We start from the raw sequence: 277122 nt of genomic DNA, 5'->3' as shown, positions 1-277122 counted from the left end.
TTTTGATATATTAATTACCATTCTTTTATACAGTTAACTACTTACAAAGCATGCTAAATATATGACTTTAAAATGCTCTTTGCTGATTAAAAAAAAATATAACTTTAAAAATGCTAATCTGATGTTAAAAAGTTACAATTTTACTGCGCGTAAGAATTCGTCATTAAATTTATTTCTAGATTTAGGTTGTCGTTAGTCGCAGGTAAGAGCATGCATGCCATTATTAAATTTGATTTCCAGATATAGATTGACGTTTGTCGCAAGTAAGAGGAAGAACATGAAACAATAAGTATGCATGCATGGCCATTGTGATCATGATCATAAAATGATGAGTTTTTCCCACGCTTTGTTTGCACCAAAAGTCTTCACTCTTCTCACTTTAATGCGCACATGCATCTTTATGCCTAGGATACTTGTGTGTGGAAAATTAAATTCCGAATATTCTCATTTATCACATAAATTAATAAATTATAATGTCAACAAGATTCAGTAATTGACCATCTTGAACAATAACATTTTCTTCAAATTATCAGCAACTACATGCACAGTTTTAGTGTATATATAAGATGAAAATATTCATTTCCTGACATTTTTTTTCTTCTCTAAATTGTAAAAGAAAGGAAATAACACCAAGTTTGAGAGGACCCAGTTCACCCCCACGAATCTGGGTTACAGCAACAGCATATCCCAAAAATCTCTCTCTCCGAGTTTCTGATAATATACTCCAAGATCTATATATACTATAAATGTTTCTTTAAAGGTTTAAACGAAATTCTAAGTTCACATTATGTGAAAATAAAAATGTTGAACAATGTATAAAAAAATATTTATAAATTTATTATTTTAAGATTTTATATTAACTTCTTATGTGAATTCTGACCATGCCTGTAAATTCTCTATATTTTCTCTAAACACCCGTGATTTTGTGTTTTGTTTTTTCTACTTCTTTTATTTGCCACTAATGTATATCCATCTACATAAAGAATATCATTTTACCAGGGATGTCAAAAAAAATTGTACTCGCAGATATCTGCGGATAACACCCGTAACAGGTAAGAAATGAATATTGTAAATGGATATCCGCAAGTAACTGGTACGAGTATTTGTAATATCCGCATGTTAACGGGACGGGTACGGATATCATAGTATCCGTACTCGTGGATATCCGTACCCGCTATACTATAATTTAAATTAAAAAAAATAAAAAAATATTATTAAAATATTAACATATTGATTTTGAATGAGTTATTTTTTTATCAATTAGTTTTAAAAGAATCATTTATTTGTAAACTGTCATTCAACACTATTTAAATGAGTTATTTAGACTTTGTTTAAAATTTATGAATGTTATGTATTGTATTTTATTTGAATTTACGATTAAAATATGTTGTTAAATATTTTTTTTATTTTTTTTGTAAATACCCGCGAGTACCCGTGGATATTAAAAAATTATACAAGTACCTGCATAACATATATCCGACAGATATGAGTACGGGTACGAGACAAATATTTATCCCGCGGATAGGGTACAAGGGAACTACTACCCGTACCCTACCCGCCCCTTTGACATCTGTAATCCTCACCAACCTTGACATTTTATACTATTTTGTCTCATAACAATTGTCATTTTTTCAGAATAGTTTTATGTATTTATGAGTGAAATTTTATAGTTGATGGATTAGTTAATATTTAATTATAATAAATATTGACATGATTCTTTAAAATTCATAAATATAGAACATTATATATATAGGTATAATTAGTCATATAGTACCCAGTTTGGGGCTAGAGTGTCAAATAGGTACCCGGTTTAAAAAAAGTGTCAATTGCATCCCAACTTTTGAAAAAGTGCTTCAATTAGGTCCTTTCAGACAGAGTTAACTAACGCCGTTAGTCAACGTGCCACGTGTCAGTCTGTGATTTTTTTAATTTTTTTTAATTTTTTTTAATTTTTTTTAATTTTTTTTAAAATTTTTTAAAAAATAAAAATAAAAATGTCATGTGTCAAGTCTCTGTGTGTGCCACGTGGCATTGTCAGTGCCACGTGTCAGTATCACTATCAGATGTCATTGTTGATTTCGATTTAGTCCCCATATATGTTTTTTTTGTTTCAAGTTAGTACCTAAGTATGTGTATCTGAGTCAATTTTGTCCCAATTTTTTTTAATAATTAAAATCCATTTTTTTTTATAAAATTAAAAGTAATTAAGTATAAAAGTTTAACAAAAATTAAGTATTTGATATTTATATTAAAATTTAGTGGTAAAAGTCATTTTATTAAGTCATTTTAATAATAATAAAAATAGTATAACATTCAAACTAATAGAAATTTTGGTTTAAAATTAGTAAGAGACAATATTGTTCTATTTAAAAAAAAATTAACAAAACGTGAGTACTTAATAAAAAAGTAATTAATAAAGTAATATGTTAAAAAGTCATTTTTAATAAAAAATATCAGTATAACATTTATATAAATAATAAATTTGGTCTGAAATTGAGGGGAACAATATTAATATTAGTACTTAATTTTGTAAAAATATTTATACTTAATTATTTTTAATCTTATAAAAAATGGATTACAAAAATATTTTAATTATTAAAAAAAATTGGGATAAAATTGAATCATATACACATACTTAGTTACTAAATTGAAACAAAAAGACATATATAGGGACTAAATCGAAATCAACACAATGACATCTGATAGTGACACTGCCACGTGGCATTGCAATGCCACGTGGCACTAACAATGCCACGTGTCACACACAGGGACTTGACACGTGACATTTTTTTATATTTTTTTCAAAAAATTTAAAAAGAAATTAAAAAAAAAAAACAGAGACTGACACGTGGCACGTTGACTAACGGCGTTAGTCAACTTTGTCTTGGGATGCAATTGACACTTTTTTTAAAACGGGTACCTATTTGACACTCTAGCCTCAAACTGGGTATTATATGACTAATTATACCTATATAGTTTTTTTTTTTTTGAAAATTCTATATATATATATGATTATTGAAATTGTTAGATAATTTAGTTAGTTAAATTTAAGTTTTATGAATAAAATATATTAAGCATTAAATGTTTAAAAAATATATCTATATATTTATTTTCTGATATTGTGATGCTTCCTCGGGAGGGAAAACTTCATTTACCGAATAGCTAGCAAAAATATTCGTGGTGCATTACTGGAAAAAGGCTAAGTTCGCAAAACACAAAATACAATTGCTTTTTGGCATTTCTGTAACTGGATGGATCATCTTCTTCAGTTAAACGTCTTTTCCATCTCTTTATTTCATTCCTGGATTCTCGGCATCCACCAACAGTGTATTTGAACAGCACACAATAATGCATTTCATCTTATAAATTCCCGGTAATATCATAAAATGGTAAAGGATGAAAACAACTCTTTTCTTTTCTGTTTTTTATTCAAACATGAAAATGAAGAGGTTTTTGTTCATTTAATCGTGTTAATATTTCAAATTAAAGCAAAACAATAATTGTATAAATATGTATGAATATGAAATAAATAATTTTTCATATGGCTGCATAAAACAAATTTTGGCAGGTATATGAAATTGCCAGTTCATAGTGTGCTAAGACCCAGAAAGAATGTATAGGGTCAGTTGTCATGATGTTACCTTTTTATTGGGACCATCTGCTTTACCCTTACAACAAGCAAACAATTTGGACGTAATTCACAGTTGGAAATAGTTGCATTGCACTTGCCTATGGGGAAAAAAAAATCTTCTTTAGGCCAATATACATAGTTCCATTCCACTGTTCATTGTTACAACACTTTGTTTTTAGATTGTCCTGAAATGCAACATGTCAAAGATCTTTTTGTAACACAATTCTCATCTGTCATATGCTGCCCATAATGTTGTTTGGCAACATGTCGAACAATTCGGTGGAGACGTTGGATGAATATCCCAAACTTTATATGGCTTGAATGCACATAGAAAATGATGTAGTGATGGTGAATGTGATCACAGAGGATATGAACAGTTTTTGAAACATTCCAAATTCACAACCTCGTTGATCCAACCCCTTCGATGATCCCTTATCTGCCTACGTTCTCTGCCTGGGATCAATGCTAAGGTCGCTCTCTATGCTTCGTAGGGCACATGATATGGTGTAGTAAGAAAAAGGGTGAGACGTTATAGTTAACAAACTCAGTGATAGATACCTAAATACAGAAGTAACTTATTGAATCATACGAAATAGTTTGTTAGAGGTACCGAACTCTCTCACACTACATCTTCTGCAATCAATTTACTTATAGAAAGAAATTAAGTCTATCAAACGATGGGCCAAAGAAACTGATAGAAAATAAGGTTTAATTTTAGGTTGTTTGGTTTGAAAAAAGAAAATAGAGAAAAACGTATTGCAACATTTATCTATGTAAGTGAGAGGGAAGAGAGAAACGATGATTAAGTAGAGAAAATAAAGAATTCTTAATTATTTTTTTATTAAAAAAAAAAATTAAGTTAGACATATTTGTTTTCTTATTATTTGTTTGAATTCACCTATAAGTTTGTGGGTTGGTTTTGCACGTGAGAATTTTAGGGGAAAAACAACATTGTAACCAGCATTAATAGAAGGAGAAATTAAGGAGAGGGAGAACATAGCAACGCGAAAAGTGAACGAGAAAGAAAATAGAGCAATGCCATTACAACAAGCAAATGGAGAGAACCGCCATACAATTGGCATATTTATCTATAGAGAAGCATTTCGCGGTGCGATTGCAGTGAAGAGAGAAGCAACGATTGAATCTTAGGGTTTTCGAAGGCCATTGTTGGTTTATCATTGCGTTTCTGAGTTCATTTTTTCCACTGAACCTTTTTTCAATTCGTTTTTTGCGTTTATGTGTTGAGCAATTGTTAGGGCATTCGTGTTTGCGAATTTTAATTGTTTTGCGACGGTATCGCATTTGGGGTTTTTGGTAGAAACTTGGTCTGCGATTGAGTTTTCATATTTGATGTCTTTATTGTGTAATTTTTTATGTTGATTTGTTTTTGTATTTTGTGCAGTGTAAACAAAAAATAAATTATGCAACCAGCACGAACACACAAGTGGGGATTCATGTGAACATAAGTGGAGAGCTGCATTAGGTTGTTCGAACAATAACGTGTCAGTTTTGTTTCCGCCATTCATCCAAATCCAAGTATCTTCGAGAATATGACTTATTAATTAGAACTTAGAAGTTACTCGTGTACATTTATTGTATTGTGGACCATATCGTTGTGTGTTCTTTGATTGTAATTTTGGAACGTTTGTAAAACTATTTTATGTTTAAAAATTATAAAATTATTATTTACCATTTTTTTTTTAAATTTATGCTTTAATTTAAATACATACTATTTTTAGTTATATTCATAAATCCAAAATTAATTATCAATCACATTTTAACCAAAACAAATGATGGCTTGAAGAAAAAAAAATAGGTCAAACCACATAGGCAAATAAGTGGGGCACAAAGAAAAAATAAGTGGGGACTACGTATTACTTTTTATACAATTTTTTAAAATTTACTGATCAATCGTTTTTTGTCATCCAATCGCTATACTTCTTATGTACCACGAATTTGCTTACAAGTCACAAAATCAAACCTTATTACTTGCACTAGGTGACTGGCTTGAAGAAAAAAAATATACTAAACTAGATAGACAAATAAGTGGAGCATAATAAACAAATAAGTGGGGAGTTGCATAATATGTTTCGTACAAATTTTAAAAATTTACTAATTAATCTTTTTTTTTATCATCCAATGGTATGTACCTCTTATGTACCACGAATTTGATTATAAGTTACAAAAATCAACCTTATTGCTTATAGTAGGTGGTTGACTTGAAGAGAAAAAATGTCAAATCAGATCTCAATTCAAGTGGAGAATAATGAATAAATGAGTGGGGAACTGCATATTAGTTCTTGTACAATTTTTTTATATATACTGATTAACCTTTTGTATGTTATCCAATGAGATATATTTCTTATGTACAATTTGCTTACAAGTCACAAAAACAAACCCTTATTGCTTGCATTGAATGAATGACACTAAAAGAAATAGGCCAAATAAGATAAGTAAATAAGATGGGCATAATAAAAAAATAAGTGGGGAGTTGTGCATTACTTTTCATAGAATTTTTTAAAACTTACTAATCAATCATTTTTCTTGTCTAATGGGATGTACTTTATGTACCACAAATTTGATTATAAATTACAAAAATCAACCCTTATTACTTGTATATTACTTGTAGTAAGTTGTTGGATTAAAGAAAAAATAGGTCAAACCAAATAAGCAAGTGGGGCACAAAAAACAAATAAGTGGGCAGCTGCATATTACTTTTCGTAAAAAAATTTATAATTTACTGGTCAATCTTTATTTGTCATCCAATATATTTAATTCTTACGTACCACGGATTTGCTTACAAGTCACAAAAAGGAATCTTATTGCTTGCACTAGGTGGCTATTACAAGTCACAATAATCAACCCTTATTTCTTGCACTAGCAGATAGATAGGCAAATAAGTGGGGGCATAATAAACAAAGAAGTTGACAGCTACGTATTATTTCTCATACAAATTTTTCAAATTTACTAATCAATTTTTTTTCATTATCCAATGGGATGTACCTCTTATGTACTACGAATTTGATTATAAGTTACAAAAATCAACACTTATTGCTCCACTATGTGGTTGGCTTGAAGAAAAAAACAGGTCAAATCACCTCTCAATCTAAGTGGGGAACAATGAATAAATGAGTGGGGAACTGCATTTTACTTTTTGTACAATTTTTTTAAATATACTAATCAATCTTTTGTTTGTTATACGTTGACATATATTTCTTATGTACCACGAATTTGCTTACAAGTCACAAAAACTATGGGGAATTGCATATTATTTTTCGTAAAAATTCTTAAAATTTACTATTTAATCATTTTTTTTATCATCCTATGGGATGTACTTTTATGTACCACGAATTTGATTATAAGTTACAAAAATATATCCTTATTGTTTGCACTAGGTGGCTCGCTTGAAGAAAAAAACAGGCCAAATCAGATCTCGTGGAGAACAATAAACAAATGAGTGGGGAACTATATTTTACTTTTTGTACAATTTTTTAAAATATACTAATCAATCTTTTGTTTTTTATTCAATGACATATATTTCTTATGTACCACGAATTTGCTTAAAGTCACAAATATCATGGGGAGCTCTGTATTATTTTTAGTACACTTTTTTAAAATTTATTATTTAATCTTATTTTTATCATTATATGGGATAAACGTGTTATGTACCACGAATTTGATGATAAGTTAAAAAATCTACCCTTATTGTTTGCACCAGGGGCTGACTGGCTTGAAGAAATAAAGAGGCCAAATCATCTCAATCTAAGTGGGGAACAGAACGAATGAGTGGGGAACTGCATTTTACTTTTATTACAATTTATTTAAATATACTGATAAATCTTTTGTTTGTTATCCAATGACATATATTGTGTATGTACCACGAATTTGCTTACAAGTCACAAAAATCATGAGGAGTTCTGTATTATTTTTGTACAAATTTTTAAAATTTGCTATTTAATCTTATTTTTATCATCCTATAGGATAAACTTGTTATGTACCACAAATTTGATTATAAGTTACAAAAATCAATTCTTATTGTTTGCACTAGATGACTTGTTTGAAGAAAAAAAATGTCAAATCAGATCTCAATCTAAATGAAAAACAATGAACAAATGACTGGGAAATTGCATATTACTTTTTGTACAATTTTTTTTTAAATATACTAATTAATGTTTTGTTTATTATCAAATGACATATATTTCTTATATATCACGAATTTATTTATCGGTCACAAAAATCTTTTGAGAGTTGCAATTTATTTTTTGTTTATTTTTTTTTTATCATTTTATGGGATATACTTATTATTATGTACACGAATTTGATTATAAATTAAAAAAATTTACGCTTATTTTTGCACCGAGAGAAGCTGAATTTAATTTACATAGAGAAGTGAAAAGACTCCTTATGTGTGTTCTATTTTGTCTTCTGATGGTATCAAAGAAATAGAGGTGTTGCTTCTACACCAAATCACATCTCTTCATCGATCCCATCAAAACTCTGCCCGGAATATATTTTCCGTAATAAAAGAGGGCCGGAAAACAAAATTGGAATTATTTATTCTAAATGATGATAGGGTGCAGAAAATTTGTTGTCATGGTGGAGGAAGCAATTGCCATGAAATATCAACTAAAAGAACGCACTACAACAATTTATAGTTTAGACCATACTAAAATAGATAACGATTAAATAAATGTAGTCTAAACATATAATAAACAACATTTTTATAAATGATGTATAAATATCATGAAAGTCCATGATTTGTTGCTTTAAATTATATGGGCAAAACTAGTAAAAATGTGGTCTAAAAACATAGGTAAGGTATAAAATCAACATGTAAAATTATTATTTATTGTGAGAATTTTAAGCAATGGTTTTAAAAATATTGTTATACTAAAAACAGTTGTCTATTACCTATAGCTACACTCACTTATACCACACTTGAAAATTTTATATTATTGTCTAAAGTGATTTTTATTGTAGTGACGTTTGACCCAACCATGTTTACCATTTCTTTTGTCTTTAATGTCAACAGCCTCAAAGATAATCAAAACTTTGCTTTGGGCCTCAAGGTATTTGGGCTGTTTTATCCTTTTATCTCTTCACCCAAAAAGGAAACATATCATTTAGTTGTAATGACAATATTATGGATGGGATAGCTTGACCAACTTCCCCGTTAAAATTTATAAAAGAAAAAATATATATAGAAAAATCTTATATGATTGTTTTAAAATGTTTATTTTTATCTTATACATAATTTCATTTTAATTTATGAATAAATCAATTTCTTTTTTATTTTCTCAAAACATTTCTAAATAAACACTTTTAAATAGTCCTACTTCTTAATGTCTTGTTTCATATTAAGAAAATGTTAGGTATTTTTTTAGTTTTATGAACTTTAATATTAAATTGAATTTAAAATTTTGATATATTTTTAGTTTTATAATTTTATAATTTAATTATTTTAAATTTTGTTGATTTGTGAAACGCGAGTATCAATGAAAACACCTACATGAGTTCTAGATTGAATCTGTGGATTGTGTTCGGTGCGGTGTGATGAAAGTGATCGGTGATGGTGGAAAGTTGCTTACTGAATACAGACAAATGAAGAGGTGGAAAACTAGATAGAGTTAGAAGTTTGAATCTGCGGAGGAATACAAGAGTATTGAGTCGATGAAAAGATATAACATTTAGTGAATCACATTTTTCTTTGGTGAAAACTGAATCGTATTTTGTATTTTTCTTGCAAAACTTGAAACTCATATGTAGTATCTTCAACCCACGTCATGTTTTCACCGATTTACAGCTTACATGTGAAAAGAAAAGAGCCAGATAATGATAACATTGTTCATTTTACATTTTTAAATATCGATGAGACAAAAATATATTACACGTATAAAGTTCTTCTGTTCACTCATTTTGTAGGATAAGTTCAAAACATAGTCCAAAAAATAAAACAAATTAACCATACCCGTCACCATATTTTTAGAACGTAACAGTTTTTCTTTTATTACTTGATGTTGAAATATAATTCATTTAAAAGTGTGTAGTTGTTGCATATATATGATAGAGTCGAATTGGAATTTTTTTCAATAAAATGCAAATTCTAACTCACTTAACATCGAGGAAGTTAAAAGTAACTTTTACTTGTTATATTTAAAACATTGGTTGAAGACTTCAAACACCACACCAACTATGCATTAAGCCTTTCCAAGAGAGTTGCTTTTAGCAAATCCATTTAGTTTTCACTGCGACAAGACAGTGATAAGAAAAAACTATAGTGAAACTTCTCCGGCATGAGACCATGTGGATTTGGATTTGAAGGACTTAAAAACCGTTATATCCGAGCAAAACATGCTAAATTCCGCATAGTTTGATGTGTCCAGATTAAATCTAGTCCTTGCCATCATGAGTAAAGAACTGTTAATGGTACGAAGAAACAATTAATAATGTCCCGCCTCAATTGTAATGGCTTAGTTAAACGAATCTTTGAAGCATGATCTGAAATAATATTCTTAAGAAGATGAAATCTAAGAAACATCCTATTCATGCTTTTCCACCTATGGCAGCCGCATATTCTTGAGACCACCACCACTGTACTTAAAACATGTTTTTAATCTATATTTCTGCTTTCTAAAAGATGCTCTGTATATTTTTATTTGAAGGTGCAAATTTAGCAATGTGACGGGACCACAATCTGGAACTGATTTGAAGGGGATTGTTTTGCCATCTGAAGATGTGGTCCCTCATCGTTCCTCACAAACTCACCTCTTCGTTTCTCTTTGCCTATTACACCTTAGGTTGTCAAAATATTTAACTGGAGAAATCAGTGGGAATTGTGGGCTAATGTTGGTGAAATCCCACCATCTATTTTCAGTTTAACTTAGACTTTTTGTACTCATTTTTACTTAAAAACGCTTTATAGGCATAGGTGTAACATCACAGCTGTTGACAAAAGAACTTGTTAAGTTGACTGGATACGAGACAGAATGATGATGAACCTGCATAGAAAACTAGAAAAGCATCACGAGTCTACACTGTGTGCAACATATCAAAGTCTTATAATTTTCTTGCTTACGTGATCCCCTTTATCGCATAAGGACGAGAAATTTTTGCATAAGAAAGGGCGTACAGAAAGTAAGAAAAGTTAGATAAAAAAAAAAAAAAACTGAAGGTAAAAAAGCCTTCATGAACAAGTGTTTGATTTAGTAAGTATTGTCGGGTTATCGACCAAAGAAAAAGAAAGTAGTGTCGGGGACATTTAGCTTCCAACAACAAAAGTGCTCAATTAAGAGAAACCTGTCACAATATAAAAAAAAAAAAAGTGCTTTGAGTATTATAGAACTGTGTTGAATTGTCCTATTGTCCTAGTGCAGTGTATGTGTGCTTTCCCTCTCTACCTCTTGATCTTTCTTATTGTGATGCTTTGCTATAGGGGGTTGTATTGTAACTGTGTTTTTGTATCAGTGATAAGCATTGTAACTGAGTTTTTAACTACGGTAACTGAGGGTCTGTATGGTATTACTTTATATACACACACACTCATCATATTTCTGTTTCTTTTTCTTTTTATACAATGGTCGTATATAGAGTTTGTCTTTCTTTGTTGTGACTAGGAATTCAAATACATAAAGCAAAAATCAGCAACTAATAAGAAACAAGTTAATGTATTAACAATTTCAGTCATAATAATTATGCTCGAAAGAAATCAAAAGGGAATTTTGTAGATAAAGTCGATGTGGCTATAGAAATTATATTTTGTTTAAAGTGATTCCAAACTTTAAAAATTTATATAATCATTTTAGTATGATGCTGACATTTTTTTTACTTGTTAAATGGTGATGTTTGAATTGAAATATATTAATTGATATAAATAATTTAAACACAAACTTCAAATACCGTTTAATACATCAACAGATTTTACACAATTACATTACAAGTTTTATTTTTATTCAATTTTAAAATTTGAAGATTAAACTGTATTAAAATTTGAAACATAAACAAATTTTCATTTTATGTCCAAATTTAGAAACTAAAAATATATTTAATTATTTTATTTAACTTAAGAAATTATCTCAATGCTCATTTTAACAACTTTAATATATATTATAGAAGAAAATCTATGTAAAGTACTTGAATATTTATAACATTGCATAAAACTTAAAAGAATAAATTAAACGGTAGAAGCAGGTGTTAAGTGATCCTATTTAATCAATCTCTGCATAAGTGTTATATCAAGACTTTTTTTCCCTCCCTACTAGCACTGAACTAGAAGGTGTATTAAAATATAATCTCCTAATTATTCATTTTATTTACTTAAGTAGTATACTTTTTTAGGTTAAAATTGAGTTCGGATTAAGTCAAAGTCGAGTTTTTATTTTTTGACTCCTGTATTGAAAATCCGTCAGAATTTAGTTTACGAGGACATGAACATGAAGACTTTTTTTTTTTTCAAAAAGAAGAAAAATATATAAAAATAAATTGACTCATTAATGTAAAATGAATTTTAATTTTAAATTCAAATGCTAATTTTCATAAGTTGTTTTCAATAATTAATTGATGGAAGATATAAATTTTTTGTGGATTTAATAGTAATTTTTAAATTTAATAAATACATTTAAATTAATACGTGTTGAGATATATATTGAGATAGTTGTAACTTTTTTTTAAAATATATATTTTTTAAATATGAATAGATTGTGAACTAAATTTATTGATAAAAAATTGTTATCCAAATATATCTTAACACTTATTTTATTAATTTAAATTTATGTATTAAATTTAGAAATATTAGTTAAACTTAATAAAAGTAAATATATTCCATCAATAAATTATTTATTGAAATCAAATTACCAAAATCCCTGTTTGAATTATTAAAATTACGATTTTTTAATTAATTAACTGACTCTTTTAAAAGAAAAAAAAATGAAAGATTAAATAATTACGTTGGAGTTCGTTTTCTATCAGCATCACGTTAGAATTCGTATTCCGAAGGCTGAATAGTGTGGCCCTGTAAATAAGATGAATAGTATCCTAGTTCGGAAATTATTTTTTGGAACAATACTAATACGTAGAAAAAAAAAATCGTGTTATCAAGAAGATGTGTTGTCTTGAACATAAAGAATGTGCAAAAAAAATTAACACAAAATTTAGGTCATTTCAAGCAAGATCTCTGCAGGTATACGCGTGCTTGCGTCGTAAATGATATCATGCTGAAAAATAGTACAAAAGACTGTGCCACAACTATGCAAAACTGGTGTTACGGTAAATTGATCCCTGAAAGCAAAAGACTGTATATTGCTCTATGAAGCATGAGAGTATTCCACATTTTAAAATTCACCACAAGAAGTTAATAACACTTACACTCATATATATAGAGATAGATTAACTAGCTGCATACATCAGAGAGTGTAAATTTTTCCCCTTAGTTAGAATTTTTGAATTTGAATTTTGGAGATGCATCTATCATAAATAGTTGAAAGGGATGGTTTTGTCACTAGCAAGAGCATTACCCTATTGTAAGGATAATGAAATTGCTTTATTGGATAATGAAGGCCAATAGGTGTGGATAGATAAATTATTACATCATTTTTTTTTCCATTAACCTATTTCAACCCTTTTGGCCAGGATTCTTCATATAACACACACAACAATCTAACTTTCTGCTCTCACAAATCAATCAACTGAGACAGCCATGAAGTCCCAAATGAAGAAAAAGAGAGTAACACCTATTCCCAATAATCCTTGCAACGAAAGGGATCAGCTTTGCATCAACCCTGGTTGCTTCTTCTGCAGCATGGGAGAAGAAGATGCGTCTCTCAGAAGGGCTGGAATAACGACCTGCTTTAAAGAACTATTTCAGGGAGAGAATCATGAACAGCACGTGCTGGTGCTGAGTGGACTATGGCACATTGCAATGACCCAACCCAGCGACCCAGAGTTCCCATCCCTCGGAATATTCAAGTGCATGGCAAGCCTAATCCACAAAGGGATCAACGACAGCCACTGGCTTCTCGCAAATCAAAACATATACATACCCTATTACGCTGCTCACATCATTGGCTCTTACACGATGAACAAGGAGGAGTTTGCGCAAGTGGCCGTGCAATCAGGTGTGATTCCCCCATTGCTAGAGCTGCTCAGGGGGAGGATCAGTTGGGTTGAGCAAAGAGTTGCTGTTAGAGCACTCGGTCACTTGGCCAGTTACAAAAGCACGTTTGAATCAGTAGCACTGCACGAGCAAGAGGTAGTGAAGTTGGCCTTGAACTTGGCTTCCACTTGTTTAGAAGTGGTCTATGTTGACTTCGTAGCTGTGGAGGAAAACAAAAGAGTGGAGTATCACAGAAACTTGCTCACTAGAGGGGTTGGGGATTTGGAGATGGAGAATCGCAAGGCGGAGGAATGGGCTAGCCAGCTTCAGTGTTGGTCTCTTTATCTTCTGAATTGCTTTGCTTGCAAAGATAGGGCTCTGGATCTCATATGCAAGAAGGGGTTTCTCAAGGACTTGTGTGATATGTGGGGAGGGATGATAAATCGCACATCACCAGCAGGGGTTGGACTGATACGAATCTTGTGTTATAGTAAAGAAGGAAGGAAAAACATTGCTGAGTTACCCAAAGTTGTGAACGCTCTAGGTAACCTTTCAAGATCTTCAGATGATTGGCAGTATATAGGTATCGATTGTCTTCTTCTCCTTTTAAAGGACACAGATACGAGGTACAAAGTTGTTGATGTTGCCGCTCCTTACCTTACTGATTTGGTTGAACTTAACAACCTTGGAGATAAATCAAACGTGGGTGAGACCATCACAAAGGTTCTTCTGCATTTGAAACCTAACGCACATAAGGTGGGAGCAGTGTTGCAAGAAGTGATGAATTTGAAGGTGGATAGGAGGGAGAAGGAGAAGGTACTCTCGGAGGAAAAATTAGAGGAAAGAAAGGCTTTGGTGAGTTTGATAAAACAACAAGCGAATCACAAGTTCAGGTTGGGAAAGGTTGAAGAAGCATTAGTGAAATACTCGGAAGCACTTGGTGTTTGTCCCTTGAAGTTTAGAAAAGAGAGAATGGTGATTTATAGTAACAAAGCTCAGTGTCATATTTTACTGAAGGACGCAGATTCAGCTATCAGTGACTCAACGCGTGCTCTTTGCCTATCCAACCCTGCAAACAGCCATGGGAAAAGCCTTTGGAGAAGATCACAGGCATATGACATGAAAGGAATGGCGAAAGAGAGTCTCATGGACTGCATAATGTTCATGAACAGGAGCGTCAAATCGGGTGGTGAAACCATGCGTGTCAAGATTCCATACCACCCTGCGCGCCTGATCTGTAAGCACATGGATGCCACGTGGCTCTTTGCCACTGCTCGCTCCAGGCTAGAAAAAACAATGCAAGAATTGAACCAAGTTGGCGGGCATGATCAGAACCAAAAGCAACCACGTGATCATAATAAGACCATGATGACGATGATGATAGAAAATACAAACAGTCACATGCACGGTAATTAATTCTTTGCCTTCCTCATTTACTTTCTTGCTTACATAGTTACAAATCTTTTCTTGAAAAATATTCACAGAATTAATACTTTTGCCATAACTATAGCACAGTATACAACACTCACAGTTATGCTTTTTTTCATGAACAATAATGTGCATCAAATACAAGTAAGGATGATCATAATGCTCAAACCTTTAGCTCACCCACAAATCTTAGTAAGTTAAGTCATAATCAAATTCACCTAATGTAAATAAAATTCTTCATAAATATACTTATTAGAAAAATGTCAATTAAAACAACTTTTCTGTAAAAATTAGTTTGTGGTAATCCTTTACTAAGTATTTGGATGTCCATCAAGGGTATTAAACATGGAATCCTACAGTTGGTAGTTTTTTTGTCATTTCTAGCTTTTGACTTACGTCATGAATTTATAGCAGAAAAGAGTTGCTGATGCTGAAATAAGCATGTTTCAGTGTAGTCAGGAACTACTTTAAAGGAACCTTTGGTGTGAAAAATAACATCTTAAGGGAAGATGATTATTGTTTCTTCGACACCGTGTTCTCTAATCATTTTCACACACTATGAATAGTAATATCAAAATCAAGTATTTTAACAATTTTAAGTAAATATTATCATGTTTAATAATGAACCTGCAAACTAACCTTAAAAAATGGAATGTATTGTAACGGACTTGGATTTAGAGTACAGAAACTCTGTTCATTTAAAACTTTACAGCGTTTGCGTGCTTGAAGGTCAAAATCACTTTTGCTGTGAGCTACTTTTACAGGTCTGTCAACCATTATCGAAGAACCTTTTCACGCAAAAGAAGGTGGTAGGAGAAAGATGGAAAGGGCGAGAAGAAGATTCAATAAAGGTGCCGTGGCCGGAGCAACGTAGGTCAATTTTAATGGCTTGTTAGATGCGAAGGAAGAGAATCTTGTGCCACCCAGCTAGCTCCCATATTTTGGCCACTAGGTTAGGTTAAACTTGATAAATACTTTATTTTGTGTACTTTAATTTGTGAGTGGCAGGTTATAAATAGTATGACAATGGAAGACGGAGTAGTAGTATAATGGAATGGGTAATTATAAAAGAATGGCGTGACTGATATAAACCAGCAGAACCCGGGAAAATGGAGAGGACCACATCTCCATTGTTAATATAAAAGTATATTTAGTGTAACTTACTGCTCAAAATAAAAATACCAACTACAAGAGTACAAACACACACACAATAAATTTGTGCTTGGTTTGGTATTCGAAATCTCGAATCACGTTGAGAAATGAAAAACGAAAGCAGTTTTTGCTTTAAACACACAATTGATTTGAAGCTTGAGCGAAGCGCAAAAGCATGGGAAAAACAGAATTTCAAACTTGATTTAAAGACGCCAACAACAAATGACTTAGATCGAACAAATTTAACCGTAAATGTTACAAACAAAGAGGGTTCATATATTCTCAAGGGTCGTTTTGTTTCGGTCAATATGAGTATCACTTGAATTAGAATATAAGGAGAAATTGAACAGTTAACTATTTATGAATTATTAATGTATATTTTTTTTTCATCACCCAATGACATTATTAATGTGACTTTTAAATTATTTAGTGTATAACTTAATAAAGTTAGTTTATATAACTAGATAAAAGGATAGTAAACAAATATTTACAGTATTAATGTGTTTGTATACATATACATACCATTTTATCAAAACTTGAATGTGATTTATTATATTTTTTATTTTTAATTAAAATTAGAATTTACCTAATTATATAAGCTAACCTTGTATTAACATTTAGTATGAACTTTGTTATATATATATATATATATATATATATATATATATATATATATATATATATATATATATATAACTATTTTACTAACAATATTATATTGTTTTTAAGATTATGTTGCAATTTGTTTTGTGTGACATTAGTAGAATAGAAAGTTTCTTTATATAGATAAATAATAGAGATAGAAAGAACGAAAGTGAAGATTTCAATATGTAATATAAGATTTTTATAATAAATATGATAAAGTTATATAAATTTTATTCATGAAGTCTTATTTTATTTCATCATGTTGTACCATTTTAACATCATTTGTTGTACAATCCAAAATGTCTATTACAAAATTTAGGATGAATTCCATCATAATGCAAACAACTCGAAAAAAAATTAAAACTTAACAAATTTTCACCTTTAAAATTAATAATCTTCCCTTCGACTAAAATAAAATGTTAACATCTAACTTTCAAGACATTCACCTCCTGTAGGAGCTCCCCACACCATCTTGAATAAAAATTAACAACAAATAGTACCTTGACACCATTATGGTATAACAGAAGAAAGGTAACTTAAGCTTAAGTGTTTTGAAAATTATGTGGTGCAATTGAAACTAACGGGTAACAAATATCAACTCAATATCTATGAGCGATCTAACCCACATTTTCATTCTCATGAGGCAATTGGGAGAAAGAAGGTCCAATTTTATTTGCATCAAAATAGGAGCGTATTTTTTCTGTTATACTAAAGATGAAGATCGTGATAAGGTAAAAAAAGTGACACTTTTACACTAAAAAATAAAAATTGATATGGATCTTGATTTTTTTTTTGTCATGCATCACAACAATGATAAGTTCACCTCAATAAGAAAATTTCAGAAAAGGAAAAAAAGTTAAATAAAACTTAAACATTATAATAAACAAATTTATACTATATTTGAATATCCTGACCGGTTGAGCCATAATAATTAACTATCAATTTTGAAAAGTTAGATTAACATTTAACAAACTAAGTCAAACTCAGAAGATAAATGTTTTACTATATATAATTTATTATAAACTAGGATAAATACAGGCGTTATCGCGTTTATGTGTATATATTTTTTAAATATGCGTGATATTATATAAGTAGGTGATAATATTGTAATATTATTAAGTTAATATATAAACTAAAATTATATTTATTAAAAATAAAGTGAAATATATCAGAACAGATGAAAGAATAACCATTGATAAATAAAGAAGAAGAAAAGAAACAAAGATAGCCGATTTTATCAAAAACTTGTAAAAATAATAATCAATTTTTAAAAATTTAATAAATTATTATATTTAAAGGGTAAAATTGATATTTTGAAATGTGGATACAATAAGGGTAATTCCCTTCATATATTGTTATAGATATATAATCTTACATATTTAAATTATATTATAGTGAAAAGTAAATTAATACATAAACTTTTTAATTATAAATAATTAAATTATTATTATAAATTCTTAATTTTTCTAAATTATGTACCTAAATAAAATATTTAATTATAAAACAAATTACATATGATATATCCAACTAATTACATAATGTGTCTTTTACATGATAATAGATAGTTGTACCTATTTAAAAACACGAAACTAAGTTTTTAAATAGGACTCGAACCCTCTTTTCACCCTTGCTCTGGTTGAAGAGCGAAACTTACCTCTAGAACATAGTAACGAATTTATTTTTCAATTCTCTTAAATTAGCTTAATTTTATTTTTTTTATACATGTATATTTATTTTGATAATAATGTCTTAATTTTATTTTATCAAAATGTAATATTAAAAATTTTGTGGAAAAAATACAAACAGTTAAAAATAAACATATCATAGTTATTGACTTATTATATATTTAAACATATTTTATATATGTGAATTTTAGTATATTAAAAATACTATTTTTATAAACACCACTTAAATTTAAACCCTATACAATCCTAAAAGATATAACAAATTATCCACTTTTATATTAAAAAATAGATTATACAACTTATTGACTGGTATTTCACTTTTCCGATCTCTTATTCAATATCTTTTTATTGTTTTTTAGAACATGAGTTTACCTCTTACGAAAATGCTTTTTGTTTTCTCATCTTCTAGAAACACTTACTTTTTTTTATCAGGTATAAGTATTTGATCCTTTTAGGAGTGTCCTCATAAATAATACAATAATTTTATAAAATCTTTTAATCCTTAAACTTTATTTTAGTAATTTTATATCATAAATAATTACTTACAAAAAATAGCACACATTTAACTATTTATTATAATCATACAACATAATTACTATATTTAAACACATTTTATTTAATATAAAGTTTAAATAATATAATAATATATTTATTATAAAATTAATTGTGTGCCGCTATATATTTATCATACTAAATATTTAATATTTAAATAAAGCAAGAAACATCAAATTTTCAATTTTGTGTTTTTTGTTGGCTTTATCCGATTAGAATTATCATGACAGGTCATCTATAGTTATTATTGTTGTTATTAATTCTAATAAATCAATCTGCAAGTCCAAGAACTTAAACGATAAAGCCTCTGCATCTGCTAAATCCAACCACTCAGACTCACTTCTTCGTTTATCCTAAACACTTCGCTCTATCAGATTCAAAACCAAACCAGAAAAACATGAGTTGGTGGTGGGCTGGAGCAATCGGCGCTGCGAAGGCAAGTTCATCAATTATTCATGATGTTTTTCCTCTGTTCAATTCAATTATTATTTCTTAATTTTTGTTCTTGTGCTGATGCAGAAGAAATTCGAGGAAGACGACACTCCGCGAAGCTTCGAGAGTGTGGGACTGGTGATCGGCGTGACGGGCATCGTCGGAAACAGCCTTGCCGAGATCCTGCCTCTCGCTGACACCCCCGGCGGTCCATGGAAAGTCTATGGCGTGGCACGGCGGCCGCGTCCGCCGTGGAACGCCGATCACCCCATCGAATACGTCCAGTGCGACGTTTCAGATCCCGGCGACGCCGAAAGCAAACTCTCCGTCTTGACCGACGTCACGCACATTTTCTTCGTGTCGTGGACTAACCGCCCCACCGAGGCTGAGAACTGCGAGGTTAACGGCGCCATGTTACGGAACGTGCTGCGTGCCGTTATCCCCAATGCTCCCAATCTGCGTCACGTGTCCCTCCAGACAGGGACTAAGCACTACCTCGGATCGTTCGAATCCGTAGGCAAGATCCAACCCCACGAGCCCCCCTTCACGGAGGATCTCCCGCGATTGGACACGCCTAATTTTTACTACACTCAAGAGGACATTCTCTTTGAAGAAATCGCTAAGAAAGAGGGTTTGACTTGGTCCGTACACAGGCCCGGAACAATATTTGGCTTTTCTCCCTACAGTTTGATGAACCTGGTTGGGAGTCTTTGCGTTTACGCCGCAATTTGCAAGCACGAGGGGGTTCCGTTGAGATTTCCCGGCACCAAAGGCGCCTGGGAGAGTTATTCCTTTTCTTCCGATGCGGATTTGATTGCGGAGCAGCATATTTGGGCCGCTGTTGACCCCTATGCGCGGAATGAAGCATTTAACTGTTCCAATGGTGATGTGTTCAAGTGGAAGCATCTCTGGAAGGTGTTGGCTGAACAGTTTGGGATTGAGGAGTACGGTTTTGAAGAAGGTTCGCGTTTGAGGCTCTCGGAAGCGATGAAGGATAAGGGTCCTGTTTGGGATGAGATTGTGAGTCAGAATCAGCTTCTACCTACCAAGCTTGACGAGGTTGGTGATTGGTGGTTTGTGGATATTATTTTCTCCGGGGAGGGAATTTTAGATAGCATGAACAAGTCCAAAGAACATGGGTTTTTGGGATTCAGGAACTCCAAGAATTCGTTCATAAGTTGGATAGATAAGAGCAAGGGTTATAAGATTGTGCCTTGAATAATTGAACTGTGGTTAATTTGTAATGGGTATCTGTTTCTGCTTTGATTTATTTATCTCCCTTGTAAGTTATCTGGAATAAATAAAACGCACATTCGTGTTCTGTTTCTGTTTTGTATGATAATGGCACAATTGTGTTTGAAAAGGATTGAATTTCTAATTTTGTATCGAGAGCTAGATCTCCAGAAAGGGGTAGAAGTATTGAATGAAACGCAAGTACCAGATTCCGGTGACGTGTTTAGTTGTTGTTCCATTTATAGCAGTGATTATTGTTACTAAAAGGGATTGCAATCTGTTAAATACATATCAGGAGATAATTGATTTGACTACTAATGTGAAACAAGTGAATTCAACTACTCGCCTAAATGAATAGAGTGAGTCCATTATTGCACTTGAAGTAGTTGCGTTTCTCTGATAATCTATATACATTTGACCAAAGTAATGGTTACCACGCACTACACAGAGGTCCAAAGAAAGACAAAATTTTGAGAATGTGATGATAATGTTTCTAATTAGTTCCTAGAATCATTGAGTAGACCTGAGATCACGTTTTCTTCTTGATGATACAACCTTCTAAACTATGGTAGTAATTAATGTAGCGGCAATATTATTGTAAGATTATAATTGATGGATTGATTTTTTTTTTTTTTACTAAGAATTTGACTCCCCGATTCAAACTAATGAGAATTAAGATAACAAGAAATGAAAAACACAAGAAGATATAGAGAAAAATAATTGTCTAGAATCTGAGAGAAGTACGACACATTTTCAGAAAGAAATTGTAGTGATTATAAGGATCTTACATGTATTCAAATTACTCGGCTAAATCGAACTTAATGTGAGACAAATTCAAATTTAAATTATAAGATATTGAATAGGTATGGATTGAATACACATGTTTCCCTCTAACCATTTAAGACGTTACTTAAAGATAAAAGTGATGAAGTTATCAATTTTGAAGAAAAAAAAATACCTCCAAAATAATAATTGATTTAATGGTATTATCTAAACGGATTTGAGGGTTTTACGCTGACTAAAACTTTATAAGTTTAAAAGTTTAATATTATCTTTTATAAAATCATGGTTTCGGTCATTGACCTTTTTTTTCACAATTTTCTTATTTTTAATTATCTATCATCTTATTTTCTGAATGTTTTTTTTGACCAATTTTTTTCCTTTACTTTATTTTACTATCTGTAAATTTGTTCAATTTTCAAATTAAAAAATATATTAAATCGCTATGAAATTAACTTTTATAATGTTGCTTTTATTCTTTTGAATGGTCAACATGTTTTTCAAACCTCTGAGTGAAATGTCTAAAGTAATAAAAACACGTGCAATTGTATATAGTTAAAAATGAAAATATCAAAGTTGTGTAAAAGAATTTAAAGAACAAAAAGTATTGATAATTACAAATTAAGGGACTTATATTTGAAGAAATAAATATAGAAATAAAAATTATAAATAAAAATACATATGTAAATATTTTAAATTGATACTTAAATATTGTTGTTGTGAGTGACAATTTTATTCTCCTAGATCAAATGAATCACAAAATGTATGCTAGGTAGTCATAGTGGACTTTTTTAAGGGTTTTAGTCCAGAAAAAGCCTCTGAGTCCAAATGGCCTTTCATTTTGTAAGGTCAACGTGGGCCCATGAAAAATTGTTTTGTTTCTTGCACTCCATCATTACTACTTCACCCCATACTTACTGAAAATAATTAAAATAGCCTTCCTTACTGTACCACATTATCACTCTGCTGTCACCGCCTTTCACTGCCTTTCACTGACCTTGTTGCAAAACAAAAGGTCGCTCTGAAAAAACTCTTATTCAAAGGCATTTCATGTATTTCAAAAAATTTGTTTTAGACTTTTTTTTTAAGGTATTGTATTGTTTTAGAAATTCTGTTTTCAAAAACTTTCAAAATGTATTTCATATATTCTAAAAATCTCATTTTGAAATTTTCTTTTTAAAAATCATGTTCCAAAAGTTTCAAAATCATCTAGAAATCACTTTTACAGGAAGTGGAATAGATATTTTGAAAATTATAGGGTACACCAAGAAATTAAGGGGGTTCAGGAAGAAAAAGCCTAAAAAAGAGTTTCTCCACTGAAGAATAGTAATTGACATTTTGCGCTGATTCTTTTGATTAGGCCCTCCACTATGCCTTTTCCCTTTACTCCGTATACTGACTCGTAAAGAAGGAAAGAAATCAGAAATGGTTATCACAACTTTCAACGGAACCGGCGTTGGATTTGGTACGCCGTTTGAGTTTCGCGATTTCTTCATATTTCGAATCTCAAATCCTAATTGCACGCGATTTTTTTTTTTCAGGTTTTGGCGTAGGTTGCGGTTTCGGTATAGGATGGGGTTTCGGAGGTCGGTGGCAGCATGCTGCATTTATTTTCTCTGCTTCACTTTCATTTCCAAATAGTTTGAATTGAATCCCTTAAGAGGTTTCTCTACCTTTTTGATATCGTTTTCCGGTGCCATGGGAATGCAATTTTTATAATTCCCGCTGTTTACAAGGTCTTTTTAAGGTCTCATAATCTTTTAGTGGTCCTTATCCGGGAGACTATACTGGCAATTTAGATGTAGTTTTAAAATCCTTTTAGTTTCATTTTCGTGTTAATATCGGCGTTCCAAACGAATTCGTTAGATATGCTCGGATAACTGTTGTGTATTGGTATATGGAATTTTTTGAGTCTGGATAATGGAGAGGAGTGTGGAAATGGAATTTTTAATCTTAACTCAGTTTTTTTGGCAGAGAATGGAATGTGGGTGTACAAAGAAATTTTAGTCTTATAATGTAGACCTAGTTTTGATTAGTTTTTTTCTAGCTTATGTGAAATACTATTTGATTTAAATGATAGAGCTTTTGAAAAAGATAAATAAGTTAAGTTGATATTTTCTTCCGTGAGAAGTTTTGATTCATTTTTATCACCTTGGTTCATATTTCATCTTGGAATTTATCCAAACTTGCTCTGAGCTCATTTTCATACCAGAGTTACTTATTATTGGCCAAATATGGTAGTGTGGAGTGGAGAATATTGGACTACATTTTCTATCATCCTTCCTCAGTTCTGTGTTAATTTTCATTCCAAAATTTCAGTGGATTTTCTTCAGCTAAACCAATCACACTCCTCCCAAATTCTGTCTATCTGTTGTTACTTTCCCCAGTCAACTCTTCTGCGAAGTATCTGTCCTTTTCTATTTTGCCCTCTAGCTGTCTTAATCGTTTCACTTATGAACAAACTACATTCTCCAAAATCTTGACTCTTAATCTCCTGGATACAAAGGTGATTTAGACAGTTCAGTTGAGGATACAGAGTCCTTCGTATCTGGAAACTGGGGACTGGAAGAAGCAAGGAACACACTGTCGTGACTAGGAGCACTACAGAGGCAAAATATAGAGCAATCACTGAAGGTGTGCCGGACTGATCTAAGATAGATTACTTGAAGATTTATCTCTTCCAATGCATGAACCTGTGAAACTCTTTAGTGACACTTACAGCAATGCAGCCAAAGTCATAATCCCTCTAATCTCGAATATATGTAAAGAAAATCGCATGTATGTTGATATAGAATATTAACAAATAACAACTACTTTCGTCTTATTTAATGACACTATCTTCAAAATATCGTTCATTTGATTGGATCTTTATGATCAATGACATTTTTTTATTCTTGATAACAAATTCTAATAAAGGGTAGATCCGGGGAAATTAATTGTTAAACTAGATTGATATAGTTAAATGATGTTAATTAATTTTCTTAATTACTGAGTTTTTATTTGTTTATTTTTTTGCAAGAAGGGTTAGTTCATAATCCAATTAAACCTAATAGGATGAAGCATGTAAGGATTCACAGAAACTTAATTGCGTCATATCCCAGGTACTGCATTCCAACCAAATTATAGGAAGTAGATATGCTCACAAAGGTCTTGTGGAAATACTGATCTAATGCTGGGTAGCTAGATCAATATATATTTTATTCTAAGAGAATGACAGCATCTCAATAATAGGAAAGATTTCACTCAAGTATTCTATTTTTATTTTTATTCCTGTAACTTTGTGATTCCTAGTTAATTCTGTAAATATTCTATGGTTTTTGTAATCTTCTTTATATAGTGTATCTCTTTTGAAATAATACTTAGATGAAATCATTTTCTTCTTACTCTGGTCATAATTTATGTATCTGATCTATTGCACAGGTATGCCATTGAACTTATTGGGTCTTGGTGCAGGTACAATAATCATGAATCTGCTTTCTTTACTGTTTCTAAGTTTTAATTTTCAGTATACAATGGTTATGACTATAACATGCTGCATGATGTGGGTGGCCTTTTTTTCTCCAAAACCTTAATCTTACAGGTTACACCTAAAGACTTTTTCTTCGAAGGTACTTTTTTGGAAATCGTTTTCTAATTTATCTACCCTTCTGTTTGTTGGTTAGTGCTAATACCTACTAACCTTATGGGATAGGGTTGCCATCATTGCTCTAACCCCCTCCCCCCAAATATATGTGTGTGTATTGCTTTTATATAACAGGGTTTAGGGTCATGTATAAAGACCATACATAATTATTTTCAAATTTGTTTCTGTATTGCATGCTTTTATCATGTCAATCTCACGTTTTACAATGGTCATAGCCAGTGAAATGACTGTATATAGAGTTTTTCTAATGCGGCTAAATTGAAATCATGTATTATCTTCAAGAACCGAGTTTTTTTAATCTTTTTTTATGAATCAAATATTATGAATTTGACCTATCAATATCGAATTGGGTATGTTGGATTTAATTTTTAAGGTGGAGGCTGTGGCGTTGGAGTAGGACTTGGTTGGGGGTTTGGTACTGCCTTTGGTAGCAAATATCGGTCCTCACGGGTCACATTTCAAGGAGTGGAATTTGATAGCAAGGAGACAGTTAACAGCAAGGAGTTCTCAAAGCCCAGTACAGAAGCTGGAGGTGCACGGTAGTAGTGTTTTCTACTTTGTAAATTCCTGGTCGACCTATGGAGCTAAATTGAATTTGTAATAACAAGAACCTGTGGAGATTGATATCTTCCTTTCAAATTGTAGCAGTTTTTGGATAATGGTTGCCCCGAATGGTAATGTGATCTGTACGCATATTTTATTTCAAGAAAACTAATGGTGTGCTTATAGTCGTGGAGTGGATATGGAGCTGTTGGTAGTAAATGAGTTTGTTTGGTAGCATGCAGATGGGAAGGAGAGAAGTAAAAAGTGAATCTGAATAGTATTTTTATACACTACTTTTTACTCTCTCATTTTCATTCCCTTTTCTATTTTTCTTCAATGAAAACTTATAGTGTTTACTTTATTTTTCTATATTTTTTTCATTTTCATCGAGTATATTCTGAAAGAAGAGACTGAAAATAGGAAATAAATTTACTTTTGTTTTTTTAGTTTTATGAATGTGTAATTTTGATCATCATAAAAAATGGATTTGAACATTTGATTCTTTAGTGTGTTTTTTCTTTCATAATTAAAAATTAATTTGGATTTTTAATTTTCAAGAAACTTCTAGTAGTTGTTAAACCGTTAGCAATTTCTTCAACAGAGAAAAATTAGTAGAAAATATTGTACAGATTTTATACCATTAAAAAGACTTTTTTTGCAGTGACATACTTTTACAGTAAAAGTTCTTTTGATCCATTTTTAGTCTATCATTCTCATCATTTTTATATTATTTATTTTAATTTTTTTAGTGATGTGATGTGATGATATGATAAAAATAATGAATTAAAAATAAATAAAAAAGTGGATTAAAATATTATTTATAAATTATATTGATAAAAAACTTGTTTTTTCATTATAATTGAGAGGATTTATTTTGATGGGGAGAAGAGAAGTAGGCAATAATCTTCATGTTTTTTTTTTTATTGTACGACAACAGAATGATTCGATTGTTTAGTTAATAAAGGTATGATTTTATTAATATCCTAAAAGTGATATATTATTTTTCTCCTTTCTAAAATAAGTTGAAGAGAATAATACCATAAAAATCAATGTTCTTAATTTTCTAAATTCTCCCTCTTCCTTCAAATTTATAAACTAAATAAAAAATATTTTGTTCTTGAAGTAAATACAATCAAATAGATTGTTCGAAAAACTTTTCCATTTGCACTTTTAGAAAATAATATATATAACTTCCTCATAAGCTAAAATTAATTTATGAATAAAGCAATTCATATTAGTTTTTAATCTAATTTTTAAAGTCATTTGAAGATGATTACAAACAGATTTGACTGGCAAGATCTACCATTGGAGCAAATAATTTCACGTTGATAAAATAAATGGTATTCCTTAAAAAATGCTCTGAGTTAATGAAATTAATAGGGAAAAAATATTTAAGCAATAACATTAAGCTAATTGTAAAACTCATAAAATTAAATTAGTATTACGAATATCTGGGTGTTTTTTTTTGTGTGTAGTGTTTAAATGTGTATGCCCGATCCATATCATTAAGATAAACCACTCATCTAAATAATCAACTTATGCTTATGTTTTTCCAATTTAAGCCTAAATTAAGTTTAACTTACGAGCACATTGATTTTTTTCTTCTTAATTTAGTTTAATGATTTAGCTTTTGTTTAATTCTAGGTGCAACTACTTTTGTTTTCTCCCTAACTTCAACTTGACAATTGAAGGCTTATTCTCATCAGGAAATGTTCATCGCAATTAATTATAAAACCATGTTTAATGACAAGAGTTAATGACAATCGTACTATGATTAGATATCAATATGTTTTATTTTCATCTACTGTAAATTATTACTATTATTAATATTTAATGTGATCAAATAACTAAAACGTAGGATTCTCTTATTATTTACCTGATAATTAAGTATAACATTCTTTTAACGTTAAGCAATTCATAATTTATCAAGCGATTTAAACAAAATTTACATTATATATATACGTTAATCTAAAATAAACTCTTTCTTTTATAAATAAACAATTTAAATGTATGGGAAGTAATAAATAAAATTGAATTCTCCTTATTCATTTTCGAAATCATCTTCTAGATGTTGGTACGAAATTAATCATAAAGAGTAGCACTTATCATATAAGCCATAAATAGATTTTGGCAGTTATTCCCATGCACATGATGAACGAACTGGTAGTTGATAACTATGAGGAAGAAAAGCACGTGGTGGTAGAAACGGAAAGTGCAACCTATCTACCACCGTTTCATTTATAAATTTGGTTACGTACGTGTCTTATACTTTCACACTCATTTCTTATACCAACTTCACCAAAATCTCATTCATTAAGCATGGCCGAACCAAGGGTTTTCACTCTCTCACAGGTTGCTCAACACAGATCCAACAGAGACTGTTGGGTGGTGATCAATGGCAGAGTAAGTACTGCCTTGTTACGTTAAACACTGTAACTCTCGATCATCATCAGCAACAATATACCAAAAAGATTCACTCAGATGTTTTGATTTTTGTAGGTTTTGGATGTGACAAAGTTCTTGCAGGAACACCCGGGAGGGGAAGAGGTGATTCTAGAAGTGGCTGGGAAGGAGGCGACGAAGCAGTTTGATGCCATTGGACACAGCAAAGCAGCACAAAACATGGTAGTGAAGTACCAGGTTGGTGTTCTGCAAGGTGCCAAGGTTGAAGAGGTAGACATGAACGATGATGTTGTTGACACGGAATCCAACACCAAAGAGATGAGTGCCTTCGTCATCAAAGATGGTGCAAACTATAAGTCAATCTCATTTTACGAGTTCTTTGTTCCTCTTCTTGTTGCTACTCTCTACTTTGGCTATCGATGCCTCACCGTCCCTCACTACTAGCTCTTCTTTTTCAAACTCGTTGATCATATGAATGCTATTTGTTGCGTGTGTTAGCTTTTAATTCAGATTGTTCTTTACTCATATCTATCTATTGGAAGGTGTAATAACATGGGTTCAACGAGGAGAATATGTATAAGCTCTATTTTTTTTATTCTTTCTGTTCATTTTCTATTTTTCAACCAAATATGTTTTTTTTCTTATACAATATTCGGTTTTCTTTATGATTAAATTTTGTTCATTTTCTATTTGTTCAAACATATAAAAATCATGACAAAACTAGTGTAGAATGCCATCGCTGGTAATGTTTTCCAGCTAGGTTTAAAGTTCTGTCTTAATAAACTATGCATTAAATAAGTTTATGAATGTATCAGGCATTAGACAAGTATGCATTAAATAAACTATGCATTAAATAAGTTTTCAATATGTGTGATATGTAAGTTTTCTCTTAAAACTTATATATTCCTTCCACGTTTCACTCTCATAATACGTACATAGGTTTCTTAACAAGTAATATAAAAGAGACTCCTGACACCTGGTTGAAAATTTAAAGAGAATTGCTTTGTAGCACCTAACTTAACTATTTCATGATGTTATGTGTTAATTTATTGTTTTACTTTATCTATTTGACACGGACTATGACATGAGATGTGTTTGGTAAAACAAACTCTCTAAGTGACAAAAAACAAATGATTTTTTAAACAAAAGTAAACAAAATACACAATTCTACATTTCGGCACAATGGATAATTTGTTTTATTTGGTTTTAACCTCTATAATTGATTTTTTTTAATAGAGTTCATATAAAGGCAAATTCAACACTAATAAATCTTGAAAAAGAATAATATAAAATGTTAAAACAATACTTCTAATTTAAAATATTAAAGTAAGATATTTAATGATTTTTTATATACTTTATTCTCTGATTATTTCTTATTTATATTAAAATTGGTCCATCCGGATAGTAATTATAGATCTTTAGCAAGTATATAATAAATTAATAATATTTGGATTTAGAATCCATTTTGAAAAAAAAAATCTTAATAATAATACCACTACTCTTAAGCAATGGACTGGAAAATAATAGTCTTTGTCTTTATAAACAAACCTCTATACTATACTATCATTAAAAAACATATACACATTAAATGTTTCTTACCTAAATCTCATTTTAGATTTAACATGAACAAAATTATTTAACTCACTTAAATTCTTAAGAAACATTTGAAAGTTTGTGCCAACCATTATCCAAGTCTCTACGAATTTGTAGAGGGAAGACCACCCATTCTTTGAAAGAATTCTTTTATCATAATAATTATACAAACTTAATTCTCAAACTACATAATTTGAAAATTGTGATATAAGTCAAATTTTTTTTCGTGTAATCGATCATTGAGAGCCAAAACGCATAATATGAGTACACTAATACATTATACAGGAAGAAACAAAAAGAAATTGTTCTATAAAACACATGAAATGGTATATGTATATTTTTTCAGTAGACAATGCCTTGTCTGGGTAGGACAATAAAAACTGTCTTTTTATTACAGTTGTAATCCGGTGAAAATTTAAGAGAAAAAACCATGAGAAACAAAAATGAAAGTTTAATCCAATAAAACTAATACAAAATCATTGAAATAACAGACTCGGTGTTCCATAGACTTGGTACAACAATTAATAAATCTTTGTTTGTTGAGCCCTTGAAAAATATATAATCGTTCCTTAGCTCTAGACTTAGCATAATAACAACGAGTAAATCTCATTAGTTCTTAGTAATTGACATGAATGAAGATGGATATTGGCCCCAAATTGTGATCGCAAACCTAAAATCTTTGGTAGATAACACAGTTATCGCATCCATGAGAAATTATATAGGTTACACTGTCCATTCAATTAGTTCTGTACATCTTGATCTCCTGATATAGTACAAAAGCGAAGAGGGAATACAACACTCTTCTCGATACCATTCTCAGATAGGTGAAAAATGGATACCATGAAGAGAAAAACAGCTAGGAAGTGCTACACTGTGCAATGGAAGACTCTAAACAGTGACATCAAAGCATTCAAATGTTACATCAAACCATGTATGCCAGCGAGAACCAGAAAAAAGCCTCTCGCTTGCCTATGCGACAACATATATGAACTCGAATCAAGGCATCGCTTGTCCCAACCTGATTCTGCCAGCCGCATTCCAGAAAGTGATAGATAATGTAACAAAATTTTCCTTTCTACATCGTGCAAAAAGCAATAAAAACTGCAGGCAAATAAAAAATAGTAAGCAACATATACTATGTAAGCAATAAGCAGGGTTAGAGGTTTAGAAAATAGTTAGGAGTGCAGTTGCTGATTACTAGCACTGTTTGGACAACCAATGTATGTGATCAATTTCAGAGTATACAGTGTAAACATTATAAATAGATTGAAGACTTGAGAAGAAGGGAAATGCTGGAATAATAAAGTTTTATAAGTTCAAAATAGCTTCATGTCTATGTGTGAAATCATGTGTACAGAAAGGAACGAAGAGCACCAAGAAGCAGCCTTCTGCCTTTCAGAAACAAAGGAACCAGGAGTAAAAAGAGACGAAAATAGTTTCATGATCAAGGGAGGTGAAATTCCACCAATAAAGTAGTGTATGATAAAAGCTACAGAAATCTGAGAGAATGCAAGTGCATACATTTCTTTAAAACACCCAAACAAAGATCTAAATCTTACCAATCAAGCAAAGGAGAATAACAGCCCAGATAGTTATTTGAACATGCCGATTGTATTGCATTTGGTATTGAGATCTTTGAAGCTGCCTTTGCAAAGCCCCATACCACCCGTGGAGTTGCTTATCATAAGATTCATCATAATTATCAAGGCAATTCTTACTTTCTTCATAGTATGCCTTGATGCCCTTTATTTGGAAAAATAAACATGAAAGATTAATAATTAAGCAAAAGCAATGACATACACAAGCAAATCTCCGTTAAAAAACAAAAGCAGCTAAAGCACAAACCCCATTCAATCCAGCCGATGGTAATAGTGCATTATCCGTTTCTTCACAATGATTCACTGGTTTCAGCTTTCTATAACCATTCTTAGGCCACTTCAACTTAGAGATAGTATCCACGGAACCAAAAAATCCAGAGAGACTTGCTACCTTGTGCACAGGATTTAGACTGGAAGAACCATTGGAGGAATTCGATTCTTGCACACCATCAGTAACAGTGATTTGCCAAGAACCAATATCAGGATCAGCAGTAGCTGCCCTGCGATGCCCAAGTGACTTTTCCTGTGCTACATCAGACGAACCCCACCCAGATGAAATATGTAAATTGCTTGAACAATTAGGGATAGAATCTTTGTCACTTAATTGCACATTTTCACCATCTCTGCTGTTACATTTCGCAGGATTTTTGCTAACAGCAGCCGATGTTCCCGAGAGAAATGATGCTAGTTCATCACGTTCTCCTTCATCCAGACGCGGCCAAGGCAGAGATGCCTTGGTACCTGAATGAACAGGTTCTAGTAACAAATGTTCAACATTGCTAATCTTGTCACGGATGGCATCAACAAAATCTCGGTGTCTATTTCTTGCATCCTCAGTTGAAACTTTGCTATAACTTAACCGTGTAGCCCGTTCAAATTCCTCTAACTGCATAAGCCATACAAGTGCAACCACATGCTTTGTTATGATGATACATAATTTGAAACTATATTTACTAAGAGAAATTACCTGCCATGTAGCAGTGCCAATGGCAGTTTGTAGATCTCGGCGGGCCTCATCACAGTTCCACAGGCTGGATGCATCCTTCATTGTGTGAATCCATGTTCTATAGATAGATTCCATCCTAGAAAACACAATCATAGCATGTCAATAACAAGAAAATTAGGCCCAATAGATATGTGGTTCAGTTGGCAACACACGCTGAGGAAGACTTAAGTTCAATTCCAGCAACACATCCATGAACAGGACTGACAAGTTTTAACTATGTTGTCGGTCCCTGACCCACAATTAATTTCAAAGCCAAACCAGAGGGTCGAAGCTTATGAGGAAACCTTACCTTGTACACGAGCCAAAGCTCCCAAATATATTGGTTAATGATAATAACAAGAAGATGGCATCAATTCAGGCTTCTTCTTTTAAGATTGTGCACAAAAAAATGAACTTAAAAACCTTGAAGCTTTTCAATATTGGGAGAAAAAAAAAAGGTAGGTATTGGGAGGTGCATTTATTTCCCCCAAAATGGAATTACATGGCAAGATTACATTCTATTATGCCTACCTACATTCTTCGGAAAAAAACAAATTAAGGATTCGATTAAACATGAAAACCAAATGCAAAACCTATTTGGAAGAACGACATCTACCTGTCAGAAGATTCCTGAACTTCTTCGGCAGCACTAAAGAAAGGATCTTTTTCCCATCGATCAAAACTCGACGCCATGAATATTGAATGATAATATAACCAATGTATGATAACTGGAATATGGAAAAGAAAATAGTGGGTAATCTGTGTTGGGGATAGAGGGAAAGGTGGTGAATTAATTGGAAGAGAAATTCTTGTTATTCTGTTCTCTCTCAGAATAATGGGAGGAATTGCAATTTGCAATGAAACCAAAAAGTAGAAAGAATAATTAGATTATATCCCTCTTCTTACCTCACCCATTTTATTCATCAAATTATAAGGTCCCTCGCGTCTCACTTATTAATATTAGTACCACCTGAATCACCTTTATAATTTACGAGTAAAAACACAGACTCTACTCTTTTTTCTTCTTTTTTTTTAAATATTAAAAAATAATAAATATTATTATAATTATAATTATAAAATTAAATATAAATAATCTTTAAAATTTATTGTCAATAATTTTTATTTATTTTATAGGTAATTATTATTAAAAAATAATTAAATAACTAAATGGTTCATTTTACATAAATAATCACTTAACATATAATATAAATAAAATAATTATTTAATTTAAAAGAATTATTTAATTTAAAAGACTTATTTAAAGATTAAAATTAGAAAATAAATATAAATAAGAATCTTTTTATATATAGTATAGATATTATATTTTTGTTATTATAAAGCATGAAAGGTATGTATATAAATGAAATTAATAATAATATTTTTATTGTAAATTTTAAAATAATGTTAGGAGTGGGCTTTAAGCTTAATGTAAGAATTGCACTCACTCATCTATTGTAAATTTGACCTTATTTATAGTCGATGTGGGACTTCCAACACATACGATAATGTGTGTAACAAAATGTCCAAGAAAGTAGTTCGCTAGGATAGGCTTTAACTTCGTTACGATGTCATGTTAAAAGTGAACTTTAAGCTTAACTCAATCTCACAAAACCGACTTATAAAGTGAGGATTGCACCCACTCATATATTGTGAATTGACCTCTTTTGTAGTCGAGGTGAAACTTCCGACAAATAAAAAAAATGTAAAATATAAAACTATTAAAAGTTTATTTTCAAGACGTGTTATCTCTAAACTTATTGTGTCATATTAATAGATATTCAATTTCAATCCATGTATAACTCACAATTGTGATAAACACCCTTTTTTCAATAATGCAGTGTATTTCTATTGAAATACATAATAGAAAAAAAATATGTTGCTTTTAAAAGATACAAAAAAATTAATAAAATAAATAAACTACTGAAAATATAATTTTTTCCAGAAAAAAAATTAGAATCTAGGTCCTTATAAAAGACATTCCATCGCATCAAGCAACAGATGGGAATGAATATCAAGGTGGCAAAAGATTCTAATAAAAAGATAAGAAGAAAAATCATATAATTTAATCTATCTTTTTCACTCTTCAACCGCTAAAACAATTGTTTTTTTCTTTCCTCTGTTTGACATTAGTTAATAGTTTATATATTTCATTAAATATGAAGAAGTAGTAAAACAAATATTAGTTATATTTTATGATAATGTTTTTAAACATTTTAATTATTAATTAGAGAATTGACTATTAATCAAATAAAATATCAGTACATGCTATTTCTAAATAATTTATAAGTTCTAAAACATATCATTTATTTCGAAATGAATGTACGGAACTAAAATTAATTATTTATATTTTATAAAGGTATTTGTTTCCAAGAATGTAGATCAAATTTTGTTTTATTTTATAAAGAGCAAAATGACTTCAAAATTAGAAAAAGAAACTATTGTACATAGACCAAAAATTAAAAGGAGAATTATTATAATAAAAAAGTAATGAGAAGAGGGGTTTAAGAGTGGAAGTTGAGGGTTTGAGGGTAGAAAGCAAAGAAGATGAAGGAAGCGGAGGAGCAACTGTGCGAGGCGGCCAAAAAGGGTGACGCGGAGAGAGTGAAGGCTCTCATAGACTCCGGCGCCGACGTCACCCACTTTGACGGCGAGGGCCTCAATCCTCTCATGCACGCCGCAAAGGAAGGCCATGCACCCGTTCTCACTCTCCTCCTCTCCGCCGGTGCTCCCTGGAACGCCCTCTCTTCCTCCGGCCTCTCCGCCGGCGACTACACCATGCAGGAAGGCCACAGCGAAGCCTTCGACCTTCTCCTAAACGCCGGTACACATTTCTCTTTTCCAATCCGAGTTTTACTATTTGCCTGTTGGGATCTGATTTCGTTTCAATTTGTCAGGGATTCAGGCCGAACTCATTCTGGGAACAATTGCGAGGAAGGAAAACAAGAGCGGCGATTCCGGTGTCGATTATTTGGAAGATAGGGTGAGTTTTAGCGAAGACAAGCTTATGGACTCTGAAAGCAAAGCTGTGATGATGGCGTGGGAGAAGCCATTGATGGAGGCACATGCCAAAGCTGTTTGTTCGGGAGGGGGCCACGTGCTCAATATTGGGTTCGGAATGGGGCTCGTGGATTCGGCCATTCAGCAGTATGCACCTGCATCACACACTATCGTTGAGGCTCATCCGGAGGTGTATCAACGCATGCTTCGCTCCGGTTGGGGTCAGAAGGAAAATGTGAAGATAGTTTTTGGCCGATGGCAGGATGTTCTGTCTCAGCTTGAAACATATGATGGTAATTTCTGATCCTTATCTCCATGGACTTTGATACTTAATTGTAGTTCTGCAATTTATTCCATTGTCCTCTGTTTAAAACAGACGATTTTTTTTTTTTCTTTTTCGGAGATCCTATATTGGCTAGGGAATCGGCCAAATTTCGTTTTTTGAGCTACTTTTTTGGATTTATTTAAGCTTAATATCTGATTTTAAGCTGAGAGCTCACTCTATCAGACCGTCCACCTGTTATCAAATTATCTGCGAACCGATAGAGAGTAGAGAAATAGTTTGGATGTAATTAAGTTGGTGTAGAGAAGAGATGAGGATACGGATAGAGAGATGAGTATAAATAGGAAGCAATTTTTATTGTTTATTTTAATTATCTTTTGTTCTTTCTCTCCTATCAGACACCCTATCTTAATTTGATCTTTATCCATTTTCACAACCAAAGTTTATGGTTTATGGCTATATAAGTGAGGGAAATCTTTAACTTTTTAGCTTTTGGAGATGAGTTAGACCTAGTTTCGAATCTGGGAGTTTTATTTATTTGTATCAAAGGCATCCAATTCTTTGGGAATTTGATATTTAACTGTTTTCAATATTGTCATGCAATCCATGCACTGACCTCTCACCTAGTGGAAAATTAGGCTTTATTATCATTGTTGTTGAATATGTGTATTATGCGTGATGAGTTTTATCTGGGTTGTGTCTGATTTGGATCGGCATGAATTGTGTTCAGGAATATTCTTTGACACCTATGGGGAGTACTACGATGATTTGAAGGAGTTCCACCAACATCTCCCAACATTATTGAAGCCTGGTGGTATCTACTCATTCTTCAATGGCCTCTGTGGCAGTAATGCGTTTTTCCATGTTGTTTACTGCCATTTGGTATCACTTGAGCTTGAGAATTTGGGGTATTCCACGCAATTAATTCCATTGCCTGTTAAGGATTGTTTAGGAGAACAAGTTTGGGAAGGTGTGAAACAAAGATATTGGCAGCTAGATACGTACTACCTTCCTGTCTGTCAGTCTGTAGAAGACCCTGAATGATGTAGGAAATTGATGTTCTGCAGTTTAGAAGAACTGCACCCTGTGCAGTTACTGATTTCACCATTGATGTTAGTTTTTCTCCCCTCTATTTATTTAAATCAAAGGGGAATGACTGAAATCTCATGCAGTGTTTTTTCAAAACTGTTGAGGATATTGAATCGAGTGGTGTATGGTTTGATTTTAATTACAGTCCAAAGGTGTTTTAACACTGTTGTTGCATTTGTAACTTAAAAATGATACTGTAAGAATACAGTTGGAGTCAACTTCATATGTTATTTCATTACATGGTGTCGTTTAAATTTAGAAGTCTTTGACTATAATCACCATGGTTCAAGAAAGATCACTATATTTAATAACGAAGGATTTGTTTTTAAATTATGGAATTAAAAAAAAAGCTATTATTTTCAAGTCTAAATGCTCATAACTGGATGAAGTTTAGGGTAAATTGAGCTGTATCCCCTTTTCTCTTTGTAGAGCTTTCTATATGAAGCTGAGTGTAGCAATCTAATCATGTCATTGTGGTCATAATCTAGTATCATCGTATTCTCAATTCTCAACTCAAATAAGGCAATGAATGGTTACCGGACATGTTTCCCATTATAATTGGACTCAAGATTTTGGGATGAGTTGTAGTTAACAGAAAGTTAATTTTATTAACTTGTGATTCGGACGCAAATGCGTCTTTTTATCCCTTGAAAAAGAAAGTATCATTTGTTTTAATGGATAACGCTAATAAAGATAGAAAAGTTTATTCCTGGATTGACTTCTAAAAAACAAAAAATTGGAAAAATTAATGAGAACTTTTATAAATTAATATTAACTGAAAAAATATTTTGTTTCAATTTTTCTTCTTATATTTCTCTGGAAGAATTTTTTTTAGAGAAACATAACCAAAGATGTTTTAAGAGGGATACAAGTAAATTCCCGGGCAAATGTTTTTGATTATGTGATCTAAATGGTGGTAACGAAAGAGCTTACTACCTTAGCAGTTCAGTTTTTTTGTCAATGCTTCATATTTTTATTCGTTATTTATTACATACCAGGACTAGGAAATTACCAAAAGAAATCTAAAAGTACTGGTAATGCAATTGGGATGCCTGCAGTGGATCAACCATCTGATAGATAAACCTGTCAGTACGCGCCAACGAGAGCAAAACTGAGTAAATACGAATTACCATTCAGTAGCATTATTCATTCATTCAGAAACGCCATTAGTCCATTACCCTGTTTCTTTACTGTACAATCATTCTTTTATAATTTTCAGAGAACAGCAAGAGACACATAATACCCCTTTGCTGGACCAAAAGCAGAATAAAACATAGATAAACTATTATTCTTGAACTCAGCCGCGTTTGCAACAGGTAATTCAGAGTCAGGGCCTTTAAAAATGAGAGTCAAGTCCAGCTGAAAGCAATGGGACTAGAAACCTTGTGTTTCCCATCAGACCATTCTAGATAAGCAAAACTGGTTGTCCCAGAAGGCTCTGAAGAAGACGTGAACGTAACTGTGTAGCTCTTCTTCTCATTGAGTTCACGGAAACTGAGTGTTTGTGGTTGAACCACAATCTTCACCGAGGGAGACTGTGTCACTGAAACTGTATACGTTGCTGGGGCACCCACGTTTGTTAAAGTCCTTGTGTACTGAACAGTGGTTGGTTTCTGAGAACCACCCTTTACTCCAAAAGCCGTGTTAAAAGGAACAGCAAAAGATGGGTAGTTGAGATCTTCCACTCTGTACTTCTTCCTTTTGCTGCAAGTAAAATCTCTCCTTGCAACAAGCTTTATCTGAGAGGAACTGTACTGCAGGGCACAGAAGAAGCTCAAGTAGTCATCCACGGTGGCATCATAGACAAGGCCAGGATCAAAAGCAGCCACTGGATCTACATGTCCAGCACCAAAATCAAACGGTGTAGCTGGGAGGCCATTGTCAACATCTTTTAAGGTTTGCCCATTTTTGTAGGTTCTGTAAGATGTGGTCATGAGGGCAGACCTTATAGCTGCAGGGCTCCATTCTGGGTGAGTGCCCTTAAGAAGGGCAGCTAACCCACTGACATGGGGGCAGGACATGGATGTGCCTGAGATTATGTTGAATTCCACATGCCTTGTGTCTTCAGTCATACCAGTTGGTCCAACTGCACCACTCCACCCAGCTAGGATGTTAACTCCTGGAGCTATCAGGTCTGGTTTGAGCACCTTTGGTGTCAGCAAATTTGGCCCTCTTGAGCTGAAAGCTGCCACCACTGGGGATGGTTGAACCCCTAACTGGGTGCCACCAAACGAAAGTTTAGCTGTGGGATTGGAAGATGAGAAAACATACTTCTTTAACTCAATGCTGGATTTCTGGCCCAAAGCTAATGCCGGAAGGAGATAAGAGTCAGCTACTAACTCTTCCCCGTAATCTTCATTGTTTGCTAGTATCATCCCAATGCCTCCAGCACTCTTCACCACCACACCCTTTTCCACCCTTGGATTCCCTCCTCTGTCACAAATCACGATTTTTCCTGCTACTTTTGCAGCAATCAAACTACCTTTGCTGCACTGACTTCCTTCTGAATCTCCACTCACATTACCGGCATACACAATTGGAATTGGAGTCTTAGGTGGGAGTTTGCCATTGTAAAGGGACACCCCAGTGTAAGCCTTACCATTCCCCAGGGTGACATAGGCAGGGAAGTCACGGTCTATAGTTCCAGCACCAACTGTGGTTAACCATGGTGCCACATTAGACAAAGATGCTTCACTAGGCCCACCATTTCCTGCTGAAGTGGAAACCAGTATTCCGTGGGCAGTGGCAGCAAAGGTTCCAATCGCAATAGTGTCTCTATAGTAGTCCGTCAAACCTCCCCCAATTGACATGGAAAGGATGTTGACACCATCTGCAATGGCCTTGTCAATGCCAGCAGCTATGTCTGATGAAAAGCACCCTCCAAGCCAACACACTTTGTATGTAGCAACTCTGGCTTGTGGGGCCATGCCTCTTGCCGTCCCATTAGCAAAGCCGAAGAGGCTAGCTCCTGCAACTACAGAACCTGCTGCTGTTGTTGAGGTGTGAGTTCCATGGCCATCATCATCCCTTGGTGACTTTGATTCTGTACTTTCATTGATGGGTCCAAACGCCGCCTCATAGCCCTTTGCGAAAAACCTTGCACCAATCAGCTTCTTGTTGCAGTTTGATGGGTTGAAGTTCTTACCTCTCTCACACTCACCTTTCCAGCTACTTGGAACTGGCCCAAGACCCTTGTCATCGAAGCTTCTTAGCTCAGCCCACACACCAGTGTCTAGCACTCCAACAACCACATCGGTTCGGATTCCAACGGGCAGTGAAAAAGTGATGGCGTTCCCCAACCCCAGAAACTCTGGTGTTCGAGTTGTGTGAAGATCGTATCTAACTTCAGGGATGACGGAGAGAATTCCCGGTTGCTTTGAGAGTAACTCTGCTTCTTGGCTAGTTAGCCTTGTGGAGAAGCCATGAGCTACATGTTGGTATGTGTAGAGCATCTCTGCTGAGTCTGACACTGATTTCAGCGACGAATCATACCACAGGAGATGGTCATTGAAGCTTGATGGCATGTTGAACTTGTCCATGTGAATTATGTATGTGCTTTTAGAGTGGTGATTGGTTTTCTTTTCTGCTACGGTGTGTCTGCTACAGAAAACCAGCAACAAAGAAATCAGAAGGGACTTGAATATCAGCATATTCATCTTGTCACCTTGCTCTCGCTCCACCATTTCAGTTTTAGCAGAATTTAGTCTCAGCCTTCTCTCCAATTTGCTTCAGAAACGCAGGGAAAGTTGCTATATATTGTTGCGGGCCTGGCTAAGATATCTTCCAATAATTGGAAGGTAATGATAACGAGGAATGAAAAAAAAAGAAACAGTGTAATGGAAATGCAATGTACACTTTCCTCTATATATAAAATTATGTTGATATCAAATTTTGAATGCGTATAGTAAAAGTTAACAAATTTATATATATTATAACTTTTTTTCTCGTAAAAATGTAAAATAAAATCACCATTCTATTGTTTAAAGGTATTTGTTACACCTGATGAGAATTTATTTTAATTCTATTAAATACCCAAAAGGAATTCAAGCACTGAAGTTTTTGATAAAATGAAAGATTATAAAATTTGCTTAGTAATTCTGGACTGATTTATATGAAGGTAAAAAACCATGTTTATCTTCAAATTCGATCTAATATTGTTATTCAAAAAATACCTTTGCCTTTAATTCTAAAATTTTTCCCTAATAAATATGACTAAAAGTAATTTAGGAAATGTGTTCTATCAAATCAGGAATATTATTAACTATCATTTATCACTTGTATAAAACTAGTTGTTTTTGTGTCCTTGGGTCCATGGAGTCTGTTTCATTTTATTCCATTTAATTAATTCAATAAACACAAGCACTGGTTGGCATTAAATTCCCTGTTTATCCCACTAAATTCAATCACTTCCCACCAATCTAAACTTAACTAAGCTAGTACGTTACTCCATTAATTACAATCCAATCAACTTATTTGATCATACAATGAAACAATAACACATTAAAATAAAAGTTAATAAACTGTAGTAGTTGGATGTATAACTGCACACGCTGAACTACATAGGATCCTGTTAAAATTATTTTTCACAAAAAAAAAAAAAAAAAACACCTTCTATTTCAGTGCTTCTTTTTGGAAAATTCGATAAGAGAAACATCAGATATATTTTCTAAGATGAAAAATCATGACGCGCTCAAACTAAAATTGTGTAATGAATACAAATATTAATCATTTTAATGAAAAAAAAAAAAAAACTCTTTTACTCTTTTTTTTTTCCTTTTTTTCACTAAATTGTTGAATTTATTAGACGAATAATTTATTTAATGTATCAGAAGAGGTAATATACAATCTCTTTCATTTAGTGTGGCTATTATTAACAGAGAAAGAAAAGGAATTGGACTTAGTGCCACTCTACTTAAACTTCTAATTATATATATAATTAGTGTTTGTGAGTTGGAGTCCACATGGTCTAAGATCATTAACTTTTATTTATCCTTTAATTAAAGATAAGATATTTAGGTATAGTGGATTTACCATATCTCTTTTGCTCTTCTATCTTTATATACATACACACACGTATATATATATATATATATATATATATATATATATATATATATATATGGTTTGTTTCACTGTTTACTTTACATGTCATATTTTCACCTTTGAAAAAGTTTGGAGTGTACTTATATACAAAGAAAAAAAAGAAAGTGGCATTGCTTGTGGAAATGTACTATCCCAACTAAGTGTAAGTGTGTGAGTTGCAAGAACACTATGGAAATAATAAAACAAACACACTCGATTACAACATCTACACTGTTAAACTATATTCAAATAAAGGACATACTTGGTGCCCATGGTTCTTTTTATTATTTTATCTCTCCACTAATTCTAAAAACTAGTTTACAATCATTACATCCATCGTATAAATAAGTTTTTTTTTTTGTCATAGCTTTTATTTTTAAGTACTTCTGATCACAGTGAAGGCATGGACCATTTTTTTTAATTATTTTAATATAAAAGGATTGACATTATACACCATAAAAGTATTAAATAGTAGTTAATTTTAGAGAAAAATATGCATATACAATGAGTATAATATCTACATATACCTCATTTTAAACCCTTAACTTTCAACTAAGAAATAATAATTTAAAAAATGAACGGACACTGAGATTTGTTCCTAAGTTCACATTAGTTGGAATTTGAGTTTTCTCTTTTAACATTTTTGTGTCTTTCAAAAAATATGTGCAAAATAAACTCCAAAATACTTTTAATATAATGATTGACCCGACAATGATATTTTGTGAACTTAAGGTTAAAAAAAATAGGGTTAAATATGTTTTTAGTCCTTTAATTTTAAGTAAAAATTAGAATTAGTTCATTTTTGAAACTTTGACTTAATTTAGTCGTCCAATTTTACAAATGTTTGAATTTAATCATTTTAACAAAATTTTGTTAAGTTTATTTAACGTTTCAAATGTGTTTTCAAGACAGTTTCTTAGTTAACATTGAAACGGAAATGTGTCAAGCGGGATAAACACTTAAATGTTCTTATGAAACACGTCTAAAATGTTAAATAAATTTTAAAAAAATTGGTTAAAAAGACTAAATCCAAACATTTATAAAATTAGAGATTAAATAAAGACAAAAACATGTATAAAAAAAATAACATTAACACCATTAAGGAGAGATTTTAAAAATCAATTAATAAATTGACATGGCTATTAGACACATTTTCACTGTACATGTGACATGTCATGCATCCTAAAAGAAAAAATCACCAAACACTAAAAGATTATTAAATATTAAAAGGTATGATTGAAAGGGTGAAAACAACATTTGTATTGTAACAGTAAACACAGGATTAGATAAATGATTACATTAGTTTGTTTTCACCCTTTTTCTAATGTATTTTTGTTTTGATAGCGATCCAGTGGACAAAACATGATGAGCAGTTAAGAAGTAAGTATACATTAACATCTTGACCATAGGATTCTCCCATGTATCAATGTCCAATTAAAAATAACCTAAATGCCAATAATTCCCTTGCTTTTCTCTCAATCATGGATGAGCATGTGGAAAATGAGGTCTCTCACTCTACTTTAGTACACTATAAAATGATAAACAAGTTAATTCATCTTAACAACACCCATTAGATGAAATTTAGTTAATGAATTACAGAGTTCTTTTGTTAGCATAACATTAGTTCATCTTTATATATGTGTATGGTGATTTTTTTATTCTTAAAAGTATTATAATATATATTATATAATTATACAAGTTTATTATTTTGGTTTAAAGCCACTTTTTATTCCAATAACTTTACCAATGTATAATTTTGATTCCCGAAAATTTCTAATTGCCATTTTTTATTTAATTTTTGAAATTAATATTTTTGTCCAACACTATATTTAATTATGAAAAGAAAAATATATTTTTCAAAATAAATTACATTAAAATTATTTGTCAAACGTAATATTAATATCTTACTTAAGTGAGTAACTAGAGTTATTATTGGTTATTCAAATAGTTAGAAGACATGTTAAAAAAAATAAAAAAAAAATACTTTATTTAAAAAACCGAATAATTAAAATCTGTAATTAAATTTTGCAACGAATAAGAGTGGATTTTATCATTATTATTTTATATATTTTTTATAAATTTTTACACTAAATTGACATGTTTTCTATTAGTTAAATTCTATACAAAAATACTTTATTTTAAATTGTCATCAAGCTTAACAAACAATATGTTCGTAATTAAATTATATTCACACACAAAAAAAAAAAACGTTTCCCACTTTTATAGTTTTAACTTTAAAGTATTTTTTTTATTAAATATGTATTGAGTATTTTTTTTATTAGTTAAATCATTTTTCTTTAAAGTATTTTTAAAAAAATCAGATTTTGTCTTTTATTTTTTTTATACACAAATATGTGAGATATTAGATGCTTGATTTGTACCAAGAAACCCACTGAGATATTGGTTGATATAGTGGAAGAAGCACTGAGTTTGGCATCGTTAGGCCTTAGGTGACTGCTACTTATACTATTCAATTTCAGATATTTATTTCAGAATTCTGCAGTATTATATATAAAATGTAAAGATACTCTTTTATGCATTATGCATTATTGTGGTAGTTGGTTCCACTGGACCTACACCACTCTTCATTGTTATCCATTTAGGTTAATATTGGACTTAGATGTTATGATTTCTTGCTGGATAAATCATTTCATTCAATAGATTTTTATAATATGAGTACTTATAATTTTAATATCAAATTTAATTTCAATATTTGAGGGTTGTGTAATGATAGATAAGGTTGTGATCTGTCGTGGGTGTCTTATCACAAAAGACTAAATGTTTGTAAGTGATAAGTAATATTTCGACCCTTCTTCAAAGTCTTAGTCATCAATATCAAATGTTGGATTCCTATTGAAACAAATAAACAAATATTACAATATATGAATATAAGTTTATAAATTTGAAGTAGTTGTTTTTGTCTTACACGAATTTCTAAAGATTTTGACCCCTCTTAAAAGTTTTAACCACAGAAAGATAAGATCAATCTGAAATACTTGATTTTTTATTGAAACTAACGAAAAACGATATTATATTATGAATACAAGTATATAAATCAGAAATAATTTCACTTTCTTTACACAGATCTTTAGAGTTTCAATCATTCTTGAAAATCTTTGCGTTAAGTATACAAAAACAGAACTAATTTGAAAAGTTTGATTCTAATTGGAACCAACAAGAAAATATTATATTATGAATATAAACCTATTGATAGGAAGTAATTACAATTTCCTTACCTAATTACATATTAAGATTGAATACATATTAAATGTTAGTTTATGAACGGACATAAGAATATTAATGTTGAAACTTTGATATTGACAATCAAAAGTTTATTAATTTGATTATGTCATCAAAATTTATTAAAAAACAAATAAATAAACATGAGAATTACACAAAAAAAAATCATAATAAAAATTATACTTCACGAAATATAAATAAATTATATATATTACTAATTTAATAATAACAAAATAATAAAATGAAAAATTACAATTCCTTAATTTTTAGGAGATTTTATTAGAACTTTTAAGAGAAATATTTATTATAAATAGAAATTATAAAGATTAAAATGACAAAACACAAACAAGGAATGTTCTAACTTAAAACGTCTATATGTTCATCTCTTTGCCAGACCAATTTAGAGTTCTTTGAAAGTCTTTTTTGACAAATATTACAAGGAATATATAAGGCTAGCTTGCGTATTAATTTTTTTAGAAAAATAATTATTTTTTAAAAGAAAATTTTCAAGTAAATGAAAATAGTAAATTATGAATTTAAGAAAACATCCTTTAAAATTAATATATAACAAGACCGATTAGTAAATTTCAAACAATTTTTTTTTACCGTTCTTTGTGTAGACAAAAAGGTGTAAACAATAAACAAAATGGTGTAAAAGATTTATGTTAATTCATCCTCAAATACCGTAAAGCTAAAATTTTGTATCAAGCTGTTATTGGAATGATAATTTATTGGTTTAAATATTATTTTGGTCCTCTTGTTTAATTTAGTTTTTTTGTTGTGCATTTGGTTACTAGTTTGTTAGATTATGTTCAATTTCGTCTTTTTGTTGTTTAAATAGATAACGACAATAAAATGTATAAGCTGACATTATTCATATTACGTTAGCTGTTTTAATTATGATTGTTTGTGTTTTGTTCAAATAAGTCCTTATTTTAATTAAATTTGTTCAATTTATTTTCACCCTCCACTTCATCTCACTACAATAAAAACCTTAAATAATTATCAAATTTAATGATCAAAATAATTAGTCACGATCAATTTAGATATTAATTTATAAACTAAAAATTATTGACAACTAAACTAGTTTAAAAAAATTATAATTGGTTTTTAAATTGGTAACTAAAATAATTTCTATTATGAATTGGTTACTAAAGAAATTGATTTTTGAATTGATCTCTAAATAATCTAGTGGACTTACTTGCTTGACATTGAATAAAAAATAAGAAATTTGAGCACCATATAAAGATGAAAACTTAAAAACTCATTACCTTAAAGTTTTAGGTTAGAGTTGGTCTCAATCCCTTATGTGTGGGTGAGTTAGGTTTATGTTTTATTGGTGTTGTATTTTTCTAGTCCAGTGATTTTCCTTCAAAAGACCCATCAGTGGTATCAGAGTTGAAATTTGCCTGAGTAGGATGAAGACTTAGTGTCCCAAGGTTTTTTATGTAAGATGGTGTCAATTTCCTATGTGGTTAGGCTCATGTCTCATTAATGTTGTATTTTCCTAGTGATTCTCACTCAAAAAACTCACCAGTGGTATCATAATTGAAAGTTTGTCTGAATACTATAAGGATAAAGACCCACTGTCCCAAGGTTTTTTTATTGAAGATGATGTAAATACTTTATATGAATTGATTCCATGTCTCATTGTTGTTTGTATTTTTCTGGTAAATTGTCTCTCGAAAGACCTATCAATTAGAAGATAAATAAATAAAGGACATAAATATTAGGTGGAATTTATCTGAAAATCACATAACTAATTTTCTTCTCCTTTTCTTAAATGTTATTCGTACCTCTTTTCATTTAGTATTTACTCTAATTTGTTTCTTTATTCCTTTTTTATATTCTTCGCTATAAACAAAACGAGGAAAGTTATTTAGGACTTGAATAAAATCCATGTATGTTTAGACACCCGAAATGAATGAAGAACAAATGTTCTTGAGTTTGCAAATGGTCCCTCTTTACTGCAAAAAGCTCCACAAAGCGATGATCATCCATAGAGACAAGCACAAATTAATAGACCTAACCAGTGCTAACAAAGTCAATAAGTTCTCACATGCTGGAGTTTCTGGAGGTACAACATCACGACAAAAAGCACTTATTCATGAAATGAAAAACTGAATATGTTGGACCATCTTCCTACTCAATCTGATGGTAGCTACATATTTCCTCAATTAATAGATCTATTTCAATCATAAATTTATGAAAAAATGAAAGATTATCAACACCATGTAGGAAAAAGAAGAAGAATCATTTTGAAAATATATTTTCATTCCTGCATGACTAGTCTGCAGCATAGGTATATCAGATTCCACCTAATACGCGATCTTTAAGATGTGAAATTATTGGTAGCTGTTATGTCGCATTCCCATGCCAAAAAAAAGGACAAATCATCGGGATCCACTTATAGAACTTGTTTCTTGTTCAATTCTTTTGTTCATAGGGACCTCCTCATTAGAACATGGCAACTAAACACATGCAGTTACAAATCATGACATCTTTACGTTGCTTCATGCTTCGTATTATGCGACACTGTCGAATGTCACAACCTCAACACAGCAAACGTTGTTGCGGACCCAAGAGTTACAATCACATTAATTGGATCGTGATGCTGGGAAAATCGGTAGTCAATCATTAAAAATGGTTTCATTTGTGAATGAAAAGTGCTAAAAGCAGACATGATTTCTCAACTAACAAATTATTGACTGCAATATGCGTTTGATGCACTAAGCAAAAAGGTATATAGATGCGTATTTCTGTAACTACTTCCAGTTTTTAGCTGCTTCATTGTTTTGTGTCTCTTTCTCTCTCTTGTTTGGTATGAAAGAAGGGTATCAAAATAGGTCTATCTGGTTTACACACTTTGGTTGTCAATTGAGTCGGTTCAACTTCACTGATGAGTAACAAATTTTGTATTTCAGCTTGACTCCTAAATGAGTTAACTTACTTACAGATATTTTATTCTTCTTATTTAGTTTTTAAATTTAGGAAAATTATTTTTTAACATGATTTTATTGATAAATTTTTGACAATGTATACGTGGTAGCAGCTCAATATATAAAGAAAAGTTTGAAATGATTTAGACATAAAAAAAAACAGTTTGATACGTATTGAAAATATCAAACTTTATAAACTTTGTCAAAAAAAAATTATCAAAAGTATCATAATTCTTAAATATAATGCAATACAATCAAAATTGATTAACTCTGAATATATTATTTTATAATATTAAGAAAAAAATATTTACCTATTTCATTAAATATTATTATAAAAATATTAGTTACATTACCATCTTAAATAATCTTGCAAACAAATAATTTAAACATTCGAAACTATTCTCACATTATTAAATAACATTGTATTATTTGAAAGAATCAAATTATCGATATATAAAATTAAAAGTAATAAAAATATTATGAAAAATAGTAAAAAAAATTAATAAAAAAGTTATTGTTTGTAAATTATAATTCAACTCACATTTTTTAAATCCATTTAATTTGTGGATTAAATTTAATTTTTGAATTAAATGAACCAAATTTAATTTAATAACATTTAAAAAATATTAAAAAAAAAATTTGTAACGAATCAAATTGACTCACAAATTTAATTTCATAATAAGTTTTGGATATAATTACCAAAGTTTTGATTTCATATTGGTCGATTCACTGATAAATTAAATAGAAAGTCAAACAACTAAATCGATGTGAAACATGTTTGTGTACAATTTTTTCACACTACCAATTTTTCATAATTAAAATTTGTTAGGGAGTGTCACCAATTGTTTATATCTTTTAGAAAAACAAACTATGCACTTAAAAGACATATTTTACTTTATACTTTTATTAAAAATGTGATCAGTTCTTTTACTAAAAATCGATTTAAGATGTAATTTGAAATTATTTGAATTGTATTTCAACACCTCTTATTATTTAACTATTTTTATATTTAAACTCAAACTCATTTCATTTTAATTCAATAAAATATATTTTTCCGCTTGCTGAACTTAGACAACTTTATTAGTTATCTGTCTCCAGTAAAGTTTTTCCCAGTGATTAAACTCTCTGGAATTCTCCGAAGTAAAAAATTAACAGTATAGAAAAAAAAAATACACAATCAGCGTAACTTAGAAAACCTTCTAAATGCGAGGAAGAAAAAAATGACAGAATCTACTTTAGCAAAAATAAAAAATAAAAACTTTATTATGAAAATAGTAATTTTGTTTCTTCGGATTTCTAAAAGAATCTCTCCTTTATAGGATGACTATAACTAAATTCTCACGAAAAATGCAACTCTATTTTTGTTAAAGAGGATTATAAGAGATATATAGATGTGACTTATACTATATATATAGAGAGAGAGAACCTGAATTAGTAAGTAACATCACTATTCAAATATGAAATTTAACTATGAAAAATCAATATCCTAAAAAACAATAGAAAATATTATGGAAATATAAACTTAGAATATATGGTATATAAGAGAGAATAAAAAGAGTTTTCTTACCAATTTTGGTATAATTTTTATTATTAAATTATAGGAATGGTGTAACTTTAAAATAAAAATCAAATTTAAATAAGTTTACTAAGTTGACATGACTTCAAAACAAATAAAAAGGGACAAAAAAAAATTGACAAACTTTGACAAATTACCTTTTTTAAGTAAAAAAAAAAGTATTACTATTATTACTTTATTTTGATTAAAAAATAAAAAATTAATCTATTTAATTCTATTTATAGAAAATTTGTAAAAAGTTTATTAAAAAAATTTGTCAAAAAATAATTTTTCAACAAGTAATTTGTGTTATGCTGAAATAATTTTGGTCTGGATATAATGAAGTCGTATCATGTTAATACAACTTCAACTTTTTTATAAAGATTGTGATGATTTTGTATGACTTCAATTCATCCTTCAACATGACACAATTTTCTAATTTTGAGGTATCGTGCCAAGTTGACACTATTTGTCCAAAATTAATTTTTTTTTAAAACTCACAATATTCTTGTAATTTCATTATGAGATGACAACATATAAAAAATCCAAATTAAAGAGAAGAAATTAAAATGTGCTTCTTGTATGTTTTTTATGAAAGAGAAGTCTGCAGGGTTACAAATGAAATGCAACTAAATTGCAAACAATTCAAACGTTTATTTAAAACAATTAATATAAAAGAACTAATCAACAATAAAAAATTATTCATAACAATTTTATTTAATTCACAGATAAGGCAGATCTTTCCGCTGTTAGATCCTAAATTTTGATAAATAAACGCTCTACTCATAGCAATACCTTTTGGATAAAGGTCCAGTTATGATTTCTACCGTTACACCCGTTTTGCTAAGCTCACCCGTTTTTCTAACTGTTACTTTTATTTGTAATATTAATTTATTTTAATTTTAATTATATAAAAATTAAAACTTCTAACAAATATTAAAAGAAGTGTAATAATTAATATTATTTATAAAATTAAGATAATAAAAGATAGGTAAAAAATAAAAATAAAAATGACAAAATATATCAAATATAGGGAATAATAACGAAAAAATATTAAATAAGTTCAAAACTATAAACAAACTAAAGTAATTCATAACTTATAAACTATAAACTTTATAAATAATTTAATATAAATAAATATTTTTGCATTAATCCAACTAACTTATAAATTAGTTAACTAACTAACTTGAGAGTGGCAGTAACATATCCAGAATATATTATTAAGTTACTAAGTAAATAAAAAAAATCCTATTAATATTTTTTTGATCTATAAGAATTTAACAATGATACTTTTCAACGATTGAGATATCTTCCTCATATAAACTCCCTTCTTGGCAAGAAATCAAAATAATTCCATTATAACGAAATCATTGTTTTAATACTTGTATCTGAAGCTTATAATCATCATAACCTCATCAACGGAATCACAATCAAATGGTTTGCATCAACTTTTTCAAAAAAGTTTTTACATAAAAGAATCAACTTCTCTACAAATCAAAATTGATTTACATACATACAAATTAAAAATATATAAGAAAGCTAAAAAAGACTTTTAATTTGTTAATATATAAACTAATTTTAATTTTTAGTCCTATTTTTGTTTTCTAAGTACCCTTTGTTGTACTAACTTCTCCATCGTTAACTTCTAAACAAATAAATAATTGAAAATAATTTTTATAATCTAAAATTAATTTAAAAAATTCTCATCGTTTGTTTAAGCTATTATTTACAGATAAATTATGTTAGACATCAAAGTGAAACTTGACGTCTCAAATATATCTCAAATATTTCTAAATTATGTTAGAAATAAATTATGTTTAAACTTGACGTCTCAAATTTATCATTATTATTAAAAAAATTAAATAAATAAAATATTAAATCATGTATATTTCTTTTCTTTTTGTCAAAACTAACTTGTCAATATAATAATTTTTTTATGGAAAAACGTGAAAAACTTTGAACCGACCAAAATACAAGCACCCATGTCATTTATGCCGATCGTATAATAAATTTTTATTTAAACTCATACTGAAATTAATTTTAACTTAAGAAGTTAATTTTTGTTTTCTTATTTTTGTTTCCAAGAAAACTTGTGGAGAAGCTGGTTGAAACTTGTTGATGAATTATCTTCTTGGTTAAGGTAGAATTATTGGTTCTCATTTCCAAACCCATTTCCATCTGAGGAATTTGATAGGTATGCTTTCTGAGTTGCTTTTCTTTTCTTCACCATTAATCCCAAACTCCCAACTCGCACAGTCTCAATCATCGAATTCAATGGGACCTAGCTAGTCATCATTCTTGACGGCCATTACAATGTGATGTGAAGCACCATGCTTGTGTTCGCAAACACTATCTGCTAAGAAACTCAAATTATTGTTTGAAGTGATTCTTAAGCGAAGATGCTTTTAGCAGTAATTTGGTAACAAATGTTTGGTTTTAACGAGTCATCAAGTTAATCATAAGTGGTCCTCCATCTTAACCAACAATCCCACTTCCGTTCTTTCCCTTCTCATCTTACCATCCTTTTCTTTTCATGCGCTCATCCTTTCACTAAGTCACTTCACCAATTCCGCAAGTGCTTGTGTGGGACAAAGGGTTGCTTCGTCTCTCCGAGTGGATTTGTTTTCGGGTAAACTATTTTTGCATTTTCCTAATTGGTTGCGTTTTTCAAGTTCAATATAAAGAAAAGATCTTCATAAATCCTTCTCATTCATATATACAAGTGTTTGATGAAATAGATAAATCAGAAAAGCATGGGTTTGTCAGTTGGGAGGTGAAAGTGGCTTTAATCATATTATCTTGTCCTTGTCCACCCTCGACACATGATTAATGAGATATGCAGAAGCCAATGTCCCATTGTACCAATTAACCAAATTAATTACTGTGTTTCAGGACCCACCATACTCTGCAGATTAATATGCATTTAGCTAACAAAATCATAGCCATAACCTTAGTTCCGCATTTTTATTACTTATAATGCGACAGTTACACTCCAAAACCCTGGTTTCCGCATTCCACCGTAACGGTCAAAACTTCCTTCCCATTTTCTTCATTTTCAATTCACTTCTTCCTTTTCTCTTGGCCCAATTCAGAAACTCGTCGTTCAACGCTTCATGACACTATCACGACCACAATGGTAGAAGCTGCAATCTCCACGCCCAAAAAACTCGCGCCTCGTTACACCTCATCGTCGTCGTCGTCTTCTCCTCGGTCTCCGTCGCCATTCACGCCCAAACGATCACAGTCGGTGGAGCGAAGACGAACCGGCACTAGTGGCGCCACCCGCACGACGACGTCGTCTGGCAAAATGCTTCCAACTTCCGCAATAACACGAAGCCTATCCGTGTCGTTTCAGGGGGAGTCATTCTGGATCACCGTCAACAAAGCCAAACCGACAACGAACATCGTTTCCTCTCCCAAACTCGTCGCGCCGAGAAAATCGCCGTTGGACGGCACATCGTCTCCGCGAGGAGTTATAAATAGCAGGGGGCAGGTTTCTTTTATTCGTCCTGCTTCACCGAACAAGGTTTCTAATGCAGTGGCAGCCTCTTCTTCTTCTTCTTCTTCTTCCAGAGGTGTGAGCCCCTTGAGGCTCAGAAACGGAGCGTCCTATAACGGTTTCACCAACGAGCCTTCTGTTTTGAGTTTTGCCGTTGATGTTAAGAGAGGGAGGGTGGGAGAGAACCGAATTGTGGAGGCGCATTCCCTGAGGCTTCTCCATAACCGCCTCTTGCAGTGGCGTTTTGTCAACGCCAGGGCAGATTCTGATCTCTCTTCACAGAAATCCAATGCTGAGGTATGGTTTTATTTCAACGGAATTATACTTGCAATTTATTATTATATATTTTGGATATGATTTCTATAAGTGAATATATAATTATAGCTTCTTTCCATCTCAGCGAGTTTGTCTTGGAATAAATTAGAGTGAGTAATCTCTGCAGAAGTTCACCGGAGTTTCTTAAGTTTATTTTACATTGAGATTTAGGACTCTCTGAGAGTGACAATTAGAGTGCAATCGTTAAATAGGCAAGATCAGTTCAGGTCGTGTAATGTCACGCATTGTAGAAGTTGACCAGGTTCTTTTGAATTCATGTTGAGCTTTAAAACATTCCGGTGAATGGCATTTGGAGGTCATACTCATTAAATTGAATTAACCAATTTAGCTCACGCATTGTAGAAGCTAGCTAGAGTTTCTTGATTTTCAGGACTCTACAACAGGTGACATTAGAGAACAGTAGCATTGAATATGCATGATTAGTCCAGGTCACACGTTGTGGAAGCTCACCAGAGTTACATTAGTTCATCTTGAACTTTTAGCATGAGCAATCTTAGTTAGTGATAAAATCATGCTTGTGATTTGTTATGGATGTACATGTAAAATTGACTGCTGATTTTTTTTTTCTTTTATTAGAATTGTCTGTATGATGCTTGGGCATCTACCACTAAACTACGACAATCTGTGAGTTCCAAAAGGAGAGAGCTACAATTGCTGAAGCATAAATTGAAGCTGGTTTTCATCCTCAAAAAGCAAGTAAGATCTACCGTTACCCTGTGAATTGTTCGTATAATTTTAGCTTGATAATAAGATTTGAATTTTATTCTCTTCCACATGAACTTTCGTATCCCAAATTCTAAAGTAAACTTTCACTGTAGATGGTTTATTTGGAAGATTGGGCTATTTTGGATGAAGTTTACATAAGTTCACTTGCCGGAGCTATTGAAGCCTTAAAGGCTAGCACTCTCCGCCTCCCTGTTGTTGATGGGGCCAAGGTATTTACTTTTTGCTTTTCGTTCACTCGTCTTTTCCTTTGATGATAGGTAGTGTCATAATGATTCAGTTGATATCACTGCTTAGCATGTTTTGGGAATAATATAAAAATCTTCTGTCAGGTAGATGTACATAAAGTGAAGGATGCTGTTTGTTCAGCTGTGGATATAATGAAGGCCATGGGATCCTCCATATGCTTTTTCTTACCCAAGGTGCATATTCTTTTTACCATAGATAAAGATTTTAGATATCAATTATTATTTGAATTTCTGGCTGAACATAATTTTTGTTTGATTTTCTGTTTGTTAATAAATTAGTTTTTTTTTTTGGGGATCACCTGGTCTCTGGATCCTGAATTTCCTATTATGTTATGGTAGTGAAGTATCTCTGCTTGTTTTACTTAAAACACCTCAAGTCTAAAAGGTTTCAAATTCAACCTTGGAAATGCAGTGACATTAAAAAAGTTAGAATAAGCTTTGTTGGTGGTAATAGTTTTACACTAAATTAGTCGGATGCTTAAAATATGGATTTCAGATATGGATGGTCTTAGAACAGAAGAAAAGGATAAGCCATAATAAGTCTAGCATTGCAAAGACAATTTCCCTTGCTTCTGATAGCAATCACAAGCGGTGAACCACTTTCTGGGAAAAGAGTTAAAATCGTTACCTAATGCCATTTGTTGTATGATAAACAAAGATGGGTTGAGTGCATAAGCCTTAACTGCGACAAATGAGGAGTGTCAATTCAAACCGTGCACTCCAATTATTTTCTGTAATTTATTAAAATGGATAAATTTAAAAATAATTATATATTTATAAATGAATAAGTCGTGACTGAAAATATTTGTATTTTTTCCATAATTTATTAAAATAAAATAATTTAACAAGTGTTGATATAACTAATCCTACTTGAAATTACTTCATAATAAAAACTATGTTTTAATATATGTTTATATTTTTTTTCCTTTTTAGTATCTCAATTTTTATTTGTATTTATTGAATTCCGATTTGCTAACACAACTTTAATTAAAAAAATACTTCCATATAGATTCTCATTAAAAAAATTTAAAATCATATTTACAAGCACAACTTAATTAACTAAAATCATATATTAAAATACTATTTTTTATTGTAATTTACTGGATAAATTATGAAAACTTTATCCATTTTGATAAATTTAAAAAAAAAAATCATCACTTTGGTAAATTTGCACTTTTTGTTGTTTTATTTACACATTTTTATTATTATATGTTGACTTGATGTTACAACCTTTATTTCCTTCCATCAAGTTTTGCTCTGATTATTCTTTTGTTTATGCAGTTTTATTATTATTTGTTGACTCGATGTTACCACTTTTATTTCCTTCTATCAAGTTTTCCTCTGATTGTTCTTCTGTTTATGCATTTCTATTATTATTTGTTGACTTCATGCCACCACCTTTATTTCCCTCCATTCTCTAACTTGAATTTATTACACCTTATGTCCACTTTACATACCCCGCCTTTCTACACAGCCACAGATTCTTGTTTGTTTGACTGTGCAACCCTGGTCTCTGTTCTGCATCATTTAAAATTAACTACATGTATGAGTGACTACTGAGTTACAGAGTTTATTTTTATGACTCGTGAAAATAGTTAGGATTAGTCTGGTTTCTAACTCCGAGGCCAAGTTTCATAAGTCGAGTTACATTTTTTAGTACTTAATGCATCAAAGATATTATTAGGAACTGTGATGCCTGATGCCTTTAAGTACGGTCCATTGACGTGCTAAAATGTCTGAAAAGCGTTTACAATTGATAGGTTGGATATGTAAATTCGTTGGTGGTCGAAGTTGCCAACTTGATTACACAGGAGCATGTTTTGCTTGATGAGTGCAGACACCTTTTATCAATGGTAACAACCATTCAGGTAATGAAAAAGAAGTAGTGAAGAAAAGTATTTTGCTGATTTTCATTAAACTCAAATGGATGGCTGCAAGCTTATTGACAAAATATTTACGCGTGCAGGTTAGAGAGTGTAGCCTTAGAACGCATATTTCACAACTGAAGTGCTTACCTGAAGCTCAACACTGAAAGTAACAAACACATGACTGTATGTATGACCAAACTCACATTCATTGCTAACGTATTGTAAGTTATGATTCTGCGTGCTACCAATTGGTGTGCTTATCTTCGCCTCGCGTCAATGCATATGCAAACCAAATTGTCAGGATTGAAAGTTCATGCTTTAAGATGCAGGTTTTTTTTTTCTTTTTCCTATTGTTATTTTAAAAAAGGTCAAAGTATGTACATAAACCGTGTAGGATGTTATATTTTAGTTGAATCTTTTTTATCTGTCGTGTAATTAGCTCCTAAATGGTATAATTATGATGCGGTTAGTAAGGAATCCGGTTATTTTCCCCTGTATTAGGGGGGGTGGTTTGGCATGTGTATTCCATTCTGTTTTGACTATAATTTTCTTTTTTCCTCCCGTCGATGAACATTTGAAAGAGTTCATTTATAATATATTAATATATTAATATATATAGGACAGTGGTATTTTAACACTAATTTTATTATTGTTTGATATTATTTTTCGTTGTTATTCGCTTTTTTCTTTAAATACAAAAATTAATTTTTATTAAGACCATTTTACTTTTACAAAAGTTCTCAAATGATAGTCAAACTTATTGAAACAACCTTTTTTTCATAAATATAATATAATATATCATTTGTTTCATTAACTTTTACCAGAAAAGTTAATTTTTTATCTATGAAGCTCAAAGACACCTCATAAAAGACATATACCATATTCGACACGCATACCACATTTATATAACATACGTATCTATAAAGTGTTTAATTTAAAAGATAATATTTTTTTTGACATAATTTTGACATATGTTCAAAATAAATATTAATAACTACAAATCCAATCATTTCTAAAAAAGCCTTTAACTTGTAAATTTATTACTTAATTTTTTATTATGATTATAAAAATAAGGAACAAATTTTATATGTTTATTATTTTTTGCTTTTTAAATATTAAATATATAAATTAGGTTATTTTTGTTAGTTGATATTTTGAAAATAATGTGTATATACATCCTGTTTTGAAAATCAACTAATTTCATCTTATTTTATGATTTCCTTTCTAGAATACTATTCATTCAATTGACATTTTATTTACAGAGATTCTTTTATTTGTATATCTATTTTAATTAAAGGTGATTTGGGGGAAGGATGGTTGAAATATAATTAAATGGAACTACATAGTTTTCCTTTTTTTTTCTTTTACTGATAAAAAAAAAAACATAGTTTTCTGTTTGTTTTGGGCCATTGGCCCCTTTCATAAAAAACACATCTTTCTGTTGGGTTTGTATTCCACGTTTCTAAATAACAATTATTTTGTGTTGCAAAAACTAGAATGCTGGTGTGTAACCAAGGGACGTGTGCCTATAACAAGAAAAAACAAATACAAAAAATAATCCCTATATAAATTAGCTCATATTGGTCTAGTCACTAAGATCCGTTTGTATCATGATGCCACTAAAAGTATGAACATTCATTTTTTTTTCTTTTATTGATGGCCACAATCTCGTCTCTAGTTTTTTACTTGTCTAATAAATTGTTACGCACATGTTCATTCAAATAACAAGTTTGATTTAAATTTTAGGATTTAAAATTTAGGATTGAGGATTTAAATTGTCAGATTTCATGAGATTTATTTTAAAAATTAGACATACTATACTTTCTAATTATATGAATTTTTTATTAATGTAAATTTTTTAAACTGATAATACATACAGATTAGATATTTTCATCTTTGACAAAACTTTTAAAGAATGCATGATTTTGTATCGATTATCCTTAATTATTCTAACCTTGATCTCATATTGTATCCATTTCCTCTGATTCTAACAAATTAAACCATGCTAAACAGCGGGGTTTGGGGAGGAATTACACATTAAGAAATTGACTATTTCATTGAATCGATTTTGAAGTTGCTGGTTCCATGATATGGTGCAGTTACGCTACACGTCGACATATAGGTTTGTGGATTTCCATAATGGTGTGTCAAATCTCAAGATTGTAAATTTATTGTTGGAGTTAAATGAATATACAAGAAAAAGTTATAGTATATAAATGGGACCACCCTCGTGAAGTTTTGTTGTAGAGTTAATACTTTTTAAAACTTGGATTGCTATTAATCGGTATTTTGGATTAAGTTCTAAAAGATATTAAAGGGGAGATTTGCATAAAACTTTCTAATGGTTAAATCATTTCAAGAGTGATATGGATTTATCGGACTCAAAAATAATAAATCTCGAAAAGTTTCATATAATCTATGATAAGTAAGTGGGTGGTATAACTTATAATAAATAAGTGAATGATCGGTAATGAATTTTAAGTCTGTGTTTTTTATTTCAAGTTAAAAACGATTTAAATTTGTATTTGATTCTTTTAATATTTTTGTAGTAGAGTATTGTGATGTTTAATTTAGATTAAATTATTGTTTTGGAGAGTGTCATTATATTTGTGGTCTATGTGTTTAAAAGTGGTATACATGTTGTACAAATTTTCATGTAGTATTATTCTCTGGTTGTTTTTAGACAATTACCGTGATTTTTCTCTAAATTTGAAGTTTTCACATTATATCTTTGTGTATCTTTGTGTTAATCTTATTTCCTAGTTAATATAACGATTCTCAAAAGTAAAGATGATAATATTTTTCATTAATGATGTGTTTTCACGAGAGGATCTAATGAATATAGAAGTGTTTAATATTCAATAATGTATATACTGTCATATAGTGTATATATAATTTGATAGTACCATGAGTTTTATTGATAATTAATATAAGTTAATGATAACAACATAAAAATCATAATTGAAAGATGTCAATAATGACAACTGATAATTAAAAATCTTATAATAAACTGTCATAATTAGAACTTTGTATTTGAGTCTCTTTTACAGTATATAACTTTGGAATTTTGACCGATTTAAACATACATAAACAAAGTTTATATTTTTACATTGTTAAACTAGGTTTAAATTTAACTTACGATGTTAATATAATATATTCTTGGTATAAGAAAGTACTATGTTAAAAATAACGCATTATTTAAAAATAAAATAAAATCATAGCATTTAAAACTTTATCTAGTCCATCATTTAAGTTCATCATTATACTGCCCTCAAATTTAAGTATTTTTATCTGTGTGTGTGACAATATATATGAAGTTCACAATTTATAACACAAAAATTGGTGGGTGTAAAGAAGTTGATTTAATCTAGCACTTGAATTTTAAAAAGAATATAGTAATTGTTACTTTACTTGAGGGGCGCCGCATTTGGGAAGTGGAAAATTGGTGTCGTGGGAAGAAGAAGATTCAGAGAAGCTGGACATGGCAACAAGGATTCTCCAAAGTTCATGGCGCTACTTAAAATGATACAACAAATTTTATCTAACTTTTTTTTTTTTTAAAAGCAATCCAACAGGTTGGTTGATTTCGTATCCTGTCAATAAAAAAAGAAAAGAAAAAAAAGATTCTGATTTATAAATACGAAGTGGTCAATTAGAGTAATGTATTTTTCTAAAATACGTTAACGCACATGTCGAATATCTTCAACTGAGTTGTCCATCATAATTAGTTAACTATAACATCGAACAATATAGATCAAGATTTTGAATTTGGTATCCTTCAATGATCTTTCATCAACAAGTCAGAGCCACACATAAATATCTATACACATTTTCGATAATTTGCAATCCATCTAACTCTGTTTCAAGCAAAACTTAATTACAATCATTGTGATAAAAAACAATTTCACCATCATCCAGTTATTTGTTATATATAATGTTTGAAATTTCAGACGAATTAAATTTTAAAAATATTATTTCAGTTCTTTAAATTAAAATCCATGTTTAAGAATGAAAATTAAAAATAAACGCCACACGTAATACTATATAACATTATCGGATATTTTCAAATGAGTTGTCAATTTTAATTAGTCATGTATAACACCCAACATCATAGACCACACTTTTAGATTTGATACTTGTCAACAATCATTCATTAACAAAATCGTATATATATATATATAAATATGTACACATTTTGAATGGTAGTCTTGAATGAATACCTAATTTGCTCTATATAAACTTATTCTCAAAATAAAAATTAACAGTGATCGTTTAAGTTTAATTTTAATATTATGATAGATATTTTGATGATTTATATGGGTTATAAAAATTAGTCTTGGATTATCAATTAATAATCTACTTCTCCTACATCCTGAAAAATAATGTTAAATCAATACAATTATAATAAATATTTTTATAATATTTTACAAAATATATTTATTATTTTTGTAATAAATACAATTATATTATAACACAAAGTATTATATCACAATAAATACAACTATGAGTATGCTACAATGCACATGTATAAAGTAATAAATTAAATGATATATATTATTTCAATTAACTTTATTAGTCGATCAATTACCATTTTACATTTTTTTTTACTTATGTTACTAAATGTAAGGCATTATCACATATAATATTTACTTAATCTCTCATATATTATTTTATTTTTTAATAACCTGAGTGTTAGATAATTTTTGTAAGTATATTTTCATCTAATTTCACTCGCTTGTCAACAATTTGTATCTCTATATTCCCACTTTGTTCGGAAGAAAGATATAAATATTTACATAACAATAATATAAATTTTATTAAAGAAAAGAATTTGTAATAACACAACAATCTCTTGAAAAAAAGAAGATTATATTTTTGGTTATTTAACTTTTAATAAAAATTAGAATTATTTTTCTTAAAACGTATTTATTAATTAATATTAAATAAAAATATGTGAAATAATATAAATAATTAAAATATTATCATAAAATATATATCAAATAAATTTAACAATTAAATTCAAATATTTTAAAAATTAAAAGTTATGAGATTAAATTATATCAAAATTTTGTTCGGAGAAAAGTATATTTAAAAAAGAAAAAAATAATAGAATGAGGAGTGAAAGGTGGGTAATGTGTGAAGGAGGCATGACTGGAAAAGCTGTCAATTATGCGTTATGTGCAGATGATTGGAAAAAGAAAAAAAAGAAGGGCATTTACACGTTGGCGGTGTGAACACTTTTAATGGTTCTCTGGGTAGACTTTTTCCCACTCATTAAGTTGAACGCGCAAACATACACAGAGTTGAAACTTGCAAACCAAGAATCAATACGCGAATATTCCACACCACCAGAGTTTGGCATCAAATTGGGCACCTCCTTGCCCAACTAAACCACCTTTTCTTTTACTAATTCTAAAATTTCTCAAACCCATCGTAACGTGTCGCAAGACCACACAATGCTACAATGCTTCTAATTCAAACCGCTACGTTATTTTCTTCCTTCAATCCTCTCTAAACCGATTATTACAATGTATGGATAAGTAACCCATGTGTCGTCCTCATCACACCGTTTAAAAGGCAAAACCAAACCCTTGTTCTTATCTGCACACCAAACATCCCCTCTGTTCATCCTTACATCACTCTTAACTCCCATTCTTAATCATCTACAACATTAAAAATTAAATCAAGTTTAATTTCTTAAAACAAAATAAAAAGGAATTTATATTTATAATATTCCTGGACTACATCAACAGTGAAAAACCGTTACATACCCAGGAACCGAAAGAAACACGCGCAGGTGAGCTCAACACATCTGCCCCACCGTTCACGCGGTTCCGCATCTATTACTGTTACTATTACAGAGGAATTGGTAAAAAATAATGAATTGAATTTAATTGAATCACCACTTTAGAAGTACAATCTAAATTCTAAAGCCAGAAAACAAGGTCCAAGTACTGTGTATATGTACAAGAACAAATGAATCCAAATAACTTAGAAAACACTCAATATTTTTGGATCAATGGATTAACACCGAGGGATTTCAATCTTCGGGATGGTCAAATTCAGACGGGGCTTCTTCGATGGGTGGGGGCTGGAAACCTCTTCTTCAGCCAAGAACCTCGTTGGAAAGTCCGGAAAAGCCGGCAGGTTCAGATCGAAGTCGCGGTGGCTTCCTGTGTGAGTGGACCCCACACCTTCGGAGGCGGTTACGGCGCTGTTACCACCGTTACCACCGCCGCTGCCTTCGTAGTGACATCGTTTGTGTCCTCCCAAGGCCTGTCCTGTCGGGAAAGTTTTGTGGCATATGGAGCACTCGTGGGTCCTACCTCCGCCGTTGGAGGCAGAAGTGGTGGTGACGCTGGAGGAGGTGGGCTGGTCTTCGGCGGCGCCAGCTAATTTGCGGTGGCTGGCCTTGTGCCCGCCGAGGGCTTGGTAAGAGGAGAAGGCCTTGTTGCAGACGGAGCATTTGTAGGTGAGTTTGGCGGGGTTGTTGTCCGAGAGAGCAGGCTTGGAGGCGGTGGGGATGGCAGCGGCGGCAGCAGGAGAACCGCCGCGAGCGAGCATGATGAGACAGAGAGCTAGATACTCCTCTTCCGTGCAGGAAGGATGTTGTTGGTCCATCCGGGGACGCTTAGAACGCTTTCCCTTTGCCCAAGGCGTGTGATTGGGTTCTTCGAAGGGACTAAACGATGGGTTAGCGGTGGTGGGTGATTGAAGAGCTTGGAGAGCCATTTGAAGAAGAGAGAGTGTTTTGAGTTTTGAGTTTGGAGATGAAGTGTGAGAGTGGAGAATGGGGTGTGGGGGATTTATAAGGAGGTGAGGATTTGAGGGAAGTTGCGTGAGGAGTGCTGGGAAAAGTAGGCGCAAGGAAAGAAAGGAAGTGGCCATCTCAAAGAGTTAGTACTATATTATACAATACAGGTGTAAAAAAAGAGAATAGCACGTGTTTAAGCAAATAGTTTTCTTGGTGGCTAGTGGACCTTTAAGTCGGTCAAATAAATTGTTAGTTCTAACTTAAAAAAAAGGAAAAAGAAAAATGCAAGTGAACTAATTAGAAGACCAGTTCAAGTTTCAAAAGTCAAAATCCAGAAAGAGTAAAGAAAGATGTCAAATTTGTTAAGTTAAGGGAATGTGGCTTAAATTAAGGTTTCGTCCACACAGCAGCCGGTAGGCAAGTGTCAGTAGCTACCTAGCCACCAACGACTTTTCCGAGTCAATATCATGGGTGCGACCTCAGATTGAATAATCGAGTAGATAGAAAGTGAGTGATTGATGCATCATTCAGATTTAATTGTGTATGTGCATGTATCTGTGTAATGCAGATTCCATTGCAATTTTTCTTGCTACATCACATGTTGTGATTGGGAAAACATGTGTGAGGAAGAGTTCAGTGTGTGTCTGTGTGAGAGAGATTTCACCACTATTTTCTGTTCTGGAATTTATGTAGAATTAGGACAAGTGGAGTAGGTTATGGTGTCGAAGAAGGTTCAAGAATATATGCAGAATTGTTTGGCAAATGCTATTTCCCTTTTTCAACAACAATGAAGTATAAGATTTGTGGCTATCGTTCTGTCCAAACGGAATCCTGATTCCTCCGTTTCCATCTACACAATTCAAACGTAGTTCAGCTAACTTCACTCAATGCTTCATTCACTCGTAACTTTAAAGGTTTTTCACATCCCATGAGTTTTTCAAAAAAAATTACCGAAAAAATGTTAAATAAATTACAAAATAGTGATAATTTCTGCTTTACCCATACTTTGTAATTTCTTTAAAATTTATATGTTTTTAAAACTCGCGGAACAACAACTTTTAGTATCAACAAAAATTAATTTTGCAAAGTCAAGCTTTGGAAAAACACCTAACAATTCCTAACTTTAAACTACAAAACCGGTTTTACAAAATGGTTTTTCCTGAAGAAAAAGAAAAACAACCATCATCGGAGTAATGTTACAAAACAGTGTTTGATATAGCTTATTAGTTCATTATTTTCTCAAAAAGTAGATATTCACGTGGAGTTAAATGTAACACATGATGTTTTCTTGTTTATTTTCTTTGATTTTTATTTTAATGTAACACATGATGCCTGAAGTTGAATCAAGAACATAGATCCTAATTTTTTTTAGACATGTTAATGAGATTTTCTTCCGTACAATAAATTTACTTTCAATCAAGATTCTTTTTTATACCAACAAAAACTTACAATATAATTATGGCGGGCTAAAATTATATCGTTTGTGTAGGAATAATATTCTAACTTAAATATTTTAATGTTTTATTATGATTATAGTTGTCAAAAGTGATCGTGTTTTTCTATTGATGAAAGGATTTAGGAGTTTTTGAGAAATAAGATTAGAGTAAAAAAGATATCTCATAAACATTGTGTTGCATGGTTTAATAAAATAACACTCACAACTCCAATGTTTTAAATAAACATTCACCTTTTTTGTGTTTTCAATAAATAACTCTCACCTCTGTGAATAAATTTACATTATCTCTCTTGTTTTATTTAAAAATGTCACTCGTATTAAAACTTGAATAAATAAATTGCAGATAATTCAAATTAGTTTTAAAATAGAAAATTAAATATTTTTATAAAAAAATAAATGACTTAATTGTAGAAAATTGTTCATATATATATATATATATATATATATATATATATATATATATATATATATTTCCAAATGTTCTAGTAAAGAGTAATCATACAAATATTCACATGCTAAGAGATGATATATAATACTTACACTAGGAAATCCATGTTAACATCCATGAAAGTTGGACTTTCAATATTAGAAAGTATTTATCACAAGACAAAAATATAAAACAACAATAACATTTTAATCCATTTTTTTAACTCATTTTTAATTCACTACCATGTCATTTTTCAATTATTACACTACATCACTACAAAAATAGTAAAATAAACAATTGAAGATATCTGATAAAAAAAGTTAAAATATTATTATCTAAATATAAAATTACAGTAATTTTAAAATATAAGTAATAATTGTATTCATTGTTTATTTATAATTATGTGTATTCAAATCACATAAATATAATAATATGTTTATAAAATTAGTCTATATTTTTATATTAAAATAATGATTTTTTTTATTTAAAAAACTTGTATACTTTTATAAGACAATTTATAATTTAGTTATACTATAGTTTTTACATATTCCTAAAACAACGTAATTATATAATTAATTATCAAATAGAAGCAAAGAAGTAGAAGAAGTTGGATTTTGTTAGTTTTGAAGTTCGTGGGGGTTAGTGGAATAGTGGTAACACAAGAAACAACAACTACTGCTTTTGAAGTCCATTGTTTAGAAAATACTGAGAATCTAGAAACTTGGAATGAGAAGTTAGAAAAAAGCTACGCGAAACATCCAAATTCACACGTGCACTTGTCAAACTATTTTCCCACGGTTTCTAGATTTGCCCTACCCATGCTCAAGGACAAACAAAATTGATCCACTCAAAAACAATTCATGTTCATGCATAAAAAAGAAAACATTGAACATTTGAGTAATTAATAATTTGTTGGTACTATTCACTTTCTTGTTTTTTTTCTTCAGTACTTTCAGAGAGTGTATTGTAATAAAATAATTCTGATGATACAACTTTTATTACTCGTATTTATTATAAGAAAGTTCACGTTAAATGGTCGGAAGATTTTTTGTTTTCAATTTTTTAAAGTGGTATACTACAAAATTTTAATTGTTTTTTGTTTTTGTTTTAATTTATAATGGTATTACGGTTGTCATATTTATCATTATTAAATTACCCATAACCGATTTATGGTTGGAATTTCCCCAACAATCACACATTTTAATATAATTAGTTTGACGGGGAAAATGAGTAAATAAATTAAAATACAGAAGATAATATAATATGAAATGATAAAATAAATAATTATATTAATATAATTATTAATAATATAAGATCAAAGAAACACTTAAAATTACAATCACGTGAAACTTTAAAATATGATACATTAAAAATAGTATAATGTTATAAGTTTTATTTAATACATGTTAATTACAAAACGCTTTTTCGTACTAAGGTTTTTTATATTTTCATCAATTATAATGGTTAATATTAATTATGCATAATTAAAATTTTAAATGTTAATCCAACATAGTAAAAAAAAGAGCAAAAAAATAATTAAAAAAATTAATGTGGACATTCTTAAACTCTTATTATGAAAATATCATTACACTGCTCTTGCCAGTAATTTTCCTACACAATTTCAAGTTTAAATATATTGTTTGAAATTAAATGAAAAAAAAAAATCAAGCTTGAACTATTAATTCTATTATTCTCATCTACACATACATAAGATATTCTGAACAACAATTTTAATATACTCATAAATTATTAAAGATTCATCTTTGCTTCCAAAAACTTCAAAAAGCAAAATCTTAATCTTAGCCATGCATCCCTTCCTACAAAATCAACTCAAACAAATAAAATGACAGAGAAAAACTTTCTGAAAAACAACTTATGATCACATAGAGGTGTTTTAATCTCCATTTATGATCTCTGAGATATATTTAGATATATAAAAAACCAAACTATTTATACAATTTTTTAATTTAAATAATAAAATATTCAAATTTTATTTACTTTTACAATTTTCACTCTCGAATTAACTCAATTTTTACAACTAATCCATTTTACCACCTATAAAAGAAAAGAGTATTATTTTTTTAACCATTATTTTCTATTTTTATGTTATTGGGAAAGTTATACAGTATCTATAATATATCAATCCCTATAAATACGAGTTTTCCTAAGGTTTTTCTAAATTGTGTGTGTGCTATTAAGTGAATTCTTTCACTCTCCAATGCATATTTTTCTAATATTTTATTATTATCAATTATAGCAAATCAAGATATATGTTTACTGTTGTTAGTTAGATAAACAAGTTTAAGAATCTAACATTTTTTAAAACTCTCCATGAGTTGCCTCCGGAGGATATTCTCATGTGCATGTGCGTTATAGCTATATGGATTTAATATTATCACAACTTAACAATCATGTCTGCTCTAATATTCTAAGTTATATCTTTGAGTGTGTTGGTACAAACATCAAATTTCTCTTCCTTCAGGTTTACATAGACTAACCTTTTGTCTTTTTAGTTTCTCTCTTTATCTTCATCTTCATCTACATATACTAATGTTTAAACTTTGTCATCAAAATATAATTTAGAATAAGTTATCTTTATATTTGGGTTTATTTAACCAGAATTGTTAATTATAATTAATGTTATGATTTTTTTATCTGTATGTTTTTATTTATTTATTTTTGTAATCCAATTGGTCGACTTACCACAAATTTTAACAAAGTCAAACCTGTAATCAAAAAAGAAAAATATTTTTTTATTATTAAATTTTAATTATTTTCTCTTAAAATATGATGTAACATCTTTTAATTGGTTTTGAAAGATTGAGAATAGTAAAATGAAAAGATAGAGAATCACTTAAAAAATATAACCTAAAATTATAATCTAAAATTATAAGAGAAAGTTATCAAAATATCATTGTTCAACAAATCCAACTAAACCTTTATTTTAGTTATGAGGTTGAAAATCTTAATTCACCGTCTACAAGAGTGGATTGACACTTTAATAAAGCAGTTCACCAAAGAAATTCAATGAAATTATTCTAAAAAGATAAAACATGTTGATAGTTCAGCCTAAATTTATTTAATGTAAATATTTCAGAAATTGACTTCATGAATAAAGTGACAATAGAGTGTGTGTACATATATTTTTTGTAAGATTTAAATGTTTAAAAATTTAAAATTTAAAAAATATTTATTCAGATTGAATGGAACCTCACCTCACCTACCGCATCAACTGGCAAATTGGGAGAAAGAAGGGCAAAGGAATTGATAAAGGCATGAAGCACCAAAAGTAAATAGGAGGCTCACTATTGGTAGACTTTGGTTGGACCAAAATGCCCTTTCACCGACCATTTTTATTTCTTTATCATTAATATTATTTATTTTGGGGGTTATTATTAGCCAATTGACCCGCGTTCCAATAAAGCAGAATTTAAGAGGTGTGAGTGTAGAGTGGAATGCGAAATCTGGGCACTTGCAAGAAATATATGTTTTTATTTTAATTATTTTTTGTGGTTTTTTTTAATTTTGTGGAAATGGAAAAGTGACAACTGAGGAAACAAGAAGAGAATGCGGGTTGTGTGTTGCTCCATTTCGTGGTCGTTTGGGTCAGCCGTCACTGCTGCTCTCCCCTCTTTCCCTTCTCCCAGATTCCCTCTCTCACTCCCCTCTTCCAACTCTCCGGCCACCGTCCTCCGCCGTTCCACTCCTCCACGTACGTAACTTTCAATCAATTACCTTCTCTCTCTCCAATTGTAACTGTTTTTGTCTTTCTCCCAACACACAATAAAACATTCCTTTGTCTTTGTTTGGTTGGGCAGCTAGACGAGTGACCAGAATGGCTCTGAAAAACGCTAAAGATGAACAAGACCCGCGCTTGGAGAGAATCTCCTCTGCAATCCGAGTCATCCCTGACTTTCCCAAGCCAGGTTTCCTCTCTCTTCTTCCCTTCTCACATAACCATCTCTTTTCTTTCCCTTCGTTTAATAATTTCTTTTACCCTGCATTTGTTGTCTGTCTCAGGAATTTTGTTTCAGGACATAACAACGCTGCTTCTTGATCCCAAGGCTTTCAAAGACACCATCGATCTTTTTGTTGAGAGGTACAGAGATCAAAATATCAATGTTGTCGCAGGTACTCGTCACTCCTGATTTCGTCTTTTCTTGGTTTCAAATCTTTTTCTTTACCCCCTTTTGTTTCTGTTTCTGCTTCTGCTTCTAATTTTGTCGCAATTCCTCGACCCGGGGCCAGGGGAGACTTAGATTTTGTCACTCGGAGAGTTATGTGAAAACCACTTTATTATATGTATCAACCCGTGATCTTTCATTCGCAGTGTCCTTTTCGCTCTTGCAGCCAACTTATTTATTGCGAATTTGGGTAGAGGGAGGGTGTGATGGTGGTTTAAATCCTTACATGTTAGTAAAGAACGTGATCTGTCATGTTACATAATGGACCCTGTGTAAAGTCTTTCTATTTGCCTCAAGCCCACTTACATTTTGAGGGTACAAATCGTTATAGGTATTCATGCATTATTGGTGTTGTTCACTTTGACGTTCGTGTGAGCTTCACAATTTTGTCTCTAAAAGATATTTAGTTCGTTAAACAACAAAGATGTTCATAAATTGTCACTTGCTTCATTTCTAAGCAACGTCGAACATTCTTTTTGTGCGTGTACTGGAACAGTGACTCCCAATTGAGGCTAAGGAGATATAAGGCCTTGTGTCCCACATGTGTGGCCCGTTCTGGGTCTACACCTTTCTTTCTCTTAACATGACGTTGTCATATTCTTTATTAACCTGAGATAATCCTAATCCGCGAGTTTTGTACTAGGTAAATTAGAGTTTGCTGTTGTGTTCTTCAGCCATTTGATGTTGCAAGAATTTATCTTTTTTCAATCCTAGTCTGCAATTTGTGATGGGTGGCAGCATTGCTCCTTGCCTGTTGGTACAAGTCAAAATTTTATATTTGTTTTGATGTGTTTCAAATACTTTGTTGATAATACTTGCTGAATGATCTCTTGAACGGCTAACTTTCATTAATTCATTGAGTTCCATACAAATTGCCAAATTGAGATTTTTGTTTTATTCCAACTTCAGAAGATAGTGGACGCAAACTCAGATACTAATTAGCATCTGTGTTGCTACATATCTTGATTGTGGATTTTCTCTTACTTCTGCTCAAATTAGTGACTAATTTTTTCTGATAGCTGTATTTATGTCACAATGCAGGTGTTGAAGCAAGAGGTTTTATATTTGGTCCACCCATTGCATTAGCTATTGGGGCAAAATTTGTCCCCATGAGGAAACCCAATAAATTGCCAGGCATATTTTTGTACCTTTTCTAATAATTGCATATAATCTTTTCAGAAATCCCTACTTAACAGATAATTGTGGTTTGAGGCCTTTGAATCTCTGTGTTGTGTATGGTCCTCAATTCTAACTCTTGAACTCCTTCATTGTGCTTATTTTTAGTTGTTGAATGGTCATGTTTTTGTTATACTTACAGGGGAGGTTATATCAGAAGAGTATTCATTGGAGTATGGAAAAGACAAAATTGAGATGCATGTAGGGGCTGTACTACCTGGAGAACGGGCCTTAGTCATAGATGATCTTATTGCCACCGGGGGAACGTTAGATGCTGCAATCAAGCTACTAGGTAAACTTGTCAATATTATTGCTTTTTGGGCTAACCAAGGCAAACCCATTTTCAGTAGAAGTTAGATTTTTGCCTTCCTAAAGCTATCCACGAGTGATTCCTGCGTCCTGAGCTAGTTACTCTTGTCTGGTTCATATGATTTGCTGTTAGAAAGAACTTTTTTTTTTTTTTTTTGTGAAATAAAAAGGTATTTAGAATTGTGCCAATTACCAAACGTGGACTTCGGTCCATTGAACCACAGAAGAGATCATACTGTTGGTGTTTCAGCATTCATTGTTTTCTTCTTTCTGTTTATTTATACATTCAGAGAAGTAATGCATGTATTATGTAATTTTGATGACAAGACAAAAGCTTGTTCTGGGTAATGAACCTAATAGCACCCTCTTAATCTACAACTAAAATGGTTTTTCCAAGTGAAATGACTGTTTAACTTGGAATTGTATTTTATAGTGTTTAATTTGTAGTGTTTAATACTTAACATAAGCATTTCAATACATTCTTAGTTGTTTTGTTTGTTACTCCCTTTATTGCAGAACGTGTTGGGGTTGATGTTGTGGAGTGTGCTTGTCTGATTGAATTACCAGAGCTGAAGGTACAACCCTAACATATATTTATCTTCTCCTTGTCTAATTGTTGGCTTGATTTATTTTTTAAATATATTGGACATGTCAACTTTAAAAATCAATTAAATAAACAAACACTGAAATCTTGATGGCTATCATCTTGCTAAGTTACAGTTTGAATTTTAAGATCTCAAGCGACATTAGCAGAAAGTTGAATTGTATCATTGAAAATTGTGTTGAGAGCCATTAATCTAAAAAATCATTGTGTAGGCACCGAGTGCAAAGTAATTTGTGCACTGACCCAATGGAGAATGACTTGATTTGACATTTTCAGATTTAAGTACTAGGTAATAGGACCTGTCAAACTAATTGGATTTACTAGGTCCAATGTGATCATGTTGTTTTTTTTTAAGAAAATAAATAAATCTAAAATATTAGTCATTTTTTTTATTTTACATATAAACTTATTGTATAAGTATTGATAAATGTTATTGAAATTTTAATTTAAGTGTGATAACATGATTTATTTTATTTTTTATACGTATTTAAATGCAATTAAATTATAAATTCATGTTGTATTTTAGTTTTTGACATTATAGAATTATGATATTACATTTTTTTAATATTTTATTTTATATTATTTAATTATTATAATGATTTATTAATACTAGTTCGACCATGGTGAACCATTGAGCCTTGAACTGGTGCCTTTACTAATTCAATTACTGGGTTTTAAAAATATAGGTATTTATACAAATGAGGCATGAACAAAGAAAATTCTTAATCCTAACTGATCCTAGAAACTTGGATCAAATCATTTGTCTCATTAGCAATAATTAGGAAAGCTAATAAGAAAAATAGAATCTGATGATGGTCAATACTCTTAAGATTGCAAGGCGACCCCAAAGAGACCGCAACTTGGGCTTCTAGTGGTGACTGCAAAATGACTTTCTAACACAATCCTTTATGCCTAGGACTTCCAACCTACAACATGGTAAATACAGGTGACCCAACATTGGGTATAGTATAGTATCTGATACTGTCTTAATATTTGAGTTTAAGTCTAACTCAACTATACAATTGTCTTTTAAAGCGAGGGCTGTCTTGCACTTACATATTTTAACTTGACAATATTACTAGTAAATGTGAGACTAAACCAACTCTTGAGATTGCAATTTTAAGCAACCTCCAAAGAAGTCACCGCTGGGGCGGGTTAGGAGTGACTGTAATTAAGGAGACTACCCAACACACTTCAGGTTGGGGCATACATGTTAGCTGCGTCCAACTTGTTACATATAGAAGCTTTTCTAGGATTGTAAGAACTTCTCCAACCTGTCAATAGGTTGTTCCTTAGAGCCCACAAAACTTGTATATGTTTAGTCTTGCTGGAGGAGGGTCATTGAAGTTATGTCAGCACTTTAATTCCTGTCTTCTGATTATGGTGCATGATGGTTAATCTATAGCTTCTGGTTCTGCATAGGTGTTTTCTATTTTTTATTTAGAAAGAAAGGCCATAACTTCCGGATTCTTTTGGTCTGGCTGTTGCGCCTTATATATTATATGACATTTGAAATATGTATTCTCCCTGGTGCATTACACTGACTATTTTGGATACCAAATCTATGGTGTTGCGACAGAAAATTGATTGGTATTAACTATTTTCCTTCTGCCTTGTTTCAGGGGCGGGATAGGCTGGGAAACAAGCCGCTATTTGTCTTAGTTAAAGTGACGGCATGATCTTTTTCCTGGTGATTGTGTTTAGTTATGACCATTTGATCAGGCTCTTGTTAGGAGCTTTATTGATGACTGCTTAGATTTTCTTAAGATATATTTTTATGGGGATATGCTGCAGAAGCCTTCGTTGTTTCTGCGATTAGTTCTGCTCTATTATTATTATTATTATTATTATTATTTTCTGTCTCCTGATTGGTTTAAAGTTCGTAATTTATATTTATAGTAAAGAACCAATAGAGAAAACTATTAGAGTGGGTCAAGTAGTTATAAATTTCGGTGATATGCACAGATGAAATTATGTTTTGTCCTTTTAAAAGATGTTTAGATTGTACTTCATCATCTTATTTTAAAATAAACAAGAGATGAATATCTACTACATTTGAGTTTTTTTATTGAAAAAACAATTGTTTCGATTCTCATCATGATTTTCCGTTAGTTTTAAACGTCATTCAATTTTGACTCTAGAAGATGAAACGGATTTTTTATATAAATATTTGGTTAAAATTCTTTTTTTTTCTTCTAATTCTTATAAAAAAATTAATTATATCTTCAATTTTTAATTGATTTAATATAATTTTATAGTTTTAAAAATGACTCAATTAGGTTATTTTTGTTAAATTTGTGTTGGGTTCTTGGTAGAATTTTTATATCAAATCATTTTGCTTAAAAGGTCTAATTATTGAAATTAATTTTATTTTTTTAGGTGGAGTTGATTTGTATAAATTTTAACCAAAAAATGATTTAATTGAGTTATTTTAAAAATTAACAGACTAAATTGAACCAAATAAAAAGTAGAAATTATTTAAAGTTTTTATAATAGGATTTTTATTTTAATATTTTAAGTTGAAATGCTGAAATCAATAATAAGATGTTTTTAATTAGTTTAGAGTGATACTAAAATTGTAAATAATTTAGAAAAAAAAATGTTATTTTCACGTATTGTTTACAAAGGCTATGTTATGTATCTAGTTCCTAATCACATGAAGGCTTTAAAATAATGTATATTTTTATAAATGTGTTTATTTGATACGGTTCAAATTTGCCCCATTTAAAACTGAGGTTCAACGAAAATATAATGAATGATAAATTTTCATGTAAAAGAAAATTATCAAAAAGTACAAGTTGAAGGTAAAATTTGTAATTAAGTTAACAGAAACTTTAACACCAGTAGTTCGTCTGCATTTTAACAGAAAAAAATTGAGTGTGGAGATTACGAATATTTTCAGGGACAACTTCATTTTACTTTATATACAGAGTACTTTTTATTTGAATATAAAATCTTAAAATTTATTTTAACGACTTAAATAAAGTGCATATATTATGAACTAAAATTGGAAAATTTTAAATAAAAATAATTGATTGGTACGTATAAAATTAATTATGACATTCGATTGAAAGATAGATTATTGTAATATATATATATATATATATATATATATATATATATATATATATATATATATATATATATATATAAAGAAGCTGGAATATGATTTTAATTGCCTTTTCTGTTGTTATTTTTTAAATTTTGGGAATAGACTGTGTTAATGACAATTATAAAGTTGAAAATTAGGAGTTTACTCAAGATTTGATATGTTAATTTGATTTAGTGAAATATTTTTTAGTCTTCTAAGTTATTACACTCTTTATTTTGTCATGTGATTAGTTTTTAGGATTAAAGAGGGTTATTACTATTGGTGATGCCACAAATGATGATATAATCAATACTTATTACATGAATTTAACAAAGTGATATCGTTTTTAAAAATTTATTGAATTTTTGCAAATTTTGGATTACAATATTTTGCTAATCTTATACATGTGATGTATCAAAAGCATATTTAACTATTTAAAAATAAAATATTTAAGAGTTACTATTTCATAAAAATACTAATGAGATACTCTAATTCATTCTTTTTCAGTGAATTTCTTTTTGTGATAATATAACTGATACAACTTTACCATCACTCAATTTATTTTACATAATATATATATATATATATATATATATATATATATATATATATATATATATATATATATATATATATATAATATAGTAAAGTAGTAGAAAATAGTATACAAATATATAACCCATATATCAATTTTAAATTTGGTCTTACTTATAGAAATAAAAGCACCACTTAAATACTTTCATATATAAAAATTCGGACTAGACAAGTTTCATAAGAAGTGTTAAGTAAATTTATATGAAAGTATAACCGAGAAGAATGTACTGGATATCCACATTAATGTATGTCAAAATTTTCACCACATTATATACTTTTATTTTTTTTAAATGGTTTGAATTATTCATGTACTTTTATTTTAAATGATTTGAATTGATAATGAATTTTGAATGTCTTGTCATAATAATACAAAATCAATTCCTATTATAAAAAATATTACATTTAAAAAAACCCGTCCATTGCACGGATAAAAAGACTAGTATCTATATAATACTCAACTCAAGTTAGACGAGATTTTCACATGTAAAATACTATTCACAATATCATACCACTTATCTTAATATCAATACATTAAAACCATCAACTATTTACATATTTAAAATTAATATAGATAAACTAAAATATATTCAAAATATAAAAAAAAAATATCAATTGAGTGATACTATATAATAAAACACAAATTACATTTAGTTATCTCATCGTTTGAATGAGTTATCACTTGAACAATAAAACCCGTTACTTAAAATATTACTTTATCATTTAAATAAAAAACTTTGTAGTTAAAAAATTTGCATTTAATATTTATTTTGTTTGAGCTATATCATATTATTCAAGCATAACATCAGAAAAAATAAAAAAATTAAGAACAATTAAAAAAAAGAAATCTTCCTAAAGTCTAGAAACTTTCCCAATCAAATTTCAACATCGAACACAAATTCATATCATGAGGTGTACCCTAACTAAAATCAAGAGAAATGGAAGGGACAAAAACACTTTTATTTCTACTTTATTAGCTTATACTACTACTTCATAGGTAAAATCAGGATGTATTCACAAATTAATAGATTAATATAATCAATACACACACAAACATATCTATAATTATAATAATAATAATAATAATAATAATAATAATAATAAAAAATAGAAAAGAGATAAGATGGATTATGCAAATGATGATTGTGGCAGTTGCAAGAAGAAAATAAAACACGAGCTGAGAAATACATGTATTACACATAAACAAAACCCACGCTCTGAATGAACTGAACCCAACCCAACACTGAGTTAACGTTTTGTATTTGTAGCGACGAGTTCAATTTTACTTCCAACACTTTAGCAACTCCGCACCGTCGCCACCCATCTCTTACGCCACTTCGCTCGATCCTTTCCGATTCAAATGTCGAATAGATCCGGTCAGGGAAGACAAGACAACAATAACAAGGGTTTCACCAAAACCCATAACCACAACAACTTTCTCCCCAAAAATCCCAATCCAACCCTCTCAACCTCTCTCAGACAATCCCAACCATCCATCCCCGCCACCACTAGCGGAGCCCCAAACAGAGGCCAGAATGGGAATTTCGTTAAATACTTACCACAAGACGAGGCTGTGGCGGCGGGTCTTGGCGCCGAAGATGGAGCATTGGATCCCCTCGAATCTCAGAGAGTCGTCGATCTTTTGAACACACACTTGTCACGCTTGCTCAAGTGCAAACCTAAGCAATTCTGGACGCAAGGTACTTCACTCAATTATTCTTCATTCGTTCTCTAAGAAAATAATATTTTTTATTTCTTCATTCATCCTCAATCTAATCTTATCTAACCGTGTATACTGAAAGTATTCAACTTGCCATTGAATTGTGTGCTGTAATGTTTTTACCTTTGGAATTGTTGTGTGAAGTTCGTGTCAATGTTTTTAATTGTATTTGCAGTGGCTGCTGACACCTCCCTACATGAGTTTTTGGACAGCTTCTTGCAATTTAGAAGCAGGTGGTATGATTTCCCTCATCGCGGGGTTAAAGGGATTGTCGCTGGTGTTATTGTTGGAGAGCGGGATTTGAGTCGCCGCGTTTTCATGGTATTGTATCGCATGTAAGTTTCTCATGAGTTGGAGTGATGCTCTGTTTTGGACTGTGTTTTCTTTATCTATGATTTTTCGTAAATGTGTGTGCATTGCAGTTCTTCGAATAAAGACCCTGGTGCTCGACCTGCCGATGCCCTCAGTTTGAGAGACCATGGAGGTGGGATCTCATTTGACCTTTTTTAGGCTGTGGACAATGACGGATTTTTTTGTTTGAGTCACCACAGCATTTTTTTTTTTTGTTACTAATTACTTTGTTAGCACAGCACGCATACATACTGTGTGGGCTTCATTAGTATGTCTTGGCCCAGGCAGAGGTTGATCTCGCATTGGAACAACGTTTTTGTACGTGTTCTATAAATTTTATGTGTATACAAGAAATAGGGAGTGTCTGGTACTGTGTCAGAACTCGTGTTTCTTTTCTCTATGGACATGGTTCCAAACACCCATATTTGACTTATAGTTGATAAAAATTCAGTCCCTGGAAAAGGTGGCATTTGATTCTCTAAAAATATGTATGGCATGTTGCTTAATTTATCAGTAGTGAATGCATTTAGGGTATAATAATAAAACATGATTTGCATTGATTGGAAAATAATTTCCACTGTGGATTCTTGTCGAGCAATTACCTTATATTTTATCTTTTCTGTATAGTGATTCACCGTTGTTCACTAATTTTGCCTGTAGTTCTTTTGCAGGAGAAAAAGTTGATTGAATTGCCAAAGTTATTGGATATATGTGCCATATACTATCATGAAAATGAAGAATTAACAAGATCACTGGTGAGAATTTCTGTTTGATAGTATATTAAGTGGTATAAGGAAATAGATTCTTTGAATATGCAACAGAAAGGCTGTGTACAATTACCCTTCCCCGTACCTTCGTGAAGTGAGGAGCCTTAGGCCCCTGTATATTTATATCTTTGATACTTCTTTTTTGGTTTATTAAATTATTTGCACAAAATAATAGATGAAGCTCATTAAGACGTTTTCCCTTATTGCTTGTGAAATAGAATGCATGACAATGTTTGTTTTCTCTGCCTTATTTTACTCCTCATATTTCTGAGTTTTTTTGGTTTACTTGAGTTGAGTTATACCTTCTCTGAAAGGTCCAATTACTTAATTAATCGTTATTAAAAATATTGAAGGATACTAATCCAACCTTTTTAATTTGTCTGCATTACACCCGTACACTATGTTCTTTAGCCATCTCAATCTAAGGGATAGTTCTATGTAAGATTTGTTGTGGAATTTAAGTACTTCCTTTTTGTGCATTTAACTTTACTTGCTTACTTTTCTCTTTTTTGTCTCTCAGGTCAGAAACGCCTTCAATGCTCAACCTTGGCTCCATAATAATCTGACTGCAGTAATATCCCATTTTCTAGGAATTGTCAGCACAATGCATGAACGTTGCAGTTCATCATTGGAGGTATTCTTGTAATTTGACCCAGTGAAACCGAATATCCATCATGTTGATTACTTTGTTTTCTGCTTTGAGTTTTATACTGTCTTTTGGTTAACTAGATAATTTTTTTTTTGTTGGTGAGAATATTAATCTAGTTTGTTCTTGTTATGGAAAGTATGTGTTACGTCCTGAATCATATTATTTGTTAAATTGATAAGTTTAATTTTGACGTCCAACAAACTGTTTTATTTCATAAGACTTAAAAAGGGTAATCTTATTTATTTTATGCCATAGTTTCTTGATTCTTTATTAGAACTTATACTTTCAACACAACAAAAGGATAATCTAGGTCAGGCACATGCCTCCAAACATTTCCAAAGAAAAGGTGGGGAGAGGAAATCACCTTTACCGGATACATAATTAACAATAATTTGTTGGATTTGTTGGTATGATGTGTTGAGAGAACTGGTTTGTACCAGGTGCATATATCTCTGTTTTTGTATTATTTGGATGTATAGAACATGCATATTTTGATCTTATATATTTAAGTTAAGTTATTAATTCATCATTTTTAGGTTAGAAGATATAGTATTTAAGAATGACTCCTATACTTTTCTTCTCGAGTTCCCTTTGAACATCCTGTTGACCAATAATGTGCCTGACGATGACCTTTTTTCTCTTCCTTCTATAAGTTATTTGACTTATGGAGAATGCATTAATGGATAGAAATGTTTTCAGAAAACTATTTATAAGTGAATGGATGTCTAAATCTTGATGGAAAATTTATGTTTATAATTATGGTATAAAGGAGAAAATTACAATGAAAATTAAAGCTTTCGTTTGGGGATTATGTGCAGGTTTTATTTTCTTCTGGAAATCTGGATGAACACAATGCTGCTTTTCTTCAAGCTGATCTGCTGGAGGTGAGTTACTTTATTCTTTTACCGAGTTGTAGCCCAAATACCCAATGTTCTTTTACGGGGTGATAAAGCAGATATGAGAAGATTCAAATTCTGTATCTATAAGTTTGTAATTTTCTACATGGGGATAACTGATTGGCTTAGTCCCACTAAGAAAGTTGAGTGGAGTGAGGGAATACCAGAGAGAATGGTCAGCTCATGCGCTCTTAAGCATTTGAGTTGAGCTTCTATCTAGATTGAATGACCAACTTTCTTTTCCAAGTTACTCTCCCCTTTATATGTGAAGTTACCTGTTAACTGCATCATCCAATACCAGAAACCTTCTTGGGCATAATCCAGCTAACCGTGGACATTTTTATACCATAGCTAAATAAAACTTTGAATTTATGGCATTGGCATTGACCACATCAAATCAATTGTAAATAATATTTCCCCTTTATCACAATGTCAGATATTTCATAGACAATAATTACTGCCATATTTTAAGGCTATTGAACTAGAATTTTGGTGTGGAAAATGACATGCCAGGGAGTTGTGTACTGTCCCTGCCATAATTTCTTAAGACTATATAGCATTTAGATTGAGGTCGAGTTTTGGTGTAATGATAAAGTTGCACCCTGGTGACCGACTAGTCAGGAGCTTCAACCCAAAAACAGTCTCTCAGCGCATGCAAATAGAAATTTGAGTACAATTACTTCCCTCCATACCTTTGCTAATGTAGGATTTAGTTTATTCACAATTTATGTACTTGTTCAAAATATGCTGCATTATAATTATGCCATCCGTTTTTTTTATAGGTGATGGACTTTATAAATGATGCAATTGTATCAATGGATTCTTTTGTTTGTGCATACGAACCAGCAGCTGTATTCTTTTCTTGTCCAGTTGAAATGAGGTATCCTTTACCTCTGAAACTTGAATTTTATGATAACTGAAGATTGAATGTGATAAATTTCAATGGAAATGACTTATCAAACATTGCATTTGGTGTATCATGCGTAAAATATTTGTGTTGGTTAGTTTATCTAAATAGAATAGATGATTAATATTTGCCAATTTAAAATTTTCCTTCAAGACTTTGATTTTTTTATTTTCTGTGTAATTTGTTTAGTTATGGGAATGAGGAACTGCTGAACCTCCTTGCCAGATTGCATGATTCACTAATTCCATCATTACAAAAGGGGTTCCGTATGATTTTTTCTGACAAACATGATGGCACAACATCTAATATCTTGGTTAGTCTGAAGATGTTAAAAATAAGATTGGTAAAGTTTGGTTGGCAACTATTGCACTTGTGCTATCTAAGTGATGAAGTGTTCAGAGATAGCACCCCTCTTCCAGCTGCCACTAAGATGTTTCCTGCCAATGTAGAGGACCCAGTCATCAGAGCAGATATTCTTGTTCAAACATTTCGAGATATCAATTCACTATCATCACATTCTCGAGAAAGCCATCAGAAGGAAACGTTTCTTCAAGATGTTGAAAGAAATTTCAATATACTGAGTGGGATTGAGACATTAAAGGATAGTGGTAATGATCGTATTTGTACAGTAGTATATCATGTCTTTCATATATTTGTAGCATAAATTGCTGATCTAGCAAATTTTTTAGAGAGCTAATCCATTTCTCCCTTATAAGATATAAGGTGGAACTAGATCTATCTGATCCTTCAAAATTATATTTTAAATCGTTGCATTTTTCCACATGTTTGCAATGTAGCATATGCTTGGGCCTTTTCCTTTTCTAATCCAGTTACTATGATGCAGGATGGATATTCATTGATAATGAACAGTTTCAATATCTATCCGGGATGATGAGTTCTGTGAAACAGATTTATAAGGACCCATATTCTGCAACGGTCCCTGTGCCAAACCAAAACCAATCATTACTGACGGATGAAGATGCTGCAATTGCAGAGTCGAACATCAGTCAAATTAGGGACCTCTTCCCTGATTACGGTAAAGGATTTTTAGCTGCGTGTCTTGAGGTTTATGACCAGAATCCAGAAGAGGTTATTCAAAGAATTTTAGAGGGGACCCTTCATCAAGATCTGCAGAGACTGGACACCTCGCTAGAGACATTACCACCCGCCAAGCCTACCACCGTGAGTGGGAATGATAAAGGAAAAGGTAAATTAATTGATTCTACGTCAGCATCCTCAAATCCAGATGTTGTCCGGGGGAAGCAACAGACAGAGGGGTCATTGATGTCATCCTCTGCTTCACTAGGAAAATTTGTAAGGAAATCTAGAACTGATTTGCCTGATCGCAGTATTCTGGATAATAAGGACGAGAAAGATACATCAAAAACTGCTGCTATGATTTTACAATATGAATATGAAGACGAGTATGACGACTCTTTTGATGACTTGGGTTTAAGTGTAGCAGACTCTGGATTAGAAGAAAATGAGACACTTGGTGACCAAATAAATGCAAAATCAGGGAAATCGTGGGCAACAGATAGTGGAAACTCGGTAAAAGATGTCCATGATTCAAAATGGGGCTCCAGGAGAAAGCCACAGTACTATGTCAAGGATGGCAAGAATTACAGCTACAAAGTGGCTGGTGCGGTAGCAGTTGCAAATTCTGGTGAAGCTTCACTAGTAACGCAAGCTCAGAAAGAGTTAATACATGGCCTTGGACGAGGCGGAAACCTTCCTCTTGGAGCAGTAAAGAAGTTGACGGATTCGTACAAGGAGGATGATAACCAACCCCAGGTTTCTGAAATGGAAGGCAATGGGATTCCGGCCAAATCTTTTGGTAGGGGTAGTAGGAAGGAAGGTGGAAGACAGATTGCATCTCATCAGCAGCCTGTGCAACAATCTGGTGATTCTGAGGTGGATGGGAATAATCAAAGGGGTAGAGGAAGAGGGAGAGGGAGGGGCAGAGGAGGAGGAAGAAACAATCACCACCAGAAGGACCGATCCATGAAGAAGCATTTCTCTGGAGTGAGCGGTTTTTAAGCGCATAAGTTAGTCATTCCATATTTCTTGCTTGCCAAGATACCATATTTATGCATCTGCTCGGTAACCTTTTGGCTTTTGTCTACATGTCAAACCTTATATGTTGCAGGGTTAAAGTTCCACTGGGTACATAGATATGTTCTACATGGTTCATACATAGTGGCATTATCGAATGTGCAATCGGCAATCTTGATGCCAACATCCTCTACAATATACACAATAGTATAATGTCTGTAAAGGTTAATTTAACTCAACCCCGGAATTGAATTTTGTTTAGAAGGATTCGGGTTTCTTTTAGCCAATATTTCCTTTCAGGTAGGGCATATGAATAAAACTTAGACACTTGCACAATAATTGTGTAATGGTGTTCATCTGGCAGTACGCGAGCTAGTGTCACTTCAAAATTTAACGTTGGAAACAACACGCCCTACCGGTGAACTGTGCCTTAGAAAGGACTTTACCCTTTCACAACGCCATGACACTAATTATCAGTTGTTAATTTTCATTCCAACGATGAGCAATTAATTCTTTTGCGTATTCCTCCTTTTAGTGAACTTGTAACGATTTGTCCAAGGATTTGCATCATATAAGGTTTGTCCAAGGAACTTCTAACTGTTAATTTACACTAATTATTACTTTAATTTACTAGTTTGGAAATTTGTCCAAGGATTTGCATTTTATCATTTATTTCCTTTTCATTAAGGTAACAATGGTATAGTTTCCTTTAGCCACCATACCAGCTATGATTTTTGTATAGCTAAATTAGATGTAAGTTTTCCCTGATTGATGTCATTATAGTATATTAAACATGTGTAGAAAATTTTGAAAGTAAAATTGTGTGTCAATCTCATTCTGAATATAATTTTAGTTTATTTTAACATGCAAATTACTCCTATAACTTCAGATAGTGATAATTTTCTGATTAGGGATCGCATAATTGCATGCTTAAAGGCGGAAAAACTCGTGTCCAACATATGCTACTACAAGTTTTTGCATTAAGGGAGACGAGAAAAACATGTGTCCATACACTTAATTGCTTGTCTTTTTTTTTGTTATGTTTGATTTTTCTTTCTTTGCAACAATAATAATTGTAATCTTTGACTCTTCCATCAAATATTCAACTATTCTTACAAATTTCAATCATTGAAATCAATTATAAAAACTCATTTTAGTCAAAAGAATAATTATAGTTAAAACTTCTTGTTTCTCTCCAAAAAAAGAAGTATTTTATGAAAGCAAGCCTTGATTTTCCCAAAAAACTTAATATACGTTGCAATCTAAGCCATTCTTGTAGACTTCTTACATATATTACTGCATATCAACAGTGATCCCCGGTAATTATTTCCTCCTTTAAATAACTTAAAATGTCTTCAGCTGTGTCATAAGCAAGTTACATTTGTCAACAATACATTTCTATTTCAATCAAAAATATGATTTTTTAAAATAAATTGTTTGACTGTAACTAAAATTTAATATGCCGTCGAATGGGGGCTAATAATCCAATTAAAAGTATAAAAAAAAAAAAACAAATATGGTCGTACCTCAAACTTTTATTTTTATTTTAGTCAACTCACATGGCTGCCGCATCCACACGATGGAGGCACCCTTCTTCTCTTTATTATTACAGGAGACAGACACAAGCTTCATTCGGAAACTCCGATGAAATGAAGAACATAACAACCTTCACTTCGACGACGACAACAAGAACAACAATGGACCCCAGAATCTGGAGCAAACTACCTCCTGATGTTGTGGAACACATACTTCTGTTACTCCCTCTCAAGACTCTCTTGAATCTCAGACCCACTTGCAAGGCCTTCTCCTCTCTTCTCTTCTCTCCTTCCTTTGTCTCCAAACACTCATCATCATCATCTTCTTCTTCTTCTTCTTCCTCACCCTTCTCTTCCTTTCTCTTACTCTCACACCCTCAGTGCCCTCTCTACTTCCGTCTCTACGATTCCAACCTTTCCTCTTGGCTCACCATCTCTCCCTCTCTCCCTTTCTCTTCTTCCTTCTCTCTCGCATCCTCCTCCGGTGGCCTTTTCTGTCTCCTCAACCCCTCTTCCTCTTCCTTTCTCGTATGTAACCTCTTTGCCAAGTCCTCCAGAACCATCCCATCCCCAACTCATTCTCTTCACTTCACCCACCTCTCTTTTCTCACCACCCCTCTCACCTACAACTTAGTGCTCCTTTCTTCAAACTCCGCCTTTGTCTATAACTCCGGCCACCACTGCTGGAGGCGCTTCCAGGGATTTCATGCTTTCCTCAACGACAGTTGCCTCCAGCAGGGTACTTTCTTCCACGGCGGCCTCTACTTCACCACCCCGGAACCGTTTTCCGTGGTGCGTTTCGATTTGGAAAGTGGCAAGTGGGAGAGCCACGTGGCTGAGTTGCCCCCACAACTCACTTTCCTGAGGCTGGTCAGTGATGACGACGGAGAGGGGAAACTATATCTGGTTGGTGGTGTTGGAACCGATGGGATCTCCAGAAGTATCAGGCTTTGGGAATTAACGAGTGAAGGGGTTTGGGTGGAAGTGGTGGCGTTGCCTGAGATTATGTGCAGAAAATTTGTGTCGGTTTGTTACCATAACTATGAACATGTTTATTGCTTCTGGCATGAGGGTATGATCTGTGTCTGCTGTTACATGTGGCCGGAGATATTGTACTACAGTGTTTCCAGAAGGAGTTGGGATTGGCTTCCCAAGTGTCCCTATTTGCCTCTGAAGTGTAGCTGTGGTTTCAAGTGGTTTTCTTTTGTTCCGAAGCTCTATGCTTCCGTCTGAGTTATCTTGTTGGGTTATATGCGGTAGCCATAGTTGTTGGATTCGATGCTTTGTTTATTTGTGTTGTCATGAACTCACTGTTGTTGTGAATGTATGATAATAATGATGAAGATGATGATGATGATGCATTTAAGTGTTTTGTGATAACTTTGGGAATTGAAAGGTTCTGATTTTGCTGATTTCATCTTCTTCACTGCAAACGAGATTGCAGAAAAATGAAGTAAGCATTTTCCTTTCTGTTCATGATTATCCAAATGCATGGTTTTGAATTACGTTAGTGTGAGATATCTTTTTCTTGATGCTGTGAATCACTAATTTTCCTTTGATAGTTACCTTCGTTGAAAATTTTCCTTTTAATCAATTAATTAAACTCGTTTTACTCAAACAAACCGAATTGTTTTTGTTTTTAATTAATAGAAGAGATTTTTTTAAAAGCTTTCTTGGCGTATTTATTTTTTATGTAATGTCTTTCTTCTTCATATAAGTTATCTGATTATTATATATCACTGGAATAATTTTTTTAATTCTTCCACAATTTTTTAAATTTCTATTTGCTGAATAGACTCCACAATTAACCTTTTATCTTATATGTTATCTAAAATATATAGAAAATGTCAAGGGCTATGTTAACGACTCCGACATTTATTATTATTATGGTATAAATACACATTTGGTACCCAAACTTTTTCGGAAAGTTCAATGTGGTACCCAAACTTTAGGAATGTTCAATTTGGTACCCCAATTTTCTAAAGAGGTCCAATTTGGTCCTCTCCGTTAAGTTGGAGTTAACACCGTGTCCGTACAGGACACGTGTCAAGCCATGAAATTTTTATTTTTTTTTATTTTTTTTCAAAAAATTAATTTTTTTTTTCAAAAAATTAATTTTTTTTTTCAAAAAATTTAAAAAAACTGCCACGTGTCAGTTTATCATCGTGCCACGTGGCAGCTTACAAGCATGACACGTGGCAGTGTAATAGTTGTTTTCAATTTAGTACCCCAATTTAAATTTTTGGTTCAATTTAGTACCCCAATTTTTTAAAATCATTCAATTTTGTCATCTTTCATTTGAGACCAAATTAGTAAATAAGCTTAATTACAACCTATATATATATATATATATATATGTTACAATAACTTTTTATAATATATATACATCAAATCATTTCACCTAAATACTTAAATTATTTTATTTTTTTCATTTTAACCTTTGTAATTTTTTATACATGAAATTTTTTACACTTGTAAAAAATAAAATAATTTGAATATTTAGGTGTAGTGATTTGATGTATAAATTCAAAACAATTATTTTAACATGTTTAAATAAATTATAATTAAGCTTATTTACTAATTTGGTCTCAAATAGGAAAGGACGAAATTGGATCATTTTAAAAAATTTGGGTACTAAATTGAACCAAAAATTTAAATTGGGGTACTAAATTGAAAACAACTATTACACTGCCACGTGTCATGCTTGTAAGCTGCCACGTGGCACGATGATAAACTGACACGTGGCAGTTTTTTAAATTTTTTGAAAAAAAAAATAATTTTTTGAAAAAAAAATTAATTTTTTGAAAAAAAATTAAAAAAAAATAAAAATTTCATGGCTTGACACGTGTCTTGTACGGACACGGTGTTAACTCCAACTTAACGGAGAGGACCAAATTGAACCTCTTTAAAAAATTGGGGTACCAAATTGAACATTCCTAAAATTTGGGTATCACATTGAACTTTTCGAAAAAGTTTGGGTACCAAATGTGTATTTATACCTATTATTATTGTTGTTTTATACAAATGCAAACATCAGTTTAAAACTTTTAAAGAACCACGCCATGCTTGACTGAAATTCATTAAACACTTTTTCAATACACGTTCTTATGAAACATCAAGACTTTAAAGCACCGATGTGCTGTCATAAAACTAAAAAAGTTTTATTTTTCAAAAAAATTAAATCAAACATCTATTACTTATATTTTTCGTCAAGAAAAAACCTAAAGAATACAGTGGGTGAAAACAGTGAAAAGAAAAGTATAATGAATCAAAATAAAGTAAAAATAAAAGTGTCAAGTCTAAGAGAGATAAAAAAATAATGTAAAATTTAATTATAAGATAAATAATCCATTAAAAGAATTAAACATTCACTCGTAATTATTTAGGCTTAAATACCTTTTTAGTCCTCATTTTCGTAGTGTTTGTTGCGGATGGTCCTCATTTTGACAGAATGTTTTAAATGGTCCTCACTTTTACAGAATGTTTAAAATGGTTCTCATTTTCGCAATTCGTGTTTTATTTAGTCATTCTCTATAACGCTGTTTAAATCATTAACAGAACATTGTACACGTGTCACAATTTGTATTAGGGTGTATTATGTGTACTGTATATGTGTGATAATTAGGTATTTGGGGATAAATAAGTGAGTTAGGGTTTTGGTAAGGAATGTTTGGGCAGTTGGTGAGTTTTGGAAATCTTGTTCCTCCGTTCCCAATTGTTGCTGCAATCTTCTTCTTCCTGCAATCCCATTATATAGGTATGTTACGGTCCCAATCTTTTTCCTTTACCTCTGGTTGTAATCGTTGAAGGCAACCGTGTTGTATCACTTCGTGCACTGTTGGTGGTTCAACAAGAAATAGATTAACCCCGATTTGTAGCTGCAGAGAGATGGTAGCTTTGAGGATGACAAGAACTCCAAAGAATATTGGTAAAAAAATTTGGGTACAATCTATTTTTATTTTTGTGTTAATAATAAATTGGTTTTAATTTTTGGTTTATTGATTTACAGAGTAATGGTTCCAATAATGTGGGCTACAACTTTTTCAAATGGTGGTGTTGATGAAAAGGATGTCATCATCATAACACAAATGAGGCATATTAATGATTTGGATGATTTGGAGAAGTCATTGAAGGTTGCTTAGAAGAGACTGCAATTAGTAACAGGGTTCACTTGTGTTGTTATTGTATTATTCGTACTGTTATTGTGTGTAATCTTTTAAAGTCCAATTTGTTTTGTACTATTATTAAATGAAGAAATGAATTAGTTTGATTATGTTGATATTAGTCCCAACATGTTAAAAATGACATCTTAATCTGAGCATTGAAGTAAGTGATATTGATCTAAGCTTGAAAAAAATTAAATTGATCTAAGTCTGAAAGAAGTTAAATTCATAACATTAATTCATCCTCATCAAAATGCACTACATCAATGTTTTGACAAAAGTGAAATTGAAAGAAGTTTAAGGAAAGTCAAAATGCAGTACATCAATAATGAAATCTACATCAGAAATTTCAAAAAATAACTAAGACGTTTGTAGTTGCTATCATGGTCTCCTCCTAATCTGTAATTTCATCATAAACTGTTGAGATGGTTCTTCTTGTGTTGGTAGTGGTGCTGCTTGACTCTCCACTTCATTCCTTGGTGGTTGAGTTGTTTGAATTTCAGCAGTTGGTACATTCTAAGCAGTTTCAGCAATTGGTGCATTCTTAACAGTTGGTGCATTCTCAGCAGTACAGTACAAGAAAGACGAAGATGAAGAAATTTCCCTAATTGCAAAATTTCCCCTAAATTGAAAAATTAACGTTAATTAGCCATATGTACAGTACACGTAAAACACCCTAATACAAACTGTGTCACATGTACAATGTTCTGTTAATGATTAAAACGACATTATAAAAAATGACCAAATAAAACACAAATTGCGAAAATGAGGACCATTTTAAACATTCGGTAAAAATGATAATCATTTTAAACATTCTGTCAAAATGAGGACCATCCGCAACAAACACTACGAAAATGAGGACAAAAAGGTATTTAAGCCAATTATTTAATAATTAATTGGTTATGAGTTGTAAAATGACGAAATTATACATAAAAATCACTAATAAATGAATTAGTCTTTTTAATCGATGTCTAGGATACCTATAGTAAAGAAATTAAAACTATAAATTTTTTTCCATGTTATTGTAATTTTTGTTATCATATCTAATTTCTTTCTATATTAAAATTATAATAACAAAATAATTACTTTCAAATTTTAAAAAAAAACAAAGGAAGAGAGACAATTATTTATTACAAAAATTACAAATAGAAAGCAACAACGAGTGCATTTTTGTAGAGAATTAAAGTGCGGCAAATTCACTATGCAGGCTAAACTTAGTTTAATCTGACTATTTCTTTTTTTCTCTTTGTAAAAAATTTTATAATCCTACTCAACCAACAAGTTTATAGATTATGAATTGTTTTACTTAAAGATGTTTTATTTTTTTATATATATTAATAAAAAAATTGATTAACTTAACTTATTTATTTTCCATCACAATTAAAACACTGGTTCATCGAATGATTATAAAGATATAATAAAAAATTAAAGTATCAACTTTCATAATTTAATAAACAAAATAAATAAAATTTAAATTATTAAAATATTGTTCATAATATTTTAATATTTAAAACAGCGAAATACAAAAATAATAAATAATTACAAAAACAAATTTAACAAAATAATAAAAAATTAATGAAAAATTATTGTTTGTGAACTACAAATCAACTTATATTCGATCTAATTTAAATTCATACGCGTCTTACGGTCTTCTTTCGAAATTGGGTCCTTCACTCTGAGTTGTTGAGATTTTAAAAATAAAAAGGAAATTTTTAATTGTCCTTAGGTTGATTTTTAGTTTCCAAAAACCAATAGCGGTTGTTAGTTTGAATTTGTTTGGTTTTCAATCTTCTAAAATTGTTATCATTTATTGGTTTTCGCGATGGCTACATCTAATGTGATTAAATATGTTTTTTTCGCTTATTTATAAATGAATTTTGAAATTAGTCCATTTTAAAATATTGGACCAATTTAGTTTTTTATTTTTTGAAATACGTAAATTTAATCATTTTAATCAAATTTTGTTAGAGTTATTTGATGTTTCGTAAATATTTTATATTGTATTTGAGTTATTTTTACTAGTTGACACATTTTTACTTTAATGTTATTTTTGTTTATATTATTATAAAATATATTTGAAATTTCAAATAAATTTAATAAAATTTGATTAAAAATACTAAATCTATATATTTTAAAAAATGAAAGACTAAATTAGTCTAAAATTTTAAAAACTAATTCCAAAATTAACCAAAAGTTAAAAGACAAAAATATATTTAATATTTAATGCTATATAATGTAATGGTTTAATTTGTAAGATAAAGGGTAGACAATAAGTGTTTAGGTGTTTCAATTGGATTTTTTTTAATTTACCGATATAAGTTTTATTGTCTGAATATATATATATATATATATATATATATATATATATATATATATATATATATATATATATATTATTTTCATTTGACCACCCAAACAACTTTTGAAAGGTTGTGTTTACTTTTACGGGTGCAAAAGAAAAAATTGACGGGTCAATACTGTAACGGATAAGACTAATCCTTGATCTAGTAGGCCGTAAAATATCTATAATAAGACAAAAAACAATAGAAAATCTTCTAACATGTACCATGTTATATTTTAATACTAACTTGCATTATTAAAATACCACTTTACTTAAAAAAAAAATGGACCGACCAGGTAGGAAGGACTATACCTTCTTTTTGTTATATAAAAGAATACACCCTTTTAGAAAGGCAAATTACGTTATAATTAATGTTCATGATAAATCATGATATAAGTTTATTTTTAATAACAAATCATTTTTCTTAAAAAAAATAACAACCATCACTTTAAAATAAATGTTGTAAAAATTTAAATACACCAGTTAAAGGAGATAAGAAGAGAGGATGAAAATAATAATAATAATAAATATAAATGTCTACTCATAAACCAAAGTTTTAAAAATAAATCGATAAAAAATACAACATCAATAAAATATGAATTTAGTTCTAAAAAAAATTGATATTATCTTCAATTCTAAATTTTAAACACAACAAATTTATAGAATTTTATGATAGTTATTTTATTTATTTTCACTTAATGTGAAATTTAAATTCATATTTTAATTTTCATTTAAGGTGTATGAAAAGTGGATAGCACATGAGCTTGTACTGAATCTCAATCATAACGAGAGTTATCCACCGACCATATAAACAACGGAAGCATGTTCACTTGTTCTCATAGTATTGAGTTTGTGAAAGCTTGAAGGCATGAAATGGAATGATTTCTAAGAAATGCGTGTCATACAACATTATAAGTAACCAAAACTTCCCTCCAATCGATTTTGCATATCAGTCTTCAATTTTAACGTTTACATCTTCGACGAATATCAAATTTTTTGACTTTTTGTGTTTGGAGATTAATTAATTATTATTTTCAAAACATGTAAATATTTAAATAGTAAATACACCTAAATTAACTTTTATTTTAATTTTTAAATTTAATTTATTTGAACTTGATAGATATATAAAGAGAGAATAATACACTAGAAACACATAATAATAATCAAACTTTAAGTCTAATCACATAAAAGATTGATATCATTTTTAACTCAAAATCTAAAAATAATAAATTTATGGATATATAGTGCTTAATTTTCTTGTTTCTACCCTATATTATATTAAGACTTGAACTCACAAAATTTGTCTCTAGCATATATAAGACTTCTACCATATATAAGACTTGAACTTGCAAAATTTCAACAATCTATGTCTTGACTGTTATTTTTAAAATTTTAAATCTAATTGATCTGAATTACATCACACTTAACAATAACAAAAAAGTTAAGACTAAGTTAGCATTGTTGTTTAATTTAAATAGATGTAACCTAAATGGGTGTTGGGAATGGTGGATTTTGTGTTCACATGTTGATGTTGAGCCCATCCAATTACCATCGGTTGCCATCATGGCATCATACTTCATAAGGCTTCAATCTCAATGGTCAGCTCAGTTGCTTTTCGTGAAAATAAACCTTCCCTTATCAAGACTTCTTTTCTTTATCTTCCACTCAAAAAAATTAAAGGAAAAGGAAAAAGAAAAAGCGACCAATCTCAGTCTGTTATAGTTAATCTCGTTATTTCTAGTTACCAGGTATTTCGTAAAATTAATAAACACGCTAAATGAAAATTTTATTATTTTTTTAACTTTCTCAATATTAAGCTTATTGGTGGTAACAAAAAGTTGCCCTTTGTAGTTCTTGGTTAGTATGTAGAATAATATGCTATAACTTATTTTATATAAAATATAAAATTATTTGGTGAATTTTAATACTGTACTATTTTATATCCCAACCTCAGCAAAATAAAAGTTTGTCCCTCCACTGAACATGTCAGTAGTCCACACGAGGGTGTTCAATAGGGCAGGTGGACCTAAAATTACGTGCGAGATCTTTCGAAAGGCGTGAAAGGAACCTCGCTAATGTGCACACTCAGATAAATTTTGAGACATGAAGGCTTAAAAATGATTATCGTAATAGATTTGGCATCATTTGGGAAAAGAAGAAGAAAGTAAATTAAAGAACAATAAAAGTTGGTTAGGAAGTATATATCATAGTGAATGAATAAACAATAAAGGAAGTTTACATAAAAAGAAAATGGGGATATTGGATTAAGAAGCATAGCGTGGTATTAATTAAAATTTGTTGAAGATGAAGGTTCTGGAAATGAGGGGCCTGGGGTGTGGGTGACCTGTAGTGTTGGGAATGATTGGTGTGAAAGCATGTGCAGAGGGGAAACAAAATGGTAACAGTGGAAACAAAAATGAAAAATAGAAAAATACGTGCACGTGTCCCTCAACACCAGACCGCCACCCAGGAAACCCCTCCCATATATTTGGCACCGCATTCCTTCTTTTTCCTTTTTTTTTTCTTCATTCACATTCTCAGTGTACAGGGAGGGCCATGTTAACCACCGTCAACAACGACAACTCCTTTTCCGCTTTCAGCGACTGCAACAGCGACAGATCCGCCGAATTCTCCACGCCGTCTTCCGAGAGCCGCCGCCTCCTCATCGCCTGCGCCGCCGACAATTCCGACGAATTCATTCGCCACCTCGTTCTCAACCTCAGTTCCTGTTCCATTGAGGACCAGAAGCAAGCCACCATGGAAATCAGGCTACTCTCCAAGAACAAGGAAGAGAACCGCGTCAAGATCGCAAAAGCCGGCGCGATCGAACCCTTGGTTTCACTCCTATCGTCCTCCTCAGACCTTCAGCTTCAGGAGTACGTGGTGACCGCGATTCTCAATCTCTCGCTCTGCGACGAGAACAAAGAGCTCATCAATTCCTCCGGAGCGGTGAAGCCTCTTGTGAGAGCGCTGGAGACGGGGACGCCGACGGCGAAGGAGAACGCGGCGTGCGCGCTGCTCCGGCTCTCGCAGAGAGAGGAGGACAGGGTTGCGATAGGGAGGGCGGGGGCGATTCCGCCTCTGGTGAAGCTTCTAGAAGGCGGGGGTTTGCGCGGGAAGAAGGACGCGGCGACAGCGCTGTACGCGGTGTGTTCGACGAAGGAGAACAAGGTGAGGGCGGTGAGGGCGGGGGTTATGAGGGCGCTGGTGGAGCTGATGGCGGACCTGGGATCGAGCATGGTGGACAAGGCGGTGTACGTGGTGAGCGTGGTTGTTGGGGTGGTGGAGGGGAGGGCGGCGCTGGTGGAAGAAGGGGGGATTCCGGTGCTGGTGGAGATAGTGGAGGTGGGGACGCAGAGGCAGAAGGAGATCGCCGTTGGGGTTCTGTTGCAGATTTGCGAGGAGAGTTGGGTGTACCGTACTATGGTGGCACGCGAAGGAGCCATTCCACCCCTCGTTGCTTTCTCACAGTCACACTCCAATCGCCCCAGACACAAGGTGAACCTCACCACCACCATGCATCACTTTTATATTTTTTTATTAATCAAAAACTACTTTTACAGTTCTAATTTCCAACCATTATTATATTTTGTTGCAAAGTCATAGGATATGATATCACGTTGTTTCTTTGTATGGGTCTAAACTGAAGTTGTTGTTTATTTGTTATTGTTGGTGTACGTGGGAACAGGCTGAGAAACTCATAGAGCTTCTACGACAACCAAGATCCGGCAATGGCGCTGGTCGTTCCTAGGAAATGTCAGCATAAACCCTACCACCAGACAAACAAAAATATAGATTGGGGGCACAACTTGTAAATAAATACCTCTGTAATCAAAAAGCTTTCTCCTTCTGTGATCTAAATCATGCCACCCTCCTACTCTTTTTTTTTTCTTTATACTTTCGCTCCACATATTTTCCTTTTAAAATTTTATATACAGCCATAATTGAAGGGGCATAATAAACCGGTTTATAACCTCTTTTCATACATGAAAAGCCTTTTTTTTTTTAAAAAAAATATAGCATCATATCTAGATAGATAATAATAAACAGAAATAAGTACATATGAAAAGAAATTTTATCTCAGAAATCATTTGGTATAAGAAGCCTTACCTTCATATACATTCATTATTGTTATGAATAAATTTTAACATTCATATATTATGTATCGTACATATATATAAATATAAATTAAAAAAATTGAGGGGCCAAGACAAGACCCCTAATTCCATGTGGTACGGGTCTACTAACTTATCATAAGTCATTGCAACTTTCTTAGAAGCTAATTAAAACATTTAAATATATGATGATGGTACTAATCCTTACAATTAATATATAGGAATAAATAATGAAACAGTCGCTATAAGTCACTCTTAAAAGCATATATGAAACATTCAATGTTTTTTAAAAGTTTATCCTTATTTATTTTGCATTATGTTTAATTATTTCATAATTTTTTTTTCGTGTGTCCACTTTAGGTTTCCAACCATAGTTTGTTGTATTATTAGTTTATAGTATATGAAAACTAATCTCATGTTGATGTTTGGAAATATAATTAAGGTGGTGAAGAAATCAATAGGACTGGTAAAAATTTAGATAAATATAAAATCTAAAATGTTAGATAATTGTATTATAAATTTAAGTATACTCACTATTTTTACAACCTTTTTCATTACGTATGTTGCTTAACTAGAGAACTCTTTACAATTCTCTACAAAGGTGTTTTTATCTTAAAAAGTAGAATTCGTATAAAAGAAATTACAAATACATTTCTGGTTATGTTGAATTGATGTCTCAGTTACTAATTTTATATCAGGCTTACAAATACGACTTATAAATTTGCAGTTAGCGTTAACTTCAAGTTAATTTATCAATTTTTTAAAATATAGGCTTACATAATTATATTTCTACTTGTTGAGTTTGGAGGTGATGAATATTTGTCTGAAAATTTGGAGTGATTTTGGGTTTCAAAGAAATTTAATGATGTTCTAAACTTGGGACTTTGAATGAGTATAAGCAGAGAAGTTAAATCTTGTTTTGGATACATAAGAGAAGTTAAAACAATAGACCAGAAGGGGAGAGAAAACAAGGAGTGGGCAATTTCAAGTCTGACATGAACAAGTCAAGATTCTCGTGGAAATTTTAAAAAAGACGAAAATAAAAAAAGGCAAGTGGGCTTTTGTAATTAGCTTTGTTTTGGTGATGGATAATTTTTTTAATAGCAAAATGAGTCAATAAGAATTTGTTTTTAATTTAAGAGACTGATTTTTTTTTTTTTTTTGGAAAACTATATGATGTGTAAAATTTAACATTCAAATAATGTTATATGACTGGACAATTAATTATATGTATATCTTTTGAGTTTTATTATTTGGATATTAAATTCTTAAATTGCATCTAACAGTGATATAATGTATACTTTTTCTTTCTTTAATTCAGTTTTTATTTTTCATATATACACACTTTTAAAATAATATACAAAAAACAAAATAAGTGTAAGCATTATATGTGTATGAAAATGTTATTTTTGTTTAATTTTATAGAGTGAATGGAATTGAGGTTAAAATAGTAACATTTGTGTTCAGTATTTTACTCTCAATACAAAATTATAATATCAAGAATAAACTAGAAACAGAAAACATATGTGTTTCTCTCTTTTTGACTTTTTCTTGAGAAGACGTCAAAAGATGAAACAAAAGACATCCATAGAACGCGTTGAAGTGGAATTGTTTAATGCATCTGTTTGACAGTGTTGTACTTGTGCTGCAAATTTTTAATGCTCTAAAGTTCACTATCAACTTTTTCTTTTCTTTAATCGCATTTGAGATAATACAAACATTTAATGCTATTAATAAATAAGGTTTTCATTTTTAAATAATTGTGTTATACTTACTTTCAAGGTTAATTACTTATTTCACCTCCATAATGTATTATTTTTTAATTTAACCTCTTTATTGTTGAAAATTCTAATTTAGTTCCAGCTTTTTAAAAAGGCATCTCAATGTTTTTCTTCCATTGAATTAATAGAAGCAATGTTTATAAAGCATAGAGGTGAGAGTATGTGACAATTGAAAACTAATTTAGGAATAAATATTAGCATTTAAAGTGTTGTGATTCCAGAAATATTTGAGTGATGAGAAGAATATCATACTTTCAAAACCAAGTTGTGCTTTAGATTGCATAGTGTGTTCAACTTCATATGAAATCAACCAATACAATATTTGATTTTTAATCCACATCAGATGAATTGGAATTACATTAAATTACTAACTTGATTTTGATAAATGTTAATTATCCCTTCAACATCCGAAATATTAATTTAAAGTTAAAACAGTTTTATGTTAATTGTATTCTCTTCTTATGCATGTTTTGCTAGTAAGACAATAATAGTTCAAGAAAAAGAAAAGTAAAAAATAAGTAAAAAAATTTCTTGCATACAATATTACTTATAATATTCATGCATTGCACGTATTGATTTGAATATAAAAATTTATTATTTAAATAAACAAACACGGTATGATCAACAACTAAATTTAGGAATTTACGTTTATTGTAAATAATGTATTATTGTGGATAATATTTTTTATACATGAAACTTTAGGTGAACCGATCTCGTGAAACTTTATGTGAACTGGATTTCGTAAAATCATTGAAAAAATTACAAATGATATTTTTAAGATTAATTATATATTTTATTTAACAAGGTTAGAATAAAATGTACTTAACATTATAGTTTGTTTAAACATTACATTTTAATTTGTACTTTTAATGTTAACATGTTGTTAACGTATTTTTAATTTTGCACAATAATTATTCTATAACATGGAATAATTATAATTCATGTGTTGCCCTCATCATTATGCATGAAGATATATATGGAAGTAACTGGCCCAAAATACGTCGACTAGTAAGGCCCAAATTATAATAAATATGACATTCGGGTTAAGAAAAACGTTTACATATTCAAAATTTATCTCTCCATTTCCTTCCGAAGGAAAAAAAAATAAGGGGCCTAATCGTAAATTGAAGAGATAGTAGTTCAATGGAATAAAAGGGTGTAGAGTAGAACGATCCATTGCTAAGTTAAAAGAGCTTCGGACAATAGAAAATATTGATCAATAATCAATCTCTAACACATTCTAAATTGTCACTGGCAGTGAAATTTAACACAACTTTTATGTCAAATTCAACTTTCATGTCATGAAAGCTAACTACAACCCTTCAAAGTCTCTCAATAATAGCTTAGCTGTGCATGTTACAACTAACTGCATTATTCTTGGGTAGGCCTTTTTATTATATTTTATTGCCTCCATTTCTATTGAAAATGACTTAAGGACTACTGGTCCATGAGGTTGAGGAAAAAAATAAATAAAGTAGACAAACATAAAATTAAAATATGTGGTCGAAGAGAAATAATAACAGAAAGAAAATTATCTCTAACTAATTTCATTCTCCAAGATAGAAAATACTTCAACTTGTAAGAGAATTGTGAAACAATGTAATTCATAGATGATTCAATGAGTAATTCTTGTAATATGTATATTATGCTACAGATAATATCAATAAATAAATTGAGTGTCAATTGAATCATAAACTTGAATTATTACATTCTAAAAAATTGTTTGAAGTGAGTCGTAATTATAACATTTCGTCTAATAATAAGGATTTTATCAAAAATATTATACATCCCTTATTTTGTAATCAATCAATGTTTTCAAAAAAGTTATAATAGTGTTCCGTCATGGTTCTCCTCCGTATATAACTGATACGTATAAACAAATAAAAAAAAGTACTCTGACATGGGTATCTATATCTATAAAATATCTCAACTAACCGTATAAATGACCATATTATACTTGTAGACGTGTGTTGCATGGTCACTGTGTACGGTATGTAACTATGCATATACTTTTCTTGATAGAAGAAAAAGAAAAGAGTAACAACCTTTTTATACTTTAGCTTTTTCTAGTTCACTTTCTAATTTTAGTTATTTATCCGATATATAATTCTTGTGCTTTTTATTCACGACAAATACTAAAACAGTTTCGACACACAGAAAAATATTATTTCATTTTATCTTTGTAATTATTTGTTTTTTTTTTCTTTTTCAGATATAAACAAAACATAAAGAGATGATTAATTATACCGTATACCACTATATTCTTTTGTTTACATGTGTTGCAGTTTTGTCAGCACTGTGTAGTCATAATTAATGCAATAATATAATTGATAAATAAGAAAAATTGAAGCGTGGGACATGGAATGCGCTGTCTGAAAGCTTTTTCTAACGTGCGGACATCAAAAGGGTTTAAGTAGAAGCCTGTTTCGGTTACCAAACACCCCTGCCGGAAACTGTTTCCGTCCGGAGAAACAGTTGAAAAATCAACTAATCTAAAAATAATATTCAAGAAAAATGAAAATGATCTGAAATTGAGAAGTTTTCAATATTTTTTGTTTTTTATTAATATTATATTTTTATTAATAATATTTTTAATATATTTAATTATAATGTTATATATTTAAAAATAGTTAATAAGTAGTAAACCTATAAATTAGTGTCCATAAAATATTATAATTTGCCTGAACTGTAGATATTCAAATAGACTCAATAGTTTTGCAAGAAAAATTATTTTTTGACAAATATTTTTGATAAATTTAATAAAGTTTGTATAAATATAATTAAATAGATTAATATTTTATTTTTTAATCAAACTAAAGTAATAAAATGATATTTTTTTTATTAAAAAAGTAATTTGTTAAAATTTTGTTTGTTAAAAAAATATCGTTAATCAGTTTTGTATTGCCCAGAAGGATAATATTTAAGATGTTATTTTAGTAAATTTTAACTTCAAATAATGATATATTTATATTTTTTCAAATTATTATAATTAGTTCTTTTGGTATTACAAGTTGTTTAATGTATTTGTGTTTATCAAATTACAACAATGAACTGTAAATAAAGTTAGAATTATAATATATGATAATAATTACGAGTATTTACACACATCCTTATTTATAATATTATTTTAGAATTTTATAACATTGATATTGCAGTGTGAATTTAAATTTTATATTAACTAAAAATAATAAATTTTATATTGAATAAAATAGAATTATATTTTGTTTTTAATATTTAATTTTAATAATTTTAAAATTCAGAGTTAAATATATTTTTTATTTTTAATCTATTTTTAAAATTCATATTTCATCGGTAGATTAAATTGACATGCTTGTTATATTATAATTTATGGTAGAATTTTGTTTCTCACATATAAACCGGGAAATGAGTATTTAATATGACTAATGAAATATATATTTAATTTAGGAAATATAGTTTGAAGACGAAAATTAGTTTAACCTAAAAATTAAACTTGATTGAGTTACAAATATTGGTAATTGTAATATATGAAACACCTTTTTAATCGTGAATATTGTTTATCTTCATTTTTCAAAGTAGGAAAAAGGATAATATTTTATAATATAATAAATTTGAAGTAGATGATAATATTAAGAGATTTAAATTATAAATAAGTGATTCAATTTATAATTTTATTTGATATCTAAAAAAATGTTTTTTAATGTTAAGAACGTGTTTTATACCATGAGAAAGGAAGCAAAAGGATGTTTTTTCTTATTTTATCCAGCTATCTATTAATAGAAAGACACGTAGAAGTTAGGTTCAGTTTTATTGGCAGTGTCAGACAGTTAGGTTTAGCATTCTTGCACAATTAATAAGGTTTTTACTATGATTATTAGCAAATGTTAACGTCAATTTTAATTATTAAGTAATTGCAATTGCAACCGTCCTAAAAGTCCTAAAGAAAATTATTTGAAACTTGAAAGAAACACATTTTTTATTAAAAACATTCATGATGGAAAGGCGAAAAAACTGTTTTTAAAATTGGATTGCTAATTATCCCGTAACAAATAATGAAGAAACTAAACATATTTAATTATTTTATTAATATTAGTATAGACGGTAGATGCAGATCTGCATATAAAATATTATAATAAACTTATTTTTAATTTTTAAAATTTTACATGGGTGACACTATTTGCGTTGGAGGACAGGAGAGTAAAGCGTGGGTTAGTGAAGTTGACGATTGCTTTGTGCTGTTCTGCCTTGTCTCTGATTCTTCTGTTTCAAACCATAGAATAGAATACGAGATTTCCTCACTCAGAAGCTTTTTTGTGTTGTGTCTTTGACAAAAGTAGCTTACTCTATCCGCAGATTTTTTTTTTTCTGCTATTCTCCTTCTTTTACATCGACGGAACAAACTTGTTCTTTACAAAAACCTTGTTGTTGTTGTTATTGTTGAATGAGCTAGGAGCAAGGTTTTGTGGGAAGGAAGAGAGTAGATAGATGGAGAGTTACCTGAATGAGAACTTTGGGGATGTGAAGGCCAAAAACTCGTCGGAGGAAGCGCTTCAGAGATGGAGGAAGGCTTGTTGGCTCGTTAAGAACCACAAGAGGAGGTTTCGTTTCACTGCTAACCTCTCCAAGCGATTTGAGGCTGAAGCTATTAGACGCTCTAATCAGGTTTCTTCTTTGTTTTTTTTATTACCTCACTTTCCTTTACGTTTTTTCCTGCCAGATCAAGACAAGTCAGAACTAAAATACACTTTTACTTCTTCATTTGGCGTTTTGTGTCAACGAATCTGGATATATTTACTTTTTTTTTTAATGTTAATTGTTTATTGTTAGTCTGTAAAGATGGAATCTGATAGGGTTGGAGTTGAGCCAGGCATTTTTTGGTAAGTGGAATGGTCGGAGATTAATGTTTTTCCTTAATTAATTTTACTTCAACACCAGTAGAGAGAACACTGGTTACTTTTATCCAGCAGAAATTAGAAGTTGATGATTGATGCTTGTGGTAGTTCTGATACAATGGTCGTGGATATTATCATCGTTGCCACGCACTTGGCATTGACTATGTTTGGCTGTTCTGCTTGGTTGGAATGAGATACAGAATCCTTTTAACTAGGATGTGAAGTACTTGAAAACTTCCAACTTATTTCCTCCTCATCCCTTTGTTTGCAGAACTGGGAAATGGAATGAATATTAGTTGTAGGTCTAAACATTATATATTGATTGGTCTACTTTATTGCTAATTTTCACAACTTTCCTTTTCTTTCTGTCTACGATTTTAAGACCAGCTTATGCGGCATATCGTTTTGGTTTTGGGACTGTGTTATTATTTTTAATTTTAGGGTAATAAGTATAATCAAATGACAATGATTAACTATAAAGTACAATATTCAGTTCAAGAATAACCTATCCTTGATGCTTAGGGGGAATTTGTATTATAGGTGATAAATTGCCAATTTTCTCAAACTTGCATAGCCAGTTATTCTTTACATACTTCAGCATTCATTCTTAAGTTTGAGCATGTAACACTTTCAATTCCAAGACATTGATTTTCTGAATTCGGATAAGAAATAAAGTCTTGGAAGGATTGGAATACATGTCCCCTCGCTGCCCTGGTGCATCCCAAGATTACTCTAATAGCTTAATTCCATCATCTCTTAATTTCCCTTCCACCACTATACATTACAGGAAAAGTTCAGAGTTGCAGTGTTGGTTTCACAAGCTGCTCTTCAGTTTATTCATGGTAAGGAATTCAACTCGTACGCACTTCAAATTTTTTGTGAAACTTTCACGTTAAGACAATAAACAAGTCTTTACTTCTCCAGGTCTAAATTTGTCAACTGAGTACACTGTACCAGAAGAAGTTAAAACCGCGGGCTTTGACATTTGTGCTGATGAGTTGGGATCGATTGTTGAGGGACGTGATGTGAAGAAATTGAAAATTCATGGTGGGGTTGAGGGTATCACAAACAAACTCAATACCTCAGTTGATGATGGGATATCAACATCTGAGCACTTGCTCAATCCGAGAAAAGAAATTTATGGAGTTAATAAATTCACTGAAAGTCCAGCTCGCGGGTTCTGGGTTTTTGTATGGGAAGCCCTTCAAGATACAACCCTCATGATACTTGCTGTCTGTGCCTTGGTCTCTCTGGTGGTTGGTATAGTAATGGAAGGGTGGCCCAAAGGTGCACAGGATGGAATCGGTATTGTTGCTAGCATATTGCTTGTAGTGTTTGTCACTGCCACAAGTGATTACAGACAATCTCTGCAGTTTAAGGATCTAGATAAAGAGAAGAAGAAAATTACAGTTCAGGTAACGAGAAATGGTTGTAGGCAGAAGCTTTCAATATATGATCTGCTTCCTGGTGATATTGTCCATTTAAATATTGGAGATCAGGTCCCTGCTGATGGGCTTTTTGTGTCTGGTTTCTCCGTGTTAATAAATGAATCAAGCTTGACGGGGGAAAGTGAACCAGTGAATGTCAGTGAACTTAATCCCTTTCTGCTGTCTGGAACCAAAGTCCAAGATGGATCATGCAAGATGCTTGTGACCACTGTTGGAATGAGGACCCAGTGGGGTAAACTAATGGCCACTCTTAGTGAAGGGGGAGATGATGAAACACCTTTGCAGGTAAAACTTAATGGTGTTGCTACCATTATTGGGAAAATAGGCCTCTTTTTTGCAGTTGTGACCTTTTCAGTGTTGGTCCAAGGGCTATTTAGCCGCAAGCTGCAAGAAGGATCCCAGTGGACATGGTCTGGTGATGATGCTATGGAAATTGTGGAATTCTTTGCTATTGCTGTTACTATTGTTGTTGTTGCAGTTCCTGAAGGTTTACCTTTAGCAGTAACATTAAGCCTTGCTTTTGCAATGAAAAAGATGATGAACGATAAGGCACTTGTTCGGCACTTGGCTGCTTGTGAGACAATGGGATCTGCCACTACCATCTGCAGTGACAAGACCGGCACACTAACTACTAACCATATGACTGTTGTAAAAGCTTACATATGTGGGAAGATTAAAGAAGTAAACAGTTCTAAGGTCTCTTCTGATTTCTCATCTGATATTCACGATTCTTCTCTCGCAATTCTACTTGAATCAATATTTAATAACACGGGAGGAGAGGTTGTCAAAAACAAAGATGAGAAGATTGAAATTCTGGGATCACCAACCGAGACTGCACTTTTAGAATTTGGACTGTCACTTGGTGGTGATTTCCTAAAGGAACGACAAAGGTCAAAACTTGTGAAAGTTGAGCCGTTTAATTCTATAAAGAAGCGCATGGGGGTGGTTTTACAGCTTCCTGATGGTGGTTTCAGAGCACATTGTAAAGGTGCCTCTGAAATAGTTCTGGCTGCATGTGACAAAGTTGTGGACTCAAGTGGCGAGGTTGTTCCACTTAATGAAGACTCCATCAATCAGATGAATAATATTATTGAAACATTCGCTGGTGAAGCTCTCCGAACACTTTGCCTCGCTTACATGGATATTCATGATGAATTTTTTGTTGGAAGTCCTATTCCTACTAGGGGTTACACCTGTATAGGAATTGTGGGAATTAAGGATCCAGTTCGCCCTGGTGTCCGAGAGTCTGTTGCCATTTGTAGGTCAGCTGGTATTGTTGTTAGGATGGTTACTGGAGATAACATAAATACAGCAAAGGCAATTGCTAGAGAATGTGGAATTTTAACGGATGGTATTGCAATTGAAGGCCCTGAGTTTCGTGAGAAGACCGAGGAGGAATTGCTTGACATCATTCCGAAGATTCAGGTGTGTACATGTCATTTAATCGATTTTTGTTGGTTCTCATGTCTTAGGCCATGGGCTAAACAGGTTGGGCTAAAAATGGTACGATTCAGTTTAGGCCACAATATTCTTTTACCTGGCTTGATTTATTTTTCGGGCTTCTTCAATCCATCAGTCCAAGTTCATTTTGGCATCTCTAGTACTAAGCCATTACTGAAAATAGTATGCCAAAAACTAATTTTTTGGGTAGCAAATGGATGCCAGTGATGGAGCATTAGAATACACTGGGTTGATGTTGAACATTGAAGGTAACAGTTACGTCATGTCTATATATGCAGGTAATGGCCCGGTCTTCACCAATGGATAAACATACCCTGGTGAAACACTTGAGGACAACATTTCAAGAGGTTGTTTCAGTTACTGGTGATGGAACAAATGATGCTCCAGCACTTCATGAAGCAGATATTGGACTTGCAATGGGCATTGCTGGAACTGAGGTATGCCAAAACAACTCTCTGTTGATCTTGTCTTAGTTAATGTCTTTATTTAATTTGAAAGCATGAATGGTTTGTTTGAGTGAGATGTTCTTTTTGCTTCTACTTTTCATGGGGAATTAGGTAATTGGATTTGGCGGGTATGTTTCATCGTCTTTATTTCCAAACGCGACTTGAATGTTTAGGGAGAAATGCTGTTTGAGTTCTCTAATATGTATTCCTAGATGTAATGTTCTCATGACTTTCATGTTAGTTTTAGCCTAATTTTCGGAAATAATAATTTTTTAAAATCTAGTTCAGCGAGTTGATAAAGAAGCTGTTATTTCCTTAAAAGAAGCTGAACCAAATGCTTTGCTCTTCATTTTTAATACTTATTATCGGAATTCCTGAACTATTCATTGGTTGCTTGTGGAGGGTATTGATCCTTGGAATCATTATGCTGAATTATACTTGATAATATATTTTGTAAACTTTTTTATTTTATCAATTTCAGGTAGCAAAAGAAAGTGCGGATGTAATAATTCTAGATGATAATTTTTCCACTATTGTGACCGTAGCCAAATGGGGCCGCTCGGTCTACATAAACATTCAGAAATTTGTGCAGTTTCAGCTAACTGTTAATGTAGTTGCTTTGATCGTCAATTTCTCCTCTGCCTGTCTGACTGGTAATCATCATGCAGCCCGTTTTTATCTTCCTGATCAAAATTTTCCTTTTATTTTTTGAAGTAATTTATTACCTTTTTGGTCTCATTTCCCCCCTTCATATTTGAATTACTAGGAAATGCTCCTCTCACTGCTGTTCAACTTCTATGGGTCAACATGATTATGGACACTCTTGGAGCACTTGCACTTGCCACTGAACCTCCTAACGATGAGTTGATGAAAAGACCACCTGTTGGTAGGAAAGGAAACTTCATCAGTAACGTGATGTGGAGGAATATCTTGGGGCAGTCTATATATCAATTTGTCGTAATATGGTTCCTACAGACCAGAGGAAAAGCAGCATTTCATCTTCATGGCCCAGATTCTGATATGATATTGAATACACTTATTTTCAACTCATTCGTATTCTGTCAGGTAAATTTAAAACCATCCCGGGATTGGACTATCTCAGTGTCTGTCTTTCTTTGCTCTGATATGGTGTTAAATTTGGAGGACAAAATTTAAACTCTGTACCATCTTTAAATTCTTGTTGTCCAGATATGATTTCATCTGACATTGCTTTTTTCCTTTTTCACCTTTGTAGTTTGTACGTAATAGAAGTATGTTTTCCTCTTGTCAATTATAAAATATTCACAATACTTTTGCAAAACCAATCTTCCTTCTTTGAAATATTAAAATACTGTGGTCAAATATTTTTCTAAATCTTAAATTGAGTGTACGAGAGTGAAATCTCCTTAATAGAATGTTCTGACTGTAATTCCTTCTGATTATGCTTTTTATGATGATCATCGTTATTCAAATATATTGATAGGTTTTCAATGAGATTAGCTCCAGAGATATGGAGAGGATAAATGTGTTCGAAGGTATATTGAAGAATTATGTGTTCGTAGCTGTGCTCACTTGCACTGTGGTCTTCCAAATTATTATTGTTGAACTTTTGGGCACCTATGCAAACACACATCCACTTAGTTTGAAGCAGTGGCTCGGTAGCGTTCTCTTTGGAGTCTTTGGCATGCCAATTGCAGCAGCTCTAAAGATGATCCCCGTGGGATCTGTCTAAAATCAATGCCGACAAATTAGGTACCGTCGTCTCTGCTTTCACTCGTAAATCAATGGTCTTTTTTGCTCCTAATATCTTAAAAGACACTTATCAAACAAACAGTTGTATATGCATGAAGTTTCCATAAGCTAACAAATAAGAAGCTAGATTTGGTATTTGTTCCTGGTGTTAAAATACAAAATTTATACATTTTTTCAATGATCGTGAAGTTAAACAGAATACTGCTTGTTGTCTGTCCTAATGAGAAGGAAAACAATCACCAACATAGAAGATTTTGAGAATATTTTCATTGGCCTGGATCAATAAAGAAAACTTTACTTTTGCATATTTTACAAATTATCTCTGGCAGGTTGATTCCGCTGTCTGATCAAAGTTAATTTTGATTATGCAGTTAGCCAGGAAAATTTGTGGATGCCCATTATTTTTGTGAAGACCGGAAGGGCAATGGCCAGTAGTAAAAAGTGCTTCCATTCAATCCTAAAGAAGCAGTGGTGGCTACACATAAACTTTGGCTTCTCAGAGTCTTCAGGTACTCAATGGATTGGAGTTCAGTAGGTCTGTTATAAGAGAATTGCGTTTTCTCTAGTTCTGCACAATGTACATTGTTCTGTGAATTGGGAAGCTCCCGCTGTAGTTCCTAAAGAAGGTTTGAAATCTTTTCTTCGGTACTCATAATTTAGTGCTGAGGCCGTTGGAACAAAATTATTTTATTGTTTGAAATTAGTACCTGGTCAAGATTTTAATCTTAAACTTACTAAAATACAAAGCCGTTAAAGAATTTCAACACAGCTCATTACAAGATCTACCTTCACTGTTTGTGCTTTCACCTGGCTACTCACAGTGTGCCTTAAAAATTACCTTTCAATACAAATTTAGATATGTTTACCCTTTCTTTCTTCCTACATAAACTTCATTCTGAGTCCAAACATAGGTTAATGGAAAGAGTTAATCAAGACCGAAAATTATGAACATATGATTGTCAAAGACCCATAATAAGAAAAGAAGTTTTTAATAATATATAGGAAATAGGACAAGAGCAGCTTCTTTTTTGTTACCACATATTTTGTCTTGGAGACATTATATTTTTTTTGTTTTTGTTTTGAAGTTTGTGATATTTTGGCGGTTAATTTGATGTGGGCACGGTTTAAGTGTGGTAGTTACAGTCATATCACAGTGAAGCCGCAATACACGGATTTTTGTATGTAGTGTGTCATCTCAAATCAGTGTCTGTTTGATTTAGTAAAAGAAAGAAGGCATGATAAATAGTATATTTTGGCTGAACCATCGAAGATACTTCTCCTATATATAGCTTGTTCAGTACAAGTACTACTTTGACCGCTGACACCAATCATTTCTCACGGACTTTAAGTTGACCCTTCAACTCTTTAATTCTTCTATATTCATCATTCTTTCTTCAGCATCGCCAATTTCGAACCCTAATCAAAATCTTCCAAGACTCGATTTCAAGTCTTATAATTATAAAGCTATGCTTGGACAATTTTTTTAAAGTAACTTAAAAATGAAGAAACAAGTTTCTGCAGTAACTATTAATTTATCACAAGCTAAATTTAAAACTTATATAATACATTTTCTAGAAATTAGTTTATAGGTTTTTTATAAAACTTTTCATGAGAACTTTATGTAGAGAAAAAAAAAATAATGAAATACACACTTTTATAAGCTAAATCCAACAACTAGTTTATCAAAACATTTTCAAGTTTTTAAAAAAATGTTACTTTTCTAAATTATAAATTAATTGTAACTTACATAAAAGAAAAACACCTTAACTTTTTTTTTTTTGTAAATAAATTAGTTTAATTTATAGGAGAAAAAATTCCCCCTAAAAGTGTTTAAGAAAAAGTTCGCTCTAACAGTCTTCCCACTAATGATCAAATAAATGAGATAACAAAACAAACTTTTGCATGCAAGCACCCTTTTTTTTTCAAAAAAACAAATGGTTGAATCTACAAATATTCTTCTCTATCTCAACCAAGTAAGAGAAGAGATTGTTCTGGACAAAACGGTTTGAAACACCAATGTGTTTCGTTTCAGCAATTTTCTTTTCTTTAACACACTCTGTAAATGATGTCGTGTAAACAAGAGTACAGCAAGTTAGAATGTTTGTTAGAGTGAGAATAAACCTGGGAGGGTACAAAAGTCCGTTGCTTCAAAGCATAATTGAACATAGAAATCCTTTTGATTCCACAGACACTAACCGAGGTTTGATGACCCATGAACACAACGAAGCCATGTAAAAATTTGCAGGCAAAAGGGTAGGTCCCGCATTAAAAGCAGTCAGACATTGAAACAAATCCAATCACATTCATCCTTACAAAACTTTTGTGATGGCCATTATGCAACAACATAGACCATGCACCCAAACACACCAACACAGTTTTCCCTTCCCACTTTCACCCTTTTTTCAAGACACTACCATACCAAAGCATCCCAAGCATCCATCAAAACGTAGGTTGCAAGAGAAATGACAAAACAAAATCCGCTATGAAGAGGCAGTGAAGGTTAAAAAGATTAACCGAAACAAAAAAAAAATGATAATAACAGTAAGAATAATGGAGAAAAATCACAATAAATTATAAGGGTAAAAGAGGACAAACAATGACCTAAGTCCTAACTGGCTGTTTCTGATTCTGCAGCTTTCTAGATCAGCATCTGGCTTTTTTTGTTTACCTGGTGGTGATTTGATTTGAACACTTCAACTAAAATATGTATCCCAAAACCCTGAATTTTTATTCTTGCTTCCTCCTTTTTCCTCTTTGCCTTGCTGGTTTCTCAGGAAGACACCAAATCAATACTGAACAACTTTTCATGCACCAACAATCAATACCTTTCACATGTGGGTTTAACTTTCACCCCCCTCTATCTCTCGGTGAGATTAATGCTATAACTAATCAAGAATGCCAAAACATAATCTTCACATTAAATAATTAGACCATAAAAAATATTAAAAAAAAAAATTGGATTTTTCTATCCCTGTCCCTTCCCATGACTACTTCCTTCATCACTGAATGTGAGTCTTCTTCTCTTTGCCATTGCTGCGGAAGAAGTAACTCTAGAGCTGTCAGCCACGTCAATTGGCGTGTGCGTGTCCCTTTTGTTCTCCTCCTCTTGTAATCTTTGAATTAGATTGTAGTACTCGAATACATCTTTCTGCGAACAAAACAAACCAAAAAGGGCCAAAATTTATTCCGAGTATCCATTAGCTTACATGTTTAGGTGTTAGTTTTAAAAAACAACACAACTTACAGGTTCTAGAAGCCTGTGTTGAGGAATTGAACTCATCTTCAACTCCACCTCCTCCATCGTCAGTTTTTGATCCATTGCCACTAATGTAGCAGCCGCTGCAATAACCGATGGTTTTTGATCCATTAAATTGACCTCTGCACAAGAGAACAAATATCTGCTGAATGCGTGTGGAAATGTGACTCATCGTCAAAAAGTTAACTTAAAAGCCATAAGATAGAAAGGAAATGATGGTGCTCATGATGCACCTTTCATAGTTGTAAAGATGAGTTGCATGGTCTTGGAAAAAGTAGGACTTGGTGGAGATTCTTTGCAGAACTTTGTGATGAAATAGGAAAGAAAATCAAAGGGAGTGATGATACCCATTTTCCACTCCAATGTGCTGAGCACCAAGAGCTCCATTTTCTGAATCACTTTTCCCTCAAAGGAATAGTCATCCAATTTGAACTCTGATAGCTCTGGCACATTGCACTCCTCCATCTTTGCAGCCAAAGAGAGACATGCAATTGAAAGCAATCGAATTGCCCACCACTTTTCACTCTGCAAAAAAAAAAAAAAAATTGAAGCATTCAACCAAAAGGGTAAGTAGGGATAATTAAGATCAATGAAGAAGAGTGATGAAAGATTGAATGCTGTCATTAATTGGAAGAGTAACATAACGTTTTAGCTTACATACATCAATGGACCGTCTAGAAAGAAATCGATCGAAGTATGTGACTGACAAATAAGCCGTTTCGCAGCGAAAACCCAATGTTGCTCTTGTCTAATGAACAACAAAATTAAAAAGGAACAAACAAAAGAAAATCAAGATCGAGTTTCCTAATGCAGTTTCATTAATGAAGCTCAATCGAAAGTACAAGTAAAATGGGTCGTTGGACTAACTTGGAGAACCCAATTGATTGCTTCCAAGCGTGCACGCTTCACCCAGTCCCCAAACACCAAACTTTCGTCCCTTCTGAACCCAAGAACGATCTCTCTCTCAACCAGAATCCCCACATACTCATCCTCCGAAACCCCACAATCATGCCGTGATCCAATCAATTGGTTTTCTAATTCATCACCTCCTTCTTCCAAACACGTATCGTTTTCTTGGCATAGAAGGCTGGACGAAAGATCATCCATTTGGGCGAAAAAGAGTTTTCTGAAAAGAGATTCCACGACCCAATTGAACAACAATGCAAAAAAAGTCGTCTCTGAAATGTTTTATACGATATGATTGAGTAATTAAGCCACTTTACCTAAGAGTTTAGAATTAAGGGAGAAAGAAAGATGAGGCTATGATTTAGGTGGAAATCTTAGAGCTGTTGTAGCGGTTACAGTTTGGGGACATTGATTATGTTGTCTTGGGCAATAAGGATTAGTAAGAAAGGCGAGATTTTAGTTCCGAGGGAGTGATAGAGTGAGTGAATGTTGTTGTTGTTATGTTTCGGTGTTCAAGGTGTGATGTTGGGTTGGGTGAGTGTTGAGGATGATGAGGTTTTGATTTCAGTTTGACCCATAAAGTCTTTTGCGTTTTGAGTGCCACTGTCGAGTCACTCGCGCTTCTAAAACGCGTGGTGAACAAAAAAACCACCGGGCCTGTTCCCGGTCGGGTCGGGTCGACTTGAACCCTGAGTGGGCCCTGCCCTAAACCTGAAGTCTATGAAGCGGGCCGGGCTTTTAATAGAAAGCATGACGGAGGGTCCGGATGAAGCAACGATCCTTAGGGTAATAGTTTGACCGGTCAAACATGGCCATTTCTCTTTCAACAAAAAAAAATTGAGAAAACTTGTTCACTCATCAGAACTTCCGATGTTCCAGCAGATCCATCCATGGCATACACACCATTCATAAGTGCCAATTTTCGTACAATTTACTCCATCATGTACTTTATCATTCACCCTTTTTTTTTAAATATATACTCAGATAATCTTATGAAGAACCATGTGTTTGTCAGAGAATATGGAAGTAAATAATTAAATTACTTAAATTAATAAAATAAATAACGAAATACAAATAAATATCTATTTATTTAATTACAAAGATAGATTGAATAATATTTTTTTAAGGTGAGCGCGGGAGAGAGAGAAACTAAACCTAATCCTGAGCAAATATTTGCTGTTTTTTAACGGTTTTTTTAATTGTCGATAAATGACATTTTATTGAATTGTCGATTTATTGCGTCTTTTTGGCGGATAAAATCATTATAAAGTGTCCTTGTAAAGTCTTTTTCAAAAGAAAAATAAAAGTATATTAAAAAAAATTAGTCATTTATTGTAACAGGCCATTTAACTTAATATTTCGAAGAGGCACATGTACATTTATTCAAAAAGAAACAACCAACTCCTTTCCAAATTTAATCAATATATAAATTACAATCATAACAAGTTTTACAAGGATAACAAATAAAAAAATAAAATTATCTAAATTAAAATAATAATATTTAAAAGTTAACTCATACATCAAATTATATAAATATTGCTATAAACAGTTCAACCTCTTAATTCTTCAAAAAAACATATGGGTTTATATATATAAGTACATGTACTTAATATAACATTAGAATAAGGATTGTTTTTTTAATCAGTCAATAATGTTTAAATCAATATATCATCACTTAAATCATATATTGAATAATTGAAATGAAAATGAATTAACTTATAAAATATATTGATTAAGTCAACCTTACTTGTATTTAAATAATAACAGTTTTTTTTTCCTTATTCTTGCTTAACGAAAAAGAAAAAGAAGATAAATATCGAACTTTTTATTTTATTATGTTTGAGTTAGAATATATTATTTCCGCAAAAATATACTGAAATATAGTTATTTTTTTAAAGTTCAGATCATCTTTAAAATTTATAAAAAATTATTATCCTATTTATTTCAACGTTCAAATAAGATTATAAACACTCAATTACAAGTATTTATGATTCAAAATTCATGTTGCAATCATTTTAACAATGATCATTCAGAATTCTAAATGTTATTCATTTTATTAAAATCTCACTTCATTAAAATCAAATCTAATAATTTTATATCAAACTTGATTGAAATTTGACTTCTTTTTATTAATTCAACAAACACTATTTTTTTAGTCAAACCAACTACAGTTATCCAATATTACATAGTTATTCACAAAATTACCATTAACTTCTTAATTTTATACATGCATGACTTAACTATCTAATTTCATATTTAACTAAATTCTTGAGCATAACTAAATTACAATGGATAACTTTTCTTCAAAGTAATTTCTACTCCAATCAAATAATTAGGGAGGCCTAGAAAAACACTAAAAAAACAAATTTGAACCAAGAGCTAAATTAGTTGCCATAGTCACTTTTTTTTTCAATTTACTAACTAAATATTAAATTCAAACATTAAACAAGATAAAAATTAATTTTTTAAAGAAAAATGTATTTACTCCAAAAATAAATCTAATGTGACAAATTGTTCCTTTAACTTACCAACTAAATAGGGTAAGACCTAACTTTTAACAAGATAAAAATTATAGTGAAATTGAAAGGAAAAAAAGAAAGGATGAAATATAAAAATATTTTTTCAAGAAAAATAAATAAAATAAAAAGGACAGTAAGTGGTCTTGCCCAAGATCTTAAATGTTTATGAGATTTTTTTTTATTCACTTCAATTAAATAATTCATATTTCAAAATTTTAAAAATAAAATAAAATAGAAGCGAATGATAAGGAAGAAACGGAATGCAAAATTACTTTTAAACATTCACAGGTAAGGAAGTTAGGAGTAATAATTGTGATTTGACAAATAGAACAATTTCATTTATCTGCTATAAACATTCGTTCAAGTTTATGTTTATTTTTGTCTCCATCTCACTGTCTAAATTCCTATATTAGAAATAAAAAATTGTTGATCACTAATTTTTTGATTTTATTTTTAAAAAATAATTATATAAAATTATTTAACAATTATTTTTAATTCATTTTGTCAAGTGATCAAATTTTTAAAATACGGTAGGGTGAATGATATATATTAAGTTTGATTTAACTAATTTAATGATAAGTATGGAAAATCTTCCAACTTGTTCGTATCGACGATATCACTTTTCAATAATTTAAATATAGTGCGTTAGTCAACTTTAATTTTGTTAAGACTAAATTCCAAATTTACCGTAATCGAATTCAATAACAAATTTATGTAAGGTAATTTTATTCATAATTTGTTCGGTCTCTTAAAATTTTATTATAAGATTTATTATTGATTATATTTATTTAATATATTTTTTATTTAAATTCGTTTCAAAAAAAGTTATTTTTAAAATTATATTTTAATATTAAAAATTAGTTATTATTTTAAAATTATAAAATATAATTTTTTTTCATTTTTTCATATATATATATATATATATATATATATATATATATTATATGAATAAAATAAAATAACATTACAAATATCTCGTTATAATATATTTTTTATATTTATCATATATTATTTACAATATTTCACATTATAATTATACTACTCTTAAAATTGTGTAGATTCGTGTGTCAACTAAATCTGTATCGAACTTTCCAAATTAGTTTGCTTATTTAAGAAAATATTTAATATGTAATGAATTTTTTTTTTTATAAAACATTTTATTTTCTTCCTTGAGATATGTTTGTTACACTTACATCGGATTGTGAGGTTCTCTTTTTAATTTGACCGGTAGTTCATCACCTATTAAATTTTAGATTAAATTATATTTTTAGTCCTCATTTTCGTAGCAAAATTTGAATTTGGTCCCTCAATTAATTTTTATCTCAATTTGGTCCCTATTTTGGGAAATTTGACCCAATCAAGTCATTTTCGTTAGTGGTGGAGTAACGGTGTTAAATGGGATGCCACGTGTCAGCTTCTGGATTTTTTGAATTTTTTTTTTATTAATTTTTTAAAAATTTTTAAAAAAATTAAAATTTTGCCACATGTCAAGCTGACATCGTGTCACGTGGCAGTGACAATGCCACGTGTCACTATTTAGGAGGTGTTATTTTCTCATTCTCAATTTGGTCCCTGTATTTTATCTTTTGTCTCAATTTAGTTCCAATTTTTGTAAAAATTATGCAATTTCGTCCCCCTCCAAATTGAAACAAAAATTATAAAATGTTATACAAATATTTTTATTAAATTTAATTTTTTTATTCAAATTGATATTTTTATTATATATTTTCAATAAAACCAAGTTTTTTTAAATTTGTTTCACATTAAATTTTACTTAAAATTGTTTTCAAATTTTAAATTTATTTGTTTTTTATTGTTACATAAACTAGTTAATTTTTCTTAAATTATATAATTGTTATTTTTATACTAACTAAAATATTTGTATAGAAATTATTGAATTTTACACATTTTAAAAATATGCAATTATTTAAAATATAAATTCAAATAAAAAAAATATTAAAGTATAATGTAATAAAATATCAAATATAATTTATGAATTTTTTATTAACATTATTTTCTATTAACAACTTTAAAACAATTTTAAATAAAGTTTAACGTAAAATATAAATTAAAATAAACTTAATCTTGTTAAAAATATTTACTTGAAATATCAATTTTGATAGAAATATTTGTGCATATTTATATAGAAATTAAATTTGGTTTCAATTTGGGAAGGGACAAAATTGCACAATTTTTACAAAATTTGGGACTAAATTGAGACAAAAAATAAAATACAGGGACCAAATTGAGGATGAGAAAATGACAACTCCCAAATAGTGACACGTGGCACTGTCACTGCCACGTGGCACTGTCACTGCCACGTGGCACGATGTCCGCTTGACACATGGCAAATTTTTAATTTTTTAAAAAAATTTAAAAAAATAATAAAAAATTAAAAAAAAAAAATCAAAAAAAAAAAATTCAAAAAATCCAGAAGCTGACACGTGGCACCCCATTTAACACCGTTACTCCACCACTAACGGAAAGGACTTGATTGGGTCAAATTTCCCAAAATATGGACCAAATTGAGATAAAAAATAATTGAGGGACCAAATTCAAATTTTACTACGAAAATTGGGACTAAAAGTATAATTTAACCTAAATTTTAACAAAACGTTCTTTAATCTTGCAAGAAAAGCTAATGGAGAAAATAAGTATATTAATCTCTTTATTTTTCATTTTACCTGAATTAATTAATTAATTCTGTAATGTTTATCAAATATCCTAAAAACCATAGAAAAGATGTTAGAATCTTAAATAATTACATGAAAAAAAATTCTGTTATAAGTTTTTAATCAGGGTTTGATGTTATTAATATGTATGATAAATATATAATGTATAAGTATGAAACAGTTTTTATTTTATTTGATAATTTGTTTTAGTAAAATCAAGTTAAGCATAAATTTAAATTCTAAAACGACGGTATAATTTATTGTAACAATTATTGTTGGACTTATCATATTATTCATTATCACACTATCTAAATACTTATTTTCAACTTCAAATGTTCAATCTTTTGTCGTAAAATATGTTAAAAATCTTAATCAACAAAATATCTAACTAAATTATATTCAGAATTAATTATCATTTTACTAAATTTGATTTCAAGTTAGACTTTTGAAATGATATATTCTGTTACACCCATATATATTATTTATGACTGCATGTTAAAATAGAGCAGTTGATATGAATGCAAAGTGCACATTAAATGCGTATTCGATAATTTTAAAGTGAAATATACATATTTAAATCTGGTTTCTAATATTCCGTTGCAAGTTGTTATACACTGTTCAACTAGTATTAACATATAAGAGGACATATAAAATAATTGGTAAAGAAGAGTGAAATGAATCATCTTACCATACAATAATATTCAAATAGAAGTAGTTTTATAGTAAAAAATAAAGTTAAACTGGGTTATAAAAATAAGTTGTAAACTATTTTTCATAAACTAGGTTAAAAACTTGTTAAAATAACCTGCAAATCGTTTTTACATATATATTAGAAGTCACACAAATACTTATATTATGAAATAATCTATATATTCTTCATTTCTTGGAGCACTTAATACTGAGAAATGGCTAACTGAGAAAAATATTGTTAATTAATTATAAGAAATGAGATTAGTTATAAGAAATTAACAAATGATTTAATCAAATTGTGTCAGCATTCCCCTAGTTAGACTGACATGTGATAACATTTTTTGTCCTTATATATAAACTTGCAGGTCAAATTATCAACTCTTAAATAACAATGGTAAAATAAGAACTATAAAATGATAAAGTTCAGTAATTCACATCAGTAATCACGTGATTTTTTTTCTTTCTTACTTTATTTTCAACTCTGAATTTTTTTCCTTCTCGTTCACCGTGCCATCGAATTGTCATGTGCTGGATTTCAATATTGGTTTTAAAATATAAGAAATCTTCGTTAAGTTATATTAACACATAACACTACATTACAATGATGATTTTAGATTATGAATAGATTTTTTAATTAATGTATAGTAAATTTATGTTTAACTATTTTAGCACATTTTTAATGTATATTTTTCTTCTAATTTAGTTGTTTACGTGTAAATAATATATATTTTTTAAAATTTATAATATTTTTTTTAAATTTAGGAATAAATATGTTTTTGGTCCTTTAACTTTAAGTGAATTTTGAAATTAGTCAATTTCGAAACTTTAGACCAATTTAGTCATTCATTCTTCTAAATACGTAGATTTAGTCATTTTAATCAAATTTTGTTAAATTTTTTTGACAGTTCAAGCGTGTTTCATAATAGTATTTGACTTAACATTAAAGTAAAAATGTGTCAAACATTATAAACAACTCAACTACAATCTTGAAATACATACGAAACATCAAATAAACCTAACAAAATTTGATTAAAATGACTAAATCCACGTATTTTAAAAGATCAAAAACTAAATTGGTCCAAAGTTTTGAAATAGACTAGTTCCAAATTTATTGAAAATAAGGAACAAAAACATATTTAACCCTTATAATTCAGATTTTTTGGCATATAAATTATATGGTATTAGATTTATAAAAGATAATTTTACTGTAACATATAATGTTTTCTTAACTATTGACAACTTTTGAATAAATATTGAAATTTAGTTTTTGTTAAAATATTAAAAACAAATGATTTTCTTCCTTGTCGGACCACTCATGAAATTAGAGTTGACTCCATTTATTGCTTTCCTTCTCTCATTTGTCTTGTTACACGAAATAAATGAAGAATTAAAATTGCGTTTTTTCCTTCTATTCAGAATCTGTTGTACCAATTTCCATCAATATTAACGTACTGTTATAGATGGATTAATTACAAATAGAGACGAGTTGATCAAATAAAACTATTCAATTAATAATAAATTAATGAAATTGATTAATATAGTTTTTTAAACACAATATATTAATTTTTAAAACTACTCATAAAGATTGTTGAAACTTTTCACTCTTTTTATCCATATAATTAATGTATGTTTATCATCTTCTTTAATCTCATAGAATTGTTTTTATCATATCTCCTTAAATCATAATATTTTGACTTTTATTGACTTCAAATCTTGGAAAACCATTAAAAGTGTTGATAAAGAAAACAGTTGCCAAAAAACAATTTAAAGAACCTCTTACAGATGGACTAAACATCCTACAAATTAAGTTTTACTAATAATTTAAGTTCTTTAAAAAAATTGATTAATGTTAACATGCATATTAATTTTAGACTTAATTAATTTCGTAAATACTATATTTGTAATTGATTTTGTATTTAAAAATTTTATATTATTAAATGTTTAACATTTTATATTTTTTAATTGAAACTCTGCAATTTTATATCACAATATTACTTAGTATAATAGTTTAAAGTTTTGTTATAAATTTAAATACTTTTAATTTTTATTTTAAAAATAATTTGCATTGCAAATAGTATTTTAAAAAAATTATAAAATTATTAAAATTTCAAAAACATCAAATAATAAAACAAATAGCTTAGAGAATTATTTGTCTCCACTATTTAAATTTTACAGACAATTAAAACTATTAAACTTAATATTTGTTAACTCTTTTGTCTTTATTCGTTTAAAAGTTATATTATTTTATATTCTAACGTAACTATTTGTTAAGTCTATAAATAATAAAAAAGATATGTTTTAAAAAAAATGCTTAATCGAAAAAAAATATTTTATTGTCTTAATTAGTAATTTTTAGTTTTAATGTTAAGCTAATTACAACTAAAAATAAAGCTTAAAAATACAAACAACTATGAATAATTTAAAAATAACAAAATTATCTCAAGAAATAAATTGTACTGGACCATATTTAAAGAGATTTTAGATATACTTAAACGTATTTTAAAACCCGAAAGGCTGTGGCCTATATTCATTATAGGCTAGTGTCATTGGTCAAGGAGAATTAAAGTCTAAAAAAAATGGTTATAAAAGTCGAGATCAAGTAAGTTTAAAAATTCTTTTCTTCTTTCATCTTCTGAAACATTTTTTAAAAATAAAATTGTGAGAGAACTCGGTGTACAATATCTTAAATAAAGATTAATTTCACTCTAAAAGTTCCAATAAGTTTTTATGTTAAATAGTGTTTGATTATTTGTCCAGTTTTGTGTTAAAATGCAAGTTATAGTTTCAACATGTTGTGATGAAATGTAAGAGAAGCTACATAGAGACCTTGGGTTTATCAATGTACCACGTTGACCGATCTTGGGTTTATCGATGTAACATGTGTTCATCTTACCATCCATATTTATTTGCAAAGTTTGAGATGGCATCCACAAAAAATCGTTCATATTTTAATTTGGTTGGTGTTATAAATGCATGCATTTGCACCCACCCAAAGGATTAATTCACATAGTTAATCTATGTTGAAAACATGGTTAATGAAAACTTAACTGTTAAATGAAATTATTGTTGCCGTTTTAGAGGGTAATTTGTGTTAGGTTACAATTTTATCCTTATACAATGTTCTACTTTCTCATCTCTAGTCAATAGAAAATTTAAACTCACACTTGGATTTCTAACCATCAGTTCTGATACCACTTGTTCTTGTTAAGTTAGGTTTACACAGACGGTTTTATTGGGAAGAACAAACACCAATGAGACCTGAGCCTAACCATATAAGACATTGACACCACTCTCAACCCAAAATCTTAAGACAATGAGTTTACGAATCTTTATTTTTATATAATATTTTACTTTCTCATTTTTAAACGATGTGAAACTTAAATTCGCACCTAAATACAATTCAGTGATAATAAGAAGTAGGAGGCAGAATGGTCCATGAGTGGCATAATAGAGAGGTTTGTAAGTTATTGTCCCTGTGAGTGTGGGGCTTTCTTCACTTAACTACAAAACTTAATTATGCATCCCTTTCCCTCTGCTATGTAATGTAATGTTGCTATCCTTTCCCTCAAAAACCATATTATCAACATCCACATGCATTTTGTTCCCACCCCGGAAGCACTGCAAAGAAAACGATAAATTTTTTCTTTTCTTTTTTCTTTTATTTCATCTTATATATCATAACCTTTTTCTGCAGTTAATGACAATAAAGTCTATCTGCAACCTCTTACTTTTCTTTCTTTTTTTTCAAATTCACAGCTGGAAAAACTAAATAAGTCCAAAATGGAGGCATATATTATGTATATATATGTATTATATGCGTGCGACAATAATTACTTTTACATTAATTCAGCCTCTCTGTGTGCCAACTCAAGCCATACCATTTTTTTCTACTCATATTTCAAGAGGAAGAAAAACACACACAAATACATAGCTTCTGCCTTTGGACTACAAGAATTTATGTTGAAGTGAAGACTAATTAACACAAGCAACTGTGATGGGTGTGAAGAAATTTACGAAAATAAAAAAAATATATAGTTTGAAAGAGCAGAGAAGGGAACAGTTAAGTTTATTATATTATATATATGTCACGCATTCTTTCTGAATTCTCATCCGATCTGCATTATGAATAATAGCTTAGCATTATTGTCGTATAGTGTGTGTTTTTATAGCTACTTTATTCCCCAACCCTTTTTTAAATTCACCTTGTTCATTCATAAAAATTACAGTGCTTTCATTCTCCTAAATTAATGTTTCTTCACTTTTTGAATACCTCTAAAGTTTAAACTTACATTTTTCAATTCACAGAAGTTTTAATTCTTTAACTTGGTTTACATATATATAAGAATGGTTATTTATAAGTGAAAGTCTAAAAAGTCCACATAGTACGTTTTTATTCAATACTCAACAAGAATAATTAAAATCCTTAATGATGGTCACCTGCCTAGATCTAGATACATATTTAAATTGTGGACAGGTTTTGCTATATATGTAAATTAACATGTTTCCATGCTCTGTACAATGTTGTATTGTAATACGTAAGTAGAGATCTGACACTGTCGTAGCTGAACAATTTTTTTACACAAATTATTAATTTAATGATATATTATTTGTCTCCTTGTACCATTTTCATCTCTCTCCTTCTAATTGAACACTTTTACGTTCGATTTTTGGTACAAATTCTTCTCAATGTCCTCATTATTATTTGAATGAATTTAAAATTGGAAGATACATTTTTGATTTCTCAATAGGATGTGATATGGGTGATATGGAATTTGAAAAGGAAAGGGAGCGAAAAACTCTTAGGACACATATATACGGGACTCAGGACATGTCTGTAAGTCACCCTTATAAAAGAAAAATGTTAGGTACGGATGATGCGGCAACACATATGTTAGTTACTAGGCCCATGCATCCAAATCTATAATTACGAGGTAAATGTTTTTTTTTTTTTTTTTTTTTTTACGCTAGATGTTCCAGATGATAACTCAGGATATTTTAGTTACTAAGAAAAAGATAGAGATTAAAAGATAATATAGTAGATATAAAATGTGTAAAAATTGTTGAGTGTCAAAATAATATTACTCCATCTTCACTCGTTTCACTTCTCTGTCACCTTCTTGTTCATATAAAGTATTTACTACTTATATTAATATGTGTTGAATACTTGTCTGCATACTTGTTCTTTTTGGGTATTTCATGTTTTTTTTTTTCATTTATATAGTCAAAGTTGAGATCTGAAGAATCATGATTAAGTCGCGTGACTACAACAAGAATTGTCTCCTATGATTAAAACTACTTTGTATGTTGTGTCTTTTTTATTTGGTGAAATTTTATTACTGTTAATGGATGTCATCAATTTAGAATAGAGAAGAAAAAAAAAAACGTCTTTATATATGATATGATATAAAATAAGCCATAACAGAATTAAAGGGTTATTGCGTAGCATGTTATGAAGTTGATGATGAGGGCAGAAGATGACACCTCTGGAATAAAAAAAACAATTTATGAAGTGGTACGTGCAATAAAAGAATTGTTCTCTTTTATTAAGATTATCTTGCAGAAGCATGGTTGGAATTGGAGCAGATATTCAGGTATATCTATCTATCAGCCTGCAGAAAAAAGAGGATCGAAAGCCCAGAACAAACAACTCAATTTGGAGCTATACTATCCTGATGAAAGCTGCATCACATAATAAATCTGTCACACTGCACAAAATACACATTAATTAGTTTACCCTCATTGTCTGGTCAATGACACTGCTTTTGTACGAAAAAAAACACACATAACATTGATTCACCACATTATTATGCGAGATTGAGAAAGCATGATGCAGTAACCAATCACTTTATTATAATTTGTATGACTTTGTAGATTACTGACGTACGTAGTATCGTGAAGAAAGCATGCTGTATTGAATAAGTTGTACGAGTTTGTAGATTATACATAGATAGATATAATAGAGAAGAAGGTGATTTTGTAGAGATAGTAATAGTGGTAGTGTGAGGAATGATTGCAGAAAATAAAGTAGGTAGAAGATGAAGAAAAATAATAGAGGTTGGTGAATGCGGGAGGAAGAATTGAAGGTGGAAAGAGCTGGCATGCAGGGGGTAAATGACCCCAAAAACTGAATGATGTGTACGTATTTTGTGTTTTGGGGTGCGAGGGAGACGGAGAGTGTGGAGTGTGGGTTATAAATTTTCTGACAGAGAAAGAGAGGGTTATACCCCACACCCACTAACTCCCATGCCATTTCTTTCAACAAAAGACCCTGTCTCATCTTACCTTGTATTTCACAGGGTACTCACAGGGTATAGGAGTTTGGTATTCCCAAATCCCAATGCTTTGACTGTCCCTATCTCTTCCCTTCTCCTTCAAACTTAAACAATACCCACTCTCCACTCTCCTCACATGCCATCTCTTCACCTTTTCACGTCTTTGCATCTTTTATATTTCCAAACCAAATATTTCATTACATTTTTAATTTAAGAGATAACTCTACTCTGATTGAGTGTTAAAATTTAGGGTTTAGAATTTAGAATTTAGAATTTAGAACGTAATTCCTTTTATTTAAAAATCTAACGGTCTAAATATCATGATTTAATTGTGACTCGATATACTTAGTTTCTGTCACGAAACAATGTTACATGTAACATGTCATAAAAGTAGTTAATATATGAACTACGGAAGTGTGTGGACGAAAGGTAAATAAGCTTGAGAATTGAGAAAGGAGATGACAAAAAGATTGTGATATCTTTGTTTGCTGATTTCTATGAAATCTATGATTTAACTGAAATTTGAACTTAATTTCTCAAATCACTCTAACAACTTTCTCTTAAGCCGAATCAAATTATGATACCACATTTTTGGTCCACCGGTTCTGAAATCTAGACCGGGGCTACCAGAACTCTGAGTTTTTATTTGGTCCAAAATTGTAGCAAGCAGAATATTTTGGAAAAGCCCAATAACTATCCGAATAATAGGGCGGCCATTTATGAAGGAGGCCCATTCTTTGAAAGCATTGTGTTATGTTCCTGCAAAGATTAAAGTAACCACGTTCCCAAAAAAAAGAACAAATCTGACCCAAAACAAGTGTTAATAGATGCATAATTAAGAATTACTTGTAAATTAAAAAAAAAAAATCTACTTGTGATTTTTTTTATTAATGGTAAATATTTATATGTTTTGAAAACACTAAATAAATTTATTTATTTATAATGATTTCTCTTGTATATCATCACGTCCAACCTTAGGTAGACAATCGTACAAGTAACCTATACAAGCCCGAGGAAAGAATCAACCTTAATTAATTTAATTAATTTTACACGTTTTCTTTTAAACTCACTAAAATCTCAGGATTTCTTATTGGAGCTTGACTCGTAGGAAACTATCAAAGATTCACAACTTTTCAGAATATTCCTTGCCAACATAATAATATAATAATAAATAGTATTGTCTTAAATGTTTTCAAACAAAGAATATATTTAAACTGGTGCTGAAAAAAGCATGTGTCAAGTGGTTTATTGACATATAATGCACCGAGTATGCTTTATAAATTTATGATACAATTTAATGCAAAAGCCTGGTAAACAAATCCATAATTATGTGTAAATTAAAAATAACTCAGACAAAATTAATTAAATTATTTAAGAATTGTAATAATGTACAAATATTTCACTATGACTAATATTGGTAAGAGTAATTTGGACGAAGGAAAAAAAAAAAAACATGACCAACTTTTTCCCCACTAAATAAGAGTAGTTTGTTTTTTCTTTTTAATTTTGTTGTAGCACATTCCACAACGTTCTTAAAACCTTCTAATGGTGTTTCCATAGATAAGCGTAGTTCCTAGAAAGTTGGTGGAAACTGGGAAAGCATGTGCCGCAGCGTGTCATCAAAATCAAATCAGGGACGAAACGGCAAGGCAATCAAGGTAGACAATCTTGTTACGTCACGTGTTACACGCCACACAATAGATCAGAGCCACGTGTCCACCTCCCAAAGGGCAAAACCTGAACATTGACGGTTCAGGATGCGCCACGCAACCGTACACCTACCGAATATTCACATTTCACACCACCAACTGGATAGAATAATTCCATTATCTCGTGACATTTAATTAATAACTAATAATAAATAAGAATTAGTATTTCGTAATAATCAAAACCTTGTTTCATTTATGTTCAAAGAAAAGAAGCCGTGTTTTATTTTTTTAGGGTTCCATCGACCTATTTAGATAAAACACGAAATCCCAATCGTATTCGGAAACAATTCCTCTCTCAGAGAGAAGCTCTCGAATTCCAATTGATTGTCGTAGAATTTTAATGGCTTGTTCATCATCCGATGCAAAACCAGTGACGTCGCTGTTGTTCTTTTCTTTCCTAATTCCGATACCTTTCGATTCTGTTTCCGCCCTACGCATACTCAATACTTGTTCATCTCTTTCTTTCTCAAATTCCGATTCCTTTTTGTAACACACATACCTTAGTAGCCCAACTAACGAACCAAAGAAACCGTTGTCATGGGAAAGCGTAAGCTCCTAAATTCCTAGGGTTTCTGTGGTTATCGATCTGACTCGATTGGATTTTCTATTTTTTTAATTAATTAACTAATTATTTGTTTTTGTGCTCTTTGTAGGTAATTCTCAACGTAAAAGTGCTACGATGTTTGATAGTGATGACGATAGTAGCGTGACCTCGTCGTCAACTGCTCGCTCTGATCTCATGTCGGTGTCCGGAGCGGAAGATGTGCAGTTTGTTCAAGATTCCTTGCTCGACCAAGCTCTCGATGCACTTGATGAGAAAAGGTACTTTGCTTAACGATGTCGAAATAAATTGACATTGTAGATGGAGCTGGAGAAATTTTTAACATGTTTTTTGTTGATTTATTAAGGGGTTCCACGAGGGAGAAAGCTTTTTCATCGATAATTGATGCTTTCAATAGCAACATGCAGCATCAGTTTGTGGAGAAGAAGTATGTCTTGTTGGTTATTTATTTTAATGTGTGCTGTTGTGTTATTGTTTTTAGAATTTAATTCAAGTGCACTTACACTTCATCCAATCATAACTTCGCAGTAAGTTTGTTGAATCATATTGTACTAACTCCCGTATAAGTCATTTATAGATGATTTTAATTGGTTGACAGTGTTAAAAAAACATGACAATTTAATTCTTGTTTTTATTGCAAAAGAAACACAAAGATAAGTTATATAAATGTGCTTTAACAAGCAAGATCATATATTTTGAAAATATGAGATATATGTGTTCCAGTGGTGATCCTTTGTTTTAAGGTTTTGTTGGTAGTTCTATTTATAAATTAACTTTGCAATCTGTACATAAGCACATGGATATTCATTTTCACTATAAAGTGATTATTGTCATAACCTCGAGGTGCTTTCTCTATTCAGGTTTGCTACGTTGTTACATCAATGCCTTTCTTCAATTAAAAAGGGGTCTAAAAAAACATCTGCTAAAGAGATAGCTTTGGCATCTCACGCGATTGGTAAGAATTTGAGTAACTTAAGCATGCTTAGTATTGACTTCATTTAATTGAATATTTAATGTTATTTATTTTTAAGGTTGTCTGGCCTTGACTGTTGGATGTGGTGATAATGCCCGTGAAATATTTGAAGAATCCATTCGTCCTTTGGATGAATCTCTCACATCTAAGATAGATGTTTCGAAGATACCATCAGTAAGTAGGAATTTGGAAATATTTCAAATTCTTGTATTCAGACTTCTCCTTGTGATTCTCTATCTATGATGCTGAATGTTATTTGCTTAATGATGTTTATAGTTGCTGGAGTGTTTGGCTATAATTACATTTATTGGAGGTAATGATCAAGAAGAAACAGAACGATCAATGGACATAATGTGGCGGATTATTAATCCCAAATCAGGTTCCAATGTAGGTATCTGTTTCAAACATACTATTTTGTTTTATTCACTAATCACCCGTTTTAAGATTGACTCATTTTCTAATAGTAGTTGTGTTAAATGAACTAAAATGACAATTTTTTTACCGTGTTTAGGTAGTTGCTGTCAAACCTTCTGCTTCATTAATAGCTAATGTGGTGTCTGCGTGGTCTTTTCTTCTCTCCACAGTGAGCAATTTGAAGTTAAATTCAAAAAATTGGCAAAAGTAAGAATGTTGTCCTTTTCCGTCCATTTTTATTTAATTCTACACTATTTATAGATAGGTAACATGCTAATACTTCCGTTGTCAAAATCATTTAAATGCATATATGATGTGGAATCAATTTAACCCAGTGTGTTAATATCCCTGAGTATTCTATTTTTTTTTTTTTTTGTAGTTTACGTAGTGTATATATACACATAAATTCTCCAGAATGACAAAAAAAAAACTTAAATTAATGTCACTAATTCATAATTAACTAAAAAAATTCATAGACGTCTCAATAAACATACAAGTACCACCAAGAGCCGAATGTAAGCTTCCTACATGTTGCTGGACAGAATAGTTAACAGAAGCCAGTTTCCTGAGAAACTACAAACCAGTGGCTAGAGGAACCTGTCTGTCACCTGAAAAAGAGAAAAAATAGGTAGAGGAAGTTAGAAAGTTGTTACCAGAAAAGAGAAAGCAGTCACTGAAGAAGAGAAATCAATTGCTAGAGTACGGAGTTGAGAAATAAATGAGGTGTTGAGAGACATTATACTCAGAAATGAAGGTGTTGGGTTGTGAGAGAAAGTGAGACACAACAGTTTTTTGGTTCGTTTTGTAAGCAAAATATTGTTCTAGAAATTGGAATTTTTGTAATTAGTCCCCTCCCAAAAAGAGCCAACTTTAGTGTTCAGAGGTCATTTCTAGAATCAAGAGATAGGACGACTAACCATTTTGCTGTTGCCACCATTTTTTCTGCATCAGTCTCTACCCTGAACTGCTCCACTGTCTCCAGTGCCTCTATTTTTAACCAGATCTTAACTGTTTCCTAGACCCCCAACTTGTTTTCGCTTTTGTTGCTTGTCATTAAGAAAAAGAGCCCATATAAGATGAAAAGCCTGGACCCAATTTTTGCACGATTGAAAGGCAAAACACGGACTGCACAAACGTAATATATTTCATTAAAAACAATGAGGATATGGGTTGAGTTTAAATATTTTATAGCCACCCTTTAAACTGAGATAAAGCAGTTGTTTATTTTGACAGTATGTAACAACTTAAAAATGTGATATATAAATTTTCAAACCCTGGGTATCTTTTATTCTACCTCTCTTTTTTCATGAATTGTTTTTAGGTATTTCCTTTTCTTATTTTCAGTAAGGTAGTTATGATGTGGGTAGAATTGGAGTCCCAGAAAGATAGTATTATGAGTTTGTTTGAACGAACTTCTGTAGAAGGATCTATGGGAGAGAGACATGTGAAGAAAAAAATGAAATTAACTGCTCCATAAGTTAAATTAGTTTGTGTATAAGTTGGAAAAATTTGGAGAAACTATATGAGAGGTCTCTATAAATTAGTTTATGCATAAACTAATGTTAACTTATGAAGAAGTCTATTTCATATTTTAGATTTAACTTTCATCTGTTTTATTTGTTGTTACAAAAAATATTCATTGAGAATTGCATTCTATGTAACCATTGCCTGGGATCCAACCTATTGTTTTGTTGTTCATGCAGTTCAATATCTTATTTATCTGGTCTTCTAGACAAGGAAGACAGATCTGTACGAATTGCTGCTGGTGAAGCACTTGCTCTGATTTTTGAAATTGGAGTTATAGATAAATTTTCTGCCCAGTCAGACAATGCAAGTGATGCAGCGCAAGAAGGGAGTAAACCACTCGAAAGCTACATATTTTTACAGGGACTGAAAGGAAAGGTGTTGAATCAATGCAAAACACTTTCCATGGAGGCGGGTGGAAAAGGTTCTGCAAAGAAAGATCTTAATAGTCAAAGGAACTTGTTCCGAGATATCTTGGATTTTTTTGAGGTATGTTAGTTACTACTATGGTTATTATTTGACAACAATAGATAAGGTGAGGATTCTGTACTGATCTTACCTTTTCATCCTAGTATGGTTACTCCCCGGATATTTCAATGAAGATTGGGGGTGATTCCCTGCAGACATCATCATGGTCTGAAATGATACAGGTATTTCTTGTGTCCTGTCTTTCCATACTTCTTGAAATCTCTTTTCTTTTAGCATTTTGACATTCAAATTCTTGCAGTTGAATTTTATCAAGCATTTTCTTGGAGGAGGATTCGTTAAGCATATGCAGGTAGACTTTCGCAACCTTTTTCTTTGGCAAGCCTTTGATTATTGTATAATCTGGAGCTCTCATGTTTACACCTTTTTTCCGCTCTTCTCCCTTGGCAAACAGGAAAATGAGTTCCTACATGATGTATTTGGTTTTTCGCCGAAGAGAAAGTATCTTAATAACAACGAACACAAAATGTCTGGTGGTGAAAAGGTAAGTTTGTCCGTGATTGTGCTTAGCTATCTTGATTTTTCGTGTATGTTCCCCCACTCCCCACCGCACTTGTTTTCATGCGCTAACTTGCCCCATTCCCTTTAATCGCAGAGAATGTTTAAATCTCCAAATTCGGTTTTGAACAAGGCTAGGACGCAATTACTTAATAAGCAGCGGATATTATCTGAGGTTGGCATTCTTACCGTATTTGAGAACGTTCACTTTTATCTTCCTGTGGAAGTATTTAAAATGATAATATGGCACCTAAACGTAATTTGAAATATAACTTTCTTCTGCAAAGTTCTTTGGGTAGAATGTGCCGTGTGGATTGTATATCGATACTTATTTTTTTCCTTTGATTTCTTTTGTTAAATTTACAGGGAAGAAACTTCGGCCACTACGCTGTCGGTATGGGTGAGGAGGATGCATGAATTTGAGTGGAAACAACGATAATTATGTGTGATTTAGAGATTTGATCCTTCATTTGATGTAAAACAATATTTCTTACATTCTATCAGTACACTCTGTCTAATCCTGTACTCCCTGTCGATTACATCCGTTGACTTGAGATTTATGATGTTGTAATATGAACAACAAATAGATACTAATAACGGATTTCAAATGCCTATTTGTTTTAAGGATCTGTACAAGTGGAAAGAAATTAAATTAATTTGAAAAATATTATATATGATTTAATTGCCTTCTATATATTAAATCTTTTCTTTTTATTGTATTCAGTGTGTAGTAGTGGTCATAATAATAAAAGTAATAAAATATTTTTGTAAGTATTTACAGTGATAGAAAACTTATATATCGATCTAATTTGATTTGATTAGGCCATAATCAGATATAAATCGATATCATATACTATAAATTAAATATTTCAATTTAATATTCCTTTTAAGTTACTTTTTGGGAGACAAAGTAATTTTTAGAGGATAACATTTTTCATGAATTTTTTGTTACTTGATTATTAAATATTTCAATGAAATTTAAATAACACTTTCTGTAAATAAATTTAAAAATATATATAACTTTTTAGTTTCTTTTTTTAACAAATAGCTTAATGTTTAACTAAATTTTTTCAATTACAGCAAAAAGAAAAAAAGACATATATATGTAACCAAATATGTTACCAAAATATATTAATGATATTTAAAATCATTAAATATGTAAGCAACATATATTAGTGTTATGTTTGTATCTACAAAAATTCAGCGTTCATACGGATTTCAGGATAGATTTTACCAAAATTATATTTATTAATACTTACCATTATAAAAAAATTATATAACAGGATAAGCTACAAATATTTATAAATTCTTAATAATTATATTATTAATATATTTTTATATTGTATTAATATGAATATATTATATTAAATTAATTAATTTAATTATATAAAACGCTTTTTTATCAATCAAATGTATTAAATTATTGATAAACTTTCATCGATGATAGAAAATTTTCATTTTCTATTAAGGATTTTACTTCTTTTATTTTTTTGTGTGGGTGTTTTGTAAAGAGAGTATATTGTTTGTGTAAGTTTGATATTTGGAGAATTACTAAATTTAAATGTTTCTAAATGCGCAGAAGAAAGATTTTGGTTATAAACGCCTTAACTCGAGGTTTAGAGTATTTAACCATCACATCTACTCTCTAAGATGTGTAAATAATATATATATATATATATATATATATATATATATTTCTAATTAAGTTAGTATTTGATTTTAATGTTTAAAAAGTATTTAAAATAATACAATTTTTAATAGATTATTTTGTTGATTAAATGTTTTAAAATTTTTTATTATTTTTAAATTTTATATATAAATGTTGTTGATTATTTCATCCGATTTACAGCCTAACTAATTTTGAGAATTTTAGCAGCCTCCTCTATTTTTTTATTCATGTTTCAAATTATATGAATTATCCTAAAAAACAATCTTGATTAATAAAATTTTCATAATTAATAGCTATACAAATGGAGAAAAATATTACATACACTATGGTTAGTAGTAAAGTCAAATTAATATTAAATTTTTTAAATTAAACATATTCATAAGAATATGTACTGCATCTTGAAATTTAAAGACCTGATCAGAGATCTGGAAAATCATTTTGATAAATTTTTTTTAGAGAAAACAAAACACGACACATGATCTTAACCACTTAACAAAATCAGGTATTTTAATCACTCAACAAAATCGGGTATTTTAAGGACTCAACAAAATCGGGTATTTTAAGGAACGTTCTGCCTGTATATATTTTTACATGAATCTAAATTCAATTCATGATTTATTCATATATATATATATATATATATATAAATGAATATAATAAATATATTTTTCTGAATATACTTAACTATAAATTATTCCATCATCTTTTACTATTGTTAATTTATTCATAAAATTTTACACTTGCAGTCAAACAAAATATATTTATAACTAGACTATGATGTTGATAACAAATTCGATTGAGTTATGAATTGGTGTAAATCACACCGGTTTCATTTGATATTCTCTGTATACAACATTTCAAAATATAAACTTATGTCAGAATTACTGACTTAATCTTATAATCTCCAAAAGTTTTGGATCCTAATTTGGATACTACTTCAACATATATTAGGTAATTATTAAAGAACTACATTATTATGAAATAATGATAAACATGATCAATTTAGTCCATTTTTATTTTTCAACACCTTTTTCAATCGAATAAATATAGAAAATATTTTTAAAAATATTTTTAAGAACTTCTTTTATTATTACTTTTAGTTATACTGTTTATAAATGATTTAAATTATTATAAAATTATTTTAAAATACATACTCACAATGTTGCATGATTATGTCTTCTATGTCTTCGCTAGTTTTAATTATAGTTTTCATTTTCTAAAAATTTTTATAGATGAATTAAAGAATGATTTAAAAGTCAACAAACACATGTAACAAATTAACAAAAATGTCAACATTTTAAACATGCAGTAACAACTATATATAGAGGTTTTAGATGACTTGGACATTTTTTTTATCTTTCTTTTCTAAATATAGAGAAAATTACGTGATGCCTAATGAAATTATTTTTAAAAGAAAATGTTTTCATTTACAATAAAAATATAATGATATAAAATTAGTCCAGTTTCAAATTGAATAACAATTTTTAGATTTATTAATATTTCGATTGAATAACAATAACGTGTATTAGACAAAACATTACATCAGAAAAATTACCCTAATTTGTATAACTTGATGTCAGTTAATTTTTTATATTCTTTTCTAAAATGCTACTATTTCCATAATTTATTTTTTTGTTTTAAATCTAATGAAGTGTTGGAAATAACAATCTTAATTAGTAATTAAATCATCCTGATTAATAGCCATAAAGATGAGAAAGAAATATTCTGTACAGCCTAATCAAGGAAAATTAATGTTATATTAAAATTAAATCTAATATTCTATCTGTGAAATATGAACTAATCTTAAAATTTAGAATGTAAAGATTTAATGAAATATGTGTGAAACGAAACCCTCCTAATATTTGGAAAGAAAACAAAACATCAGTCCATTGGTATCTGAACCACCAAACAAAACAAAGTAAGGTTTTTTAAATTTCATGAATACAAAGACGATACAGAAAGCTTCCTTGTCTTCCATGGTGGTTATCTATGGCTCCTACTCCTGAGCCTCCACCGATCAACATTGAACCTGAATATTGTCCTCAAGCGGTGACGCAATGGTACTATCTCGCATCACTACCAAGTAACAGGAGAGAATGTTCATTACGCAGGGACCTATCGTTACAAGCCAAGAAACATCTTCGTTATCTGGGTTGGACATTTTGGTACATCGACAAGAAAGATAAGTGGGAACTGCGTTACACATCACCCATCACCGGCAAGAATCACATTTCTCTCGCAAGGGCATGTAAAGCTTGCATAGAAGAGGGAGGCTGCATTGAAAACCCTCAAGATTTTCAAGAAAACAACGTTGTTCATGTCGAATATCCTACTTCTGAACCAAAAAAGGAGAAAAGAGAATCCGAAAAGAAAACTAGGCTGTGCAAGAGAAGACAAAAGGATGATCACGGTGATGAGTTGGGAGAAGGCTCTAGTTCTATGAATGGCAGAAGAGGTAAGCCTGCGCGGTCAATCAAGGGTGAGACACCATCTTCTAGGTCTTCACAACCCCATCGTCGAACCCTTATCCCATGGTTGATAGAAAACAGTGCTGTGGGTTTAGATTCCGTGGTATCCTGTCGTGGTTCAAATGGCGTGGTCAAGAAAGGGAAGCTATCGTACAATGGCATAGCTTGTGATTGTTGTGGCAAGTTTTTTTCTCCCACTCGCTTTGAGGCTCATGCCAGGTGTCAAAAACACAGACCAAATGCTAGCATTTTCTTGGAAGATGGAAGGTCATTGTTAGATTGTAAAAACGAGGCCTTGAGTTCTCAGCGAAATGGGTTTGTGAAAGAAGAGGAAATCGATGACTGTGGTTATCCAAATGACAGCACGTGTGCTGTTTGTCGTTACGGTGGTGAACTTGTGCTGTGTGATGGATGCCCCTCTTCGTTCCACCTCAAGTGTTTAGGTTTAACCGTTGTCCCAGACGGTGATTGGTTCTGCCCACTTTGCTGTTGCAAAATATGCAGGCGACCCAGATGCAGAGATGACCATGCTCATAATGTGGGTGTTAACAGCATTCTAGTTTGTCCTCAGTGTGAGAGAAAATACCATTTTGGATGCTTAAAAGCTCCAGCATCATCACATACCATGTTGGAAAAGGAAGAAGATGATGTTGGTAACAGGAATTGGTTTTGCAGTAGAGACTGCGAGAAGATATTTTTCGGTCTGCAGGAGCTTCTGGGAAAAAACATTAATGTTGATGCAGATAATGTTACTTGGACGCTGTTGAAGGCAGTGAAAAGGGATAGCAGTGGAGAAGATTATCTTAATTTGGAAGGAGTTGAAGGTTTGAGTGAAAACGAAAGGAAGCTGAGTGTAGCTCTTGATGTATTGCGTGGGAGTTTTGATCCGATTATTGACGCTTTTTCTGGTAGAGATTTGATAGCAGACGTTGTTTTCAGCAGAGGGTCAGAACTGGGTCGGTTGAACTTTAGTGGATTTTACACTGTGGTTCTGGAGAAGGATAAAGAAGTGGTTTCTGCTGCTACTGTGAGGATTTTGGGGAAGAATGTTGCGGAAATTCCGTTTGTGGCTACTAGGATGCAGTGTAGAAGACAAGGAATGTGTAGCATGTTGATGAATGAGATTGAAAAACAGTTAAGTTACTTGGGAGTGGAGAGGTTGGTTCTGCCTTCGTCGTGCAGTGCGATAAACACTTGGACAAAATCATTTGATTTTGTAAAGATGAAACCTTCAGATAAGTCTAAGCTACTTGATTATGTTTTTCTCAACTTCGAGGGTACCATCATGTGCCACAAACCTTTGTTGCAAGAAACTTATGTATGACCTAAACCTTTCGTGTATTAGTTATGTGAATTTTCTCTATACGTTAATGGAGCTGTGTACTGGTTTTGCAAATTATTATAGGACAATTTGCTGAACTTCAAATGATCGTTTTGTTTGATTATTTTATGATATACAGTATTGTTGAAATACATGCGAAAAAGGTCGTCACAGTGTTTTCATTATACAATATTGTGTTTTCATGAGAAGAATATTATTTTTTAGTAAAACAAGAAACAAAATACGGATGATCAAGTGTTGAAACTCAATATAAAGTGAGATGACTCTTTTGAAAATTTGTGTGAATAAAACAATTCTTTCAAAAATTGAAATTTAGTGAAATCTAATAAATAAGGATGAATTGTGATAATAGAGAAATTCTTCATTTTCAATTCTACATTTCATGGAGAGATAAAAATATATAAACATTGTCTGTCATTTTATTCAAGAAAAATTATTATATAGAAAATATTTGTACTTAATTTATTAAATTCAATTATCAGCTTGCAAGTGTTTTAACAGGAGATAACCTCAAATTTAATTTATGTTATATAATCTTATATCCTTCACCCTGACAATGCTAAAATAGTTTATATTACTTTCTAAACAACTTTATACAAAATGTTTTCACTTTTTACAACATAGAAAATTAATTTAAATATGATACGATTGATAAATATTTTTTTTATTCTTAAGACCTTTGACTGTGACATATGTCATCATGTAATATAATTATAGACTCTTATATATCATCTAATATTGCATATTCCTCATTAGTAACTTCAAAATATAGACATGACACTACTAGAACATAGTGCATTTGCTGTTAATATCTGTCTTCAATTTACACCTCCACTCTCTATTTTAACTCTTGGGAAGCTTATACATAATCTGTAATCTAGGTCACATACTCTGACATCCTTAAAATGAAATAACAAGAGGCTTATCAGGCGAAATTATCAATAATTTTGAGATTTAGACATTTACTTAGATCTATTGTAATTGATATTGCTGTGAAATCTTTACACCAAATGATCATTTAGGTGAAATTATTGCTTTGTTAACTAGAATCGCATTAATTCTTCTTTTGGCACCTTTCCAAAATTATTGGAAAATGTTGGATGGCCACCTAAAATGTCAATCAACACCTAGAGAAAGAATAAAATAAGTCATACATTTTAATGAAATACGATACATTAAGAAGAAAGAGTTACAAAAAACTGACAACGGTGTGTATCAGTGCTTGTTAAAAATAATATTTGTTCGTCCCTACTCAAAATCATATCATAATTTGATATACTGAGATCCTTAATTAACTTATAGATTGATCAATTAGAATTCCTAGAATTTATAAAAATGGAAAAATATAATCATTTACCCATCACAGCCACATCAATGTGGAAAATCTATGGTTACCTAACATCAATGTGTAAAATGAAATATCCGATGTATATATTAAGAAAGGGGAGTTTCCTAACAATAAATTCATTCATGTATTTGAATTAGTGTCATGCGAAAAGCAACAGATAATACTCACTCATTCACTAGTTGACGCGGCCTCCTCTTTTCTCCCTTTAGCCATGCTCATTTGAATCAAATCATAATTCTTACACTAACAGTTTTACAACCCAGATTCTCAGAGCGCAAATATTCCAAGAGGCGTCTTAATAAAGAACCATCACATATCATAAAACTATCAGACAGATATATATTAAAAAACCATATGCTTATTGACATACACTTTTTGAACGGCTTAATTGATGAAACCTTTTTTTTCCTTCTAGTAAGATACTATTAGCTGCAACAATATAAAGATTTGAGTCCGCACATATGTACACAACTTTTTATTAGCAAAAACGTTATGAGAAATGTGTTTATGCTGCAACTTACAACAAGGAGACAATTCAATTTACACAACACAAAAAAAGTTATATTCTACACAAATAATGGCTACTAGTATACAGTTTGGTGCTTCAAAACGTTTGACATATGCTCCAAAACCAGAACAAGCCTACTCTACAACTCCAACAAGCATCTATCAGAAGGGGCAGAAGATGAACAAGAAAAAGTAGTTACACAAACGGAGCCAATCCTCAACTACTCCAGTTATCCTGATCCTCAGCAGGTCCTTCACCCTGCAGATTATTTCAAATGAGGTCAGACAATGACAAAACGGAAGCCTCTCTCACTTAGCATATATGCATGATAATCACAACATCAACAACATTGATTCAAAATGTGTACCATTTCATCATCGATTGATCTTGCAGGTGACCAGACAAGAATTTGTCTATCATTTCCACCAGTGTACAGTTCCTGTGACAAGGAAAATCATTAAATAGCACATGGGAATTTGGGTTATTTTGGATGTACTAATCAATATGAGAGTTTTGTTGTTTCATGGGTTCATTGTTTTCCTGCTACAATTAATTAAAATTATAAGAAATTAATAAATATTTTCCTCTTGGGATTCATGCAATTTTTTCCAACAGAAACTGACTTCAGTATGTACAAGGTATAACCAGTTGTCTTCTAGTTCATTTATGTCATGTAAATGTTTTCCTTTTCATCCCTCACCTTTATCTTTATTTCATCTACAAGCACGAACAAAGATTTATCACATTTTAATTAACTCTTCTTTCAAAAAACTACTTTTATCAAAGAGGGAAAAGGACTGAATATTACAGTACATGTATATACGATTTACACCTATTCTGTACATACATCACTTTCCCTTTTCGGCCTTTTCCATATAAGAGTGAAATTAGAAGATAAAATGAAACAGAAAGAGGGAAAAACGAGTAAACGAACCATAATTCGTATGCATTGATGATTTATTATAAGTATGTCTATGCGTGCACGGACAGGCTATGAATAATGAACTAATAATAAATTTCAATGAATTCAGCTTTGCATTCCCTTCATTTGTTTATTACCACAGAAAAAGAATTTAATTTGAAACTGTACATGTTGGCCCAACTAGCATAAACACCAGAAGTTGATGAACCACTGATAAAAAAAGAATAGGGAAAGAAAACGGACCGCCACCCCTTGAACATGAACATACCTGATCTTGTTGATTAAACCAGCAAGAGTTCACACATTCATAGTGGCCACGTAATACTGTGTAGGTGTTCCCAGACCACATGTCAAATGCCTGAATAATTCGAAACAAAGATCAGTCTTCCTCATTGCATTTGTACATCTAAAATAATACACAGGTGAGACGTACTTTCACAGATCTCATGCATGGAACAAACACAAGGGCTGAATCTTGAGTGGTGGCTAATTGAAGAGGTTTATTTATTTGCAGACGGACTGTTTCAAAGTTTACAAGTGTGTTGCAGCCAGATTGAACATCCCACAACCTTAATCTTGAATCAGATCCTGTCATGCAGCAGCACATCAATACGGTGAGAAAGAAGAGAAAGATTTTACATACGAACAGAATTTTTACAAATTGTGAGAAACAAGTTTAATATGGAAGCCCATATCAAATTATTATTGCATGGATAATTCCTATAAATCTACTATCAAATAACTAGTGAACAACCTGCACTTAGTAGATACATGCCATCCTCTGTTGCCTTTAACCCTGTTACAGCACCATAATGAGCAGTCGCCCGATCCTGAGTAGACAGCATTCCTGGATGTAACCTCTGCTTCATTGGTCCCTTGGATGGAACTCTCCCAATTGGTTGTTGTCTGCTACCACTTCCATTAGCATGTTTCTTTTGGGCACCACGCAATTTTGCACTTGAATCCTGTGAGTGATAAGGCTTTGGGATTATAAAAAAACCATAAATACTCAATAACAACACTAGATGACGTTTTGCTACAATATTAAAACATTCATGAACTTCAAAAACCACTATTTTGATTCACTATCTGAAGACAAGGAAATGCTAAACTTAGAAGAAAACAGAAAAAAAAAAGGTAAAACCTTCGTTAGCATAGATCGTTTGAGTATAGGTGGGCGTCTTCCAAGCTGAGTCTGAGACTGATCTAAAACTTGGAAACAGCCAGCACGCCTGATGTCCCAAAATCGTATTGCACCATCACATCCCCCGGTAATTAATACCCATTCACTTGAATTAGACCATTCAACAGTCATTACACCATCTGTCATCACAGAAAACATTTGACACAGAACCTTCTTTTAATAAGCACTCAGAAATCTATTTCACTTTCTGGTATTTTACACGACATTAGATCTCAATTGAGAAATCATTTGGCCGACAGCACATGTTAATACTTCCCGTAAGAAGCACGCAACAGATCCATACCGTACAAACATGTCAGTATACACAAGTGATAACCAAATAATCCATTAAACTAACTGAAACTACGAGTGTAATAATTTCTAACCGGAAAGCCAACAAGCCATGCGTAAATAACTAAACTAAGCAGTAGGAATAATAAAGTATTGACATACCTCGGTGACCGGACAAAGTATGAGCGAAAGCCCCGGAAGCAATATCACAAAGGCGAACTTGGACATCCTCAGTGCCAGCAGCGATAAGCATGTGAGACGTTGACAAATTAGACATTGCAGTCCTATGCACCTTTCCTGGCATTTTGAAGTTCACCACCACCTGCACAATTCAACGAACAAACCAATTTAAATTAAGAGTTTAATTTCCATACATACATTGTGAGCCGATTAAATATCAACTTTTAATGTGAGTATCACAAAATTACGTGTAGTAGTAGTATGAGTAGTGGCGGCACCCAATTTGAAGTTTAAATAAGTGCATTGCAATTAAATTGATTAAAAGCGAAAAGTATGATAGTGACCTGGGTGGTATTGGTATCCCAAACATTAATGTGATGATCGTATGAGCCAGTGACGAACAAACCGGTGTCAATGGGATACCATATGGCTGTGGAGACGGCATATTTGTGGGCCTGCTGGTGCTGCTTGTCGACGACAAATAAGCACCTGTGTTTGCAGAAGGCGGCGGCGGCTTCGGAAGCGGCGGATCGTTGAACGTCGTAGACGGCTACAGAGGCATCGGAGGCGGCGGAGAGCAGATACCTTCCCTCTGTCGAATCAATCTGATTTGACGGTGAAATTGGAAAGCGTGGAAAGAAGGTGGAGATTTGAATTGACGATAGAAGGAGAGTGAGTGAGAGTATGTACCTGAAGGGAGTTGACGGCGCCCTTGTGAGGGGACACTATGTCTTTGTGATTCGCCAATTGGAGCTGCGAAATGCGATAGGATTTTATGCGATTGGCGAAATGCTTCGCGCGCACTTTCCCATCTTCTCTGTCTCTGATCTGCTTCCACACATGCGTATGCATGTTCGGAGCATCTTTGATTGATTTCAACTGGATCACAATTATCACTCTCTCTGTCTCTCTTCTCTTCTCTTCTCTTCTCACTCTATTTCTATTTTCTGCCTAATCTTCACCTCCATAATCTTTGTCACCTCCAACAAATATGTGTACTTTGCATTGCAGCAAACTAATCTGGACTCCACTATTCGGCCCACTTTTTTCAAATAGTTGGGCTTAATTGAGCTTTGGAATTACTATCTACACTCCTCAATTTACTACTACAGTCCCCTAATCATCGTTCTGTGCAGCTTTAATTATAGTTAACCTTGTCTTCAATGCATGTCAAGAAAAATTGTAACTTCCAAATATTAATTAATTAATTTTTTCATATAGAAAAATATACTATGATAAAAATATTTCTACCAAAAGGTTTATAATTAAGTAAATCCCAAAATAAAACACTGAACTTCTTCCCTGTGCATAACAGTTAGGGTTTTAACCCTAGCATGCTTTATCTTTCTATAATCTAATTATCCTACTCTTTCTTGTATAACCCCATTATTATCTTTAAAACTCATCATACCTATCACCTATTTCCTTCTCTTTCTATTTTTATTCACTTACCCTAGGTTGTGTTCGGTTATAAAGATGGATTTGAGAGAGAGTGTGAAGATGGATCTGTGTGGATGTAAGGGAATGAATATGTGTGTTTTTTTAGTAGATTTGGAAGATAAAGTGAATGAATTTGAAGATAAATTTTGTGAAAGTTAGTGAGTGATTTGATTGATATAATAGATTAAAAAATAATTATAATAGATAAAATTTTAAATTTACCAAAATATCCTTTATAATAAAAATTTAATAAAATTACAACTAAATAAATTAAAAAGTTAAAATTTAAGAATATTTTTATATATTAATTATATATATATATATATATATATATATATATAAATAAATAATATTAATTAAATATATTATTAGTTTATTATAATTATTAATTACTATATACTTTTATTAATTAATAATAATAATAATAATCATCATTTTATATAAATATTATTAGTTATTATATATTAATATATCATTCATTATATTTTTAATAATATTTTAATTATTAATAAGTATTATATATATATATAATAAATTATAATAATAAATCTTATGTAAATTATAATTTAAGAATAATATATTTTATAATTATAAAGATTTGAAATGTGAAAATAAAATTTTAAAAATGGTTAAAATTGTCAAATTAGTTGATATTCTTATAAATTTTTGCAGTTTGGAAGGATTAAAGTTTTGCGAAATCTCGCAAATTCGTTTGCGAATATGCTCTTAAATCTTTAGAAAGTAACGTAAAAATGTTATGAATTTATTTGTGTAAATCGACTGATTGTAAAATCTTCGCAAAAGAATACTGCGTTACTCTGCCAACAATACGAATTTAAAAAAAAGTCACCTGGTTTATTACTTTTATTTTATTTTAAATTACAATACGTAAATTCTTTTAAAAGAGTTATTTGGTTGGTAAAAGTGTATCTAGTCAAATATTATGTCAATAAACAAGTTATTTTATTGTTTAAAGCTGGATTAAGATCCTAATTAAGATTTTTTAAATAAATACCAAATTTGTGGATAGGGAAGAAACATAGAAAAACATAGGAAAAAGAAAAGAATATAAAGAGAAATAAATTGTGTTTGGAATTATATGTTTCAAATAATTAAAGTATACTTCAATGTACAACTTTATTTTGTAAAGTTTATTTTTTTTAATAAAGATGTTGTCTTTTATTTCACCCTCTTTCATTGACAATGAAAGTGTATATATATAGGACTGATTTTTCAAAGTTGTCCTATGAAAAGCTGTGAAAGGAAAAACACTTTGACAAGACTCTGTGGGTATCATTATTTTGCATCTTGTCAATTTAACTATTGGTTTCTTTGAGGAGAATAATGTTGGTAGTGTTGCATCAACTCTCATGGCTTGACTTCCTCAAGCAAAGGTCTTAAAGTTTGTTTATTTTCTTTTGTTTTATCTTAACATACAGTGTCATTGTGTGGATTCCATATTCTTATTGCTGCAATTTGCATCTCAAAAGGATTTTTTTTTTCTTTCTTTTTTTCTTTAGAAAAATGATATTTTAATTCATTTTTTTACTTACTTTTAACTTATTGTTTTGATCACTATTAGATTATCCTTTTTTATTCTTTTTTAGTGATATGATGTGATAATCTAATGGTGAGTTAAAAGTGAGTCAAAAAAAGGGTTAAAGTATCATTGTCCTTCCCTTTATAATTTCATTTCTCATGACTTTGGTTTGCAAAAGTACTTTGAAGTGGTCAGTGGAACAAAATGTTGCATCAAATTGTAACTTTAAGGATGTATTTATCCGATTATAATTGTCAAAATGAGTTGAAATTTGCGAGTCATTCTTTTTGTAATACATCCTTTTTGTTTGAAAACTATACTTTTAAATAACTTTTTTAAAATAATTTACCCTTTTTATATTTAAATTTAGTGCATCATGGATGACACTAGTTCCCCTTCTTTCCAAGTAGTCAAATATTTATTGTGGAGTTCTATGTAATATCACAAGTTATTGGTATTATTGGGTAGTGTAACTTGAATTAATATTGATGGTAATTTGATCTCTCAATGTTAGGGACAATCATGGGAATGAGGTTATTGGTACTATAAAGTATGGTATCTTTCATGATTCCATGATATATGATATGAATATATGGAAGATTGTTCCATCAATAGCCACCACAGTTACTACTTTCTACACCGTATTAACTCCACCTGTAGGTCAAAATTGGAATGCTGTAGTCAATGTGTTTAGAGAAGCTAACCCTATACACATTGGTTTGTATACTTTCTTGTCACCATTATAATTAATATATATATATATATATATATATATATATATATATATATATATTATAATTTCTTTCATGATTACCTTATATTATACTATTTATTACAGTTAAAGAAAAGCTTAGTTAAATGTTATACTATTTTTTTTTCATTAATAAAGTGCGTAAAAATATGTTTAATATTTATACCATGAGAAGAATAGTTTTGTTTTGTCATAAAAAAATGGAACCTATACAGAAGAAGGCATTGAGTAGTAGCATATGTATGTATCTGACATTTGCGTCCCTTCCAATAGGGTCCAGCCTAGGCTTCACTTTTCCAAAAATGGTGGTCCTAGCCCAACCCTCCTTTACATATATTTTCAATCTCCATATTCCCCTCATTTGTTGCCTTCTTATTTTAAAAACTCAAACTACAAAAATTTGAACGCAGAACCTCCAATTCTCAAATGCTGAACTAACCAACTTCAAAGTTGAAAGTTCAAAGACGAAAGGCTCCAGTAGCATAAATTGCTTCGCATTCTCAGAATAAACAGAAAAAATAAAGTTGAATTTTCAGATCTCGAATTAGGATTTGCACAAGAAGCTGGGAATTGGTCCCTGTGTTGATGAATGGGTAAAGTTAGTTGAAATCATCGGAATCCGAGCAAACAGTGGTGAGTCCAATGCTCTGTTCTCGTTGTATGTCTCGCCCTTTTCACAACCTTTTGTCCTCTTCACTTTTTCTTACCATCTCTTCTCTTGTGTCTCCATCTCGATTACTGTAATGTAAAGCAAGCACGGCATCCATCGCCTGTTCTTTGTTTCATTTGCTTTGCCAATTCCGTCTGCGCTAACGGAAACACGTTTCTTAAAAGTTGCGCGCTGAGGACGGAGTGATCAGAGAAGATGTTGTGCGCCTGTTCTTCTGGTGAGCAGTTCAAATTCGAAGAGCCGCCGCAGTCGCCGGACTCCCTCGCCACCAGAGATTTCTCCGCCAGCGGACTCTCTTCCAGGACCACCGGAGAATGGGAGCCTAAATTCGATGAGACGCAAGTAGAACAAGCTGAATCTACTCTTAAAGAAACTCTTTCCTTAAACTATGAGGTTGCTGGTGCCAAATATCAATGCATTTTTTTTTTTCAGTGTCTTTTAGGATACCTCGTGCATGTTTTAGTATATAAATTATTGTATGGTCAGCAACTAACTATAATGATTCAACTATTCTTCTGCTTGATAAGAAGTATTTGAGTGTTTTTTTTTTTTTTGGTAAATTGAACAATTTGGGTTCAGATAATGTAGAGATTAGTTGAGACCATATACTTGTGATAATCCTGAATTACAATGATTTGTTCTTATATGGTTAATCGTTCTTGAGTTGATTAAGATTACTATAGGTGGTAGAGTCCTCTTTTTGAGTACTTAATGCAACCGTATACTACTGAGTGTTGTTTAAATAGAACAACCATCTTCAAGTTGATCCACAAGATTTTCTGTTTGTGTCCATGTGAATTTATTTATGTATCATGTGTGTTTTGAATGGATTCCAGGAGGCTAGGGCTTTATTGGGAAGACTTGAATACCAAAGAGGGAATTTCGATGCTGCACTTCAAGTGTTTCAGGGTATAGACATCAAGGGTTTGACATCTAGAATGATCAAGGCTATTACTGAAAGAATCAAGCAAAGGAAACCACGTTCTAAGGCAGATATCGTGGTTTCAAATGTGATGTCATTGCACTCTGTTAGCCTGCTTCTTGAGGCAATTTTGCTTAAAGCAAGGTCACTGGAGGAACTTGGGGAATGCATTGGTTGGTAACTAATTTCATATTGTATTACTTTTTTCTTAAGAGTACTTCCAATATCTTCTATGTTAAATTGTACAATTTAATTTTGCATATGAGATCATGAACGTTGCTCTATTTGAATTTAACTTCATTATTAAGGATGAGAGGTTTGGGGTGCCAAATCCGTTGAGTTTAGTGCTTTATTAATTTGCCAGAGGCTGCAAAGGAGTGCAGAATAATTCTTGATACAGTTGAAGCTGCCCTTCCGAATGGAATGCCTGAGGGTATTGGTGAAGATTGTAAGTTGCAAGAGATGTTTCATAAAGCATTGGAATTACTTCCAAGGCTTTGGATCAAAGCAGGATTTCTGGATGAAGCTGTAGCTGCATATCGTCGTGCTCTGGTCAAGCCATGGAGTTTGGAGCCACAAAGGTTGGCTTCTGTACAAAAGGATTTAGCTACGATACTACTCTATGGAGGTGTAGAAGTTAGCTTATCCTCTCAGCAGCAGGTGTGGGGTAAAACAACTCCTACCAACAGTGTTGAAGAAGCGATACATTTGCTAGTAATACTCATGAGCAAGGTGGCAATTGGGGAAATAGACTGGGATGCTGAAATAATGGATCATCTTACGTTTGCACTTTCAGTCACTGGCATGTTTGAACTACTTGCGGATCATGTAGAGCAGATCCTTCCAGGTATCTATAGTCGGGCTGAGAGATGGTACTTTCTTGCTTTGTGTTTTAATGCAACAGGACATGATGAGGTGGCATTGAACCTTTTAAGGAAGGCTTGCGGCAGTTCTGAAGCAAACCATGTACCGCATTTTCCTTCATTTTTGCTTGGAGCAAAACTCTGTTCCCTAGATCCTCGCCATGCTCATGAAGGCATTAACTTTTCACGTAAAGTTATTGAGCTAGCTAAGCATCAAAATGAGCATTTTCTGAGTCAAGGCCATAAATTTCTTGGAATCTGCTATGGTGCTGCAGCTAGAATTTCTGTACTGGATTCTGAAAGAAGTATATTTCAAAGAGAGTCTTTGTACTCTCTAAACTGTGCTGCCGTAAATGGAAATGATGACCTGGAAGCAATATTCAACCTCGGATTGGAAAATGCAATTCAAAGGAATCTGGATGCAGCTTACAACAACATAATGACGTTCTCAGACATGAGTGCTGGCAGTTCCAGAGGTTGGCAGCTGTTAGCACTTATAGTATCTGCACTGCAGCGGTTTAAGGATGCAGAAACTATAGTTGATTTTGCTTTAGATGAGGCTGGGGGGATGGATCAACTTGATCTTCTGAGATTGAAAGCTGTACTTCAAATTGCTCAACAGCAACCCAGGCAAGCAATAGAGACATATCGAATCTTGCTTGCGCTAATTCAAGCCAAAAAGGAGCTTTGGCTTCAAGAAAACAATAGTAATCGAGAACAAGCATTCAGGCATGAGGTGTGTAATATATTCAAAGGAAGAACTCTAACATACCTTGTACAGACTGTTAAAGTTGATTCGAAAGAAAAAGTACCTTGTCAACTGAAAACTGCAAGAACAACTATGGTTATTCCTAGACTTTGTTTAACACATATTCTCTTAATGGCCTTGGATGTCTGTTAAAGAAACTCCTTCCATCCTTCGCCCTTCCTAAAACTATATGCTAGATGTCCAAATATTTTATGCAACTATTTAATACTTAGTTCTAAAAAAAAAAGTTAAAAGACTAAATTACAAATACTACTGGTTTTAGTCAATATCTAAGGATATATATATTATTTGAGTAAATATTAGTTTCGTATCTGAAATCTTGAGAAGAATTCCCCTTCTAAGTTTTTCATCCCTCTCAGCAGGCATTAACAGAAAAGAAGTTGGAAATGGAAGCCTGGGAGGATTTGGCTACAATTTATACAGATATCGGTTCCTTGCTCGATGCAAAAACTTGTGTTGACAAGGCCCAATTGATAGAATTTTTTTCTCCAAGAAGTTGGCATATTACAGGTAAGGAACCTGTCTGTTCAAGTTTGTATGGTTGAACTCATGTCTGCATTGAGTGTTTGTGCTCATGGTAACCTAATATGAAATTGCGTGTGCATAATTGCAGGCGTGGTGCTTGAAGCTCAATCATTATACAGGGAAGCATTTGTTTCCTTTTCAATATCATTGTCAGTAGAACCAGATTACATTCCCAGTATCATTTCTACCGCAGAATTATTGATGAAACTTGGTATGCAATCACTTCCAATTGCAAGAAGTTTTTTAATGAATGCTTTACGATTAGAACCTACAAACCAGGATGCTTGGTTCAACCTTGGATTGGTTTCAAAAATGGAAGGATCATTACAGCAAGCAGCAGAGTTCTTTCAAGCTGCTTATGAGCTGAAGCTTTCTGCTCCAGTGCAAAAATTTAAGTAATCGAGGAAAAGTGAGTTTGACTAAGAATGATAGAAAACATGCGAGCAGCAACTAACTGACAAAAAATACTCATCCCACATTTACCTTTGCTTGGATGTTGATTTGTTGGCAATGTATAGCTAAATCTAGCTACTTATCAATAGATTTTCTTCATTCTGTTCAAATCTGTCATTGTTTCGTAAGTAGAATTAACCGTGGGCAGAAATGGTGAAACATCATATAGTATATCCTGTCAAATAATGACATGAACTAAATAGTCAAGGCTCTCATATAATAGTATGCTTGATTGTTATTTCTGTCCTTTTGGTCCACAGTTTGTGTACTGTGGAAGAAAATTACCTATTTACATGGAATCCTGTCAAATTGTGACACGAACTAGATAGTCAAGGTTTTTATAATTGTATGCTTGATTCTTACTTTTGTCTTTCTTGTATGTTGATTCTGTGCCGTGAAAGAAAATTACCTATTGTTCGTCACTATTTCTAATTGTTATTGTGAAGCAAAAAAATAAAAGGAACAAAAAAGACAAGCAAGCTTCATGTTACGACTTCAACCATCGACCTAGCATCCCGTAATTAATTTTATGTTAGCAGCCAACATTTTCATCCCATAAAAGAAAGAAACACCAAGAACTGGGAAATGAGTGTTGAGCTGTTCTACACATCAATAATAAAAATTGATCCATGCATTTGAGAGAAAGGCTTCATCGCAAAGTCATCTTAAACCCAAAATGAGGTCCCCCCCTGCTTACATGGTTGACTGCAAGATGAGATGCTCAAATGTTGGAATTACTCTCAATCCAGATAATAGATTTCAGAATAGATTCATGCACCAATCGCTGGTTCTTGCAATGCTCCATCCATGAATTTCAACTTGTTCTTGCATTTAAGTGCCAGTTTCATAGTCTTGCCCAAATTGTGGTAATTCTTGCCATCTAATGAAGGATAAACAATAACAAAGGTTGGATTTTCATTGGAATGAAGAAAGAAATGGTTTGAAGGATTTGTGTGGAAATCAATATAGGTTTTGATCACCATATCAATTGGAGAAAGAAAGAGAAGGAAAAGTGGAACCATCTGATACCATCTCAGTTCTTAGATTTTGTAAGAACTCTCATTGCATTGAAGGTGAGATAAGCGTCTCGCAGAAAGAGAAAAGAAAACAGAGCTTATATAAAACTATGTATAACAGAAAAAACAGATAAAAGAAAACGATGTGTAACTGCTGGTAATAATATTAATGACATATATGGCACGTATTTTACCAACGGTAGAATCACGAAACAAGTTCTTCTTGGCATCCCTTCCCAAAATAAAAGCAAATACAGAATAGCAGATACCATAAAGTGGTTGAAGCGTTTCATTTTTGCGGAAGGAAAATGGAGTTTTTTCAATACCAACAAATGGAATAAAATCACCAAGCTACATCCTTGTTTCCTTTACATCACGAATTCTTTCCAATCAAACATAATATTTCCTGATCTGAGAAACAACATATTTGACCGATGGTACAGTTGTGTAGTAAAGACCGGTTGTTCATCTCCGGAACAAGGAAACCTGGTAGTGCAGAGGATTCGTCTCGACCTATACTGCGTCAACGGATGAAAAACCAAAACATACATTATCAGTGCCATAAAAAATATATTGATATCCAAAACAATGCAGCAATCAAATCGAGGGAAAATATTAACAGGATATAATAATATAAAAAGTGTTGATAAAAAAATTCACAGAATTTGCATGATGGTGATTTAGCAGAGATTTAACAAGAGTGGGTCGATAATATTTACCAAAAATCAAGTGGCCTTTCTAATCCTTTACTTCGCCATTGTTGGAGTTTTCAACTTCCTTTTCCTTTTCCGTTTCCGGCGCTTCTTCCGCTTCCGCATCCGCATCCCCCTCCTTTGCCTCTCCCGGTTGCTCTTCTTGCCTGCAATGACAACAAAACAAAAATAAAATGTTATTTTAGAATTTTTGTTTATGAGATGCATGCATGCAGAGAAGACATAGATTGAAGGATTGAAAGAGGAAGAAGAAGAAGAAGAAGAAGAAGAATACTTTTTCTGGGCGGCTTCTGCAGCTCTTGCACGTGCTTCCTCCGAGGCCAACCTTTCTTCCTCCTTGGTCATCCGCTTGTTGCCCCCATCGAAGCAACCAAAGCACAAGCCCATGGTTTCGTGCCTCTCTCCCCCTCCCCTCTCCTACCCTATTCCTTTTTTTTTTCTCTCTTTTTCTCCCTTTCTCTTCCTTCCCCCTCTTCCCTATACGCCTCTACAATCTCTATTTCTCTATTTCTCTTTCCTTCATCATCACTAACATGCTATATTAATATTTCTATTAACAATTTTTTACAGCTAAAGCCGTTACATCCATCTTTAATCATCATTACTTTATCATATCATATAAAACATATTACATTTTTTTAATATTTTTATTTTTTTACATTTTAATACAATTATTCTTCTATGGATAATGTGTTCTTCAACACTCTTCACTAAAAATAATTAAATAATTAGGTCTAACGAGCGTCAGTTTCAAACCTATTTCTTAAGTTTCTCTAAAATAACTTGTCGTGTAGATCCGTTGATGCACAAAAATAACTCATCGGTTACATGGATCAAATCGTATCGTTGAGTTGTATTAATCCAGATTTTCAATATTTTTTTTTTATCGAGTTGTCCTGCATTTCTATGACCCCTATAATTTGGCACGAATTTCTGATTCGATTGGGATTTGACATTCGGATCACAAAAATTTCAAATTTGAGGTGCCGGTCATTCTTTGGTAAAAAAAAGTTCTAGAAAGTGAGAGATAGATTTTTTTTTTATTTTATATGTTGGTGTTCCTAGCTAGCTTTTTTTGTATTTAAAGTGGATGTGTGGATTTGTTTTTCATATCTTACTTAATTTTCTCTTTTTTCTATTTAATGTAGTTAAATTTCTTATATGAATTGTTGACCCCGATCTATTTCTTAAAGAAATTCGAATATCGTTAATGTGATGTGATGTTAGCATTTCACAAAGCTTCTAGATTCATGGAAGAAAGAGTTGTTGAATTGAAAATATTAAAAGTTAGTTAACACAGTTTTTTCTCGAATTCACTTAATTAGTCTACAAGATAATAAAATTTGATATTAATAAATATAAACAATTTAAATTAATACTTCCTTATATTTTATAAAATCATGCAATAAAACATTTATTATTGACTCTTAAATCATATAATTATCTATAAATTAATTTTACTTATAAAAGTTAAATCAAATAGCCCAAATGATTGATAAATGTTACTGTTAAAATAATAAAAATGGATTTAATATTTGACATTTAGTCAAGTAATCTCCTTAATCTATTACACACAACAACTACAACACCGTATTTTTCAGTAAAGGACTTAAAAAGTATATCATAAAGAATAATAGATAAATACACACTCTAGTTGGAACTGTGTTGCTTCTTAATTTTTTTACATTTTTTTTCTTCTTTTTATTTATCTTATAAAATAAGTACAAAATACATTTTATATCTTTTAAATATTAATTATATTTATTTTATTTAACTTTTCTCATAAAAATGACCCAAAATACATTCTTTTTCAAACTATTTTCATAACCTAACTTGGTTGGTAGGGTTAGTTGACAGTTAAGGAAAAGGAAGGTGCACGTTGGTGGTGATCACACTACCTTAATTTTTAAAATAATTTCAACGTACTAAGTGTGCTGTTATCATTAATAACTTTTACATTTATCTTCTTATTGTTTCTTTATAAAAAAAAAATACAAATACTCATAGTATTTAATAAGTGGTGTATATTTTTAAACTTTTTATCATTTTATTTTTCCCTTAAAATGATGTTATTTTTTAATATTTATGACTATACAAAATACAAAATATTAGTACTTTATGTACGAGTACTTTTACATGTATTTTGGAATTAATATGCTCAGTATATCACCTAAATTACTTAAATATATCAACAAAGACTTTTTAACTTATTTTAAAAGGTTTGTCAAAACATTATTAATATTTTATCACAATAACTTATGTGATTAATAAATCTGAAAAGATAAATAACAATATGAGACAAATGAAATACATTTATAAAATTAGGTTATATGAGTCCTTAGTACATAATTTATGGAAAAATGGAAGTACATTAGAAAAAATTATTCATTTTATTGTGCATTTAAAAACGCATCAGAAAGAAAATATATAACGTGATGATCAAATTATGAAATGAAACACTTGGCGCCATAAGGATACCCATGTGGGAATTAGAAGCTTTTAATGAAATGTATTTATTGTTATCCAAAACAATGTCTTGATATAGTTAACAGAACACTTAATTAAAAAAACCCATAAATGTGTATATTTAGTAAAAATAACAGTAATAACCAAGGTAAAGTCCCCAAACAATATAATATTTACACGGACAAATCAAATGGAAAAAATTATCCACATATTCACATGCAATAACCAAAAATGTTTCATTTACAAGAATAGTATAGGAACTGAAGGTTCCAGAAATTTTATTGAAATTCAAATAGTTTAAAATTATAAGGATGATCTTGAATCATTTGTTCTGTAAGAATATTAAAAAACCATAGGAACACCAAGATTAAGTCAACATATTAAAACAACGCGTGGAGCGGTTTAAAACAATAATATTTTGACCAAGTTGTTCATCGTGTAGAACAAAATCTAGAATCAGTCGCTGGAAATAATTTTTTTGTAAATTTTAATTCTTTAGCTAGTTTCTGTGTGAGAACCTTGATTCTAACAAAACCATATTATTAACAAGATGTACAAGGATCAGATTTAATTACAGTGGCAAAACGTGAACAAGAGAAGGATTGAAATTTGAACCTGTCTCAAGAACGTCACCAACAAAAACTACACATATTTACACAGATAAACAATCTTCACCAGCTTTTCTGGTGGCCGTGTTTCCCTGAACTCTTGCCATTGAAATCACCACGTCTTCTTGGAGAACCTAACTCTTCAGGATTCACCATCTTCGTGTCATTCAACCATCCCCAAACGTAATCTCTCTTCTTCCAGTTCATCACCGATTTCCTTGGCTTCGAACTATCATAGTAAAATTCACTCAACGTGGGAACCACATACCACACAACACAAGTGCAGAGTGTTGCAACAGATCTCCCAAACACAATCAGAAAAACCAAAATCAAAATAACAACCGCTGGCACATAGAAAGAAGGCCACTTCAACATATTCCAAGAAAACCTAAAATTTTTCTTCTTATGAGATTCCGACTTTTTGTTGTGTTGCTTCCTTTCTTCCACGGTTGCTTCTTCGGCCGATTTCTCCAATTGCTCCGAGAAAGATGTCATGTGTGTCATTTTGAGTTCTTCACTGTTGTGTTTCTTGTTCTGATCCTTGTTTTTCAGTTTGACCACTATGGGAACGAAATCGTCGTTGCTCGAATAGGCAAACCGGACCAAAGATATCTCCTGAGGACTGGTTTGAGAGTACACCTTTTGCCTTCTCTCGTCAAGATCAGCCAAAAGTGCTGAAAATTTGTCTAAGCCTCGATCGGAATATGGGTTGTTATTTCTACTTTCTTTTCTTCTCTTGGACCTCTTGGGGCTTGAACATGGTGGTGCAACATCTTCTTCTTGGTGCTGGAAACTGCCACAGACAAAATGGTTCAACATGTGCGGAAAGAACAACAAAGGTGGTTTTTTTTTTCGGTTAACGTTGTTGTTGGGCGGAGTTTTCTGAGGGTTTAAGATTATTGCGAAAGAAAGAGAAAATGAATTGAGAATTATATATAGATCGTGGTTAAGACTATGACTTGACTAGATCCAATCGAATAATAATGAAGCTCGACACGCATTAGGGTCAAATCAAACTTTTTGAAATTTAATCAGGCAAGAGTTGCCGATGTGGTTATCTTAATCTTTGACTTATTCGAGAGAGAGAGAGAAAGAGAAGTTGCTGCATTGCTTAGGTTATTCTTTCAAACAGTGCAATATTTTAAAATGAATAGATGATGACGATGGCTTAGAGAAAATTTTTGTGGGTTACAGATTATAGACAAATTGTTATTTCTTTTAATTTAAAAAACAGATACTTGGGGAAGAGGGTGTTGATTAATTGAAGAAGTCTTTGTCACTCATTAATGATAACAAATTGGACAACCTTGCCTTCAATATTTTTTGCTCTAATGGTCTTACGTAGATATGAATTATTATTATTAAGGATATTTTAAATAAATTTCTATAAATAGTAATAGAAAATTGAAAAAAAAAATGAACTTTATCATAAATTTAAAATAGTTTTTGTATAACTTAATTTACAAAGATTATATTTTTATATCACTTCTCCTAAATCTTCATTTTTAATTTATATGTAAATTAATTTTAGTTTATAGAAAAATATAGTTCTTTAATTCTTTAAAACGTTTATGGATTTACTTTTTCAAATATGTGTAGGTTGAAATTTAGAAGGAAGTTAAGTTGAAGGAGATGGGGTGTGAAAGGTTGGGGGGCATCAAAGAAAAAAAAACAAGAGTGCAAACGTTATTTCCAATGCTTGGTTCTGTTGGTGTTGCGAAGTTTCCAAATTAATCAACATATGATTACGACAAAATCTATAAATACAAAGCACTGCTATTTCAATCTTTTTTTAATTTTAATTGATACACAAAAAGTCTACTCAAAGATTTCGTAGATAAAAAAGTGTACTCCTAATATAACAAAATTTAAATTAGATCCTTTGTATAGAATTTCATATAAATTAAATGTTACTTTTCGTTAAACATAACGTTATCCCTTTTTTATATTATAATTTCATTAATAACCTCAGCAGATACTCTATAGCCAAATTTTCATGTTAAGAAAATGAAACATACTGCTCTAGTTTGCATCTGTGTTTTCTTAGGGATGATTTTGTAGTTTTTAAACTTTATTGAAGATACCTTTGTTATTTTACGTTTCCTCTATTCTTTATTAAAATTTAGTTTGAATACAAGTAAATGGTGGTGCAGTTAGAAACGTTCTCAAGCCCGTAGAAATTAAGTTCTGTGAAATTTGCCATTATTAAAAAATATTCACGGGTTGGGAACTTCCACGGTAATCATTTGACATGTTCAAGGTCAAAACTCAGATTTTCTTATTTTTTTACATCAAGAAATGCGTGGCTCTGAAGCATCCTATCACGCATTTTGGTCAATCCATTAATTTAACATGTTCATGGAAACTATCCATGACTTCTGGTGGAAGAAGGGTGCCTCTGACCACATCATAGCATAATAAACTCTCGTAGCATTTCTACTATTGATGTCATTTAAAAGATAAACATATTAATATTGAAACTATAAACAATTACTAGTCACCCAACTATACTCATTCAGAACTACAGGATTATAATTAAATTATAATAATATACAAAGTCAGCCAAATCTGGAACATTCTTTTAGGCACAAGCTGTAGTGTGAACCATGGTTTCACAGGTAGGCAAAACAACAGCCCAAAGCAACGTAACAGCGAATGGAGAAAGTAAAATTACTCACCAAAGTGCCATTCTCTTTCAATTATTCACCTTTACCCATCATTCATTATCATCAATATTTTCATCATCCTTCATGTACTTCTCTTGCACTGCTGCAACTGTAGATTTTGAGTTAAGGGAAGCTCAGAATTAAAAGAGTCTGACCAGGAAAGAGGTAAAAGAAGAATAGGCAACAGAACTGATGCATCCATGATTATCAGAACACTGGTTAAGACAACAGCATTAGCAATCTCAAAAGTAACTTAGAGTATTGTTCAATTCGCTGGGAAGCCTTCTCACAGCATCAATGATTGATCACAAGTGATTGTCTAAAAAAATACATTTGATTTAAAAAATAGGGCAATTTTTTCTCCAACCGGAACATTTTCCAGAGAGGTTTTTACACGAATCTTCTATGTTTCGACCAATCATTTCTTCCTACTTAATGCATTGATCCATATTCCACAATAATTTAATTAACATGTTCGCGAAAGGGAGGACGACTATTGTGTTTAGAATGTATATGATACCACTCACGATCACTGTTACTACAGGCTGCCAAGAATCAGTTAAAAAAAGTATATGCATTGGAAAGCAATAAGTAAGGGTAGTTCTGGCATGCAATAGTGAAAGTTATGGTACTTTGTAAAATAAATCATCTCAAGATGTAAGAATTCAGAATAGATGACGAAAAAAAGGATATCTATAATAATCCCAATCAACAGGACCAACTGCAATCTTGCTAAATTCAACTGCACTTGCTTCTATACCGGTAAATATGTACCCATTGCATTTGTCTATCACCTTCACCAAATTCCCTACACTCTCTTTGTCCTGAAAATACAACTTCCGACTTAGGATTCCAAACATTTGATGCAAACAGATGAAAATACAGGGCATACTTAGTTTACCTGAATATCTAAGGTTGTAAAACTCACAAGACTGAAGTTCTCAATAACTTCACATAGTTCCTTTGTGAGTTTTCTGCAAATATCATTAAGATAAATACTACTCAGAATAACAATAAATGCCAATCTTAAGGATGAATTCGAGAACAGAAAAAGGTCATCAACAAGAATGAGTTAACTATGATGTATACTCACAAAATAATTTCTATCTAACACATTTAAACCTTCCTTGACCATCATTTCCAACATATTATTCACTTTGTAAGGCTATCATTTCATACGTAATCGGAATAATGAAATATAGACCCCAAACTTCAACCGAGGAATTTGATTAATCCACCCACGTAGGCATATTTCAACATCACGGCAGATTGGATCCTAGTCTATTATAAACATAGCAAGTAAGGCAAATGAATGAATGATTCAATCGATGCATATTTATTCATTTTTTAAATAAAATTGCTGCACATTTGTCATAATAAGTTGCTACGACCCATGGAGCACCCTAATGAGAAACTATACATTCAACGTTGGTGCATGATTATTATTTTAGACCAATAGCTCTCTATCAAAAGAGGGAGCTGCTGACAGAAGCACTAAAATTTAAAATCTGTCTTTGTTCCTTTTCGTCTAATGGGAGTATACAGAAACAATTTTAAACAATGTAGCTTTGCAACAGTTCAGGGTAGACAAGATATAGCAAAATGCAATAGGTCTCTTTGGATAGACTTTTCTCCATAAACATTTCTAGAAGAAGGAACTAAGAAGAAAAAGAATATAAAAAAATGAGCTTCCATAAACTAAATTTTACACTGTTAATCCAAACAGAACTAGTGTTAAATTCTACATGTAAAGAAAGAAAACAGTTAAAAAATTATCAAGAAAACTGCAAAACATCAAAATACTATTAGAACAAAAGCTAGCAGTCAAAGAATCACCATAGCACATCGCACCTGTACTTAGCAGAGCGAGGATCTTGATCGAGCTGGTATTGTAAATATGACAAGTCTTGCACGTCTGTATAGAAATCAAGGTTAAAGGCTGCAACAATAAAACATAAAGTCAGTATATAAATCTCTCACTGTAACCGGCATAAAGTAAAATACATCTAACGCCTGACATCTGAAAAAGTGTAATGACTGCACCTAGCTTTCCGTAGCTCTCAATTAAATCAATTTTAGACAAGACATTTACGTGAGGGAGTTCTAGATGTAGCATCGTGGACAAGGACAAAAGCAATGCACTAATATACTTCCCAGGGTCACTGCAAAGATGGGCATCAATCAAATGCACTGCAGTTAACTGCATAGAATAAACACATAGATCAGTTCTTAAAACAGCATGCGGTTTGACACCAGCAAGACGTAAAGGACAGTACTATACCCTTAGGTTCAATTTCTTTATGAGCTTCATGATGACATTCTTGGCATTTGAATGAAGGAAAAAGAGCTCAACTTGGCCAGGAAAATCAAAGAGAAGGTAGTGATCTGAAATGTAAATACTGTCAGGTTACTAGAGTGTGTTGTTAACTGATCAAGTAGGGTCTATGTAAGAAGGATGATAGAATTTACAGTTTGATTACGGCATAACAATGCACTGACCTTTCAGAAGAGGTTCCAATTTTGCTTCCAACCAGTCGATATTTTTCTCAAGATAATCCATGCAATACACAAGACCTGCTTGTACAAGGCAAGAGAAACTTCTTAATACGTATACAGCAAGGCACCAGTACATTAGAAAAGCTGGTGTGACACATTAAAAGTTCCTTTTACACGAACCATTGCACACAGAGTAACTTGTTTAACTACTTGTCATAAATTCACACAGCATAATCTAAGTAGTCCAATACCCGCGGTACTATGGTTTCATGGCTTTAAAAAGGCAAATTTCTTAAAATAAATAAATAATTTAACAAAAAAAAAAAAGTGGCTTACCCCCATTTGGACCAAGTGAATGTTCCACCATTACATCACTTAGTTTCACAAGATCCTCTATGTTCACAGCACAATCATAGCTATATTTTTCATTAGGGGAAACCATAAAAGTTGAACTATATAGCTAAAAAGGGACACATCAATTGAGCTACACAATTAAGATGTTTACTTCTGAGAACAACAAATGGAAAGGATACGGTAATGAATCATTAGCTGGATCCAAATTGATAACAGCAACCTTCCTACATTAAAAAGCAACAAAAGGCAAATACAATACCCCAAATTAGTAAAAAAACCTACCATCAACATAATAAAAAATAATTATATAGAGAGTAAGGCTCACCTTCCAATGAGACTTAGAAACTGAGACATGCCATTGCAATAAGTTGTTTTGCCAGAGCCAGGAGGCCCAACTACTACTTGCCCAAACACCATTTTCCTTCCTTCGTTGTGACCAAATGCTATCTCCCTGCATATTAATAATAAGTCGAATTAAACCTTGTACAAGGGCAAAACAGAATCTGAATAACTAATTTATGTTAAATCAGTTGTCAAACTGGAGGATAGGAAGACGATAAGAGATGGTAACTCAAGGATTCCAACCATAAGAGTTAGGAATATTTATGAAATACTATATTTATGTACATGAACATAAATTATATACTAATAGTAATAATGCGGAAAAAAATAACTCATAAATCATAAATGCTCACATCCCATACTAGTTTCATAACATAAACTAACTCGTAGTAGCTAATAAATTCATAATGGCTTAGTGATTACGAACTTTGCATAACACTCCAAATCTAAGTGGCAGCAAGACCAGAAAAAACAAAATTTAGATCAGAAAACTGAGAACAAATGTGTTTTAAATTGTCATATTTTACAAAAATAATAAAATAAGAAGTATCTCTAAGAAGAAATACTCTGAACAGCCGAAACAACGATCGACGCAAGACCGACGACGATGAAGGCAGCGCCGGTAATGATGAAGGCAACGCCGGTGGTGGTGATGCAAGAGTAAGAGATAGTGACGCGAACCCTATCGACGGTTATGCAAGCGTCAGCAATAGCAACGCGAGTGCTGTGATGGCTGACAACTACGACACCAGCGTTATAATGGGTATGCAGTGATGGTTGGGGACACAGTCGAGCAGAGCAAGATACTGTTTGGTTCCGACTTGCGATAGAGAAGCCTTGGAAAAAAGGTTTTCTTTTTTTAATTTTTTAAATTGGGTCATTATAAACCCTACCCGGAAAGCCCAACTACATGTGATGGCATCCGAACTGGATAACAAAGCTCGAGCCCGCACAATTGCTTTCACGAGAAAATACCGAACCTGCAATCCGCGACCTTCCCGTCTTGTACGTTTCTGCTATACTCGCGATCTTGACAGCAAATCATTTAACCAAACGGCCATGCATTTCATCAAACAATATACACGCAACCCAGAAACTCTAAAAACAAATCAACACGACTCAGCATTACACCATATAAGCAGAAGCAGAAATCATAAGCACTGATTATCTCTGTCCGAAAACCTCCCACATACAACACATGTAAAACCCAACATTTCTTATAACTTATCTGATGACAATAATAAGTAATCCAAATGTTCACCTTTGCTCCAAAATTTTGAGGACGAAGACAGCACCATGTATGACTTGAACAATTGTATTCCTATAATGAACTCTCCACAATCGAACACTTAGGTACCAATGAAATTAAAATAAAAACAAAATAGACTTACTTTGAAAAAGAGAAGGGGCATTCCGAGAATCGAACTCGGGACCTCTCGCACCCAAAGCGAGAATCATACCACTAGACCAAATGCCCTCCTTGCCAGATTCTGACAGGTTACTTTTATATAACCTATAGTTATTGAAACCTTACTTACCTAGATGCAGACTGTGAAGTTGCATAGTGTGGGACAAATCCATATTAAATGCAAGCTGTCATCATAATTGGAGTGTTACTGAAGATTGCAGACACACCAAACCCATCATTTTAGGTAGTTTGTGCTAAATTATACACCCTGACGTTGATCCCGCATCTTTTCCATAAACAAGTAAAATCCCCAACCCAATATATCATAACATATTTGACTCATCCAAATGGTAAACGTAAAACTACTGCAACTTAAGAAAATTCAGGTGACTATTCAGTTATTATAAGTTACCTAAGGGTTGCATTGGAATGCCATTCATCCCTTGTAACTCAAGAAAAATCTTCACACTGTTCAAAAGTGGGATTCGACAATGAAAGCAAAGCAGATGGAACCCCACGTTACAAAGTGAGATCGAAAAGAGGTTTTAGTTAATTATATTTGTAACTATTTTCTTACACATTTTTTTTACGATGCCATTCTTTATATCTTGATAATTGTTTTTGGTTTATAATAATTTAACTTTTTTAATAATATTGATCGTAACCATTCAGGTGTGATAATGATAGCTGTATTCTTGCTAGTTTTTTATAATGTTGATTAACTAAAAAAGGACTTAGTTGGTGACTTTGGCTATTCTATAATTTAATTGAATGATCCAATAATAGACGGAAAGGACTTTGCAAAAGATTTAGGTCAAACGCGAGTGAGTTATGATCGGTAGGGTCATGGTCTCCACCTATCATACATTATATCTGAAATAATGATTCTGCATCTTCCAAACTTGATAAAGTAGTAAAAATACGGTGATGGTAGAAAAAAAAAAATCCCCACAACACTGTAATTGGAAGCTAACGTCATCTTCTTTGTTGCGTACAAATTATGTTATTGTGGTTGTTTCTTGTTCTTTAGTGTGACGCATTTAACTTAACAGTTGAAGACATTAAAAATGTGTAGGAGAAAATGGTGAGTTTGGTGGTTAAAATATTAGACAAAATGATTGTCAATGACAGTATATTTGTTGGGGTGTCTGCTTTTGTCTCCTGCCTCCCACATTTCACCACCCCCTTTACCCCTTATCTTCTCTTTTTCATCGTTTTGCTCTTCCCCTTACCAAGAAAAATCTACTTAAGGTTCACACAGGGATCATATAGCTTTGTTGCACCTTGCTAAGGGGAGAGAATTGCGAAATATGGCATTTGCAGGAACAACTCAGAAGTGCATGGCTTGTGACAAAACAGTTTATCTGGTTGATAAGTTAACTGCGGATAATCGAGTCTTCCACAAGGCTTGCTTCAGATGCCACCACTGCAAAGGAACACTCAAGGTCTGTTTCTTCTAACTACCCTCTTTGGATTTGTATCTACAGAGATATATGATATAATAATTCTTCATGGTTTTGTATTCTAGTGTTTGACTCTAGTTCAGATCTTTCTGTCCCCGGATCTGGTGTCTCTTGTTTGTTCATAATTTGACATCAATTTCAGCACTTGCTTTCACTGATAATTAATTCGGTGTTTATATAAGTATTAGCCTCATGTATTGCTAAATCTATCTATTACTCTCATTTATTCCATTTTCCTTTTTCTAGTTTGTTGAGATAAATGGATCTAACTCTGCCTTCTACATTTCACTTGTTTTTTATCAAAAGCTAAAATTGATTTGTGAATCTGTAGTTTTCATATGATTCCCCAGATGCTCTGCTAATTTTCCTGGCAATGTGTACTAATTTTTGAAGTATACTGATTTAAGGTGTGTAATTAGGTTTATTTTTTATGAACTATACTAATTTAGTAATGTATTTGCAGCTTAGCAACTATAACTCTTTCGAGGGAGTTCTTTACTGCAAGCCACACTTCGATCAACTGTTCAAAAGAACTGGTAGTCTTGACAAAAGCTTCGAAGGTAACAAAGGATCCAAAATCCAATTATTCAAAGCCTCGCTATTTTTTTCCTCAGGGGTTACTTATCTTTATTTCCTTTTGGCTGATCAGGGACACCAAAAATTGCTAAACCAGACAAAACTGGCGAAGAGGTAACCAATTTTAAATCTTGATGCCTACTAATGCTCAATAAAACAGGTTAACACACTCTGTTAAACATAAATTTTATTATTGATCAAAAGTTATATAATTTTGTAGATTTAATTCTTAACGAATCTAATGTATAATATATTTAAATCAATGATAACAAATATTTTTGAAAACGAGTTATTGGCGCTCGTAAACATGTCAGTTGTTACATAGCATTTATCTAATTTTGGGTTGTTTCTAATCAGAAACCGGCAGCAACCAAAGTCTTGAATATGTTTGGTGGAACCAGAGATAAATGTGCTGGTTGTCAGAAAACAGTGTATCCCACTGAAAAGGTAACAACACAACATTAATTTTCATCAGTGAGACACTTTAGTGCCACCATTGATAAGTGCAAAGAATCCATAGCAGCTCCTTTTCTAATCTAAACCACGATACCAAGTGCTAAAACTTGCGTTCTATTTCAGAAAGGGATTAAGTTGTATATATATTTTGAAATGGTGTAGGTGACGGTGAATGGAACTCCTTATCACAAGAGTTGTTTCAAATGCACTCATGGAGGGTGTGTTATTAGTCCCTCCAATTACATTGCACACGATGGGAAACTCTACTGCAAGCACCACCACATCCAACTGATCAAGGAGAAGGGAAATTTAAGCCAGCTTGAAGGTGACCATGAGAAGAGTGCAATTCAAGAGAAAACCAACGGTGAAGTAGTTGCAGCTGAGACATGAAAAAGTCTGAAAATGAATATTCCCTTCCTCAAGTTTCATATTTCTGTATATCATGTGTTTCTGCTATATCTCTCTCATGCTTTATCATTAGTACTGAGTCCAGAATACTCCTGAAAAATATGATATTCCCTTTCTTGTGGGTGGGGTGTGTGGAAATCCATCATTTTGTTTCTGTTGTGAGTTGTGGATACAAAAATGAGACATTAATGGCATTCCATTCTGAATGTTGTTCAGAAGCCAGTGCTACTGAATTTCTTAAAACTTTATCTATGTATTCATATTGATTCAGAAGCCATACTACATGATTTTTTTCATATTTTTTCTTTCTCCCTCCACCTACCTCTACCAGGTGTAGTTAAGAAAACAAAAATTGGGACTCTGGGTAATCATTCGGTGTAGTTAAGAAAATAAAATTGAGATTTTAAAATTTGTCATCTTGCTCTGTTATGCTTTTTGAGAACTTTGTTTATGGAGTTGCATAAATTGGATTATCTTTTATATGGGTGGTGTTTTATTCTTTTGAAATGGTACAAAATAATATTCTCGAATCTTGACATGTAACTTTCAAATGATATTAATATCAATTTAATGAGGAAGGAAATTCACTCTATTTAACAAATATGGAGACTAAGTTAAGTCCAAAATATATATATATATATATATATATATATATATATATATATATATATATATATATATATAAAAGAATAAAGTGAATCATAAATCTAAGTATAAGAACTAACTTACGAATTAAATATATTACTATCTTTTTTAATTCTTTACATGTAGAGTGTCACTTGTGCTAAAATAAGTTTGACTATCCTATATCATCTTCAATCTTCATATTGAATTGATGTGAAATTTTAGTCTCAACTCATTTTCATTGGAAACAGTGAAGCCATATATAGTCGTTTCCATACTTGCTTTTTTACTTTTCCAATCATAAAAAATGATATTATCATGTATTTAAAGTAAAAAAAAATCTAGACTTTAGTAAGAACGAAATAAAAGATAAAAAACTAACAAATTAATTGTCTTAAAATATATTACTAATATATTTATATTGTTACTAGATAAGTATAAAAAATACATAATAGACAAACATTGATCAGTTGAGTCTAACAACACACATTAAACGAGAGTAGCAAAGAATATTAGACGAGTCTAACTATAGACATTAAATGAGTGTAACAAAAAATATTGGATGAGTAATTTCATACATTGATTTGCACGAATTTAGGAATACTCTAACTAGACAAGTAAAGAGCATTAAATGAGTTTGTCAATGTATTAATTAGACAAGTCTAGCAATACACATTAAATGAGTCTATTCATACAACTATTAGACATGCATAGTAAGAAAATTAGATAAATCATTTCATACATTGATTAGATGAGTATAAGAATACACATTAAAAGAATTCGTCAAAGCACTGATTAGACTAAGAGTGACAAAACGGGCCAGCCCGGCCCGCTTGTGGCCCGGCAAAAACAGGTCGGGTTGGGCTGGCCTACCACCAATAAATAGGTTGGATATTGTAACTCGTGTTGTCTTAGGGCGGGCTAGGCCGCCTCTTTTTTTAAATTTTTAATTTTTTAATTTTTAATTTTTTTAAACTTTTTTAAAATTTTTGTTTATAAATATATTTTATATATATAAATTTATTTATATAATATAAAAAAATATTATTTTTAATTTTAAACAAAAAAAAAATGGGTTGGCGGCCCAAGACAGGTTGACCAGTTTTGGCCCGCTAAATTGACAGGTTAGGTGGGCCGGGTTACAGTGGGTTGACGGGGTAAAATTCCAACCCAGTCCGTCCTTTTCTTGGCAAGCTGGTGGACCTGGCCTGATTTCACATCCCTAGACTATACAAGTCTAACAACAAACACTAGACGAATTTGTCCATTTACTCGCAAAATGAGTATAACAATATATATTATACAAGTTTGATCATACACAAATTATATGAGTTTATTAATACACATTAAATGATCATGTTCATTAATTGATTAGTCAAGTCTTGCAATACATATGAGACGAATATAAATATACACTGATTAGACAACTCACTCTATATAATATAAATTGAATGATTTTATGTGATTGAGAAACAAATTGATAACAAGTATATTAGTTCAGTTAATTTGGCTCTTTGTATTATATTTTGAAACTAAAAGGTATATGTTGTGTTTATATTGGTAGTGATTAGTGTTTAAACTTGAATTAGAGTGAGATTGATGGATGTGTTGTGAAGAAATAACAATTTTGAATGTTTAAAATTGAGATATGATTGTATTTATATGAAAGTAGAGGAAATTACAGGTTGGAGTACTCAGTAACGAGAGATTAAAAAAAAAGAAAATGATTAATTGTGTAAATATCATTATATTTTGAAACCTAAGGAGAAGAAAAAACATCAAAAAGCGAAAAGAAAATCCAAATTTGAGCTAATGCATGTGTTTAATATTTTATTTTAAACGATTAAAGAGATTTTAATTTTGAAATAAATAATACCGTTGTAGATAAATTGGAAAATAATTTAAAATAGTGAAAACATATGAAAAGTCAAAATTTTACAATAGACTATATGATAATTACATGATGAATTTACTTATAATATAAGAAGTTAAGAATATAAAACATGTTAATTCATAATATTACATATAAATATTCATGTAATATAGGAATATAACTTTATAATAATTGTTTTTGTTTTTATTTTGTTAAAAAAGGTCAGTATTTTCAATGTGTATCTTATTTACAATTCATTTCTATCTAACATATAATTTAATATATATATATATATATATATATATATATATATATATATATATATTTGTTGCTGGCGGTGAATGGTGATAAAATAAACCAAAATTCACTTAAATGGTAACGCGCTTTCAATTAATCACCTTCTTGTAAAAATGTATAAAGACACTGTGGTTGTTGATTCAATACGCGTGCATCATATGAAAAATGTAGCAAATCAGAATCTGTTGTTCAGATAAGGAAAATACCGAAAAGGGGAAAAATTTAGTGACAATCAATGAATTTTTGGATGTTTAGAATTATTAAATGTAATTATTAAACGTAATGAGGAATGCTTGTGTTTTTGTTTAATTCTAGTTTTTATTAAGGAAATGTCATCAGTTAAGAAATAATAAATGTATTATATTTTTACATTAAAAATTGAAATAATTGAATACAATAATTAAAATAGTATAAATATACATAATAAATTTTATAAAAGTAAAAATATTCTTTTAAATTGTTAGACAATAATATACTGTTATAAAATGAAAACTTTGAAATTTTTAAGATATTTACTGTAAAGAAAAAAAAATCAACAAAGTCTCAAATTGACACTTTAATCATTTTTTTGTAACATTTTTATATGTTTAACACTAATTTTTTTTGTTAATTTTTCTGTTAATTTATATTTTCTTATGTTATTTTTTTTAATTTTTGAATGTTTAATACTATTTTTTTTGTTGATTTTTCTATTAATTTAAACTTTCTTATATTTAATTATATTTATATTTTAACAACATTAAAATATAATTATTTTATTATTAAATTATTTTTAATTTTTATTTGTGAACATTAAATAAAATATTAAATACACATATACAAGATTTATGGGCATTTTTATTTTTCAGAGAAAATAAAGTTATATTAATTATTATTAGGTCAATTTTTTTTTAATATTATACTTATTTATGTATTTTTGTAAAATTTAATGTATATTAATTATCCTTAACCATTTTATTAAATAGTTATCCGAATGAAATACAATTTTTTTGTTTGGTTACATTTTAAATACAAATGCAAAATTTGTTTGACCTTAGAGCAATGTAAATTATCATTGACATTTGCAGTTAATGCAGTATGTGAGCACTTATTTTCATATATTGAATTATATGACTATTGGTAAATTAAAAGCAGGAAATTACCATCCACATATGTAATTAATGCAAAATGCGGGGTCAAATTAAAAGTGAAGAAGAAAATTAAAGTTGCAAACCACAATTTTTTTTTTTTATACTGAATTCTACTTTAAAAGGAGAGAAGAACACCAAATTTAAAGTTCATATAAGCTGAAAGAAAAAAAGAAAAGAAAATGAGGAACGATTGGTGGACGTCTGATGAAGATCAACAACACGCCTCCAAGCACTCCATGCAGCAGCACATTTCCAGACAACAAAGGCAACCCAACGCGCCCAGGCTACAACACAACAAAATTAAATAAAAAATGTTAATGAATAATCATCCTCACTACTAATAAAACCATTGTTTTAATATGAATTAATTTTATTAAAAACATGTTATTAAATTTAAAGGCGATGATAAGGAAAAAAATTAAAATATGAGAAATGCAAGACTAGTTTTCTCTGCCATCTTACTAAGAAGACAAGTCTTATTTATACATATAAAATGCAATACATATGATATAACTCAAGTATTACACATAATTAATACACATAATTAATATAAATAATTAAATCTCATAAAGAATCATTAATCATATAATTAATATAAATAATTAAATCTCATAAAGAATCATTAATCATATAATTAATATAATTAATTGTAGCAAATCAAATAATTAAATCTCATGAACAATAATTAATCATATTGTAGGAAATCAATAATCATATATAAAAAAATTAAGTCAAACAAAATCAATGAAAAACCATTACTTAATAAGTATATTTTTTTCTTCTTCATTTATGAATTTATGAATAACTTCATTTAATGTTAAATAACTCATCCGCGTGAAAGTTACATTAATATAATATTTAAATTTGAAATAACTCTTGTAAGAAAATTGAGTGAAATTGTTCAATAATTTACAATTTTAAAATATTCTTATTTATAAATATTTTTTCAGACCAATATTAAAAAAAACTAAATAACTCTCATTAAACAACCCTAAATAAAATTACTCTTGTTTATCAAAAATCAAGATGTCATTTTTTTTTACCGTCGCCAACAAAGTCTTCAAATTGTCTGTACAAGATAGTATTGAGTTTTCAAAAAAAAAAAAAAATCTTTTAACAACGGATACTAATATTTTCACACCACAATATGTTACTATCATTTAACATAGTTCTTCACTACTATTCATTTTTTTTAAGTATGAAAAGATAATTTTTCTCTATTAAAATTTTGAAATGGTATGAAATAAGGTTTCTCCTTCGACAAAATGAAAGTATAGTTATGAAAGAAGATACCATCCCGCCATTGCACCAGTAGCAGCTCCTGATCCTTGTTTCTGCGCCGGCGGAGCCTGGGTGACAAAGGTTTGAGGTTGAGGAGGAGGAGCTCCTTGATAACCTGGTGGAGGATACCCTACACAGATTCCACTTATAATTTCATCATCATCATCATCACTAATTTCATCATTAATCAGTAAACAAATAACAGTTATCAGAAACTAACCCATGGGAGCAGGAGGAGGAGGAGGCCCCGACATAGGAGGATTTTGACCGTAGTAAGCCATTGCCTTTGGAAGGAGAAGTGAATGTGTATCTTCTTCTCTCTGTATGTCTCTATATATATTTGTTGGTGATGAGAGAACGGTGATAAGAATGAAACTAAAATTCACATTAATGGAAACGCGCTTTCATGCAATTACTTTCTTGTAATGCTGCATAAAGACGCTTTGGTTGTTTTAATATGCATGCGTCACATGGAAAATTTTTCAAAATCAGACTTTCTGTGGTCCTGGCAGGAAAAAACTGAAAATGGAAATTAATATTTTGGATCTCTATAACTCATGAATTTATTACATTAAACATTTGTATAGGTCAGAATTTTGACATTGGGAGTGTAATGAGGATTGGAATTCGAATTTATGAAATTTTAATAGTTATATTATAGTATAAAATATTAATGATGATATAATTATAATAATAAATATTATGAGTTTCTTTAAAAATTATAAAAATATAAAAGATATAATATATATATATATATATATATATTAAAATATAATATAATATAAAGTCAAATAATATCATGTTATTTTTTTAGTAATGGATTTAAATGAATATTTACTGTAAATCTAACTAAGGATTTTTGTGTTTTGATTTTATTTAATTTTTTGTATTAAATAGTTATTTGGGTAAATATAGAAAATTAATGTTTTTTTTCAGATGGGTTTTAATTTATTATAAAATTTGAATTAAATTAAAGTGTGTGATTCAATTGGTATTTTATTTTTTTACCATTGTTAAGTATTTTTTAAAATTATAGAACATTGTTTTAAAATGTAAAATGTTTTATAGTAAAAGTTGTCAAATAAAAAAAATGTTATAATTGTTTATGATTATTATTATTATTATATTTGTTATTTTAATTTGATCAAATATTGATAAATTTAATAGATAATTATATAATTAAAATCTATAATAGAAAGTCATTATTATGTTTTAATAATTAAAAATATGTTGTAAGCAAAATATAATCATATCATGAAACAATGTTGAAGAAATATACTTATATATCAGATCGATTTAATATTTTAATCTATTTATACTTTTTAATGAGTTTGATTCTAAATATTTAATAAAAGTAATAATGTTGGTTTTTTATAATTATTTGCGTGCACATACTTTTCTATAGTTTTTATCTTTATAAATTTAACCAATTTTATTAATTTTATGATTGGTAGGAAATTTGGTAAGCTTAAAATATTTCAAATACTCTTTATTACACCACCCACATATTATAACTTTAACATAAGCTTTAGTAATATTTTTTATTTTAATAATTAATTTTTAATTGTAACTTTTATTTTTTATCAACAAAGACGCGTAGCTTCTACGCGTATTTGTTTTCCTATTTTTATTTTCCGACCAATGGTTTTAATCTTATTACTTGAAGCCGTTTTTGTTTTATTTTCTATTTGGAAACGGGTTTTACACATTGTCCAAAGTCACTGAAAATCAATTTAATGAATTTGATGTTTATTAAAAACAAATAATTAATGTCTCACATCTTGTATTCTTCAACCGTTAGTAACTTATAATTTAATATTATTTATATACATAAGATATAAAAAAATAGTTAACTAATAATTTCATTTTATCATCATATATTAGAGAACCAAAATATTTTTCATTTTTATAAAATTTGAGCACAAAAATAATTTATCATGAAAAATATTATTAAAACAACGATAATAATAATAATAATAATAATAATAATAATAATAATAATAAACATGGGAATAAACTGATGTATAAAAACTATACGGTGAATTTTAAAAAAAAAAGCCTAAACAACTTAAAATATGTTATGAAAAAAAAATTAAAAGATATCGCATCATTTATAATAAATTATAAGATTAAATATATTTTTTTCTTAATTTTTTAAAAAAATTAAAATTAATTATTTTTAAAATTTTGAATTAATATTATTTATTTTTCAGTGTTATTTATTAATATTAATTTTAAAAAGAGACTAATTCTAATTTTTACTAAAAATTTAAGAATTAAGAGATAAAAAAATATTTAACTCTCTATTTTATTTTAAAACATAAATTTATTCAAAATTATTTTCCTTCTTAAAAAATAAGAAAACATATATATATATATATATATATATATATATTTATATATATTATACGTTAATATGTAAAATATTTTTCTTTACATTTGGTATCATATATAATTGTGTTGTGTTTAATAAAGCAAAATAAAAAAATTTATATTCATTCAACAATATATTAATATTTTAACTTTTTTATTCTTAATTTTATTTAGCTATTATACCTTTTTTATTTTCATAAATATAATTAATTTTTATTTATTTTGAGATAGGCCAGTTTGGTCCCATGACCGAGATGAGTTGACCCAGGTCGGCATGTGCTGATGGTCAAGATGAGTCAAGATGGTTTAGTTCATGTCAGCGGTTGAGACAGTCCGGTTCGATCCCATGACAAAATGAGACCAAACCTACAAAGCTGACCTAAACAAAAAATATTAATGATATATTTAAAAAATAATAATATATTTTTCATGTTTAAAAAGGAAATTGACCCTAACATATAAGATTTTTATGAATTATTTGTAAGGATGACAACGGGGCGGGGTGGGGACGAGTTTCGCTATCCCATATTCATCCCCGCAGAAAAAATTCATCCTCATCCCCATACCCAAATCCAACGGGTATCAAACTTTTGTCTCATCCCATCCCCACCGGGTAACGGGTATAATCTCGTACTCATACCCGTACTCCTGTTCTAACTACTTCAATATTAATTTTTATAAAAGAAAAAAAATTACGGTAAAGAAAACCTAATATTATCAAATATTCAATATTAGGAGGATGATTGTTCTTCCATATCAAATATTTAGAAATAAATTATAATTGTATACATTTTAGATTAGAATACCAAATAAAATTTTATGAGAACCAAAACATTTGTTAAATTTGCAAACTACAACATTGATGAAACTTAGTTGATAAAATTAAAAATATTTCAAAAAAATATAAAAGGAAAAAAAATATTCAAATTAAAATATATTTTAAATATTTGTTTACTTCAATTTTTTAAATTCTAATGAATCTCTTTTTTATACACTAATAAAAATTATAATACATAACTTGATCAAAATGACACAAAGAACAAATAATAAACTTAATAATAAAATTTTGATATAGATTTTGTATTTTTTAAACTTCAATATATGTTGGATAGTGACAAATAAATATTCATAGCAATTACATTAAATTTTTATATTGTAGTAAATAAAAGTTATTTATACAATTAAAGTGAAAAAATTACAGTATGATTAATAATGAGTTATAAAATAACAAATAATTAGATAGAATATATTAAAATATTATTCTACTTATGAAAATAAACAATAAATAAAAATATTAAAAAACTAACAAATGTGTGTTTTAAAAATAATTTGAAAGACTATTGAAAGAAATTGTATAAAGGGAATCAAATGTATAATTAAAGTATGATAAGATGAAAAATACCTTAGAGAACTAATTATTAAATTATATTTGAAGCGGTTAAAATTAATTAGAAATATCATTAGTGACGAAAAAAAATTGTCATTAAATTACAAATAAATTAGTAATTAAATTGGACACTAAATCAAGTACCGATTCGATCATTGAATCGGTCACTAATTTAATCACTGATTCAGACAATAAATCAACTACTACCACCAATGACGAAAAATAGTGACTGATATGGGTTAATGACTAAATCAATCACTATTTCATGTTTTTCTTGTAGTGAATTATCATATACTATTCCTAAATATCATTATATATATATATATATATATATATATATAATTTGAACCACTTCAAACATAATTTAAAGTGAAAAAATTACAGTATGATTAATAATGAGTTATAAAGTAAAAATAATTAGATTGAATATATCGAAATATTTTTCTACATGATGAAAATAAACAACAAATAAAAATATTAAAAAACTAACAAATGTGTGTTTTAGAAATAATTTGAGAAACTATCGAAAGAAATCCGCACAAAGGAAATCAAATATATAATTAAGGTATGATAAGATGAAAAATATCTTAGAGAACTAAGAAAACTTTTCAAATACCAACATATATACTTAATGGTTGAAAAATAACGAAAATTATTTTAATGAAACAAAAGAGTTCTTCAAATTAAACAAAAATTAATAATAATAATAATAATAATAATAATAATAATAAGTAAATAATTTTTGTTATATTGTATAAACATTCTCATGTGAAATAAAAATATATAATAAATAAAAATATTAAAAAATAATATAAATATTCAAATATGAGGCATAATTTTTTTTTAATTAACATACATCATTTTAACATAATTACATAAAGGTTATGATAAGATAAAAAATATATTGGAGGTGCGAATGAGTTTCATGACAAACCAAATAATTAAAAGAAATAAAAATAGAATATATATATATATATAGGGTTACTTAATTAATTGTGAATATTTTAATAATTTAAATGAGAATGAAGATATGATGGAGACAGGTATTATGGCGGGGATATGTACATCCCCATACCCAACTGAAAAAGTTGGGGATTCCCCATACTCATACCCATACCCAATCAATGCAGGGATTCTCCATCAAAGCGAGGACGGGTTCGGACAATACCCACGAGGACGGGTTTATTTGCCATCTCTAATTATTTGACCCCGTAAACTTTTTTAATTGAGAACTTTTATAGATAATTTGACCTCCTAAACTTTTTAATTGGAAGCCTTTTTGGTCTTTGATTTTTTTTTTGTTCCGATCTAGGTGGGCCAGAGTCAAACCGTGTGGACCGAGCCAAATTGATGGCCCTGATACAGGAAATAATTGCAAAAATAAAATAGAATGATTTGACTAATTGGAATAATTTCTGAATTTCTCATTTGTCAATTATAATAAATTTTGAGATAAACAAAATTAAAAATTGTTATGACTAAAATTTTGTTGGAGCATGATTTCATTTGCCTTAACACTATTATATAAAAGGACAATGATACTTTAACCTGATATTTTTTTTTGACCCACTTTTATAATCCACTACTTCGATCTCCATTGGATCATCACATCACATCATATCATTTGAAAGAATCAAAATAAATGATTTAATGGTGATTGAAGAAAGGAGTTAAAAATGGATAAAAAAGTGAGTAAAAAAAGTGGGTTAAACTATCTTTATTTATATAAAACTGTCCAGAAATAGAGTTTGAAGTCTCCGTATTTTTGTTTTCGTATGTTCATGTGTTCTATTTAAACGACTTAATTCAAAGGTTTGATCATTGGAATCGTTTTCAGTTGAATAGAAGTTTAACCAAAATCGAAAACAATGTTTTTAAAATTATATTAATTTTATTTTAATGAAATAAGATTTTTTTAATTAAAAAACTAATAATTTTGTTATGCAATGTTCTAGTTAATTTACGTATATTTTAACTAATTCACTAGTAGAGCAAGATTTTGTCTAGTTAATTTAAGTACATTTTAACTAATTCACTAGTAGAACAGATTTTGACTAATTAATTAAATTATTTTTGTTTTCTTCATCAGAAGAACTGAAATCATACATAATTAATATTTATATTTCTGTAAGGTTATGTTATCTTAATGTTCGGATTAATCTTCTTGTGTTATTCATGATTACATTCTTATTTTTTTATTAGATACAATCTATTACAATTAACTATTTCTTACCAAAATATAACGTTGAATAACGGTTTCATTTCTTGAAATCGCATAATAATTTGTATTATTTGGCTATCAAGACAATATAACTGTTATGTGTAGTAATTTAATAGGTGAAATTGTATTCAAATAGAAAATATCACTTTAAATAATTGGCTTAGTTCTCTTGCACAGTGTCCTTCTCCGCTCTTACAAACATGACTGAGGGCGGTGACAGTGGTGGTTGCGGTGGCGGTGGCGGTGGCAGTGGCGGTAATAAAAAGACACAATCTGAAGTGGCTTTAGCTCTTCCTCATCCAGTGAAAGAACAATTACCTGATGTTCAGTATTGCATCAACAGTCCTCCTCCTTGGCGTCAGTATATTCTGTTCATAGCTTATTTTCTTTCTTTTTATGCTAAAACAACTACAGTGTGTTTACTCAGAATATTGAGTTTTCCTTCTGAAAATTTAAGCTGAAGCACAATATTATAATTTTCACGAACCAAAATATTCATCAATTTTATCTTCCTGAGCTTTAAACTTTGTATCTGGATTTGTTACTGCCATGCATGCAGAACAAGCAGTGTTATTGGGATTCCAGCATTATATTCTGACTCTTGGTGTGACAGTTCTGATTCCAACTACGATCGTTACTGAAATGGGTGGGGGTCACGTAAGCTTCTTTCCATTTATTTCTTGATCTTTTTTTTCTTTTCTCTTTCAAATTTTACAAGGGTATTATACACTGAAATCCTTAATCAACGTAGGCTGAGAAGGCCAAGGTGATACAGAATCTATTGTTTGTTTCTGGAGCAAGCACACTTCTGCAATCTTGGTTTGGAACGCGATTGCCAACTGTAGTTGTTGGTTCATACAGTTTCCTAATACCCACAATGTCAATTGTCCATGCCAAGAGATACAGTTCATATACAGATCCTTATGAGGTAAAGGAGATTATCTTCTATGCTTGTTTGTATAAGTGCTTGTGAATTGTAGAACTTCTCCATGTTCAATTTATGTTGCTGATGAACAGAGGTTCACTCATACAATTAGAGGGATACAAGGCGCCTTGATTGTAAGTGCATGTTTCCATATAGTGGTGGGATTCTTGGGCCTTTGGAGGGGTGCTGTCAGGTTAGTAAGTGCATGCTTACAGTTTTTTTGGCTAGTTAGAGTTCATAAAATCCTTTAATCACTTTCAGCGTGTTATATCTACCTAATCAATTGCTTTCTCTTGTGCTGCTTTAGGTTCCTCAGCCCACTTTCTGTTGTCTCTTATGTAACTTTCACTGGCCTCGGTCTCTATCATCTTGGATTCCCAATGGTAAAATTTTTCTCCTCTGGTGTAGATGTTTCAGTCAAATAGGTTGAGCACTTGAATCTTAATTCTCGAGTTTTATGCAATTTAGCTTTTTACAAGTCTATAAGTTGCTGGTAGGATTATTTTGATTGACTTTCCCTCTATTTTGGCTTATCACTGTTGCAGCTGGCAGAGTGTGTTGAAGTGGGGCTTCCAGCACTGTTTGTTTTTGTTTTCATCTCACAGGCAAGTAGTTAATCTTGCTAGTGTCAAGTAAAATGTGTGAGATATGACACAGCTAAATTCAAAATTCACTACTTCTATTCTTAAATTTCGGTCCATGATGTATTCGTTATCTTCTATGCTTTTTGCAGTATCTTAATAGATTTATTAGCGCCAACAAGCTTATCTTCGGCAGATTTGCGGTGTTGTTTTCCATTGCAAGTGCATGGTTAGTCGCACAGATTCTGACTGCAAGCACTATATACAACAACAAGCCAGGAGATACTGGGAATAGTTGCCGCACTGATCGTTCTGGTCTTGTCAGTTCTTCTACTTGGTAAAGATTGTGGACAGATTAAGTTTTCCCAGTTAATCATAAATAACTTGCATTCTTTCAGAGTCAAGGTTTGCTTTATCCACCAAGTTTCAGTCTTTGAATGAGATGTTGATAAAATTGTCTGCATTAATACAGGGTATATCTCCCTTTTGTGCCATTCCAATGGGGGGTTCCGACCTTCAACTTTGGAGAAGCTTTGGCTATGACAGCAGCTTCTTTTGTTTCTCTTTTTGAGGTATGCACACCCTTAACAGAGATACCCATGCTTTAATCATTATGATAGTTTGCAATAAAGCAACTTCACTAGCCTACCTAAATCTAAATAAACACTTAAACATGCAGCCAGATCCCATCTTATGTTTGTTTCGAATTTCAACGTTTTTCATGTTTACATGCAGTCTACCGGTGCATTTTATGCCGCGGCAAGGTATGGAAGTGCAACACCCGTGCCACCACATGTTATTGGCCGCGGAGCCGGCTGGGTGGTAAGATCCACATGCACTTATTTTGTAATTTTTTTTTTCTGAAATCACAATCGGGGAACTTAATATTGATTGTTTGCGTCCTTCTTATTGTTGTTTCAGGGAGTAGCTTCTTTTTTCAGTGGCGTTTTGGGTTCTGTAACTGGATGTACGGCTTCAGTGTAAGTCCATCTCAACATTCAAAACCCCTTGAATGTATTTATGGATGAGCCTTAACCTATCATTCATGATTTCAAGCTCAACCGATTTAAGGACATTCTTGTCTGTTTTGAAGAAACTTTTTTGTTTATAAAATGTGTGTAGGAAAGAGTGGAACGATGTTTCGTTTTAAACATTCCCTATACAATTCTTTAAGTAGAAAAATATGATGGTGGTAAAGATCCCAAAACTAGAGAGTTTTCTTTGCCTTCGTAGTTCCTGTTAGTGCATGGTTCTGCCCCCAAAAACTTCAGTGGTTACGAGTCTGTAACCATATTCATCTTTGCGCGTTTGCATTGCTCTGGTTTCAGGGAGAATGCTGGATTATTGGCACTCACTAGAGCGGGAAGCCGAAGGGTCATCCAAATATCAGCTGGCTTTATGATATTCTTCTCTATATTTGGTATGATAGACTAACATCTCTGGTAATCTATGAAGCTTAATGATCTTCACTTGACAAATCTGGAATTTCCTAATGAGGCAAAAATTGAATACAATTATTTCAGTATGGTTGGCATTGTTCTCGTGTCAGAATGGAAGTTTTACTTTAATAATTTGCATAATACCAAGATGACACTTCAATACTAATTTGAGAAAACACGACCAAAACTGAAGTTGTGTCTAGGTTGTGTCGTTCATGATGTTGTCTATGCAGTGTTATTATTGTCTTCAATTAACGATATCTCATATTGCACACTTTCCCTTCAACCAGGAAAAGTGGGAGCATTTTTTGCTTCCATACCTTTGCCAATCATAGCAGCATTAAACTGTGTGCTCTTAGGCTATGTCTGTAAGTTCTCTCTAACCAACAGTCTTTGTAGAGCTTTGCTAGTCATGAACTTGACAAGAGTTTGCAATTTGGGATATGCAGCTTCTGCAGGTCTTGGTTTTCTCCAGTTCTGTAACCTCAACAGTTTCAGAACCAAATTCGTGCTGGGCTCTTCATTCTTCCTCGGCCTCTCCATACCACAATATTTCATAGAAATTTTTCACGTGAAGCATCAACACGGCTGGGTGAGAGGCCTGAACCGAAACCAATCATTGAAATTTAATTCACAATGACGCATTAAGTTCAAATTAGAGTTTCCAAGGCACTAGATTCTGATCAAATTTAATAGTGATTTACATGATTGTGTCATTTCAATGAATTTGCAGTTCAATGATATGGTTAGCGTGATCTTCATGTCGCACGCAACGGTGGCGGCGTTGATTGCATTAATTTTGGACACCACACTCACATGCGAAAATGATGCAGCCCGTAAGGATAGCGGTTTGCAGTGGTGGGAGAAGTTCAGTGTATATAATGCTGATGGTCGGAACGATGATTTCTATAGATTACCATGCAGACTCAACGACTTCTTTCCCGCTATTTAAGCCAATTCATTACTTCTTTTTTTTTTCAAAACATTTTGTCTCTAGTTTCCAATAGCGTTGTTTGAATTGGAATAATGTTGTTGATAATGGGAATAATTTATTTACTATATTATTTCCTTGAGTTGGTATTGTACTTGTTGAAGAGAAGAAATTTAATCAAAGAAGAAAAGAAAGTGGTCACGTTGTATGGATCAGAGGGACGTGCTGATTTTAGATCATAGAAAATTAAAAATAGGGTAGATAGAAATCCGAATAGACGATTCCAAGAGAGAGAAAAAGGATTGACCTTTTCTGCCAGAGAATATATGGGATCACACAAGCCATGAATGGCAAATAAACGTTCTGAGTTGTCTCAATTTGAGGTTGCAACATGGCGAAACTAAGAAATAGGTATTAGGTGTCACACTGAGGTTTATGCAATGTCATTCTTAATACGTTGGAATGGCGTAATGTCCTTTGCCGGGACTGGGATACCATCTTCCGGTACCACCTTATCATCTTTCTTACAGTATTGTCTCTTCCCTTTCCCGGGCATATCAGTATTCATCTGGATACTTCTGTCCGCTGAAAATTTCAGGCAAGTCAAATTTTCATACAATTTTCACACTCTGCGTTTACATTGGATGCACTGTGCCACTGTCTGCGTTGTAAATTTATTTTAATTACATGGGAGAACTGTGATCAATATCAGCAATGTCTAAAGGACCAACACATATGTATATTGTCCAAAGAGGTCTGTGGTTTTTTTTCTTTTTACTAATGAATTTTAAATCAATGCACCTATGTCAGATGTTTTTCCCAAATAGATGAAATGGCGACAATATCCGATTACGTTCAGGTGTTTGAACTTGAATTGTAAGGTGGAAATTTTGGTGATTTTGAATTTGATATTTAAATTTAGGAATGAATAGAAGCACAGGCTTCGATTTTCTTGTTGACCAAAACTCATTTACAAGGTTCCAATGCTGCTTTTAGACTCAAATTCTCCAAAAAAAAACTTGACAACCTTAATCCTTTTCATGTTTGAGTGTAAAATTTACGTTATTAATTTTATTTTGTTTATTAAGGCTGCTTACTGTTTCTTCTTGAAATCTGCGTGGAAGATCAGTTTCCTCAAAGATCTCAGGAGCACAGTTAATTCACTGATTCTACGGAACCTTGTAGCATGACCATGTACCTTGTTCTCATTGTTTCATCCTCTGTTGTCTGCTTCTGCAGTTTTTCTTTTGGGCCTTCTTTTCTCCCCCATCCCTTTTGATTAGAGACTATTCTGTTGTCTTGATTCACTTTTGAAGGTGAATAATTTCTTGATGGGTGTTGATAATTTGCCTTTTGGGTTTTCTTTTCTTGTTAAACCGACTTAACCAATCTAGTTTCTTGATTTGAAAGTGTTCCTTTATGTCCACATTGCAGAGATGATACGTGGTGCATCTGATGGCTTTATTGCTGCACCCGAAAAATTTAATGAATTACTTGATGGCGAAGATGAAAGAACAAGTTCAAAATTACGGAAGGGAGTAAGACTATGGAGAAAATTAAAATATCAGCTTGTAGAATACAATTCACTTCCAGCCTATATGAGGGACAATGAATTCATATTGGGTTATTATAGATCAGAGTGGCCACTGAAACAGATCTTCCTTAGCATTTTCTCAATTCATAATGAAACACTTAATGTCTGGACGTAAGTACTTTGACTTTCAAGTACAGATACCTTTCATTATATATCTGCTAAACCTGGTGCCTTTTATGTTGTATTTTTTCCCATTTGAAGTGCGTTTTTTAGTTTTAAATTGCAAGAGTGTGAATTAACTTGGTGCTACTTCTTCTATTTTATATTTGTTACTCATAGTTTAGCTTCTTTCAAAACATGTCCTATTTGTTGCTCTGAGGTACATCTTGAAGATGATCTCTAGATACATGTGCTTTAAGTATGTCACTTTTAAGAAACAACATTAAAGGTGCGTAGTTAACTAGTCCAAATTACAATCCTTCACGTAACGCTAGTGACATTGTTTCAGGCATTTGATAGGGTTCTTCCTTTTTCTGTTTCTCACCATATACACAGCTTCAAAATCTCCAATGGTTGCGGATTTCAATTCCGTTCAACATCTGTCTGAACTGATCGGGAAAGCTGATCTGAACAAGATTCGTTTAGAGCTCTTGAAATGCCTGCCTTCACTGCCCAACATGCATGAGACTCTCAAGTTAAACGACTTGAGTACATCCCTTTATTCTTTAGACTTCTCCTCAGTATCAGGTTGGACCGTAGTGGAACTTCTCAGAAAATGCTTGCCTGAGCAGTTTTCCCTTGTAAGTTCCTCTTCCTCTTGGTTGGAGTGTCCTTTAAGATTAAGATTCTGTTCATCTATTCTTAATCTGATGCATTTAAAACATTGATGTTGGTTTATATATGAGAATTATACTTTGTTTCAGAATGGTGTGAAAGGTGACATGAACATGGTATCCCCCTTAGTGGTACAACCGATTACGAGGTGGCCATTCTATGCGTTCTTAGGTGGGGCCATGTTCTGCTTGCTGGCGAGCAGCACATGCCACCTCCTTGCTTGCCATTCACAGCGCCTTTCCTACATCATGCTGAGAATTGACTATGCCGGGATTTCTGCACTGATTGCAACTTCATTTTACCCTCCTGTGTATTACACATTCATGTGCAATCCTTTTTCCTGCTACCTCTACTTAGGCTTAATAACACTGATGGGGATAGCCTCTATGATCTTCTCTCTTCTCCCATTTTTTCAAAAGTCTGAGTTCAGGAAGTACCGTGCCACCATCTTCTTTTTGATGGGATTTTCAGGAGTGGCACCCATTATCCATAAACTCATACTGCACAAGCATCAACCTGAGGCATTGCAAACAACAGGGTACGAGATACTGATGGGAGTTCTTTATGCTTTGGGAGCAGTAATCTATGTGGCAAGGATACCAGAGAGGTGGATGCCTGGGAAATTTGATATTGCAGGACACAGTCACCAACTGTTTCATGTGTTGGTTGTGGCAGGGGCATACACACACTATGTTGATGGATTAATCTACCTAAGATGGAGAGATTCTCAAGGTTGTTAGGTACATATATATACATATAGTGAACCTTTTGTCTTTCTTTATGTGGCCATGAATATAACTAGAGCAAAACTACATTCCCTTCTAACATTCATTCTCCTTTTCCCTATAAATCCTTCCTTTCTTAACACATACATTCAAAACTTTCTATCAAAATTCCTTTAACTTTCATAATTTCTTTTTTCCTAAAACATACACACTCTTCTCCATCAATAATATCACATATATTAAAATTTATAATTATTATAGTTAAAAAAAGTTCATAAAATTTATTTTATTCAGTCAATATATTTTTTTATATTTATATATTTATATAGATAGATAAATAGATTTATCTTTTATTTTTCACCTTTCATAGTTATTTTAAAAACTCTTCTGAATTAATTTAAATTGAATTATATATTTAAATTATTATTCCGAAAAAATGTATTTAAAAATAATACAAATAACTAAAATAAAATGACCATAAGTATTAGGGTAGTATTTAATTGATTTTATCATTAGTATATAATTTTATGAATATTTAAATACATTGATATTTTTATTATATTCAGTAAATACAATTCACAGTAATTTTAATAATACTACATTGAATGCAACATATTTTTTTAAATTTAATAAACATAACATTGAAAGCAGATGCTTTTAAATAAATCTATTTGATCAGTTTTATTTTTAATCGGTAAGTCTATTTAAGTTAGAAAATTCATTATCAAGTAAAACCTAAACATTAAAAAAGTAACATAGTATGTAGATGACAACATTTTATAACTTTACAGTTATCATTTATATAATTATTCAAAAAATAAATATTAAATATATATCTTACAAATGTTTTCATTATATTTCTGGTTAAAATAATACAAACGAATGAATAAATTTTAGTAATAATAAGTTGAATAGAGTAAATTATATGTTTTAACAGAGGAAAGAAAATGAAACAATCACATACCTCAAATGTAGAAAGACTAATTTATTCTACATTTTGATGTAAGTTATTTTCCAAGGAATAGAATGAAACTTACTTTGACAGTATTAAGTTAAAATATACTAATTTGTACATTTAAACCTAAAAGGGATGGTAGTAATATATCCACTCCACAATTGTTAAACACTTAGATGCAACAACAACCTTGTAAGGTTTCCAAAGAACAGTTACAAATTGATGCAAAATAATGGACTTTATTTGACATTGTAACATGAATGATTAGCATTTAGAAGGTAAGAAAATGATAGAACAGTTAAAAATGTTTAATAAGTTGTTAACTGGCAGCATTGAATTATGATAATTTGATTGAAAAGATGGGAAGTACAATAATATGTAGGGAATTGGAGGTTGATCACATGGTGCGCATTGAAGTGTGTGGATAAAATAGTAAGAAATAGCATCCCTATCTAAATCACACGCCTGTATCCTCCGGAAAACATGGTCAGTTGTATTTGGATCGCCGCTTCTCTCTTCTTTCTCATCTTCTCCTTCTAACTTCGAACCATTATTGCACAAAAGACAATTTCGAATATTTTTTCTTTGGTTTCCCCTGAGCCTACCATCCCACTATTCCCAAATCTTCACCTCTTTCAAACTTCAAACATTGCTCTCTAGATTCCACTCTCTCTCTTTTTTTTTTTTTTTATCACAGATTCAATATTTGAAATAGTTTAACCATCTAACAATTTTGTCCTCTTTCAATTCTTATCAAAGCTTCTTTTATAATGTGTTCATTTGAGTTATAACATGTTGGAAATTCATAAATGGTTTTATGTTTTATATCGAATAAAGAAAAAAGTCAAATACCTTTAATAAATTTTGAAATTAGTTTATTTCGAAACTTTGGATCAATTTAGTCATTCATCTTTTAAAATACATGGATCTAGTCATTTTAATCAAATTTTATTAGGTTTATTTGATGTTTCGTACGTATTTCAAAATTATATTTGAGTTATTTATACTGTTTGACACCTTTTTATTTTAATGTTAAGTCAAATACTATTATGAAACACGTTTGAAATGCCAACTAAACTTAACAAAATTTGATTAAAATGACTAAATCCATGTATTTGGAAAGATGAAGGACTAAATTGGTCTAAGATTTCGAAATGAATTAATTTCAAAATTTTATAAAAGTTAAAGGACCAAAAATATACTTAACCCAAAAAAATATTTATAAATTTATTATGTTAAGATTTTGAATTATAAGCTGGATAGAATTTGTTACAGAAGATTTTGGTTCCCTAATTTCTTTTAATATATAAATGATAACAATTTATTTTTATTTTAATATATTTTGTGTTTGTGGTACTCCAAATATTTTGTATATATGTTTTAATAGTCTAAAATTTCGAAAGTGGTATCATTTTCTTTTTTTTTTTCATGATTTGACTTACTTCACTAATATTTTTTTTTTGAAAAGTCCTATCGAGCATAAACAAAAATAAGAAACTTGATATAAAATATAAAAAGGAAAGTTAAATAAAGATATTAATTATATCAATTTTTAAATATTTTAGACTTAAATAAATGATAAAACTGAATTTTTATATAACAATGAGCTGCTAAAATTGATTTATGAAGTAATCATTTAAAGTTCATATTTAGAATGGGTCGATGCTTTTGGTAGAAATATTGATTCTTGTAACATGAATAATGAATAATGAGTTTGTAGCTTGTACCGAAAGATACCGGTGACAAACAAATAAAATAGTAGCATAAGAGTGCACTAAAAAGGACAATATAGATTGAGAATGTGGAAAGTAAAATAAATAAATAAAAAATAAATGAAAATAGAGTGAGAGAGAGAGGTGATGAGTGGACGAATAAAACGAAAAGCATGAGACTTAAAATCACGTGCTTGATTAGGGTTGTAGGGTAGTTGGGAATTTGTCATTTTTGGCTTGATTCTCGTCTCTGAAGAGGGCGAAGAAGCAGTGTTTGTTTCTGTCACATTTCGCAGATGCGCATGCCATTGCCATTCACCAATGTCCCTTCAACTCATAAATAAACTCTAACTACATTTCTTCACAAAACCATCATCATCTGCATCTTCTTTTTTTTTTTCTTTAAAAAAATTTGACACGCATCGACACACACTATAACACTGATCTTCATTTTGGGTGTAAAAGGTAAAGAAAGTTGGTGCAGCTAGGGAATGGAATCTTGAAACAGTTTAATTTCGCAATCGGCAATCTTTGACTTTGCAATTAAAAAAGTGACAATAATAGCAAAGCTCGTGCGGTTGGAAATGCCAACTTAATAAAGGTGCGCAAATGGAAACAGGAATATGTAGAAGAGAGAAAAGCGTATATATACATTCAACAACTCATAATACTTCTCATAACAATGTAAATCGATGTCAGAATCTTGTAAAATGAATCACAAATTACAATTCTAAAATTAAAAAAAAAAAAGGATTACCGGCGTACCAAACCGAAAGAGAGGAAGGTTGAAAAAGAGGATTCGATATAAAGTAATAATGTCTATCTGTCTGGTTCCGATTGTATAACGTTGGAGTCCAAAATCCTAAAAGTGAATTTGCATGCTGCTGTTGTTTATTTTAATACGGTTTAGCCTTTAGTTGACTACTTGAGTTGTGGTGTGTGTATTTTAGTTTGATAATCCCGGTGCTTAACAGAGAAGGATATGCATCACAGAAGTGCAAAAGGACATAATCTATTAAAAGAGGGACATCTTTGCATAAAGTCACACTTCATTGTCCACACAGACTAAATATTTTCTTGAATAAATGAATAGAGATTCCCATTCATCACTAGCTTCTTGCGTTGAGGAAGGGCCACTTGGTGACTACACTCAATTGATTATTCACAAATAAGTCCAAAACAAATATAGAAAAGCAAAATTTATTGTCACTGCCACGTTTCCAACGTCAATCACGAATTGGTTCTTCTCACTTTTTACTGTTATCCGTACATACATGGCATAAGAGCATTTTCAAGAACTCTTATTATATATTTTTTATTTCAATTAAGTTTTGTCTTCATCACATCATTTTGAGAATATCTTTATAAGTTTTGCTTTTAATGTAAACTATTATGTTGAAATTAAAATAACATTTTTGTACCACGTTTGTTGTAATTTTAATTTTTTTTGTAGAGGCATCTCTTAAATTTAATAAAATAAAAAGTGTGAGGTATGGAATGATCCAATGTGGCAAGCTAGGCATATATGTGCCAAAGTGTCAGATCCGAAGCACAGTGTTCCTCAAATATGACATTATTTCCGTGTACAAAATCACACATAGAGTAAGAGCTACCCTATTACGCTGGGCCCTTCATGTGTTGTAAGTACCATATGGATTTTCTACCATTTGGGAAGGGTAAGTTTTTGTCTCAAAAAGCAAGTTGTACACATGCGGGGTATATCTTAATGTACAGTACCCCCATCTTTTGGATCCTCATCATGATGCTTCATATATTTTCTACTGTGTCCTTTTTCACTTTCTGCATTTAACTTGACGCCGCAGATGCATATTTATTAAGCCAATTAAGCGTTTGTTACTCTTGGCATTTGAAAAAGAAAGTCCAAGAGAACGTGAAAATGTGACTCATGTGTCTGTCGGGTAAAATCTTTTCCGTGTTGATGCCTGCAGGGTATTTAAGCATTCAAAGGAATATTCCACGTAAATAAGCAAAGCAGCAGTCTTTTTTTTCGGTAACCATAATTGCTTTTTGTTGTTGGCATCACACTCAAGTCGGTGCTTACCACTGCTTCCTCTTTATGAAACATCACTCTGTCTAACTCCAAGAGTGGTGTTTAATCCTCTACTTACATATCAACTAAAAAAGTGGAACAAGCCAAAACAACCCTTAAATGAGATAATAGAGCCACACCACAAATTCATTTACTAAGCTATGTGCTGCACGAGTGCGTGGTTGCTGATTGTGACAAATGCCTGTTCAGTGAAAACCTCAAGAAAATAGAGATAGACCTCAAGAAATTAGTTTGTTGGTGGTTGCAAAACACGCACATTGAAAAACGATTAACGGGAACAAAACACTAATCATTAAAGCATCATTAGCAGTGACTACACCAAATTAAAATTAACTTTTTTAACTTGAAAGGACATCACTTACTATGTCTGGAGCATGGTAATTGGTAATGCTGCCACGATCTCTCTCTCTCTCTCTCTCTCTCTCTCTCTCTCTCTCTCTCTCTCTCTCGCGTTCTACAGTCTACACTGATGGACACTTTAGTACACACACGCACACAAAGCCAACTGGCAGTGTTGATTCATTCGCATAAAGATAAAATAAGAAGGCGAAAGGAGTGAGCAAAGGGACAAGCAGTTTAGAATTCTTGTGTGATTCGTTTGTTTCTCTTTCTCTCTCTCTTTTTGTTTGTCCATGAATTATTTTTTTCTCCACCCTCTAGTGTTCCTCCTCTTCTACTTAAACTGAGAACAACCACCTTGAGAACCACAAAAACCAGAGCAAAGAAACACAGAAAACAGATCCTTTATCTACCACTCTGCACTCTTTCACCTGATCACCACATTAAAGGGCCAATCGCTCCAAGAAAGAGGAGTTAAATGGATATATCAAGTTCGCAATACAATAGTGCTGATGAATCTGGTTGGACACATTACCTGGACCAATCCTCTCTCTCTCAAAGCTATTTCCAGAGGAGAGGTGGGATAGTACACTATGAAGGAAAGGGGGCTACAATGGAGGAGGGGGAGGAGGAAGAAGAAGATTTATCCATGATCTCTGATGCTTCGTCTGGTCCTCCTCATTACCATGAAGATGATGATCAACACAATTGTGTAAATTGGTATTCTTCTTCTTCTCACCACACCAAAGAATCAGAAAAGAAGAAGAAGAAGAAGGTCAAAGAATATGGTAACAATCAACATCCTTCAACCCTCGACGACACTGCCAGTTCCCCTGTTCTTACCTGTGTTAAGGCAAGTAACAAGGCAAATGTAATTGTTGTTATAATTGTGATGTAATTTTATGGCATAACTATTTTGTGTGTAATGTTAATGGGATTTTTTTATTATTTTATTTTTTATATTTGAATAGAAGAAAGTCAGTTTCTCAGGGAATGGAGCAGTGGAGAATGGTGTGGAATTCCCTCCATGCTTCTCGGGAACAAAAGTAAAGGTACATCGAATCGAAAGTTTGATCATTTATATTTTTTTTCTAACACATTCTGCTTATTCCGGGTTGGTTTCACATTTTGTTAATTTTGAGAGCCGAACTTGTGAATCACTGCAGAGAAAATCTAAATTCCAGAAACACTTCAGTTTCTTTGAGCGTTCTGGAAAACAAACTTCAGAGGAACCAGGTGATCCATTTTTTTGGACATTATGTTGTTAATGTTTGTGTCCTTCCTATAAGCTGGCACGTGCCTCGTAGTAATTTGTTTCATCATTTTTCTCCTGATGTTAGATGGTTTCAATGAAGGAAAGAAATGACAATTTTACCTGTGGCTTTTGCTTCTACTGTGGAAAGAAAGACCCGGGGATATCAAAGTAGATGCTGTTCAATGACAAATAGAACTCCTTTTTTTCAAAAGAAGAAAAAGGAATGTCTCTTATGTTGTAATGTTACTGTTTTTTGTAATTTTACTGTTCTTTTTAGTGGGTGCTGTGTTACCACTGCCAATGCAGTTTGGAACAACATAAAAGAATATAAGAAACTCTAAGAGGTTTCTGATTCCATTTTCTCTGCTGTCATCTGATGAATATGCTCACACTTTTTTTATACATATTTCTCTGCTCTCCAGAAGACAAGCATTACGTTGCTAAATTCAAACATGAAGTAGCAGAAAACTAACCAATTTGGATCATCCAAAATTACATTAAAACACCATCATCTTTTATCATGCTTTGAAACAAACTCAAGTATCTTTTTTGTCGGTATCAATTAATTTAAGATTCAGACGCATCGTAAATAAACAAAGAAAACTGAAATATAAGCAGATTTAGTATCATGTCCCACAAATGCAGTAATAATTTGAAAATGGATGATTTCACGTGAATCACATAATTTGAAAATGAAAAAATGAATGTGGTTAAAAATGAAGTTTGTACACATGACTCAAATACACAGTCAAAGGATTTGTACCAAGGAAAGGGGTTAGCAGCAGAAGGACCCAGTTGATTAAGTTGAGCTAGTGCCAGGCTAGCTCTGAAACAGTTTGGGTGGGTTAATATGGTAACCTAAGCTGGTTGAAACCAAAAATAGACAAGTATCCAAATGCAACCAACAGTCAAGGTGCGAAAGTAGGCACCCCCACCACCACCTGATAGCTACCCACATAAACTGTGATCCATATACAACAACACTGGGTGGTACAATTATTGAATTTGTTTTTCATAGAATATCCAGCACAATCTTTTATTCCAAGACTCAAACCAAAGCATGGATCTATCGGAAAAGAACTCAGATGTTGGGAAACAGACAACACCCCTGCTTTCACTACTCATCCCTCTTCTCATTGCCCATTCTAAATTGGCGTTACCCACTTACAGTTAACCAATTATTGCGCCTTTCTTGCTTTTCGCCCTTATCCACACCAATTTAAACAATGTAGAATCAATGAAAACAACAAAACACTCTAATACACGCATAACGCAACAAAACGCTTTAAAGTACATTTTCGACCTACTATTTTCACCTTCTATATTTCTATCTACCATCTTCCTAACCAACCACTACTCTACAAACATTAATTAAATAAATTGCCTCTCTTTTTCGTTCCTTCAACTTCGGAAGGCAAAATAAAGGTCGTAATTACGTATATTCACATATAAAATCCATGACACATAATAAATATATATGATAAATACAGATATTTAATTACCTGTTTTCTAACAGGTCATATACAAGTATTATGATATCAATTCACAAAGTAAAATAATTTTTTATTACTGAATTTTCACAACCTTCTTATAATCTTACTAACATCTTCTAAATGGTTCTTATTTTTTTTTTTTAATATTTTAAAATCACTTAAAAAATGACACATTATATTATAAGAAAAAATTGTTAAAATTTAGTAATCAAAATATCATTTTTCATTCACAAATATCCATTATCTACTCGTAATTATTCTTTTTTTTTTATATTTTTTTGAATAATAATTATTAGTGATTTTTTTTTCTTAAATCAAATCATCAAATCATCAAAATAAAGTCATTACGGAGAAAAATAATTATTGAAGAATTATTTAAAGTTTATCTTCATATATTTTTATTTTTTTATTAAAGCCTATAAAATTAAAGCAACTTTAAAAAGATTAATTTTTTAAATTTATAATTTTGTACAACTCCTTGTACTAATATTTTTATAAATAATTTGATTTTAATTTTACTTTTAAATTATTTTTATTTAATTTTATATTTAAATATTTAGTTTAAATAATTTTATTTAAAATTTTATATATATATATATATATATATATTTACAAATATTCATAAATATCTAGCCATATACAAAAATCTGCAAGTATTTTTCTATAAATACTCGACAGTAACATATGGCTAACGGAACAGATTTTTAAGACGATATTGTTTAGCACTCAAGATCAAACAAACTATATAAGGTTATTGAGATATTAATTTTTTTTTATAATAATTTTATACGGTTAACGATGTTAACATTAATTAGTCGTATATTTCTTTAATATGTTGTCCGTCTCATTAAGTATCCATTTACTATTTAACTAGTGTTATTAGTGTGTTGGCATCTTTAATTTTTATAAAGATTTAAGTTAAGATAAATAAAGAATAAAAAATTAATTTTTAAAATAATTGTTAAATATAAAATTAAAAAAATAAAATATATATACAATTTTTTTTAAATAACAATTAAAAATAGAAGAAGTTTTTAAAATAACAATTAAGAAAATATTTTTAAAATAACGGTTAAAATAATTATTTATAAAATAATTAACTTTTAAAATAATAATTAAAGATAAAAATAAAAAAAACAAAATATGAATAAAAAAATGATATCTCTTATATATTGATATAGATGATTTGATTTTTAATTTTTTTTAGTTTTTGATCAAGAGTGCATAATTTTTACATTTTATGAAAGGCTGGTCCCTATAATTTAGCTTTTAAATGTAAAAGAGAATAAAATTTTAATTGTGCGATAATAATAAATAATATCTTATTTTTTTTAAATAATATTGTTTGAGAATTGTAAGTGTGAATGTCTTTTTTGACCTAAATTTAATTTTCGATAAGATTGTAAAAAAAAAACAAAACATTTTACAAACAGTTATACTCTATCCATGTCTCCCACAGTTTCACGCTATAATTCTTGTGAGAAAGCCTCTCTCTTATTTGAAATGTAAACAGTAGTAGTAGAATACTCAAGTTGCAAAAATAAAGTCATCCACTGTTTTTTTTTTTATTTTTTTTTAAGAATTTGGAGTTTTCAGGTTATTACTGCTTGTTTTATTTGTATTTCTGGTTAACATTGTTGATGTTTGTTTTGGTTGCATTTAAGGTTATCTTACTTATGTTTTGTATAATTGATTGTTGAATAAAATTGCAAGATATAATTTCTAAGTAGTTTTTCATCACACGGAAAAGTTTGTCAAATGTAGGATTACATTACGAGGGTGGGGATAAATATGGTGTTTGTGGCGTGGATCGTGATAAGTGTGTGTTTGATTTTACGTGTTAAACTGATTTAAAACTGATGTAAAATTAATTAAAGAGTAAAAAAAAAAAGGAAAAGTGGTTAAAGATTTGATACTACTGATTGTAGATATAAATATTATGGAGCTGGTTAAGTATGCAAAATATAATAAAGAAAAGTTAAGATTTATGTTAACCCTAATTTTACTAAGTTTGATTTTTGTATTATTATGAAAATTAGGTTATCTTACAAAAGTATTTTATAAACCTTTTTTTTCATTTTATCATTTTTTTATTACTTCAACATCTATTATTACAACCTGTTTTAAAATTGTTTATTTCGACATACTTGTCTAACTTGTACGAAGTATTACATTGAAATATTTCCGTCACTTTTAAAACCTGTATTTTCATGCGATAGTTATTTAAAGTTTTAAAAAATTAAGTTACCTTCTTATCATTATCAAACACATTTTAAAGATTTTTATTAATTTCTACAATGTACTTATTTCAATATTTTTATTACTTTCCAAAATTATATTATCATACAAAATATATCTTACATACTTCTTTAGACTTATTCAATTGTATCATTTTTTATTACTCCAACTTATTTTCACCGACAATTATTTTTAAGTATGTATGCATTTTTTTTAATTTTAATAAATTTTAAAAAAGAAATTATGTCACCATACGTATTTTTCAATTTTTTTTAACTTTTTACATTTTATTATAATTTTTTCACTTCATTTTTTTATCATTAACAACTTGCTTATATAATAGTATATGAAGAGGGTCTGGACCACAATTTCTAACACACTATGTGTAACTTTCATTTTTTTTTTGTTAAAAATGATCCTTAAGTTATAAAATTAGGATATAAATTCATTCAATGTGATGTATATTTCACAAAATTTAATTATTTTTAATAAATTTCAATCATAAAAAATATGTTATTAAACATTTTTTTAAAGTATTTATAGAGAAAAGGGAGTGCAAAAGGTTGGCGGTGTTTAACTAAAAATGAGGCCGGGTAATGCCCAAACAAATGGGCTGAAACCGGCCCAATACGACGTTTGCTTCATCCTAACGACTTTGCTGTCCCACATGACACTGGGAGTTGCTGAATTAGGATCATCTCGACTCGAGCCAGGTTGCCGAAAACAGACTAGAGTATCAGTATTAGTTATACGGGAGCACTCCGAGTCACTGTGACTCAGTGTGTGCCATGACATGAAACTCACGTGCTCCCTTTCACTTTCTCTCTAAATCTTCAAGTAAAAGTCTAACGCAAACCTGAGCCTCGAAGCTCTCGTTTCCGATCCAATTCTTCGTTCCTCAATGGAGGACGCGTTTGCCAGATCTATTCCCGAGGTAACTTCGTTTTTGCTTTCTCCATTTCCTTGCCGCTGCAACAAACACCAAATCTCACCGTGTCATCACAATCCTCATTTAACAAATCTGGAACCATACATTGTTTATTTTTAATCTAAAATTATAGAAGACATCGGAATGTGAATGATCTACGTTTTGTGTTTTTGTGACCTTCGATAATAGAGATATTGTGTTTTCATGATCACGCAACGTAATATTGTTGAAAATCTATGATCACACATGCTTGCATGCTTGCCTCTCGCAGCAGTATTACTGAACTCTGCATCGACTTATCTGTTCACACAGAGATTGCTATAGCCGAGTTATATATTTGAATGTTCCTCTGGAAAGCCATAACTCTTGTTGTTAATTTTGTTAGGTCCTCGATTTCTTCGGAGTGAACCCGACTAAGGGTTTATCTGATGCTGAGGTGCTCCAATTTCCTTTCATTTCTCTGTTGTATCGGTACTCGTATTTTCTTTAAGCCCGATTATGGTGTTAATAGTTTCAAATGATTAAATCGCCCTTTTTTTCCAGGTAGTACAACATGCTAGACTTTATGGGAATAACGGTATGTCTTCTGTAGGGCCGTGTATATTTTAATCTGTTTCTTACGTGAACAAGAGAAGAAATATCAAGTAATGTGGTTTTATCTTGAAATGAATTTGCATTTGTATAGAGTGTAAGATGGCAGTCAGGATAATAAGATCACACACTGATCTTAGCATTTGAGAAACTTACCTATTGCATCTTTTTCACCAGTTTTGTTTAAGTATCTTTTTTGTTTGCCTACTAATATTTCTTTCCTTTTCTCTTACTGCATGGTGATGGCTGCACAGTGCTGCCTGAAGATCAAAGTAAGTATATGGAGTTTGTACCTGCCTTATACTTTTGTTTGATTATGTTATTTAGGCAACTTAGTGTTTTTCATTTGCTCTTCCTGAATAGCAATGTTAGTGCTTGGTATTTAATTTTGGATAGTAATAGAAATAGTTTTTTTTTTTTTATTTACCGAATTATATTGGATGCTAAGTAATTTTCGGATCATTCATAAAATCCTATTGATGATAGTGTAAATGGTTTGAAACTCATTCATATATTATTGCCAATTGAGTTTTTCATGGTTCTATCACACTAGATTCCTTAGTTCTAGTTGTTACTAAATCTCATCAAATTTAATATGCAGGAGCTCCTTTTTGGAAATTGGTTTTGAAGCAATTTGATGATTTGCTTGTAAAGATACTAATTGCAGCAGCTCTTATATCTTTTATTCTGGCTTTAGTTAATGGAGAAACAGGCTTGATGGCATTTCTGGAGCCTTCCGTAAGATATATTTACACTCATGTTGTGTTTGATATTTTTAGCAACAGTTTTATTTGGTAAAGAATTAATTTTTCTGGTAGTTCTTATACATAATGATGCAAAACTGAAAAAAGGCTGTATCCTTTCTATTGAAGCTGTAGATTATGAGCTAAATGAGCTCTTTTTGCTACTTATTGAGTACACTTGTACAATGCTGCATGACCTCTTGCGGGTAAACTCATGAAAAGTGGATTTTTATAGAGAATGTACTGAATTTTTTCTGAACTAGAGAACATAACAATTTTCTATTTGATTACACTATTTGTTAAGCTGGGCTTATCAAATAGGTAAGACTATTGCAAAATGTGAATTGATTTGGTTTTTGGTTTTCGGTTTTTTTGATAGAAAATAAATTGGTGTATGCATAGGTTATTCTGATGATATTGGCAGCAAATGCAGCAGTTGGAGTGATTACAGAATCAAACGCTGAAAAAGCTCTAGAGGTAAAATTGAAACACAGATAAATTTAGAGCTCCAAATGATGTTTGTCGATAATGATTTCATTTTCATAACAACAATTTTCATAAACTTAAGACTAAAGCTCAATTTGTTTCCAATTTGTTCTTTAAATTCTCCATTTGCTTAGTGAAAACTTGTTAAGTTAAATTATCTTTATTATGGAATTCTCTTGTTCTGGCTCCGTCAAGTTGAGCTCACTGTTTATCTATTGCTTTCTCTTTTATACTATCTTAGGAGCTGCGTGCCTATCAAGCTGATGTGGCAACTGTCTTGCGCAATGGTAACAAACTTCTGTACCTGTCTAATTTTTTGTAGCGTGGTTAGTACTATAGTGGCTTTGTGACGCTTTATTAACGATGACATATGGTGTTAATTTTCATAATTTCTATTTGAAATATTTTTTTTTTTTAATTTCAAAACTTTCTATAGCATACCTAGCTAATTGTTCTCCTGGTCTTCTCTTTTCTCTGTTTCTACTTTTGGGGGATGTGGCTGGATACGGGGAGGTGAGTTATCCTCGTGAAACTGTGTTTGTCTTGTATAATAGCACTGGGTTTTCGCAAAGGCATTATTTAAATAAAGGATCAAATAGTTTCAAGGGTAATTTGTTGTTGTTTCCTCTTATATAGGACAAATGTTCATCTTGGCTGTTTTCGCTCTGTTGATTCCAACTTTTTTGGTATTTACTAATGATATATCCTGAGACTAGCAAGCTTTACTTTCTTGAACTTCTTAGGGTGTGTTTCTTGTTGTTGGAGAATGTCTTTTGTTCTTTTGTTTCTTTACTTTGATTTGGAATGATTTTCGTCTTTAATAATCAATAATAAATAAACAAAGAAAATCTTAGGACAAATAATAAAGAAAATAAGATTTTAAAGCTTGCCAAAAATAGAGAAGTGAAGCCAAGAGAGTTGGATCAAGTAAAATGTATTAAGAATAAACAAGGCAAAGTTTTGGTCATGATAAAGATATGAAAGAGAGATGAGAGAATTCTTTTTATAAGAATTTCAAGGATGAAAAGGGACTAGAAACCAAGAGGATAAACAAATTTTGGCTCACTATCATAGAATTGAAATTAGAGCAGTAAAAGAGGCCCATAAGAGGAGATGGATAATTTGCAAAATTGTTGGTTCTTGTGGAGGTTTTTAGTGTGGGAGAACAAGGTACAATTTGTTCCTTGACTATTTAACGAGAATTTGAAAGCTAAGAAAATATCTTATTAGTAGAGGAAGAACACTTGGGTTCCTATACGTTGGAAAGTTACCTTAATTGTTGTCATCCCTAGTTCGCTTTAGTTGCAGCACTTTTGGGGGTTTCTTGATTGTTGCTCCAAGAGTGGTGATTTGTTTCAACATCTACTTGAGTTATAGCTTAAACATAGTTTAACTCACAAACCAATTTTGTGGAGTTTAGTTACGTCTTAAGTCCAAATTCTAAGATGATATTATAGTCTATTCTTGTTTCTATACTAGGCCACCTACCGTATTATCCATCCATCAATCTCAATAGTATTGGGCATGGGGTGACGTGGAGAAAATCCAAATCCCACATTGGTTAGATATAAGGTTGAAGCAGCGTATATGGATAAGGGGTTAAGGCTTAAGTCAATTCTACAAACTTGGCTTATAAGATAAGGATTGTTTAAGCTTTATAAGCTCTATTTAAGCCATATTTTTTTGTCAATGTGAGACTAAACTACCACCCTTGAAGTTACAATAAAGACAATCCCCCTTAAGAGGTTACAACTAAGGTGGGCTAGGTGCTTTTTGCGATTAACAGAACTTTCCGATACTGCCCTTCATGCCCCTGACGACCTATCCAGAGTGTGACATATGTAGGTGATCAAACAGTTGGTCTAGAATAAACTCTAATGTCATAGAATTCAGGTTTAGAACATATTAACTCAGCACTACTAAATTGGCTTATGAGGTGAGACTTATCCTTCACTTTATGTACTACCCTTAACCATGTCTATGGCCAATGTGAGACTTGCATTTTTCAATATTAAATTCAAGTAACAGGGAAATATTCAAAATTGTGTAAAGTTCAAGTGTCAAGAAGGACATTGGAGGAAGTTATAAAGAAAGATCTCATGATGAACAATCTCTCTCCATATTTGGTCTTTAATTGAGCCAAATTGCATCATGTGATTCTTGTAGTTGACTTTTTCTAATGGGAAATAACTTTGTTGTTGTATAATAAATAAATAAATAACTTGGTAATGTCAAATGCCTTCTGCATTAACAATTTAAATTAGATCCGGTTTGCTTTTTTGTTCCTTTGGAAAGAAATTACAAAGACATGTTTGCACTGTAAGGGTATAAATATGATTAGTTAACCATTTATTGTCGACATATATTTTTCTAAACCATTCTCCATATTTTTAGTAGACCTCCTAATGCTTTATGGAAAAACGAGAAAAGAATGGTAACAAGAAGCATAAAAAACTTAAGTGTTGTTTAAATGTTCCCTTGGGATAGCTCTACTGGAAGAGTGTGGGGTAAACAAGGATACTGCGAGTTCAAACCCTTGCACTGGGGCACATTCTACACCCCCCCAATCGTTAACAATCTTGTGTTCTAATAATTGTTTTCTTTCTTCTGTCTGCCGTGATGGTTCAGTGGTATTTTTTTTTTGTTTAGTGAATTGGTTAAAGCTTATCATCTTGAAGTTCTACAACAAATTTTTACATTCTATTTCTTGCAGGTTGTTTTTCCATACTTCCTGCAACCGAACTTGTTCCTGGGGATATTGTGGAGGTTTCTGGTAAGCTGATAAGCAAACTGTCTCTGTTGAGTATTTAATCCTTGAAAGTTGAAAGTTGAATCTGTTCTGGTTGTGAATTAAATAGTGGGCTGCAAAATTCCTGCTGATATGAGGATGATTGAGATGCTAAGTAATCAAGTGCGTGTTGATCAAGCTATTCTTACAGGTATTCTTACAGCTCGTATAGTATGCTGTGAATAGAACTATTGAATGCTTCTACCTAGGAATCACTTCATTTGTGTGGTTGTGTCTGAAAAGAGTGAAAATGTACTACGTTCCCTCACATGTTGACAATTAGGTAAGTGTTTGTGAATTACTGATGTAGTGGATTTGTCTGCATATCCTTCTATGATTCATAAGACTAAAGGTTTTTGTAGGTGATTTTTGTTCTGATTTTAAGTAATACACATTAACCTTGTTGATCAATCAATACTTTTAGTTTGTTAGTTTTGATAAATTGACTACTAGAGTAATCCCCTTGAAAAAACTGTTTTTCTTTTATAGAATCCCATGTTTTATAAAAATTGAAAATACTTCTCTGTCTAGTATATGCTTTTGCCTGGTTATATTTTGGTACTGGTACATGTGTGAGCAAGTGGTAACAAATTAGTAAATTTATTGGGGTCTAGGCTGACTGCTTTTATACTCGGTTACTTTTACTGTTCAACTAACAAATTTGGAGGAGACATTTTTGAAATCCTTTTGGCTTAACAAATTTTGCTTTTGCTACTATTGCTACTCATTAGAGTACTTAATGGTTCCTTTTGGCCTAATTAATGGCCCTGTTGCAAAGTTTTCCCTTAAAATATGCTTTCAGATGCCAGACAATACTTTTGAAAAGGAAAAGGTTGTTAGTTAAATATGTCAATCTCACTTCCCCACACCTTGTGTGTGGGGAAATAGGCCATGTCTGTTTAAGGCAAAAACTACGTGTATGAATACATGTTTATTGAACACAGTTATATGTATCTTCTGACATCTCACTTGTTTAATGTGATCAAAATTCTCTTTGCTGATTTTAGGTGAGAGCAGCTCCGTGGAGAAAGAGCTGAAAATAACCACAACTTCAAATGCTGTATACCAAGACAAAACAAATATTCTGTTCTCGGTAAGAAGCTTGTTTCTTTGTTCAACCAGCGTGTGGCTAATAAGGTTTAAAATTGTTCTATAGAATATTAATGGTTTGGATATTCTAAGTCCAATTTGTATTTATGGTTGAGGTAGTGACACCTATATAAACTCTACTTTGAAAGATTTTCTTGTTGGTTGGTGCAGAAAATTTGGTTTGGTGTTACTTGTTAATAACTTTTTTGTAGTTGACAAAAATGGAAGTTGTTTAATTGAACCAATCTAGCTTTTAATTAAACATTTCGGCTACTAGTTTTGGTTGGTTGAGGCTTGATGGTCACATGGCAAAGATGTGTTTATTTTAAGTTACTGAAATAATTATATATGCAAATTTGATTCTTGAGAGGATTTTGACCTGCAATTTTCTGTAGCATTTTCTCATTTGTGCTAAATTGAATCAGTTCAATGTTTGTGATGTTTAAGATCAAATGCTGTTGCTTAAAATTGATACACGTACCTACAAACACACAGGACTATGTATGCTCACAATAAGTGAAATTTATATACCTGTACTGATCATTATATTTACATATTGTTCATTGAAATTTATTTGCAATTAAACAATGTTAGTCAATATTTAAATTTAATTACTTTGTGATTTTTAAATTTTGTAAAAAATGAACATGATGATTTTGTTTTTAAGGAATCTAAAAAACATTAGTAAATTGAGAATTCACCATCATTTATTTTAATAAATACTTTAAGTCATTTATTCTGGAAAAGAACTTATCAGCTGTTATAGCGGTATAAAAATTTAATTTAAATTTAAAGTGATGAAATTCAACATATGATATAAACATACAATCTTAAAGTTTATTTATAAAATCGTTAAAAGGAATTATTGTTAATTAAAAAGATAGAACCATGATGCATAGCATTAGTCCATAATATTTGATTATTTGTAATTTCTACTTTAAAGTAAAATTGAAATGAACTATTATTGGACATTAAACATGATGGGTAGCTACGTTGATAGTTGTCTTCAGAAATTTCAAAGGTCCATGAATCACAGCGATATAAAATTGTGTTTGCATTAGTGTTCTTCTCTTTGTATTTTCTGTGCATCCAAGTTTCGAATATTTAAATAAGCACGAGTTCAAGGCACTGTTTCTTGTAGTCTGGTAGCCTTGTGTCATTTGAAATTGTTTCCGTTAACTCTTATCTTTTTCCCTCCTATAAGAGTTTGTTTTCAATGCCAGGGTACGGTTGTAGTTGCTGGTAGGGCGAGAGCTGTTGTGGTGGGAGTTGGTCCTAATACGGCCATGGGCAGCATACGAGATTCAATGTTGCGAACAGAGGATGTAAGCATTGAATTTTACTCACATTGATGTTTTTACTCCTTGTATCTTTATTCAATTCTTGTGCATTTGTGTTCTTTCTTGACTCATGTATAGGAAAAGTTGCTTTTTACTTTTAGACACACAATAGAGGTGGTTACATCTTTTATGATTGGTTGCAGGAGGCAACACCATTGAAAAAGAAGCTGGACGAGTTTGGGACCTTTTTGGCCAAGGTGATTGCTAGTTCTCTGATTTCACTGTATTTCAAACTATTGGGGAATACCAAAGCTCACATCAATAACGTATATAAATAGGGTCAATCCTCACCTTATAAGTTTGTTTTATAGGATCAAGTAAAGTCTAAACTACTTTTTAAGATGGTATAAAATTCCATCTTATGTCCATTATAAGGGTTACTCCCATGTTATACTTGTACCAAGCCTGTATTAGATGTGCAGGAGTATATTTGAAAAAGCCAAGACCTACATCCATTAGAGATAGTGTCAAAATAAAGTGGAGGGAATCCTCATCTAATAAACCAAATTTGTAGGGTTTAGTTAGACCTAAAGCACTTTGTAAGACAAACTTAAGGGTTGCTCTTCTGCTACATACATATTGCATGGTTTGTTGCTATTCTGCCGCATTTTCCATGGTTTGTAAATTAATAAATCAGACAGGATTAATAAATCAGACAGGCTACACAACTGTTAATGTATTTTTGGTTTGTCAGCCTCCTAAAATGTACTTGGTATCAACAGTTCCATCTGAAAAGTTGAGATTGGTAGTTTGGCATTGAATTATAGTGTTTTTGTAACGGCTCTTTTTCTCAACTGTTAATGCATTCTTGGTTTGTCATACTTGGTATTAACAACAGTTCCATCTGAAAAGTTGAGATTGATACTTTGCGATTGAATTATAGTGTTTTTTTAACGGCACTTTTTCTCACCTACTTTTGGCATTTAATATGAAAGTTCATTTGAGGCAGGGAAAAGAATTTTAATTCATAATAAATGTAACCCTTAGGTTTGGGAACCTTGGTTTTCAAATGTTGGGGCTGCTCTTCTGCTGCATATTTCATTGTTGGTAATGATTGATCGGATAAGCAACACAACTGTTTATGCATTTTTGGTTTGTCAGCCTAGTACATCCGGTTGTTATTAACAGTACTATCTAAAATGTTGAGATTGGGCATATTACACTTCAAAATTTGAATCTTACAACTTCATATAATTTGGTTACCTACCAATTGGTATGGTAAGATGATGACTTTGCATCTTACATTATTAGAATGAATCCATGTACTTTCATATTAAAGATAAAATTCAGACTATTCAACAATTGATATTTTTTACTTCTGACAAAAAAAATCAGAAGTCATGTGAGCTTAAATTCTTAAATGCAAAGGAATTGGAAGAACACTTTTGAACTTATCCTATTTGACAATCCACTACTTTACTTATCACTAGTTCAATGCACGCACTCTACTTGGCTATTTAATTGCGTTGTTTGCATTCTTCTAAAATAAAATCTGACATTTAACTAGTAGATTTGTATGACTTTTGCTTAAGTTTTTTTTTTTTTTTTATCATTTTCTAGTTTAATTGAATGAATACCACTATATTTCAAATATATGATATGTTTGAAGTAATTTTTCATTGTCTTTTTATCTTACTTTTAGAAAGTGAACTTTAAGTCTAACTTAACCTTACAAATTGACTTGTAAGATGAAATTTACACTACTTATACACTATGATATGACATTATTTCTAATCTATGTGGGCTCTTCAACACATACACCCAAGCCGAGGAGTAAACATCTCGAGTGTGGGACTAGGAGAAAACCCAATAGTGGGTGACATGATGTTCAACACCTTGCTAGGATATACTCTAAATGATTTTGGTACTATCTTAAGAAATAGACCTTAAACTTAACTCAATCCTACAAAACCGGTTTGTAAGATGAGATTTGCACCCACTTTTATATCTCTAGTCGATAGAGACTCTTTAACATACAATTCAGTACAAATTATGATTCATGATAAAAATTAACTTGGTAATTTAGGATTGAGTTATAATGTCTTTGATAAAACCACTTTACCCTTTCTCATCTGTTTTGGCATTCAATGAGAAAGCTCATTTGATACATGGCAAAGAATATGAATTATAACTTATAAGAAGTAAAACCCTTTTATTTGGGAGCCTATGTATTATCAGCTTCAAAGAGTAAAATATATCAAAGGAGTATTTTTTGTGTAACAAATCATTTTTATTGTTCAAGTTTTAACTTTGAAGCCCACTTATTATTCTGTTTCCAAATTGTGATGGTGGTGGTTCCTTTATTTCTTTTATGCAGGTTATAGCAGGGATTTGTGTTTTGGTGTGGATTGTAAATATTGGTCACTTCCGTGACCCTTCTCACGGTGGTTTCTTGAGTGGTGCAATTCATTATTTTAAGGTGTGTTCACCAATGAACTTTGTTATTATATTTATCAATATTTCCATTTGCTCTTGTATTCTGTTTTTACTGGCATCATGTTGTAGTCTTCTATTGTTTTTATTTGCATGTACTGCCTAGTTGTTTTATATTTAGTATCTCTCTGTGGTTGGTGTATAGTTGGTTATATTGGCTCTTTCTTTGGAAGAAGATATCATGTTGTCTTGTGAGCATGAAAATCTTTTAACTTCTAATCATATTCCTGCTAGATTGCAGTTGCTCTGGCAGTTGCAGCAATTCCAGAAGGGCTGCCTGCAGTTGTGACAACGTGAGTTCAGGAACCTATTTTTGTTTTTTCTCTGGAAGCCATCATATATTTAGAATATCTTTATTTTGATTTTATAAAATAAGATATAGATGTTTTGGCTTGTGTGTTCATATATAATCAACAATTTGTTCTATATATATATATATATATATATATATATATGTGTGTGTGTGTGTGTGTGTGTGTGTGTGTATTATAGTGTTTTTAATTTTGGGAGTTAATTACTCACTTTTTTTTTTGTTTAAGAAATATGTTAAGAATGAAACAAAACCATAAGGCAGCATTTCTTAAGGCCCTTTTATGAGTGATGTCCTTGAGGTATTACTATTTCTTTCTGTGAGCTGAAAGGGAGAATTCCAGTTCCTATTAAACTCAAATTTCAATCACTATCGTTTACTTAGGTTTTTAATAATCACATATGTGGATTATGTTATTCTAAGTTTGGGAAATAGACCAAAGCTGCTTACTGTATGGGAAAAAGACTAAACTAGTTAATAGACAAAGCTGCTACATTCTTCAACACTGTGCTTAGAAAAATCCCTCAGAATGGATTTGCGCTTTGCCCTAGATATTATACCACCAGGTAGAAGCCAAATGCCTAATAATCTTAGCAAACCAGCTGTTGTGCTATAGAAACTTGCTTACAGAATTACTCATTCCCTCCCTACTGACTGGAGACTTCTCATGATATGCTGAGATGCTATGTTTGAATTACTTTTTTGGTTAGAAAACAGCATATATTCAATGTGATGGAAAGTTAATCTACTGAGTTTTTCTTTTTCCGATTTTGTTTTGATTTATTTTCTTTATAATAGGTGTTTGGCTCTTGGGACAAAGCGTATGGCTAGGTTGAATGCCATTGTTCGCTCCTTGCCATCGGTCGAGACATTGGGTTGCACAACTGTTATTTGCAGTGACAAAACTGGGACGCTAACTACTAACATAATGTCAGTTGCGAAGGTGAGTTCAGCTTGACACTGAAACAATAAAATTAAATTTAGTCATTTGTCTTTTTTGTGAGTTTTCATGTTGCCACAAGTGTCACATTGGATTGTGCCATCCTCATTGAACTCTGTACCGATTCACTGATGCTTATTTTTTGGTTTTGTTTTAGATGAAACATTTTGAATCAATAATAACCTTATTGCTATTATGTTTTAAGCTTCTATTTATTCAGGAATTTTATAGGTGTGGCATTAATAGAGTTTGTGATAAAATCTGCTTCTAGATGTTGAAAGTCTGAGTAGTATTCAATTTATGAACTATTAAGCTTTTCTCTTTCCTCCTTCCCCATTTTTCATTTATAAAATGCTTTTGATGTTCATCTTTCAGTCCTGTCATGTTTTAATCAAGCCTGCCTGATACCAACTACTGCCTGCTTATATCATTGTTGTTAGGTTCAGGATGATACAAAATTGTTATTCACGTTGCTTTCCAATGTATGTTTCATCTTGCAAATTATTTTTATGTATTTTGTTACATGTTGGAATTTTTATCTGGATGCTTATGGATGACTTTTAGCAATTTCCTTGACCAAATCCTATGGTTTTGTGGGTACAGGTATGTGTTGTTGAATCTGCAAATCGTGGCCCTGTTGTTTCTGAATACAGTGTCAGTGGAACAACATATGCACCTGAAGGAATAATATTTGACAGTACAGGGATGCAGGTATGATTATGTTAATTCTTTGTGCTTTTTCATTTACTAATTAATATAAGGAAGGAACCTTAGCTTGCTGTACAAAACAAAATTCATGGATAGTTTGCTAAGTCAGTATATGCTTTGTGGTGGATATCCATGCTGTTTTAATTTGCAAATATTGACACAAGAAATGATTGCATTGAATTAAGCCCTTCCTTGAAGTATGCAATTGTTTAGCAGCACAGATGGTTTTCTATGTGTATCTTAACATAAACTCATTGTAATCGTGTATGCAGTTTTGTTTTAGTTAAAACAATGTTTCATTTTCTTGTTTTTGCAGCTTGACTTTCCTGCTGAATTGCCTTGTCTTCTTCACATGGCAATGTGTTCTGCTCTTTGCAATGAATCAACCCTGCAGTATAATCCTGATAAAGGGAATTATGAAAAAATTGGTGAGTCAACTGAAGTGGCACTACGTGTCTTGGCAGAAAAGGTGTGTATTTTTTCCTCTCCTCATGTCTTCTATGTTAGAAGCTCCATCATTACTTAAGTATACTTTGATCGTTTGTTATTTGTAGGTTGGTCTCCCTGGTTTCAATTCCATGCCATCAGCCTTGAATATGTTGACTAAGCATGAACGTGCTTCTTACTGTAACCATTATTGGGAGGAACAATTTAGAAAGGTGAGATTTAGCAAGTTTCTCACATCTATTTTGTATTCATCTTCGTCCATTAACATATTTTAGGAAACTTGAATGTTAAAAATTGCAGGTTTTTTTACATTTTTTTCATGCCTATTGATCAGGAAACAGTATTATACAGCAGATTTTTCATTTAAAGAAAAGGGAATAGATAAATGTTAGTAAAGGACTGTTATAAACAATGAGTTGAGACGTTACAATTAATCTTGGCAAAAAATATAACAAACTTAGCTATATTAGGTTAATGCAACCATAAACCAGGGGTGATACAGCTACTTCATCCAACATAAGAAATTTAATGAATATATCTACTATTGGTTATTTTTTGGGTATTGAGCTATGTGTATTTATTTTCACACTTGATGCTTTGCAGATACATGTTTTGGAGTTTTCTCGAGATCGGAAAATGATGAGTGTGCTTTGCAGCCGGAACCAGATGCATATTTTGTTCTCAAAAGGTGCCCCAGAAAGTATAATATCTAGATGTTCAACCATTCTGTGCAACAGTGATGGTTCTATTGTGCCACTTACTGCTGATATTCGAGCAGAGCTCGACTCAAGATTCAACAGGTTGATTTTTATTGTTTATAATTTTATCTGTATATGCACATTCCATATTTTTTTTTCTAGATTTTTGCTTTCTTTCTGTTTCTTATTCAAAATAAGCAAAAACATTAGAAAAATTCAAACCATGACTGATTGCCTTGCAAGGGCATAATTCCATGTCTCTTAGCACTAGCACCGCATTGGACAGGTGAAATATAACCTACATACCTACTAGTGCCATGCCTTCTTGCTGCTAGGCCTTGACAAATAATGATAGATAGAAAAGACAATTATGTAAAAAAATTTCATTGATGATGGCCCACCACATACCAACCATGCAGCCTCCGGCCTTCTGCTACCCTTGGCTTGAGTGCAATTCGTTCACCTTGCTTTTCCTGAAAATGCTAAATTGAAGGGTTAATAGCACCTGAAAAAAGTCAAGGCCAACGCACTTGGAAGAAGCTAGTGAATGACAACTAAGAAAGAGGCGCTTAAATAGAATTCCACCTTAGAATAAGATAGGCTCTGAATGCCGTCAATATCATCTTAGAAAATCAATTTTAAGTCTAATTTGATTTCATAAAACCTACTTATAAAGTGAGATTTACACCCATTTATATACTATAATTTGGTCATATCTTTAAGTCAATTTGGTATCTCCAACAAGTATTTCTAACATAGTACATATCTGAAAAATCTGTTCTAACTTCTGGACATTAATAACGGGTACTTGGTTGTTTCTGTTCTGTTCATTTCCTAGCCTGACAAAATTTGTTGGCCAGTTTTGCAGGAAAAGAAACATTAAGATGCCTTGCTTTGGCCCTGAAATGGATGCCCTCAATTCAACAGTCATTGTCCTTTGATGATGAGAAGGATCTTACATTTATTGGGTTGGTATGCTTTCTTTTCAATGCACAATATATAGTTTAACAGTTAGATTAATGAAACTTGTTGACTTCATCTGTTCAATAAATTATTGGTATCAAGTTCCAACGAAAGAATGTATAGGAAGAAGCTTTATTTTTTAAATGAGAATAGTAGAATGAAATGGTATTGACTTTCTTACGTAGCGCAAAATTTGTTTAATGTTGCTTATATTTGAGTTTCAAGGGAGTACTTTTTTGGTTTTCTTCTGCTTTTCCAATATTTACATTTTTGCTCTAGTAAGTAATAACCTTTTTCTTTTGTGTTCCTCTCTCCCCTTGGGTAGGTTGGGATGCTGGATCCTCCACGAGATGAAGTAAGAAATGCAATGCTTTCGTGTATGACTGCTGGCATCCGTGTTATTGTCGTCACTGGGGATAACAAGGTTTCAAACTCCTGCCAAATTTTTTTTTTTCCTTTAATGTTCCATACGTCTTGTCTAAAATTACTTAATTCTGAATGAATCAGTCCACTGCTGAGTCACTTTGCCGCAAGATAGGTGCTTTTGACCAATTGATAGATTTTTCTGAACATTCTTACACTGCTTCTGAGTTTGAAGAACTTCCACCACTGCAGCAAACTATAGCATTGCAACGTATGGCACTTTTTACTAGGTATATTGTTTTATATCTATTCTCTAATATTTTATTTTGTTAGATGATTGCAGAATAAAATGGCGATTTCTTTTTTTGTTCAACCCTTTTGAGGTAAAAAAAATCATAGTAAAAGATGTGTGTTATGGTAGGGTTGAGCCTTCTCATAAAAGGATCCTGGTAGAAGCATTGCAGCACCAGAATGAAGTGGTATGATTGCTTCCTTTATCAGAATATTATTTGTAATTACTAACTAGTAATGTGTTATCCCTGTGACTGTTTTTTTTTTTTTCTTTCAGTTTCTTATCTTCCTAGGTCACTTCAATGTTCTTGTCATAATTACATAACTTTTGTGTTTATCTCCATTTAGTTGTTTGGAACATTATCTGTAACTACTAACTAGTAAGGTTTTATCCTTGTGATTATTTTTTAGTTTCTTATCTCCCAAGGTCACTTTAAATCACATGTTCTTTTATGGCACATTATTCAGTGGATGGATTGTGAGGATTAGATCTTTAGGTGAATGCTCCTCATTATTATTTTACACTTGTAGTTTTGATTGTGGATAGTGATGAGTGGAACTCAAAAGTGGATTAGCTGAGCTTAAATGAAGTTCTATACCAGAGATAGCATATACGGTATAAATAGTTTATAATATCTGCGTAAATGGCCAAAACTAAAATGAAGCATAAGTGGAATAGCTGATCTTAAATGAAGATCTATAACAAAGATATCATATATGGTATTAAATAGTTTATAAAATCTGCATAAATGACCAGAACTAAAATGAAGGATGAGTCATATCTTAAATACACAGGCATCATATTCTTTTCTGGATCAACAGATCTTTGACCCTGTACCCACGGCTCATACCTGACGCCACAATTAGGATGTGTGATACACAAAAGCATATGATGGAACATCATGACACTCCTGCTTGAGGTGTCAGATTGTCATACACGCAACCAACACCTCCTTACATCTGTTTTGTACATAGAAACACTTAACACCTGGAATCCTCTTAAAGATAATTGTCAGCTTAGACACATCTCAAATACTGAGCCAACATTATAAGATAAATTTTGGTTTTTTAAGCATTCATAAAAGCCGGCTTAAAGTATAATATATATATATATATATATATATATATATAATATCATTTTAAGAGAAAAAATATGAAAAAACTTAAAATAAGTTATTCCAGTATATAATTGTAAAAACTCTCATATACTTCCAAAAGATGATTTTTAACTCAATACTACGCCTGTTCTTTTATGATAGTCATTTAAGGTTTTTTCGCCCTAAGAAAGGAAAGCATCTAATTTCTATTTTTAATGCAAATTTTAAGTGAATTGCCTATTATACTCCTTTCAATTTTCTTATTCCATATAACAAATTTTTATCTCTCCATATTAATGATTTTAAGGGTATATAAGTGGAAAATAATTGTTATCCTGAAATTTAAACATGATAGATAAAATAAACCAACGGAGGGAGTGTAAGCTAATTTATGCTTATGGAATAGTTTACTTGATCTTTTCATCTTGTTTTTCCTATAAGTGCATATGAGAGTTTGTTGATGGAAAAGACTACCCTAACAAGACCCATTACTTATATCGGATTGACTTTGTTGATGTTCGGGCGTGTTCCATGTCATTAGTGCTCTGCAGCTCTACTAGTTTCCTGATAAAGCTCTATTTAACGGCACTAAGTGCTCTATTTTGTAATTCATTATAACCTTATAATCATGGACATTATTGTTTATGCAATCATTCAAAAAAATTCTTTCAAAGTTGTCGAAATTTACAATGTCAGTAATTTAGGTTGCAATGACGGGTGATGGAGTTAATGATGCACCAGCACTAAAGAAGGCGGATATAGGAATTGCTATGGGTTCAGGAACAGCTGTTGCCAAGGTGTCATCATCTGTCTATACTTTTCTCGTCTAGTCAATAATCAACAATCCTAAACAACTTGCTATTTTTCTCCCCTCTTTGATTATAGAGTGCTTCAGACATGGTGCTCGCTGATGACAACTTTGCCTCTATTGTTGCGGTATAATAGCATATATCAATTTCTACTCATTTTTTTCTTTTCATTATTACTTTCCTTCCCTCTTGAATTGAAAACAATTTTCCCCATTTAATTTATTATTTGTTTCTCTTTAGGCTGTGGCAGAGGGAAGGGCTATATACAATAATACAAAACAGTTTATTCGATACATGATTTCTTCCAATATTGGCGAAGTAGTTTGTATATTTGTGGCTGCAGTGCTTGGAATACCGGATACCCTTGCCCCTGTGAGTTGTACAATATTTTTTGTTGATGATCTCAAAATGCTCATTTTATTCTGTTCTGCATTTTATACATACTTTATACCTGCGTAAATTCTAGATTTTTTATTGATCGCGTCTTCTATGCCCCTAGGTAGTGGTTTGTAGCCAGTAGTTGGTCACTAATGGGCTTTTATATGATTACAGTGTTTCTTCAGTAATTGCACAAAAATAATATTTTCATTTTTGTTCCAATGAAGACTATTACTTGAAATTTTTCATTTGTTCGCTTAACTTCTTCCAGGTCCAATTGCTTTGGGTCAATTTGGTTACTGACGGATTACCTGCCACTGCTATTGGCTTCAATAAACAAGACTCTGATGTGATGAGGGCTAAGCCTCGAAAGGTGCCATACCAATAATTCATTAGTCAACCTTCTATTTGATTCAAATAATTAAATAGATAACCTTCCCCATTCTTATTTAAATTTTATTTCACTTTGAATGTGTAGGTGAATGAAGCCGTTGTTTCTGGTTGGCTCTTCTTTCGCTATTTGGTAATAGGAGGTAACTATAAATATCAATCCCATCTTTATTTTTGGACTGAATATCATTTATTATACCTATCGGCGTTGCTTCTTTAATTTTCCCAGCAAGATTTCTTCTTTATTGAGGAACAGCATTGCTTTTTATGTTTTCATATGGTTACATATGGTAGTTAGATATAGCCGAGAGATGGGTAAGGCCAAGCCCTTGTGACTGTAGGTAAATAACCGAATTGGGAAAATTTGTACAAAAGGTTCTTGTTATAATTCACAAAGATGTAATTGGATGCACCAGAATAAAGGACACATGGATCTTAGGAGGACGATTCAAAAAGACCAACAAAATAACTATCAAGAGTTCTATTGAATATTGAGAAAAACTGTATAGGGTTAATCTCCCTTGTGTCTAAAATACACATAGGATTATACAAGTATACATGGTAACCAAACATAAATATGGTAAATAGAAGATATTATAATAAACAATATCAACAATATCTACCAATATCAAACAATGTCTATTTTTCCTAATAAACAATAGACGTTATGTTTCCCTAAGTAACATGATATCTCTAACACTCCTCCTCAAGACTTATTAATAGAACATATACCGTTACTAATAGCAGCTACCAATCCAGTAGTGGTCATTTCTATCCCTTTTGGATCTGAGTTCCTGTAAAAGTAGGAGCAAAAATGCATATGTTTTCTTGGAAAGAATCTAGAGAAAATTGGGCAATGGGGGAACTCAGTGTGATCATGGTTGGTAGAATACTCTGGAGGTTTACAGTTTAGGGCACAATACACCTACTGCAAAGGTAGTGAAGAGTTTAGGGTCAGATGTATCTTGCCTGAGGGATTAATTAGTGGTTTTTGGATTCATTAAAGTTTCTACTATCTGAACAATCCAAAGGACATGGTTACAAAAGTATTGAATGAAAAGCAGGCAATTTGTCAATGAAATAAAAAATGTCTCGGTTTGAAATCAACAAAAAATTGTCTTATCCGAACATTTATTTTGGATTTCTTAAAATCCAAAAATATCCAACCTAATCTAATCCAATTAATTGGGTTGGATTTGAATGGGATGTATTAAAGTGGACTTCAATTTTGTTGGATCAATATGATTTGGGATTAAATTTTAATATATGAATGTTTTGCACACCCCTACTTTTAGAGGAAACCCAGTCTTCAAATCTTAATGAAGCATTTTTTAGTCAACTGGCTACGCGAATCATAAACTATCATTCCTCAAGCTTATTCAAGGAAACCATGGAGTTTAAAATCTGTGAATGGAGGCTGAAAGTCACAAAGGATGCTTTCTTAGGTCAAAGAAAGTATAAACTAAGCTGAAATAACAAAATTTGCGAAAAAAGCCCAACAGATCCAAATGGGTCTTACTTAGCCATATTTGTCACTGAAAGGTGGAACTCAGATCTAGTTGGAGAATCCGGTCCACTCGGAATTCCTGGGAATCATATTAATCTTTTTTGTTATTAGAAGCCTTTCTTTCCATAATTTTGAGCCAATTTTTTCAATAGAGAGTGGGAAACGAAATGAAAGGATATATTGGAAATCATGTATCTCAACTCAACTACTCCAAGGACTCTATTTATATAATGAATTGATAAATATAGTATTATATTGTCCCAGTGATTATATTTATACGAGACACTTAGCATCACATAATAATACAAGTTTCAAACATGTATTTCAACTAGTCATTTACTCTTCAATTGATTTTTGGAAAGTGGATGCATGGTCCTAATGTTGTTTATTTTGTGTATGATGCAGCTTATGTTGGCCTTGCTACTGTTGCTGGTTTTATTTGGTGGTTTGTTTATTCTGATGGTGGCCCTAAACTTCCATACACAGAATTGGTAAGATAGTTTCATGTCCTCTCCTGTGGTCTCTGTACCTTTGTTTGAGCATCTTATATACTCAGAATGATAACACCTGAGGAAATGTGAGCCTATAAGCAGCTGATGTATGGAATTAACTTTAAAAAAATTCCATGACTGCATAATAATTAAAGCAAAAAGCAGTGGAAAATAGATATAAGCAAAATGGATATTGCTTATTGAAATTCAATCTGGCTTTTATATCTTTCAATATGTAATCCACAAAGGATAAGATATCCTCCAAGACAGAAATCCACAAACATGACAGAAAAATAAAATAAAAATAAGTAACAATCAGCGAGGCTGCTGAGTCTCTTTTCGTGTCAGAAATGAAAACTCCCTTCAAACAGCCAGATCAATGAGAAACCATTAACATGATTATGTCGAAAGTAGCAAGACACCCTTGAAATTGAAAATCACTTGTTTTATTAAGAGTTAAAAATCATTGTTGTTGACACTCAACTACAATATTTGCTCTCAAAAAACACATACATTGTGAACATGAGATTGTTTTGATAATTTTTTTGCTTCAGTCCTGGAAAATACATTTTGTTGTTGGTACTAATAATGCTTTATTTAAAAAAAATATAAAAAAATTGACTGCTTATTCTGCTATGAATATTTCTTTTTGTGTATAGTTAATAAATCTATTTCGGATATTCTTAGTTTAAATTCTTCTCTTCTTCCAGATGAATTTTGATACCTGCCCAACCAGGGAGACAACTTATCCATGCAGTATATTTGATGATCGACATCCGTCTACTGTATCAATGACTGTGCTTGTCGTTGTTGAGATGTTCAATGCTTTGAACAATCTCAGTGAAAATCAATCTCTTCTGTAAGTAATTTTATACAATTTAATTTGACATAATTATAGGATTTTGGTCCTTCATGGTTCCTTTCCTGCATATTAATGGGATGAGATCAGGATGACAACAAATATAAAATCTTTCACGTGCTTTCACCCATCAGCTTAAGCTTATGGGGTCAGTAGGTTCATCAGAGTCGCGAAACCTGAAGGAAGAATATATTATGAGTGAAATTAGTAAAATCATATAATAGACATTATACCCCTCTTCACTGGACCAGATTGAGAGAGATGGTAGAAATTCTGTTAATTTTTAGCGACCTCATGAGGCAATGTCTCCAACATAGTTATCAGACATGGCACGGACATTGAAGAATGATGAATTTCCAGAATATAGGACATAGGCAAACCACTTATATATGATTAACAAGGCAAAATCTCAATTAATAACTAAAATTTGTATAATTCACAGTATAAAATAAATTTAGTAAGTTCTATCATTTTCATATAATAGGGGTTCTCACAATAAAATCCAAAGAAACTTGTCTCCTATTATTTAAATTAATTAATTGAATCCTATGAAAAAAACCTTAAATATGTTATGTGTATGCAATAATTATCGTATAATTTTTTTTGTGGAATTTCTTTTTACTTTCTTATGATAACAGTGCCTAGGACGTGTTTAGTTAATAATAGTGTTTGAGCTGAAAATATGGTGCTATATCAATCTTCTTTAGGAACGAAGCTTTGCATTTGGTTATTCTACTTTATTCTGTTTTTTTTATCGAGGACTGGTGTTCATGGACTACAAAGCTTGAACGTTGTATTCATACGTGCCCTGTGATTGTGGAGGAATAAAATTGAAATCCTTAGAGAAGCATCAGCTGCTAGTCAATCTGGGAAAACAAATTCATACTAAGAACCTTCCCATTGTTTTTAATGGGAATATTTGTACGTGTATGCTACAAACAATAGGAATGTGTCTCTTATTGTTGAATTATATTTGGGAAATAAAAGAACAGATATTGCTGTGTAACAATTTTTTAATTGATGTGAAAATATTTGTTTGTCTGTTTCAGGGTTATCCCTCCATGGAGTAACATGTGGCTTGTTGCTTCTATAATCATAACTATGCTTCTTCACATACTAATCTTATATGTTCACCCACTATCGATTCTTTTCTCTGTAAGTATTTTTAAAAGCAGTGATACACATTTGATTTTCTGAAGTGAGAACCTGCCTGTTTATCCTGTTCATAAACCATCAGATTGATTTTAATTTTTTATTACCATATGTTATTACAGGTAACACCCTTATCTTGGGCTGACTGGACAGTTGTCCTCTATCTTTCGTTACCTGTATGTTTTCTTTAACTTTCCCAAATCCATTACTTAGTCATTTTTATTGTCGGGGATCTTTCCCGAGAAGGTGAGTCGTGCTACTCATTCATGTGTACTATATTTTGTTTTCTTATGCAGGTTATAGTCATTGATGAGGTGTTGAAGTTCTTCTCCAGAAATCCCGTCGGTAATCTTTATTCCATTTTATTAAATTTTCAGATCAATCTGTGATACCTTGTTTGTCTGAGGGTAGCTAGTGTTCAACATGACCAGTAGTAGGATTGGTAGTCTTATTTTCGGTTGGAAGTTAATAGTCATCATAGAAAAATATAGTTGGTGCATTTCTTTTGTGATGGTTTTGTCATGGAGATCTATAATTAAGTGATGTAACCAACAGGCACACGCACAAACATACCCACACAAAATTTCCATATAGCTAATGTTGATTACTTTTCCTTTGGTTTTAGGTTTTAGATTCAGATTATGGTTCAGGAGGTCTGATTTACTTCCAAAAAAAGATTTACATGAAAAGTAAGATGTGGAGTAACATTTACCACTTTTGGAATCATAGAGCTTCAATGGTATCCTTGATTGAATCTAAATCATCAATCTCCATTTGCGTGGCAATCCAGGAGTTAAACAAGGTACTAAAGATATTGTATAATACTTGTGTTATCTGTAATATTTATGTCCGTAAAATTTCAGTGATGTAAAACAGCAAATGTAGGAGCCTGTAGAGTTGGTTATCTTCAATTATTCATTTTTCTTCACATTCTGTATTTAATCAATTTTGGTAGCATAAATACCTAAAAGGCACTCATTATCCCTTCTGACAAAGATGTACATTGTCAGTTGTGTATCGTTAAAAGAACGATGTAGAGATTAATACCAATATGTTACGGATAAGCAAAGGAAAAAACAAACAAACGTTTTTTCAGTTCTCCTTCATCACTTGTTTGCTTAAACGAATCGTATTGATGTATAAATTAAGGTATCCAATTAAGTTATTTGTTAATAGCTGAATTAAACAAAATAAGTAAGTAGTAAGATAAGATTCAAAAAGTAATTAAGTTTACCAAAAATGTGATAATTGATAAATTGTCAGGCCAACTTGACTTGTTGGCCAAAAGAAAAAGGCAGTAATTGCATCTTGTACGCTATTATTTTCTTCTTACATCCTATTACGTACCATATTACTTACGGAGTTTATTTCCCAAAACGTAATAAATAATTTCGGAATTTTTTTTCTGAAAGTCAATCACTCCTCTTTTACCGAAAACATTTTCTGGAGACTTTTTAATGGGGTGGGAGGACAAAATTGATGAGATGCAGGAAGCTTTACCTAACGGAAAAAAGCCCTTCAAATGGTGCAAAGCGTGTGCGGGTAATGTTTGAGGGCTTTTTCGTTTACCCATAAGTTTATTGTAACGTCTCATTTATTTTAGGTTTTTATATTTCATTTTGCAATGTAGTGGATTTCTTTTAGCACCCCCTAATTTCTTTCTCTGTTTTATAAATTTGAAAGTTTTCACTTTGTCCTTATAGTTTATGAACTTTTGTATTATGCAATTCAATAATTATTTTTGACTTCCAATACAACCTAAGTGTTTTTTTTTCTTACTTTTGGATTGTGCAACATGGAACCCTTTTTTTATTTTTAGGTGTAATTAAAAATTCTTTTATGAGAAAAAGCTTTTGGGTCATGAAAAAATCTTGTGAACTGTACAAGTTATTTAACTGTTGGATCGTGTAATTTAAAAGGTTCTTTGAGTTAATTTGAAAGTAATTTTTTGCATAAAAAAATTTTATTACATTATTTTTGAATGTTTTTTGGATTATACAATCTGAACTTTTTTATTCTATCAAAAATACTTAGATTGTATAATCTATAATACTTTTTTTCCCTTCAATTCGTTCATGACGTAACACATAGACGTTAAGGGGATAGCAGCTAATCCACCACGTGACGGTAAGGGAGATAAATTGATTTTTTTAATCACGTGACGGTAGTGCATATAGAGACTGTGGGAGTGCAGAAAGAAATAGTCGGGAATGTAGAAGTTAGTTACCCTGTGAAAAGTCCAATCCAAAAAGAATTAGAGGTGACATAATAAAATTGTGGGTTTACCTGTGGAAATTTTATTCTGGAAACTTTGTTCTGAAAGTCTCGTTTTGAAAATTAGAAAAGATTGTTCCATAAAGCTTCCAAAAAATGTAATTCTGAATTCACCTTCTCGAAAGATAAAAGCGTTATTTTTGAAAATTTTAGTGGCTGCACAAAGCAATTGTGGGAGTGCAGGTAGTAAAAGGCTTAATGTGATTGTGGGATGATGATTATATTAAAGAAGGAAAAAAGTTATAAGTTTCAAATTTCAATAAAGTAACTGTCATTTAAAATAAAAGTTTTAATGACAACATAAACCATAAAAGAAAATAAAACATTAGGATGCAATGCATTTTTAGTTTAACAAATATATTTATAACAACGTACGTTTATTCTTTATTTATGGGGTTGTTGTTTCGGCATGCCCTAGGCTCAGAGTGGCTTATTAGATATCCATCTCATGAACATGGCTAAACATTCTTCAGGTTTGGACTCCGGAGCTGTGTGCCCTCCACCCTGCAAGTGAACCCCTCAACAACACAACTTATTATTTTATACACAATTCTCTTATTCTTACAATATAATTTATTACTTAGAAAATGTAATTTCCTAAGCTAAAATAGTGCTTACCTTCACAGTTGCAAATGTCATCCGATTTGAGTAAGTTCTCGTGTATCTATCAGTAATTTAGTCACCAAAATGAGGTTAGTATAATTTTTCATAAAAATCAATGACATGGTTGGACAACTTTTTTAGCAAAAACTTGTCAATGAAGAAAATACAAAAATGTATTTAACTTTTGAATGTTTAAAGAAAGTAGAGTTAGGTGCATACCCTGCCACCTGGCCATTGTAATACCACTACCTCCAGTCAGAGACGATGGAATAGTTTAAAGCTCTTACCCACGCTTGTGTAGACAGGAATGGAACTAGCATGTCATGATCCCCACTTTTAACAAATAAAAACATGCTTAAATATAGATTCATCATAGTGAAATTTAGAATTAGTTAATCTTCAAAAATTTTAACTAATTTAGTCCTTTTAATCAAATTTTGTTAAACTTATCTGACATTTCAAACGCATTTCATAATAGTATTTGAATTGTTTATATTGTTTGACACATTTTCGCTAAAATATGTTTAAAATGTCAAATAAACCTAATAAAATTTGGTAAAAATGACTAAATCCACGTATTTCTAAAGATGAAAGACTAAATTAGTATAAAATTTCGAAAAGAGACTGATTCCAAAATTTAATGAAACTTGAGTGACAAAAACAAATTTAACCCTAAAAATAATATTTTATTATAAGAAAGAAAAGTAAATGTATAATAGCCATGTATGATTCACAAAGAAATAATCAGGTTCTGTTCATATTGGATTTGAAATTTTACTCTGGTTATATGCCCTATAAACATTTCATTGAATGTCAATTTATCTTATCATTATTTGTAATCGAAAAATAACAAAAATAATACATAGGTAGGAAAACAATGAATCAGATACATTTAGCAAGAAAAAAAGTGCATATAATATTTAGAAATTAATGTTGACCTGTAAATCAATGAACGGTAGCCTTTTCTGCTGAGATTGACGTGATATTGGAAGCTGTTAGAGATATCAATCTTAACAGGTATGTCATAGTTACAGCGCTTCCATTTCCCTTTAGTTCCCTGCACCATAAATATATAAATATATATTAGTCTTAAAATGTTTTTGTGCACCCCTGTAATTCATTTTTAAGATATTTTGGTCATTTAAAAATACAATTTTTTTTATTTGTAAAGAAACATATAGATTAAAGGATAAAGTAATGACTGTAAAGTGTGCGTAAAAATTTGTTGAGTGTGAATATATAATGTTATATATACCTTACGAATATGCAGTGCTTTGCGGACATTATCATCGTTGGCCCAATAGCTAGAAAGGACATATGCATGAGTCTGCCCATGGAAATTCAATAAGATAAAATAAAATGTTTTTAAAATGATTTGGGTTACTAAATGCATGTTCAATTCTGAGACCTAATGCATCGGATTTTTATCAACTTTCATAATTGAAGCGGTAGAAAAAGTTGTTAAATGTATTTGTTTATTCAAAGTAGTTGGTATTGTTTTCTTAAATCAGTATCATAGACATGTTTCCTACATATTTGTATTCTTAAAATTGAGAAATCGTAATTCCAAACAGTTTTAAATAAAATTACAACTTTATTTAACATACTAAAAGAATAAGTGATGCACAAGCAGCAATTATAATACAAAACAATCAAAATAAAATGAAAATAATGTCCTTTACTAAAGGTTCTACTATATGAGTAATAATACTCGCACTCATACATTTTTTTTTGTTTATTATTGAATGAAATAGAGAAAACTTTAACTGATAGATATGATAAATAATATAATAGAATTAAGAAAGTGTTAAGAAAAGAAATGAGGATAAAGTGATATAGAAGAGAATGTGAGTGTATGTATATATGTATAGTATTTTTCATTTTAATATTGTACTTCAATCAAGCTTGTTTGTAGTTACGTTAGTATTACAATGGAGTCATTTTATTTAAAATTGAATTTTTGTATAAGTGTAAATTTTAAAAGGATTACTAAAATAGAGAAGCCGTGTTATTAGATGTAAAATGTCAAAATGATATATGTTATAAAGCACGTTCTAATCTTGACTTGCTTTATTTGATGCACTAAAGTTGTGCTTCTTAATAATGACCACTTTCTTTTTTTTATTTACTGAAGTCGGATTCTTTCTTACTATTTTAGCTTCTTCTTTTTTCAATAAATATTTTTAAGAAATTAAAATTTAAATCGAAGTTCTCATTGCTAATCACATGGGAAGACAAGATAGGTCGGACACGATGATCAACTATGAGCATGTTCAAAATAAAACCGATTTTGTTGAAAATTTTAATACGTGGATCTATCAGGTTCATCTAACCCGTTAAATAAACAACCCAAAATATAAGTCCAATTAATCCAATCCATTGGTCCAATTTTTAAAAATTAAAATAATTTAAAATATTAAATTTTTTATATTATATTTTTAAAATGTGTAAACATTAATAGTATTATAATTTAAATTATTAACAGTTATAACTTAAAGTTATATCTATTAATTATAATAGAATAATTTAATATATAAATAGAATTATTTTTATTTATTTAATTAAAAATATTAATTAATTAATTAAAATTTTATAAATTATTTTATATAATTAAAAATATTTTTTATATTTCTATATATATATATATATAAATAAATTTTAAAAATTAAAAAATTAAATATTCGATTCATGAACCCGTTCTACACAGGAGGGATTATCATCCGTGGTCTTCTTTTGTTTGATGGGATGGAACGAGGGTGGTCCATTTTGTCACTTGTAACTGTCAGATGTCTAAACTAGTTGTTCAGATATATGTAACTTTATGAGTATGAAAATTTACCCTACAGGATAAAGGTGGCATTGTCAGACGATTCATCAGCAAGAGACCTCCTGCACCTCCAAGTACTACGTAGAGCAGATTCCTCACAATGGGGTTCCAAAACATGCCCAACTTGAATTCCTGAAATAGACTGTCCAAAACCAACAATTTATGGTCCCAATCCATTTAGTACAACTCCATATGTCGATGTCTGTTCTTAAGAACAAAAAAAAAAAGGATTTAATAATTACTTGTCCCTGTAAGTATGACTAACCTCCTCGTAGGATTGCATGTCCCTTGCACAAAATGTGTTTGTGGGGTCTATGTTGCGATACTCTCCTCTGCAATTCCTTTGCAGTGACTGTTCACTCAGTAAATTACAGAAACTTCTTAGCATTTCACCTTTTGGACTCTACCAACTAAATAAAGAACAAACAAAATCACCTCGTAGAGTTCATCAGATATGAGTGCCATGCCATGATTAAACGAATTTCGTAGTTTTTTTCAGTGGATGTTGATATGGGATTTCCTGTTAATCAACGTTCTAAATTAATAAAAATATAGTTTGGTTTTATCCTGGTATAAAAGAAAATCATTATGGAAGCTGTATAAATTTGTCTGCAGATAGATAACTTGTTCCATATACTAAGAAGAAAAAATAATAATAATAATAACAACAATAAAGGAGACGTGTTATATAACGATAAGAGAAATATATAGAATTTTTTTGTTTAGAAATCATAGTTGTAATTAATTGCACAAACCTGGAGATTTATCCATGGTTGGATACCACCTTCGTTTCCTGAGAGTAATGAGATATGGTACACAAGTTATCAATGTCACAATCATTTAAGAGGAAATAGGTGCTACTTAATCTTTTAGTTTCATTTTTGGTGTTCAATTTATTTGACTCTTGAGTGAGTGTGATACCATATGAAATTTCTTGAACAAGAACTGGAATAGGAAGGCCACAGAATGAGTCGCCAGCAATGTACACCTCATTTGAGAGAAATTCCGGATGATCAATTAGCCACTACACACAATTTCAACATCACTGTCATAGACTATTCCACTTATCATGTTCATTTTTCTAAGCTGGAACGGTAGAAAAGTTAAGTTATTCTGAGTCAATTAAGTTTCTTCATTTCCAAAATTAGTAAATTTAGTCTTCATTCTACTTTTTTTCCTGAATGCATAATTCTTTTAGGTACAGAGAAATATAGCGGAAAGTATATAAAATTTGATAGACTTTATATGAAATACTTGATTTGTTAATTTTCCGAAGACAACTAAAACCACAGACACTTTAAGCCAATGAAAATGCAATTAAACCAGTGAAAATTTAAGATGGGAGTGGTGTACCTTCCTAAGGAATTGATGAGCATGGCGAACTAGCTTGGAGACATTTTGATTAACAGCAAGTTCTGTTTTGGGATAAGAGAAGCCTGTACCCGCTGGCAGATCCACAAATATAATGCTACTTACCTAACCAACATAAACAGTTTAATAAGCAAAAGTTTAAACAGTAGACAAAAAAAAATCTGAGAACACCATTGTTACATATAACTTTTTTTAGTTGGAAATTTTTTTTCAATTTTTCTATTCATTTCTTCGATTTAAAACAAGCATACAAAATTCAAACAAAAAAAATATGACAATCATTTGTTATTATATCATGCTATTATATTATGATATCAAATCATGAATACCATTTTGATAAGTCTGTCCTACCTTATCAATTTGATTTGGTAGATATTGTCAAATTTGAGGACGTTTTTTTCCGGATTGTGTTCTAATGAATTTTTAAATTCATTATAGGTAACTGTAAGAACTTTAGAGATTTATTTTTTTATTATCTTCGAATTCTTTGTTCTCATGAAATTTCTTAAGTTTAGTTAATGTAAATGCATTTTTTCATCTTTATCACAAACCTTCCCCTTTAAAAAAAAATCAATTAATTTACTTTTTATTATAATCTTTCTAATATAAATTTATCATCTCTCACCTATTTAGAAAAAAATAAAATTTGTATTCACAAATCACAATTATCATAATGCAAAACATAACAAAATTCATACAACTTTAATTAAATAAACAACACTATATAAATTTGAAACTTAAAAAAAATTTACCATAGACAGTAGAAAACATAAAATTTCTAAATTTCATAATTAAGGGTTATAATAATTTGGGAAAAATGATAATTAAGGTTCATCCAAATTTCATAAAACAATTCTTAAATCAAAATTAAGATTTATACTCATTTGGGATAAATTTAATTTGGAAGAAACATTAACAAATATAAATTATAAGATACTTGATATGTGAGAGATCATCCGAGAATGTATACTTGAATCTTAATCTATGTGTTCCTCAACCTCTATTTTCTAATCTATCTTTTTGTATTTATTTCTCCTCACACACTTTCATGATAATTTACATTATGGAAAAAAAACTTTTCATATATAAATATAAACTTTTCATTTTATCTTTTATTATATAAATCTCTTTTATAAATCAATATCTCCATTAAACTTTTCATTTTATCTTTTATTATAATTTTTTATAATATAAACTTAATATAAATAATATATAAATATAATTTTAAAAAATAAATAAATATATATATATATATATATATATATATATATAATTTTAAAAATTTTGGGAGTCATGACTTCCTGTCATTAAGTAGTTTCGCTAATGATCTGATGTTTATTTGGATAAAAAAAAAAATTATACTAAAAACAAAGAAAGTTGTAAAAGCATAAGTACATAGCAAATCAATGTTATCAACCTTTGTCCATGATTGTGGCCTCAGTGTCAAACTAGGTAAGCTCCCATTGTATTCCTGGTTTTCAAAAGACAGTGGACCTGCAAACCCAGCCAGATTTAACCGTGTATCAATTAATAAGAAAGATGATAATCATGTGTAATTTCTTTAATGGAAATTTCAAGAAATTATCACATATAATAAAGAATATTAAGAGTTATAAGAAATAGTCCAATATAATAGGCGATCTAATTGATAAAACAAATTTGACATAAAAAAATCTCGATCCGGTTAGTCAAGTTAAATTTAAAAAACTGATGATGAAATACAGAGAGTGTAAAAATATTGGAAGTGAAATTAATAAGTAATAATTACGAGGAGAAAATGATCACCTATTTCAAAAACTAACCCAGAAAAAGCGGAGCAACCTGGTCCCCCAGTTAGCCAAAGAAGAAGAGGGTCCCCTTTGGGGTCATTCTCCGACTCAATAAAATAATAGAATAGTTCTGCACTCTCCTCTGCTTCACTTTCTCCCACTTCCACATAACTGATTCCAATTCCATCGCATCAATTTATTCTAAATTTTCAATGAATAATCGAAAAGCACGAATGACCTAAATGGAGAATCATGGTTAGCTTACCCAGTTTGAAGTAGAAAAGGAAGGGGTCCATGGAAGCCAGGAAGGAAGCGCACTATGGAGTGAGACGTTGCAGAGTTTGATGAAAGAAGGAAGAGAAGAAGGAGAAGCAGAAGGCCTCTGTAATCCATAACCACCATAGAGATAGTGCAATCATAGTTTGTTTCTTGTCTCACATTGCTTTTCTACACCCTTATCCATTCCGTATGGAGTTTCATCTTCTTTAACAGGGACGGATTCAAACCGGGCCCAATTTCTTGGCCCAACTCTTCACTGTATGTCAGATGCTTGATATGTATGAAACTGAAATTATTTGATTAACATTGAAAACGTTTTATGGATATTTTTATACACATGAGTATACCATTTCTTCTACTACAAAATAGTTATAACTGAAAATAGAGTGTTTATAAATTAGGATCGGAAATAATTTCAACATCCTTCCTTAATTCTAACACCGTAAACTTCTATTTGCTCTCTAAACATCTTGAATCTCTCTGTCTTCAAAGATTTGGTCAAGATATTTGATTAACATTGAAAACAGTGATGTAACCAACAGTCACACGTACAAACACACCCACACAACATTTCCATATAGCTGATGTTTGATTACTTTTCCTTTGGTTTTAGGTTTTAGATTCAGATTATGGTTCAGGAGGTCTGATTTACTTCAAAAAATGATTTACATGAAAAGTAAGATGTGGAGTAACATTTACCACTTTTTGGAATCATAGAGCTTCAATGGTAGTCTTGATTGAATCTAAATCATCAATCTCCATTTGCGTGGCAATCGAGGAGTTAAACAAGTACTAAAGATATTGTATAATACTTGTGTTATCTGTAATACTAGTATTTCTATCCATCCAACGGCTACAAAATTTTAGAAACGTATATTTATCAAATTAATTTAAAATTATAAAAATATAATTAAAATTAATATGAATATTTCATTTTATAAAATTAAATAATAATTATTTACTTGATTTTATGGTAAAAGTGTATATTTATATATATTTTTATCAAAATGTATTGTAAATAATTATTTTAAATAATATATTAAGATTTAGTCAGTTAAAGTTATGAAATCAAATTTAATTTTAAATAAAATATTGACTGAAAAATGTAGAAAAATGTAATAGTAGATTTTTTAATAATAAAAATAATGAACGATTTAAAGATTGATGAGTAAATCCTACAAAAGTATAAAAGTTATACCATACAAAATATGTAAAGGATATATAATATAAAGCTACAAATGATAGATTGTGCATATAAATGTAAATAGTAGATTTATTAAAAATACAAAGGTTAGACAATGCAAAAAAAATATAAATGGTAAATAATTGAAAGTTACAAAATGTACACCATGTAGACAAATATAAAAAGTAGACCCTGCAAAAATACAAAGGTTAGACATTTGGTTTGGTAGACTCCTGTACTGGAAACATTTTTTACAATTTTGTTGGATTTTGAATTTCAAATTTAAACTTTATTCCCATATTTTTATAGCTTTTACAATTTAAAATTTTACATTCAAATTTTACTACTATATATTTTGAATTTTAAATTTGGAATATGTATCATAATTTTAAAAAAATATTGAAATTGAATTTATTAGTGATTTTTATAATTTTAAAAGTTTTAAAAATTTGTAATTTTTTTTTCTAATGATTCATTGATGTATATGTTATAAAAAATATTTTTTAAATTATTGTTTAATAAGAAATCTCAAAAATATGTGAAAGTTATTCAAAAATATTTAAAAATTCATTAAAAAGACTGTAATATTTTACAGTTTTTTGGATTTTGAATTTTAAATCTAATCTTTGGTATCATATTTTTATCAGATTTTTGTTATTTTAAATGTTAAATTTCAAGTTTGCTACCATATGTTTGAAAATATTCTATATTGTTTGAAAATCTAAATGTTAATTAAAAAAATCATTTAAATTTTAAATTGTAACTTGTTTGTTAAAATCGTTAGAAGAATGTAACTTGTCTGTTTTTTTTATTTAGTAATAAAAAAGTGATTCTATAATAATTTTAAAAAATAAATAAAATAGAAAAAAATCATTAAATATATATATATATATATATATATATATATTATTTATTATCTTGTTTTATTTTATATATAATTTTATATAAAAAAATAATTTCAATAAGATAATTGATTTTGATAAATATAAGTACCATATTTATCTTTTAAATTAGATACATTTTTTTATTTATTTGGAAAAGGTTTGGATAATATTTCTGTTTTGAATTTGAATGTCTAATTAAAATTTTATTACTATATTTTTATGGATTTTTGTGATTTTGAATTCAAATTCAAGTTTTATTATCATATATTTGGAATTTCAAATTTTTCGATAGGTATCTTAATTTTATAAAACAAATGAAATTAACAAATTGTTAATAATTTTTATATTTTTAAAAATTTTAAGAATTTATAATTTTCATTTTGTAATAATACACTTATGTTTATGTTATCAAAATTATTTTTAAAATCAATGTTTAGCTTAATAAGTGAACGTTGTTCAAAAACAATAAAAAAACTTTTTTTTAAGAATTAAAGATTCAAAAGTAAGTCAATATTTCTGAATAAGTATCGGAATAATTTACCATATCACATCTTTTGAGTGAATTTTTAAATGCATAGAGAGAGGACATTAAAGAATAATTTACTTAAAGACATGATCTACAATGAACATGAAAACTGAAAAACAAAAAATATAACTATTAATGAGAAAGAAAAACAAAAAAAAACGCATATTTGTCCAATTAATACATAAGAAAAATGAAATTGTTTTAGAATCTGTATGTGACGTGGTTTTAAGTGTGAGAGAAGTTCTTGAAATTGAAACAGAAGTATCTGTCTACTCCAATTTGAATATTAATATAATAATTACAAATACTATTTTAAAAATTATTATTGATATTAATATATTTTATGTGATATTTACATAAGTTTGTTTCAAGTATGAATATTTAACCACATATTATTAATATTTTTAAAATTTTAATATTAAATTATTTCTATTTTAAAATAAATTTACAACAATAAAATTTTGATATTAATATTATTGTTAAAATTATAAATTAGTGATTTCAAAGCCTTCAAATCCTACTCCTAACACCTTGGAAATCAAGAAATTAGTGATTTCAATTCATAATCATCAAATAAAGGAGAAGAAACGACGTAAATATAATCAATATGCATTCTGATGTTATTTACAATATCCATTTGCAACCATAAAAATCAAGAAGAGGAATATAAAGAGAGATATAGCCAAAATCAAAAAAAATCATGAAATCATGAAAATTATACTAACGTGGAAGCAAATATATAAAAGCAATCTGAAAAGGAAAAAAAATGTAAAAAATGTACAAATTTGATACAACCATTTGAAATTGAATAACACAAACTTAAACCAATTGAAAACAAAATTCCGGAAAAGCAAATATGTCTAACAAAAATGGAATGAGAAAAAAAAAATCTAGAAATTAATGAACACAAAAATTAAAAAATGGGAAACATGAACTTGAACCCGGTTAAAAAAAATCTGAAAAAGCAAAAGTGAGCGAAAAAAATTTGCAAACAAAGAAATTTGAACCAATTAAAGAAAAGTATCTGAAAAACCAAAAAAAATCTGGAAACATACATTTCAGTAACCAAATTTTAGATTTTACAATTGTTTTTTTATTGTTTGACACCATATTTTAATTATTATTACTGTTATTACTATATTAGAGTTAACATGTTAATATATTATTATAATATTTAAGAGCCCTTTTATTCTTAAATATTATATTACTTATTTATTTTTTTATATCATATTTTTAATTTTTATTATTTTTTATTGTAATTACTAATGTATTTTTATTAAAAAAAATAAATTATATTTTTAGATTTTCATAATATCTTAAATACGAATTTTTTTCATAAATTAAATTATCTGAAAATTATTTAGATACATTAAAAAAATTCATAAGAAAACCTACACTATATTATAATTTTTTTTTTAATTTAAATTTCAAATTCAAACTTTATTAGGATATTTTAAATTTACATTGTTATTAAATATTATTATATTTTATAATATATTATTATACAGTTATGAGTCATCAAATTTTTTGAATATTTGAATTTATATATTTTTATCAGAAATATTAAAGCATTTGTTAAAAAAAAATTATATACTTTTTGTTTTAAATTTTAAATTCAAATTTTATTATCACACGATTTCAAATTTAAATCCAAAATTTATTATTATTATATATTATGAGAAATTTTTTACAATTTAAAATCAGAAAAAGATTTGATTTTTAATCCATTAATTTTGAAATTTATTTTAAAAAACACGGGAGAAATATATTACTTAATATTATCTACTATATGATGTTTGAAAAAATCAACAATGAGATGAAAAGTTCAATTTTCAAAGATATTAAATAAAAAAAAGTTTTCAATTTAAATTTAATGTAATGTAATATTACACAAAAATATTAAATGATAATATTACATTAATTATGCATAAACATAAATTTATTCTTAAATTAATATTTGAATTTAATCATTGATATAAATTAAGATTATAAACATAATAAGTAATATTAGATCAATCATCTTCTAAACACATTAATGGAAGAAGATTTTGATTTCCAATACAATATTTTTAAGCTATCTTTCAATTTTATTAATATTAATTACTGATCAATAATATATAACAACAACAAAAATTAAATATTAATGATTAATGATAAATAAATAACAGGTAACATCTCTAGAAAACAACATCATGATATAAAATTTTATATTTTATATATATTTAAAATTGATAAATAATAACTTTTGGACTGCTTTGAATCTTAATTATATGTTTGATTGATATTTCGCAGTTTATTCAGTCCCACAAATCATAATTTTGGTTGTTCACAATAAATTGAGTCATAATTCAAAAAGACAACGTGTTGGAGATTATTGGAAGACGAAAAGTTATTGACATTTGACAACCTAAATGCTGGAAGACAAAAATAATATGAGAAGCTTTTTATTGACAATGTGACCAAAATTTTAGTTTTTCATTTATTCTTTATATTATTGACATTGAAAATTTATTAAATAAGCTACGTTGAACTTTAAGAAGAATTTTGAAACCTGTATAAAGTTTATTAAAAAAGGTAGATAGATTTTTAAAATATTTTCTATTTAAAATTATAATATAATAAATTCAAATATAACATTGTACTGAGACGCACAAAAAGTCATTGGTTCCTTCATAATTAATGTTAATCAACGACGAAGACACATTGGAAGAGACAAAAATTTCTTCATCTTTAAGAAGTTGAGAAAATATACATTAAAAATAAAAGAAATTCAAAAGTTGTTTTTATTCTTCTTAACATTTTTTATTTTATTTTTGGAAGATGAAAAGTATAAAAAGCTTATTGAGTAAATATATATTATATATTATAAATTATATGTATTTATTTTGTATTATATATATATATATATATATATATATATATATATTATATTCTTGGACAATTTATTAACAACCATTTGTATTTTATTGAGATAAATGATCCAAGAAGAACAAACATTTTTAATTTACATTTGTAAAGATGCTTTGAAAAATCTAAAGGTAAATCTTTCTAAGAAATAAACTTATGCATGAGTGAGTAAAAACTTCCTATAGACCTTTTTATTTTTTTTAATTAAACAAATTAAAAAAATGTATGTCAAATTGATTAATACACTAACATAGGTGAACATGTAATGAAGTGAATTTCTAATATATAACTACGTACTGAGAAGTTAATAAAATATAGGATTACATGTCATTCGATATTAATATTAATACTAATATTAAAAATAAAATTTTCAAACAATTTCAAATAATATTAATTTTTTTAAAACAATTTAAATTCAGAAAGTCCAATTTAAATTAGAAAATCATGAATTAAAAATATCGTATATCTGAAGAATAATATGATATATAATAACACTTTTATTGACTCATCTATTGTATATAAAAAAATATAAAAATAGTAAGTTTCAAATTCAAATTCAGTTATTTAAACTTCAGACTCCAATCATGGACAATATAGACTCTAATCATTAAATGCACATTAGGTGATGGTGGATGATGAGAAGTAAGTATAGCTAATTGAGAGGTTTTGAAATGTTTACAAAGAGATTGAATTAAAAAAAAAATAAATTAATATTAATTATAAGTTATATCACATTAAATCAATTAAGTTGTAGAAATATTTAAGGTGCATTGTATCTGGATGAATTTGGTAGATGTGTTGAATTTGAACATGCAGATAACATTGCAATGTTTGGATATGCATTGAGTGCCACAAACCATCATTCTTAGTGTTGATATTTAATGTTTTAATAATCATTAATGCAAACTTCTTGGAATAGGTAAAGTAATTCTTGAGAAAGTGAGAGTTTTTCTATTTGCAGTTATTGATATTAACTATTATTCATATTCAGAGAAATTCTTGATATACTTTCTAACAAAAATTCATTTTGTGAGAACATGTAAAGTAAAAAGTTGTTCATAGTTAATGTTGTCAGAATTAGAAAACAAAATGTGTTGAAAGTAGGTATTCCAAGTTGTAAAAACTTCTTTAGGAAGCTAAGTTAAAAATTATGTAATGCACAACTATATATGACAGTGCATTGAGACACTAAAAATAATTACTTTCTTTATAATTAATAACTTGGAAGAACACAAGTTTCTTTATTTCGGAGTAAAAAGATATTGTTTTTTGAAAGATTAACTTTGAAAAATGTAAGAACTTTTTAACATTGTACAAAACTTCTTCAAGAAACTACGTAAAGTTTTACAAAATAAAAAACCATAATAGGCCTTTTTTTATGAATGTTTAAAAGATACATATATGACTATGCACTTGGAAAAAAAAAACTAATTTCTTTACTTATAATTAATGCCTAAAAAAATAAAAGTTCATTGAAGTTAAACTTTGCAAAATGTGAGATTTCTCGAACATTCTTCAAAAAGTTACGTAAATAATTGTAATAAAATAGAAAATTATAATTATAAATTATAATTCAAAATTCCTTTTGGGTCATGAAAAAATATTTTGAGCTGTACAAGTTATTTAACTGTTGGATTGTGTAATTTAAAAGGTTCTTTGACTTAATTTAAAAGTAAAAAGAGTTCTATTACATAATTTTTGAATGTTTTTTGAATTATACAATCTGAGTTTTTTTTCTATGAAAAATAATTTTAGATTTTATAATTTAAAATAATTTTTTTCCCTTTAATTCGTTCATGACGTAACACAGACGTTAAGGGGATAGCAGCTAATCCACCAGGTGACGACGGTGAGGGAGATAAATCGATTTTTCTAACCACCCTCTAATAGTGCAGAAAGAAATGGTCTGGACTGTGGAAGCTACCCTGTGAAAAGTCCAATCCCAAAAAGAATTAGAGGTGACTTAAAATTGTGGGTTTACCCTGTGGAAATTTTATTCTGGAAACTCTGTTCTTAATGTCTCGTTTTGAAAATTAGAAAAGATTTGTCCATAAAGCTTCCAAAATATGTAATTCTAAATTCACCTTTTCGAAAGATAAAAGCGTTATTTTTGAAAATTTTAGTGGATGCACAAAGAAATGGTGGGAGTGCAGGTAGTAAAAGGCCTAATGTGATTTTGGGATGATAATTATATGAAAGAAGGAAAAAAGTTATAAGTTTCAAATTTCAATAAAGTAACTTTCATTTAAAATAAAACTTTTAATGACAACATAAACCATAAAAGAAAATAAAACAGTAGGATCTAATGCACTTTTAGTTTAACAAATATATTTATAACAACGTAGGTTTATCCTTTATTTATGGGGTTGTTGTTTTGGCATGCCCTAGGCTCAGAGTGGCTTATTAGATATCCATCTCATGAACATGGCTAAACATTCTTCAGGTTTGTACTCCGGAGCTGTGTGCCCTCCACCCTGCAAGTGGACCCCTCAACAACACAACTTATTATTTTATACACAATTCTCTTATTCTTACAATATAATTTATTACTTAGAATATTTTTTGCCTAAGCTGAAATAGTGCCTACCTTCACGGTTGCAAATGTCATCCGATTTGAGTAAGTTCTCGTGTATCTATCAGTAATTTAGTCACCAAAATGAGGTTAGTATAGTTTTTCATAAAAATCAATGACATAGTTCGATATCGTTTTTAGCAAAAACTTGTCAATGAAAAAAATACAAAAATGTATTTAACTTTTGAATGTTTAAAGAAAGTAGAGTTAGGTGCATACCCTGCCACTTGGCCATTGTAATACCACTGCCTCCAGTCAGAGACGATGGAATAGTTTAAAGCTCTTACCCAAGCTTGTGTAGATAGGAATGGAACTACCATGTCATGATCCCCACTGTTAACAAACAAAAACAATATTATTTTATTAGAAAGAAAAGTAAATGTATAATAAGCCATATATGATTCACAAAGAAATAATCAGGTTCTGTTTATATTGGATTTGAAATTTTAGTCTGGTTATATGCCCTATAAGCATTTCATTGAATGGCAATATATCTTATCGATATTTGTAATCGAGAAATAACACAAATAATACATAGGTAGGAAAACAATGAATCAGATACATTTAGCAAGAAAAAAGGTTCATATAATATATAGAAATTAATGTTGACCTGTATATCAATGAACGGTAGCCTTTTCTGCTGAGATTGACGTGATATTGAAAGCTGTTAGAGATATCAGTCTTAAAAGGTATGTCATAGTTACACCGCTTCCATTTCCCTTTAGTTCCCTGCACAATAAATATATATTAGTCTTAAAATGTTTTTTTACACACCTATAGTTCACTTTTAAGATATTTTGTTCATTAAAAAGTATAATTTTTTGATCTGTAAAGAAACATATAGATTAAAGGATGAAGTAATGAATGTAAAGTGTGCGTAAAAATTTGTTGAGTGTGAATATATAATGTTATATATACCTTACGAATATGCAGTGCTTTGCGGACATTATCATCATTGGCCCAATAGCTAGAAAGGACATATGCATGAGTCTGCGCATGGAAATTCAATAAAATAAAATAAAATGTTTTTAAAGTGATTTGGGTTACCAAATGCATGTTCAATTCTGAGACCTAATGCATCGGATTTTTTTATCAACTTTCATAGTTGAAGCGGTAGAAAAAGTTGTTAAATGTATTTGTTTATTCAAAGTAGTTGGTATTGTTTTCTTAAATCAGTATCATAGACATGTTTCCTACATATTTGTATTCTTAAAATTGAGAAATCGTAATTCCAAACAGTTTTAAATAAAATTACAACTTTATTTAACATACTAAAAGAATAAGTGATGCACAAGCAGCAATTATAATACAAAACAATCAAAATAAAATGAAAATAGTGTCCTTTACTAAAGGTATTCTACTATACGAGTAATAATACTTGCACTCATACATTTTTTTTGTTTATGATCGAATGAAACAGAGAAAATTTTAACTGATATATATGATAAATAATATAACAGAATTAAGAAAGAGTTAAGAAAAGAAATGAGGATAAAGTGATATGGAAGAGAATTTGAGTGTGTGTATATATGTATACTATTTTTCATTTTCATATTGTACTTCAATCAAGCTTGTTTGTAGTTACGTTGGTATTACAATGGAGTCATTTTATTTAAAATTGAATTTTTGTATAAGTGTAAATTTTAAAAAGATTACTGAAATAAAGAAGCGGTGTTATTAGATGTAAAATTTCAAAATGAAATATGTTATAAAGCACGTTTTAATTTTGACTTTCTTTATTTTATGCACTAAAGTTGTGTATCTTAATAATGAACACCTTTCTTTAACGTACTGAAGTGGGATTCTTTCTCACCACTTCGGCTTTTTTTTTTCTTTTAAAAAAAAGTAAATATTTTTAAGAAATTAAAATTTAAATAGAACTGTCTCATTGCTAATCACATTTGACATAGGGTAACAAGATTATTTGGACTCGATGGATCAATGAGCGTGTTCAAAATGAAACCGATTTTGTTCAAAATTTTATTTTTAGTCGACTCGTCCAAACTGTTAATTAAACAATCCAAAATATAGATCAAATTAATCTAATCTATTGACCCAATATTTCAAAATTAAAAATTAAAATTAAAATAATTTAAGAGATTAAATTTTTAATTATATTTTTTAAATATGTAAATATATAATAATATTATAATTTAAATCGGTTATAAATTAAAGTTATATTTATTAATTATAATAGAATAATTTAACATATAAATATAATAATTATTTTAATTTAGTTAATTAAAAATATTAATTAATTAATTAAATTTTATATAATTAAAAAATGTTTTTAATATTTATATATATATATATATATATATATATAAACTAAATTTAAAAATAAAAAAATTAAAATAAATAAATAAATATCCAATTCATGAACCCGTTCTGTGAAGGACGTTCTTTTGTTTGACGGGATCGAATGAGGGTGGTCCATTTTGTCACCTGTACCTGTGAGATGTCATGTCTAAACTAGTTGCTCAGATATATGTAACTTTATGGGTATGAAAATTTACCCTACAGTATAAAGGTGGCATTGTGAGAGGATAGGATTCATGAGCAAGGGACCTCCTGCTGCTCCAAGTATCTTGAATTGGATTACGCAGAGCAGATTCCTCACAATGGGGTTCCAAAACATGCCCAACTTGAATTCCTGAAATAGACTGTCCAAAACCAACAATTTATGGTCCCAATCCATTTAGTACAACTCCATATGTCGATGTCTGTTCTTAAGAACAAAAAAAAAAAGGATTTAATAATTACTTGTCCCTGTAAGTATGACTAACCTCCTCGTAGGATTGCATGTCCCTTGCACAAAATGTGTTTGTGGGGTCTATGTTGCGATACTCTCCTCTGCAATTCCTTTGCAGTGACTGTTCACTCAGTAAATTACAGAAACTTCTTAGCATTTCACCTTTTGGACTCTACCAACTAAATAAAGAACAAACAAAATCACCTCGTAGAGTTCATCAGATATGAGTGCCATGCCATGATTAAACGGAATTTTGTAGTTTTTTTCAGTGGATGTTGTTATGGGATTTCCCAGAATGTATCCCTGTAAAAAAAAATTCCTGTTAATCAACTTTCTAAATTAATAAAAATATAGTTTGGTTTTATCCTGGTATAAAAGGAAATCATTATGGAAGCTGTATAAATTTGTCTGCAGATAGATAACTTTTCCCATATACTAAGAAAAATAATAATAATAATAACAACAATAAAGGAGACGTGTTATATAACAATAAGAGAAATATATACAATTTTTTTGTTTAGAAATCATAGTTGTAATTAATTGCACAAACCTGGAGATTTATCCATGGTTGGATACCACCTTCGTTTCCTGAGAGTAACGATATATGGGGAAAAAGTAGTGCTATTTGTCAGTTAAATCATTTTTGGTGTTCAATTTATTTGACTCTTCGGTGAGTGTGATACCATATGAAATTTCTTGAACAAGAACTGGAATAGGAAGGCCACAGAATGAGTCGCCAGCAATGTACACCTCATTTGAGAGAAATTCCGGATGATCAATTAGCCACTACACACAATTTCAACATCACTGTCATAGACTATTCCACTTATCATGTTCATTTTTCTATGTTGGAACCGTAGAAAAGTGTAAGTTATTCTGAGTCAATTAAGTTTCTCAGTTTTCGAAATTAGTAAATTTAGTCTTCATTTTACTTTTTTTTTCCTGAATACATAATTATTTTAGGTACAGAGAAATACAGCGGAAAGTGTATCAAATTTGATAGACTTTATATGAAATGCTTGATTTGTTAAATTTCCAAATATAACTAAAACCACAGACACTTTAAGCCAGTGAAAATTTAAGATGGGAGTGGTGTACCTTCCTAAGAAATTGATGAGCATGGCGAACTAGCTTGGAGACATTTTGATTAACAGCAAGTTCTGTTTTGGGATAAGAGAAGCCTGTACCCGCTGGCAGATCCACAAATATGATGCTACTTACCTAACCAACAAAACCATAAACAGTTTAATCAAACACAAATTTAAACAGTATAGTTCAGCTTATGTTTATTTGGATAAAAAAATTTATACTAATAACAAAGAAAGTTGTAAAAGGATTAAGTACATAGCAAATAAATGTTATCAACCTTTGTCCATGATTGTGGCTTCAGTCTCAAATTAGGTAAGCTCCCATTGTATTCCTGGTTTTCAAAAGACAGTGGACCTGCAAACCCAGCCAGATTTAACCGTGTAACAATTAATAAGAAAGATGATAATCATATGTAATTTCTTTAATGCAAGATTCCAAGAAATTATGACATATATTTCCATTAAAAAATTGATAATAAAGAATATAAAGAGTTATAAGAAACAGTCCAATATAATAGGCGATCTAACTGATAAAACAAATTTGACATAAAAAAATCTCCATCCGGTTAGTCAAGTTAAATTTTAAAAACTCATTTGGACAATATTTTACTTATTTTTTCCGATAATAATATTTTTTCTTTATGATAATATGTTAAAATAGATCAGAAAAATAGATGATGAAATACAGAGAGTGTAAAAATATCGGAAGTGTAATTACGAAGTAACAATTATGAGGAGAAAATGATCACCTATTTCAAAAACTAACCCAGAAAAAGCGGAGCAACCTGGTCCCCCAGTTAGCCAAAGAAGAAGAGGGTCCCCTTTGGGGTCATTCTCCGACTCAATAAAATAATAGAATAGTTCTGCACTCTCCTCTGCTTCACTTTCTCCCACTTCCACATACCTGATTCCATTTCCATCACATCTATTTACTCTAAATTTTCAATGAATAATTGAAAAGCACGAATGACCTAAATGGAGAATCATGGTTAGCTTACCCAGTTTGAAGTAGAAAAGGAAGGGGTCCATGGAAGCCAGGAAGGAAGCGCACTATGGAGTGAGACGTTGCAAAGTTTGATGAAAGAAGGAAGAGAAGAAGGAGAAGCAGAAGGCCTCTGTAATCCATAACCGCCATAGAGATAGTGCAATCAGAGTTTGTTTCTTGTCTCACATTGCTTTTCTACACACTTATCAATTCCGTATGGAGTTTCATCTTCTCTAACAGGGACGGATTCAACAATGCTATTTATGAAGCTGACCTCTTTTATTTACTTACAAAATTAATATATATGAAAAATGTAATTTTAATTACTCTTATCTTTTTTTTATTATTACAAAATAATGGCATTTGAATAAAACGTTTGAATATAATTCACTTTTTATGTTATTTTTCTTTTTCAAGTGTTTTAAATTTTCTAAAAAATATATATATTTGCAAAGCTTTGAAATGTTTCTCATGTATTATGACAACTGCGTGATGGTTTTTGTTTTATGGTGGAGATAGGAGGAAAAAAAGTATTTTTGAAGGAAGACATGGCTTAAAATTTTGGAGTAAAGAAAATTGGATTAGATACTCTAAAATTGTGGAGGTAAAAAAAAGTTGGATTGATAATTGAAAAAAAAAATGGACTGATAATTGTTGGTTATTTTTGGTCTACCAAATTAATCTCTTTATATTTATCTTTTAACTTCTACAATTTTGCACCAAAATTTAGAACAAGAAACAAAAAAGTTTAATCAAACAGGTTCATGGACCGCCTTGACCAATGTGATTTGGTCATGCCAAGTTACTCTACTTTTTCTGGACAATTTTGATACTTTAGTAGTGAGATTTGACAACTTTATAATACATTACTGGCATGAACCCGTGTATATGCACGGGCTTCTTTTTTTTTTTTTATTGTTGTATATATTTTTGTCTCTATGTTATTGTTGTCTTTATGCTATTGTTGTTGTAATTATTATTTTTAATTATTATATATTATATTAGTTAAAAAGTAAATTAAATTATTGTTATTATTGGTATAATTAATATGATGATGAAAATATGATAAAAATTGAAAAAAGTAGGAAGGAGAAATTTAGAAAGGTGGAAGCTGATCTATATTTCATATAGTATGAGATTAAGCATTTAGTTTTGACAACTTTATAATACATTATATTATGATACAGGTGATGATACACAAACACTCGATTTTTCATTTAACTTCATTTTAACTAGAGATAATAAATAAATTTGTTTTTTTGGGTATTTTTCAAATTTATTCTCATTTTGACGAAAAATCTCTGTATTTATTGAGTATGGGTATAGATACATAGAATTTCCTACTTTTTCAATTAGATATGGGATGCCTACATATCCCTGTCATAATATTCGTCTTCGTCATATATCTGTTCCCGTTTAAATTATTAAAATATTCACAATTAATTAAGTAACCTTATATATATATTTTTAATTTTTTTATTTCTTCTAATTATTTGGTTGTCATGAAATTCATTCGCATCTCCAATATATTTTTCATCTTATCATATCATTTATGTAATTATGTTAAAATGATGTATGTTAATTAAAAAATGTTTATGTCTCACATTTGAATATTTCTATTATTTTTTATTATTTTTATTTATTGTATATTTTTCTTTCACATGATAATGTTTTACTCTCAATTTAAGTGTTTAATAGCATAAATATTTCATTTACTAGGTAATTTAAAAAAAAAAATTACTTATTATTATTCATTTTTTTTTCATTTGAATAACTCTTTTGTTTCGCTAAAACAATTTTCATTATTTCTCAATCATTAAGTATGTATGTTGATGTTTGAAAAGTTTTTTATATCTCTAAGGTATTTCTCATCTTATCATACATTTAATTATACATTTGTTTTGCTTTGTACGATTTTTTTAAATAGCCTCTCAAATTTTTTTCTAAGATATACATTTGTTAATTTTTTAATATTTTTATTTGTTGTTTATTTTCATCATATAATAATATTATTTCGATATATTTTATATAATTTTTTTTTCTAACTCATTATCAATCACGATATAATTTTTTCACTATAATTGTATAAATAACTTTTATTTACCATAATATAAAATTTTAATGTAATTGCCATGAATATTTTTTTATCACCATCCAACATATACTAGAGTTCAAAAGATACAATATCTATAATTTTATTATTATGATTATTATTTGTTCTTTGCATCCTTTTGATCAAGTGATATATTATAACTTTTATTAGTGTATAAAAAAATAGATCATTGAAATTTAAAAAATTGAAGTAAACAAACATTTAAAATATATTTTAAATTGAATATTTTTTTTCCTCTTATGTTTTTTTCTTAAATATTTTTAAATTTTATTAACTAGATTTCATAATGTTTGTAAATTTAATAAATGTTTTGGTTATCATGAAATTTTATTTGGTATTCTAATATAAAATGAAAACAATTATAATTTATTTCAAAGTATTTGATATCGAATAAACAATCATCCTCCTAATATTGAACATTTGATAATTATGTTTCCTTCACCACAGTTTTTTATCATTTTATAAAAAAATAATTAAAATTAGACTTAAATATACATTTGATCCCTATTTTCGTCAAAATTATTCAATTTGGTCTCTATTCGCTATGTGATCAATTTGATTCTCATTTTTGTAAAATTTCATTCAATCAAGTCCATGTAGCAAATGACGTTAAAATTGGTTAATAACACATGATAACATCGAACTGTTTGGGATACGTGTCAAAATGGGAGCACAAACACTTTGTTTTTTAATTATAAATTTATTTCAATATATATTTACTAATAAATATTTAAAATATATTTAATTATATATATTTTTTATTTTTAATTGATTAATTAATATTTATAATTAAATAAATTAAAATAACTATTATATTTAAATGTTAACCTATTTTATTGTAACTAATAATTAAATTTTAATTCATAAGCGTTAATGATTTAAGAGTTTTCACAATTTTAAATGTAATTTTATTGAAAATGTTTTATTTATCAAATATTGTTCTATAAAATTATTTAAAAAATTACTGAATTTTTTTATTTTTATTTAGATCAAATATTTTACTTATTATTATTATGCATAAAATTATTTTAATATTAATCGGAAAGTTTTCCGTCGATATTAATTGATGGCAAAATTTCGCTCAAACTAATTACCCCTTGAGTCAATTAAATTATTTTTATCAACTAAAATAAACCTAGAATGTTTCATGTCAAATGAGAATTTTAAAAAATTAGATGGAATATTCAAAGAAATCAAACGTGTTTATTTTATAAAGAAGAGGATAGTTCATTATCCATAATTTAAACTAATGAAACCAAATCAAATTGAAAAAATAACAAAGATATGACTACTAAACTACCAACGTCCATCCAAAGTTGGTTTGTTTGGACTAATAGGCTGATACAGCCATATTCATATTAAAAAGTCGGTTGAAATCTTGAAATATAGTATTAATTGGATTCACCAACTTTCTTTTATTTATTTTTTTCCCCTTAATTAGAAAGGTCTTGAAAAAAAAAATTGTTTCTTGTTTGATTGATAATTTGGAATATGGAAGCTGTTTCTTACTATCCCGTTGGTTACGTGATGGAGGTAAACATTTATTTTTGGAACTTAAATCTAAACCATTGTTTTTTTCATTATCTAACTTTGTAAAACTACCAATTTAATCACTTTCACTTACAATTACCATCAATTTAATTATTAAATTTATAAAATATACTCTTTTTATTTTTGCTAAGTATAGCATTTTTTTTATAGTTTTTAAACATTAGTTATGTCTTCATCATTTATAGTACAAAAATAAAAAAAATAACTACAAAATCTTATGTATATTTTTTTATTAAAGTTAAAAAATGTATTATATTTATAAGTATTTCCAAAAAATATTTATTCAAAATTTTACGTAATAATGAAATTTACAATTAAAAGTCGTAGTAAACAGAAGTTTATAAAATATAAAAATATACAGTTTTGTTTAAGTTAAAAAATAAAGAAATCGGGCAAAACTCCATCAATTATGAGATTTGATGTGCGTTTTACTCCATTTATATGAAAGAAAAAAAAAAGTTTTGTTTTTTAATTCAGGAAAATAAAAAAAAGAGTTAAAACCATTGACTTGTGAGTTGTCCCCAGCAATGAATTGGGTAGATTTAATAATTAATTTAGTATGATCGACCACTATAATAAATAAAATCGAATTGATTCATATTAAAACCTAGTCCCAGTAATTTATTGACCCCAATTAATTGAGCCTTTAGAACATCCCTGTCCAAAAATCAATGATGCATTTATCCTTAATGCATACTCAGTGCTCGTGCTTGTGCTTCCTCGCCTCTCACCAACTTTCATTACTCTTATTCCATTTGTTATTTTCTCCTTCTTACAGTTATTTAAATCTTAATCATTTAAAAATTGAATCCACTTATACTCTTGAAAGACTATCTAATTTATGCTCGGAGACCAAAAGTTATTCAAAATTATCGATGTAATCTAACAATTTTTTTTCGTTTATTAGAAATCAAACTCATCGTCTTAGCTTTGATCATACTAATTATTAGGATCGAACATAAGAGTGACAATTAGGACTTGGTTTGTCGGGCAATCCGTAGACCCACATAAGTTTGCAATCCGCGCGAATCGGTCCGCAAGCCCACATAAAAAAAAACTTGTACATTCAAAATTTTATCATAAAAATTAAAAAAAGTGGGTCAGCCTACGAGCCCGCGGGCCAAGTACGAAGCAGGGTGGGCTAGTGATTGCAGCCCACATAAATTGTGTGGGACGGGGCAGACCAGCCCGCGATGTGCGGACCTTATGCGAGCTGGACCTAAATGGGTCGAACCGACCTACATTGCCACCCGTAAATACTTACCACTAAACCAAAAACTATAGTCAAGACATAACTCTTTTTACTTAACAATATAACAACTCAAACTTCATTATTCAATTATAATATGATTTATTTAAATTTTGTTACAGAATAATGTAACTTATAACACGAAATATGCTTTTAAATATCAACCAAAATCTGAAAAAGATGCAATTCTTAAGTTCTAGTTGATATAACGAAAATAAATAATTTTTAGGGTGATAATTGTTTGGAGGACACAATCCCTAATTATTTTATTTAAAATAATATATTATAAACAATAGGATTGTTTTAATGAACTTATTTAAAAATAATAATATATCGATTGCTGTTTCTAAATGTTTGTTAAAGAAATTTAAACTAGATATGATTTACAGTTAGGTACAGTTTTTCATTTCGTCACACTTCTTTTGTTTCATTCTAACTAAATTGACTCCTTCTTCCTCGGAGGTACTATCCCTCATTAAAGACACACATTAATAACAAAAATTCTCTTTTGCCGTCTACTGCATGCCAGATATACTATAGTTTTAAAATTACTACCGCATCAACTATTTTAAAATTGTCAAGCAAAAATATATATTAAAGTGCTTCGTTTTTTAAGACATATTTATTTAATTAATATGTCATATAAAAATTATTCGAGTATATTCAACCATAAATTAGGTGAAAATATAAACATTTTTACCATGTATAGAAATGTTATATTGAAGATAATAAAGTAAAAAGCGACTTTACATGGAACCGTCCCCTTCAAAGCAGTCCCTACCACCCACAACGAAAAACCAAACCACAACAAATTCCGATCAAACCTAACCTCAATCAAATTACCAGAATGTATTAATCAATTATCTTTCTCTGGAGAAGAATCCAAAGAAATCAACACCTACTTTAATTTCAGATCCAAAAGTGTGTACGCACTTCACTTCACAGTACACCACTTGTTTTTGCAACAGCGTAGCTTCTACTTCTGGGATACGATTTGGGAAGGGTGCCAACATCTCCTTCAGACAAATCATAAGGCGTGTCCTCGTCGATCCGGCCCATGCCAACGCTCGTGGACTTCGGAAGCCCATTAGAGGAAAGGGGCCGGGCTTGGGCCTGGGCCTGGGCCTGCTGTTTCAGAACCAAATCGACGTCGATTCTGTTGCCCAAGGTTCTGGCAGAAGCCGCTCTCATAAGCTCCGCGAAATCCTCGTTGTCGGAGCGTGACGTGGCAACACTGTAGCTTCTGGGGAGAGCCTCGAATCTGCCAGCAGCATCGACGGGGTTGCTGTAGTTCATGTTGTGACCACACTGTGTTATGCTTCTGACGTAAGCATCCCTCGCTTTGCCCAAGACTCTGAAAGGCGTGGTTATGATCCACACCAACTTGTTCTGCTTCTGCTCCTTGCCCTTTCTCATGGTTTTCGAAGTCACTCACACGATCTTCAAACAAATTGCGATGGAGGTGTTTTTCGTTTCTGGGGTGCAAGAGGGGAATTATGATTTTTGTAGTGGTGATTGAGAGACAGAGGGTGTTAAAGAAAAACGAAAGGAAGGTGGGTGTGAAACTGTGAATAGCGCGCACGGACTTTTTCAGAGCACACCGTATCAGAAAACAAAAGAGATAAGAACAAAGGCGTGGAAGTTGGAACGTGTTGGCCTAAATTCTCGTTTTTATAATCATAATGAAGTTGTTCAATTATTACGGAAGTTTTTTTTTATTTATTTTTTTCATAATAGTAAAAGGTGGCTTGGCTTCTATTTGAAGGACCGCTATCATTTTCAACTCTCGGCACCATAATTTGACTCGTTTTATATAACAATACACGCGTAAAACCTACATATATTTGGCTTGTTTTTATAAAAATGGAGAACAAAAATGTAATGAATAAATAAAATAATAATAAAAAATCGAAAAAGAGAGAAAAAGTATGCATATAGTAATCGTATATAAAACATATTCCTCTCGCAAGCTTGGTTGAAGAGTGCGTAAATGCTTATAATTGGTTTAATTACTATCATGTTGTTATATAAACTTTGGTAATAACTACCGTGAATTAATATAATTATTGAATTCATCACACGTGTCGGTACACGCTGTATACTTTTCTTTAACGTAATAAAAAACATAACACCAGTAGTGATATGAGAGCGTCAAGCCTCGGTCAAGAAATGTAATGAATCAAATAACGTAGCACTTCCACTGATCGTTATTCTAAATAATAATTAAAAAATGTTGGTTGAATAAATAAATAGGGCATTTTGTACTTACATTCTGTTAGGAAGGATTGACGATGTTAATAATAAAAAAGAATAATGTTGAAAATTATAAGTTAGACACGTATATAACAAAGTAGACCAGGTCTGACGGGGAAGAAGAAGAAAAGTATTTGCATGTAAGTATGCATTGGCGGTTTTAATAATTGAGAAAGTGAAAAGATGGACAGCAGTTTTAACATTCATGGTGTGAGAAAGTGCAGTAAAAAGGAAAAGAAAGAAATATGGAGATGAAATGGAGAGACATGTGGCGGAAGATGAGCATTATTAATAGTGTTGACTATTTTAGTTTTTGTGGTTACAGGTAGGGGAAGAAAAACAAATCCAAACAGAGGATCCCTCTGCTTTAAATTAAAGAGAAGGAGTGCACACTTTAGACACTACTAAGGATGTAAAAAAATAAATACGAATTGTAATGCAAACAAAATGAATATTGTAATTTGATATTTGGAAAAATGAGTACGAAAATATTTTATACCAGTATATTAACGTGGCGGATACGAATATTATAATATCTGGATACATGTATCAGTTATACTTTAATTTAAATTAAAAAAAAATTAAAACATTGATTTTGAATGAATTATTTTTTATTAATTGATTTATTTTTTTTTAAACTGTCATTTAACACTGTTAAAATTAGTTATTTTGACTTTATTTAAAATTTATAAATGCTATATTTTTATTTTATTTAAATTTATGGTTAATATATATTGTTAAATATATTTTTTTTGTAAATACCGTGGGAGTACATGTGGATATTAAAAGAATATGCGGATAGCCGCATAACAGATACTCGCACAAATATGAAAACGGATACGGGACAAATATTTAACCGGCAATTAGGAAATTAATATTCGTCCCCTACCCGTCCCTTCAAAATCCCTACTCACAACTTGTATGTGTTTATCCTATGAAATAAATAATATATATATATATATATATATATATATATATATATATATATATATATTCTTAATACCATGTACTACTATAAACATATGACTCTAAATAATTTAATTCTGGATACATTTACCATTCTTGCAAATTTTAAAAAGCTTTAAATACATTTTTTACCAATTTTCATTAAGTTTTGTCAAATCAGTCCTAATTTTATTTTTGTGTTGAAATATGTTCAAATTTTCGTCAATTTTGTTCAATTTAATCATTTTTTTCAAGCACCGTTTAAATCATTAATAACCATGAACAGTGATTGTCACGTGTCACTTAGTGATTTTTTTGATTTCTTTTATTTTTTTTAATCTTTTAGTTTTTTTTTTTTAAATTTTAATTTTTTTTAATGTACACGTGTCAACTCAACAACGTGTCACGTGTCATAGTCAATGTTTTATTTTCAATTTGATCCTTATATTTTTTATTTTTATTCAATTTAGTCCTAATTGTGTTTAAAATTGACCAAATTTATCCCTGTCGAAGATAAGACCAAATTTAATTTTTTATATAAAAGTTGTAATGATGTGAATTTTAATATATTAAACCAAAAAATTTAATAAAAAAATCTGAATTTTAATATAAAAAATAAATTTGGTTTTAATTTGGAGAGGGAGCAAAATTAGTTCATGTTAACAAAATGGCTTAATTATCATTTTGGTCCCCTAATTTGTTGGGTTGGTTCATTTTGGTCCACTTATTATTTTTTGGTTCAACTTGGTCCTCTAATTCTTTAAAAGGTTCAAGTTGGTCCCTGCCGTTAAGTCAACTTTAACATCGTCTCCTTGACTTGCCACATATCATTTTGTGAATTTTCAATTTTTTTTAATTTTTTTCTTTTTTAATTTATTAAAAAAAAAATAAACTGCCACGTGTCACCTTATGGTTGTGACACGTGTCAATTTGAGATTTTTTATTTAAAACATGTACTGCCACGTGGCAGGTCACGATTGTGCCACGTGTCAAGCTAACATTGGTTGTTTTCAATTTAGTCCCTCTATTTACAAAATTGAAAATTCCACAAAATGACATGTGACATATACGGAGATGGTGTTAAAGTTGACTTAACGGCAGAGACCAAATTGAACACTTTAAAGAATTAGAGGACCAAATTGAACCAAAAAATAATAAGGGGACCAAAATGAACCAACTCAACAAATTAGGAAACCAAAATGATAATTAAGCCTAACAAAATTTATGATTAAATTGAACCAAAATAACAAATATAGGGACCAAATTGAATATAAAACATTGACTCTGACACATGACATACTACTGCGTTGACACATGAACATTTACAAGAAATTAAAAAAATTAAAAAAATAAAAAATAAAAAAATCACAAGATGACACATAAGTGTCACTGTTTATAGCCGTTAATGATTAAAACGATGTTAAATAAAAAGAATAAAATTAATAAAAATTAAAACCTATCTATCTGAGCACAAAAATAAAATTATGAGTGATTTGATAAGACTGGACATAAATTGGAACAAGAAGTATTTTAACCTTTTAATAATAATTAAATTGACATAACACCACTAAAGTTCATTATAACATCTCATTCATTTAAATAGCATGCATAAGTTTTTGAAAATGTCACTTATTATTTAATCAACAAAAGTCTCACTCAACCACGAAAACAACAAAGGTAAGTTTTAGTTCTTTGTTTCATATTTTATCAAACCAATTATAACAACTCACAATCCTTTCAAAATTCAATGTAAACCTATATCAAATTCAACAGAACCACTAATGATTTTAACTAAGTGATCACTTAACACTCAATCCAATGTTTAATATCAAATTAAATTAAAAGTTATCTCACTTATAAAAAATGAACTTACTTAGTTTGACACTTGACTCAAAACTTAGTTTTAAACATGCACTAATTATTTCATCCAACCACAATCTAGCGATAACCATTCAGTATTATGTAAACATTCTCAAAATGATAATTTACTTTCTAAGATTGTTTACACATAAATCAACACAATAAAAATTCAGATTCACTTACCTAAAAGTGACTTACACTTAAAAAAAGGAAGAAAGTGGAAAGGTATAACACACCAAAGACCTAAGATAACATAAATAATAACAAAATTTTAATCAAAGGCTAAATTTATTAGGAGCAATACCAAACATTAAAAAAATATTTTTTTAAATGCATAAACATTTAATCAAAATAAAAAATATGATCAAGATAGACTGCTTAAAATCTAAGAAGAGAAAAAAAAAATAGAATCTTCAAATATTTTATCATATATTAAGTATTTTGTTTTAGAAACACAAAACTACAAAAGTTAATGCCAACTTAACAATGACTAATATCAATTTATTTTGTTTTAGAAACACAAAACTACAAAAGTTAATGCCAACTTAACAATGACTAATAACAATCTATTTACAATAAAAACTGCATAAATAAAAACTCACAAACACTTGCAATTCTAAAAAAAAAATGGAAAAGCTTACCTAACCTTCACGAAGTTTTCATCATGCAACATTTCTTCACCCACCATTTACTTCCACCAACTTCATCTATACAGATTTAAAAAATGAGATACTTAGACCACATTTCTTATAACATACAAATTTTGTTGCTGTTTCCTATAATAAAATATTTGATGTCTTCCACAAAAAACAAAGTACATTTCTAAAATATTTAAACTCCAATGGTATCTTATCAAAGCAATTATTTTATACACTGTATAATCATTTAATAGTCTTTTTGCTAAAGGGTCACTAAATCACAGAAAAAAAGAGGGAGCATCTAAGATATTTATGAAATTAGTGATAATATAACATTTACTTCATTTATTTATTTATTTTATTGAATTTTTAATATTGAATTTCTTATATTTTAGAATCTTTTATTTTGTAAATATGATTGCAAATTAATTTCAAAAAAATAATCTAATACTATTATATGATTTGCAACGTAAGTTGGTATTATCCAATCTGTTTGAAAGATTATTTTTATCTTGATGTCTCTTTTTTTTATCTTGATGTTTCCTTGCTTTGCAAAGTAGGAATCTAATAGTTTATATTCCTTGATTTTAATAAAAAGTCATCATATAAATTAATTTTATCGAAAACTTAAATAAAAATATATTCATTTTAACAATATCAATAAAATCATAGAGTTTATGAGAGAAATATCAAATAAAATCTATTAATAAAATAAGGAGCTTATCACAAAATATCTAGGCAGTATTATAAGGCGAACCGTATATAAATATAATAATAAATAAAAATTGAACATAATATCATGCATTAAACTATTTAATTTCATTTTACAGTATACAATATTTGTATAGCTATGAATTTAAATAGAGTCACAGTCACTCATGAATTTTCTATGTGTCATGATAGTGAAAATTGTCAAACATACTCATTTTCAAATCTGATTTCATATATTATTTTACTATAGATTCAGTACTAAATCTTAATAACCAATAATATTAACCCCATAGTTAGAGATTAAGTTCCATGTTACAGTTTTACAGAACAAATCCTATCTTAATCCGTTTGACGAGAAAACCCAAACCCAAAGTAAAAGACCTAAGATTGTAACAAAACACACCAATTCAACATAATCTCCCAAAACTGTGAACAATGTCAACACTGTCATCCAAACACTCCCTTACCAATCCCACACCCACCACCGTTTTCTTCCTTTTCTTCGCCCTCCAAATTTCAACCATTCTCGCCGGCAGCCCCCACGTCATCAATTTCCGCTCCCCGAACCTCTTCCCGGAAGGGCTAGCGTGGGATCCCACAGGGCAACACTTCCTGGTCGGATCCCTCCGCCACCGCACCATCTCCGCGATCTCCGACGCAGGGGTGGTAGAAACCCTAGTCTCCGACCCCTCCCTTCCGGAAAACGTCACCATCTTGGGCCTCGCCGTGGACTCCCGCAACAACCGCGTCCTGGCGGCGCTCCACGCTGGGGCCCCTTTACCTCCGTTCAACGCGCTCGCCGCCTACGACCTCCGCTCCGGCCGCCGCCTCTTCCTTTCTGCCCTCCCCTCTGCAGAAGGCGACGAGAAACGCGCCATCGCGAACGACGTCGCAGTGGACTTCAAAGGTAACGCGTATGTGACGAACTCGGTGGGAAACTACATCTGGAAGGTCAGCGAAAAGGGAGAAGCCTGGATCTTTTCAAATTCCGCAAGATTCACCGAACACCCAGTGATCATCGACGAGAAGTTCAGCTCCTGCGGCCTAAACGGTTTGGTTTACAACGGCAAGGGTTATCTCCTGGTGGTTCAGAGCAACACGGGGAAGATGTTCAAGGTGGACGAGGATGACGGCGTGGCGAGACTTGTGCTCCTTAACGAGGATCTCGTGGGTGCGGACGGCGTGGCTTTGAGGAACGACGGCGTGGTTTTGGTGGTGTCGTTGAAGAGGGTGTGGTTGGTGAAGAGCAACGACGGGTGGAGCCAGGGTGTGGTGTTTGACAAAATTGACCTTGATGATGAGGGTTTTCCCACTTCGATTGTGGTGCGGGAGAGAGAGAGGGCTTACGTGCTGCACGGGCGCGTGATGGAGGGCATTCTGGGGAATTGGAGTGAGAGTTTTAAGATTGAGGAGGTGAGGTCTCCGAGGGAGGGTGAGTCGGAGAATGTTTGGATGTATGTGATGGTTGGAATAGGTTTGGCTTATTTCTTGTTTTGGAGGTTTCAGATGAAGCAGCTCGTCAACAACATGAACAAGAAGATCAATTGAACTAACTACTCTTTTCTACTTCCCTTTCACTGCACCATTGTAAGCACGGATGTAATTTCAAGAATAGATTTCCAAGTTTGCTTATTTAAAGACAAGGATTCATTGTTCAAGTGGGGAATAAATTTAGCACATTATATTATGGAGTCTGATACTTCAAACCTCATCAGAAGTTATAGATGTTTTAAATATATAGCATGCACAATTTGCTTTTTCTGTCAAATTTCTTGATATGTTTTTAGTTAACCTAAACTATCCAGAAATACAAGGATTTTTAAGCTAGTGATTTTGTATCCTAGCTTAATTCATGTAGTGTTGGTGGACATGTAAACACTTTGTTTTCTATCTTAATTTGCTTTTGGTCATGCCCCTTTCTTTTATGTTCATCTTCAGATAAAATATTTAACAAGAAAATGAAAAATAACATATTTGATTTGAATTTCCAGTATTTTTTTTAATTTGGAAAGGGCTTTCAATGCTCGGGTCTTCTTTTTTCTCTGCTCGGTTTTTCCAGTGTTATTTTCTTTCTTTATAGTAAGATGACCTTTTGTTTTCTGTGTTTCTTCTATCCCTTATGTGGCTTGAGGTGCTGAATCCTCCAGTGGATAAGGAATGTTTTGGTGTCCCACAATTTACTGAATTTAGTAAAGGTTACTTACTCTTTCGGATACTAAATATATATGGGGGCTTCTCCGTGCATCTCCAATGATGCACCTCCAATGATTTCTCCTGTACCTTTAAAATTTACTTTAATTCCATCTTTGTCCATGGTTAAAAAATAAATTACTGTTTTTTTACCGCAGTGCACCCCAAATACTCGTGCCTCACCGCACTGTACCTCCAAAAGCAGATTCCCTACACGCTCTGCACCCCCTGCACTTGGAATCTTTGACCTAAGTTTTTTTTTACCTTTGTTTTTTTAAGGTGCAGGGCCTCCATCCTCCACACACTGTCCCCTTCTCCCTCTTCTCCCACACAACAGCACCCACCTTCTCCTACTTGGAATCCGTTTGAGTTTTTTTTTTCTGTAGGAAACGGATTGTGAAATCCGTTTCCTTTTTATTTATTTTTTTTCAAAAACGGATTGTGAAATCCGTTTAGTTTTTTTTTTTTTTCGGAAACGGATTGTGTAATCCGTTTCCTTTCTTTTTTTATTTTTATTTTTCAAAAACAAATTGTGAAATCCGTTTGATTTTTCTTATTTTTTATTTTTTTGGAAACGGATTATGTAATCCGTTTCCTTTTAATGGTATTGTGTGTAATGAGGCACCACTTTTTCCAAAAGTGTTTGACCAGAAAAGATGGTCACAAGCTGAAGGTAGAACTAGAGAGCTACTTACACATATTCAGCCCAACCATACATCAGAAGCACATCGAAATGCTGTGCTATCTTACCTACGATCCCTCATCGTCAACTCTGTCTCTCTCCCTTGTCAAGTACTTTCCTTCTTAATTCTTTCACTGAACTGTCACATTTTTTTCCTTTCTTATCTCTTTATTTTATGCATGTGTGAATTGTATGATTAGTTATAGTAAGAATTCTTAAAACCTCTGTTTATAAGTGTTATCAAATAATTAATGAAACTTTTACTTTGGTGTAATCTTGGGTGTTTCTAATTCTGTTTTCATATTCAGCTTATAGATTCTTATGTTAAATATAATTTTTTTTTATTCAAATACCGATTTTGTTGTATTAATATGATCTAAAGTGGTGTCATTCTAGCAATTTGGAGAATACGTTTCTATACCCTTCTCCTTAATGTGGCTTGTTAGAAACATAAAGTAATTTATTGAAATATTTGAAAATGCTTAAATGAGAAAAAAAAAATCTACACGTTTTACAAAATTTTAATGGCACTGAACAAAATTTTTTTATGAAACGGATTACGGAATCCGTTTCACAGTGTATGAAACGGATTCTGTAATCCATTTCTCATAAATTTTGATTTTTTTCGTGAAACGGCTTTTGTAAAAGTTTGAAACGCGTTATATAGTTTATGAAACGAAAAATTTCACTTCACAAGCAAACAGAAAAAAAACTTTAACTCGTAAGAAGCTGCTAAGAAGGCTAGCAAAATTTTAAAAAGAAAGCACTGGAGAAAAAATGAAATGCGAGCACAAAAAATAGTTGGGGGTGTAGAAGGTTGGTGACGCAGTAAATGAAATTTACTGCGTCCCTAACAACTTTCACGATAAATAAGGGTATAAGAGTTTTTTTTGAAGGTACAGAAGAAATATTGGAGGTACAGTGAGAAGCTCCCAATATATATTTAATAATAACAGTGATTATAATTTTAACAGAAAAACTACTTTTGGTTCGTAATGAAAATAGGTCCAGCGAAAGCTGTGGACATACACAGGCCCAGTAAACCAAAAAATATTTAACTTAGGTCCAAACTTGGATATTTCTTCCTTCACTTCCCTTTCTTTCTTGCTGCACCTCCAAAGGATTACGAAACTACCATTCTAGACTTAATAAAAAATTAAATAAAACCTTACAATGTGTGAGAGAGATATTTCATCTCCTTCAGATTAACAACTTGTTTGGGCTGTGTAACTTACTCTTGAGGCCTTATGAATTTCGTATCATGATGACCCAAAACATCATCAAATCGAATCTGATGCATTATTTCCAGGCCAGCTCATGGTCATTCAGAGTAGTTTTAATAATAAGCGATCAAAGAAGTGAAAGCGTGGCACCTTAGCTGCCCCATTTCTTGTACATAATATTCAAAACGAAAATAAAATAGAAATCTCCACCACATATTCTTTCCCTTTTTTACATCACCCGCTTCTCCACTTCCATCATTATTCATCATTACTCGTCCATAAAGAACACTTAAAAAAGAAAGCCCATAAGCAGAAAATGGCATAGTAGGTATTTGGATAAGTTATCCATATTGTAATGAACAAACAGGGTGTGGTGAGGATTGGGTTTGCGCCACTCACAGTGGTTGTTGTGATGTTGTCAGTGGTATGCACGTGCAGGACCAGCACGAGCGGGAACCTGCACCCGTTGATTCTAGTACCTGGTAACGGAGGGAACCAGCTAGAAGCCAAGTTGAGCAGAGAGTACAAGCCATCCAGTTTCATCTGCGAATCCTGGTACCCTGTTGGGAAGAAAAACAAAGGCTGGTTCAGACTCTGGTTTGATTCCAGTGTCATTCTCGCACCTTTCACACAATGCTTTGCTGAACGCATGACCCTTCACTACCATCCACAACTCGATGATTACTTCAACACCCCTGGAGTTCTCACTCGGGTCCCTCACTTCGGTTCCATCAACTCCCTTCTTTATCTCAATCCTCGTCTCAAGTAAGTGCCTCCCTTTCTTCTTCAATTAATGTACCCTTTCGTTTTTCCATTGATGAATTTCTTTAATAGGCATATTACCGAATACATGGCGTCCCTGGTGGATTCATTGCAAAAGCTGGGTTATGCTGATGGTGAGACTCTGTTTGGTGCCCCCTATGACTTTCGATATGGTCTAGCTGCTGAGGGTCACCCCTCACAAGTGGGTTCCAAGTTCCTAAAAGACCTAAAGAATTTGATAGAAGAAGCAAGCACTTCCAACGGTGGGAAGCCAGTGATACTGGTATCCCACAGTTTAGGAGGTTTATTTGTCATGCAACTCCTAATTCGAAACCCCCCCTCTTGGCGTGAAAAATTCATTAAACACTTCATTGCTCTTTCAGCTCCATGGGGTGGCGCTGTAGACGAAATGTTCACCTTTGCATCTGGCAACACTCTGGGAGTGCCCCTGGTGGAGCCTCTGTTAGTGAGGGGTGAACAGAGAAGCTCCGAGAGTAACCTTTGGCTTTTGCCTAACCCCAAAATTTTTGGTCCTCAAACACCAATTGTGATCACTCCAAATAAGACCTACTCCGCACATGACATGGTTGATTTTCTCAAAGACATTGGTTTTCCCGAAGGGGTTTACCCTTACGAAACACGCATTGTACCCTTGATAGGGAACATTCCAGCGCCACACGTGCCTGTAACTTGTATTATGGGAACAGGAGTGAGAACCTTGGAAACTTTGTTTTATGAGAAAGGTGATTTTGATGATCGCCCAGAAATTTCATATGGGGATGGTGATGGAACGGTGAATTTGGTGAGTTTGTTGGCGCTTCAATCACTATGGAAAGAGGAGAAAAGTCAATACCTTAAAGTGGTTAAGATAGATGGTGTGTCGCATACTTCAATACTCAAAGACGAAGTTGCGCTTAATCAAATTGTTCGTGAGATTAGTGCAATTAACTCTCATGCTGACCTTGACCTTGGTTTGTCCAATGTGTTTTCTGGGTAAATGATTTTTGAACCACAAGTAAAATATCCGTTCTCTGCCAATTAAACTTTTGCGTGGGATTTATATAAAGCGCATGTTTTTTGTTGATACTAAAGGTAAAATTCGTAGGACATTACACCAGGACTTGTTTGATTTTAGTTAGTTTTTAGAAGTAAAACAGAGTACATGATTGGATACTTGTTCTCTGCATAAATAGGTTTAGAATTGTTTTCAAAATTACAGTTTTGGAACCAAGAAACCAGAAATAGCTTAAGAGTTGTTTGGTATCTTAAACAAGTCAGCACTAGATCTAGATTGACATCAAATTCATTGGTATGTTATAGAACAAGATTCTTAACATTGACATCTAAATGCATTTCATATATACTGGTTGAATTTGATGGTTTTCAACTATTATCACGTCTAATGATTTCATTTCCCTTTGTAATCATGAGGCTATATTTTTGTGTGTTTGTTGTATTTGTTAGATCCGATGAGCTTTCAGAACCTGAAACGCAAAATCAGTACGAAATATAACACTGGAGTCTTTATCCACAATCTTCTCAAACCAATTAATAAATATGCTTCCATCTTTTGGGTTTGAAATACAATCAAACTCGGCTTTATGTGTAAAAATAGTTAACATTTCCTTTGAATGTCTATTTCAAAATTACATATTTAAAAAATTAGACAAAAAAATCATCTTTCGTTTGATCGTATTCTGTATATCCGTCCTTGGATGTAAGCAATAGAAATTTAACAACTTGGATTTCTATGTTAGCTGGATTGTGAAATTAAGATATAGAACGAAGCTTATTTAATCAATTTATCTATTATATGCTGCTATATAATTTTATTCCCCGGTTTAGCAAAATGTACAATAAGTCTCTTACAAGATTAGTGACATAAGGATTTTCGTGATCCTAATTATAAATTTGGTATATTTTTAGTTGACATGAAACTTTATGTAATTTTTTTCGTAGAGATATATAATAAATTTTTGATGATTCAAGTAACATTTTGAAAATTGAATTGTAAACTTAATTCGGTCATACAAAATTAATTAATTATATATATATATATATATATTTATATATAGAGGAGAATGCTAGTTAATGAATAAATAATGCACATTAGTTTTAATATTTTTACATTGAAATAATTAAGTCTATTAATTAAAATAATATAAATACATATAACATATTTTATAAAGATTAAACTATCATTTGAATTTTTTAAACAACTCTAATACAAAATAAACACTTTAGAATTTTTAAGGTATCTACTAAAAGTTTAGGTAATTATTTTCTTTTATATTGCTAAATTTATGTATTTATAATTATTAATTTCAGATATTGAAATATTTTTTATTTTTTTAATACAAGGGATTTTGTTAAGTTAACATAGATGTTGCAATTAGAGAAAATAAATTCAATGAAGTCTCAAATTGATACTTTAATATTTTTTTTGTAGACTTTTAAGATGTTTAACACTATTTTTTATTGGTTTTTATATTAATTAAAAAAATTTATGTTTAATTATATTTTAATTTTTAACAACATTAAAATATAGTTATTTGATTATTTAATTGATTTTTAACTTTTATGGATGAACACTAAATAAAATATTAAACACAAACTTAAGGACATTTTTGTTCATTAAATAAAGTAAAACTGCATTAATGGTTATTAGTCAAATTTTATTTATTATCACAATTAACTATAATATTCTACAATATTCAATATATATTAATTATCTTTAACTGGTGCCCTTAGAGCACTGGTTATTAAGACCCATATATAAATTTATCATATTAAATGGAGATGGAATATTTAAAACATTGATGTTAAGTGGTTTATTTTTTATCAATTAGTTTTATAAAATCTCAATTTCTTTGTAAACTGTGATTCAACACTAGTTAAATATTTGCACTTTGTTTGAAATTTATGAATGGTATGTATTGTATTTTTATTTGAATTTATGGTTAAAATATGTTATTAAATATTAATTTATTTTTTAAATATCCGCGGATACCCATATATACGTGAATATTAAAATTTTATGTGAATACCCACACAATGAATACTCGCACGAATATTGGTACAGATACAGAGGAACTATCACTCGTACCTTATTCTTTCCATTGACATCCTATGGAACACGCTTAAGTTCAAACATCGGTGTTCTCTTCTAGGTAATTTTAACTACACATTACACATGCTATTTCTAAGTGTTGAGTGCAATTAAAAGAAACAAATCAAATAAAGGCAAACAAGTGCGTTCTTTGATACATGTTATAGCAGGTGGATCAAAGATTCCATGAATACGTGTAGCATTGTTGATTGTTGACATAATATGGTATTTGTTGTTCAATTTCTTACAGCAAACGTCATTTTCATGTCCAATTCAGCTAGAATTTTGATTTTTTTTAATGGTCATTCTTTTTGGTGGAACCACCGTGCTAGAAAGAACCTGAGTTTAGGGTGGTGAACGAATGAAAGGACTTGTTTGTGGTGGTGACAAGATTTGGCTTCGTTTAGGGTCTATGTTTCCAAGGTGTTGTTTGTTTGTGGTATTTGCTAGTGTCAGAGAGCAAAACTTGGCTGAATATGGGTGGCATCTTTCTGTTGAGAAATCTAATTATCTCTTATACATCGATGAACCATTAAAGTGTCAAGATATATTTTATTCAAATTCAAATTAATCTGATAATTGGAATTAATTCAAGTAATATTGACGGAAGGCATTGATGTTTTCGAACTCTATGTTCAAAATCAAAGTTAAGAAAAAAATTATAGAATTGGAAATGTTATAAAACAATAAAGGATGTGGTTTTTAATAATTATAAAAATTAAATAATTTCATTAATTAATTGTTGATCCAAACTTTTTTTATGCTCGTGAATTTGTTTAGAAGACAGAAAAAAAAGAAGATTGGATTGTTACATGAAATAATGATGAAGGGAAAAAAAAAGAAAGAGGTTTTTCTGACACGTAAAAAAAATGGATAAAGTGAGGTTGGTCCAGCAATTGAAAAGGAACGGGAAACCTTTGGCTCCTCCACCGAGGGACTGACTACGGAGCTGATGAGTCAGCTAAAAAAGGAAAAGAAAAGAAAAATGATTCAATTGTTTATTTTGTAATGAACATGATCTAATCTTGATTTAAGATGTCACTTTGTACTAATTTGAATCCTTCACGAGGATAGTTTTTTCCTGGGGTTTCAAAATTTTCAAAAGCCACAATTGTACCTTACTTTCTAACAATAGTTTTAATTTACTTTTTCAAAGCGATTAATTTCAAAAATACACATCGTTAAAGTTTTTGTATCACATTAAAATTAATTTAAAAGTGTATTTTAATGGTAGGTGATATAATAATAATAATAATAATAATAATAATAATAATAAATTATTATTATTAATGAAAACATATATGCGTGTCCTTTTATTATAGATAATTGTTTTAATTTAAAAGAATAACTGAATTTAATTAAATAATAATTTAAAAAGATAAAAGAGTTAAATAATTGTTTTAATTATAAAAATAATAATTTAAATTACCTAATGAAAATATAATTATTTTAATTTAAAATAGAAATTATTTAAAAGATAATTATATATATATAATGATTTTTTTTATAGATATAAATTATTATTATTATTATTATTGTTATTATTATGTTGACGATGGCAATGATGAATTGTAAGATTCACTTTTCTTTTTGTGCCTTTTACTTTAAAGGGCTGCCCCATCTTGTGGGCCTAAGGGCAGGCACAAAGGGGAGGATCAGACCTAATATGCTCCAACCCTAATCCTATGCTATTTTTGTAAAACAGAACCCTTGTGCCTCCTTGAGCAGTCGCACTCTCTGCTAGGGTTTGCCTTCTCGTCGCTTCCAAGTCCGCTCAAGCTGTTCCTACTCCACGTAAGTCATCCTACATCTCGTGCCGCCCATTTCTTGGTATCTTTTCGTGTTTTACCCAACTAAGCCTCTGTGATGATCTTACCTTGTATTATTTCCGTGTTTTTCCAGCTCCTAAGCGTACTCCTTGTTCTGTTGAGTTTGTGTCTACCATCAAGGTCTTGCTCTAGCCTATTCCAGGTAAAGGAAGCTAGACCTTACCATATTTTCGGTAGAATCTGCTTGTTTGATGAGTATATGATGATTGAACGGCATGTGTGTGAATATAATCGGTTGAAAATGCCTGTTGGACTGTGTGGGTGAGTGTGGGTGACTATCACTCGAATGAACAGTGGCGGGCGCTGGTTTTCTCGCCCAAGCGAGCATGCCTCGCTTAGGCGAGACTGATAGAGGCTCGCCCAAGACTTCCTGCACGAACGGTCGCCCAGGCGACCTGACTTCATTTTTGGGCGAGGTACAATCTCGCTTAGGCGAGAAGGGGCTCGCCTGAGCGAGACCCCGCAGAGGTCAGTATTCCCTAGTCGCGCCTTCGCTTAGGTGAGATGGGACTCGCCTGAGCGAGAGGATCCCACTCGCCTGAGTGAGCCTTGCTTGAGCGAGGCAGCGGGTAGGTTTGAATGTTATTGTTGGGTGGCTCACTGATGTGTGACTTGTTTGTCTGACCTGCTTTACTAGAAGGGTCGCATGATGATGGCATGATTAATATATGAGTTTGAGATGGAAATGACATGTTATTTTATTGGGTATGAATTGGAAAGCATGAGTTGTATGATTGGTTGTTTATACATGATGTTAGTATTTGTGAGAACTTTCTGATTGGTTGGCGAAACATGAACTAAGTGTGGTAGGGCGTAATCCTGTGACTCATGTAGTGAGAGATTTTGGTGGCGCCTCATCTGTTGGACGTAATTCCACGGACCCTCTTAATGGGAGCTCCTGGTGGTACCTCGACGAAAGGACGTAATTCCACGGGGGTCGTGGTGGTGCGTCAGGGTCAGGGTGTAATTCCACGAAGGCCACGTGGTGGTGCCTCCTGTAAGGGTATAATTCCGTGAAGGCCTCGCGGTGACGCCTCATTGCTAGGACGTAATTCCACTGCCACGTGGTGATGCCTCAGTCACGTATCCGGATAGTCAAGTCTTGGAGTCTCATATATTTTTGATAGCTCTGGTGTGATGCCTGTTATTTATATTTGGCTTTGAAGTTACATGTGAACTGTTATAATATGAGATTTCTTTACACTAGCTTACTTTGTTGCTTGCTTGTATGTTGTGTGTGGTCTTCTCTATTGCGATGATCATCAATCTTGTTGATGTGAGCAGATGTGAAAACCCCTGACAGTGGTAATTATGGTAGGGTTGATGCAGCTTGATGGATTGGATGGGTGTTGGGCCATTGTGGGGCCCAACAAATGAAGGATTTTATTAATCATGCTTCTCGTTTCCTAACAAGACCTAGTTTAATTACTTGTTTTCTTTTAGTGTTTTCTGTTTGGGCCGTGTGGAGCTCTTTCCTTATAATCTGGGTATGTCTAATGTATGGAATACTCTTATACCCTAAACTCCGTACTTTCTGAATATTCATGTATGTGATGTGTTATTTAATTTGAAGTTATCAGTTTTTGGGATGTTAAATGAATTAACATGAGTAAAACAATATGTTCCGAAATTCATAAAATTATTTTGGAAACAAATGTAAAATTGTTTTAAAATAAGTTAGAGAACCATTTTGTTTGAAAAGTTATATTTCAAATTAAAAACTCGAAATCAATCAGGCGCTTACTTTTGGGTATTTCTCACTTGCTTACAAATTTATTTTCAAACATTTTAATTTTATTTTGCATCGTTCATAATTATAAGACTTTATTTCAAGCATTTATTTCTCAGGACAATTACATTTCTTGTCAGAATTTAAGTTTCTGCTGACTCGTTTATGATTGAAGTACTTTAGTTATACACTGTTTCTATTTTTTTCGAGTTAAATTGTTTTCGAATTTTAGCTGTAATTTTGTACTATTGCCATATTAAATTTATTTTTATTTCACTAGTTTCCTTAAAATTTATACTCTTTTATATTCTTTTATGCTTCATATAAATCTCGTTATCCAATATTTTAATCCTTTCAAGTTACATTTTCGATTTCTCCTAAAGTTTATTTTAAAAAACCTTGACACTTTGCTGATTTCATATGCCAATTATTTTATCATTCAATTTGTATTTGATATCGAATGATATTTTATTGACATTGATAAATGAAATATTTAATCTATAGAACAATAATATTTTAATAATATTTTTATGATGATAATAATTTATAATTTTTTATGTTAATTTTGACACATATGATTTTAATTTAGATTAATATAATAATAATAATATATTTATTATATTTTTAAAAATGATTATATATTTTTTAAGCTTATATCATATAATAAATCTTATTATTTTAATAATAAAAATAAACGTATAATATATCATATATATATATATATATATATATATATTATAAGATAAACATATAATATAATTCATTCTAACACAAACAATATAATTAACTACTTGTATTTGCACATCAATACTTTAATTGAATTTTAAATAAGATTTGAATTCTTATGACATATTATTTAACTGAAAGTTAGACAGTATTAAATAAACTTGCATAAACCAAAACTTCGAAGAAAAAACACTATTTTTGTGCCATTTTTAAAAAATATCAAGACAGAGAGATTTAAAAAATATTATAAAAATGGGTAAATTGTATTAAACTAATACAATTTAATTGTGTAAAAATCGTGTTAAAATAACATAATTTTAATCCAAAACATTCTTAAAATTGAAGTCTTGTTATTGTGACGTAACTTTATTTTAAATAATTTTAAATTAAAATCATGTTATTTTAACATCACTTCTATTAAATTCTATTAAAATTGATTAAAGTAACGTCACTCTAACACAACTTTAAATAAAAATGCAATGAATCAATGAATTAAAGTTATGTCAACCTAATACAACTTCTTTTTTTATTCATAATTTTTTTAAAATTTACTTATTTTAGTAATTTTTTAACTACCATGCTTTTGCCAAATTTTCATTCCAAGGTAAAAAAACATATGGAAATTTATAGTTTAGTGCAATTAAAACCCAAAAATCCACGCAAACAAAATTTGACCATATATATTAACAGTAAGAAAGAATACGTTTATCAAATATCACGCCCCTTTACATCCGCAGACTATTCCAAACCCCACACCACAACAAAAGAAAATCAACAAAGTGAACAGTTTTATAAACATAAAGTTGGGATGTGGAAGGCTTGGCTACATTTAACTGCATCCATTCCATCCTAAAAAGCTTGTATTCAAATTCTTTTTCATACGATTTCTTCAATTTTCAATTTAAACATGAACTAATTTCATCTGCGAAGCAAATTAATAAACATTTAAACGAAGCGTCGAAAACAGAGAAGTGAATGGAACATATTATGTTCATAGTATTTAATGTTATTTGGTGCGTCTGTGTTTGAAATTTGAAAAGGAGAGACAAAATATAAAAAAAAGAAAGTGAAATTTGCCGTGGTTGAGGTATACTGAATTTGTTTAGATTTAAATAGCAAACACAGAGTGTGCGAGTGAGGAAGCAGGAGTCCGAAAATCGAAGCTGAAGCTTGGAAAGTTGAATTCTCCCTCCGTGAGGTTGAGTTGAGTTCACACATGGCAACATAGGTAAGGACTTTAAGAAGGAAAGAAAAAAAAAAAGGGTTCGTACGATACACGAGACACACCCTTTGGCCTCGGTTAAGTGCCAGCTAAATATTTTGACTAGATTTACTTTTTTGTTTAGAATTCATTCTTTGTTTGCAGGCACAGGCAATGCCAATGGCATCCCCTTTGGCCTTTCTGACATTGGTTTTGACCACTTTTGGTGGAAAGAGAAAGAGGAACATGCCCTCGTGCACTTGCTTATTCCTTTTCCACCCAATTTCTCCTCTAATTTTGAGCTTCACCAACGATACTATTACATTATTCACCACACTCTATTTTATTCCACTGTCAGTAAATTTTATTTAGATACAAAAATCGAATATGTCTTCTAAAAGATTCCTAATCACTATTCTTCTTTATATCATGGAAAATAAAAAATAAAAAATAAAAAAGTGGATGGGAAGTGTCTTGTGAGTTTGAACCAATTGAGTTGAGTGACAGAAACGACGTCGCTTAGCACACTCTTCAATAATTCTCGGTTGGTGGCATCTGGTTACCTTTTTGACTATCTGTCCGGGTCCCAGGTTGCGTCTTCAAGCTCAAGATTGTCCCTTATCTGCTCCACAACTCATGCATTCCACACTTTCTCTCTCTCTACCACTACAGTGGCAGTATCAGATATTAATAAAAAGGAGTTCAAAAGAAACACACACCACCACACTCTGTCACTGACCTCAAAGTTAAAATTTCATATCACTATGCACTCGTGTGCTGCACCCTCGTTTAATAAAAGCCCCCTCAACCTCACCCCCTACCCAATCACTACTTCAAAAGGAACCAACCATTTTTATTTAGATCCCATCTAACCCTCATTATTTTAACACATTTTTTACTTCTCTCACAACACTTCAAATTCTACAAAATATCAGAATCACATTAAAAAAAATGGTTATCTATCTTTATTTCATTTTTTTTAATAAATTATATAGCTGTTAACAGAATATGCCATAAAATTTTGTAAAAGGGTAAATTGCTTACGCCTTATGTGGCATGACAGTCTCGTAGAGGGAAAGGAGAAATACAGAAAACAGCTTTTTCTTCCTTGGTGGCTCTATTCCACGGTTTTTTGATGCCTGTCTCTGTTGCTTCGACTATGTATTTTGTATCATTGGGTACACTGAGGCGCAGTTTTTGTTCTTCAAGCCCTGTACTCTGTTGCGGACTTCATTTTGTTCTTATCAAGCGCTATTATTTTCTTTCTTGTCCTCTCTTTTTTTTTTTATTTGGTTTTTTTAATTATGGTCTGGGGTGGGTGATTTCCTAAACTTTTTCGAAGCTTGAGGAGGAAGAGTGCCTCGGTATTGGCGATGAAAATTAAGACTCAATCATGTCGTTCATGATGAATAAGCGGAGCACTACTTTTTTGACCAAAGAAAGGCAGCACAGTTAAAGAAAGAAAGGCATAAAAAAATAAAATAAAAAAGCAAAGGGTGGAAAATAAAGTTGTCCCTTTGACAAGCACTTCTTAGCTCTCTCTCCACCTTTCTTTATTGCTCCCTCCCTTCCTTTCCCCTCTCCCACACGCTTCTTCTTCTTATCCTCATTCACCATTTTTTTCCCTTTCCCCAACTCCAACTCGCACCTCACCCTCCAACTTCCACTTATAGAAAAATCAACTGCACGTATGCAACAATGCCTCCGTACCAAGAACACCACCTAGTGCCAACGCAAACAACAACCATGAAGGATGCCAATGCTACTGCCAACGTTTCGGATCTGAAAACGTTGATTGAGGAGCTCGAGTCATCGATTGAGGTCCCTTCCGTTTTCATCTGCCCAATCTCGCTCGAGCCAATGCAAGACCCCGTCACCCTTTGCACGGGGCAAACCTACGACCGTTCCAACATCCTCAAATGGTTCTCCCTCGGCCACAACACCTGCCCCACCACAATGCAAGACCTCTGGGACGATTCCGTCACGCCCAACACCACTCTCCACCACTTCATCCTCTCCTGGTTCTCGCAAAAGTACCTCGCCATGAAGAAGAAGCTCGAGGACGTGCAAGGCACCGCCTTGGAGCTCCTCGACACGCTCAAAAGGGTCAAGGGTCAGAACAGAGTCCGCGCCCTCAAACAGCTCCGCAAACTCGTCGATTCCCACCTCTCCACCAGGAAAACCGTTGAGGAAAACAACGGGCTCGCTTTGATTTCTTCCCTGTTGGGTCCTTTCACCTCGCACGCGGTTGGGTCGGAAGCGATTGGGATTCTTGTGAATTTGGATTTGGGTTCGGAGCTGAAGAGGAATCTCATGCAACCCGCTAAGGTTTCTTTGTTGGTGGACATCATGAACGAGGGAACCATCCAGACCAAGATGAATTGCGCCAAGTTGATTCAAATGTTGTTGGTGGAAGGTAACCCCTCCGAGACCGTTGTGTTATCAAGTTTGAGTCTTTTGGTCGGGGTTTTAAGGTTAGTGCGAGATAAAAAACACCCAACAAGCGTTTTAACCGGACTCATATTACTAAAAATTGTGTGTTCGCGTGAATCGGTTAGAAGCACAATTGTAAGCATAGGAGCAGTGCCTCAGCTGATTCAGCTTTTGCCCACTTTGAACCACGAGTGTTTAGAGATAGCCCTCAACATCCTCGAAGTCTTGTCAACACTTCCTGAGGGAAGATTGGCTTTGAAAGAGTGTCCCAATATCATTCCCAGTGTGGTGAAGTTGTTGATGAGAGTCTCAGAGAGTTGCACACAATTCGCATTGTCGATTCTGTGGGCTATTTACAAGCTTGCCCCTGAAGAATGTGCTTCAAAAGCTGTTGAAGCAGGGTTGGCGGCGAAGCTACTTCTGGTGATTCAGAGCGGTTGCAACCCGGTACTAAAGCAGAAATCTGCTGAGTTTTTGAAAATGTGCAGTTTAGATTACTCTTCTAGCATCTTGATTTCTAAGTGTATGCTTACTGCCACAATACAATGAAAATGAAGAAACATTTGTTCATAGCTAACTTCGTATATGTGTACTTCTTTTGTGGGAATTGCAAATTGACGGTTGGAACATAACAACTAGTTGGTGGTACTACTAATTAGGTTAGAGTTGTTGGAAATTCAAATCAGCACGGATCGGATAACGCTGTGTGCTTTTGAAATAATTGTGGGAAGCTGAGTTGTAAGATCATAGAAAACGATAATGTAATAGTAGTCCAATTTATTTTGAAGCCCCACTTTTTTGTTCCGGTGTGTTAGGATTAGCTGGAGGAGGAGGACTGATTAATCACTCCTCTGTTTTTGTTTCATAAAAAAAAAATTGAGGAAATAAGAGAGTTTCAAATTGAAATCAAGATTTTAATTTTTGGTTTTGAAATTGAAAGATTTTTTTTTTCCTTTTCTATTTTTGTTTAATTGAATAAAAAAAATGTGTGCACTTGCTCTGGTCCAAACAGATAATTGATTTGCTTTGTGTTATTGTGGGAAGAGGGTAGTGTTGATGACAGGACAGAAAGTGTCATTTTTGGGAGAAAAAAGATGAAGGGTCAACAAGGAAGAATCTGGATTAGGTGTGGTCAAGATCGGGTGACTATACAGTATTAAATAAAAAGTGAAGTAATTTTAAACGTTGAGGAAGACAACGATACATAATTAATAGCATGTTTTTTCATATTTAAATTTTCACAAATCTCGTTTTCCATGACATGGCGCGGCTAGTTTAATTTGAACAGTCTCAAAATTATCTAGCCAATTCTGGCGCTAAGTCAGTACTCTATCTTTCTTTATTTTTTAAATCTTTTGTAAATTTAAATAGTTATTTTTTTTAATAATACCGTACTGATATTTTTCTTTCAGTGTTTAGTAATTATAACTTAATTGGAAGCTGGAGTGAATGGTAATAGCTTCCACCTATGTTTAATCTCATGATGTGTTTAGGTTTTGTATTGAAAAGTTATCAATGTATACCTACATTATTGATGTTTTGTAAATTTGAAGTTTGTAACACAGCTTTTCTTTAAGGCGACAAACACTTTTTGTAGAGAGCAAATTCAGTTAGTGAGTTCACACGCACATAATCATAGAGAATAGTTGAATCAGAGATTTTTTTTTTGAAAAGTGGATTCTGCATGGATCACCTTTAGAAGTGATTCTTGTATGAGTAGTGAGATTGTAGATCAAGACATTACAGAGAAAGATAGAGGGTTGGATGGCATGGAGTATGAGGATGTGTTCTTCAAGAATCTCATTCATCACAATACTCTGATGAATTAAAGGAAGACTTTGATACGGTTACTCACAAAGGATTTCTATAAATGACAAAAAAAAAAATTATAAAGAAATTCATTCCGTGTAAGCCCAAAATTGCTAATTCTATAACTTTTCACAAGAGTTAACTTAGGTATAATTTATTTTTCAATTTGTTAAAAACATTTTTTTTTTCAAACTCTCCTTATATAGTACATATAAATCCTTATTTATCAGATCGTCACATATTATAGTTCACTTTTGATTTTTATCAGTTAGGACTTAGTTTGCTTCTATTTTTATCACAAAATATTTTTCCACAAAAATAAAAAATAAAAATAAAATAATTACACAACTGTATTGCATTTTGTGTTACTTTTAAATCAAAACTAATTCTATAATTTAATTATATTGTGTATTTTTTAAATTTTAAAAATATTTTTTTAAAATAAAAAATAAAAAATAAATGATTAAATATAATTAGTTTCTAGATTATAACACTTAATTTAATTTTGTTCATACCCCAAATTTTAATATTATTTGATCTCTGAAATAATAGAAATAGTTTCTTCTTCTCTTTCCATTTATTCTAATCCAAAATAATTTTATTTTTACTCACTTAGTTATATACCGTGTTTTTTCACTCACAACTTTTATCACATAATTAAAATAAATTTCTCTGTTCTTATCCTGAAAATCAACTGTTTTATTGTAAAGGAAGTTACTTAATGGTGTAGATTTTACGTATCAGTTTCGGATTTATCTACAACATTAATAGCCTAGATATCTACATTAATTATTAAATAAAGTAAAATATTATAAATTTAATATTTATAAAATCATTAATGAAATTATTCATAAATATACTTTAAAAAAACTTAAAAATAAATATTATTAGCATAAATTTTGAGAAGTACATATAATGCAAGTTAATTAACCATTATGTATAATTAAATTAAATAAATACTACTAATGGCCATTATAAAAATTAAATTTTCATGAATAACAGAATATATACATGTATATACCTATTAAACATCATATTAATTAATATCTTTTTATTAGATTGAAAATTTCTTTCATATATATTATATTTACGAAATTTTATATTAATTCAAATTTATTTAATGTCTTTTATATATAAATCAAAACTGACACAATATTTACTTTTTCAAATATATTAAGTACAAATCATTTAGTTATTTTGTTTAGTTTTAACAAAATTTCAAATAGATTATTTGACCGATATGAATTTCTATTTTTGATCATGTAATAAAAAAATAACTTCTATAAAAATATTAATGGCATAACATTTAGTAAGAATTATGAGATAATAATAAATTTTTATGGGATAACAATTTTTGTAAATCTTTAAAAATTGAAGTTTTAGTTTGTAACAATATTGAGTGTTGATATTTTAAAAGAAGAAGTATGGACGAAAAAGTTGGACAAAAACACTTAAAAAAATGTTTTTTTTTAAAGATTATTAAAGTGGTACAAGCTTTAAAAATTATTATAAAAATAGATAAGTTCTGCAATTTAATTCGACTTAATTATAAAATTTTTTTGTTGGTTTAACACGATTTTTGACTCACTAAAGTAAAGTCGTACTAATTTGATATAATTTTATTTTGGTGCATTGTATTTTTTTATTTTAATTAAAATCATACCAATTTGGTATGCTTTTAAATAAACTGAGATACAAATTGAAATCATCTTAGATTGATACGATTTTATTTTAATGAATTCAAATCATGTCAAATTGACACAACATATTTGTAATGAACTCAAACAAAATTATAAGACTCTCCCATCTTCTGTAAATCTTTTTGTTTTTCTCAAAAAATTATACTATTTTGATAATTCTTTTTAAAATATTGCACTACTTTAATACTTTTGGAAGTTAACCAATATCGGAGTTCAAGTGTTTTGATGGAGGTGTGAATATGGAGCAAAGACTGATGAAAATGTTAAACTCTAATAGCTATGTGCTTTCATGGTTTGTGAATATCAAGCCCGTGAGTGAGCTCATGATACTAGTTTTATACCTCTAATAGTTACGTATAGGGGTGTGCTTTTAAACTTGTTTTATTTGGGTAATATGAATGACATTAAATACTATAGAAAAATAAAACAGAAAACTACTCTACACTTAATTCATGACTAAATATGAGGGATTTCTATTGCTAAAGAATGGATCTTCTAATTTAATTCAAAGTAGATTAATAAATGCACTGGACGTGCATATCATCCTCACATATAAGAGTAGAGTATCGTTGAAATAATGCGAGGACTATCTTGCCTTGTTGATGAACTTCTCTAATGTGTTCTTCGCGTTTGTTTGGTAGATATCTCATTTACTCATTATTCTTCTGCTGCCTGTGTGAAAATATAGGTTTATAATGTGACTGGCAAAATAATAATTGAATCATGGAAGTTTAGACTTTGGTGAAAATATTTCTTATATTTTATCATAAAACTCAGATATAATTTGTATAAGTAATGGATCGGTTAATAATTGTTTTACTAATGTTCTTTGGTGATGGGTAGGTACAACTTCAACTTAACTTCCGTTTCCCTCCGTTTTACTTTTAAACACGTGTCTGGGTCGATTTCGTCTTTGTTTCATCTGCACTGCAAGTTCCATTTGTTTCGTTTGAAATTTGTTGTAGTGGCGACAAGTTAGAGCGACGTGTCGAATTAAAGTGCACGCCCACGGTAGTACACGAATCACCTGATTCACGCCCTCTACCCTCCCCTTCACCTTCTTGCGATCAAAAAATTCGAAACCATAAACCTTTTCACAGGTCACAATCTCCAATTCCCCATTTTTTTTGTTTTCATATTTTTGAAAAAATAGAAAATGTCATGGTTGTCTCGCTCCTTCTCAAATTCTCTCCGACTCGATGGCGATGGAGATCACGAAAACGACACCGTACTCGATCCACCTACCACGTCATTGAGAGACCCCCTGCAGCCGCAAGCACGAGAAAATGAATTCAGATCAGAATCAGAAGAAGAAGACGAAGAAACGGAAGGTCGTGGAGTCAAAGAGGACCTCGACGAAATCAAGCAAACCCTAACTCGTCAATTTTGGGGAATGGCATCCTTCCTCGCTCCGCCGTCAACGGATTCTCATTCTCATTCTCTTTCTCTTGCTCATACTCAATCCGATCCCTCTTCGTTTATCTCCGATCAATTCAAGCATCGCTCTCTTTCTCCGAACGAAGAACCGCAGTTGGACGAGGCTGCCGTTTCCAATCGCTCTAATTCGATTTCATTGGGATCCGATTCGGAAGGGGATTGCGGTCCAGAACAACGCGCTGTTGGAATCACGGAGGAGGTTTTGACCTTCGCGGTGAACATCGCTATGCATCCCGAGACGTGGTTGGATTTTCCTATTGACGAAGAAGACGACACCGACGGTAAATTCATGCAGACACTCACTAGAGAGAAATGCTGTTTTTAATTGGATCAGATCACAGAACGATTAATGCACATTGAATTTTTAATTGGCTGTAGTAGTTGTAGATAGATCGGATAGCTCATGACTGTTAGTTACACCGTATGATACATGTTAAATTCCTTCGTAATTTAGATAATAATGTCTTGACAGTATGAGTGATGGTATGGTTTCTCGTGTTGCGTGATTTAATTGATTTCTTTTACTCATTCGTTACATGTTGTTTGAGATTTTGACGAGGTGAATTCTACCTGTAGATTTTGACATGTCTGATGCACAAAAACAGCATGCAGCGGTTGTTGAAAGATTAATTCCTAGATTAGCTGCGCTCAGAATTGAACTATGCCCTTGCTTTATGAGTGAAAGTTATTTCTGGAAAGTGTATTTTGTACTTTTGCATTCGAGGCTTAACAAAGAAGATGCAGGGGTTTTGTCTACATCCCAGGTCAGTTACATGGGCTTTTGCTTTAAACTTTCATGTCGCACTTGCAATCACCTTCACTATGCGTTTTGCAACCTATTGGAAGATGTTGATGAAGTTATTTTAAAATGTTTCACCGTTATATTATGATTGCGTGAATCCTTTGTGCTAGGAATGATTGTTCCAATATCTTTAATTCATGGACGGACGAGCTCGTAGTTTGAAAATACATGGTTTTCAAATATACCTAATGGGCTTATACTTGGGAATTAAATTACCAGTTAAAAATGGCCAACCATCCACATTGTGATTAACTGGGGAATGCTTTTGGCGTGTGAATAGTTTTAAAATATAACTAATCAGTGGAAGTAATAAATCAGGCCAATGATACGGAGTCCAAAAGCTACCGTTCTGTTGCATTTATGTCCTTCCTTCATGCTGCTCAGTTCCCAACTTTATACGTTGTGGAATTGGATCATTTGAGCTAAAATCCCTCACACAAACACACACATTCGTGTATTTCTCAGTGGTCCAAGTTACTTTATAATAGAATTCGTAGAGTCTGTGTTTTCTGATTTGCCCTTTATAATGTGAACGATATTTAGATACCTGTCACTTGTGAACTTTCCAGACGAACTTTTTTATAATAACTTCTAAGAGAGATAAATAATTAAACGAACTTCTTCATAAGTTAAAATTAGCTTATGGACAAGTTAAATATTAAAATTTAGAAAACTACGTGAGAGAGCTTTTATAAATTAGTCTATGGAAAAGCTAACTTCAATCCTTATTCTTTCTTTTTTACCTTATGAAGAAGTTCGTCCAATCAAACTTGTAGGAGTTTTCTTTGGGTTTCAAAATATATTCTCCTTACCTGTCCATTTGTCTTTCTGTTTTCTCTTTTACTATAATAAGCCAAAATCTATTTGTTATGCACTCCATGTTGTAAAATATATTTATTCTGAGTTTTATTCTCTTTTTCTACAATATATTTAGCAATCTTTGATTCTTTTAGCAAGGAAGATTACTAAATTATATTGCACTTTTATTCACTACTGCTTCTCTATTATGAAAAATATATTATTATTGATGATGCTGTAAATGTGTAATCCTTTTGTCTGTTCTAAATCTTAATGACACATATTATTGATATTGACATTGTTTACAATAAATAAGTTCTTATAATCTGCATTCTTCAAATATTATCTCTCATTTAAAAGATAGACAAACAGTAAGTCTTGAGAAGAAAAGTCTACCTTTTTATGTATAAGGCGAGCATATATTTTATTCTCTTAATTGATTAATTATACTTCTGCATTATGATTGGATGGTTTGTATTTAATTTGCTGAAGCCGTTTCTTTTTCCAGCTTGAAATGTTTATAACTATTTTGAAAATAATATAGTTTGAAATTGGAGTAAGGTCGATCTATCATTGTTTCCTATCAAGAAAAATTTATTTATTTATTTAAGTGTGCCTTTGCTTAGGTTGGTTTAGTTATCATAAGAATATTGGTTTCTAATGTTATATCTAATATTTACTGGCACTTCTAGATTAAGCTAGTGTTATATCTACCTTAATAGTTACATGAACTTTTCCGATGTCTTGGTTTTAACACTTGCAGATCACGGCAGCTAGAGCAATGTGGATGCAGGAGTTGCATAAACAAACAAAGCCTGACTTTGAAATTTTTGGAAGAAGTGCTTCATACCCAAAAGACAATGCACGGTACAATGAATTAACTCCCAGCCTATTAAATGATGATTGTTCTGATGACATGCCTAATCCGACATATGGATATAGAACAACCTCTTTCTCCGTAAGGACAGATTATGAGACTGATAAATACATGGTTGAAACATCTGGAACGCATCTCACTGATAAGTCTGTTATTGAGGAAAGGTCAATTATTAAAACTGATAACAAGGATCCGAAATGTGGTCGACCCTCTCAAATTATTATTAAGGATTATGATGAAGAAGACGATGAGTGGCCAGAGGAAGATTCTGATTTAGGAGAATATGGTGGAACAACTCACCCCATAGTAAATGAAGAAGACATATCCTTCAGCGATCTCGAAGATGATGACTATGGCATTAAACCTGTTACTTTAAGTACAGGTGGTTTGAAGTTGGTTTGAAACTTCAGTCTAGACACAACCGTGGTCATTTTAGGGCCTGTAGATCGTCACTCAGCACTAAGAACAGTTTAGAAAGTTGTCCGATGTTTGGAAAAGCAAGAGTGCTGGTGTCTGGAACATTCTTTTGTATATAAAGAATGGTGAATGAAGTTGATAAAATGTCGTGATGCTATGCGAAGCTGTAAAAAGAACTTGCTAATCCTTTTTTCCGTACATCTTTTTTGCCGCAAGGCTAGGTATGGGTTCTAAGTTGCAGGCCGTATTTTGAAACAACTCATGAAAATGAAATAGTGGAACTAAGTGTGATTTATGTTAATCCCTGTTCTTTTGAGATTCGGAATAAGAATGTGGGATGAAATGTATGCTACAATCCGAAGGACAGCTCTCTTTCTGAAGGTACATCATATAGGTGGAAGAAGTGTATATAAAATCTCTCTTATTTGTCCTGAAAAATAGATATTGGATTTTCTCGTGTACTTTTGGCGGTTGTAGTGAGCTTTGGGGTGCTCTTTCGTTCCTTTCTATTTTGGGGTGTTTGTCCTCCTGATTTGCCTTGCTGTAACTGTGTCTGAAAACAATGACGTGATTATTTGAACAACTTTGAATGATTGGATGGCATGATATGAAGGAGAAACAGAAGGTTGTAAATTTGGAAGGGAGAATTTTAGTTTTTACAATGACCTGAGTTCCGTTGTGCATTAACGTTTTACAGATATACAAACGATATTCTAATACCTATTTTAAAGGTGACGAATGATTGATATTTCAAGTTTTTACAGGAAATTACACATTACATATACTTTTAACATTTTTAAACTTTTTTTTTTCACCCTGAAGGGAGTGTTTAATGGGGAGTTTTTCAGGCATCTTAAGCTGCGAATTAGAATCTTATATTTGGAATGAACTAGAAACATAAATATAAAACAAATATATTTCCCTTACCGGAATGATATTTCGGAATAAAAAATATAATCTACCAAATATTCTCTCAAAATAAACGAAAGTGAGATTGATATAGATTAGCGTATGTGGGTAGTTGATTTCACTTGTCGTTTCCTCGGTTGACTTTCAATGAAAATGTAAGTCTTGTTGACCGCCAATTCACGGCTAATCTTTACGCTAAAAAGGTGAATTTGTTTGAATACTTTTGGAATGTTTGGAATTTCAAAGAATTGATAACGCATAATTAAAATAGATTTGAAAGTCACCCAACAGCCAAAAACTTTTAAACCTCTTCCGATTTTAACTACTTTATAATCTTTGAAATTAAGGGAGAAAAGAAAAGCATTTATTTTCTTTTAGCCCTTCTGTTTTTCTTCTGCGTGTGCAGCTCCTTTAACATCTCCAAAATCTCAAATACATTCATCGACAAGAGTGTCAAAGTTGTTTTTTTTTTGTTATGTCGCTTCAATTTGAATTATCAAAAGTGTTTGGGAAAAAAGTTTACTTTAACAAAGCCTAAAATTATTTCACATAAAGCAGTGTAAGAAGAAACCAACATTTTTGGTAGATGGAGAAAAGGGCATAAGTTTTGTGCTTTGAGGAAATTATTCGATGACATTGATTTTTATTTTTTAAATGGGGAATTATCAAATTGTATGGATTATTTGAAGTTTCAGTACACTTATTTTTAGTGGAAGCCATCAAATGGATTGAATAATACAACGTGATAAACCAAAACTTGCGTGAAATTTTTGAATTGAACTCATAACTGGCAAATAATGAATAAATTAAAAAGCCCACATGTAGTTCACAGTAACATCTTAAGAAATATTTAAATATGTGTTTTATCCCGTGAAAATTATAATTACTCATTTTTCAAAATTTTGGCTCAAATTAATTTTTCAACTTCAAAAATATTTTGATTTAGTGGTATTAGCTAATTTTTTTGAATTTATTTAAAGTTTGATATATGATTTATAATATTGTTTGATTTGTTTATATAATTTAATTCTTTTTTTTTTTGAAATAATGAGTAATTTTAGTTTCAATTTGAGCTAAATATAAACTAATTTTAATTTTTAATAAAAATTAAAGGATCAAAATATATTTAATTCTTTAAAATATTAATAAAACATTTTTAGTCATCGACACGACTTCAAATGGTTGTTAAAATGATGATGAAAATATTGAGTTGATGGGAAAAGAAAGAACGAAACCTAATAAAATCTGTTTACATTGTCCACTATAAATGTCTCATTTTATTAAACACTGATAGAAATCCTTATATTTAATTGAAAGTTAGTGTCGGAAAAAGGTTTATATTGTAATTTAACTAGTGTCTATACCCTTGCAATGCATGAGGTCCTTTTAATAATTTTATAATTAATTTATTTTATGTAATTTTAAAAATATTTATTTTATTAGACAATGTAAAAAAAAGAATATATAAAATTATTAATAAATTAATTTTGAAATGTATTGTTACTTGAGATTGAATCTTCTAATTTTTATTTGAATTTAATTATAAATTTTAAACTTGAATTAGAAAAGGAAAAATCTGAAATGTGAATTTTGTATTAATAACTCATTAAATTAAATAAAGAAAAGAAAGAGAAAAATTGTATAACTTTGAAAGGGTTATCGAAATTTATATTGCGTAAAAACGGAAACATGATTTTGTATCATTAAGATCAAGATACAAATATTAATAATTCGAAGTAATATTAAGCATTAAAATAGTGTTAATAAATGAAATAGCAATAACAGCAAAATAGTTTAAACAATTTCAATAGAAAACAAAATCTAAATGGCAAAATCAATATCAATATCTTACATAGACAAATACATTAGATAAAAAAATTCAAACATATAAATGTCTCATTTTATTTTATTAAACAGTGACAGAAAAATCCTTGGATTTAATTAAAAGTTAGCGCGTGGAAAAGGTTTCTATTGTAATTAATAATTTGCAGTGAATTACGTTGCATTGCATATGATGGTATGTTCAACAACCTTATGGTTTGGCGCGTAATTGCACGATGATGATTGTGCTGTGGTATATTAATTACTCAGCTAAAGCAAAGTTAGAAGAAGTAGGAGGAGTGTGTTGTGATGACAGAGAGGTGTTATTTCCCTCCAACCATTCAGATTTCAATAACTAACTGCATTTATTCATTTCCCTCTTCCTTTCTTCTCGCTGCGTGCATCTTCCCCTCTTATTTTTTGGGTCAATTATAGATCCGATATCAATCGCTGCATTACCCAACAAACCAATCTCACTTTCATACAATCCATAGGGTTTTTTTTTTTTTTCACTCTCATGGACCTTCCGCTTCTCAGGAATTGGCTCCAATATTCTCCAAGAAAAAGAAAATATCTTCTCCTAATTGCGTTCTTCGGTGCCTCCGGTTACGCCGCCTACAGGGCTTACAATTCACCCTATGTTGCTCAGAAACGCCGCCGTATTTCCAAGCTCCTCAGAACCTTCGTTACCGTCGCCGAGTTAATTTCCGATTCTGCGCACTCCCTCACCGTTATCTCTAACGACTTGCACCAATTCCTCGCTTCTGATTCGGACGAGATACCCACCAGTTTGAAGCAATTAGCGAAAATCGCCAAATCGGAGGAATTCTCAACGTCGCTGGCTAGGGTTTCCGAGGCTGTGACGATTGGGATTCTGTTAGGGTATAACTCACGGGTGGGTGAGAATAATAACGGTATTGCTCCCTTGGAAATCACCGCGGAAGCTTCTAGATTCACGGATGGGGTGTTAGAGAAACTATTCTCGAATGCTGGGACGGGTTTTGCGTCCGTTGTGGTTGGGAGCTTTGCGAGGAACTTGGTTTTGGGTTTCTATGCTGCTGAATCGACGGGGGAGAGGTCGGAGGTTCCTAGATGGGTTAATGCGATTTGTGATGAGAGGTGTGGCAAGCTTATTGGGGATTGTGTGCAGATTTTTGTGAGCACTGCGGTTGCTGTTTTTCTTGACAAGACCATGAATGTGAATACCTATAATGAAATGTTTGCGGGGTTGTCGAATCCCAGGCATCAGGAGAAGCTGAAGGAGGTTTTAGTTTCCATTGTTAATGGGGCTGTTGAGACTTTTGTCAGAACTTCGCACCAGGTTTTGTCTAACCGGAGTGGGAGGTCGAATTCGGGTTTATCTATGTCTTCTGTTGTTGTTCCTGCAAGTGACGACGGGTGCCTGAAACAGGAGGTTTTTCTGCAGCAGGTCAGGATTGGAAGCTCGGTTGGGGGGTCTCAGGATGCTGGGTGGTTTGAACAGATTAAGTCAACGCTGGCGGTGCCGGCTAACCGAAGGTTTGTGCTTGATGTGACTGGGAGGGTAACGCTTGAAACGGTGAGGTCATTTGTGGCGTTTTTAATGTGGAGAATATCGGATGGATTCAAAAGTAGTGTTTGTAAGGTTCATGATGAGGTAGTGAACAGAGGACTAGAACTGGTTAGATATATTGGAGCCAAGTCATCGGTTATTTTTACCTTGTGCCTTGCTTTGTATTTGCATATTGTGGGTGGTAGTAGGATTGTTTTGCCTGCTTAGTATGATGTTTCAGCCAACCTCTTAATTGTAATGCAGTTGGGATATAATGCAGAAAAATCAGATCTTTCGGTTAGGTGGCATATATATGTTTCCAGGTATCAAATCTGAGTTCATATTTCAGTAGGGGAACTAGAAAAAAATTCTTGTTGTAGTGTTCGAATTACTGCTTTTGGTCTATTCTCCATACCCAAAAACAGAGGCAGTGATTTGAGCCATCTTGCTCAAATTTACTTTGCTTCAATGCTGGATTCATATAAGCACAACACCTCAGAAAACTTGGATGATTATTTTATACTTCTTTCTTGAATGGAAAACTAAGTTGTTCCATCATTGTTATGGTTAAAGCATATTCATCTACAGCAGTGTTTGAATAACGGTTTTGTCGGCACCAACCTGGCTGGTACTAGATTAAGTAATATTCTTCCATCTATTTTTTGTAATTTGTAAATAATAGTCTTCTAGTTAGCCTTCCATCCTTGGTTTGTTACACTTAATCTCAGTCATAAAACCTAGATTTAGTGCATTTATTTATTTTTTTTTGTTTTTTATATGGCAAATCGACATTCATATTTGTCTGAATATACTGTTTTCCTTTCTCTATAAAGTTTAGATTTAGCAGATTTGACTCTCTGCAACTGCCAATTGGAACTGGCTGTCGGGTTTGTATCGGACTAATTTTGAGATTGTTGATGTAGTCAGGTGAGTTTAGCCTCTTATTCTCGAGCAGAAAACTTGGTTTTGTCAATTACTGGATGATCGACTAACTGCGTGCTTAATGTAGCCTAATACATTCTTCCCTAAAAGGAATATCGCATGCACATCCTTGCTTTACATTCTTTACATTGTTGTTAATTTATTAATCAGTACTTTTCAGTTTTCTTCATTCTATTTCTTGCAATGGTTTCTTTAGGATTAGATTAAGAAGTCATATCATGAGAGAACTCGCACATTTAATTACTTCTGCTGAATGGTTTGTTTTTTATTAGATTAAGAAGTCGTATCATGAAAGAACTCTTGATTTAATTAGTTCTGTTGAAACAGCGATACTCTTTACGAGTCACCAGCAGTTTACTATCACAGTTTTGTCCAGGTATGGCAATTAAATCTTAACCCATGGCCACTCATATCTGATCCTGCCCTGACTTTGATGGAGAAAATATGCTTTGACTGAGTGTGTTCATGTTTTTTCCAATTTGCAATAGTGGGATGGGTATGTTTATGTAAGTATCTGCACCTGACCCACCTTAAAGTCACACATGTATATCGTGTAATTCGTGAGATATGAGAAGTACGAAGTTGCGCAGTCGATTTACTATTCTCGCCTTTGATTCTTTCTCACTTCTGGCACTACACATGCATTTCTTCTCTCAATCTTATTTCTTATCATGGTAGAAAAGTATTATAATTATTAAATCTCTTAAATTATAATAATATATAATCATATATTCAGCTCTTAGATTTCTATTTTTATAATTCATTTATCTATCATTTGAATTAAAATGTACTCGGCCCTGATGAAAATCGGTTAGGTTTAAATTATCCATAACCAGCTCCTCCAAACCTGTAACTTAAGCTGGAGAGGCAAGATAGACTAGACTAGTCCCAAATCCATACTTAGTTTTCGTAACTCTACTCAGCATTGTTGTCCGTTATACGTCTAAACGGGCCAGTTGCCATTTATTATTCATGTTTCCCTGTCAGGGATTCGGTCTGTGGGATACGAAGTTATCTTTCAATGCTCTTACTCTATCGTGATTCGTGTTGAATATATATGATATTTTTGTTCTCATTACATGCCAATGCACTCTATCCAGCTGATTAAAGTATTATAATTTGTATCCTTTTTTCTCTCTTCTGTTTTCTCATCTCCCATGAATGAGATGTTGTTTAAGAGTGGAACACTGAAACTTTGTAAATCTGTGGGACTGAGAGGCTATCCTTTCGTAGAATTAGAATTTGCTTGTTTCTCTGGCTGTCCCGTTTTCTTAAACCCAGAGGACCTCTACCACTGAACGAGACTTTTTTTTTTTCGCCATTTCAGAACCAATTACGTTAGAGACAAAAAAAAAAGAACCAGTTAACGGGAAAATCCTAAAAATGGAGAAAAATAACAACTGTTATCTAAATACAACTACAAAATAATAGTGAAAATTTGTATAACACATAAATCATTCACTCGTGCCTTTTGACCCCTTTTGACCCCAAGTTCACCTATACTCTTCAAAGTAAAAATTTAATCAAAATCTCATAACACTACAATTAGAATATAAAAAATGTCAAATACAAATTTAAAGAGTCTTTAATTGAGGCAAAAAAATATCATGAACTTATAGTCCATCATATAGTCATCAACATGCATGCTTTGTGTATCGTAAGTGATGTGGAACTTTTCAAGAAATATTATTTTTATGAGCCTAACAATCTTCATCATGATCAAAATAAACACATTTTCATTACTTATACCAATAATCATACTCCTCCATCAAAGAGAGTATACTCAATTGAAATTAAATTATTTCAAGAATTTTCATATACACTGCATCAATGTTAACCAATGTCCATGTATAATTACCACACACCTTACATCAATATTAATCGATGTCCGTGCATAAATTCTATACACCCTGCATAAATGCTTGTGCCATAATCACCACACACTCTCCATCGGTGTTAACCAATGCTCGTGCATAATCATCACACCCTGCATCAATATTAGTCAATGTTCGTGCATAAACATTATACATCCTATATCAATGCTAATAAATCTTAGTGCATAATAACCACACACCCTACATTAATATCAGCCATTGCTCGTGCATAAAATTATCTTTAGAAAAAACTTTTCCTAGGACTCACTCTTTGCCCAACTAGAAGTTGCTACATGTCATAGTTTTTCACTTTCAAGTTTGACCAACCTAGAAGATGTGACATGTCACAATCCTCCACTTTCAGATCTCACCAATTAGAGTTGTCACATCTCCTTCTTCCTCAAGTAAATTTGCAAACAAAACCTTGCTTCATATTCATTGTTATTTTCTCTTCCTCCCCATTAGAAGAAAAAACAAAAAAGAAAACTTTAAATGATCTACAGTTAGAAGATCAGATACCAAATCTCATCTATTGTTTCCAGTAACCAATCTATGTATGCTTTCGCATTCAGTCCTTTGGATATTTTTTGCAAACCGCTTAATTCAATGTAGAGTTTATTTCTCTTTTATGTTTCCATAATGTAACAATTTATACTTCCTTTTCTTTCTTGTTTATAGTGAGACTATTGAATCTAATACATTACAATTTTATATCTTTAGTCTTAAAAAAATTAAGAATTGTTATATTTTCATTAATTCTCTAATTCTTTCCACTTTTGTTATTTAATTTTTTTTATTTTTATGCTTTTATTTATTTCAAAAATTATTTTTTAACGCTCAAAATTTAAATTGATATATTATATAAAATTGAGAACAGTTTAACATTTTAAACACATTAAATTTTAATAATATTATAATGTTCATTTGCATCAATTAAAATTTTCGTAAAACCTGTTAATAAAATAATGTAAATTAATTCAAATAACTCATTTCAAAAAAATTTAAATGTATTTTTTACTTTACTATTTATAAGAAAATAGTTAATTTATTTTATTTAAATTTAAAAACATTTGTGTAATACAGTAAAAAAAAACTGTTATAGAAATTTTTTTACCAACAAAATCAAAAGTATAATTTTATTCTTTTTTTTTTGGATCGGAAAAATCAAAAGTATATGATATAACGGCATAAGGTGCCTATCCTTTTACAATATATAAAATTGTATACAAAAACATAAGGGTATTGCATAACATGTTGCAATTAATTTCATTTTAGAATATACCCTTTCCATAAGTAGTAAAGAAAAAGGAGTTATGGAGGGAAAAAAAATAATAACAAAATTTAAAATCAGTCTGATTTGGATTAAATGATTTATTAATGATCAAAAAAATATTATTCATGAATCATGTGGCAAGGCAACAATTATAGAGGGGCAATGGCCAATATGAATAAACATACACCAAATCCAACATTTGTTTTCATAACATTCTTATTCATTATTCTTGAACAAACATTCTTATTATTTTTCGCTTAATGTTTGCAATTACTGTGCATTTCTATTTGCTTCAATCTCAACTTTCTTGTGAA

General features: G+C 31.1%; 31 protein-coding genes, 2 long non-coding RNA genes, 1 other non-coding gene and 4 pseudogenes across 61 annotated transcripts; 25 read left to right on the top strand and 13 right to left on the bottom strand.

Annotated features, from left to right (window-relative positions):
- Positions 1 to 13007: 13007 nt before the first annotated feature.
- Positions 13008 to 16178, top strand: LOC114162901 (uncharacterized). Its single transcript, XM_028046897.2, has 2 exons — positions 13008 to 15126; positions 15911 to 16178. Exons 1-2 carry the CDS (start codon positions 13323 to 13325, stop codon positions 16018 to 16020), a joined length of 1914 nt encoding a protein of 637 aa, XP_027902698.1. The 5' UTR covers positions 13008 to 13322; the 3' UTR covers positions 16021 to 16178.
- A 3246-nt stretch (positions 16179 to 19424) lies between these two features.
- VEP1 (NAD(P)-binding Rossmann-fold superfamily protein) lies at positions 19425 to 20939 on the top strand. The gene is made up of 2 exons (XM_028048970.2): positions 19425 to 19616; positions 19700 to 20939. Exons 1-2 carry the CDS (start codon positions 19578 to 19580, stop codon positions 20828 to 20830), a joined length of 1170 nt encoding a protein of 389 aa, XP_027904771.1. The 5' UTR covers positions 19425 to 19577; the 3' UTR covers positions 20831 to 20939.
- A 1992-nt stretch (positions 20940 to 22931) lies between these two features.
- On the top strand, positions 22932 to 26104 carry LOC114164060 (glycine-rich protein). 7 transcript variants are annotated; one of them, XM_085667109.1, is made up of 6 exons: positions 22932 to 23090; positions 23167 to 23211; positions 24645 to 24726; positions 25046 to 25078; positions 25206 to 25233; positions 25642 to 26104. In XM_085667109.1, the coding sequence occupies exons 1-6, from the start codon at positions 23051 to 23053 to the stop codon at positions 25663 to 25665; spliced, it is 252 nt and encodes an 83-aa protein (XP_085523235.1). In that variant the 5' UTR covers positions 22932 to 23050; the 3' UTR covers positions 25666 to 26104. The 7 variants fall into 7 exon arrangements, with proteins under 7 accessions (XP_085523235.1, XP_085523236.1, XP_085523233.1 ...); XM_085667110.1 differs by having other exon boundaries at positions 24648 to 24726; positions 25642 to 25996; XM_085667107.1 differs by lacking the exon at positions 25206 to 25233 and having other exon boundaries at positions 24648 to 24726; positions 25642 to 25996.
- A 1971-nt stretch (positions 26105 to 28075) lies between these two features.
- Positions 28076 to 28809, top strand: LOC146883986 (uncharacterized). The gene is made up of 2 exons (XM_085667104.1): positions 28076 to 28214; positions 28311 to 28809. The coding sequence occupies exons 1-2, from the start codon at positions 28131 to 28133 to the stop codon at positions 28656 to 28658; spliced, it is 432 nt and encodes a 143-aa protein (XP_085523230.1). The 5' UTR covers positions 28076 to 28130; the 3' UTR covers positions 28659 to 28809.
- Positions 28810 to 30485: 1676 nt separating this feature from the next.
- LOC114162371 (uncharacterized) lies at positions 30486 to 33243 on the bottom strand. Of its 3 annotated transcripts, none has more exons than XM_028046239.2 (5): positions 33007 to 33243; positions 32373 to 32487; positions 31653 to 32291; positions 31367 to 31550; positions 30486 to 30908 (listed from the first exon to the last, which is right to left on the bottom strand). In XM_028046239.2, exons 1-5 carry the CDS (start codon positions 33081 to 33083, stop codon positions 30883 to 30885), a joined length of 1041 nt encoding a protein of 346 aa, XP_027902040.1. In that variant the 5' UTR covers positions 33084 to 33243; the 3' UTR covers positions 30486 to 30882. The 3 variants fall into 3 exon arrangements, with proteins under 3 accessions (XP_027902040.1, XP_027902041.1, XP_085522440.1); XM_028046240.2 differs by lacking the exon at positions 33007 to 33243 and adding an exon at positions 32701 to 32833; XM_085666314.1 differs by having other exon boundaries at positions 31653 to 32487.
- A 1654-nt stretch (positions 33244 to 34897) lies between these two features.
- Positions 34898 to 36994, top strand: LOC114162111 (ankyrin repeat family protein). The gene is made up of 3 exons (XM_028045889.2): positions 34898 to 35211; positions 35285 to 35680; positions 36401 to 36994. Exons 1-3 carry the CDS (start codon positions 34935 to 34937, stop codon positions 36712 to 36714), a joined length of 987 nt encoding a protein of 328 aa, XP_027901690.1. The 5' UTR covers positions 34898 to 34934; the 3' UTR covers positions 36715 to 36994.
- An 881-nt stretch (positions 36995 to 37875) lies between these two features.
- Positions 37876 to 40566, bottom strand: LOC114162732 (subtilisin-like protease SBT1.7 pseudogene; annotated as a pseudogene). Its single transcript, XR_014984535.1, has one exon. The product of XR_014984535.1 is annotated as a subtilisin-like protease SBT1.7 pseudogene (transcript).
- An 11491-nt stretch (positions 40567 to 52057) lies between these two features.
- LOC114162941 (QWRF motif-containing protein 2) lies at positions 52058 to 56772 on the top strand. The gene is made up of 7 exons (XM_028046956.2): positions 52058 to 52204; positions 52668 to 53371; positions 53987 to 54106; positions 54229 to 54345; positions 54466 to 54555; positions 56142 to 56249; positions 56348 to 56772. The coding sequence occupies exons 2-7, from the start codon at positions 52709 to 52711 to the stop codon at positions 56411 to 56413; spliced, it is 1164 nt and encodes a 387-aa protein (XP_027902757.1). The 5' UTR covers positions 52058 to 52204; positions 52668 to 52708; the 3' UTR covers positions 56414 to 56772.
- A 5343-nt stretch (positions 56773 to 62115) lies between these two features.
- Positions 62116 to 63081, bottom strand: LOC114164737 (zinc finger protein ZAT10-like). The gene has a single exon (XM_028049491.2). The coding sequence runs from the start codon at positions 62979 to 62981 to the stop codon at positions 62274 to 62276; it is 708 nt and encodes a 235-aa protein (XP_027905292.1). The 5' UTR covers positions 62982 to 63081; the 3' UTR covers positions 62116 to 62273.
- A 5239-nt stretch (positions 63082 to 68320) lies between these two features.
- LOC114196098 (adenine phosphoribosyltransferase 1-like) lies at positions 68321 to 73012 on the top strand. The gene is made up of 7 exons (XM_028086623.2): positions 68321 to 68598; positions 68705 to 68812; positions 68907 to 69017; positions 70112 to 70204; positions 70389 to 70538; positions 71072 to 71130; positions 72782 to 73012. The coding sequence occupies exons 1-7, from the start codon at positions 68454 to 68456 to the stop codon at positions 72836 to 72838; spliced, it is 723 nt and encodes a 240-aa protein (XP_027942424.1). The 5' UTR covers positions 68321 to 68453; the 3' UTR covers positions 72839 to 73012.
- A 3016-nt stretch (positions 73013 to 76028) lies between these two features.
- LOC114163220 (Ubiquitin system component Cue protein) lies at positions 76029 to 82696 on the top strand. Of its 3 annotated transcripts, XM_028047396.2 has the most exons (9): positions 76029 to 76541; positions 76737 to 76896; positions 76984 to 77045; positions 77573 to 77667; positions 78200 to 78313; positions 79147 to 79212; positions 80007 to 80104; positions 80321 to 80739; positions 80976 to 82696. In XM_028047396.2, the coding sequence occupies exons 1-9, from the start codon at positions 76202 to 76204 to the stop codon at positions 82169 to 82171; spliced, it is 2550 nt and encodes an 849-aa protein (XP_027903197.1). In that variant the 5' UTR covers positions 76029 to 76201; the 3' UTR covers positions 82172 to 82696. The 3 variants fall into 3 exon arrangements, with proteins under 3 accessions (XP_027903197.1, XP_027903198.1, XP_027903199.1); XM_028047397.2 differs by lacking the exon at positions 76029 to 76541 and having other exon boundaries at positions 76736 to 76896; positions 77584 to 77667; XM_028047398.2 differs by lacking the exon at positions 76029 to 76541 and having other exon boundaries at positions 76742 to 76882; positions 77584 to 77667.
- A 1052-nt stretch (positions 82697 to 83748) lies between these two features.
- On the top strand, positions 83749 to 85101 carry LOC114164205 (F-box/kelch-repeat protein At5g43190 pseudogene; annotated as a pseudogene).
- Positions 85102 to 92474: 7373 nt separating this feature from the next.
- On the top strand, positions 92475 to 94198 carry LOC114162688 (uncharacterized). The gene is made up of 2 exons (XM_028046644.2): positions 92475 to 93723; positions 93914 to 94198. The coding sequence occupies exons 1-2, from the start codon at positions 92782 to 92784 to the stop codon at positions 93974 to 93976; spliced, it is 1005 nt and encodes a 334-aa protein (XP_027902445.1). The 5' UTR covers positions 92475 to 92781; the 3' UTR covers positions 93977 to 94198.
- Positions 94199 to 100271: 6073 nt separating this feature from the next.
- ACA1 (autoinhibited Ca2+-ATPase 1) lies at positions 100272 to 106844 on the top strand. The gene is made up of 8 exons (XM_028086418.2): positions 100272 to 100762; positions 101780 to 101834; positions 101917 to 103865; positions 104180 to 104338; positions 104829 to 105000; positions 105114 to 105412; positions 105810 to 106078; positions 106450 to 106844. Exons 1-7 carry the CDS (start codon positions 100586 to 100588, stop codon positions 106056 to 106058), a joined length of 3060 nt encoding a protein of 1019 aa, XP_027942219.1. The 5' UTR covers positions 100272 to 100585; the 3' UTR covers positions 106059 to 106078; positions 106450 to 106844.
- A 1782-nt stretch (positions 106845 to 108626) lies between these two features.
- On the bottom strand, positions 108627 to 110828 carry LOC114162430 (cyclin-D5-1). Of its 3 annotated transcripts, XM_028046316.2 has the most exons (6): positions 110558 to 110827; positions 110202 to 110460; positions 109996 to 110082; positions 109568 to 109859; positions 109323 to 109456; positions 108627 to 109226 (listed from the first exon to the last, which is right to left on the bottom strand). In XM_028046316.2, exons 2-6 carry the CDS (start codon positions 110439 to 110441, stop codon positions 109044 to 109046), a joined length of 936 nt encoding a protein of 311 aa, XP_027902117.1. In that variant the 5' UTR covers positions 110442 to 110460; positions 110558 to 110827; the 3' UTR covers positions 108627 to 109043. The 3 variants fall into 3 exon arrangements, with proteins under 3 accessions (XP_027902117.1, XP_027902119.1, XP_027902118.1); XM_028046318.2 differs by having other exon boundaries at positions 109682 to 109859; positions 110202 to 110828; XM_028046317.2 differs by lacking the exon at positions 109996 to 110082 and having other exon boundaries at positions 110202 to 110827.
- A 13528-nt stretch (positions 110829 to 124356) lies between these two features.
- On the top strand, positions 124357 to 129241 carry LOC114163919 (uncharacterized). Its single transcript, XM_085666998.1, has 13 exons — positions 124357 to 124649; positions 124756 to 124924; positions 125011 to 125091; positions 125525 to 125619; positions 125696 to 125811; positions 125914 to 126028; positions 126153 to 126258; positions 127755 to 128064; positions 128148 to 128225; positions 128303 to 128353; positions 128456 to 128545; positions 128657 to 128734; positions 128926 to 129241. Exons 1-13 carry the CDS (start codon positions 124640 to 124642, stop codon positions 128974 to 128976), a joined length of 1350 nt encoding a protein of 449 aa, XP_085523124.1. The 5' UTR covers positions 124357 to 124639; the 3' UTR covers positions 128977 to 129241.
- Positions 129242 to 132217: 2976 nt separating this feature from the next.
- On the top strand, positions 132218 to 134020 carry LOC114163726 (increased DNA methylation 1-like). The gene has a single exon (XM_028048020.1). The coding sequence runs from the start codon at positions 132218 to 132220 to the stop codon at positions 134018 to 134020; it is 1803 nt and encodes a 600-aa protein (XP_027903821.1).
- A 1826-nt stretch (positions 134021 to 135846) lies between these two features.
- Positions 135847 to 139441, bottom strand: ATCSA-1 (Transducin/WD40 repeat-like superfamily protein). The gene is made up of 9 exons (XM_028086381.2): positions 139161 to 139441; positions 138815 to 139075; positions 138453 to 138612; positions 137961 to 138139; positions 137571 to 137781; positions 137250 to 137404; positions 137085 to 137174; positions 136262 to 136333; positions 135847 to 136152 (listed from the first exon to the last, which is right to left on the bottom strand). Exons 1-9 carry the CDS (start codon positions 139320 to 139322, stop codon positions 136111 to 136113), a joined length of 1332 nt encoding a protein of 443 aa, XP_027942182.1. The 5' UTR covers positions 139323 to 139441; the 3' UTR covers positions 135847 to 136110.
- Positions 139442 to 142465: 3024 nt separating this feature from the next.
- On the top strand, positions 142466 to 146769 carry LOC114164545 (protein NPGR1-like). 3 transcript variants are annotated; one of them, XM_028049259.2, is made up of 6 exons: positions 142466 to 142834; positions 143036 to 143264; positions 143708 to 143966; positions 144158 to 145392; positions 145785 to 145935; positions 146039 to 146769. In XM_028049259.2, exons 2-6 carry the CDS (start codon positions 143067 to 143069, stop codon positions 146347 to 146349), a joined length of 2154 nt encoding a protein of 717 aa, XP_027905060.1. In that variant the 5' UTR covers positions 142466 to 142834; positions 143036 to 143066; the 3' UTR covers positions 146350 to 146769. The 3 variants fall into 3 exon arrangements, with proteins under 3 accessions (XP_027905060.1, XP_027905058.1, XP_027905061.1); XM_028049257.2 differs by having other exon boundaries at positions 142953 to 143264; XM_028049260.2 differs by having other exon boundaries at positions 142468 to 142834; positions 142953 to 143264; positions 145788 to 145935.
- Positions 146770 to 147565: 796 nt separating this feature from the next.
- On the bottom strand, positions 147566 to 148637 carry LOC114164421 (uncharacterized). 2 transcript variants are annotated; one of them, XM_085667180.1, is made up of 3 exons: positions 148407 to 148637; positions 148139 to 148278; positions 147566 to 147932 (listed from the first exon to the last, which is right to left on the bottom strand). In XM_085667180.1, exons 1-2 carry the CDS (start codon positions 148517 to 148519, stop codon positions 148158 to 148160), a joined length of 234 nt encoding a protein of 77 aa, XP_085523306.1. In that variant the 5' UTR covers positions 148520 to 148637; the 3' UTR covers positions 147566 to 147932; positions 148139 to 148157. The 2 variants fall into 2 exon arrangements, with proteins under 2 accessions (XP_085523306.1, XP_085523305.1); XM_085667179.1 differs by having other exon boundaries at positions 147566 to 147937; positions 148407 to 148635.
- A 2464-nt stretch (positions 148638 to 151101) lies between these two features.
- On the bottom strand, positions 151102 to 152257 carry LOC114162641 (uncharacterized). The gene has a single exon (XM_028046597.2). The coding sequence runs from the start codon at positions 152023 to 152025 to the stop codon at positions 151270 to 151272; it is 756 nt and encodes a 251-aa protein (XP_027902398.1). The 5' UTR covers positions 152026 to 152257; the 3' UTR covers positions 151102 to 151269.
- Positions 152258 to 153714: 1457 nt separating this feature from the next.
- Positions 153715 to 158516, bottom strand: QQT1 (P-loop containing nucleoside triphosphate hydrolases superfamily protein). Of its 2 annotated transcripts, none has more exons than XM_028086955.2 (11): positions 158326 to 158516; positions 157048 to 157173; positions 156902 to 156946; positions 156705 to 156784; positions 156372 to 156446; positions 156154 to 156257; positions 155916 to 156072; positions 155724 to 155811; positions 154774 to 154846; positions 154566 to 154696; positions 153715 to 153983 (listed from the first exon to the last, which is right to left on the bottom strand). In XM_028086955.2, exons 2-11 carry the CDS (start codon positions 157137 to 157139, stop codon positions 153923 to 153925), a joined length of 906 nt encoding a protein of 301 aa, XP_027942756.1. In that variant the 5' UTR covers positions 157140 to 157173; positions 158326 to 158516; the 3' UTR covers positions 153715 to 153922. The 2 variants fall into 2 exon arrangements, with proteins under 2 accessions (XP_027942756.1, XP_085522321.1); XM_085666195.1 differs by lacking the exon at positions 158326 to 158516 and adding an exon at positions 157631 to 157901.
- TRNAP-UGG (transfer RNA proline (anticodon UGG)) lies at positions 158470 to 158541 on the bottom strand. The gene has a single exon. It is a non-coding gene; the product is annotated as a tRNA-Pro (tRNA).
- Positions 158542 to 159622: 1081 nt separating this feature from the next.
- On the top strand, positions 159623 to 161671 carry LOC114196300 (LIM domain-containing protein WLIM1-like). Its single transcript, XM_028086900.2, has 5 exons — positions 159623 to 159917; positions 160399 to 160495; positions 160585 to 160625; positions 160869 to 160958; positions 161130 to 161671. The coding sequence occupies exons 1-5, from the start codon at positions 159783 to 159785 to the stop codon at positions 161355 to 161357; spliced, it is 591 nt and encodes a 196-aa protein (XP_027942701.1). The 5' UTR covers positions 159623 to 159782; the 3' UTR covers positions 161358 to 161671.
- A 3697-nt stretch (positions 161672 to 165368) lies between these two features.
- On the bottom strand, positions 165369 to 166975 carry LOC114164687 (uncharacterized). The gene is made up of 3 exons (XR_014984307.1): positions 166801 to 166975; positions 166593 to 166710; positions 165369 to 165583 (listed from the first exon to the last, which is right to left on the bottom strand). It is a non-coding gene; the product is annotated as an uncharacterized LOC114164687 (long non-coding RNA).
- A 5778-nt stretch (positions 166976 to 172753) lies between these two features.
- Positions 172754 to 176812, top strand: LOC114163725 (putative nucleobase-ascorbate transporter 10). The gene is made up of 14 exons (XM_028048019.2): positions 172754 to 172918; positions 173121 to 173218; positions 173313 to 173489; positions 173579 to 173679; positions 173794 to 173869; positions 174032 to 174091; positions 174220 to 174404; positions 174540 to 174639; positions 174803 to 174889; positions 174989 to 175047; positions 175396 to 175487; positions 175797 to 175874; positions 175956 to 176098; positions 176240 to 176812. Exons 1-14 carry the CDS (start codon positions 172762 to 172764, stop codon positions 176456 to 176458), a joined length of 1632 nt encoding a protein of 543 aa, XP_027903820.2. The 5' UTR covers positions 172754 to 172761; the 3' UTR covers positions 176459 to 176812.
- Positions 176813 to 176862: 50 nt separating this feature from the next.
- On the top strand, positions 176863 to 179800 carry LOC114162992 (heptahelical transmembrane protein 4-like). Of its 5 annotated transcripts, none has more exons than XM_085666167.1 (4): positions 176863 to 176997; positions 177832 to 178142; positions 178480 to 178771; positions 178895 to 179800. In XM_085666167.1, the coding sequence occupies exons 1-4, from the start codon at positions 176878 to 176880 to the stop codon at positions 179543 to 179545; spliced, it is 1374 nt and encodes a 457-aa protein (XP_085522293.1). In that variant the 5' UTR covers positions 176863 to 176877; the 3' UTR covers positions 179546 to 179800. The 5 variants fall into 5 exon arrangements, with proteins under 5 accessions (XP_085522293.1, XP_027902828.1, XP_027902827.1 ...); XM_028047027.2 differs by having other exon boundaries at positions 176895 to 177035; positions 177872 to 178142; XM_028047026.2 differs by lacking the exon at positions 176863 to 176997 and adding an exon at positions 177042 to 177191 and having other exon boundaries at positions 177872 to 178142.
- A 5015-nt stretch (positions 179801 to 184815) lies between these two features.
- On the top strand, positions 184816 to 186219 carry LOC114164444 (uncharacterized). 2 transcript variants are annotated; one of them, XM_028049119.2, is made up of 4 exons: positions 184817 to 185460; positions 185579 to 185659; positions 185774 to 185843; positions 185948 to 186219. In XM_028049119.2, exons 1-4 carry the CDS (start codon positions 185086 to 185088, stop codon positions 185971 to 185973), a joined length of 552 nt encoding a protein of 183 aa, XP_027904920.1. In that variant the 5' UTR covers positions 184817 to 185085; the 3' UTR covers positions 185974 to 186219. The 2 variants fall into 2 exon arrangements, with proteins under 2 accessions (XP_027904919.1, XP_027904920.1); XM_028049118.2 differs by having other exon boundaries at positions 184816 to 185460; positions 185774 to 186219.
- A 4061-nt stretch (positions 186220 to 190280) lies between these two features.
- On the top strand, positions 190281 to 212500 carry ECA3 (endoplasmic reticulum-type calcium-transporting ATPase 3). Of its 5 annotated transcripts, XM_028048299.2 has the most exons (35): positions 190281 to 190527; positions 190907 to 190957; positions 191065 to 191098; positions 191367 to 191384; positions 191714 to 191850; positions 192258 to 192332; positions 192583 to 192628; positions 195055 to 195114; positions 195200 to 195280; positions 196137 to 196222; positions 197442 to 197543; positions 197702 to 197755; positions 199876 to 199977; positions 200226 to 200284; positions 201100 to 201244; positions 201682 to 201723; positions 201845 to 201952; positions 202266 to 202418; positions 202504 to 202608; positions 203000 to 203196; positions 203955 to 204066; positions 204383 to 204481; positions 204565 to 204710; positions 204842 to 204899; positions 206513 to 206605; positions 206694 to 206744; positions 206858 to 206989; positions 207267 to 207368; positions 207474 to 207528; positions 209298 to 209383; positions 210094 to 210242; positions 211292 to 211397; positions 211517 to 211570; positions 211691 to 211739; positions 212020 to 212500. In XM_028048299.2, the coding sequence occupies exons 1-35, from the start codon at positions 190495 to 190497 to the stop codon at positions 212085 to 212087; spliced, it is 3048 nt and encodes a 1015-aa protein (XP_027904100.1). In that variant the 5' UTR covers positions 190281 to 190494; the 3' UTR covers positions 212088 to 212500. The 5 variants fall into 5 exon arrangements, with proteins under 5 accessions (XP_027904100.1, XP_027904101.1, XP_085522675.1 ...); XM_028048300.2 differs by lacking the exon at positions 201682 to 201723; XM_028048301.2 differs by lacking the exons at positions 190281 to 190527; positions 190907 to 190957; positions 191065 to 191098; ... (2 more) ...; positions 192258 to 192332; positions 192583 to 192628 and adding exons at positions 192712 to 192854; positions 192978 to 193027.
- A 1408-nt stretch (positions 212501 to 213908) lies between these two features.
- LOC114163241 (serine carboxypeptidase-like 7) lies at positions 213909 to 220782 on the bottom strand (annotated as a pseudogene). Its single transcript, XR_014984678.1, has 14 exons — positions 220504 to 220782; positions 220255 to 220409; positions 219887 to 219963; positions 218452 to 218574; positions 218020 to 218122; positions 217853 to 217891; positions 217534 to 217630; positions 217364 to 217450; positions 217111 to 217240; positions 215527 to 215598; positions 215210 to 215328; positions 214491 to 214604; positions 214287 to 214332; positions 213909 to 214172 (listed from the first exon to the last, which is right to left on the bottom strand). The product of XR_014984678.1 is annotated as a serine carboxypeptidase-like 7 (transcript).
- Positions 220783 to 228234: 7452 nt separating this feature from the next.
- On the bottom strand, positions 228235 to 233644 carry LOC114163240 (serine carboxypeptidase-like 7). Its single transcript, XM_028047422.2, has 14 exons — positions 233428 to 233644; positions 233179 to 233333; positions 232708 to 232784; positions 232440 to 232562; positions 232025 to 232127; positions 231892 to 231929; positions 231546 to 231644; positions 231376 to 231462; positions 231106 to 231252; positions 229508 to 229579; positions 229200 to 229318; positions 228809 to 228922; positions 228605 to 228650; positions 228235 to 228491 (listed from the first exon to the last, which is right to left on the bottom strand). Exons 1-14 carry the CDS (start codon positions 233562 to 233564, stop codon positions 228408 to 228410), a joined length of 1401 nt encoding a protein of 466 aa, XP_027903223.1. The 5' UTR covers positions 233565 to 233644; the 3' UTR covers positions 228235 to 228407.
- A 5362-nt stretch (positions 233645 to 239006) lies between these two features.
- Positions 239007 to 239981, bottom strand: LOC114196105 (uncharacterized). The gene has a single exon (XM_028086631.2). It carries the CDS (start codon positions 239741 to 239743, stop codon positions 239267 to 239269), a length of 477 nt encoding a protein of 158 aa, XP_027942432.1. The 5' UTR covers positions 239744 to 239981; the 3' UTR covers positions 239007 to 239266.
- A 5044-nt stretch (positions 239982 to 245025) lies between these two features.
- On the top strand, positions 245026 to 246421 carry LOC114164331 (uncharacterized). The gene has a single exon (XM_028048965.2). It carries the CDS (start codon positions 245170 to 245172, stop codon positions 246280 to 246282), a length of 1113 nt encoding a protein of 370 aa, XP_027904766.1. The 5' UTR covers positions 245026 to 245169; the 3' UTR covers positions 246283 to 246421.
- A 2632-nt stretch (positions 246422 to 249053) lies between these two features.
- LOC114196213 (alpha/beta-Hydrolases superfamily protein) lies at positions 249054 to 250634 on the top strand. Its single transcript, XM_028086778.2, has 2 exons — positions 249054 to 249594; positions 249664 to 250634. Exons 1-2 carry the CDS (start codon positions 249185 to 249187, stop codon positions 250586 to 250588), a joined length of 1335 nt encoding a protein of 444 aa, XP_027942579.1. The 5' UTR covers positions 249054 to 249184; the 3' UTR covers positions 250589 to 250634.
- Positions 250635 to 254347: 3713 nt separating this feature from the next.
- LOC114195954 (uncharacterized) lies at positions 254348 to 255942 on the top strand. The gene is made up of 3 exons (XR_003606602.2): positions 254348 to 254494; positions 254603 to 254671; positions 255364 to 255942. It is a non-coding gene; the product is annotated as an uncharacterized LOC114195954 (long non-coding RNA).
- A 3219-nt stretch (positions 255943 to 259161) lies between these two features.
- On the top strand, positions 259162 to 261195 carry LOC114164178 (U-box domain-containing protein 30 pseudogene; annotated as a pseudogene).
- A 3896-nt stretch (positions 261196 to 265091) lies between these two features.
- Positions 265092 to 269123, top strand: LOC114164110 (uncharacterized). The gene is made up of 3 exons (XM_028048634.2): positions 265092 to 265845; positions 266141 to 266328; positions 267928 to 269123. The coding sequence occupies exons 1-3, from the start codon at positions 265284 to 265286 to the stop codon at positions 268441 to 268443; spliced, it is 1266 nt and encodes a 421-aa protein (XP_027904435.1). The 5' UTR covers positions 265092 to 265283; the 3' UTR covers positions 268444 to 269123.
- A 2330-nt stretch (positions 269124 to 271453) lies between these two features.
- LOC114164377 (protein PHLOEM PROTEIN 2-LIKE A10-like) lies at positions 271454 to 274253 on the top strand. The gene is made up of 2 exons (XM_028049026.2): positions 271454 to 273646; positions 273989 to 274253. Exon 1 carries the CDS (start codon positions 271706 to 271708, stop codon positions 272945 to 272947), a length of 1242 nt encoding a protein of 413 aa, XP_027904827.1. The 5' UTR covers positions 271454 to 271705; the 3' UTR covers positions 272948 to 273646; positions 273989 to 274253.
- Positions 274254 to 277122: the final 2869 nt, after the last annotated feature.

This window comes from Vigna unguiculata, chromosome 9 (genome assembly GCF_037176805.1).
Source record: "Vigna unguiculata cultivar grain cowpea cultivar isolate G323 ecotype 2 chromosome 9, ASM3717680v1, whole genome shotgun sequence".
Lineage (NCBI taxonomy): Eukaryota > Viridiplantae > Streptophyta > Magnoliopsida > Fabales > Fabaceae > Vigna > Vigna unguiculata.
The sequence above is the reverse complement of the archived record's forward strand: the minus strand, read 5'-3'. Positions and strand labels throughout refer to the sequence as shown.

What these genes read in the sequence shown, in the direction of transcription:
- LOC114162901 (XM_028046897.2), top strand. Translation starts at nt 13,323, where the DNA reads ATGAAGTCCCAAATGAAGAAAAAGAGAGTAACACCTATTCCCAATAAT. An exon ending in TACAAACAGTCACATGCACG is followed by an intron (nt 15,127 to 15,910) that starts GTAATTAATTCT and finishes CTACTTTTACAG; the next exon opens with GTCTGTCAACCATTATCGAA.
- VEP1 (XM_028048970.2), top strand. Translation starts at nt 19,578, where the DNA reads ATGAGTTGGTGGTGGGCTGGAGCAATCGGCGCTGCGAAG. An exon ending in GAGCAATCGGCGCTGCGAAG is followed by an intron (nt 19,617 to 19,699) that starts GCAAGTTCATCA and finishes GTGCTGATGCAG; the next exon opens with AAGAAATTCGAGGAAGACGA.
- LOC114164060 (XM_085667105.1), top strand. Translation starts at nt 23,051, where the DNA reads ATGGTTATCACAACTTTCAACGGAACCGGCGTTGGATTTG. An exon ending in CGGAACCGGCGTTGGATTTG is followed by an intron (nt 23,091 to 23,166) that starts GTACGCCGTTTG and finishes TTTTTTTTTCAG; the next exon opens with GTTTTGGCGTAGGTTGCGGT. An exon ending in TAAAGACTTTTTCTTCGAAG is followed by an intron (nt 25,234 to 25,641) that starts GTACTTTTTTGG and finishes TTAATTTTTAAG; the next exon opens with GTGGAGGCTGTGGCGTTGGA.
- LOC146883986 (XM_085667104.1), top strand. Translation starts at nt 28,131, where the DNA reads ATGGCCGAACCAAGGGTTTTCACTCTCTCACAGGTTGCTCAACACAGA. An exon ending in GGGTGGTGATCAATGGCAGA is followed by an intron (nt 28,215 to 28,310) that starts GTAAGTACTGCC and finishes TGATTTTTGTAG; the next exon opens with GTTTTGGATGTGACAAAGTT.
- LOC114162371 (XM_085666314.1), bottom strand. Translation starts at nt 33,083, where the DNA reads ATGGCGTCGAGTTTTGATCGATGGGAAAAAGATCCTTTCTTTAGTGCT. An exon ending in CATCGGCTGGATTGAATGGG is followed by an intron (nt 31,551 to 31,652) that starts GTTTGTGCTTTA and finishes TTCCAAATAAAG; the next exon opens with GGCATCAAGGCATACTATGA. An exon ending in TATTCTCCTTTGCTTGATTG is followed by an intron (nt 30,909 to 31,366) that starts GTAAGATTTAGA and finishes ATTTGCCTGCAG; the next exon opens with TTTTTATTGCTTTTTGCACG.
- LOC114162111 (XM_028045889.2), top strand. Translation starts at nt 34,935, where the DNA reads ATGAAGGAAGCGGAGGAGCAACTGTGCGAGGCGGCCAAAAAGGGTGAC. An exon ending in CGACCTTCTCCTAAACGCCG is followed by an intron (nt 35,212 to 35,284) that starts GTACACATTTCT and finishes TCAATTTGTCAG; the next exon opens with GGATTCAGGCCGAACTCATT. An exon ending in TCAGCTTGAAACATATGATG is followed by an intron (nt 35,681 to 36,400) that starts GTAATTTCTGAT and finishes AATTGTGTTCAG; the next exon opens with GAATATTCTTTGACACCTAT.
- LOC114162941 (XM_028046956.2), top strand. Translation starts at nt 52,709, where the DNA reads ATGGTAGAAGCTGCAATCTCCACGCCCAAAAAACTCGCGCCTCGTTAC. An exon ending in CACAGAAATCCAATGCTGAG is followed by an intron (nt 53,372 to 53,986) that starts GTATGGTTTTAT and finishes TTCTTTTATTAG; the next exon opens with AATTGTCTGTATGATGCTTG. An exon ending in TATGCTTTTTCTTACCCAAG is followed by an intron (nt 54,556 to 56,141) that starts GTGCATATTCTT and finishes TACAATTGATAG; the next exon opens with GTTGGATATGTAAATTCGTT.
- LOC114164737 (XM_028049491.2), bottom strand. Translation starts at nt 62,981, where the DNA reads ATGGCTCTCCAAGCTCTTCAATCACCCACCACCGCTAACCCATCGTTT.
- LOC114196098 (XM_028086623.2), top strand. Translation starts at nt 68,454, where the DNA reads ATGCGGGTTGTGTGTTGCTCCATTTCGTGGTCGTTTGGGTCAGCCGTC. An exon ending in AAATATCAATGTTGTCGCAG is followed by an intron (nt 69,018 to 70,111) that starts GTACTCGTCACT and finishes GTCACAATGCAG; the next exon opens with GTGTTGAAGCAAGAGGTTTT. An exon ending in TTGAATTACCAGAGCTGAAG is followed by an intron (nt 71,131 to 72,781) that starts GTACAACCCTAA and finishes GCCTTGTTTCAG; the next exon opens with GGGCGGGATAGGCTGGGAAA.
- LOC114163220 (XM_028047396.2), top strand. Translation starts at nt 76,202, where the DNA reads ATGTCGAATAGATCCGGTCAGGGAAGACAAGACAACAATAACAAGGGT. An exon ending in TAAGCAATTCTGGACGCAAG is followed by an intron (nt 76,542 to 76,736) that starts GTACTTCACTCA and finishes TTGTATTTGCAG; the next exon opens with TGGCTGCTGACACCTCCCTA. An exon ending in TGAGACATTAAAGGATAGTG is followed by an intron (nt 80,740 to 80,975) that starts GTAATGATCGTA and finishes ACTATGATGCAG; the next exon opens with GATGGATATTCATTGATAAT.
- LOC114162688 (XM_028046644.2), top strand. Translation starts at nt 92,782, where the DNA reads ATGTTAACCACCGTCAACAACGACAACTCCTTTTCCGCTTTCAGCGAC. An exon ending in CCAATCGCCCCAGACACAAG is followed by an intron (nt 93,724 to 93,913) that starts GTGAACCTCACC and finishes ACGTGGGAACAG; the next exon opens with GCTGAGAAACTCATAGAGCT.
- ACA1 (XM_028086418.2), top strand. Translation starts at nt 100,586, where the DNA reads ATGGAGAGTTACCTGAATGAGAACTTTGGGGATGTGAAGGCCAAAAAC. An exon ending in TGCTCTTCAGTTTATTCATG is followed by an intron (nt 101,835 to 101,916) that starts GTAAGGAATTCA and finishes TTACTTCTCCAG; the next exon opens with GTCTAAATTTGTCAACTGAG. An exon ending in CTCCTCTGCCTGTCTGACTG is followed by an intron (nt 105,001 to 105,113) that starts GTAATCATCATG and finishes TTGAATTACTAG; the next exon opens with GAAATGCTCCTCTCACTGCT.
- LOC114162430 (XM_028046316.2), bottom strand. Translation starts at nt 110,441, where the DNA reads ATGGATGATCTTTCGTCCAGCCTTCTATGCCAAGAAAACGATACGTGT. An exon ending in CATCTTTACAACTATGAAAG is followed by an intron (nt 109,457 to 109,567) that starts GTGCATCATGAG and finishes TCTCTTGTGCAG; the next exon opens with AGGTCAATTTAATGGATCAA. An exon ending in AACACAGGCTTCTAGAACCT is followed by an intron (nt 109,227 to 109,322) that starts GTAAGTTGTGTT and finishes TTTTGTTCGCAG; the next exon opens with AAAGATGTATTCGAGTACTA.
- LOC114163919 (XM_085666998.1), top strand. An exon ending in GATGCACTTGATGAGAAAAG is followed by an intron (nt 124,925 to 125,010) that starts GTACTTTGCTTA and finishes TGATTTATTAAG; the next exon opens with GGGTTCCACGAGGGAGAAAG. An exon ending in TTTGGCATCTCACGCGATTG is followed by an intron (nt 125,620 to 125,695) that starts GTAAGAATTTGA and finishes TTTATTTTTAAG; the next exon opens with GTTGTCTGGCCTTGACTGTT.
- LOC114163726 (XM_028048020.1), top strand. Translation starts at nt 132,218, where the DNA reads ATGGCTCCTACTCCTGAGCCTCCACCGATCAACATTGAACCTGAATAT.
- ATCSA-1 (XM_028086381.2), bottom strand. Translation starts at nt 139,322, where the DNA reads ATGCATACGCATGTGTGGAAGCAGATCAGAGACAGAGAAGATGGGAAA. An exon ending in GCGCCGTCAACTCCCTTCAG is followed by an intron (nt 139,076 to 139,160) that starts GTACATACTCTC and finishes CCGTCAAATCAG; the next exon opens with ATTGATTCGACAGAGGGAAG. An exon ending in CATGTATCTACTAAGTGCAG is followed by an intron (nt 137,405 to 137,570) that starts GTTGTTCACTAG and finishes GCTGCATGACAG; the next exon opens with GATCTGATTCAAGATTAAGG.
- LOC114164545 (XM_028049259.2), top strand. Translation starts at nt 143,067, where the DNA reads ATGTTGTGCGCCTGTTCTTCTGGTGAGCAGTTCAAATTCGAAGAGCCG. An exon ending in CTCTTTCCTTAAACTATGAG is followed by an intron (nt 143,265 to 143,707) that starts GTTGCTGGTGCC and finishes AATGGATTCCAG; the next exon opens with GAGGCTAGGGCTTTATTGGG. An exon ending in AAGAAGTTGGCATATTACAG is followed by an intron (nt 145,936 to 146,038) that starts GTAAGGAACCTG and finishes GCATAATTGCAG; the next exon opens with GCGTGGTGCTTGAAGCTCAA.
- LOC114164421 (XM_085667180.1), bottom strand. Translation starts at nt 148,519, where the DNA reads ATGGGCTTGTGCTTTGGTTGCTTCGATGGGGGCAACAAGCGGATGACC. An exon ending in GCAGAAGCCGCCCAGAAAAA is followed by an intron (nt 148,279 to 148,406) that starts GTATTCTTCTTC and finishes TTGTCATTGCAG; the next exon opens with GCAAGAAGAGCAACCGGGAG.
- LOC114162641 (XM_028046597.2), bottom strand. Translation starts at nt 152,025, where the DNA reads ATGTTGAACCATTTTGTCTGTGGCAGTTTCCAGCACCAAGAAGAAGAT.
- QQT1 (XM_028086955.2), bottom strand. Translation starts at nt 157,139, where the DNA reads ATGGTGTTTGGGCAAGTAGTAGTTGGGCCTCCTGGCTCTGGCAAAACA. An exon ending in TAAAGAAATTGAACCTAAGG is followed by an intron (nt 156,073 to 156,153) that starts GTATAGTACTGT and finishes TATTCTATGCAG; the next exon opens with TTAACTGCAGTGCATTTGAT. An exon ending in CCTCGCTCTGCTAAGTACAG is followed by an intron (nt 154,847 to 155,723) that starts GTGCGATGTGCT and finishes TGATATTTGCAG; the next exon opens with AAAACTCACAAAGGAACTAT.
- LOC114196300 (XM_028086900.2), top strand. Translation starts at nt 159,783, where the DNA reads ATGGCATTTGCAGGAACAACTCAGAAGTGCATGGCTTGTGACAAAACA. An exon ending in TCTTGACAAAAGCTTCGAAG is followed by an intron (nt 160,496 to 160,584) that starts GTAACAAAGGAT and finishes TTGGCTGATCAG; the next exon opens with GGACACCAAAAATTGCTAAA. An exon ending in CAGACAAAACTGGCGAAGAG is followed by an intron (nt 160,626 to 160,868) that starts GTAACCAATTTT and finishes GTTTCTAATCAG; the next exon opens with AAACCGGCAGCAACCAAAGT.
- LOC114163725 (XM_028048019.2), top strand. Translation starts at nt 172,762, where the DNA reads ATGACTGAGGGCGGTGACAGTGGTGGTTGCGGTGGCGGTGGCGGTGGC. An exon ending in ACTGGATGTACGGCTTCAGT is followed by an intron (nt 175,048 to 175,395) that starts GTAAGTCCATCT and finishes CTCTGGTTTCAG; the next exon opens with GGAGAATGCTGGATTATTGG. An exon ending in GATATTCTTCTCTATATTTG is followed by an intron (nt 175,488 to 175,796) that starts GTATGATAGACT and finishes CCCTTCAACCAG; the next exon opens with GAAAAGTGGGAGCATTTTTT.
- LOC114162992 (XM_085666167.1), top strand. Translation starts at nt 176,878, where the DNA reads ATGTCATTCTTAATACGTTGGAATGGCGTAATGTCCTTTGCCGGGACT. An exon ending in TCCCTTTCCCGGGCATATCA is followed by an intron (nt 176,998 to 177,831) that starts GTATTCATCTGG and finishes TAACCAATCTAG; the next exon opens with TTTCTTGATTTGAAAGTGTT. An exon ending in GAAACACTTAATGTCTGGAC is followed by an intron (nt 178,143 to 178,479) that starts GTAAGTACTTTG and finishes ACATTGTTTCAG; the next exon opens with GCATTTGATAGGGTTCTTCC.
- LOC114164444 (XM_028049118.2), top strand. Translation starts at nt 185,086, where the DNA reads ATGGATATATCAAGTTCGCAATACAATAGTGCTGATGAATCTGGTTGG. An exon ending in CTGTTCTTACCTGTGTTAAG is followed by an intron (nt 185,461 to 185,578) that starts GCAAGTAACAAG and finishes ATATTTGAATAG; the next exon opens with AAGAAAGTCAGTTTCTCAGG. An exon ending in TCTCGGGAACAAAAGTAAAG is followed by an intron (nt 185,660 to 185,773) that starts GTACATCGAATC and finishes GAATCACTGCAG; the next exon opens with AGAAAATCTAAATTCCAGAA.
- ECA3 (XM_028048299.2), top strand. Translation starts at nt 190,495, where the DNA reads ATGGAGGACGCGTTTGCCAGATCTATTCCCGAG. An exon ending in AGGGTTTATCTGATGCTGAG is followed by an intron (nt 190,958 to 191,064) that starts GTGCTCCAATTT and finishes CTTTTTTTCCAG; the next exon opens with GTAGTACAACATGCTAGACT. An exon ending in CGTATGGCACTTTTTACTAG is followed by an intron (nt 204,711 to 204,841) that starts GTATATTGTTTT and finishes GTGTTATGGTAG; the next exon opens with GGTTGAGCCTTCTCATAAAA.
- LOC114163240 (XM_028047422.2), bottom strand. Translation starts at nt 233,564, where the DNA reads ATGGCGGTTATGGATTACAGAGGCCTTCTGCTTCTCCTTCTTCTCTTC. An exon ending in TATCTGATGAACTCTACGAG is followed by an intron (nt 231,463 to 231,545) that starts GTGATTTTGTTT and finishes CTGAGTGAACAG; the next exon opens with TCACTGCAAAGGAATTGCAG. An exon ending in TGCCACCTTTATACTGTAGG is followed by an intron (nt 229,580 to 231,105) that starts GTAAATTTTCAT and finishes TTCCATGCGCAG; the next exon opens with ACTCATGCATATGTCCTTTC.
- LOC114196105 (XM_028086631.2), bottom strand. Translation starts at nt 239,743, where the DNA reads ATGAGAAAGGGCAAGGAGCAGAAGCAGAACAAGTTGGTGTGGATCATA.
- LOC114164331 (XM_028048965.2), top strand. Translation starts at nt 245,170, where the DNA reads ATGTCAACACTGTCATCCAAACACTCCCTTACCAATCCCACACCCACC.
- LOC114196213 (XM_028086778.2), top strand. Translation starts at nt 249,185, where the DNA reads ATGAACAAACAGGGTGTGGTGAGGATTGGGTTTGCGCCACTCACAGTG. An exon ending in TATCTCAATCCTCGTCTCAA is followed by an intron (nt 249,595 to 249,663) that starts GTAAGTGCCTCC and finishes TTTCTTTAATAG; the next exon opens with GCATATTACCGAATACATGG.
- LOC114164110 (XM_028048634.2), top strand. Translation starts at nt 265,284, where the DNA reads ATGTCATGGTTGTCTCGCTCCTTCTCAAATTCTCTCCGACTCGATGGC. An exon ending in CGAAGAAGACGACACCGACG is followed by an intron (nt 265,846 to 266,140) that starts GTAAATTCATGC and finishes TTCTACCTGTAG; the next exon opens with ATTTTGACATGTCTGATGCA. An exon ending in GGGTTTTGTCTACATCCCAG is followed by an intron (nt 266,329 to 267,927) that starts GTCAGTTACATG and finishes TAACACTTGCAG; the next exon opens with ATCACGGCAGCTAGAGCAAT.
- LOC114164377 (XM_028049026.2), top strand. Translation starts at nt 271,706, where the DNA reads ATGGACCTTCCGCTTCTCAGGAATTGGCTCCAATATTCTCCAAGAAAA.